This window comes from Rhamphochromis longiceps, linkage group LG13 (assembly GCF_057381845.1).
Source record: "Rhamphochromis longiceps isolate RC_006_pf linkage group LG13, R_longiceps_female_GT1.1, whole genome shotgun sequence".
Lineage (NCBI taxonomy): Eukaryota > Metazoa > Chordata > Actinopteri > Cichliformes > Cichlidae > Rhamphochromis > Rhamphochromis longiceps.
In genome coordinates this window covers 22274065-22515346 of record NC_140569.1, presented here as the reverse complement: position 1 = coordinate 22515346, position 241282 = coordinate 22274065, and the positions used below count along the sequence as shown (strand labels likewise).

Below are 241282 nucleotides of genomic sequence, written 5' to 3'. Positions count from 1 at the left end.
TCGTAAATTAGGGTGGAAAATAAGTATTTGGTCACCTCAAACAAGGAAAATCTCTGGCTCTCACAGACCTGTAACGTCTTCTGTAAGAAGCTTTTCTGTCCCCCACTCGTTACCTGTATGAATGGCACCTGTTTGAACTCATCATCTGTATAAAAGACACCTGTCCACAGCCTCAAACAGTCAGACTCCAAACTCCGCCATGGCCAAGACCAAAGAGCTTTCGAAGGACACCAGGAAAAGTATTGTAGACCTGCACCAGACTGGGAAGAGTGAATCTACAATAGGCAAGCAGCTTGGTGTGAAAAAATCAACTGTGGGAGCAATCATCAGAAAATGGAAGACATACAAGACCACTGATAATCTCCCTCGATCTGGGGCTCCACACAAGATCTCATCCCGTGGGGTCAAAATGATCATGAGAACGGTGAGCAAAGATCCCAGAACCACACGGGGGGACCTGGTGAATGACCTGCAGAGAGCTGGGACCAAAGTAACAAAGGTCACCATCAGTAACACACTACAACGGCAGGGAATCAAATCCCGCAGTGCCAGACGTGTTCCGCTGCTGAAGCCAGTACATGTCCAGGCCCGTCTGAAGTTTGCCAGAGAGCACATGGATGATACAGCAGAGGATTGGGAGAATGTCATGTGGTCAGATGAAACCAAAGTAGAACTTTTTGGTATAAACTCAACTCGTCGTGTTTGGAGGACGAAGAATACTGAGTTGCATCCCAAGAACACCATACCTACTGTGAAGCATGGGGGTGGAAACATCATGCTATGGGGCTGTTTTTCTGCCAAGGGGACAGGACGACTGATCCGTGTTAAGGACAGAATGAATGGGGCCATGTATCGTGAGATTTTGAGCCAAAACCTCCTTCCATCAGTGAGAACTTTGAAGATGAAACGAGGCTGGGTCTTCCAACATGACAATGATCCAAAACACACCGCCCGGGCAACAAAGGAGTGGCTCCGTAAGAAGCATTTGAAAGTCCTGGAGTGGCCTAGCCAGTCTCCAGACCTCAACCCCATAGAAAATCTGTGGCGGGAGTTGAAAGTCCGTGTTGCTCGGCGACAGCCCCAAAACATCACTGCTCTCGAGAAGATCTGCATGGAAGAATGGGCCAAAATACCAGCTACTGTGTGTGCAAACCTGGTAAAGACCTATAGTAAACGTTTGACCTCTGTTATTGCCAACAAAGGTTATGTTACAAAGTATTGAGTTGTATTTTTGTTATTGACCAAATACTTATTTTCCACCCTGATTTACGAATAAATTCTTTACAAATCCTACCATGTGGATTCATGGATTTTTTTTTTCACATTCTGTCTCTCACAGTTGAAGTGTACCTCTGGTGCAAATTACTGACCTCTGTCATCATTTTAGGTGGGGGAACTTGCACAATCGGTGGCTGACTAAATACTTTTTTGCCCCACTGTATATGTTATGACATGCATAGGTTCTTTCTCTTCAGCACCCTCTGCTGGTCATAGTGGAAATACTCACCAGCTTTTATTTTGGTGGGGTTTTTATGTGTTCCTGTGGGTAGAGGAAACCGGAAGCTGGTCGCTTGTTAGCCTGCAGAATATGTTGTTGCTCTTTAAAACGTTTCTGCCTTGGAGAGTTATTGCTTTTTTACGGGAAGAAAAGGATGTCAATCATTGAACTACTGACGAAGTAAAAAGCCTTAAACTTACTTCCGCCTCCAATGTTCATTGAAACCGTTAGCTGTCTGTCAAGTTGGGCAAAGGGACGCACAATAATGACAGAACAGTAAAAAAGCAGCTTCTCAGCGAGCAGAGATAATCAAAGACAGCAACTTCGTCTGCCAGCACGTCTCATCTCTACTACTGCTTACGCTTGCCACACAGCAGCATTGTGGGATGGAGGACACACAAGCCACAAAAGAAATAACGCAGCTGTCGGCTCTAGAGACCAGGTCAGTGGCCTCTATAGCATCGAGTGGATCATCAGCCAGTCGAGCCGCTGCTGCAGCTCGTGCTAAACTGGAGGCAGCTCGCGCACGAGCCGATTATGCCAAAATAGAGTCAGAAATGATGATTGAAAAGGCTCGCATAGAAGCCAAATTGAACACTTTACAGTATGAAAAGGAGGTAGCAGCAGCTATGGCTGAAGCCAGCATCCTTGAGGTTGCAGCAGAGGAGTCTGTCAAAACTGAAAGGAAACCAGCCTTTGAAGAGACTGCTGAAAGGACACGGCAGTATGTGGAGCAGCATCTACAGCCAACCGAGAGTGCTAAACCAGAGGAAGAGCATAGAGAGTCAACTGTTCATGAGCTGAAGCCCACGATTCAACCCAGGCAAAGCTTTGGTACTCCATATGTTGAATCTCACTTGTTCAAAATGAGAAACAAAGCCATTCCAACATCAGGGCTATCTCAGGAACCAAAGTCTGGTATTTATCTCCACTCAACACCGCACCCACCAGAGAGCACAAGGGAAAGGTCGCCTGATCAAGTCACACCTCAACTCCTACCAGATGGCGGTGCTCAGGTGGGTGATATAGCAAGGTACTTGGCACGGAGGGATCTTATTAATGCTGGTCTCACAAAGTTTGATGACTGCCCTGAAAATTACTGGGCGTGGAAATCCTCCTTTCTGAATGCAATCAGTGGACTAAAACTCAGCCCCAGTGAAGAGTTGGACCTCCTTATTAAGTGGCTAGGGCACGACTCAGCACGGCATGTGAAAAGAATAAAGACGGTGCATGTCTGTCGTCCTGAAGTTGGACTGGACAAAGCCTGGGAGCGCTTGGAGGAATGTTTTGGCTCTCCAGAGATAATTGAAAAAACACTGTTCGACAGGCTTACAAACTTCCCAAAGGTCAGTAGCAAAGATCCTGTTAAGCTGAGAGAGCTTAGTGACCTGCTGCAAGAGGTTGAGGCAGCAAAATCAGAGGGTTATCTCCCAGGGCTAAGCTATCTTGACACTGCACGTGGTGTCGCTCCAATTGTGGACAAGTTACCACACAATATCCAGGAAAAGTGGCTCTCTCAGGGTTTTAGGTATAAAGTTGACCATAGTGTCATTTTTCCGCCATTTTCCTTTCTCTGTGACTTTGTCTGCAGAGAGGCACAAGCCCGCAATGATCCAGGCTTCAGGCTCTTAGCATCTACAACAGACCACTTTAGATCAGATACTACAGTGAGGAAGACCTATAAGGGTTTGGTCTCTGCTCACAAGACGGAAATATCACAGGGGAAAGCTGGCCAAGACAGCGTGAGAGAGCAAACCTGTGATGTGGAAAGGCAGTGCCCTATTCATAAAAAGCCACATCCCCTCAAGCGCTGCAGAGGGTTTCGCAATAAACCCATTGAGGAGCGTAAGACCTTCCTCAAGGACAATGGTATCTGTTTTAGATGCTGTTCTTCCACTAGTCACATGGCCAAGAACTGTAGCACAACAATCAAGTGTACAGAATGTGAAAGCAGGAATCATATCTCTGCCCTTCATCCAGGACCACCTCCTGCAACTCTCTTTGGTCATGGCGGGGAGGGCACAGAAGAGACAACTCAGCCTGCTATAACATCGACTTGTACCGAAGTATGTGGAGAAGCTCAGAGAGGAAGATCCTGTTCTAAGATCTGCTTGGTAAAGGTTTTCCCAAAAGCGCAGCCAGAGCGAGTGACAAAGGCTTATGTCGTGCTCGATGATCAGAGTAATCGGTCACTTGCCAGGTCAGAGTTTTTTGATGTTTATGGCATAGAGGGGTCAGAGTCTCCATTCACACTTCGTACATGTGCGGGAACAACAGAAATGATGGGTAGAAGAGCTACAGGCTTTGTAGTGGAGTCACTAGACGGAGCCACATCAGTCACGCTGCCGACAATAATTGAATGTAATAACATTCCGAGTAACAGAGCTGAGATACCTACCCCTGAGGTGGCAGCAGAACATGCTCATCTAAGGCCAATAGCCCATCTCATCCCACCACTCGATCACAAAGCTGAGATCCTCCTTTTACTTGGACGTGACCTACTTAGTGTCCACAAAGCGAGGCAGCATAGAAACGGTCCTCACAATGCCCCATATGCACAGAAACTGGACCTGGGATGGGTCATCATTGGTGACGTCTGTTTAGGTGATGCTCATAAGCCTGCAGCTGTGGATGCCTATCACACTAATGTGCTTGAGAACAATCGCCCATCCTATTTCAGACCATGTCCAAATATGGTTCATATCAAAGAGAATTATGGGTCCAAGTCTGAGCGTAAAGCCTTCCCTACCACCGAAACACCTATAGTTAAGGCATGCACTCTTGGAAGCACCATCTTTGATACATCCGAGGACGATAACAAAATCGGCCTTTCTATTGAAGACAAACTGTTCCTAGAGGTCATGAAGAGAGAGATGTTCATAGATGACAGCAACAGCTGGGTGGCGCCACTTCCATTTAAGGGACCTCGCCAGTGGCTGCCCAACAATCGCGACCAGGCCGTCAAACGCTTATCCTCTCTTCAGCGCACCCTTGAAAAAAGGCCTGAAATGAAGAGGCATTTCTTTGCTTTCATGCAGAACATATTTGATCGTGACCATGCTGAACTGGCTCCTCCACTTGAGGTGGACAAGGAGTGCTGGTACTTACCTACGTTTGGGGTGTACCATCCTCAGAAGCCGGATCAGATCAGGGTTGTGTTTGACTCAAGTGCAAAGTGCCATGGCGTCTCTCTCAATGATGTTCTCCTCTCTGGACCTGACCTCAATAATAGCTTATTGGGAGTATTGTTGAGGTTCAGACGTGAAACTGTTGCAGTAACCGCTGACATTGAACAGATGTTTCACAGTTTCATTGTAAGAGAGGACCATCGAAACTATTTGCGCTTCCTCTGGCATGAAGACAACAATCCTGCCAATGACATCTGTGAGTATCAAATGAAGGTTCACGTGTTTGGCAACAGCCCCTCACCATCCGTAGCTATATACGGCCTTCGATGTGCAGCAGCTCATGGTGAAGAGGAATTCGGATCAGATGCACGACGCTTCATTGAGAGGGAGTTCTACGTTGACGATGCGCTTATGTCAAGGCCCACAGCCAGTGAATCTATTGATCTAATGAAGAGAGCACAGGAAATGCTTGCCACATCTAACCTTCGCCTGCATAAAATAGCATCAAACAGCTCTGAGGTTCTTGATGCGTTTTCTCCAGATGACCGTGCAAAGGGGCTTAAAGAGCTAAATCTGGAGACTGATGTGACACCTACACAGCGAAGTCTTGGTCTGATATGGGACCTAAAGAAAGACGCCTTTACCTTTCGAGTAGCAGAGACAGTGAAGCCCTTTACAAAGCGAGGTGTCTTAGCTACAATCAATGGTCTTTTTGATCCCTTAGGATTTGCTTCACCGGTTACAATCCAGGGAAAGATGCTGCTGAGAGAACTTTCAAGTGAGGCCCTAGACTGGGACACTCCACTGCCTAGAGAAAGGGAGGCCGAGTGGGATACATGGAAAGAATCTCTTGTCGATCTCAAGAATGTACATATTCCAAGGACCTACGCTTCTGCTACGATGTCAACAGCAATCAGAAAAGAGTTACACATCTTTTCAGATGCCTCCACTAAAGCCATTGCAGCAGTTGCTTTCCTAAAGACCACTGGCGAAAATCAGAACCATAAGGTGGGCTTCGTTCTAGGGAAAGCAAAATTGGCCCCACAATCTGCTCATACAATTCCAAGACTGGAATTGGGAGCTGCTGTTTTAGCTGCAGAGCTTGCTGAAGTCATCACAAGTGAACTGGACCTAAATCTTGAGGCAGTTGAATTCTACACAGACAGTCGTGTGGTTTTAGGCTATATAAGCAACCAGACGAAGAGGTTCTATGTATATGTTGGCAACAGGGTGCAGCGAATCAGGAGGATTTCAGAACCAAAACAATGGCACTATGTCCCTACGAGCTCTAACCCTGCTGACATAGGCACACGCTCGGTGCCTGCCGCCATGCTTGGTGACAGTGCCTGGCTTAAAGGACCTGCCTTCTTGTTACAAGCTAGTGTTACAAGAGAAGCTGAAACCTATGACCTTGTGGACCCCGAGTTGGATGATGAAATACGCAGCTTTGTCACTCACACGAGTAATGATGGGTCTCTGCTTGGATCGCAAAGGTTCAGACGTTTTTCCTCTTTGAAGAAACTCCTCAAGGCCCTTAGTTTGCTCATTCATATTGCAAAGGTCTTCAAGAGCAAAGATGAAGGTCCCTCTTGCAGTTCATGGCATCATTGCAAACAGTCTCGCACAGCAGAGGAACTGACAAAGGCTGAGATTGTCGTCATCAAAAGTGTGCAGAAGGAAATGTTTGAGGAGGAACTTGCCTGTATTGCTAATGGTAAAGACATACCAAAACACAGCTCTTTACAAAAACTCAGTCCCTACTGTGATGATCAAGGACTCTTGAGGATAGGTGGAAGGCTCAAACACGCCAACATCGACTACAAGGAGAAACATCCTCTCATTATTCCAGGTGGTAGCCATGTTGCCAAGTTGATAGTAGAACACCATCACCAGCGAGTAATGCATCAGGGACGGGTGTTCACAGAAGGTGCAGTCCGTACTGCTGGATATTGGATTACAGGAGCAAGGAGGCTAATCAAACAGATTATCCACAACTGTATCACCTGCAACAGACTTAGGAAGAAAGCAACTGAGCAAAGAATGGCAGATCTGCCTTCTGATCGTATCAGCACCGAACCTCCTTTCACCTTCGTGGGTTTGGATGTATTTGGCCCTTGGTCTGTGGTCACAAGGCGCACAAGAGGAGGCCAGGCAAATAGCAGAAGGTGGGCTGTTCTTTTTACGTGTCTTAGCACACGTGCTGTGCACATTGAACTGATTGAGTCGATGGACGCATCAAGTTTCATCAATTCCCTGCGTCGATTCTTCAGTTTGAGAGGGCCTGTTAAGCAGATTCGATCCGATTGTGGGACTAATTTCGTTGGTGCTTGCCGGGAGCTAGGTTTCACACTGACAGATCCCGACGTGTCAAGCATTAAAACATACCTGGGAGAAGAGGGATGCACCTGGATCTTTAATCCACCTCACTCTTCTCATATGGGAGGAAGCTGGGAACGTATGATAGGATTGTCCCGACGTATCCTGGATGCAATGCTTCTCCAAACCCCGCACTCTCACTTGACACATGAGGTGCTTTCTACTCTAATGGCAGAGGTAACAGCCATCATTAATGCTAGACCTTTGTCTCCTATCACAACAGATCCTGACACACCCTTCCTGTTGACACCTTCCATGCTTCTCACTCAGAAGGTGTGCACTCCTCTTCCCCCTCCGGGAAGTTTTATTGAGAAGGATCTCCATCGACAGCAGTGGAGGCAAGTTCAACACCTTGCAAACACATTTTGGACCAGATGGAGACGGGAGTACTTAGGGACACTGCAAAGCCGGAACAAGTGGCAACGTAACCATACAAACCTCAAGGTGGGAGATTTGGTGCTCATCAAAGACGCACAAGCGAGGCGGAATGAATGGCCAATGGGACTTGTCAACCAGATCTTCCCGGATAAGGATGGCAGGGTCAGGAAGATTGAAGTGAGGGTCTCGAGAAATGGAACTATTAATACTTACCTGAGACCTGTGTCAGAGACAGTGTTATTGATGTCCCCAAAGGACTGAGAAGTATGTGTGTCATGATGGTAAACATTGTATTCAGATATAATCTGTAAAATCTTGCAGTTTATGATGTTTCAGTTGGTTCATAATGGTATTTTACAATACCAGACGGGGAGTGTTATGACATGCATAGGTTCTTTCTCTTCAGCACCCTCTGCTGGTCATAGTGGAAATACTCACCAGCTTTTATTTTGGTGGGGTTTTTCTGTGTTCCTGTGGGTAGAGGAAACCGGAAGCTGGTCGCTTGTTAGCCTGCAGAATATGTTGTTGCTCTTTAAAACGTTTCTGCCTTGGAGAGTTATTGCTTTTTTACGGGAAGAAAAGGATGTCAATCATTGAACTACTGACGAAGTAAAAAGCCTTAAACTTACTTCCGCCTCCAATGTTCATTGAAACCGTTAGCTGTCTGTCAAGTTGGGCAAAGGGACGCACAATAAGGACAGAACAGTATATATATATATATATATATATAAAACTCAGAAACTAAACACATTTGTTAGATCAAATCCAATTTAAATAATTCCCATCAGTATAGGTTTCATAGCAGTATGCATATTTAAAATATTTGTAAAGGATTTGTCTGCAAAGAAAACTGTTTTTGGGTCACTTGTTAAAATATTTTTTGGTCTATATTAGTAAACAGTGTTGGGACTAACGCGTTATTAAGTAACGCGTTACAGTAACTACGTTATTATTGTGGTAACGAGCACGGTAACTAGTTATTATGCCAAAATCAGGAACGCGTTACTCGTTACTGGGATTTAGATAGGCTCGTTACTCGTTACTTCATGTGGTGGCTATCGCGGAGCTTCCACAGATTCAGTAACATTAGAAAGTGGTGGAGGCAGCAGGTGGATGAAGGAAAAGGGACGCAGAAGGAAAAGAGACCCGAGGCGGCCGCCGGTCCAAGTGTGAACTGAACTTCAGGTAAGAAGTTATGACCTGCAGTCTCTCTGGGTCAGATATAAACCGAGTTTAGGTGGAGTTTATTTTCGTTGTGCTGACTTTTTCCGTACTGCGTGCTAGCTAGCATGACGGAGTTTCTATACAGCTGGATGGTGCTATGAAGTTAATGATGTTGAACTTTATTTTGTTCATAAGTTATTAGAGTTGCCAACCATCCCGTCTGGTATTCAGAGAAAATATTACGCGTTTCTTATTGAGGTGAAAAGGAACAGTTTGTCCCGTAATTCAGCTACAATGGAAAAGGCACAAAGCTGGAGTTATTCTGTGTCTTTGCTGCACAGCTGCCTCTTCTTCTCTCATTCTCCCCCTCCCTCTCCCGTTTCTACTTCAATCATGAAAACTGATCAGTGATCAGCTGATCGGCTCTCTTGTTTGTTTATCGCTCACTTTGCGCCGAAAGAGGAAACCAGCGGATGTCGCGCTAAACAACAGCAGCACTTTTAAGCTTGATCAGCTGTTGTTAGAATTTATTTAATATTAATTTCTAGTATCAGCTGATGTTTGCTGGAGCCACAGCTGCAAAAAAGATGCTGGTCATGATATGGTTTGGTTATCTGGTGAGAGGGAAACATGAAGATGAAACCAGGAGATGTCCTTACTGGATCATCAGAGCTGAACAGGTGATGGAGAAACAGGTTTACCTTTTAGGTGACATGAATGAGTTGAAGTTATGAACTGTTTCTGAGAGACAAATAACACCAGGATCCTTTTTTATGTAGCTGACAGCTGGTAACTGTGCAGGGGCGGGTCTAGCAAAGTGTTGCCAGGGGGCCAGGTAGAGCATTAACAGGGAGAGGGGGCACAAAGAAATACTTTTCTTTCTTATTCTCATTTAAAATGTCTAGCTTTTAAAAAATAATAATCTGAATCTTACAACAAACGATTGATAGATTGATGCATATATACCATCAAAACAGTGTACATCACTGTCACAACAGTGTTTATTTTCATTCAAAGGCTTTATGATTTTTCCTATAATGGTGGGCCGGTCTCTAGTCAAAATGCCCGGGACAATTTTCTGTCCCAGTCCAGCCCTGTATGCAGCTCATCTGCAGTCTGGTGTTGCCTACATCTTCCTATTCAGAAGGCAGAATTTCCGAGTTCTGAGTACAATCAAAGCACCACGACTGCAGTTTTTGTGTTGATGTAAAAGGCGCACATGACACTGTGACGTAGGCTAGAATCATGGCAGCAGTCAATGACGGTCCAGGCGTGGGATTTCTCTAGTGGAAATATGCACATTATCTTTTCCTTTCTATTGGTAGGTGGCACAGTGCACTTGTGGCAAGTAAGCAAGCTAGAAGACTGGCAAAGTTATGGAAGCAATACATTAACAAGAGAATTATAAGTAAAACCAAAGTTACTTTCCCTAGTAACTAGTTACTTTGAAAGTAACGAGTAACTTGAAGTAACTGAGTTACTTTTGAGAGAAGTAACTAGTAATGTAACTAAGTTACTATTTTAAAGTAACTTACCCAACACTGTTAGTAACACACGGCAATGCACGCTCCATATAGAGATGGCTCTACATAGTAAACTCTTCTCTTTTTGCACAATTCAAACATTTTTCACATAGAAATTGTTGCACTTTGTAAAAAACAAAATGAAACCTATTAACAGCAAGGATCACGTAACAGCAGTGTTCACTGTGTCTGAAAATTTGTGAACATGAGACATTTGTTTTCAGTATTTCATTACTTAAACCCGCGCTTTTCATTTAAAAAGGCTGTAGCGGAAAGTGTTTGTCTCTATAGTGACAAGACTTCCGGTTTTTCCTTCCCCACAACCCATTTTAAGATAAGATAAGATAAGATAAGATAAGATAAGATGAGATAAGATGAGATAACCTTTATTAGTCCCATGCTTGGGAAATTTGTTTTGCTACAGCAGTGGACAGTGCAAAGTTGCAAAGAAAAATTAGAGAAAATCACTGGAATAAGATATCAATAAGATACTGTACACAATAGGGTAGAATAAAATAAAATAAAATACTATATACAATAGAATAGAATAGAATAAAATACAAATGCTATATACAATATGAGTATAATACAACGATGCCAGAAAGAGTATTGCACTTAGTGTTATTGCACATGTGTGGATGTGTGTGTTTGATCAGTTGAAGGCTTTGTTGTGGAGTCTGACAGCAGTAGGGAGGAAAGACCTGGGAAAGCTCCAATGCCAGGCTGGTAGGCAAACTGAAGTGGATTCAGTGATGAGCTCACCAGGCGCCGAAGCTGAGTCAGGACCAGCCGCTCCAGGGTCTTCATCAGGTGGGATGTCAGGTCCTTAGGGCGTGAAGTCTTTGCCTTTTCGTTTTGTACATAACTGTTTTGGGGGCAAATAAAATGCCAATAGGGATTAAAACCGCAGAATTAATGATTACCGGTGCTGGAAATACTAGCGCTTGATGCAGTGTTTTGATTTTGTTGCCACTGGTACCCACAAAGCAAGGCGCGAAAGTCACGTGGTCTGTCTGAGGTCCTTGGGGCGTGAAGTCTTTGGCACTGGTACAACACAGGAGGTTTTCCAGAGATGTGGGACTCTCCCCAGCCTCAGCCTCAGGTTGAAGAGGTGCTCCATCACCCCACACAGTCGGTCTGCGCAGGAAATCCTTTTCAAACATATTTTGAAATGCCTCCGAGTTTTATACACATAAGCGTAACTCGGCGATATTTTATTTTGCCACTTTGTAAAATAATATGGTTTGAATCAGCTAGTGATTGTTTTAAATATTTACGGCTTTAACTTTGAAGATTTTTTTTTTTACCGGAAATGATGTTGTTGTTGTTGTCAGCCCTGGTCAGCTGACCAGAGTTTTTGAGGCGGTCCATTAAGCGCCAAGGAAAGGCAGAAGCAACAGCGAAGGAGTCCACAGAGAAAGGTACATTTAAAATATTTTTTACTTGAGCTACAGTTTGTATGGGTCGAGAAGGTTGCTCACGTTTCTTTTTGCACTTAGCTGGCATCTATTGTTAGGTCACGTGTAGGTGTTAACGAATAAAAGACAGCTTTTCGCCATTAACGACCCTTAAAATGAAGAGTGCCAACAAACGAGCTGAATAATTTTACAATGAACACCGGGAGTCGCAAAAACTGCTGCTAGCAGGATACTTTGTTAAAAGAAGCGGCTCTTTAGTCTGTTTTTACTTACTGTTGCTTTTTCGTGGGTAAGCATCACGTGAATATTTGTTCCTCATCAGCACATCACGATTTTAAGATGCAAAGTCAGCTGTGTGCTTCACGTCAGTCGCCTTTAATGACCCGCTTTTTGACGTGATAAAGCCGTGCTAGTTTGAACCTGCTTTGTTTCGTTTGTCTGTTCCTGCCTGCGGTGTTCAAACACTTCAGGCAGCTTCTGTTCTGGTCTCATGAGCGGTCCTGCTTGCATCACTTGCCGCTTATTTTTAGCGTCTTTCATGTGATACTTTACTTTTAAAAAAGAGTAGAGACGCTTTATAAAATTGCCGAAAGCCAGTATTATGGTTCAACAAGAACATGCCCTAATATGATAATTGACATAAATGCTGACTTTTCCTTCTGATGGAGCATTTAGTTGTGGGTTCAAATCCGTAGTTGCAGTGGCCCATTAAGAAATGGCATTGGTCTCCTTTGACAGTCCACAGCAGGTCACGATTGTCTATTTACTGTGAATGTTTACTGACCATACTGTGGTGACAAACACAGGATACTTATATATTTTTTATTTCTTACATGTTATAAAGAAACAGATGTGGAAGATGCAAGACTGAATGAAATTGATCATGTCAGGTGGCTGATTCACCGGAATTTCTGTCAGCGTCAGTGACCTCTCCAGACTATGGGCTCCGAGCAAATGTGGTTGACTTTTCCCATCTGTGGACAAGTTCTAAGAAAAGTAAGCGTTATAATAACAATATAATGTCAGTTCCTCAGTGAATTTGTTTTGTTCTCATATTTTTCTTCTTCTCCTCCTCCACAGCTTTCTGTTTAAAACTTCCTGCATTGGTGCTCTTCACTTTTGCAACCTTCGCTTTGTGAGTGTCCGGCACGCAGTCTGTGGAAATGGACGGTACAGGGCCTGTGCACCCCAGTCTTAACTCATCATATCTTCCTAATGCACTTGGTAACCATGATGAATCTGATGAGGAAGACGAAGAGAGCGAAGACCATAGCCTCTCTGCGTCTCTTCTCCCCCAAAATTCCCCACCACCTTTGGCTGTGCGCTATAGTCCAGAGGACTCGTACTATTTGGTGTACATCATTTTCTTTCTGATGGGCATTGGATCCCTGCTGCCTTGGAACTTTTTCATAACAGCTAAACACTACTGGCTCTATAAACTTAGCAACGACACTCATCACAGCGGCAACGAGGAGCAGCATTCAGACCTCAGTGTGAGTGCTTAACAAAGCGTGATATGCATGTTTTTCACAGGAAGAAACACATCTGGGCAATTCTGCATGCTTGTGACATGAAGCTGTTGCAACCCCGTCTGAGATCATATGACTTGCTGTCTTTTTGCATCTGATTGAATACCATTGCAGCCTGCTCCCAGGCATTGTGGAATTTGTTCATTTGTTCTCACTCATGGTGACACTTGTATGCATTAATGTGTAAGAAAAACATAAAGCAAACTGCCATTAAGTCTTGATTAATTTTTGATTTTGCAAGATAAACACTTGCTTATACTTGGAGGAAATGGCTATTACAGATTTATTTATTCGTTTCACCCTCCCCTTTCACTTCCTTTTTCTTTTGTGTGTCAGATGCCACATGCATCCATAACTCTCTGCTTTTATTCAAGTGAATACTGATTAAAAATGTTTTCTTTTATCTCTCTGTTCACAGGATTACTTTGAAAGTTATCTGTCCATAGCCTCCACTGTGCCCTCTGTGTTTTGTCTGATCCTCAACTACGTTTTTGTTAACAGGTTAGCTCCCCACACACACACACACACACACACACACACACACACACACACACACACACGTCAGTCCTCTCTGAGAGTTTTCTGTCTTTCACAGTTCAGCCTTGCTGTTCGGTTACTGGATGATTGGACGGTACAATGTCACATTTGTCCTGTCTAGGTTCTTAAAGGACAGGGCAGCGGTGATCTAATTTATGTTGGAACATTTGATCTAGTGTGTCTCTTCACCCTCTCTCTGGATTTTTGTTCAGCTGTGTTTATTATTGGGGTGGATAATTAAAGGCTAGCTGTGTCACATTAGGCCAGACTGCGTGTGTGCGTAATAGTTTATCACATGTTTAAACAACACAACAAAAGGAAAAAAAAAGAAAAAAGTAAATCCATTGTGAATGGTCAAATGAGGATACATGTGACTTTTGCATCACTTTCAGCCTCTACACACATTTCTCAGGGAGATGGGTCACTTGACCAGAGGGTTTTACCATGGTAGCCTTGTGGATGGGTTCTGATGAATGGGGCCTTTTTGAGAGAACCTCAAATTTGGGGTGAAATCTGGTCAAGTGAAGTTGCCTTTCTCCCTTGTTGTCTTTGTTGTTTACTTCCAACTCTGATGGTTTCTCCTGCTCATGAACTTGAAAACAGTTACAGTCCTGTGGAAAAGCATTTTTCCCTTCCTGATTTCTTGGGGGTTTTTGGTAGTTTTTTTTTTTTTGTTTTTTGTTTTTTGTTTTTGGCATATTCATCACATTTACATGTTTCAGATCATCAATATTAGTTTTTACATTCTCATTTCATTTCAACCCCTACACAGTTTCTCAGGGCGATGCATCTCTTGACCAAGGAGGAAACCACTGCTGGCCAAAAACAACACGAAGGCCCGTCTCACATTTTGCCAAAAAACATCTTGAAATCTTTTGTGAACTAACTAGACAAAAGTTGAACTTTTTGGAAGGTTTCAGTCCCGCTACATCTGACATTAAACTAACACAGCATTTCATGAAAATAACAACATATCAACAGTCAAACAGTGTAGTGTGATGGTCTCTGGTTGCTTTAGGACCTGGACAGTTTGTTGTAATTGTTGAGACCATGAATTTTTCTCTCCACCTGTAACTGGAAAATGTCCGGTAACTAGTTCAGTCCTGAAGCTCAGGCTCACTTGAGTTATGTAGCAGGACATTGATCCGAAGCACACTAGCAATTAAGTTTGTTTTTTTTGTTTATGTTATTTTCCTTTAATTAATATAATAATCATTTACAAACTGTATTATGGATCTTCTTTGATTATCTTTGGACTAATATTAAAATTTTGTTGATCTGAAACATATAAGTGTCATATATGCCCCAAAGAGCTAAAAGATTGGGCTGTTAGAGCGCTGTATGAAGGAAAATGTAAAAGCTGATTTGACATCCATGTTTATTTTTGTAAACCCAATTATGTTAACAGAGCTCAAAGATCTTTCTGCCTAATCCCAGTATGTGTTTGTGTGGATAGGGTGTCTTCAAGAATCCGAATCCTATCATCACTGTTTGTGATCCTGTTTGTGTTCGCGGTGACCACAGCGCTGGTGAAGGTGGACACGTCAAACTACAGGATGGGATTCTTAGTCGTCACTCTGGTCAGTGTGGCCGTAGTCAGCGGAGCCTCCAACATCTTCTATGGTAGCATTTTCGGGATCAGTGGCCACTTTCCCATGAGGATCTCTCAGGCCCTCATATCAGGTAGAGATCTTATTCAAGTCAAGTTAGAGATGTCTTTTGTTGACACTGGTGTCTTTTATTAAAGTGCATGCTCACAAATATTTTCTCATGTTTTCAAATCCTGATTATGTGCTGCTTCATGAAGATGATTTCACTGTATGTAGTAACTTCTTACGTCACATTGTACGAGTATAGTTTCAGTTTTCAGTTTTATTTGTCATATGCAAGTTAGCACAGGGTCAACATTGCAATGAAATGTGTTTGACGAGCAGCAGTCACTCAGCAGCATGGTACAGTAGAAGAAAATATAATAAAATAAAATAAATAGAAAGAGCAAAATATTAGAGAGATGTGGTAAAAGAGGAAAGATGACTAAATACATATGTATCTATAAATATAAATTAATGTATACTAGTGATTAAATAAGAATCTTGAAAAGAAATATGACGGGAGGGCAGATGGGATATTGAACAGGAATGAGCAGCAGAAAATTACAGTATTGCACTTTTTAAATATAAATATCAATGACAATAAAGTGGCGTGACCAGTGCAGATTAAACAGAGTACTTGTGAAGCTGCAGGGTAGCTTCTGAGTGCGTCCTGTGGACTGTGTTGTGTGTGTTTAAGTGTTGTGGTTGAGATGTCGTATGGCTTGGTGGTAAAAACTGTTTTTAAGTCTTGTAGTCCGAGCCGACAGACTCCTGTAACGTCTGCCAGATGGTAACAAGGAGAACAGCTGATGTGCTGGGTGGCTGTGGTCCTTGATGATGTTGTGTGCTTGACGGAGGCATCGCTGGAGATAAATGTCCTGAATGGCAGGAAGCCTCGTGCCAGTGATGTGCTCTGCTGCCTTCACCACCCTCTGTACTGATTTACGGCTGCTGGCAGAGCAGCTTCCGTACCAAACTGTGATGCAGCTCGTCAGCAAGCTCTTGATTGCACACCTGTAGAAATTTGAGGTGATTCATGCCAAACTTCCTCAGCCTCCTCAGGAAGTAAAGCCGCTGGCGAGCTTTCCTGACAGCAGTGTCTGTGTGAAGGGTCCAGGAGAAGTCCTCGGTGATGTTGACTCCAAGGAATTTGAAGCTGCTGACCCTTTCGACCTTGACACCGTTGATGTGGATGGGCTGGTGTTACCTGACTGGCCGTTTCCGGTAGTCCACTATCATTTATCTAGTTTTGCTGATGTTGAGAGTCAGGTTATTTTCCAGACACCTCCTCTCTATAGGCCGTCTCGTCGTTGTCTGTGATGAGGCCTACGATGGTTGTGTCATCCGCAAACTTGATGATGATGTTGGACTCATGTTTAGCAACACAGCCGTGTGTGAACAGGGAATATAGGAGGGGGCTAAGCACACAACCCTGTGGCGTACCTGTGTTCAGGATGAGTGATGAGGAGGTGTGCTTACCAACTCTCACCACCTGGGGCCTGTTTGTGAGGAAGTTTAGAATCCATCTGCAGGTTGGTGTTCCCAGCCCAAGGTCGACGAGCTTCGTGGCAAGTTTTGAGGGGATGATGGTGTTAAATGCCAAGCTGTAGTCAATGAAGAGCATCCTTGCATATGTATTCCCTTTTTCCAGGTGAGTGAGGGTGGTGTGCGTTGCCAGGGCGATGGCATCCTCTGTGGCTCTGTTTGTCCAATAGGCAAACTGAAGAGGGTCCAGTGTGTCAGGGAGGGAGGAGCAGATGTGACCTTTGACCAGCCGCTCCAGGCACTTCATGATGACGAATGTCAGTGCAACAGGACGGTAGTCATTCAGACAGGAGACCACTGATTTTTTGGGAACGGGAATGATGGTGGATGCTTTGAGGGACGTGGGGACCACTGACTGCCTCAGGGAGAGGTTGAAGATGTTGGTGAACACCTCTGCCAGCTCGTCTGCACACACTCTGAGTAGCCGGCCTGGGATGCTGTCCAGTCCTGGAGCTTTGTGAGGATTGACCTTTTTAAAGGTCCATCTCACAGCTTCTGTTTTCAGAGTTAAAGTTGCTGCCTCACTGTCCTCCTGAGGGTAGAGGATCTGCTCTCTGTTGTCTGCGTCAAAACGAGCATAGAAGTTGTTAAGCTCGTCTGCGAGAGATGCAGTGGGCTGAACACTGCCTGTGTTGTCCTTCTTGTAGTCAGTGATGCAGCGCAGTCCATTCCACAGTCGCCTGGTGTCAAAGCTGTGGTAGCTGGACTCCATTTTTGTTCCTGTAGTCCTTTCTGGCCTTTTTTATGGACTTTCGGAGGTCGTACATGGCTGCTTTATATGCATCAGCATCCCCGGAGTTAAAGGCAGAGGTCTGCACTTTTAGCTTGGCGCGAACGTTTTTATTTACCCAGGGTTTCTGATTTGGATATATGCAGACAGTGGTTTTTGTGATGGTATCATCCATGCACTTTCCAATATATCCAATGACCGAGTCTGTGAGTTCATTGATGTTGCCATCAGCTGCATCCACAAATATCTGCCAGTCAGTTGTCTCAAAGCAGTCCTGCAGGACCTCCTCAGCCTCACTGTCCCATTTGTAAATAACCCTGGAAGCTGTTTTTTCCTGTTTCAGTCTTTGTCTGTATGCAGGCAGCAGCAGAATGGAACAATGGTCTGCCTTACCAAAAGCTGGGCGGGGAAGGGGTTTGTAGCACTCTTTGAATGGAGTGTAACAATGGTCCAATGTTTGATCACCTCTTGTGGGGAAGGAGATGTGCTGATAGTATTTGGGGAGAACCTTCTTCATGTTGGCTCTGTTGAAGTCTCCCAGAACCCTTATAGTAAAGATGGCCCCAATTTTTGAGTCCCTTTTTATTATATAACACACTGAATTAAGAATTTGGGATGCTGGATCACTGCCTCTCTTTCTCATTTCCTTTCAGCCTGCTTTCTAATAAAGCTTATAACATTTAAAAAGAAAACAAACAATCAATTTAAAGAGGCAACAATGCAAGACTTTTATCTACTGCACAATACTTAAACCAAGCTCCTTTTCTGCTTCAGGTCAGGCTATGGGAGGTACACTGAGTGCTTTAGCCTCAATAGCGGACCTAGCCATAGCTAAAGATGTGACAAACAGCGCTCTGGTCTATTTCCTCACGGCGGATGTCTTCATTCTGCTTTGCATCATCACATATTTGCTGTTGCCCAGGCTGGCATATTCAAGGTCAGTAGTTCTGGTTTCCATGTGGTTAAATACACCACCAACCACATCTGTATTTTGAATGTACAAATGTGCTCTTGTGTAGTTTATATCATTATTTGTGATTTCACCTGAACCAGTGTTCGTGTCATACACAGGGTGGGTTTAAAAACCCCTCAAAACCATTATAATAAATTAAGATCTGGAATGGGTTCTAAATTAACCTGTGCCAGTCATTTTCTGCATATTGTATATTTAGTTAATGCATTAAATGCATGTGAAATAAATGTATTTAATGATGAAGCATCTATAAATCAATAATAATAATGAACCTGTTCCAATTCACCATTTTTATTCTTTAGACACTACATGGCATGCAGTAGTCCAGGTGGGATGAGCGAGGATGAAGGTGCTGGAAACAAAACCCCACCTTTGCGACCCATCCTTAAGATGATTTGGCTGCTCGGACTGAGTGTCTTCTATGTCTTTTCTGTCTCCATCATGGTATTCCCTGCTGTATCCTCAGGAATACAGTCTGTTAACAAGGATAGTGGCAGCCCCTGGACAACCACTTACTTTGTGCCTCTTAGCTGTTTCCTCCTGTACAACGTAGCAGATTTATGTGGCAGGATGGCCACAGCCTGGCTGCAGGTCCCTGGTCCCACAAGTAAAGTCCTGCCTGTGCTGGTGCTGTGTCGCTCCGTTATGGTACCACTCCTCATGCTCTGTAACTACCAGCCAAGGGATCACCTCCTTACAGTAGTGTTCAATCATGATGCGTATCCGGTGCTCTTTAACTGCCTGCTGGGTCTCTCTAATGGCTACTTAGGCACACTGCCAATGATCTACGGCCCAAAGGTGGTACATCGAGAGCTGGCAGAGGCCACAGGAGTGATCATGTCTTTCTTTCTCGCTCTGGGACTGGCTGTTGGATCTGCATTGTCTGTGCTCATCATACACTATATCTGATCAGGCTGGTACACAGTAACCTGGTCATGTTCAGGTGAATCAGAACTGCAGCATGCACCAGTAAAGTCAGGTATCTGCTCAGGGGGAGTTGCCAATAAGCTTTTCACTTGACCAACATGCCTTAATTTCTTTATACCTCGCATTAATATGTTTACATTTATGAAGTGATTTGTAATCACTGCTGTCTATAAGAAACAGATTTTAAAATTTTTAAAAATCAGATGACAATTTTGGAGTACTCGGTAAATTGTAAAAATTATATTTACTTTTTTTTTTTTTTTTTAAATAAGGCTTTGGGTGAAAATACTTGGTTAAAGGATTTCGAACATGTGGCTTGATCCTGTCTACCTGCTATGAACCTCGACACATCTTGATGAACAGTTTAAAAAACAAATCTACATGCTGTGGTTTGCCTTACTTCTCAATGCGTTTTGCTGTACTACATTACTACTGGCTGTATTGATGGACAACAAATAAAACTCTGGAAGAGGTTTTGTGTGAGGATCATTAGTTTTTAATACAAGTACACCATTGTCTTGTCAGAGACAGTTCCATACTTTCCTCGCAGCTTCTTTAATCTGAGTCTCTAGCATTTTCTTCAGGTTGCAGCAGACAGCACACAAAGCTTTAGAGCAGAGCTGATCGAGTGCAGCAGCAAAGAATAGGCCCAGCAAAGACTCAAACACCCACTGGATGGTGTGTATATTGGACTTTATTTGTATTGCTATGACGTTTTACACATTTTCCTACTAAAATACTATTTTTTTATCATGTAGAAAAACAGACTGAAATTGGACTCTTAAAGATATCTCAGCAATTAAATGTGTGAGCATCTTTTTACAGGTTCAGTCCACACAACACCATCTAATAATCAGAAGGTTGGTGTTTTCATCCGTAGCTGCTCCAGTCTGCATGCCAAATTTCCTTGGGCAAGATACTAAATGTCACTTTGATGGGTGGATCCACTGGAGTGTGAACATTAGAAAGCATTAAAAGTAAAGGACTTGTATAAATGAGGAATGCTGTGTGAAGATTTGGGTGCTAAGGCTGAGTAGAAAAGCGCTATACAAGAACCAGTCCTTTCACCATAGTAAGTTTGAGGGAAATTCCAGTCACAATACAAGGAAAAAACCAAACAATAGATTGGGAATCGCTTTATTTGTTAAAAAGTTTGCACTGTAACAATTACCTCAGCGTTTCAAGCAGACATTTAATTCTGAGAAGTTTAGTGCATTAGAAGCACACAGATTTACAAACAGTTAAAGAGTGAACTCAAATTACACTGATTAACCTCCAGTGTTAGCTCATAAAAACAAATCTCTACAAAATATGTTTCAGAGAAATTTATTACTGCAGATTTACAGATCAACTAATGAACTGAATCATTTGTATTTGCAAAGAGTACTACCATAGAGAAGAAAGCAAATGTGAAAATTGTGTTCTTATTTTCACCTCTCCCAGTAAAAGAAAAACCAAGTGCAACTCAAACGATGCCAATTTTGAAAAGCAGACAGTGAAGCAATTGTGTGCCACTATACATGTAATTACTCCCCCCTGCCCAATAATCCAATACTTTGTTGGAGGGGGAAAAGAAGAAAACACTAGTCCCTTTCCACCATAACATCATTTAAAATATCAAAGTTAATTTAAACACAAAAATGAACAGTGGGATGCAGCACTAGAGTATTTCTGTTTAATTCCCTACAGGTCAGTTTGTATGGGTCGTCCTCTATACCCACACATGGCGTTGGCAATGAGCCACGGCCTGAAAGACAAAAACAAGTGGTTGTAGAGACGTATTAGAGTAAGGTTGAGCTTAAACAGTTTACAATCAGTTCCAGTGGCATTTTGACACCAAATGGTTAATAAGATACCCAAAAATATGTTCAAACTACTCACATTGCACTGTTGTGCGGTCTCCATGTTCTTGCACCAGAATGAAGGTCCCCAGCTGCACCGCTCTGTCCCCAGCAGTCTGTGTGCAGCACCAGGGCAAGCTCCCAATTTCTAGAACACACGCAAAAAAAACCTCAGACGTTAAAAACTAAGCTGCAGGTATGCAGTTTAAGCCATAACAATCTCATTTACTGCTAATGACCAAAAATGTATACATTTCAGCATTCGATGTAAGCTGTATGGTTTTTGGAGTTAAAAACATTCCTATTTCAGCATTTAATCATTTAAAGTCCAGTGAAACATACTACCAGTTAACTTTATTATCATTTTGAAATAAGTAATCCTTTTACCATGCACACAAAGTCTGGGTCAAGCATCTCGAGCAGCAGCTGGACAAGAATTGGCTCATACTGTTGGACCAACTGGTCACACTGTTGACAAACCACAGTTAAAATGTAAGGGTGTCACATGAGGACAGGTAAAAGAGTTCCACAAGATTAATTAGCACATCTACTCACCTCAGTCTTGTAAGAGTCAGGCAGAAAGTTGCATACTTTTCTCACAGCTTCCTCAATCTCAGCCTCTGTTGCATTCTTCTCCAGGATGCCGTCGATGTAACTGACTGCAGCTTTACACACCTCACAGTAGCCTCCGACCTTAAAGCGGGGCTTGTCAAGTGCAACTGTGAAACAGTTTTAGGAGTGATTATCCATCCATGTATTTAAATGCTTAAATGTTTAGCCCTGCAACAGCCTGGCAATCTGTCCAGCGATGCCTCTTGCCTTAGGGTAGCTAGGATAGGCTCCAGCTAGCTAAAGCACAATGTACATCTGCATAGAGCGTGCTCTGAAGACTAAGAACTTACCAACATATGCACGTCCTTGACCATTGCAAAGTCCCAGCACTGTGCAGACAGTTTTGGGATCAGCCTCCTGCACAAGCAGATCAATGATAGCCTGACCATATGTCTCAATCAGATCCTTGCACTGGGAACTCAAAGAGGAGGGCAGGATTGAGCACACTTGCTCCACAGCGTGAATAATCTCCTCCTGCACAGGACAGACAGGTTAGTTGGTCAGCAGAGCAAACCACACCAGTATTATGTTGGCAGCAGTTTGTAGCTTATTTTTATGATCATACTGGACATATTAAGTGTTACACAGCCCACCTCTGTAGAATGTTGCTGCACCATGCTCTCCAACTGTTTCATCACATACTCGCAGATGGTACAGGTTGGGGAATCACGGACACGGACCATGGGCTGGACACAGGGTATGGCTCATTAGCATGTGCAATATACTGCTATACGACCAGTCTTTAATTATCTTTTTTTTTTTTTTAACTAAAATAAATATCAAATACAAAAATCACGATTAACCACTGTACACTATCCAACATACTATACCTTGCCAGACGTTTCTGCAGCAGAGTCTACCTTAGTGGCAGGGAAAAGCTTGGCGGCGGGCACAGTCTTAGCGGCCTGAAGTGTCATCATGGGAATGGATTTCTTCGTTCCAGCACAAAAGCCAGCAAAGGCACAGATTTCTCTGGGTTGCTGAGGAAGGAAGCAACACAATTACTCAGGATTAAAAGCCAAAGTTTTTGTTTTGGTAAGTAATTTAAAGTAAAATTTCATGCTTATAGCATAAAAATTCCACATTGCCACCCATGCAATATGCAGGAGTTTTTATGCACATACACCTACTACATCTTTGTTTTACCAGCACACACACTGCAACACACACACACTCATGGTGGCACAAACTGTCATTTCAGGTGCAGCATGAAGAACCAGGAAAGACCGGTGCACCTCATAGCTGACTTGATTCTTTAAACTAACATAACCTAGGCACATATCACAAGAACCAAGTAAAGTGCATGCTCTGACTGTGGCCCTACTCCATAGTGTTCAAACAGGCACCAAAGTGTCAGGTCATTAACCAAACAAGCCCAGTGTTCAAAAAAAAGTATAATTAGACCATCATTCGCACGCGTCTCAAGAGCTAAGGGTTAAAAGGCTACAGGCTGAACACAGAATGACCTACCTGTTCCTGGGGAGCAGCATACAAAACCCAGAGTAGGAGAAAACAGAGCAAAAAGACATGAATGGAGAGGAGAAAAGTAACAAAGGAACACAGGCGAAAACAAACAAAGTAAGAAGATAAAATTTGAAAGGAGAACAAGCAAACATGACCAAGTTTAAGTCAGCAGGCCAGGTGGTGCTGTTCTACAAAAATGTATTGCTGCATTTGCTTCTAAGCTTAAGTACTACAATGAAATAACTATTAAAGCCACATTGTAGCTTCAAAAAGTCAAACAGAAGGTTAAAGCACATCATCAAAAGGAACCAGAAGACTCACCATAGACATGAGCTGCTGAACAACCAGGGTTCCATACTGGCTAACATATTGCTTACACTGCAAAGACAGAAGTATAGGTATTAGAAAAGCTTTGTTTTTCTCCCTCCTGGGTGTGGTGAAGAAACCCACACATGGGATATTTACCTGGTCAGCCAAGCCTGGCCCCAGCATATCACACTGCTTCTCAATATTCTCAATGAGAGAGTCGATAAATGAAGAATTGGCTTTGGCCTCTGCCTGAGCATCAGTCAGCAGTTTGATGCAGTCCTCGCACACCGTATCACTTTCCTACAAAGAAGACAGGCAAGTTTCAGTGCCAAATAAAGAGTACACTTAACAGCAGGTAAATGGCCTGCATTTGTATAGCGCTTTTCTAGTCCATAGGACCCCAAAGCGCTTTACACTACATTCAGTCATTCACCCATTCACACACTGGCGATGGCAAGCTACATTGTAGCCACAGCTGCCCTGGGGCGCACTGACAGAGGCGAGGCTGCCGGACACAGGCGCCACCAGGCCCTCTGACCACCACCAGTAGGCAAACATGGGGTTAGTATCTTGCCCAAGGATATTTGACATGCAGCCAGGATGCAGCCTGGGATCGAACCACCGACCTTATGATTAGTGGCTGACCTGCTCTGCCACCTGAGCTACAGCCACCCTGTTGTTGAGGACATTTCAAGCTTACCTGCTTTGGAGACTCTTGTTTGGAAGCCTCCTCTTTGTGGTTCTCCAGAGGATAAAGGAGCCCGGGCACATTGAAGAGGAAGGGAGACACTTGCTGGGAAAGGTCAACTTGAGGTATTTCATTGGACAAGAGCTGCTGCTGGGCCTGAACCTTAGCCAGGGCTGCCTGCTGTGACTGACAGAGTCCCATGGCTCCGCACACCACGCCAGGATCATCCTAATAAACACAACTTCATATTACTTTCAATACCTTCCCCATTTTAAACTCCCTTTGACCAAAACACTTTGCTTCCACACACATTAGCCTAAAGAGAAGTGAAATCCTTTAATTCGACTGTGCTTAAAAAATAAAAAATAAAAAAATAAATAAATAAATAAATAAAAAAAAAAAGCCTGCATTTCCTGTGCGAACAAACTGGTTTAGTAAATACTAAATGGATTCTCCTTTCTCTCCCCCCCCCCCAAGAATGCTGTAGCAGGTGTGCGTTAAGACAACTATACTAAATGCTCCTAGTCATGGGTTTAGTATTGCACAATGACTACTCTGTTCCCATTTTGAGTTAAAACTCATTTCCCCATCAATAGCCCTTTTTAAGCTGGGTGCACTCTGGTCACACAACCACTTGTGTTTCCCTTTAGAAAGAAAGAACTAACAGATGGGGTATTTACTTACAGTCCTAATAAGAGCAGAATGATAAATGCACAGACAAAGCAAACGATGTTTAAAAGAATCTATGGGTTATATTTGAAAGCATTCAATATGGTTCAAAATGTAAACCTTATGACAGTATAACTCTAAGGCAAACTCAATAATGAATGTTTTTTTTGTCCAAATGCTAAAAGCCCGGATGGCCGCCTATATTTAAAGTGAAAGCTTGCACAAACAGATTCAAGAAGCTCACCAGTTCTCCCTCGATGATTCCCATGAGAATGGGGAAGTAGTCATCCACCCTCTCTTTGCACTCTTTACTCAAATCTTGATCAGGGATGAGTTGGCAGGCCTTCTCCAGGTACCCTAGGACCTCAGCCTGCAGTCACAGAAATATGCAAATACCAATGTTTAAATCTTAGTGTGGTTGCAGGAAACTCTTATTTAAAAAAAACAAAACAAAACAAAAAAAAACCCAAGTTGTGGATCTTTTGGCCTTACCTCAGTGGCATTCTCCTTCAGTACTTGCCCAACCACAGTCAGAACCTCTTTACACAGCTCACATGGCACAGATTTCTGAAACCAGAGTATTGAGTGTGTAAATAAAAAGCTGCTAAAAATGTTTTAAGTAAACCAAAGATCCCAATACAAAAAAAATAAATTCATGTTTGCCTAACTACACATTTCAATGTAGGAGAAAGCAGAACAGAACAATTTGCCATTTGGGGAATTAAAAAATATATATACACAGGTCACTCACCATCTGGGGCTTGTTCCACACATTCTGCTGGCAGTGAGTCACAGCTCCACACAGAGATGCAGTTTTCACATTGTTACACCAGTAGGGGGGGCCACGAGCACACTGCTCAGTGCCCAGCAGAGGAGTTGCCACCGCTGTGAAGAGGACAAAGAGTCATGCTTTGACAGACAATTTATACTTTTGTGTTAAATCATCACCTCAAACCAAGGAATACTGATGATAGTAGCAACATGAGTGCTCACGAATGTAAGCAAATTCCTGGACGGAGATAACTTTAGCTATCAGAATGGACGTGAGGGAATGTACAAAGAAGTGGAAGAACTTGAGGGACAAATATATTTGCCTCTGTGGTGAAAGGATAAAAATAGGACTACAATAAAGAGTGGGGACTCTGGGGCAAAAAAAAAAAAAAAAAAAAAAAGAAATATATTATAATATAAATATATATTATATTTGGTGTCAGCCATGACACCAAATATAAAACTAGGACAACCTCTGACAGGCAACAGTGTCAGACACCACTTACATAGGTTACATCTTAAACCTTTACAGAGATTCACTGCAGAAATCTAAAGCAGCAGTTACAGAGAGATCAAAAAGCAATCTCATAACAAAATCATATTCCTCGGCAAGTTCACCACTGCTTTATATGACAGCAATGGAAACCAATACATTTGTTTTTCAGGGTTGTCATTTTCTTCTTTTAGGTTATACTTCAACTATGTTTAAAGTTTTAAAATAGGCTAAACTAGCTCGATTAGACCAAAAATACAAAGTATGACTTTATCAAGCAGGACTTCATACCACAGAAAGGAAATTCAAGGCCAACTTCCTCAACTGAAAGTATGATTTCAATAAGACACTGCCCTGCAGGTTGAATTTTAAACAACTCTGTAAAGATGACTGACAAAAGGTCAGCTGTTAACCATGTCGGCTGAGTTCTAAGAGGTTTTTCAGAAAGCAGTGAGGGGTTTTTTGTTGTCGTGTTTCTCTATGTTTTGTCTGTGTTTCAGCACCCTTGTCTCTCCATACTAATGAGGCTCACTTAAAACCAAGATAATTTACAAATCACTGAGGATTGTGGGTACCCAGCTATACTTTGCTAAGGTTTATGACCATTAATGGGGGGGGGGGGGGCTAAAACCCTATTAGCATGTCTATCTCTGGCATGACCACATCAGGGGAATTTAATTGCTCACTCATGCATCACAATTGCAGAAGTAGGAATCGGGGAGGTGGGTGAGGGGTTGTGTGTATAGCTCAATGCAAAAAAGAAGCCTTTACTGTTCTTCATGTTTGCTGAAGTGAAAAAGTGATGCAGGAAGGCATGTTTTGCATGCAGTGTTTCCTGTTTTGCCCATTAATGGTTTTGAAATGAAGATCCAAACTATCTGCATGTCACAAAACCTACATTTGAAAAATTGTGACAAACTAAAAGTAAGCTTACACTCACTGATTATTGGATTTCAAGGCCAGTGAGCAGACTTGAGTGATAACGGCCAAGAATGAGCAACGAAGGACAGGCTGAACCAGCAAACCTTCAATCACCAGCTACAGTGTATGCAGGGTCACATGCTTTTTATACAAAATGACAAGCTGTTCTGACGCAGACAACAATAGAAACTGCCTGTTCTGCATTTTATGGCAAGAAAAAGTTTTACAGTAAGTCAACAAATTCTGTGTGACCTAAAAGCCTACATTTGGGTTTCTATAAAGTCAAGAAAAGAAAGAAAGAAAGAAAACAACAGAAAAACACTTGAGGTGAGTAATCACGATCACATGACCCAGTAAAGCACAACAGGCTTTAAGCAGGATTCAGATTGGATTTTGCAATATCAGCATGTAACCTGTGGTATAAACCTGTTTAATGAGACAGGCTACACTGTTTTTGTGATCCAAACCACCAACTATCAGCAGAAAGTACACGACACATGTTAAACAATATGACTAAGCCCAAAACATGCGGGAGTAGGAATGCCAATGCAGGAATGTGGATGTAAAACACTGAAGTTAGGTTTCACCCAGAAATTCAGGTGAAACTAAGCAGTAACTAAAGCAAAGAAGTCTGTGTGTGAATAAAACAGCCCTGCCAATGGTCAGTAAGGAAACCAGGCTTCTGTCATGATAGTCCATAGTCCAAATGGCACATTTGGTTTCATTGCAGAAATAAACGGTTGGTATTGGTGACACAGTTTTATCACAATATAAGGATAAACCCATGAACACGACTCAAAGTGAAGCACAAGTATAGGTCCCGTTCCAAAATCCCCTAAAAGAAACAAAGACTGAAAAGAAAGTTTCAAATTCAACATTTCGGTGTGGGTGAAACGAAAGTGTTGCTTTAGTAGATCAAACGTAAACTTCCCCTTCAACATTACCAGTAGTCAACAAAGCACCAGATACTGTACATAGCCTGGGCTAAACAGGGGTCTACAACAGTTAACTGACTGATCGGTTTTCTATTGTAGTGTTCTACCATATTTATACACGTAAACGCTATTTTTAGGTAACTGATGTAGCAACGTTAGTTAGCTGAAATAGCTAGTTAGCATTAGCTGAAAAGCTTGAGTTAGCACAGCTAAGGCCAACGGTAAAACAATAAACTTCAAAGTCACGCGGTTAAAGATTCACTTGACATCGCTTTAAATATGTCTATAAAACTTGTAGAATATTATTTATATATTATATACTGAAAACAAAATCCCAGGTTACTTTATTAACAAATAAATAAAAAAATAATTCCCGGTATACGCTTCCGCCTATTGATGTTAAAACGCACATAGTTACACAACCAAAATCTGTCGAAATCAGGTCACCTATAGTGTTAAAAAAACGCGCGCACACACACACACATTATTTGTCTACTTCTGTTAATACTACCTGAGGACACCAAAAGAAGAGTTAGGAGCAGCATGACTGCGCTGTTTTCCGAGCCCTGTGTTTGTGTTGGTTGTCGGGGAGGATTGACTGGAGAAGGGCGAGCACTGCAATGCAGAGCGCGAGGGTGTTGATGCCTTTATGGTTCACGGTCAGCTGATCGAAACATGTGACTCTCAGCCTACCGTCATAGTACCTCGAAACGCCGATTGGGGGGTTGTTTTGTTTTGTTGTTGTTTTTAATTCAAACACACTTGTGAGCAACCAGAACTTTTGACTAAACAGATTTTTAAGTAGTTGTAATATTTGTACAGATATCTAGGGGAAATGCATAGTTTCTACAGTGAGGGCTCCGTGGTGGGCCAAGAAAGTAGTCAACAATTTTTAGTTAATAAAGAATTTGAAGTTGAAAGTTAATCAAATAAATACATTTAGTTTTGATTGTTGAAATGTGGACAGAATATCGAGTAATCAAAATGTATGCATTTAAATTCTACATATAAATTCCCCTCTTACCCCTATGGGCGGGCCTATCGTTCAAGCTTTGGTCCTCTAGCAAAGGTCTGGGAGCTTGAGGGTCTTGCGCTCTTCTGGACGGAGATCTTGGATGTTGTTCCTGGAATCTGCTGGAGCCACTCGCCTAGCTTGCGTGTCACTGCACCGAGCACTCCGATGCTGTCATTAGGTAAAACTACATCTATCACTGTAGCCATCTTCTTCTGCTTGTCTAACACTACAATGTCTGGTTGGTTAGCCATCACCAGTTTGTATCTGGAAGTCCCACAGCATCTTGGCTTGGTCATTCTCAACCACCCTAGTGGGTGTGTCCCATCTTGACCTCAGCACTTCCACGCCATACTCGCCACAGATGTTCCTGTATACAATGGTTATGGTGTTCCATGTATGCCCAGCCTGCTAGCATCTTACAGTCTATAATTATGTGCTATTACTTTTTTGTTTATTATATTTATATTATACAGTTGGATGCAAAAGTTTGGGCAACCTTGTTAATAGTCATTATTTTGCTGTATAAATCGTTGGTTGTTACAATAAAAATGTCAGTTAAATATATCATATAGGAGACACACACAGTGATATCTTATTAGTGAAATGACGTTTATTGGATTTATAGAAAGTGTGCAATAATTGTTTAAACAAAATCAGGCAGGTGCATAAATTTGGGCACTGTTGTCATTTTATTGATTCCAAAACCTTTAGAACTAATCATTGGAACTCAAATTGGCTTGGTAAGCTCAGTGACCCCTGACCTAAATACACAGGTGAATCCAATAATGAGAACGAGTATTTAAGGAGGTCAATTTTAAGTTTCCCTCCTCTTTTAATTTTCTCTGAAGAGTAACAACATGGGGGTCTCAAAACAACTCTCAAATGACCTGAAGACAAAGCTTGTTCACCATCATGGTTCAGGGTAAGGATACAGAAAGCTGTCTCAGAGATTTAAGCTGTCTGTTTCAACAGTTTGGAACATATTGAGAAAATGGAAGACCACAGGCTCAGTTCAAGTTAAGGCTCGAAGTGGCAGACCAAGAAAAATCTCGGATAGACAGAAGCAACGAATGGTGAGAACAGTCAGTCAACCCACAGACCAGCACCAAAGACCTACAACAGCATCTTGCAGCAGATGGAGTCACTGTGCATCATTTAACGATTCGGCGTACTTTACACAAGAAGATTCTGTATGCTAGTGTGATGCAGAGGAAGCCTTTTCTCTGCCCACAGCACAAACAGAGCCGCTTGAGGTATGCTAAAGCAAATTTGAACAAGCCAGCTTCATTCTGGAATAAGGTGCTGTGGACTGATGAAAGTAAAATTGAGTTATTTGGGCATAACAAGGGGCGTTATGCATGGAGGAAAAAGAACTCAGCATTCAAAGTAAAACACCTGCTACCTACAGTAAAATACGGTGGTGGTTCCATCATGCTGTGGGGCTGTGTGGCCAGTGCAGAAACTGGGAATCTTGTCAAAGTTGAGAGACGCATGGATTCCACTCAGTATCAGCAGATTCTGGAGACCAATGTCCAGGAATCAGTGACAAAGCTGAAGCTGCGCCGGGGCTGGATCTTTCAACAAGACGACCCGAAACACTTCTCAAAATCTACTAAGGCATTCATGCAGAGGAACAAGTACAATGTTCTAGAATGGCCATTTCAGTCCCCAGACCTGAATATTATTGAAAATCTGTGGTGTGAGTTAAAAAGAGCTGTCCATGTTCGAAAGCCATCGGACCTGAATTAACTAGCAATGTTTTGTAAAGAGGAATGGTTCAAAATACCTTCTACCACAACCCAGACTCTCATTGGAACCTACAGGAAGCGTTTAGAGGTTGTAATTTCTGCAAAAGGCGGATCTACTAAATATTGATTTCATTTCTTTTTTTTGTGGTTCCCAAATTTATGTACCTGCCTGATTTTGTTTAAACAATTATTGCACACTCTCTGTAAGTCCAATAAACTTCATTTCACTTCTCAAATATCACTGTGTGTCTCTTATATGATATATTTAACTGACATTTTCTTTTATTGCAACAACCAACGATTTATACAGGAAAATAATGACCATTAAGAAGGTTTCCCAAACTTTTGCATCCACTGTATATACATAAAGACATCAGTTAAGTTGGCTGGCTCTTTTGTTAGTAACCTGGTTAATTCAATGTTGTCTTACACAAAATAAATACCATGATTGTGTACTTATACTTTAATTGAGATTTAGGCAACAAATACTGCTCAAAGAACCAAGAAAGTCCAGAGAGAAAACTGAAGCAACAACAAGCGGCTTTTTCCCCAGAGACAGTTGATCAAGTTTTAATGGCTTAAAAAAACCCTGCATAAACCACACCTACAATAAAAGAACTGAAACTTCCATCACATGACTAACCATCATGTGAAGCAGTGTCTCAAATGCTTGACAAAAAAGGAAAAGTGCAAAATGGATAGAAAAAAGTATTTTATTATCACATATGACATTACATCCAAGTCGATGCATGCAGCTAATGAAATAGGTGAAAGAAGGAAGTGTCACATGAGTCATCTTCTGCATGTGATCTGTTGGAACCTGCGAAAGACAGAACAAACATTATGTAGGGCTAAACGTTACAGCAGAGTCAGCATGAACCTGAGATAACACACTTAAAAATGTGCAGTGAGAGAATACTGAGCATACTAATATCGATGACTGACTTTGTTTGTCTACTGCGTGTAGACGTGTTCAGAAATATTGTCACTGATCAATAAAAGCTGCTCATGGAATTCTTTAAGTTTCATGTGATCTTGTATAGATTTCTATTTCTGTGGCTTCTGTTAGTGCAGTTAAAGTTCACTCATGTGAGCCTGCGGTGAAGGTTTTTTTCCATGAGATTTCTGTTTTACTGTCCGTTTCTCAATCAACAAGTCAGTTCGTTTAACATCAGTAGTATTTCATTGAGAAATACTAAGAAATACTTTAGTCTTGAGCTATCAGAAATATTCAGAAGAGAAAAAAGGCAAGTCTTTTGACAGTTGAGCAGCATGCAATATTTGTCAAAAGAACCAAACCTTTTTAAGTGTATTTGCGTGCCACATTAAAGTCAGATTTTAAACTTCTTTTAACAATGTTAAAATCAAAACAATATTAACAAATGCAGTAATTCGTCCATCTATCCAACCATTTTCTTTCACTTATCCACTTATGTATCTTCTTGGAAGGTGTTCTGACAGTATTGCGTCTCCTGGATGAGGTAGATTTGGTGTGTGTGTTTAAGTGTGGTAGTGTAGCAGTGAGTGTGTGTCTGTAAAAAAGCATGTGATGGCTGCAATGAAGAAAAGCGAGCTAATCGGGATTCTCTGAACTGAGGTTTGGCCTGTTATTTGATGCGACGTTTCCTGCGGCATAACACAGAAGTTCTGATAGCGTGGACGTAAATAATTAATGTTAATTACTAATGTTAGAATAATTCAGGGGCCAGTCGAACAGCACTGGGTAAGTGGTTCAAGTTTTATTGGCCCAATAAGACTGCTTTATATTTTAAAACATTAATAGAATGTAATTAGTAGACTTGAAATAAGACTTGAAATAAATAGGGTGTAGTACACCCCATCCCCCCCCTTTAGACTCACCCCTGCTTACTGTTGGCATCAGTGTGACAGAAAGGATGGCTGTAGTCAACCTCCATTAGGCTGTCTTATTTAAACATTGTATGAGACTAAGTTAAAAGTTCGGTTGCATAAATATAATTTTATTGTAATTTCTATAGCTTTATTGTAGATGTGTTGCTGTGTTAAGCAAACTGCGGTGGGTGGGAGCAGCTAGAAAGTTCACTTTTCTTCCTGTTTGCACTTGTTGATCAATGGTTTTGATGAAGGACAGTTTTTCCCAGTAAAGGCCTTTGTGGTGATTACACGAACAAGCACTGCTATTTTGAACGTTCGAAACATGTTTTCGTTCACGCCACCTGATTGCACCATCTCTGCAACAGCTCCGCCCCGTGGCTTTTCTGTCTTATTTAAAAAGATATTTTTAATTGCCATTCTTTTTATTCACACATGTGATCCTAGATATGTTTCTAATGCAGGTCTGTTTTTAAATCACAAATGTGGGAGAAACAGCTCTTCTTACATGGATTAAATGAAACATCGGAGAAAATAATTTCTCCTGGGGAAGTTTTTTAATGGAATTATCCGAGTTACAGCCCTAGTCAATATTAACGTGTTGTGACAGGAGCAATTTTTCACCTTTGTTAACTGAAGGGAAGTGCTCACCTTTAATGACAACTAAGAGCTAATCAGCACAGGAAGTGTACTTATTTCTTCCTAAATGTATCAGAGAACCCAAACAATAGTGTCTTTTGTTCTCTACAGTTTAAACAAAAGCACTCTGAAATAAAACAACACCGGCCTCTGATAAGCAACCACTAGGGCTGTTCGATATAACGATATATATCAGATGACGATATAAAAACATCTTCATTTTACGCTATCGTTTGTTTCGTGGTGTCGCAAAATAAACTGTTTACGGCAATATTTTTTCATGGTTATGATGGTCACTGTAGTGGCTATATTAATTTCTTAAAGTTCTCTCTTTCTCTTATATTTAATATAACCACACTACTGACGGACAAGCGCCTGTTTTTATGCGTTGTCGCTAGCAACAGCGACAGTAACACCTTCGCGTGTCCGCTTGTTTATGTTCCACATAAACCTTTCACAATAAAGCTCAAGATCCTGTTGAGACTTTTCAAAATAAACCGAATCACGTGAAAGAGCAAATTGTTTACGGATGAGAATTAAAAAAGAGCCGCCAGGTGCTAAAAAAATAAACCTTGGACTCAAACGTTAGAACAGGCTTTTCCCCGCAGCACGCCGTGTAATAAATACTAAGAAAACAGCGGCTGTTACAACTTCTCTCTAAAAATGTATCGTTTCATGCATCTGTTAAAACACTCGACTCCGGGTAAAGGACGCGCAGCTGGAAACACTTCACGCAAGTCGAGCTGCCCGAGATTCACAGAATTTACAGAAAATGTTACATTTTTGTGATTTATATCGTTATCGGACGATAGAATTCTTATATCGGGATATGAGATTTTGGTCATATCGCACAGCCCTAGCAACCACCACCGTCGATCAACACAAATACTGATGTATAGTATTGTGGTTATATTAGAGCACCACAACGACTGTATTAAAAGGTCAGTTCAGACTTAACAGTAAAATCCCCTACTCCCAGTTCCTGTTGATTATAGCATTTTAACTAATAGTTTAATTAATCACTTCATGGCGAAAGAATACAGACACTTATTAGTAGAGGCTGAAAGATTTATCAGTCAACTGTAATTATCAGGCATTATTGTCCTATCACACATATTTCTGTTGGAATATATGTAGTGAAGCTATTATAATATCATTGTGTATGCGTACACGTCTAGTTAAATCCATTTCAGACAAACAAATGGAGGGAGGAGAAGGGGGGGGTGCTTATCTGTTTTCAAGAGGCACGAGGGAGCTCAATATTTTTACTTTAATAGTTTTGTGGAAAGAATCAATCATTTAAATCCTGATTAAATTGCTTCAACAATGACACCTGCAGGCAAGGCGAGAGATGACAGGGCTGTGTCTGTAGGTGTAGGGGGTAGATGAGGAGGACAGTACAAACTCAGGGTAGGACCTCTTATTAGAGCTTAATACACATCTATGTTTGTCTGGAGGATCTCATGTGGATCTGCTGTTGTTGCAGACATGCAAAATGATCCTCCCTTACAAATCAGCAAGCAAACGAAATAAATACAGACACTGTGTTTGTGCAAACTAATCTTATATGAACCAAATGTATGAACTTGTAGTAAAGTAATACACTCACATATTACAGGGATGGTGACTAATGAACTGATCATTTATTTAGAGGATTATCTTTGTGTTTGGCTACTTCATGTGTGATGGTCATGTCCACAAACACACAACTGAAATACTTTTGTAATATTCATTCACATTTTTACACCCCTGCCTCATTTTCACAATAAGTTAGTTTGCAGTCACTAAAGCTATAAAGCAAACAACTGGTTTAATGAATTTGGTTAATTTGTTTTAATACATTATCACACTATATCATATTCCTTTCTGGTATGAGCAAGCGAGGAGGCTGAGGGTGGAGCTGGTTTAGGTACAGAGTTTACAACCAAATGGACTTAACCATCTGTTGTAACCACATGGGGGAGTTTGTTTTTTCTAATTATTGTCCCTGTGCAGCAATGATGCACAGAAAAGAAGGTCAGACACCAACTAGGGAGAATCAGAGGGACAAACGGAACAATACTGTCATCCCTTATGTAGCAGGTTTATCAGAGAAACTCAGGAGTCTTCTCCAAGCACGAGATCCCAGTGCACTTCAGACCCAGCCACGCACTCAGACAAAAACTGGTTCATCTCAAAGACAAAACTACCAAACAGAAACTTAACAACGTGGTGTATGCTGTACAGTGCAGCGAGGAATGCTTTGGACAGAGAAGACAGATGGTTTGAAAGAGGAGTGAAAGAAGCCATCTATGTCCACTGTGAACATGAGCAGGGCTTACAAAACTAACTGTCTGCCATCTATAATCCAGTTTTGAGGTTGGTATGTCTGTGAAGGTTCTCAGTCATCCAGGTTATCGTAGTCTAAGGAGCTTGGATAGAACAGCGTCTGGACTTCTTAAAGTTGCTTGAAAACGTTTCACCTCTCATTCAAGAAGCTTTTTCACTTCTAATGTCAAATGGTGGAAAGTCCCATATTTAAGTCCTATGGGAGTGTCCCCCTAAGAGTGACATGGATCCCCTAATGTCCACTGTGAACGACCCTCTTTGAACAGAGCCCATGGCTTACAACACCAACTATCTGCCATCCAGTTTTGAGATCCCTTTCCAGACGCCTTAAAGCCCACTCACATCCTGGGCCTTTTGACCTCAGAAAATCACATGATAGGGTGAAGCCTTGGCTGATTGTTACCTACACCCGTTTTCACACCTTGGCTCATGCGATTAGGTAGAGGATCATTAGGGGGTCCATGACACTCTTGGGGACACTCCCATAGGGCTTAAAATCCAAGACTCTCCACCAATTGCACTTAGAACTGAAGAAGCTTCTCAGATGAAGGGCGAAACATCTTCAAGAAAACTTAAAGAAGTCCAGACGGATGACTGAGAACCTTCACAGACACATTGTCTGTTTTTTTTTCTTTTCTTATGTGTTTAAAATGCTTTAAATCAGTTACTAGAGGTTGTATTCGGTTGCTTGTTCCCTGATATCCAGGATCACAGAAGTGACTTTCCCCCGCAAATAAACAGCGGTATTCCTTTCTGTCTGGGCTATTTAAAGGTCGAATTAATCATCAGTGCTAAAACACTTTATTACATGCATGAGGTTTGTTCTCATCCACTGTGTGTGTGTGTGTGTGTGTAAGCGATTTTCTTCAATAAACCGCTGATAAGTTTTCACTACTGTAACTACTCAACTGTGCTTCTGATTGCCATTTCTCTAATGGAGTTAAGTGGCTGATAAAGCAGAGTATTTCATATTTTACTACAGCCCAAAAATACACGCATGTAACAGACAGCTGTGGTGATAAAACAGCACTTTGTTTCACTCTGAGCACCAGTGATTTTAAACACCTCCGCCATTCATTAAGCCTTACATTTAATCACTTCTGGGGTCCGCAGCAGTTACTGTTGGGGACCTGGGCGTCTTTCTTCAGCACAGTGGGCCTCACAACGTCCACATCACGGTGCAGGTGATCCAGTACGCCAGCGAGCATGCTGGGAGCTGCGTAGAAATCCACCAGAAAGTAAGTCCCTCGGCTGTGCCTCTGGTTGTGTTTGGTCATTCTGTAGGGCAGCTGTCTTTCTCCCAAGTTCTCCAGGTCTCTCACCAAGGCGCCCCGCTCCATTAACGTCTCCACCGTCCTTCGCAGAGCTGCCGCCGTCTCCGGCCGCTGCATCTGTTTCAGGATCAGGGCCAGCTCGTACCGAGGCATGGCTGCAGCGAAGTAATACCCGACTCACACGTTTAATTCAGCTAGAACTGGGCTGTCATTGCCACACTGCTCAGTTGAAAGGCGACATGTTATGACACGAGGGGCAGACACGAAAGGTCTTTAGTGATGACGCATAAAGCGTGCGCCTTCGTGGGCAACAAAGCCTACTAAATATAAAAAATAGGAGTCATTTATTTTTTTAAATATGGCGTTAAATCTATAAATAAGTGTATTTCAATAATAAAAAAATTGCGTCTTATTTAGCATAACCACATATTTTACTCGTATTGTTTTAGGAAATTAGTCACGTGAGAGCAACCCGAAATATTTGTAAAGTTTTCTAAAGGATTTTTAAAATCACAATTAGTCAGTGGAATTGTGTTTTATTTAGTTTTCTGACATTTGGAAATCTCTAGAAACTGGTATTTATTTTTTTACTGAAGCGTGGATACGTCGACACCAAGCGTCTGCTCACAAGTGCCTGATTCCGTCACTTCCTTTTCCAGAAGAACGTGTTGAAGATGGCGGCGGAGAAGTCGGTACCGAGTGATCTTTTCAAATGCGTGTACTCGTTTCTGGTGGAGAACAAGTTCACCAAAGCGGCTCAGGAGTTCTTGAAAAAGACTAAAGTGGTGAGTAGCCTACGCTGTGTGGCGGTGTTTGACGGACACGTCCTGTCGTCGGGTATTAGACGTTAGGTCCAGGCGGCACGAGGGGTAAATACGTGCAGGTTACCGAGCCGGTGAAGTTAGCACGTGTATCAGCTGCAACCTGCCTTTGGGCTAATTAACGGTCTCAGTGCGTTAAAGTGTAAATACTGCAGCGTGTTTATACTTTTTAAATTATGATTTGTGGAGTTTTAGTCACAAATTCAAAGTGCTGCAAGGGAATTATTAACTTACTACTTCACGTGTTTCTCTACAGGCTCCGCAAGATCAGAATGAGGAGAGACTCGTCAATATCTACAACTTCTGGGTGAAGTGAGTTGCTTATTAATATTTATTTATTTTTATCCGAGAGGGGTTTTTCAAATAAAAATATGAAACGCATGACCAAGCTGACTTTCTGTGTCGATAAGTATGTTCCTTTAAAAATGTATTGGTACAATAGAAATTCCACTGCTGCTCTCCTAGTGTCCAAGGGTCTGTTGAGTTGAGGATTATCAGAGAAAAATCTAATACAATATAAACACAACCCTTTTGTTGTTTTACAAATTTGAAGCGCTTTTTGTTTAGACAAATGGGAAATGAAATGGTTCTTATATAGCACTGTACTACTCTACTTGAATGTTCAAAGCATTTTATTCAACATGCCAAAGAATAGTTTACCATGCAGAGTGGAGGGATTCAACCAGTCTCTCACTAACTCAGTGTTCAGTTTTTTGCCCAAGGACACTTTGGTATGCAGGCTAACGACTAAAGCATTATTATTTGCATATCTTTCTACTCTGGGAAAGGGAGTGCCTTTTATCCCGTTGAAGTTTTCTTTTTAACATTAATATAGGGTGGTGTTGCATACTGTGTATTAATATAATTATGGGCTGTATCATTGAAACTCTATTTTAAATAGATCTCCCGAAGCCAAAAAACGAAAGGTGCCTCCGAACTGGACGGGACCGTCAGCCAAGAAGGCAAAACCCAGCACTGAGAGCTCCAGCAGTGAAGAGTCAAGCAGTGAGGATGAAGAGGCTGGCGCAAAACAAACTAAAGTAGCTCCTGCAGGTATAACCTTCATATTTGATATGGATAACTGAAAGGGTTGGCTGAATTCTGCTAGTAATGTGCATTCTGAAACGCTGTGATATTACATTTTTCCTCATTCTACATTTTAGCAGCCAAAAAGGGGCCTGCTAAAGCAGCAGCTACTAAAGCTGCATCCAGCAGCAGTGAAGACTCTAGTGACTCTGAGGAGGACAAAGCTCCTGCAAAGCCTGCTGCAAAGGTAGAAGGAAGCATCAGAATCAGACATTCTCATGATAGCCTGTTATTGCTACATTACCTTGCCCGTTATCCTTTTATTAAAATGTAGTGTCTGTTTGTAGGCACCTGTGAAACAACCTCCTGCTGCTGCAGGTAGCACAAGGAAAAAGGATAGCAGCTCCAGCAGTGAAGAGTCTGACTCTGAGGAAGAACAAACCGCCAAAGCTCCTGCACAAAGTAAGTCTATATTGAGTAATTTGTTTAAGTTAAGATTGGGGAAAAATCTTGGGTTATTTAATTTACTGTATGCGTTTCTGAATAACAGAACCCAAGGCTGGTGCAGTCACAACACCCAAAGCAGCTGTTGCTGCCAAAGGTGCAGCTCAAAAGAAGAAGGAGAGCAGCAGCAGCGAAGACAGCTCCTCAGATTCTGAAGATGAGAAGCCAGCCAAGGTACACAAGGCCTTCTTTATGTTGTTATGTGTTGTTGATTGTCTCACACTCAGCCAAGTGTGGTGTGTAGCGGATAAATGCATGCAGCAGATATTAACAGCATATTTCCATGTGTTCTGTCAGGCTCCAGTCAAACCAGCTCCAGTCAAACCAGCCCCAGTAAATAAAGCTGGTGCTGAGTCAAGTAGTGAAGACTCTTCATCAGAGGATGAGGCTCCTCCCAGCAAAAAACCCAAAGCAGGTGTGTTTTCATGCTTTCTTACAACTATACAAGCTACACAGTAACAAAAGTCTGGTTTGGAAAGATGTGAGGCACACTTGCATCAGCGGCAAACCTGAGAAGTGAATCCCAATCAAGTCTTTTTAGCCTATTACTGATGTGCGTAAGTTCGACAGCTATATGAAAAAATAAGTGAGATTGAGTTCACATTAATTACAACAGTCCAGTTTTGTCCATATCATGATCATAACACCAGTCTGCTCTGACTGAATTATACCCAGAGCTGTTCACTTGGTCATCTCTGGAATGATCTGTGATTATCAGAATCAGATTACTTTATTGATCCCTAAGGGAAATTATTTATTAAAATATGTTTGTATTTGTTTTTGATGCTGACGATCTACATTTGTCTTTCTAGGAGCATACAGTGCTGTACCACCTCCTGCTTCAATCCACAAAGCTCCTGCTGCACCAGTAGCAAGCAAGGCCAAGGACAGTGACTCTTCAGACAGCAGTGATGACAGCAGTGATGACGACAAAAAGGTGGCAGGTAAGTGGGTTCCTTTTTATTTTTTCCCCACCTTGACTTCTTGGTGTTTATTGTTAAATGTCTAACAGCATTTTAACTTGCACAGCAAAACCAGCCCCCGTAAAGTCACCTGCAGCCAAACCTGGAGCGTCCAAACCTGCTGCAAAGAAGCAGGAGTCCAGCTCAGAGAGCTCTGGTATGGATCACAAACGTCACTCACCCATTTCCCATCTTAAAATGATGATCAGTTTGTGACAGTGAATGTTTGTAAATGTCTCTCATCTTTCTAGATTCCAGCTCAGAAGAGGAGACGGCCAAGAAGCCTGCAGGTAAAGGAGCCCCAGTCAAAACTTCTCCAGCTAAAGAGGTGAAGAAACCTGCAACAAAGGTGACTCCTGCTAAAGCGGCTCCAGCTAAGTCCGCTAAAGATGAATCCTCCGAGGAGGACTCCAGTTCAGAGGAGGAGGAGGCAGCAAAGAAACCCCCAACCAAAGCTGCACCTGCCAAGACTACGCCAGCTCAGAAAGACGAGTCCTCGAGCTCAGGTAGGAGATGCACATTTTGGGTATTTGAGCTTCAGAAGTTGTTAAATATGACCTAATATAATTTCTGTTATTAACCCTATATTGTTTGCAAACCTTCATGACAACATTGATCTTGCTTTCCAGATTCAGATAGCAGCTCTGAAGATGAGGCCCCAGCAAAGCCTCCCACAAAAACCGCAACCCCATCCGCAGCTTCTGGAGCTTCTAAACCCCAAGCCAAGGCAGCAGAGACCAGCTCTGACTCGGAGGACTCCTCTGAGGATGAGGAAGAGCCAGTGAAAGCCAAGCCTGCTAAAACGGCTACACCAACTTCAAAGCCTGCAGCAAAGCCCCCTGCAGCAAAGCCCCCTGCAGCAAAGCCCCCTGCAGCAAAGCCCCCTGCAGCAAAGCCCCCTGCAGCAGCAGAGAGCAGTTCAGAGTCTGACTCTTCGTCTGAAGATGAAGAAGAGCCTGCTAAGACTAAACCAGCAGCAGCTAAGCCAGCTTCAAAGAGTTCCACCCCTGCAGCTAAGCCTGCTGCTGCAGCAGAAAGCAGCTCTGACTCCGACTCCTCATCAGAAGATGAAGAACCGGCCAAGGCCAAGCCAACAGCAGCTAAGCCTGCAACACCAGCTTCAAAGAAGGCTACTCCGGTAGCAAAGGCTACTCCTGCAGCAGAGAGCAGCTCCGACTCCTCCTCTGAAGATGAAGAGCAGCCAGCCAAGGCTAAACCTGCAGCAGCTAAAGCTGCTACTTCAGCCTCAAAGCATGCTAAATCTGCAGGAAAGGCCGCTAAACCTGCAGGAAAGCCTGCCCCGAAAGAGAGTAGCTCAGAGTCCTCTTCTGAGGATGATGAAGAGCCAGCTAAGACCAAGCCAGCAGCAGCTAAGCCTGCTACGCCTGCTTCAAAGCCTGCTACTCCTGCAGCTAAGACTGCTGCTGCAGAAGAAAGCAGCTCTGACAGCTCAGACTCAGAGGATGAGGCAGCTAAGAAACAAGCTCCAGTTGCTTCCAAGAAGCCCGCCCCTGCAGCTGAGAGAACAACAAAGGCAGCGCCTGCAGTCAAAAAGGCAAAAAAAGCAGAGGAGAGCAGCTCTGATTCCTCAGATAGCTCTGATTCAGAGACGGAGACCCCCGTGACTAAGTCTACAGTTGCCAACGGCAAGGCAGCAACTCCCAAGACGGCAGCAGCATCAGCGAAGGTTGCAGCAAAGCCAGCAGAGTCATCATCCAGCGACAGCAGCTCTGAGGAGAGTTCATCAGATGAGGCTAAAGTGCCACGTAAAGCAGCCACTGCACCCAACACCCCAAAAAACAGTAAGTCTCAAACATCTGGTCATTAAATGGGGGAAAAAAAAAAACTATCACTTAACTGTCGGTCCTTAAGTGTTTAATATTTATAGAAGTGTAGTGTTTACTAGAGCAGGGCGATATGGCCAAAAATATTTATCACGATATATATTTGAAAATTTGCGATAACGATATAACCGACGATATAATGGATGCGAGACAAAATACAACTCCACAACATTACTAGCGCAAAAAGACAACCTTCCATTTATTTTCACTTAAACAAGAAGCTGGTTTTTATGTACATTAAAGCTTTATAAAAATGCAACAGTGCAAATGCAAATTCCTTGCTGAAAGTTTAACCAAAAGGCATTTCCAGTACAAATGGGCTGACATATCCTGAGCATAACCATGTATAATATCCACTGAAGTTAAAAAGAGGTGCTTTGCAACATTAAACTGCAGTGTGCAGTACGTATGTTTCGGACCATAAGGTGCACGGGATTATAAGACACATTAAGCGAAACAAAGCAGTCAGATAAATCAAACTTTATTAAACTCATTCTTCTTGCTTCCTCCACTTCTGTACCATTGATTCATTAATGTTGAATTCTCTGGCAGCTGCTCTATTCCCATGTTGTTGCAGTATATTAATGACTAACCTCGTATTGTGGATGGATTATCTCAGTTGTTCTCCTGACTGAAGTTTGGTCCGTTTACAGCATCCTGCCATGCGATTGCATTTGTCTCTAACCATGAGGAACCTTCCCCTTAACTTTTATAAGTGGAAAAAAGTTAGCGTTCATCCTCCAGCTTCACTGTTTATGTTATGCTAACATAGCTGTGTCGCTAGCGATCACGTAGCACATCATTATATACCAGCTAGCCCAACTTCAGTAACCCTACAAACGTCACTGCTGTTTAGTTTCCTGTCTTCATTTATGTTGGAAGTGATAGCAGAGCTGTACGTTTGATTTTTTTTTTTCAGAAATCTCTCAGTCAGAACATGCAATATCATGCTTGGGTAACTAGCGAGACTAGCGAGCTAACTTCCGCTAGCTTCCTGCTAACTTCTAACTCTGTTAAATGTAATAACTTTTGTTTTCATGGATGCCTGGAAGTTAAACTTTATAGTTACACCTGGTAAAGCAGCAATGCTGATCGTTTTATTAAAGATGAAAGAATTTAGACAGGTTTTAACTCTCAGTGATGCTGCAGTGTTGTTTGACCTGAAGCATACGGAGTTTAGGACCCAGATTACTCCCAGATTTAAGAGCATCTTAGTCCGACAAATACGACAATAACAACGGCCGCTTGCATGTTCTGCAAAAAAATGTGCTTTGTTGTGTATCTGACGGACAAACACCAAACCAGTTCTACATCACGGAAGTTGCACCATTTTTACAAACCAATTCTGGATCATCTGTTTCACTCAACAATCGGCCATGTGCGTATGAAAACAAAGGCACTGCGCATGCGCGTTTTACTCCCATTCTATCGCGATATTTCATTTTCCTATCATTGCCTAACATTATACCGGTATTACCGTGAACGGTATAATATGGCCCAGCCCTAGTGTTTACTAAGTATGAGCCCCTTTTCATCTGATACAGGTACTAATGGAAAAAGAAAAAAGGATGAAGAATCATCAGAAAGCGAAGAGGAAGAAACGGATTTAAAAACACCAAAAAATAAGAAGGCCACAACCACACCACAGACTTTCCCTAAAGCCAATAAGAAGGTAAGACCTGCACAAAGCTAGAATTGAATTAAAGTGAACTGAAATAAGCTGACTGAAACATTTTGTTTTCCAGTCTACCAACGTACCCTTCCGTAGAATAAAAGACGACGAAGTAAATGTGGACCCGCGCCTTGCAGACAATTCGTTTGATGCAAAGGTGAATTATTTAATCATAATAATCATTTTTACAGGATTACTGAGCATTATAGTTGTTGAGGTGGCAGATAAACAAACTTTTTTTTTTTTCTCTCTTTATAATGTTCTATTTCAGATGGGAGCCAATGGAGACTGGGGCCAGAAAGCTAACGATGTGCTCAAGTTCACAAAAGGTAAATCATTCCGCCACGAAAAGACAAAGAAGAAAAGAGGAAGCTACCGTGGGGGAGCCATCTCCACTTCAGTCAACTCCATTAAGTTTGACAGCGACTGAGAAAGTCCACAACCTCCCATTTCAACTGTACTGTACCGGACAGATCAGGAATACAAGTTGTCTGCTCAAACCACCCTCCTGTAAACAGTCTCTCCAGCAGTAGCAGCAGCACACTAACAGAAGATGGTCCATCACACTGAACTGGCCCTTTGATTCGACTTTGCTTTAGTCTGTAATGGAGTTTACATTTAGCAGAGCTGTGGCAGCAGGGAAATGTGCTCCCAACTGTGACATCACTTATAGCCACTAGGTGGCTGCAGCCACTGGCTAATGGAGAAAATGTTTGGCTCTTTCTGCTTGTTTTCACAACCTCCTTTCTTCTTAAATGGTGAATGTTTGTAACATTAAGCAATCTTCTTGTCTAGGTATGATCGAAATTAATCCATCTATACATGTTCTTCATTTTCAAATTTGTTTTTTGTTTAATAGACTACATGGATTCTTGATGTTTGTCCCTTTTTCTTTTTTTTTTCTTCTTTGTCCACATTTAAATGTGAAGAGGTTTGGGGCTTTTTCTTAACATCACAAGAAAACCTATCAAGTAGAAATTTTATACTGTATTTATTATGTTTTATTCCACTTCAATCTTTAAGGGCCTCTCAAGGTCTTTTCTCTGTTCAAGGATTTTTTTTCTTTGGATCCGTTCCCTTTGTTAGGAAGTCCTTTCAGTCCCTCCCTGTACTGTTCAGTGGTATTAAGTATGTAATTCGAACATAGCCATGCTCGTTTCAGTTATTTGATTATCATATGAGATCCTGTGTACCGCTGTCAGTTTTTTTTTCTTTTACACCTCAAATCTGTAAATAAAGACTAAACAATATACTGGTGATGATTTCATGGACAGTTCACTCACTGTTTGCTCAGCTGACAGTTTTACATGTGCACAATTGGAGAGGAACTCCAATTTTTAGTATCTGCACATACCAAGTTGTTGCATGTGTGCTGATATTGTTGTTGGCAAATTAACGGTCTAGAAAGTACATATTTTTAAACTTTGTTAACCCTTTAAACCCTGAACTGTGGAATAACAGCCAGAAAAAAATATTTTCTTTTTAAATTGAGTGCTTATTAAACCTTAATGAAATAAATTAATTTGCGTGTTTACATTTGTATCATATTTGCTACATCAGGCTTTATTTTTTGCAACTTATTCTTTAGAAATCTACTTTGCAATTGCCACTAGGTGGCAGTGGAGTAGCACTGCCCTCAGCATGACGTTTAGTCAACGTATGTAAACTGTCACCCGATTCCTCGGGGCAGTTTGTGTCCAGACAGCTCATTTCCTGTTTGTTTTTTTTCATCTGTTGAACACAGATGCATAAGTCTGTCATCTCAAATGAACTGAGGCCTGTTAGATCAGCATGTGCGGCTAAAGGGATATTCCAGCAATTTAGCACCACTCTGAAAACAGATAAAGACTCAGTTCTACACACCATGTACTGTCCATGCTTAGATTTCAGGTTTTATACCAGATGATCAGGGATTTTTTTTCTCAATTAAAAAAAACAACCAGTGGAGATGTTGGGTTTTTTTTGTGTGTTTATTTTTCTTTTCTTTCTTTTTTAAGCACTTATCTAGATTGTAGGCAAGGGTGGGGACAAGCCTATCCCAGCTGTCATAAAGTGAAAAGGTGCGCTACACCCAGGACAGGTCACCAGTGTCACAGTGCTTTGGGAGGAAACCAGAACAGGCACAAACTCCACACAGAGAAGCTTGAAACTACCAGGTTTCAACCAGAAAATTCCTTGCTGTGAGGCTAACCACTGCTCCACTACACCACCTAAATTTTCCCTGATAGGGTAGCATAAATAAGTTCAGTATTACTGTACTTCATCTGGGTTGGTATGCATGAAAAATTCTCAACTGAAATGTTTATCAATATATTGTTACAATGTAATCACATTTTCCTGTTAAAGAAACTCAGACATGACCTCACCTGCACACAAGCAGGTTTCCCTCTGGGACATTAAACTATACATTTATCTGTATTTTACAGTGAACTTTACATGAACAGCTGGGTGGCCGTGGCAGTAAAAACTTGTTCTTGACAGCAGTGGCTGTAAAAAATGTCTGGTTTGTATCAGAAAATGACTGAATATTTAATCTTTCCCCGTAAAACTCTACAAACAGCCTTTGGTGAAAAGTGGATTCATCGCAGTGGATTGGATTGGCAGATATTACTGTAGTCAGTGACTGTTTAAATTATTTTTACATTTTATCCTCTTAACTCCTTATGCTCAAGTGGGAAAAGTGATTGCGAGACTAAATAATTTGCAGCCGACTAGCTGATCTCTTATTCTTATTGCAGAGTATATTTTTTCATTAACTCATAATAATATCTGGCAGATAGGAAACCGCATATGACCAAATAAATAATATACTCTCTGGTTTCAGTGCAAAAAGCTTCAGGCTTAGACTGAATGAACAGCGCACACCCCGTGCATAAAGCTCATATGTACGCACAAGGAGGAAATACTACATGAACTCAATGCACAAAAAGAGCTGCTGACTTATGATTGAGGTCTGTAGTCACTCCAAATATAGCCTCCTTTGCAAGCCTGGCAACTGCTAACCACTGAGCAATGCTCCAGCGCTCATCAAGCAGAGAAATCTGACAGAGCGTGCTTGCTCGAGGTTTTACATGGATGAACTGTTGAGAAGTGGTTACTGTAGAACGGTTACTGGGCAGTTTTTGAGCACGGATGTAGCTGCTGTTGCACTTGGAGGCTCTGTGCAGCAGCAGTGGGTCAGGAGGTCCTTCAGGGAGTTTTAGAAAGTAAAAGGAAATAGTGTTTTGCTTTGCAGGTTTTAAAGCTCATCATTTGTTGATTTGGGATAAGTGCTTTGAAATTGAATAATTAGGAAAAGGCAGGCCGGCCACAGCTTTTAAAATGTCTTATTTAGAATTTCAACATTTCTTCGGACTGTTGGGCAAACATGATCTTCAGCTGTATGGGGAAGGAATTACCACAGGCCTTCTTATGGGGAAGGAAGTGCTGCAGAGCAAAACAGCACAGAAGACAGAATCTGTACATTTCTTTTTGGGTCTACTTTGCAAGCCCAGCAAATCAATAAATAATTTGATTAAATGAAAAAAAAAAAAAGTTTCACAAAGCTGGATATGAGACTCTCCTAGTTAATGTTAAAAGCTGGCATAATGGAGATGCATGACTTTCACTGGACAGCCATTCTATGATTAAAGCAGAATGTAAGTGATGCAATGTTAAAAGAAAAATAATTTTCCACTTCTGAGCTATTGAAATGCCAGACAGAAACTCTGAAAAGACCATTGGTGAGGAATACTGATGAGAGGTCCACGTACCTGATCTCCTGCCTAGCAATCACTCCCGAGCACCACTTCCGTCTGTCAGTCGTATTACGTGCGGCAGAGCGAGCCAGCTCGTTCGGGTAAATTGCAACAGTGTGTGTGCACGAAGGGCTGCAGGACAATCTTTTAATGGGCAGCGGAGGCTGAGGACTGCCCATCCTGTCCATTTCAATTAGACAAAAATGCTGACTACTCTTGCGCATAGACACACACAGACACACAATAATTTTCTCCGTCTGGAATGAAGTCAAAGCCAGGGGTTACAATCAGCCATGCGTTTTTGCTTGAAAAATCATTACACTTGACAAATGACTTCCCAGGTGCTCCAACAAATAGTCGTGCCAATCCCCCCCACTGTGCTGTCAAAGAGGGAAAATGGGAACGTGGCAGGACAACAACTTACAAGTCAAGCAGAACTCTGTTATAAAAAATAAAAAGCTTCATCACCATTACATTATTGTAGCATCTTTAATAGAGTTCTTCTTTTAACATCTGTCGTATATAAAGTGTTTCCATGGGGAATAATAATGCTAAGAACACAGGGTAAGACGGCATACTTAATCTTTTATGGGACATTATAGGAATAAAGATGCAGACTGAGTGAAGAGGTGCTAACGACATTACAGACTTCTGCTTTGTCCCACCAAAGAAATATCCAGGCTATGTTAACAGCGTAGAACAGATATACTGCAGCCTTTATAGAGCTGAAGGTCAAACTAGATTGATTCATCTTTTAGTCTTGCCCTTTTGCTGTAAAATGCATTAAATACAGAAGAGCAAAGTGGTGTTTTTAGCATTTGACAAACAGATGCACCGTTCTGCATTCCTTTATAAAACATGAAAAAAAAAATCAAACATACAAACTTTGTATATTTTCAAACATACAAATACCCATGATGCCTCAGGCAGGCACACTAGAGAAGCCTTTCAGGACACAGTGCACTGCGTCAGGATGCTTCAGCCACAATACTGATAGCTGGAACTACAGCAACATGCGTTAATGATTGATGATGAGCTGCAGTCTTAATTGTCTATTAAACTTCTTAAAACCCGTCCAAGCAAGACTGCCTTTGATGATATTGGTAATGTTGCCCTATACACCTGCTGTCTTCCGCTCTCAATTGCAACTGGTCTCCTGTGACATTATGTCTTCGGTGTGGCAAAATCCCAGGCGGTATCCTGGGCACACTTCCACATGGCACGCACAAGCCGAGTGAAGCCCATGTCTTTGGGTTTCTCCAGCCCACGCATGAGCCGCTGCTTCATGATGGCTATGAACTCCTTATTACTAAGCTCCCCATTCCCTAAGGAAGACAGACAGAGAAGGAGAGAAGGGGGAGAGGGGTGATGGACAGGGGAGCGGGATGATGAAATAATAAAGGAAGAGTAAGTAAGACGAAGGAGCTGACTTCCATTTATTGATGATTTCTACCTCCGGAGGCTTTGTGTTTCATAAATATTTAGAGCAGAGAGATACGATGAGACTGTCAGCTACTTACCATCACAATCAAAGAGCGCGAACACCACGTCGCAGACGTGATCCGACAGCTCCACTTTTGCTACGGTGCGTGCCACCTGCTTCATGGTGACTGAGAGACAGAGGGAGGAAAGATACACAGATAAAAAGATTCACTGTGAGAGCAACACAGGCACAGACTCACACATGTCAGCACATCAGCGGTGCAAGTGGAGAACAGTGTGTGCAAATCAGACTGCTCGGATCAACAAAAAGGGTTTCAATTCGCTGGGGAGGCTATCGGATGGACACATGAGAGAAAGAAGGGGCTGAGAGGAGAAGAAAGAGCGGACCGCTACAGGAAATCCAGCTGGGAATGGAACTGGACTGAGGAAAATATGGAGGATGTAAGGTTTATCAGGATTTACCAATAGTCACAAATGGAGGAGGGCAGGTATGAAAGACGAGTGGGGGTGAACAAATAAAACGTGACAAAAATTTCCCTGCAAATGGTGAGAGAAAAAGATGAGCCAGCACGCCATCAAGAACCTCATTACTGGCCTTCTTTTATATATTCAACAAAGCCATTGTGCAGATCCAGATCACACACCCACACATGAGAAACTGTTCTGAAAGGGTGTGAAATCAGTGGACTTGAGTGCAAGATGAAAGCAAAGGAAAAGAGAGTAACAAAGACATTAAAAAGCTCAGCTGAGACACGAGCTGCTTCGGGCTCGAAGAGGAGAAAAACGGTTTCAGTTCATGGACGGCAGCAGGGAGCAGAGAGTTCGCAGACATGTGTCTGCCAGCTCGCTGTGAACCCACAGCATCCTCCCAAAGCCGCTTTACGCAAAGTCAAAAACACACTGATACACATACGCGGTTTGTTACTGTGCAGAAATGCCACTGAAACCAAATGCCTGAAAAAGCACCTCGGGGTAGACCCTTCGCTCCCTTAACACAGCAGCTGCTTCATAAATGAATCAGAACAAATGGATGCACAGACCGAAAACATATGGAGGTCTATTGATGGACTGAATCACTGCAACAAATGAAGGAAACAGACTCCTCAAACAACTGCCACAGGTCTCATCTGCCGCTTTTGTTCTCACATTAAAAAGATTTTCATTGTCAGCTTCTGACAAATGAATTGAGTAGTAATGAAAGTGCTGAGCCACATAAAGACAGTACGAGTGATTTAATGAATTTAAACTTTGTAATTAGTTTTCACCAGTAAGCACTGAAAATAAATTCTTCAGCACTGAGAACAGCATAACCACAGTGAACTCTGTGGGCGATTTTTAAAGTCTTAATATGTGAGATCTTTCAGGGTTTTTTCCTAACTAAACCCCTTTGTGACGCTTTTTATGTGGATGAGTTAACCAACTTTTCAAAGTGAAGAACTACTACTGTGCGGTGTGCAATACACTGCAGGTGTTCATGGTATAATGGGGGTGGGGGGGGGGGAAGGCCAGTTAGTAACTGGAGTTTGGCTCCACTGTAAAAAGTTACACCAATCGCTCTTCAAAAATATTTACCGAAGTTTTTTGTCTGTTTGTGCCCCCACTGTCACGGTCCGCAGTGGCTGACCGTGTGGAGAGTGTTTGGAGGACCCAGGTGCGGACACAGACAAGCAGACCAAATTAACTTTAAACAAAAAGCGAGCCTTTATTTGAGGCTGGAGTACATGAACTAAACTAAACGAGAACTGAACAGGGACAACAACTAAACAGGAACCTAAACTGGGAAGAAACTACTAACAGTGAGATTATGAACAAGATTGTGCCAGAACATGAGGGAACTGTGAAATATAAGAATAAGCATCATGAGCCATGACCTGCACAGAGACTTGAAACCTGACATGACATAAGGCGTGGAACACAGACGACGCGACACAGACTGAATGAAACACAGAGACTAAATACACACAAGGGATGATCAAGGGAAGTGGAAACACATGAGGGGGAACAGCTGATACACATGAACTTAATGACAGGACAGGGAAAGTGAAACTACATACACTGACATTAGACGGACTTTCAAAGTAAAACAGGAAACATGGGGATTAGACGCGACCTGAACTGAACATAACCACACAGACAGGACGCATGCCAGGTAGGTGCACAGACAAGGGAGACTGAATACAGGAGGAGATGACATAAACACCTAAGAAACAAAGGACTAAACAGCAACCTTGAAATTAACTAGATGAACTAAACTAGGGCACAAATGAATACCAAAATATATAAAAACTCAAACACTGGGTCACAGACCCAGCCCATGACACCCATTTCTCAATGCAGGAACTCCAGCAACACTTAAGGAAAGAGGAACAACTTTACTGACTGACCAACGGGTTTCGGCTTGTGGATGACCCTGATGAAGGCCACAAGCCGCAGTCAGTAAAGTTGTTCCTCTTTCCTTAAGTGTTGCTGGAGTTCCTGCATTGTGAATTGTTTCATCCTCTCCATGCACCTTGAAAGTAGGTGAAGTTGTGCCAAAAAAGTTTGCTGTGATTTGTGCCCCCACTTCTGATGAACTATGATCTTAGGGATTACAGTGCTAATAGCCCTATAACAGTCTCCACCCTAATGCCTAAGCTCTCTACAGACTTAATTGTTGTTGCGTGTAAAGTGACTGAGGCTGCAAGGCCTCAAAAAGTACATTAGTATTTGTATCAAGTACTGAAAGAAAGATCATAGTTTACCCATGCTACACTTTAAAATACTGACACACAGAACCCTGAATGATCTCCCCCAGTGAATCTCAAACACCTCAGAGTACAATATTATCCAGAAATAGCACTTACCTTTTAAACCGCACTCTAATTTGTGAATCCCAGAGCCTTCAGCTATCAGGGTTGCACCTTGGATTCAGAAAGTAGACACCCTCTCTACTTTTAAGAAAGACCCCAACTTTCCTTTTTCATATACAGTGGGGCAAAAAAGTATTTAGTCAGCCACCGATTGTGCAAGTTCCCCCACTTAAAATGATGACAGAGGTCAGTAATTTGCACCAGAGGTACACTTCAACTGTGAGAGACAGAATGTGAAAAAAAAATCCATGAATTGACATGGTAGGATTTGTAAAGAATTTATTCGTAAATTAGGGTGGAAAATAAGTATTTGGTCACCTCAAACAAGGAAAATCTCTGGCTCTCACAGACCTGTAACGTCTTCTGTAAGAAGCTTTTCTGTCCCCCACTCGTTACCTGTATGAATGGCACCTGTTTGAACTCATCATCTGTATAAAAGACACCTGTCCACAGCCTCAAACAGTCAGACTCCAAACTCCGCCATGGCCAAGACCAAAGAGCTTTTGAAGGACACCAGGAAAAGTATTGTAGACCTGCACCAGACTGGGAAGAGTGAATCTACAATAGGCAAGCAGCTTGGTGTGAAAAAATCAACTGTGGGAGCAATCATCAGAAAATGGAAGACATACAAGACCACTGATAATCTCCCTCGATCTGGGGCTCCACGCAAGATCTCATCCCGTGGGGTCAAAATGATCATGAGAACGGTGAGCAAAGATCCCAGAACCACACGGGGGGACCTGGTGAATGACCTGCAGAGAGCTGGGACCAAAGTAACAAAGGTCACCATCAGTAACACACTACAACGGCAGGGAATCAAATCCCGCAGTGCCAGACGTGTTCCGCTGCTGAAGCCAGTGCATGTCCAGGCCCGTCTGAAGTTTGCCAGAGAGCACATGGATGATACAGCAGAGGATTGGGAGAATGTCATGTGGTCAGATGAAACCAAAGTAGAACTTTTTGGTATAAACTCAACTCGTCGTGTTTGGAGGACGAAGAATACTGAGTTGCATCCCAAGAACACCATACCTACTGTGAAGCATGGGGGTGGAAACATCATGCTATGGGGCTGTTTTTCTGCCAAGGGGACAGGACGACTGATCCGTGTTAAGGACAGAATGAATGGGGCCATGTATCGTGAGATTTTGAGCCAAAACCTCCTTCCATCAGTGAGAACTTTGAAGATGAAACAAGGCTGGGTCTTCCAACATGACAATGATCCAAAACACACCGCCCAGGCAACAAAGGAGTGGCTCCGTAAGAAGCATTTGAAAGTCCTGGAGTGGCCTAGCCAGTCTCCACACCTCAACCCCATAGAAAATCTGTGGCGGGAGTTGAAAGTCCGTGTTGCTCGGCGACAGCCCCAAAACATCACTGCTCTCGAGAAGATCTGCATGGAGGAATGGGCCAAAATACCAGCTACTGTGTGTGCAAACCTGGTAAAGACCTATAGTAAACGTTTGACCTCTGTTATTGCCAACAAAGGTTATGTTACAAAGTATTGAGTTGTATTTTTGTTATTGACCAAATACTTATTTTCCACCCTGATTTACGAATAAATTCTTTACAAATCCTACCATGTGGATTCATGGATTTTTTTTTTTTCACATTCTGTCTCTCACAGTTGAAGTGTACCTCTGGTGCAAATTACTGACCTCTGTCATCATTTTAAGTGGGGGAACTTGCACAATCGGTGGCTGACTAAATACTTTTTTGCCCCACTGTAAATTATAGTTCAGGCTAGTTCGGGTGCCCCTAGAACCAGATGTTCACAGAGGTGCCACAGGGCCAGTGTGCTCCCTGATGCACTGAGCCCATCTAATCTTTTCTCTTTCACACTCTATATCCCTGTGATTTTGTGCCACATCATTATTCCTTTCACATCTTACGTAGTTTATGCTCTTCCTTCTTTCTCCATGCAACTTTGTGCAGGTATCTTTGGAGCAGCAGGTTTCTTTATGAGTGACTGGCCCCACCAGCCGGTTGAGTGTTTACTGTTCTACTGTAAGCTCTTTTCTCTTTGCTCATCCAAGCCAGTGATGGCTGCAGAGCCTCCCCAGGCCTGTTTGTCCCAGAGGTTATCGTCCAGTTTTTTGTATTCAACTGCTGTTGCACACCACCCTGCAGTAACGGACTTATGGAGAAAGAAACCATTTAATGGTGGGTTAACTCAACCCTAATCATCCATTCACTTGCCCGGTGATAATGCTGGCATGTTTTAGGGGACATCAGCAGCCTGTAGTAGGAGCACAAAGCGATCTGTCATGTGTGCATAAGCAGTTTTTGTGTTTGAATTTGCACAATTCTTCAGGCCCAGGGGAAGAAGTGGTGGATAAATGGATGGACTGATAAAAAGATGACAAATAGCTGAGCTTGGTTTGGGAGAAAAGCCAGGAAAAAAAAGATGTGGGAAGCAGATCTGGCTGTCAGAGTGTTAACAGCCATGAGATGCAGACGATGAAACGGAGAACAGTTAAGTCTAAAGGGGGATAATTAGGGAAGGGAGAGAATGTCAAAGTAAAGGGTGACTGTGGGTGTACCTTTATCTATGGAGGCTCCAGCCATATGGTAGAAACTCAGAGCTGTGTCCACGTCATTTACGTTCTTCAAGAAAGTAAAGAAGTTCTCCACCTCCTCAAATGTGATGCCCTGTGCGACAAAGAAAAATGGACAAATTTGTTACAAATCCTTCCTGCATTTGTATTTGGGCTATTAGAGCATTCCAAACCTGCGAAAAACAGCCAACTATTGTTAAGACAAGAGCTGCCACTGTAGAATACCACATTTGGAGGACCTTAGGAGTGTGACACAAATGACAAGAGGAAGTCTGCATAAGCTTTTGACACACATGGTTAAACATTGTGCCACAGACCAACAAGGGGACAGACAGCCTAAAGCAAACATGCGCACATACACATATAAACAGACAGATAGTCACACAGCTGCTGCACTGCTGATGAGCTTATTTGCAAAGAAAAGTGAACAGCTGGTCTTGGGCTGTAAATAATACTTGAGTCATTTACATTACAGGTTCTGCCAATACTGACAGACTGACAGCAGGATTGAGGAAGACAGGGTAAACAGTAAAAGAAGTGAAGACAGACAGGGAGCGATGCTTGCTGCTGTTTAATTCCTTAGGGAGACAACTCTGGCAGCATCATCTTTTCCCTCATGACTTGGAGGAACAGTCACTTCCCTGCTTTCTGTTCCTTTTCTCTCCTAATCGCTGTATTTAACCATCAGACGTGCCTTATCGTAGCTAAGTCTGACATCTGTGGTGCTTTAATGTATAACAAACAGCTCTGTGACAGTCCACATCGTTACATTCCAAAAAATTGAAATGGGACATATTTCGCTGCAACACCCCTGGGAATACGATATGCATGGGTGTAACTTCAGTCAGTTGACTGATGGGGCTCGTTACCGTGAAACCGATCCAGCATAAAAACGGGGTTCATGCAAAGAACTTGAAGTAGGAAGGAGATATAAGCATGTACTAAATTTAGAAATTATGATTTTTACATTACCACGAATGTCTGTGGAGAATTTTTATGCTTAAAGCAATGTGGCTGTAAAGCAATAGTCTTGTCTTTTTTTTTTTCTTTCAAAGACTACTCAACTGAGGATAATGTCTAAAAAAAAAAAAAAACAGTGCAATTTTGTGAAGACTCTGAGACGACCAGAGAGGAATGAAGAGAGCTAACTGCACCAATATGAGGTCATCCCAAAATAGAGCTGAAGGTGGCTGGAGAGACTGAGTTGGTAAGGTGGATAAGATCAGACACTGTATGTGCTGCCCACTCCCAGTGATGTATTACCTCGCATCCAGACTCTCACAAAGACTCTCAATGCCCCTGCACAGTCTCTTTTTCCCTTACGCATGCACCGTCTGTCATACATCCTCCCATGTAGGCTAATTAATTAAAACACTCAGAACACCTCATCAAGCGCTGTATCTTACCTCTGGAGTGGCTAAGACTTTCAGAGCTACATTTAAGGATGGACGAAAGGACATATTTATTTACCTGTGCATCCTTAAACATTTTCTTCAACCCCTTCTGCATCTGCTTGAGTTTACGAGACTGGACGCCGCTGTAGGCCAGCAGCATACCCCCGAACTGCCTCTCAGTGATTCTGCCGTCCACAGGATCGTTCCTCTCAAACTAGGGAGGGAAAAAGAGAGAAAAACAGATCAAGTGCTATGTGGAGGAAACAACATTTTTAGTAAGGGAGCGCACAGGGAGATGGGAAACAGTAAATACTGATGTCAGGCTTCAAGCTGAGTCACGTCTGGAGCTGGCATTGGTGACATTAAATGTGCATGTGCATTTTTGCAATGTTTCACTGCAACAACAGCATGCCTCTGCTGTGTCAGGTCAACACACTTGATTTATGACTGAGGATGTTTGACATTTCTCTCTTAACTTGTTAACCTCTAGAAATGTTGCATTTCTGGCAGGCAGGATGTGACTAAGCCCCCCACATTATAATAATGAGAATGGCACGTATTCTTTGACCTGTAAGTTTGTAAGCATAAGAGTTACAACTATAAAGAGTCGTCATGCATCACTTTGAAGCTGACGGTTGGTCCCTAGCAGACATTCCAGGCTCCAGTTTCCTAGGTAACCCTGTAATGTAACCTGATGATTACAGTATAGCATAAAGTCAGTTAAACCTCAGGGATATCAGTCTGTTCATTTAGGAAGCATAAACCATTGTGAAACCATTTCATGTGCTTTGATATAAAGGAAAGAAACAAAAGATGCATTGGAGAAGCAACACAACAACACCACCTGCGAAACCATCCTCATCATTTTTGTTTTTACTTTGTGTGTAAAACCACCTGTCACTACCTCCTTCCTTCCCCCCTCACAGAAACATTTTTTTATTTAATTGTTAGGGTAATTTGGGACTACATATAATAGTAAGATTTGTTTCCTCAGCATGAAAATCCTTCCAGACTGATTTGTTTTTTCTAGTTTTTCCATTTGCTATTGTCCTTGTCACTACTTGTAGCAAAATATGTTACCTGCAGCCATTTCAGGTTGCACATGTAGTCCAGCGCCTCCAGTATGGCAGAACAATATGATCAGTGTCTGTAAGGTTTGTTGTTTCCCTAGCACAATTTAAATTGTGTGAAGGAGATACTAGGAGATAGGCTGTGACCTGCGGCGTGCTGGACAGGGGAGTAAAAGGGGATCAACCTTAGCAGCAGGACTAGTATCTGCTCTTTTGTGAAAGGAGGACCAACATGACCACTGTTAAGAGTCGTACAATGTAGCTACAAACTGGTCACTGTGCTCATAGGCCAGAGCTGTTGGGTTTGCCTGGCAGCACCAGAACGGGCTTTTCCGCCACTGGTGCGCCGTTCTCTACAGAGATGGAGAGCACCTTCACACTGAACATAAGAGCAACATCAAAAAGTCTCGAGACACTGTTGAAAACGCTATGAAATGCTAGCCACTTCAATCGCTTTTCTTAAATTCAAGAAGAGTTAAAACTCAGGAACCACTCATTTCATGTTGGCTGCAGTTATTTAATCTGCTTTCACATGAAGTTGCTGAATGTTAAAATAAATTCAAACTTATCTGTTGTGTTATGATTTCCCCGAATGACTACTGAGGTATCATTAAGGCCTGACACATAATGCTTCCTTTTCTTGCAGATGCTCAGATCTGAGTCCTGTTCTCTGAGCCTCTGATAATGCCACTCATTATGGTTTGGAGCATCATTTAGGCACTAGGCATGGTAAACACCAGCTCAACCATATGCTCAGCAGCACTGATCAGCTGTTGCTACTGACTTCCTCATCGTTTTTGTTTTTAATTTATGTGTAAAACCACCTGTCACTAGCTCCTTCCTTCTCCCCTGATAGAAACTTTTTTTTTTTTAATTTAACTGGACTCTGGAACTACATGTAATACAGACAGTGAGATTGTTTTTGGCTCTGTGAAAAAGCTATTCATTTTCCTCTGCAGCTCCTAATAAGTACAGAGACTTAATATGCATTTAAATTCAAATGGACTGTAACTGTACACAAACTGCAGTAAACCAGTAGATGGAAAATTGAAGTTGAATCATCTCCTCATTAATTTTTCCATTTTTGTTACCTCTAGTTTGAGCACGTCGTGCTGCAGTTTCCTTTGAAACTCCAGGAAACTGCCAATGGTGAGTTTGCCCTTCAGATCCCCTCCAAAGAAGTATGTGGTGAGAGCAGAGCTGCAGCCACCTGTCTTCAGGGTATTTCCTGTGGTAGAGCGATCGCGGTGTCGCATACCCATGCTGGTCTGGGAACGAATGATGCTCTGGACCTACACATACAGAGAGCCAAGTGTCAACCAGAGTGTCCGTGCAGACTAAGTTTTAGAGGTAGTTATAAACTACAATATATTCACTACAATATATACTATATAGACTGTATAAGACAAACTGAGCTGCATATATGTTGATGTTAGCACAGACTGCTGAGCACAGCATCTATCTGTCTCTTTGAGAAAGGGTCACACTGGTGGACAGCAGTGTGGGAGCCTACCTTTATTGCTAGTCAGTGTGTGTCACTGTAAAACAATCAAAGCTACTCTGGTTATTCAATCTCAATATAAATATGTGGGCTAGCTCTTTCAAGCTTCTGTCACGTTTAATATGTTGATTTTGCGCAGGTTTGCGTGCATCTGCTGCACGTAGGACATCCTGCTGATGTCAGTCTAACCTGTTCAAACTCCTCCAGGTCCACCTCTCCATCGCCGTTCAGATCAAACATCTTGAAAGCGATCTCAAAGTTCCTCTGGGGAGCTGGACACAAGAGCAACACACAAAGCCACATGAAGAGATACTCTCAATTACACACAGTATATTACAAATATTACACAAAACACATAATTGTACAATATATTCAGTCTTCTCCTCATTCAAGGTGGCGCAAAGTTCTCACACAGGGAAATCAACCCTCTAACTACACAGCAAAAATTGGCCCCGCCTTCCACCAACACTGAAGCTGCTAAAAAAAACACTCCACACTCTGTTATTTTCTTTTGCTTTAATACATTAGTAACTTAAACTTTACTGTCTACTTTTGGAACCTGATCTAAACTGTAATATTTTGTGAGACTATGTATATAAGATCTATATACCCTGATGTGACAAAATGTTACGAACACGCTCACTTAATATGCTGTTGGTCCTGACGAGACAGCTTAAAGCCATCGAGGCACGGACTTAAAACGAACTCTGAAGGTGCCTGTTGGTAGCTTGTGCCAGGCCCTATTAGCAACCCCGTTAGTCGAATGATGTGTTTCAAACCCCATCCCTCATTAACTGTTTGACCTGCTGCAGAGCAGCACGAGCAGGGATTCACCACTGCTGACCCCACAAGACTGCTAGTTTTAGACATGCTCTTTATCAACTGGCTTCTGTCTGTCCATCCACCAGCACAGGAAAAAAAACAAATACATAAAAATCACCGTTACCAGATGTGACAATCAAAATTTATGTGTTCATCTGTGAGTGGTCATATTTTGACCGATCCATGTATTTCATACACCAAAACAATAACATGCAATATAAAATATTATACAGTCTCTCCTTAATTTTTAATTCTTTTCATGGCTTCACATTGTTATTGTACAGTTAACTACTATGAATATTTATTGCTTCAAATATTCTTCAGTGCCTTTTATGGAAGATTAATCTTTATTAAAAAGGCACTATGAGGTGTAAATCTAAATCTGGTAGGCAAAATACATCTACTTTGCTGTTTTTTGTGGCTGTGTTAAACAGATTGAAACCAACCATAATGCATCCTGCTTCGTCTGCTTTAAAAAAAGGCTTGTCCTTGAAAACTTCCCTTAAGGTTTTCTCCCTATGAACGGATTATAATAAAAGGTCTAGCAGAGTTGGGGATAAAAGTTTACTAGCCTTTGGAGAGGAACGAGTTGAGCTTCATTTTCATTTTATTACCAAACACTACGGCCCGTTGGGAGTGGAGGCATTAATGTGCGATTTATTTCCTGTATGAACCACCAATACTAGATCAAGGTAAGACTGATTCTGTGTAAGCAGACTTGGTCAGCTCACATTAACATTTAAAATCCACGTCTTATACATGTCCTGTCCTCCCTAATAACGTCGTATCAAAAGACATCCATTCTTTTACTTTCTGTCCTAACTGACAAGTAGAAATGTAGAGAGCAGAGAAGACACAAAAGAGACTCTCATGAGATCTGATCTGTGAACTATGCAGACGATTTAAAAGATGTTATACTTAATGAGACAGGTCATGTGAACCACTTCAATTCTAGGAAGTCTTGCACATTTCAACAATGTACTTACTTGACAGCACAGTGGTGAGAAAGATGTAGTCAGAGAAGGAGATAAGGCCACATTCCCCCAGTGTGTAAAATATGCTGTCCTCATCTGCAAACTTCTCCCTCTCCTGGGCAATCTTCTGCTCATCCAGGTCAGGACACACACACACACACACACACACACACACACACACACACACACACACACACACACACACACACACACACACACACACACACACACACACACACACACACACACACAAAAAGGTAAAAGCTATATTAAAAAACCTTCCACATGATCCAGCACTAGCCTTACAGCCTCTATAGCTGTGCAGTTGTGTGTGTGCAAGCAAGTACGTGTGTGTATGTGTGTGTAGGACCAAGGCTCAATTAAAGACTTGCTCAAACACAAAAATCTAAACACATTCTGGTCTTTCACACACATACACACACAATAAAAAGTTCACTTCATATAGCTGGGTTATCACATGAACAGTCATGCAAGTGCTGCATACACATGAAGCCAAACAGGTGAGGATGATGATGGTTAGTCAGCAGTCAGCTCGAGTATAAAACATTGTCCACCAGAGACCGTACTCACAGTGAGAAACTGACACAAAGAGAGGGAAAACATCACGAGAGACTGCAGCACAAACGCACACACCATTTGTTAAACATAGCTGTAATGTAACCCAGAGCATTAATCATTAAAAACAGGGCGAATTAAACTCTCTCTCACACACACAAACACACAGTTAACGACATGTTTTCCATGTGTATATCCACAGCACTGCATGAAAGTGCGACTTAATCACATGCACACTACACACTCAGTGACAGACTTGAAAGACAGCGTCCCACTAGTAGGGCTCTCCACCAAACAGACGGACAGAGCATGCCTAGAGAAGGAAGAAGGGGTGGAGGAGGGAGCTCGGCAACGCTGAGCCCATGTGGAGTTACCTCCGTCTGTAAAGGGGTCCATTTCAGAGGAGTATGAGGAGGGAGGAAAAACAACTGTTAGAAAAACAAAATCATGGCCTCTGCTGTTTTTTTGCTTTGTTTATAGCAGGGCTTTAATGGCAAAGACACAGATTTGCATTCATATAGCTGCACACACACACACACACACACTGAAACAATCTTGCTCAAAACAAGATAATTGGTCGATGCCACTCAAAGTTAAGAATTCAATTATGCTTTGCAATCTTCACGGTGTGCAACTACAATTAGTGTACAATGAATAATCACACTAGGACTATGATTTGCTGTGCTACATATTATCACATTTTGTGTACACAGAGCATATCTAAACTGAAGTGAATCAAAGTCATGTTGCAGTATAATCACAAACGCAGGCTGAGTACACTACAAATCAAAGCTAATCTCATGTTATCACTTGCAAGGGTCACAGACATATACTAACTACATGAACCAAAACATGTATAAATATAAACATTTGGTGGCACCCCCTTCATATCAAATCTTTCAAATCATTACCCCTTTGACCGACTCCCTTCTCATTGCATACAAACAAAAGACAATTAGTATGAGGGCATAAAGTTTATCTCTATCTCCAGTTCATGTCTATCCTCAGTTTTAAAAGTCAGAGATACAAAGACAACAACAGTTTCTACTAGTACTTAAGATATATTCATTCTCCAAGGAGAAGGGAGTGAGGGAGAAAGGGGAAATCAGAGGGAGAGAAATTTATTTTTTAATCATACAGGTTTACAAGAAGTGACAGAATAAGAAAGACAGCAAAGGGCAATGTTTTAATTCCAGGTGCTTTGCAAGCTTTTCTGGTGTAACTGTGTGTATAAATGCAAGAAGGAAGAAGAAGAAGAAGAAGAAAGAGCAAAACAAGATAAAGTGAGAGGTGCGAGAGTGAAAGAGGTTGGTACTGTCCCCTAAGTTGGGTACAATAACACATGGAACAAGTCCTCTGGGTCCAAGGTGAGAAGCAGCTGTAATGCCAGTCTACAAAACAGAAAAGACAAACACTTCTGCACGAGTGTGTATGCCAGTAGGCACAATGGGACAGCTACAAGGCCGTACACCAAGACTCATAAAAACACTGGGCCTCATTATAAAGATCAGAGCAGAGGCACCAAGCACATTAGGGGTAGTATCACATTTTTCACTCGTCTGAGTCAAGGATAACAGCATCCTCACAGAAAAGCCTGGAGTGAAACAAATCCAATTACAATCCAGCTTCCCACAAACTGAGATGCTATTTAAAATTAATCAAAAAGACAATGCTAAATTAGCAAACTAATTTTTTACGCTATTTAATATAAAACAGTATAAAGATGACATATTCAAATAAGAAATTCTACGGTTTGTTTTTTCAAATTTTTTTTCGATTTGCTGTTATCGTCTACAAATCTGATGAAACTACTTGATGAAGATGATTTGGTATAAAAAGAGCCTCCCTGCGGTGGTTGGGGATTCATAAGTCTGTAACAGACTAATGAAGAAAAATATTGTTTTTTATTGTAAGATTGTGACTAATTTAGGCATTTTTGACATACACTTCATTAAATCATTAAAGGATTCAGAGAATTATACATAAAGTCCAATTCAGAGAGTCAGTACTGAATGGACATGTGCAAAAAAAGAAGGCATGCCACTGTAGTTTCAAGCTTTATCTACAACTGTCCTACACAAAACACACAAAAAATATAACTATACAGCCAGAATCCTCTACAGAAATCATGGAGCCACGTATAACAGGGTAAAGAGGAGAGGACCATCATCTCACACTTCAAATGACCCAAACTTATGAAATCCCACATTAAGCAAAACATGTTTTCCTTTTACAGTAATACAGTAATTCCCTCAGATCCCAAATGCTTACAGCGTGTTTTTAAAAGAAGAGTTGATGCAACAGTGACAAACACCCTACTTTATAAGAAATGTGTTGCTGAACAAAAATTCAAAATGGGCTGTTTTCCTTTACATTTTACAAAGAATTTCAACTTTTTTTCACAGGGTTATAAAAAGGCCACACGATGGAAGTTTTTTAAGTCTTGTAGGATCCCCTCTATAGCTACAGATTTCAGTGCCAATGAGCTGACATTAAAGCATTCTCTCTTTGTTTGTTTTTTTCTATTCGCTCTATGCTATAACAATGTGCACGCTGTTAAGAAGAAGAGGAGGTATGGCACTGTGAATATCAACCTATGCTCCATGTTTCATACTCCCCATCCTGTGGCTCTGTTGTAAGGATCATGCCTGGACTTACACTTTATCCTCCATCTTTCTGTCACTAGTGCAAGCCTCGGCTTCCGACTTGAGACACACAATACTGGGTTCTCCAGCAAAAAGCCAGTGAACAGTACAGAAATGCACACAGAGTACAACATCAGATAAAAGGCAGAAAGTCTTATCTACAAAATGCAGCTACTAGGTTACTTGATTCCTTAGACAGACTTCGTCTCTGTGTCTAATTAGTTAGTAATTCATTAGTTTTGATAGCTCAACAGGGAGGACATTATGCCTATAAAACACCAACTACATTTAAATCAGTATTTAACACTGGTAGATTTTTCCCAAAGCACTTAAATGACTGTAAACGTGATTGCTGCAGCAATCAAGTAAATTAAAACCTATCTCTTAATCAGTACCAACTTCATATCTGTCTGTATACATGTGAGTGTGGCTGCTTTTCAGACTTCTGGCTTGAGCCTGGACATGTCTACATACTTGTCCTTGTGTTTCAGCTAGAGATGACAATCCGACTAGCCTGTTAGGTGAGGCAGAAACACAGGACTGACAGAGCTGCTGTCTGGGCGTCACTGGTAGCAAGGAGGAATGGACAAACAGAGTTAAAGGTCTGGTCAGGGCTAATCTCTCTAGTGCACTAGAGCTAAGGAATAGCCCATGGCTACTCTGACCAAATTTAAACTAGCTTTAAGAAAACTAAGCATGAGACCCGTACAACCAGGCACAGCTGAAGGGATGCATGCAGAAGGCCAAATTATTCATTCATTATTCATTTCACGCAAATACTAAGGAAACATTTTCTAAACACTTAAAAGTGATATACTTAAAAACTTGCCATAGAAACATTTTAGATCCTAATTTCTTTGATAAAACCAAAACAGCTTGCAGCAATGCAGTCTTATATCGACACCCTATATCAATCATCAAATGACAGATGCTTCAATGCATTACCTTCATTATTTAGTGTTTTGTTACTTTTACAAATAACAAACTGTATATAACATGATTATCTGGACAGTAATTTCATTTTCACAGTTTTGCATGTGTACACGACTATAAAAAATTAGAGATCAGCAATCAAGATGTCAAAAGGTGAAAAAAAAGGGGGAAGAAAAGCTCATTATGAAACTAAAAGTCACTTCACCCTATCTTGTGTCAGTGACAGAGAAAATACAAAAAAAGGGGGGCATGCTCCAAATACTTAAGGATGTGACAATGAACACATCTGTGCTAATGAGACTGATCAAATCTCCTGACATCCAGTGTCATAACAAAAGCAAACAGACAACTGCTGAAGCAACTGACTGATATGAGACACAATTCACATAATTCTGTAATCCGCTTGTACACACATTTGGATACCAAAAATACATAATTTGTCATCCATGTATTTTCTGCTCTTTCACTCTTTTTCCTCCACGACTGCCATAATAAAAACACAAATTTATGAGTCTAGGGTTTGATGCAAGGCTCAGGCAGCAACAGGGAGAATTTGCTCTCATTCTGCTGTTTATGTGTTTATTGAGTGACGCCTGTCCTCAAGTGACCTCGCATCTGAATGCAAAGGTGAGTTTCAAAATAACGTGGTTTACTGGAGCGTGTTGATGAACTGACTGGAAAAAAAAGAAAGAAAGAAAAAAAGGTCAGTGACATGTAAAGCCTGACCGACAGTGCAGAAAGAGTGAAAGACGGGAGGAGTGTGACAAAAGATGCATTAAAAATGAATCAGGACCGTTGTGTCCTTTGCACCGCAGTATGTGATGTGGTAGCTCTGAGGTTACTGTCGCTTTTGTGGGTACAATAAATGATTTGAGTATCAGGGAAAACTGAATTCAGGATGACCTGCTTGAGGGTAAAAGTCAATCCAGGTCTCAGCTTGATATTTCTGAATGGTCTGACAGCCTACAAGCCCACTTGCACTGCATCTTCAACACAGCATGGCGCCCCATTCACAAACTACGCACCCCAACAAACACAAAGACGATGTGATTTTTCATCTTTTACTGAGCTGCAGACGATAATTTCTCCCTGTATATGATCGCATCATTGGACCAAAACACTGCATTCTGTAGGTGGGTCGGCAGGTGTGTGGGAGGAGAGAAAATTAATGCATTAGCCACCTCTGGTCTCAGGGGTAACCACAAAGCAGGTTTGCCATTAATAACTTATGCAGTGAGCACATTCAGTATAATGCTTCCTGATGTGGAACGCTCAATAAACAAATTTTGTTCGTTGAGGACTGGCAGCTGTCTTATAAACGACAGGTTGAACTGAATTAAAGGACCAGCTTTTGAGACAAACCAACCTCTAACTGAGTGGAAGAGAGAGAAATAGAGAAGGATCAGGAGTATTCAGTGTATTTTTGTGTATGATCTTTCAGTGTCAACAAAACAGAGAACAAAGAAAGCATGTAGAAAATTACACACAGCGGAAGAATATATACACACACACACACACACACACACACACACACACACACACACACACACACACACACACACACATATATATAAATAACAGCACCATTAGGATTTTATATATATATATAAAAAGTGGTCTGTATCAGTCCAAGCAGCAGGCCCTGGGAGCGTCCTGTGAGATCAGAAAGGGTAAACATGACAACAGTTGGTGTGACAAGTGGCGTGTTTTCCATTGGAGCAGCACTCCCTCTGAGTGACAGGTTTCGACTCTCCGTCGGTGGAGGTCATCCGGAAGACAGCGTTGCTTTACAAACACAGTGAGCCAGAACATGTAGGAACAGTTTGCATACATTTAAATGTACAAACCAAGTCCTGCCTCCAGTAACTCTAAACCATGCTCTACAGAGATCATGCAGCACTGACACCCGGACAGTCCAGAGGATGGATTTGTGCAGACTATCAAGCACACCAATTCAGCCTTGACATCAGCTAACAGAGCCTTTATGGCTTTTTTCTGGGCCCAAAACCACCCTGTGATGACATCATGCACAGAGAGGGGGCGCCGCCACCAGCTACTTTCTCTGTGAGACACAGGCATCAGAGCAGTGCATGCTGGGAAACAGCTCAAGTGCCAAAGCATTTGGAAAGCTACAGCTGTTATTAGAAGAAATGAAAGATGAGAAGAGAGAGGTGTGCGTGTAAAGCAAGACAGTGAGAGTGCAGGGGAACAGCACCATTAGCATGTCTTACTGACCAGTACTCTTAACAAAGAAATCATTTCAGCGAGCCTTTTTATTCTACCTTTGCAAAACTTAAAACAACTATTTATGTATGAAAGTAGGTGGACTTTACTTTGGGGTCCGATTAGTATATATAAATGATATAGGATTGCTGCAGTCTTTAATAATCGCTGTCAAGGCAAACTATAGCCTGCACTTTCAATAATTCAGCAGGGAAGGCATGGTATATAGCTGCCTCTAACAAAGCTTTACAAAGGGCACTGGGAAGGTCTCCAACACAACGTCCAATAACAATGTGGAGTTGGAGTTTGCATATTTGATACAGGATCACAGACAATGGGGCGTGTGTGCCTACTTCACATTATTGCACCACCAGTCATGATATGGTGAACAGGCTGTAACTTGCCCTTTGCTATGACTAGCTTATCTTCATGCAGTGCTGACTGACAGAAGCATTCAACCTGCTTAAAGACCAAATCTCTTTGACATTTAAACAATACTACAAGTATTAGGTATCTTACTGCAGCGGATCAAATAAAGAGACATGGCAGGGGTGGAGAAAGCTATAACAACCAAGTAAGTTATTTGCCAAGATAAATCTCAAAGTGCATAAGGCAGATAAGCATTTATATTACCAAGCTTTTTGGAGTCTGTTTAAAGGTGGTTAACAATTAAACAGACCAATTTCCTGATTACTAAAGCAGCTACTTGTGCAGGTTACTGTCCAGCTGCACTGTCTTTAAAGCGGTTACCAGCCAATCAGTAACAAGTACTTTGCATGGCCATATTCTGCTTACTATAAAAAAATAAAGCACTAAAGTACTACAGTACTGCTTTATTCTACTTCCATCCCACCTGCAGCAGCTTGAAGCTATGAGGGAAAAACCAGTATGGAATTTTAGGAATTGTTATTGGCAATCTAGTTAAGATGTAAATATTAAAAAGCACACTTTGGCTGCTGTCCTAGTCAAAGTGCATGTAAGTCGTGGTAAACACTGGAGAATAAAAGTGTCTGAATAGCCGTTCCCCTGAACTAACAATGGTGAACACCTATGCCCTCCATATTACTGCAGAGAAAGAGCCAGTAGTCAAAAGAAAGTAGAGAAATCAGAGGGAGAGGAGGAAAGAGTATAAAGGAGATAGAGGGAGTAGCAAGTGGCTACAGAGTGCATTTTTTCATTCAGGTGCACACATGCTGCTCGGCACACACCCCATACCTGCCAGAAGTCCTGCAGAGAGGGAGGGGCAGAATGAGAAGGAGGGAGCGAGACAGAGGAGATGAAGAGGAGGTGAAGGGGGAAGGGGAGTTGGTTGGTGGAGAGTGGGGATCAGCAGATGTAATGATTGGGAAAATGAGGCAGAGAAAAAAAGAGGGGATGTTGGGAGACGGGGAGTTGACAATGATGGTTATTCAAGAGGAAGAGAAGAGAGAACATGGGGGGAGGGGTGTTATTTGTTACATGAATGAGAGAGAATGGTTGATAAGAGCATGAGAGAATAATCAACAGTTAACAACGTCAGGTCACATCAACATTGGATTAGTGCAGCTGAAAAGCATACCAACATGATGAGGACAGAAAGAATAACCAGAGCGAGGCAGGGAAATAACAGCAGAAGGAGAGGTGCGCTTAAACGATTTGTCGAGCAAAGACAAGCAGTTAAAGATTTTTAAAACAATCGCGATACTGCACACATGGATGGAAAACAACACAATGAGCAGGTTGAGTCAATATGAACCACAACTGGTAAACAACCATACAAGTTTGTCTTACATAAAGACTGAACCTGGAACAAATTTAGTGTCAGCGGGAGATGGTGGACAGAAGGACGTACACCTACACATATTCCCACTTAACTATGCCCAAACATTGCAGTTGGCTTAGCTATTTTTAAATAAAACCATGGGAAGTGAGATACAGAGGCCTTTAGGAGACCTTTCATGGCATTCTCACACATGGTGTGGGCTTTAGCTTTGGTTTAGCTGAAATGCTCCCTTCGTACTTAACTATATTTCCATTCACTTCATGATTTAAACAGATATTGTACCATTACACTTCTCTGGGCATTTCATGTAGGTCTTACTCATTGTACTTTTCAGGTTTGTGTTAACCTAAATAGTAAAATGGAAAAAGTAATAGTTTACTCCTCTAAATTGCTAGAGGTGAGAAGAAGGTGTGTCTCTCTGGGCAAATGAGGAGTTAAGAAGATGGGAATCTCTCGGGCCACTCTAGCCATGGCAGTAAAATTGCCAGGGAAAATCCAAAGCTAAACATGCCTGGCAAATGCAAGAAACATGAGGACTGAAGCATCGGATCATTTACATAAACAGACAAGGGCCAGACAGGACGAGTGCTCCACTTTAATTTTGGTCTGCCACACAATTTCATAAGCCCCTTTGATTACTATATATCCCATACTTTTAACAGATTTTTAAAATATGGGTGAGTAAAAGTACTCTAGGTCTCACAAAACATAAGGTAAGGTAAAGCAAAAGAGCAGGAGCAGAGAAAGGAGTACAGGAAGAAACCTATGACAAAAAAGTAGACTGCAATCCCTCGCTACCTGTTCATCTGACTTCAATATGGAGATCAGGCAGAGACTCGTAGCAACCTGAGGCCTGATGAATTTTGTAATGAGGTTAGAAGCTACAATCGCCACACTGATGATTAGCTAATATTAAATGAACGCTTAGCTGTTGGGTGTTGAGAGGTGCTGTCCGAAATCTATGGAAGGGCAGTAATGGTCACTAATCAATATCAGTAAATGTACTTATGCAATATGATCTTGGTGATTTATATTCATGGAAATGTCAGCATTTAGAGCACTGGCACTAGCTCCCTGAAGTCAATCAGTGTCCATAAGGGGCCAGCCTATAATGCTTGCATGCTGCCATTGTCTTTGAAGAGGTCATTATACAGTGGGCGGGCCTTCTTTGTGCATGTCCCTATTATAGTTACTCTTAAGTGCTTTGTTAAAGGCACCTTCACACTAAATGGCTTTTCTGGCCTTTAATCCTTTTTCTGAATTTTAGAGCTCAAACAATAGTCAGAAAACAACACATTCGGGTTGGAAGCAGACAGCAAACGCAGGACCAAAAGCAAAGACACGAGCAAAGAAGTATATAAGATACTGTTCCTCTTCAATATTTAAGATGGCGGAGGCAAAAACATTTTTTGACTGTTATTCTAATCTAATATTTTGTTTTGACAAAACTGACTTACACACAACAGCTTAACAACAGAAACAAGGAAAATACAAAAAAATACAAGTTAAACATGTTATTCAGACAGCAGCATTAGATATTTGCTACTAATTTCTGGATTGTTTGCTGGATGTAATGATGTTTTCTATTTCTTTGCTTTCTCTTTGCCACTTTTGAAATGCTGCAATCCAACTTCCTGCGATAAGTATTTAATGTTTGTTCAACAGAGTTATAGATTCCTTTCATGCAAAGCTCTCCAGCATTACCAATTCATCCAGAAAAATGAACAAATGTAGTTCTGTCTCTATGCAAGATTTAATTCACAGTTTTCACACAAAGTTGCTAATATTTTACGAGTTAACCTGTGATTTGGCTCTAGTTATTTTTCTTTCAGAGGGGATAATACTGACTTTTATACTCACTTAATTTCAGTAAGACCAAACCTTATAAAACCTCACTCATAATTCCCTCTCTCTGTTTGCATATTTTTTTAAGTCATGAACAGATAAAAACCTTACTATAATCTGATGATTAAAAGGCTAATTATCAAGTGCAGACTTCATTTGCTTCATCTTTTCTGCATGAAGATACAATTCTAAATATTTTTAAATACATTTTTAAAAAAGGCATTTTTCTAAATGTCGACTTCACTTTGGTCTATTTCTGCTCAAGAAAAAAAAACACATCTTTTTTAGATTTGTGGATTATTCAGAGTAACTAGGCTGCTGATTAAGTTTTCAATGTTTTCAGTCTTTTAAAGCTAAAAACTAAAACAATCAACAATTTGTGTGACTGAAAAAATTCTTTTTCTTTTTTTTTATTTGTTTTTTATTTGATGAACTGATTCTTAAATCTGGGTAATAAACCCTTCTGTTGGACTAGTAAGATGTAACAAGCTTTGCAATAGGAAAGATATAAACCTTCTTCTCTTGGTTTACATTACACTCACAAAAATCCCACAACAGCTACTCTAAGCTGTTGTGGGATTTAAGAATTAAAAATTAAGCTATGACACAATTAAACTCCTGGTGACCTGCATGATGACCAAATAGACCAAGACCTAGACACCTGTTCCTTACCTTGCCATCATACCGCTTCACGATGAACTGGTCGAGGCCTAGATCTATGAAAAAAAGAGAGAGATACAAGGAGATTATAGATTTGGGCAGAAAAATTCTAACAAACGAAGACAGACTTATTAAGAGCATGAACCAGAGCAATTACATTTACTTGGTGTCACTGTTGAACCTCTGGTAACAAAAGACATGTGCTGGAGAATAATAATAGTCATTAACAAACCCATTTGCATTTTGCCAAACAATGATCAGCATTCAGCGTTTGCTGGCCTGATCATCAGTTACGACTCAGTTCTCAAACAAGGATTCATTTTATAGATCCAGATGAGCAACACAAACCAAGATCCACACCATGCAGGAATTGTATTTACACACAGATTATCTTGACACGAGTACTTTCAGGCATTTGGTTTAATTAGAAATCAGTGTTATTTCATGCCAACACAACAAACAATCACTTCGGTTACACACACACACACAATTTGGATCAGGTGAAAATCAGTCTCGATGCTTATTATTATGGTTCTGTTGCTTCTCCCTGAAAGGAGGACAGAAAATGTGATTTTTACTAAACTATTAATTATCCCTGAAAAATAAGTTCTTCGTTTTGCATAAAAGAGAGCCGCACCTTTTAATAAAGCTAAATCTAACTAACTTTGGTGTGAGGCGGCAATTTTCATCCATTATATGATAATTCATGCAGAACCTGCAGTCCTTTTAAATTCCAAAAGTCACACTCAAGCTTCTTTGGATCACACAGAGAGTAAGTTCAGACTGACCTCATTAAATCTAACTCTAACACAATAAAAAGACTTAAAAGTCTGTTTCATCTAAATTACAGGAAACCACAAATTAGTTCACTGGAGTATGAAAAAGCTACTTTTTTTCAGTAGTTGGTTCCCATGGAGAAGAATATAATATAAAATAATGTGGGCTGTGAGGATGTATAGACATTGATAAGCTTGATATTTAAAAACTCATTCTTTTTAATCTATATTGAGTATTACTCAGAAAGAGCAGACAGCTGTTGCACATCATCTACAACTTACATGCATCACTGCTATTAGAATTCAGCAGTTTTAATGGTGGAGGAAATTTGAAGCTCGTTGTGTAATAACAATATATTGTAAATAATCTAGCTTGAATAAAATGACAGTTTCCTATCCACCTTTGCACTGCATGTATGCACTGATACAATATTAGAACACTACAAGCATACACATGCTTGTAGTGTTCTAGTATTGTATCAGTATCATAAATCCCTCTGCTCATGAACATCGTGTAGTGAAAATGTGGCAAACTTGGACGGATCATATAGACGTAACAGAAAAGAGGGTGAAACCATGCTGCTGTTGGTTGCTTGTCTAATGGGGTCAGTTCTGGAAAAGCGGTGAGCAAAAGTAAAACACTTGAATTCCTCAATTTAAAACAAGCAAACTGTTTTGTCATAAGATGACAGACTAACTAAAGCAAATTGCTGCGAAAATCTCAGCCTCACCTTTAACCCCTAAAGTTCTTGACCTTCCAGAAAGTACGAACCCTGGAAGTTAAGAAATAGTAACAAGTTTTTAAGTTGTACTAGACTTAGGTCCAAAAGGGTCCCAGAAAAATTTCTGCAGGGGGGGAAACTTATGAACAAAATCCTTTCTTTTGGCTTTGTTATCTGCTTGTCCATCAGAGCACAGTTTATCATTATTTTAATGCCAGTTTAGCAAAAGACAGTAACCTTAAATAAATGAATAGCTTTAAAAAAAAATTGACACATGAGCGAAAGGTGAATCTAAGAATAAAAGGTTTGGGGACCAAGCTAAGCCAAGTCTTAAACATTATTAACAGATGGAATAGCTGAGAATCAACACAAATGTGAGACATCCAGACTAATCCTTATTGAGTGTTAAGCACGCTTGAGTCCTTTACTGTGAATGAAACGTTCTTTAACAATAAACCAAGAATACGACTGTGGATCTAACTGAATTTTGGAGTTGAATAGTAATGACAGATAGAGACGAGGGAGGTGATAAAACAAATCTATGCCAAGTTAAGCTTCCTAACTTCACAACTCTCCCATGGCTGTAGATCAAATATCTCTCACTGGCTCCATATTCGACGCCTGAGATCTGCTCTTGTTTGAACTTGTTAATTGATACACCAACTGCTGTGTCGTGACTTCTAAACACAGCATGACGGGACTACCCACCCCCTCCCTTCTCGTACTAGTATCCTTATAGCACGAACTTTCACAAGTCCAGAGCCATGTGTGTTGAGTGTCCCTGAACGGAGCACAGGGGAGGGGGGATGTGTTGGGTAAGGCGCTGCCATTTAAGTGACATGATCTCAGCATTTCTTAATGGAAACATCTTACCCTGTTTATTAATGACCATAAACAACCTGCATAGAAGTTGTGTAACTATATATCTCAGATCTCCAGGTTGTATTTGGGGCTACACTTCTACTGCAGGAGAGGAATCAGACTTGACATTTACTTATATCCACTGTGACAGACCAAAGAAGCTAAAGAGGGAGTACAATCATATGAAAGAGGAGGGTATGTCAGTGGGTGAAAGTATTGCCCTTTTCACACATGGGACACGTAACATTTCCAGCTCCATCAATCTGTTAAAGCAAGCAAATTTTGCCATTTACATCACTGTCATGCTAATGTTTCTCCTGAAATACCCAAAACGCTGATGGGACAAGCCATCACGAACATGATATGATCTACACAGGCCAGATTTGGCAGAACATCAAGTGAAATATAATACATGTGGTTAGAGTTTTGCCCACCAGGCATATATATTTTAGTAGCTACTTTGATCATTAGAGATGCATGTATGTATGTATGCAGATATCAAGGGAATGCATCCATAAACATATGAGCAAAAAAAATGGGAAAATTATTAACCTCTAGCTTACAACCAACAACTCATCTGTCTGGAGTGAACTATACCATGTCATGTGCTCTTAGCTCCTAAATGATCCTTTCTCTGTGCTCTTGATAACTTCCTGTTATTACTGAAGCTACAGATGTTGCCATGTGAGTAAATATGTGGAATTAACTTGTTTTGGAAAAGCTTTTATCTTACTAGTATCTGATACTAGCAAGTATCTGCTCTGAGGCATTGACATTTCCATTTTGGCTTTAGCCACATTGGTGTTTTTGAGCCAAAGTTAACACACTACCCTGTCATCTAAATGTGGTTAATTCATCAGCTAATGATAGCAAGCTTTGCTAGCATTAGCATTTGGCTTTAGTCGTAATCCTTTAACCAAAACTATTTTAAGTTTTAGTCATAATTTAGGAATCTAAATTCTTATAATTTTAATCAATTTTTTAGTTAACTAAACATCTAAAGTTGATACACTTGACTATAATATGCATTGATGCATTGAGAGCATCCTCACTGGATGCATCACCACCTGGAACGGCAACAGCACCGCTTACAACCGCAAAGCTCTCCAGAGAGTAGTGCGGTGTTCTGAACGGATAATTGGAGGTGAGCTTCCCTCCCTCCAAGACATCTACAGGAAGCGGTGCCTGAGGAAAGCGGGGAGGATCATCAAGGACTCCAGTCACCCCAGCCATAAACTGTTCAGACTACTTCCATCAGGAAGGAGGTTCTGCAGCATCCGGTCCCGTACCAGCAGACTGAGAGACAGCTTTTTCCACCAGGCCATCAGACTGCTGAACACTTCATAGACACCTCACCTTCACTACTGGAACTTCAACATTATGCACTCCATACTGTACATTAATGCCACTGTTTTGCACATGTCCAACTACCAACCTCTGTATATTTTATATACCGTAATTGTCGGGCTATAAGCCGCTACTTTTTGCACAAGCTTTGAACCCTGCGGCTTTTAGTCAGGTGCGGCTTTTCTATGGATTTTCCATGATTTTTGTGATATCGTAAGACGATTTGTTTTGTTCGTTCCGCTGTTGTACGGCACTACGTTGCCTGGCGGAAGGATCGGGGTTCAAGAGTGGTATGTTAGTCACATGTCCGTCCGCCAGGCAACGTAGTGCCGTACGAAGTAGCGCGAAAAACAAACTTCAAAGTAGCGTTACGCATTCAGCGGGAGGCGTGGATGACGAGCGCCGATAAACTTGCGAAAAGCAAGTTATGCCCAACTCCACCGGTGGATTCTGACAGCGTGGAAAAGTGCGAAAACATCCATGATCACCAACGGATTTTGAAGGGCTGGACTGCTGCATGATGGAGAGGAGGACACCGCCACGGCCCTTCTGAGGGTGTTCGACTCCGACACTGACAACGAGGATTTCTTTGGTTTTGAAAGTGACAACGAAGGAGCGAAGCGGAGAGTGGATGACGAAGCCATCCTGAGCCTGTTCGTTTCCGACATTGGAGAAGAGGACTTTGGTGGTTTTAGTGCGCAGGAAGAAGAGAAAGATGGTGAATGACTGACTTTTCTTCTTGTTAAAGCCGTGTCACTGCACCTGAGCCTAAAAGGTAGTCCGAATCTATTTTTCTGGTGTGCTGTAGGTTACTGTTATGTACTACATGTGCAAATATGTACCCATAACTTGTTTTTCAAAATATTAATAAAAGGGGTGTGTCTCCAAACAGCCATCTCTTTCCTGACAATTCCCTTTGTGCATATTCTCTTACATATGATAAGTCAACATTGAAACACCTGCGGCTTTTAGTCAGGTGCGGCTAATGTATGTACAAAACAGGATTTTCCCCTGATTTTAGCTTGTGCGACTAATATTCAGGTGCGCTTTGTAGTCCGGGAAATACGGTATTTTATTTTATTCTTTACTCTATTTGTAAAATATGTATACATACCCACACCCACACACACACACGTAGAAAAACATATTTAGTATACACATCCAGTAATGCATATACTCTTATATATTGTACATATATTTATTACTTTCAGATTTAGCCATTCTTATATTTTGCTTGTTTTACGTTATTGTATTTTTGCACAACTCTGTTGCTTGTGAAGCTCGCACACAAGAATTCCACTTGCATGTACTGTACCAGAGTACCTGCACATGTGATGTAACAATAAAAGTGATTTGATTTGATTTGATTTGACACGTCTTACTCATCTTACTCTCAAGCATTGAGATGTTGTCGTATTATCATGGGAGCTAGCTGTGCTATCATTCAAAGCTTTCAACAGTCCTAAAAGGTTGTTACAAAGAGATAAATCAGTTGGAGAGACCAAACCCTTGTTGCACAACAATGTAAACAAAATTATTTCTGCTGTATAGTATACAGTTCAACATGGGAGTCTAAACGGGACTCCCATTTAGAACCAGCTTCAAGTGGCCACTTGAGAAACTGCAGTTTTTAGCACTTTTGCGCTGACTTCATTTTTTTAAAACTGGAGGCTGCCTTTGGTTACACGAAACCAATTTCAGCTTTCATTTATGTTTTTCAAAACAATGGACTGAAATCATTACTGGATCAATTTGATCTATTCCAGCCTCTGACTTGTTATAAAGAAGATAAGTAAATATTTATTTTAGAGTCATTTCAATCTGTAATAGATGTGAAATTGTAAAGTGAATGCAGGAATACTAAACATAATTTTGTAGAGGTCTGGCAACGAAAGGCCGGTAAACAGTGTCTTTACTCCTCTGATGTTTTAAACCAATGTCAGTGCTGGAATGTGTTTAGAAAAACTCCCATAAAAAAGCAGCTTGGAAACTTCGGTGAAATTAGTTAGAGCATCTCACACTGAGATGTTACTGCCATTTAAGGCATTCTCCAAAACAATCCTGCATTCTATTCAGCTGAACTAAATAAAATGAACTCCACAGTCTTCATCTTGTTTATACCATACCTATATCTGGTAATGTGAAGGCATGCATGCTGAAAGTGTTAGATAAATGTGTTACAGAAAACATGCTCACTCTCACATTAAGTCAGTGTGCAGATGCCATTAATGGAAAGAAGAGCATGCACAGAAAGAGCTAAAAGAATATAAGCAAAAGTGGTGAAATTAAGAACTTACTCTCAGGCTGCTTCTCATTAGGTGTGATGGAGCGTATGAAGTCCTGAGGCGTCATGTAAACCTCAGCATCTCCATGCTCATTGATGACCTTCAGAGTGGCAAAGTAGCGGAAAATCTTGTCTGGAGTTGAGTAGGCTCGTATCCTGTTCTCATACTCCATCACCTGCCAACCAGCCAGAAAGCAAAATTAATATCACAAGATTCCCACTTTAGGCAAAAGCTTTAATGTAATATACATAAAAATCAACAAGATCAAATCAAAGAACCAGCAATATTTCAACCATGTGTGTAGACAGAAAATAACATGAGTTAAGTGAGAGTAGATTGAGTGAAGGGGAGCCCAGAGCAGCAGGAAACCAATTTGTCATCCTTGATCGGGAGGTATATTAACCTCCTGACTCAACTGCCACAAATTCAAATCAGGAACACAGAGTGTTTTCCTATTCGGGGTCAGTCTGCCTGCTAGGTTAATATGAAGGGAGAGTTACCAAAACTACATAAATCTGTAGACAACACAAATAACAGCTACAGACCATCAGCATGGCGCGACACATTAGCCCCTGTCAACTGTTATTTGCTGCAATGCCATCCACTTTTCAGGAGAAAGTTTCAAACAGATGTGGAGTAGCTGGGAAACATACAGGGCAGTGTGTGTTTAGAATCTGTGTTGGGCTGGAACCCAAACAGGTGGTTATTTTGTGTGACATTGATTGATTGCATTCACTACAGAAACTTCTTTTGGCAAAAGAAAAAACATTTCAGAGCTTCAACTTTTTGTTATCAAACTCAGTTTTATGATAAATATCTGTGGGGAACAGTCACACAGTCACACTACATTCACTTCAATTTCATATTTATGATTACATGTGTCAGTGTCGGTACTCTCACTTTAGGAGACCTTAATAGTCTTTGGGGAAATCACCATGAGCATGTCTCCAGCAGAGGCAACCAACTGTGTATGGATGAAGGTCTATTAGACAGTTGTGTGGAAATGGCAGAGAACTGAGTGACTGACAGAAAGACTGGGTTGCACTCTTCTTTCTCTCTAGCTTTCATCTGATTGTGTTTACAGATTATGGATCTCAGCATTTTCAACACTGATGAAGACATGAGCTGTCTTTCAATTTAAATAAAAAATTCAAAAACCCAAACAAAACCAGGAAGGTAAAATTCAAGTCACACGAGGAACTTATTATTTTGTGTTTCGCATTTTCACTCAGTGTTGTGAAACATCTAAGACAGCGGTAGCACTCAGTTTAAAAAAGTGACACCACTGAATTTCAAACACAAACATTGGAGTAAAAATGTCTTCCTGCTGCATGATTTTGCATTATTATTATTTTTATTATTATTATTAAGCATCTCCTGATCTGACCACCTAATGAATAAAACACAAAGAAAGCCAAAATCTGTGGATATGCTCAACATACACTTAAAATTCCAACACTGGACCACTTCAAAGACAGTCAGCCCTTAGACATCTATTTGCTTTTTACAGACTGTGGCTGCTCCTCAGAGTGACTGCGCAATTTTTACATCATTCAAAAAAAAAAAAGTTCTTCCTCCTTTTTTTTGTTTTTATCCTCACATCCTCCAACAAGCAGTGCAACAAACACTGCTTATTTGGCATCAAATCAAAGATCCTTTGTTCTTTATCTCCATATCCTTTGTCATCTTCTGCCTAATTAACAGCAATAAAATCATAGGAGTGGGACATTCCTGTTCTTTATGCATGCTGATTACCTCATTACATTTCTTAGTCTCAGCAAATATTCTGTCAAAATATACTAGCTCTGGCATACTGGAAATTGCTTGCTGGGGGTTTCAAAACACCATTGTGGAGATGAATTAAATAGGAAGACTGACTGCATGGCTCTGAATGGTTATTGTTTATTGATCACCTTGCGGTCACGGAATCCAGAGCGTTGCTTCTTTTTTTTCCCCTCTCCACCTTCGTCTTTTTCATCCTCATCTCCACTGCTGGCCTCCACCGATTTCTCTGACTCCGTTTCGGAGTCTGGGTGTCTCCCAAAATCCGGTTCCTCTCCACTTACTTGCTCAGAGTGTCGAACAGAAGACCCAGCATCTGCATATGCTCTGGTTTTGTAAATAAATTTAACAAAAAGAGAGATCAGATTACAAAACAGATCAATACCTGGGGGACAGATCGATGTTATCTGAATAGATGAATAGATAGTTCAGCAATATGTCTTTGTGCTTTGCTCTAGTACCAAGTAGATCTCGGGAGGTATGTAGCAGACTGTGTTTTGCAGCTAGGTGTGTACTGTCGCTATGATGCTAAACAGATTGAAAAACAGAGAGGCAAAAGGGCCAGGAGATTATGTGCTCTGCTGTGTTTTGCTCATCGGTGCAGTGCGGGGAGGTTTTACTATGGCAGACTCCCACGTTACCATTTTTCTGACTAAACTGAAATTGGAATAATAATAATAAATAGCTGGGACTGTCTGGAGCAGGCTGAATAATTCAGTTTAATGACACGCGTTGAAAATGAAGCCCAGGGTGAAGGCCTGGAACAGTCTCGTTCCATCAGTCTCAAATGCCCTGAGTCGCCATCCATCACTCTGCCTCCTGCAGCACAGTCAGTGTGTCCCCATAGAGCTCTAACCTCAACACCTTCTCCAGCAGATTGTCTTAACTAAACAACAGGCTTTAAGGCAATGGATAGCCATAAAAACACAACAAGCAGGAGAATGAAATGTAACATGTGCTCTAAAGTCTAGCTGCTTTTGAGTACTGAGCCAAAAGCAATTCCTAATTTGCTCAATGAACCTCAAGTCCTGTTCACTGAATGCTGTCCCATAGAACAGTGCTGAAGTTTAAACACATGATGGAAAACCCACTTCAAAAAATGGCGTGTCATTCAAGTGACAAAAAATCAATAAAAATGAAACTCAACAAACATGTTTAAATTGAATTCCCAGTCATGCCACATTGTATTAAGCAACACTAGACAGGCCTTCAGCCGAGAAGCAATCTGCACCTTGAGCAGGCTGCTTGTAAATCACTGAGTTGTTTACACATCAGCTTGCTTCAAATTGCTTCTTAAGGAACAAATGCAGTATTTTTTTAAGACCACTATTATTTTAAGAGCAATAAAATGAGGCACAAGGGTGTAAAAAAACAAAACAAAAAACTACCTCTTCCACAGCAGTCCAGCACTAGCAGACACACCGGTTACCCCAGCTAGGGCTGCCAGCATCAGCCTTCTCCGGCCAGACTCTCGCACTGCCCCGCTGTGATAACGCCGGGACAGCTGCGCGAGCCCCACTGAAACTGCGGACAATGCCCGCAAGTGGAACATCCTGCAGAGGGACGAGAGTAAAGGTGAGACAAAGACAGATGACACTCTTGCAGTATCGGTATGTACAATGACAGAAAAAAGCAACACACACCTATTAAATTGTGTTTCTGTTTTGTATTCTACTACTGTATGCCAAAACTGAATAAATAAAAACTATGAAATAATTTCATGTTAAGTATGTGAATACAAAGGATATGAAAATTCTGAGCTGAGTACATAGTTTCATAACTTTTATCTGTCTTAGAAATCACCAGTTAAAGCTACCTCAGATTAGAGCCCACATCAGTGCTTTGCAGAGTTTAAGTCACAGACAGATCTCAACCGTGGTAAAGAAAGTTTAGAAGCCTCGTAAGGAAATCAAAGAAGACCAAATTCATCTTGTCTTGTTAACGTCTGAAGAGGAGCAATGAAAGCATCCTGACTGGAAACATCACAATCTGGTATGAGATGTGCACAGCAGAGACTGGATGGGTGCTGTGGGCGAATTAAACCCCCCTCAAGAGTATCCCAACCACCCATCTACACATCATAAGTGGTATTAGGGAGTTGAGCCCAATATCCACCTTGCTATCACCTGGCAAGCAAAACGGGAGTATCTGCTGCTGTAATATCAGCAGTTTCTTTCCTCATGCTGTGAACTTACTGCATACTTTAGTGCAGTTTTTTATTCAGTTTATTCAGTCATTCTTTTACATTTTTGTTAGCACCATAGCAGATTACATGTAGACTATATGTGCCATCATTTGATCATCTTGCACAATTATAATAAATGTTGAAACAACTTTCTGATAAGTCCGTGTGAATCAGCCCTTCATAGTCAATCTGCTGCAAAGATTATTAACCAAACAAACCTGGTCAAAGACCACACAGGTGAAGGTCTGCCCTCTGTGCTTCCTGCTCAGCACCTATTAACACCCATCCCTGTATATTTAGTGACTAATTTAAGCTTTTTTTTTTGTTTTAAAGTTATTACTTTGTAAACTCTTTGATTAAACGTATTGGACAATTGAATCATTATATATGTGTGCACACCTATATTTCATTAACTCCCTTAGTTAGGATAATAAAAACAGAAACCTGTACTTTGGCCTTAAGATTTGTAGCCACAGTTGTAGTATTTTTATTTGCTTTGATTTTGATTCCAACAAACAGCATGTCAGGCAGTCGGATTTCCACTGTGAAGTAAGGATGCCTGATTATAGCAGAAATCAAAACTAGGATTATTTAGCTGAGATTTAACACATTTACTTAAAAAAAACATACATAAAAAAAAAAATGATTAGTGGATTAGAATGGCAGTGTGCTATCCCTTTAAACTGGCCGTAGGTGGGGATGTAAGAGTGATTGGTTGTTTGCTTTTTCTAGGCACTTTGTCCGCTGATATGGACTCCAATCCCAGCCAATCCTGATCAGATACGAATGTAAGATAACAAAGGAACAGACAGATAGATGGATGAACTACACATGTGGATTCATACCACAAGATCCTCTAAACACTGTAAAGCTAGCACATAGCTACCACAGTACTAAACACCTACCTTGTCCAATTATAAACCATGGAAGTCATAGGTAAGGATTTGCAGATTTTAACCCCCCCAAAAAAGTAATTAACAGTCACCTCAAGAGACAAAGCTTAGAACAATGGGAGTTCACCATTGGGATCTGCCTTCACATGGCACTGTAGACAAAATGGTTCCCTAAAAAGTCAATGTAGAAGGTCCTGGTTTTCCCACATACCTCAATTAATAAACAACGGAAAATCAGGGATAAAACTAATTGCCACCAGTGCACCTAAGCTCCAGAACTTCATTTTCAGCTATACTGTTGCTTAATTCTTCAGTGTCACGGAAAGATGATTAACAATTAGGAAAGGGGCTACTGGTGTGTATCTGTAGCTCCCATGTGTGCACTTTTCAAACTACATGATGGAGGAGTTAACCCCACTGAGGCTCAAAGCTACCACCTGTCAATATCCTATTAACAATTCAGGCACCAACTGTCAAGCAGACTCAGCAGAAAGAACAGTGAAACATGGCATATGCTAATTGGAGTGTTCAGTAGCCCATGACAATAAGGACTAAAGGGAACAGTGAGCATGCATCCACACTATTATACTTTTTGGGACTGGGGGAAAGCCTAATGGTAAAGGAACGACACCAAAACTTTATAGAAACAGACCAAAACTCACATGATGCAACAAGAAAGCCCAAAAATGCAAGTCGTTGGTGTTGCAGAAATCTTTAGTATTAATAAACTTCTTTATATTTTAATGCCTTTCCAAAATTCACCAAGGTACATGTACAGTAAACAAAGATTTTCAAAATGCAAACTAACTAACATATTTATGACACTGGTATATCCCCACAGTTGTGTGAGAGCCAGTGAGTGTCTGCACATATGCCCACACATTCATCCCCTGAATGTCTTTCCAGCAGTTTGAAATTAGTTGGCTCCCAGAACAGCAGCTGACCAAATGTTATTTGCAACTCTGTGTTATCTAACTCATAATTACTGAGTTCACTGATGAGTGCTTTCATTTTCACTAGAATGCACTCATTTTGTCTGAGTTTTTGAATCCAGCACATTTTCATCGCAGCACTTTGCTTTCACACCTCCCCAAAAACTTCGATGCCTAGTTCAACTGGAGCTAAGACGATAGAAAGCGGTTTAAAAACTTGAATGAAGGTCTCCAAAGGTGAACTGTTAAATGCAAAGTTTGCTGAGGCGTGAGTGCTGCTGGTTTGGAAATCCAAACCAGACAGCCACCTATTCCCCGCAACCTCCACTACATTTTGATATTACGATATTTACGATATTTACGATATTTAAATTAAAATAAAGCCATTGTTCAAAATAAAGTTTTTAAAATATAATACACCAGTTTTTGCATAGAAATGATATGATATCAATATTAACCAACCGTTTGCCATTTTATGCAAATATAATTACCTACATTTTCACAAAGAAGTTAGATAACAGGTCCTAAGTACAGTCAGTTAGATTTCTTTGGCATTAACTAATACTCTGTAGCTAGCACAGCAGCTCAATGGCTACATCGTTTTGCTAGAATAACAGATTTAGGTTTGGAAACCTTTTACAGCACTTAAAGTAACAAAACTACATGTTATCAACTTCAGCAATGTTATCTATAATTCAGCTGTCTTCGGCAGCCTGTCTCTCCCAAACAACATCTCCAGCCCTACACAAAGCCAAGTGGAAAGCTAGTAATTTGTTTATTAGTCTAAAACCAAAGATGAACAGATGCTGAGTGATCTCAAACATATGTAAGTCTCATAGCAGGTTAGTGAGTCCTGGCTATAGCACTATTTGCTCTGCTGCTGAGTTACAGCTACACCACCAAACAAAGAGTATGGGCTTTTACTCTCACTGTTTTTGCCTTTTCACAGCAGAGGCAGCAACACAGTTATTGACACTCTGAAATGCTCCTCTGTACAGAGTAACAGAACAAAACAAAGACTAAGAAAAAGTGAGATGGCAGGGAAACCACCCCAGGGGTGGTGTTGCAGCAATGTGATGTCTGGACACTGCTCCTGACTGTAACAACTATGGCAGCTACGGTGATTACTGTACTGCAGCTGAAAGAATTTGTAATGATTTTAGCTCTCAGCAGTACCTTGGGTTTTATTTGATTTTGGGAAGTAAGGCAGTAAGGTGCATTACTTAACTTTACTACACTGCAAAATATGGAGCAATGACACTTTATGTACTACAAAACTGAAGAACTAATGTCATATTTTTTGTATATTTTTTCAAATTCTGACTTGACACAATCTCGTGAATCCTTTCCTCCAACCGCCAGACAAGAAGACAAGCACACACATGCGCCAGATTCAATTTAAAAAGAAAAAGAAAAAGGGATGAACATAAAATATGGATTTAAATTTCTTGATCTTTTTGATTCCTAGCTACTAGTTGAGGGTCACTCATTTAAACTAGTTAATAATGTTTGCTTAAATCTTTGAAATACATCTACCAAGTGAAATTAAACATTTTCAAAGGGGAAGTTATACACGCTCTGTGTAATCTCCAAATGGGAAGCCTAAAGCTTGTTCAGATAATAACTTTGTGAAAGGACACTGGAAACTAACTTGCATAAAAGCCAGTGAGCCACACTACAACAAAAACCTGCCCATTCGTTATGTCTAACTATGTAAAGAAATGAAGCAGTCAGTCCAAAATTTGCTTCTCATTCATATCTATGTGGCATATATACATTTATTCGGTTTCTACTCTGCTCTATTTTACCGTGTGCACGTTCTGTATAATGAAAAACATACATCTTTCATCTGAACAAAACAGCAAAGCTGTAAAAGAGAGAATATCATAAGGAAAACAGCATTTCATCATCCTTTCAGTCTGATCACAAACCAACAAAGAGTCCTTCAATGTACTCTTTTGAAAACCTTACATTAAAAAAGTTTTAAAAGCGTGCATATTTTGATTACAAACTAAAGGTAATTGTAAGCTGTTAGAGTTCCTGATATATATTTTTAATTAGGTTATAATGGAGTAACATCTGATAATTTTTTTTCTTTCTTTGCACCTGTACTTAACCATGCAGGAATGCTTTGTCTTGGCACGTTTTTGGAGAAATTTGAGTGCGAGACTTCATTCCTTTGGCATGCTCAAACTTTGAGTGCTGTTTTTGATTGCAATGCTTGTCTCCTCATCAACTCCATCAACGCAAGCTAAATCTGGAACACAGCAGCCACAACAAAGGGGGTGGCTGTGTTAAAGTTAAATGCTCATTATTATCAAAGTACATGTAAAAATATCCTAAACCTTGCAGAGCATGACTTAGCTACTTATTAAACTCCATCCTGTTATTACAGCTTTATAAATCCAGTGCCGCCCTCACGATATCAGGCAACTTTTTTCATGTATTTATGAGTGTTTAAAAATGATTAATTTACATCATATTTCAAGAATTCAGTCTAATTTTTTGAATCCAGCACATTTTTAATTAGAGAGTTTTGCTTTTACACTTTCCCAGAAGCTCAATGCTAAGTTCAGCTGAAGCTACAATGATAGAAAACTATCATCGTAAGTCTAGTTACAAGGCACACTGGACCTGGACTTGAAGAAGGAGCAGGTAAATCAATGTCCTCAACAATTATTCTTCACTACCTAAAAGCAAACCTTTTTTTAATATAAAGTGTGTGTGTGTGTGTGTGTGTGTGTGTGTGTGTGTGTGTGTGTGTGTGTGTGTGTGTGTGTGTGTGTGTGTGTGTGTGTGTGTGGAAAACACGCCACTTGTCACACCAACTGTTGTCATGTTTACCCTTTCTGATCTCACAGGACGCTCCCAGGGCCTGCTGCTTGGACTGATACAGACCACTTTTTATATATATATATAAAATCCTAATGGTGCTGTTATTTATATATGTGTGTGTGTGTGTGTGTGTGTGTGTGTGTGTGTGTGTGTGTGTGTGTGTGTGTTTGGGGGGGGGGGGGGGGTGTAATCTAAATAGCCTATGGCATTAAAAATTACATTTTATGATCTCAGGTGAGACCACAGATTCATTCCAGTTAAACAAACTTTTTTTTCCCACCCTAGGGGTACACATACACAGAGAGATGGGGTTATTTTCAGAAGTATCAAGAGCATTCAGAATTTTAAAAAGAACAGTTTGGATATATGGACCAGTACCTCATTAAAAAGAAATAACTAAAGCTTTCAGAAACTGCATATCGTTGTCAAGTGTATCTGGGTCAGGACTTTCTCACCTTTGTTACAATACACTGGCTGCCTGGTAGCTGATTTTAAACTTACAGAAATTACTTCTAAAGCCTTACATGGCCTCTTACATACATGCATTATACATTTACTCATACTTGTGCTCCTCAATTCAATCCAAGCTTTTAAAAATCATATACATAACATAAAAGACAAACATGCAGACCTGAATTTTTAATGGGTGTTTTGCGACACCCAACCCAAAAAAGCTATGTATTGTTCCCAAATAAATTAGGAAATGTTTTCTTTGGGTAAGAGCTAGCATTGCACTATCCTTTGAAGCATAATCATTTTAGTCTCTGGGTGTTTCGTGTAAACATGCAATAATAATAATCTTAGACAAACAACTGAAAGATACACCTTCCTGTGTTTGTGTTCAATATGACATGGCCCACTGTTAACACAACACCAAAAACACACACAAAAACAGCTAGCTGTCAACAACTGGCTCAAAAACACTGGTTAAGGTGATGTTAGTGTTGCGTTTGGCATGTTGAAACGGAAACACGAACAGCTAGAGCTGTTCATTTGATAGTGATCCCAGTGTTTTGTTTTTAGCCGCAAGTTAACTTCGTTGACAACAGCATGACGGGCTACAAGGTTAGCAGCTACCCGTCTAACCAATAATAAACTAAATGCTTCTATCGTCAGTCACTTGTTAATGTCAATATTTAGCTGGTTAGTTCGGCAGTCAAGTAATTGTTTCGTGGGGTAACTCACGCTGGCGAGCTAGCTAGTTAACGTTAGATTTAATGGCAAGTGCTAGCTCTACTAGCAGCTATTTCATCGTTTTGTTACACACTGCGTCATTACGGAGCTTTCTTATAGCTCATAGGAGGCACGGTTACTTACATAAGCAGCGATAAAAACACCACTCAGTCCAAAGTAATAACGTCTTCACCGATTCAGAGTACGTCTTTGCTCAGTGTGTCTGCAGTGATGGAGTACTTCCGTGTTTCAGAGAGGGTGGGACAACATCTCCGTACCAGCCCCATGCATTTCACACAGGCACCCTCCCATCATCCCTCCGTCCAGGTTTAGGCGGAATTACAGTGTAAGTAAAGGAAAATCAAAAGTCTTGTGGGGACTTTAAGTTGTCTAATCGAATAGGTACATTATGGTCAGCACAGCACAACTGTTTTACTTTTTTTTTTTTATAGGGCTTACAGAGAAGGGTCCAAAAAGAGAAAATATTCAGAGAGTGGCAGTTCTCTTTGTGAACAGACAGACTGCTTCAAGGGAAGGCAATGCACTCAACTCACTCAAATAACCACTCTTTACAAGGAAGGCATGCAGAAGAGCATCTGTGAACACACAACACACTGCTACAGCTGCATAGGACCTCACCAAGTGGGACTCTTATTAGCTCAGAACAGGAAAGAGGCTGCAATTGACACAAACTCACCAAAACTGGACAATAGAAGACTGGGGAAACATCGCCTGGTCGGACAAGTCTCGGTGTCTGTTCTAACAGTTGGCTGGTAGGTTCAGAATTTAGTGTAAAGACCATGAAGGCGTGGATCCATCCTGCCTCACAGCAGTAGTTTAGGCTGCTGCTGCTGGTGGTGTAATGTTGTGAGGGATTGTTTTTTTAACCAACTGAGCCTCATTTAAACACCACAGCATAGCATACCATCCTTTTATGACCACAATGTACCAATCTTCTGATGAGTACATTTAGCAAGATAACGCACCATGTTGTACAGCTGAAATAATCTCGAACTGGTTTCTTGAGCATGACAATGAGTGCACTTTACTCCACAGTAATAAGATCTTAATGCAATAGAGCATCTCTGGAATGCAGAAGAACAGGAGGGTCGCTTCATGGGTTTGCAGCCCAAAAATCTGAATCAACTGTGTGATGCTGTCATTCCAATATGCCCCAAAACTTCTGAGGTACTGTTTCCAGTACCTTATTGAATCAATACCATGAAGAATTCTGAGGGGAAAAGGGCTCCTACCCAGTACAAGTAAGGTGTACCTACTAATGTTAGGCCTAAATACAGATTCAACAATTCTATTTCAGGTTTAAAATTTTAGAATAAAATAAATTTCATTTGGTATTATGTAACAATATTAAACTGAACTGAAAGAGAGTGTCTGATTTCAGTCATATGTCTTTATAGAGTTCCAGATTAAATAACGAGCCTCTCCACAGTGTGCCAGTTATAATTGTTGCCTTGAAGAGCCAACATATCTGGTGGTTTGCATGCAAAATGTGAAAGGAAAAACTGGAGAGCGGCTGAGCTTGCCTTGGGACGTTTCATGACTGCAGGCTTTTGTCACATCCACTAACAATGTCACCCAAATTTCACAATGATGCACAACCTAGGCCTTTAGAAATGCCAGAAATGTCAGAAGAGTTCTAATAATATTAATTATTCTCATTAGTCAGACTTAGATTGATAACATTTATCCCTTAGCTACTAAGTGAAATGAATGAACACACAAGATATATCTGAAATTGAACACACAAGGCTTAAAGACGTTATATGTCCACCTAACAGCCTCGGGTCATACAATCTTTGCATTACATGCAGTAGGATGCAATGCTTATGCAACCAGGTGTCATGGCTTAAACTATAAATTTATAATAACTCAGTGAAATGCTTCATTGAGTCAGCTCTCTATGATTGTTTGTGTCTCTGTCTGTGTGTGTTGTCTCAAACAGGTGATACAAACTTGAAGTGATTATCAACAGTATAATAATATCACATGCTCACACACCGCAACTAATATTGCTGCCTTCCTCCTTTGCAAATTGTCACCCATTCCCCTTCCTTTTATCTTTTCATAAAATCTTTGTTAGAACAAATTGTATCTGTGCTGTCTTTTAGTCTACAGTTGTTTGTTTTTTCTTAAATAAGGGACACTGTTTAAATATGCCTGCAGCTCCTCAGCATAGAGTTCATTAGGACTCACAATGTATCACCAGAATGCCACAATAGAAACCTGTCAAATACTGAAATTTCAAATTGGATGTTATTAGTTTTACTACAATAACCTCAGCATCACCTAGAACTCCACAGCAGTGCTCTTATTCATATTGACTCCTTTATTGACCCATAAACATGTATAACATGAAAGTTGGTTTATAACATTTTGTACAAAATTAATGGGCTACAGTTCAGAGAATGGAAATGGAGTTTCTATGAAACTTGTGAGACAAGAAAAAAAAAGAATGCATGCAGTGCAAATGTCAGCCTACATATAAATAAATATGAACATCCAGGCCAAAAATGTTTCTGTAGGCATGGAAGCATATTCAGAAACATGTCTTCCTTCCACTACTGATCAAAGCCATCCTGCAAATGTGGCAGTGCAAAGGTGGAGCAGGAGATAAGACCAAACCTCAACTGTTTTTAGAAGGATGTTTAGACACTGTTGTTAACTCTTTTAATTTTGGTTGGTTTAAGAGGGTGTCACACTGTTGAGAACCACACTGAGGAACACCTTTGTAAATCCATGAAGGTGTGTTGTTCGTCTGCAACAACAACAACACCTTCTTTTTTATTCTTTTTTTGACATGAGAACAAAAGCTGGCTCCACTAACATCAGTCTTATTTCTCTGACGTATTCCACGTCTGCACACCCATGCATGCTGTCTTTGAGCGTTACTTCTTTCATAAAACCACGGGTGGAGCTCTTTTGTATTTTCACGCTGGGCGACATTTCATTCAAGTACAGACATGTGTGAACACTCATATTTACGTGGCAACCAAACACACCTCATTTTGTACTCTCCTCAAATCACTCATCATGACCTTGAGAAATGGTGGCAGAGGGTGTTTCAAATCTGTACCGTCTCTATTAAAATTAAATTAAAAATTCAATCATATGAGGATAACTGGGGGGAAAAAAAGATTACTGTCAGCAGTGGTTTTATTTGAGTCGCACAAATTTAGTGCTGTAGAGACTTGTCATGTCCAATTTATATCAGTAATTTAATTTTTATTTTAATTTGTGTATTAACACGAGTGTCTTAGTGAAATTAACTGGGGTATCATTGAGATTTTCCATAAAGTGGTTTTTTTTTCCCACTTTGGTTTGGATATATCTAAATACTTAGTTACTTTCAAAAGGAATGGTGTCACCTGGTCTTATTTTCTTGCACCTGCAGTGTTAGTGTCTTTACGTTGGTGATAACTCACCCGAAGTATCATAACTGTAGATTTTGAGGAAGATAAGAAGTTGTGCTGTTACAATAATGTGGCATGTAGGGCATTTTAGGTTACACTGAGATCAAACACCACGGTCTGATATGTATAGCTTCTCTTTATTAGCTGATTTAATGCTGTGGACACAGTTTGGAGTACAAACAAATCATACACGTCTTAGCTCTAATGAAATCTAATACATGCAGGTAGCTTTTCTTTGCTGCAAGCTCTTTAGTTTACACTGCTGACGCATCATGTGCAAATGCACCACCGCCGTGACACAGTTAGAGCAGACGTCTAAAGGTTTATTTGAGCCAGTGCACGGTAGTGTTTGGCACCACACAAAAGATCCGCCCTGTGAATCGATGCAGGCTTGAGGCCTTGAGCAGATCCTTGTCCATGACTGGGAATTTGCATTTAAATTGCATCACCCACACAGCCTGATGCAGTGCACCTGAGGAAGTACAGAAGGAATTGGGATGAGTTCAGGAGCAATGACATACTGCTACTGTATTTGAAATAAATACATTATAAAAAACATAAGACAAGCAACAAAACAACGAATTTGACTCATTCCTTATCTTTCTGCTCCTTACTTTGGATCTAAAGTTGTGATAAGAAACCATGTGATCACATAAATCACTGCGGTGAATTACACAAAATGTGTTTGTTTTTGTCTTTTAAGAGTTGCCTATCTGGACTCACCCTTGACCAACACAGGTGTGGTAGGTGGTATTATATGATGGGCTTGGTCAAAGATTACAGACAAAAACAGGTTGCATTCCACGGTGGGGAGTCTCCTTGACATTCATTGACCAAACAGACCCATTAGCACTCCCATTAGCTGAATTTGCAGTGGATGGATGATTCTCCAGAAAACAGTGCACCTCATAAACTGCTTGCCCCATTGAATGGCCACAGAAGCTCTGAAATGTAATGAAAGCCTACCTGTTTAAAAGATCAGTTCACTTATATTTGATCCAGGAACACAAGTGTGACTGAAGGACAGGTTATATTTGATATTTGGCTATAGATGGATAGAGTGACGAGTGACAGAAAGACATTCAGACAGGTTGCACTGTGCACTGTGTTAAGTGTGAAGCTTTAAGAATGAAACCCTCTTTTTAAAAAACAACAAAAACATAGTACACATGTTTTCTTATTTGGTTAAACACATTAGACATAAAAACAATGATTTTCACCGAGATGTGTGTATATAGTTCCTTCACCCATGCCACTATCACCAGACTTCTTTTTTTTTTTGAATTGCAGTAGGGTATATTGTCACTGGAGACAGGTGTACTGCAGTCTTCGCATAACATACATTTTTTTGAACTAGTGCGCACAGAAGTGCATTATCTTAGCACACTGGTGCAACACTGGGCATGTGTATATCATAGTCCAGCCCCGCAAACCCGCCCACCCCTCCCTCTGTGCTTCTTCGGTGCCTCTCCGTCCGCCCGCCCGCAGCAGTCTCCTTCACGGCGAGCTTTCACTACAGAGATGGCTGTGAAAGTGTGTAGATCAGTACTCCTCTTGTCCCGGAGCAGCGGAGCGGTGGCCAGCAGCCGCCCCGCACTTGTTGTCTCTTCACAGCGGCATCATCAGCATATAAGACCGGTAAGTCCCAGGACGTCTGAGACAGCTCCGAGAGAGAGAAACAGAGAGAGAGAGAGAGAGAGAGAGGGGTAGGGACCGAGATGGCGAGGCTGGACCGGAGAGAAGGCAAGCGGGGCTGGCTAAGGAAGTGAAGCTAACTAGCGTCAATATCTCCCCCACTTCATTTATTTCTTTGAGGTCGAGCTTCACGTAAAGGTGAGGCACACGACGAGTCATGATACGTATCCCAACCTGGTGTCGCGTGGATATTTTAATCCACGGTGGGACGTAGAGGTTTGACAGAGAGGCAATGCAGCTTTTTGGAGCACTTGAAACCCATCGACACCCCGCTGCTGCTGCCCCGCCGTTTACTGTAACTAGCCTTCAAACATTCGCCTCTCAAAAGCTTCATAACCCGTGATTTAAAAAAACAACAACAAACCCAAAACCCAGAAGAAATCCTTCAACTTTGCAGGCATATGTTAATCCCAGTATCATTCTGATCAGCGAATATGAATTAGAATAAGACCCAGTTTGAGCTTCTAGGTTGCAGTACCTGCTAGGGTTGGTTTGACTGTGGAAGGGTATGGATGCCTTATTTTTTGTGCTTTTGCAGTAAAGGTGTGATTGAGAGCCCGTGGCTGATGGTTAGCCCCATCTCTCTGCTATTACCTGGTGTGTGTTTGTGCAGCAGCAGAAACTCAGAACAATGAACATCTGTCCAGACCTGAGGAGGAAGTTGTGCTTGTGTGTGTGTGTGTGTGTGTCTGCAAGAGAGCTGAAGAGAGTTATCCATAGATGCACTCAGTGTTGACACATGAGGCTTCACAGAAACATGGAAGTCTGTACTTGGATGATGTCAGACTCTCCAGCCAGCCTGCTGTTTCTCCCCTCCCTGTGGGTGTTTCCCCATTCATCAGGGAAATCCTAGGTATTCCTGCAAGCTGATGCAGGTCTTTTCTTTACATGGTCACTGTAGTAATGGATGCACCCTCAACAATGCTCACAATAACAGGAAGGCAATTGCGTTTACAGAGCTGTCACTACCATGCAATAGTTGCACAGCGTTTTCCTGCCTCTGTCACCCCCGCCCCTCCCCCCTTGTCAGAAGGGGGGGTGTCACAGAGGCAGAGGAAACTGTGAGTCTTTCCAGCAGCAGCCTGAGGAGGGAGGAGAAGCCCAGGATGGGGTTCTGGGAATGTGGAAGTCTTTGCAGTAGTTAGAAGTACTGATGTAATGTTTTGAGAGTTTTGTTGTCTTTCTCTCTATCTCTGACACCATCTTCAGGCACACTTTCCACAGGCCTTATGAAATTAAATGAGGCTTTCCTTCTCAGCGAAGCAGGCCAGCCCGGAGGTTAAGGAGCTGTCAGAAGAGACACACACACTCCATATCTCCACACTAGACCCACTGTGAACTATCACCCACTGTGAACTATTACAGTGAAAAAATTTGAGTCTGAATTGATATTCTTGGCCTCTTCCATCTCTAAGAAAGCCTTAACTGTTTTAAGCACGTTACTACTCACTGTCTCTTGCCAGAGTTGGCCGCTAATAAGTTTTCATTTTATTTCAGGCTGCCCAGGTTTGTAGTGTTGTTTGTCTGTCATATTGTGTCTCCGTCCAGTGAAGCGTTGCTGCGGCGGCCCCTAACGCGGGCCTGTCACTTTGTGACAGCCAAGCCTCTGTATTCATTTGTGAGTCTTCCAGTGGAAACCCTGTTTCGGCACTAGTGTTGATTAAAGCTGCAGTGGGATGCATACAGTTTCCATGCAGGCTGTATGCACACGTGTTTCAAAGAAGACCTAAATATGGTTTCTAGAGCCTAACTTGAAATGTAGAGCTGTGTAATGGCTCTGATGATGGGGCTGCAAAGGAGACAGTGTACTCCATATGCTTGCATTTAACCTGCACTAGATTAATATTGAGCCAGCTGTCATATATGATGCTGCTTTCCTGATGTGTAGTAGGAGTGGCGAGTCACTGGGAATACTCCTTGTAAAAGGGTTATAAATCAGTCAGGAGTTTCTGTACTGCGAGATAGTCAATATGTTCATATCTTGCATCTAAAATATGTGATTTAATGGAAAATGTGGCAATAAAAGGCATTAAATATTGTTTTTTGTAGTCATTTACTTACATTAAAGCTCCTATGTTCATTAAAGCTGAACAGCTGGAGACTAGAGCAGCTGGGGCCGGGGGGCCGAGGCCCGCTCCTGGCTTTTAATCCAATCAGTAAAGGAGTAAACTAATTTATCCGTGCTGCCTTCACAGACTCAGCTCTGAACTTGTCCGGATTAGTGTGATAAGAGAGTGACTCTAAGCTTGTGGCTGTGCTAAGGGTGATAAGATAGCTGAATGACTGATAGACGTGTCCGCAATGGCAGTTCCATCAATGTTATTCTACCATTCACGGACAAACTGGTTTCAGACTCAGCGATCCAACATTTACAGACTGAGGGGGGAAACAGGTATATGGTATGAAGTGATGGGGGAAATGTCCATTCGGCTGCCATTTATCTGCTACTTAATGAGTCCAGTCTTCAGTTTGCAGTCAGATGATTGGCAGGTGTATGACCCCATGTTGTGTGAAAAATAACTGATGGCAATTCAGAGACCGTTTGTTTATGACATTTGGGTTTTACAACGATGACCTTCGTTTCTGTTCTCAGATGTTATCACATCATGGCCAGTAGCTCAGCAGGAGAGAAGTGATAATAATGTGTGGTCAACATAGCTGATATTGGATTACTATCTATACACAGGGGCGTTTTTAGTGGGATGAGTTTTTCTTGGGTGAGTGGGTGAGAAAGCTGATCTGAGTTTTCTCGCAGGGCTTTCATTGTCTTTGTAAGTGACGGTTATCGTGACGCTAAGTGATTTCACTTTTATAAAGTCCTGTTTTAGTTTTATCATAGATGACCCAAAACCCTAAAAACCTGAAGTGAAACCATGTCAGAAAGATACATGAAAGCAATTCATGCAACGCATCCCATATGAAGAATCTGAAAGAACCGTCAGCAGTGCTCTTATTGTTTGGCTATATTCAGACTGTTTTAAAAGTTTGCAGTGTGACTCGACTTTTAGTCTAAGCCATATCTGTTCCTATAATGAGCTTGAAAAACTGATTAGCCAAGATCACTAGCACCAGTGTTTATGAGTTTGAGATAGTGAGCTTCAGAGTAATGAACAGGAAATAACAACGAGGCAACCAATCTTGTTTTGCCAGACGGGCATGTTAGTTTACCCCGATTCACTGGGAACCTATCTTAGTCAAACGGGTGTCTTGAGACACTGTGACTGGATTCACTACCCACTAACATATAGACATTGTTCCAAGCTGTGACCCGCATGCATTTGTTTTTTTGGTTTTGTTTGCATAAAATCTGTCCAAAAATCATCTGGTTATTAACAGAGCAACACTGTGTGAAAGGTCGAAACAGGTAAACCAGATAATAACATGCCGGTTGTGCCAGTTGTTATGTCGTGCCATCCACTCTTCCTGCCAATCCTGATTTAAACGAACAAATAAAGCGGGGAAGAAGTAAATGTTGTTAAAATACACAGCATGCCACATTGACAGAAAAGGATTTCCTCTAAATAGATTTTCCTCATTCCCAAAAAGATATTTACCAAGTTCGTAGTTACTTCCTGAAATCTCTTGATTGTTTTTTTTTTTTTTTTTTTTTTTAGAGCAAAAGTGGCTTCTGGGTATATATCATGCGTCTTTATCAAAACAAATCCAGCAATCAGGCCAAGCCGAGCACCCGCAGCAGTTTAATTTGTTTTCATTCATTCATTCATTTATTTATTCATTTTCAGGCACAACAAATACCTATATTGAACATAAAATACACAAAACAAAAAACAAAACTTGCCTGAAAAAGGAGTTGGGCCAGCATAAAATCAAAATAGTTCATTTACTCAAGGTTGAGGTAAAAGTGCATGTAGCCTAATAAAAGATAAAGAGTTAATTTAGAGATGAGCTGAAAATAAAGAGGTGCACTTCCTCATTTAGTTGAAGTAAAACGTATCTAGGGTGTTAATTATTAAGCTGACGTGACAGTAAACTGGTACCACTGTGGGTTATATTCTGCCAGGGACATGAACTAGTCTGGCTGGGTCTAAATGCATCTCAGTAACTCATAACACCAGAATGTGGACGCATACTCGCTCTGAAGCTTCAGGCAGTACAGACTTATGTCTCTTTCCTGTCTGTAAGGCTCATGCTGCAGCACCTTTCCTGGCATTTCGTGGCAGTGTCGTGAAAAGATCATGGATTATCTTAACACCAGACAAAATGACAAGTGTGTGTTGTCATCTTATTACGGTGATGAAAAGCTGATAGCTTTAGCGGCCGTAGTAATGACAGAGCTCCTGTCAGCTCTGGTGGCGGTCACCCTGTCGAGTGGTAGCCAGAGTAATTTCCAGGGTCTGCTGTGGTTCAGGAGTTATGTGGCGGATGGGCCTTTTTTCCATCTACAGATTTCGGCAGGGTGACTCACTGAGTCTGTTACAGTTAGGTCGACAAGTTTGTGAAACAGTTCAGCTAAAACAGGAGTGTCAAACATAAGGCCCAGGGGCCAGAATCAACCAGCCAAAGACTCCACTCTGGTCAGCTTAGCAGCTTTGGAAAATGTGAGGGATGATATACATTTTAGACTTTTAACTGTGTTTTTCAGCTTTTCCTACTGAACCAAAGTAAATAAGTAATAGATAAACAACTAAATAACAAAAGCTAACGAAACATTTTCTGAGATTTTCCAGATATTTTTCCTACAGTTTCAACCCAAAGCAGCATTTCTTCATCAGATTGATGAAGAAATGCTACATCAACATCAGTACGTCTCAGTTTTTCTGAGACGTACTGATGTTGACGTAGCATTTCTTCATCAATTTGAACTTGCACTTGTTGTTCTTATATCAAAATCTTTCATAGATTAAATGTGTAGTTAAGCTTATTTACACTGACAGGAGAGTTTGACTGGTCAAAATTTGCTGAGAATTTCATGTCAAAAGCACCTTTAGAAATGTGTTCACTTACAAGAAAATTTGTGACGTGTCCAATACTTATTTTGTGTGTGAGTGAGTGCACGTGTACCTGTGTGCACGTGTGTGGACGTGCTAGGAGGCGAAGCTTCTCACCCGCTGTGTTCATTCACACTGCTTCATATCTTTTAGCAAACTTGCTTTCTAGTTGACGCTCACTGGCCCTTAATGATCCGTGAGCTGCTGAGAGCACAGGCACACGGCCCATAGCAAGAAGCGTGTTTGACATTTTTTTTTCTTCTTTCTGAGGTTTGTGTGCGCCCCAGAGAAATCACCCAGTGCTCTCTTTTTGGCTGCTGTCTCTGCCTTGTTAACCCACTGTGGGCTGCCCCACATGGGATTTTTTTCTGTTCCTACTGCTCTATTTACACACATACACTCACAAATGAACATGTAGTAAAATTTGTGTAACATTACATATGTATGTCATTGTTTGTAGTATAATAAGTACAATTCTGTAAATATAAAAAAAGAAACTTAACATATTCTTTTCATTTCTCTACAGTTTACTGGCTTCATTTTGGAGAGTATTGCTTTAAAATACAGTTGTAGGTTAGTCCTGTTAGAAGGATGCCGTAGAAGCGTGTGTGCCTAATGTTCTAAATACTCCAGCTGTGAATTTTCTAACTACTACGTTCTGCATTACTGCCTTTAAAAAAACAAGGTGAACTTTAGCAAATTCATCGGCATAAAGAGGGAAAAAACAAAACAGTTTTTAGGCTCTGAGGAGCTCCAATCATTTGCAGCCTGTTTGCTGTCTGCCATGTTATGTATTTAGCGAGTGTGGTCGCTACTGTAGCACTCGATCTGTTTCCTGTTTTGCATTTACCGTGCAGTTATTATTTTAATGATCCAGCACCTTACTGTAGCGAGGATCTGCATGCTTCAGTTATCGCCTCATTATGGTGACGTTTGGCATTGCAATGGGTGAGACTGTCGTGATGGACAAAGTCCTCATTAGTAATCCGGATGGCATTTCATCCTTGAAGTGGAAAATGACTGGCGAACCTCTGCTGTTGGCGTAGACTAATTAGCTGCTTTCCATGTTTCTGTGTGGCCCAGCGTGTCTGCAGTCAGGTCTGAAAAGGACATTAAATTAGGCCAACTTGCGTAATGTGATGATGGATGGAGGCATCGCTTGGTTACCCTCTCTCATCTCAGATCGGGGGGCTTGTGGCATCCTCTGCCAGGAGGGCAGGTTGCTACTAGAGCCCGAAGGTCATCAGCTGCCCTGCCTTTCAGGCCATTAGTTATGAGATTGGTCTCATTATTGTGACAAATCAGTGGGAATGCTGGGTCCAAATGAGCAGTGTAAATTAGACCGGGCAGATTTAGCTTGTGTGAAGGTCGGCTTTACCCGAATTCGTCAAAAATATGTGACAGTTATGGGAAACGGTTTCCAGACTCGCGTGTTGTCCCGTCACTTTGTTAACCTATACTTCACTTTTGCTGCGCTGAAATCATTGCTTTGTCCACAGTCATTTTCATGGCATCGTCATGCGTAACCGGGGTAAATTCTTACCTGGATCTTACCTGGACATTTGCAACCTGTCACAAACCAGTTCAGAAGAACTATGAAGAGTCTGGAAAATACAGCTTGGGTTGACCTTTCCTTCTGGAAATATTGATTGGGTATAGCATCGTTTATTCAAGTTCATGGTGAATTAAGAGCAGCTGCAGAGTTGGATGGATGTTGTGTAGACACATTGACAGTCTGGGGTGACAATTAAATAAAAAAAGAAAAGAGTGGGTGCTTTCATTTCATTAGGATGTAAATTGCACCTCATGAGTGCAGTCTTTCTCCTCCTTTTGCAAGACTTTTGTTTAGAGCAGGGCGATATGGCCAAAAATATTTATCACGATATATATTTGAAAATTTGCGATAATGATATAACCGACGATATAATTGATGCGAGACAAAATACAACTCCACAACATTACTAGCGCAAAAAGACAACCTTCCATTTATTTTCACTTAAACAAGAAGCTGGTTTTTATGTACATTAAAGCTTTATAAAAATGTAACAGTGCAAATGCAAATTCCTTGCTGAAAGTTTAACCAAAAGGCATTTCCACTAGAAATGGGCTGACATATCCTGTGCATAACCATGTATAATATCCACTGAAGTTAAAAAGAGGTGCTTTGCAACATTAAACTGCAGTGTGCAGTAGGGCTGGGCGATATATCGAGTTTTTTAAAAATATCGATATATTTTCATACGAGATATAAGATGTGACAATATCGTTTATATCGATATAGTCTATGTTACGTTGTGGAGCCGCAGGTTTGCCTCTCTTTCGTCCACTTTTGTCTCTACGAAACGTTACTCGGCCTCGCCTCTCCTTCACTGAACACAACTCCGCCTCCCCCATAGCTTCACCTGCAGGCAATGACAAGATGAAAGCAGAAAATCTCCGTTAGCGAGTTACCGCGGATCGCCCCGTGCGTGGGGCTGGACGGCGTCAACGTGTTAGCAAGCTAACCGCGCTAACGACATGCAGCCCGAAGGGGCTGCACGGCCTAAAATCCTTTCATTTTCTCAAAACTCGACAGTGCGCCTTATGTATGAATTCTGGTTGTGCTTACTGACCGCGAACCGATTTTATGTGGTGCACAGCGCTCAGCAATCTGTCAAAAAATGTTTTAATATGACTTTGCTAAGCTAAGGAGCTGCACCGCTTGATGGAGCCGCCTCGCGGAGTGATACGTACTGTGCTTCAACGTAATATTACCGTACTGTGTGTGTATAAGGACCACAAATGGCACCTGTTCAGAGACGTGGTGCAGCTGTGAAATCTGTCTCTTTGTTATTATGCTCAGCTTCTATTAGTTTACATTTTGACTGCACAATTGTGAGCTTTTTGTTATGCACAAAAACAACATTGTTTTCTTTTATTTATGGACCATGATTATTTAATAAATGCTGATAATTTATTTATGAGTAATTTCTTCATGTACATCTACGCTGTATGTAAAGAAAATGCCCGTGTGACATCTGGGACACAGTGTGACTAAGAACTCTCTTTTTGTTCTTAACTTATGGCTTTTTAAAAAAAAATATTGAGATATATATCTTATATCGCCATGCAGCTAAAAAATATCGAGATATGAATTTTGGGTCATATCGCCCAGCCCTAGTGTGCAGTACGCATTTTTCGGACCATAAGGTGCACGGGATTATAAGGCACATTAAGCGAAACAAAGCAGTCAGATAAATCAAACTTTATTAAACTCATTCTTCTTGCTTCCTCCACTTCTGTACCATTGATTCATTAATGTTGAATTCTCTGGCAGCTGCTCTATTCCCTTGTTGTTGCAGTATATTAATGACAAACCTCGTATTGTGGATGGATTATCTCAGTTGTTCTCCTGACTGAAGTTTGGTCCGTTTACAGTATCCTGCCATGCGATTGCATTTGTCTCTAACCATGAAGAACCTTCACGTTAACTTCTATAAGTGGAAAAGTGTTAGTGTTCGTCCTCCAGCGTCACTGTTTATGTTATGCTAACATAGCTGTGTCGCTAGCGATCACGTAGCACATCATTATATACCAGCTAGCCCAACTTCAGTAACCCTACAAACGTCACTGCTGTTTAGTTTCCTGTCTTCATTTATGTTGCAAGTGATAGCAGAGGTGTACGTTTGATTTTTTTCAGAAATCTCTCAGTCAGAACATGCAATATCATGCTTAGGTAACTAGCGAAACTAGCGAGCTAACTTCCGCTAGCTTCCTGCTAACTTCTAACTCCGTTAAATGTAATAACTTTTGTTTTCATGGATGCCTGGAAGTTAAACTTTATAGTTACACCTCGTAAAGCAGCAATGCTGATCGTTTTATTAAAGATGAAAGAATTTAGACAGTTTTTAACTCTAAGTGATGCTGCAGTGTTGTTTGACCTGAAGATACGGAGTTTAGGACCCAGATTACTCCCAGATTTAAGAGCATCTTAGTCCGACAAATACGACAATAACAACGGCCGCTTGCATGTTCTGCAAAAAAATGTGCTTTGTTGTGTATCTGACGGACAAACACCAAACCAGTTCCACATCACTGAAGTTGCACCATTTTTACAAACCAATTCTGGTTCATCTGTTTCACTCAACAATCGGCCATGTGCGTATGAAAACAAAGGCACTGCGCATGCGCGTTTTACTCCCATTCTATCGCGATATTTCATTTTCCTATCGTTGCCTAACATTATACCGGTATTACCGTGAACGGTATAATATGGCCCAGCCCTACTTTTGTTTGCATATGACCATGGAGTATAAACGTCTCAAAGCTTCCTGTATCTTGAATTTCTCATATCAGTCCAGTCATTGTTGGATTCCCTGAGCTGAGCCTGCCTAGTATTACTTTCTAGAGTTTATAAATGACAGGTTTAGAAATTACAGTTTTTCAGTGAAACGCAGAAAATAACCAGGGTGGTGTGAGGAGAATCGCGACTGCTCGACAGGCAGCAGGAAAGAAGAAACTGGGATATCGGTCAACTGTGAGGCAGTTCTTAATTACAAATGGAAGCATGTGCGAATGAGCCCCGCTTTGCTGATGGAGTAATGTTTGGAAAGTGGTTCAAAGGAACGTTGGGAATCTATGATGTGAGGATTCCCTTGGCCTCAGGCTCACCTTTATTTCACAGAACAGAAACTAGCTGCTTCCCTTTACAACTTTCCCATTACTTTGACAGCAGAATTGGAAAGATTCCTGCATGTGTCTAACTCTGGAACCGTCTTTGCTTCGAAATTGGAGTTTTACTCAGAAGATCATTATCCAGTTTCCAGGAAACTAGTAGATGTATAAATAAAACAAAAAATATTGTTGCTTGGAAGCACTTTTGTGACTTCCAGGGTACCTTTTCAGAATTTATTTTGCATAGCTTTAGATGCACACTTCCACACGGACTCTTTCATGCATTGGTAAAGTAGCACATTTTACATGCCTGACAAAGCATAGTAACTTTGTAAATTATTTATGTATATATTAGAGTCTCTTGGAGGAATAGGTAGTACATTACTGGCCATTCACTGCACAGTTGTGCTCCTTTAAGTTATAGTTTAACCAAAATAGAATAAAACATGTGTTGCAGATTTTGGAGGCAGCCCTTGAAAGCCAACTAAGGCGTACAAATGACTCAGTGGATTCACTTTCCAAGCGGAATCCCGACAAACTTAAACAAGGCTAATAGCACTCTTAATTACTCGGGCCCCTCACAACGGCACACACACAAACACTCGCACAAGCTCATAAGCAGTCCTTTTGTTCCTGCTGGATCGATGCTCGGGGTTAATGGCACGAGAGCTTGACATTTTCGAGCTGGCTGCACGTCTTTTGTCCCGGTGATTTTTAGCGTGTGAGCCAATGTCTCCTCTGATAAAGCCAGCTGATCTCTGAGAGGCACAGGACCTAGAACTGCTGGGGGGAAATTTGCATGTGTTTCAGAGTTTATCTGTATGACAAAACCTGCTCGTGCTGTGTTACTAGTGAAGCGAGGCCTTCACCAGTCATGGCTAAACAGGATACGAGGGCCACTGTGACATCATCCTTGTGTCGAGGTCATTGCGGGTAGTGGTAGCGCGTGTCGACCTAAGAGAAATTGTCTCCTCATGGTGGCTCAGTGTGGCGTGATGTCTGCTGGTTGTTGTTTCTTTTCAGCATTGCCTCTATTTGCTCCTTTTACCCTCACGGTCGCCATGCATTAGCCACAGCTGTCAGAACAGAGTTTTGTAGACTTCCGCTCATGTACTGATACTTCATGCTTTGGGCCAAAAGCAAATTAAAGAAGCGCTCAGATTTGATGTGCGTCGTCCTCAAGAATATTCTAGCAGGGAAGATTATGTAAAAAGTCTATTTGTTTACACAAATACAACTATTTTTAGAGGAGTGCTTTAAAAGCACACTTCAAGATTCACATGATTTTAAACAAACAAATAAAGACGACCAAGAATGTTGTATTATTTTATTATATAATAAATCAATCCTTATCTCATATTAAATCAATTGTACTGTGGACTCCAATAGATTTGGAGGCTGCGGAAGTCCTTACTTTTCAGAATAATCTCATCTTCCTCTCGTGTCCTCAGCTTGTGTGTTTCTTGAGCTTCATTTGTGCTTGCTCTTCTTTTGTAGCACTCGCTAGATAGTTGCTGGAATAAATACCATGATGGCAACTTTATCGCCATCTGCATGCGTGACCACGTGACGGGAATGAGAAGAAGGAAAAAGGATGTGTAGAGTGTGAGAGCAGAACTGTGGGGTGCCATAACGTTCATAATGATCTGTTTCTGCGAGGCACGAGCAGGAAAGAAGTCTGCAGCAAATGAAAAATTAGCTTGCTTTATGTTATTATGCATTAAATTGCCAAATCTGATTTAATTATTCAACAATTTAGCACTTGATCCCCCAGAGCTCCAAAGGGCTGACTCGCAAACTTCAGTTCTGGCCCCGTTTGCTTTTGCACCACCAGCCCGCTCTCTGTCTGAAATCAGCCGCCTGTGTTTTGTGAAAGATGCTTATGACATCCCCATTACACCACTAGAAGTCAAGATGTGAGCTTCAGCTGAGATTGATCAGAGTCTGAGCACATCCGGGGAGTCAATGAGCCCCATAAAACAAGACACTCTGTTCGGCCTGGCGCCCAGTTTGTTTGCACTGTGATTATTGTACCGGTGCCATGGTAGACACAAGCGCACACATGGGGGTTTCACCATGGAGAAGACAAACAAAGATGCACACCTCTGTCCAACAATGGACTCCAAGCCCTCAAGTCCCATTGTTATATTTATAATAGGCTGGAACAGATAGAGACAAATATATCTTCACCAGGACACAGCAAGGGCAGCTTAGTAACCTAAGCTCATATTTTATTATTCTTTTGTGTTACTTTTTGTGTCCGCGCATGGCTTCACAAGCCCTAATTCTAACAGTTTTCCTGCCGATAGAAGCCCCTCTCCTCTGAATTCTCAATTGCTTGTTTTAAATGAATCGGGAGTCTGAGCTTTGAGCCTTGTCTCTTTTAATTAACTCCTATATCAGCACTAGTGGGTCAATGACTGGAGACGCGTGTGGATTAAACATAACTGATCCAGAGAGCTGAACTGAGGTATTGGACATGAAACAAAGCACGGAGGGGTTATGTGGTACACTATGGGTGGGGTTTTAGAGGCTCGTTCAAACCAACAGGGTCACTGTAATGGTGCTCTATACTTCTGCGTGATCATGAGGTTTTGACCTGATAATCTCATTATGATGATATTGTGCCAATCGTCACGGGGCCTGTGAGATATGGCCAAATTATAATATCACACTATATATGAGTCAGAGAAGTGTTAATGTATTGCTGCTGTTGATAAACTGTGCATTAAACACTGTTGAGTGTTTTTGATTTATTCTTGTACCCTCACTGCTGACCACATCCCGTTCAGATTAATCCATCTAGTCTCCTTTTCGCTGGATGAACGACTCTTTTGAGGGATTGGCATATTATCAGCTCAGCAATAGTGTTCGTAGTAATATGGATGACACACTGTCAATATCTGCATTTCAAGTATTTATTTTCAGGTGAATGCAAGAGCACGACTGGAAACCAGATCTGTGTGCCGGTAACACGAGATTGTTCTTTGTCGAAAACTTTGTATTATGCAATGATTTACAAGCTCGATGGCCCGGGTGGCTCAAGTTGATATCCCACTGGGCTGAAAAACACTAGGTAATTTTTTTTGAGATGGAAACCTTTTAGATAGAAACATAAAAAGCATATAACAGGAATACAGAACCAGGCAAATGTTGTAATTTAATACTTCACCTGTTTAGCCGCTGTCTATGTTCCTGCTAGATCAATATTTAACACATGAGAACAGTGTTAACAGTGATTTTGTGCTTTCTAGCTGGTACAGAAAGAACTAAACCCCTACTGTGCGTGCAGAGATGCACCTAAACCAATACAGCTCCATTATGCTGTCTGTGCCGCACACTTAGTGTTATAGCGGCTGAAACATTAATTGAATGCAGCATTAACACCCCCCCCCCCCAAATCGCCTGCTGGTTGAAGTCGCTGGGGTTAACAACATTTCCAGCAGAAGCTCTAATAATATATAATGTTATATTACACATTCTTATTGCCCTGTCTAGAATTTTTCATTTAATGTGTGCATAAACTATACAAAACTTTGTAAATTTAAAAGCACTATAAAGCAGTCCTGGCCATTAGCTTGAAACAATGACCATAATGAATCAATACATTCAAAAATTACTCTTAGTTGGCAGATGCCTTGCATGTATATTGTCACCTGATTCAGATTCATTGGCCAGTGCATCACGGCCTACTCGCCAATCCTTTAGAAAACTGTGTTCTGTCCTCTTCTTCTATGGGAAATGTCAGAGAGGACTTAGAGGAGACGACGTGTGAGAGATACAATCTTCTCTCTTCTCAAAGGCACCTCTGGGAAGCAGGGCACTGAGTGAATTGCTTATGTAAATAGCTCTGCTGCTATAATCCATTGTTGATGATGCCTTTGACTGCAAGGCTGATTTTTAGAAATGCTTTAGTTCTTTGGATCAAAAGAGCGCTTTACCTTTTGACTCTTGACAGCAGTATCAGGCCGTCAGTTCAAGACGGAGCATTTAATAGTAGATCAGCACCTTGGATCAGTGGAATAAAAGAATTGCAACTCAACAAGTCTTGTTAGCTGTCGCTGAGTAACTGTGTTTGCCAATGAAAACCGACATCCGTAATTGTTGTTTTCAGTCATTAAGTTAATGCAATGCTGTTTGCAGGAACGTGTCTTCTTTATAGCGCAGCTGCGCTGTGATAATAATATGTGTGATGTTCATGCGGGCTAATGCTAATTAGTAATAGCTGCACGATTCAAGAAGACCTTTCCCTCGAGCTGTGAGAGTGTGTTCAGGCTGTGGCTGTTAAAGGCAGAGATGCAGAGGCCCGTGAGATGCTCAGATGATGGGATCAGGCTGTGCATTGTGTCTGCTACAGCAATGCAATGCTAGTCCAGCACTTTGTTCTGTGACAGGCATGGAAGGGAATGTTTATTAATTTATACACATGTAACTGTGCAACCCCCCCCCCCCCCACACACACACACACACACTCTCACACACACACACACACATATATATGTACATTGTGGTAGAAGCTGCTGACCTTAAAAAAACATTCATGGCGTTTTCATCGTTATTCCACACACGGAGGTCAAAAAGCAGCAGACTGTGAGTCCCGTGACCTTCTGTCAGAGGAGGTTAGCGATGACCCTCGCTGCCTTCTGTCTGCACTCTGCTGTCTGCCGTCGTGCATGTGTGCACATCCTGCCTGCCTCGCATCAGTTCTGAACACAGAAGCGAGCGTCTTCCAACTTCACTCACATAAAACCTGCTTTCCTCTTGTGAGGCTGGAGAGTGTTAGTCAGCTGTTTGTGTGAACGCTCGTTTAAAGACTTTGTTTTGAAATGAGGCTGTGAGGGGGGGGAAAAAAAACAAGCAGCGTAGAGAAGTGGAGATACGAGACATTTCCATTCTCACTACACTGTTACTCATCTTTTGTCGGCTAGCTAGTGGTCATTCTATAAATAGTATTGAGGAGATGGCGGCCAGGAGACTTTGTTGGAAAATGTATTTCCATGGAGACAGTTTTCATTGCACTTTGTGATTAGAGGCTCTTTATGAAGGGATTGTAGATGATGTAAGGTTAAAGTATGTATTGTTGCCGGTACAGTTACAGCAGAAAAAGGAAGCCTGTTTTACACAAGCTCGTTACTCAGCTGAAGCACTATCCCCATTTTAATTTGGAAACGACATGTGGACATTGCAAAGTCTGCAACACTATGACTCGGCTACCACAGACACATCCACAAACGGCGTGCAAAGCAAATACTGCTTTGCTTCTTTTTTTTCCCTGCATGCAAAATGTGTGGGAAGACAAACACAGATAAAAATCGTATTTTCATAGACCAGACTCTGAGAGCAGCGCCGGAAAGCGCTGGAATCTCAGGACTCACAAAGTGCCTGTATAAGGAACATGAATGTGCTCCTTGATCACATGCTCCATGATCTTGTTGTTAAGGTATTTAAATGTGGCCACATGTCCAGCATGTGGCAGCTACATTGAATTATCCCAATCTTTTTTTCTCTGCAACTGTTTCCTTGTTCAGCCATTGAGTGTAGCTGTTGTCTCTGGGGCATTGATCTAAGTGTGGGTGGGGCACTTCCTAGTATGGAAAAAAACTCAGCTCATACACTGCCCTCTGTGTCTTCTCTGGTGTTTTCCTGCTTTGCAGCCCATCTGCTGAAGAGCCCTCAGATGTTCCTATTATAAGCAATAAGACGGCAATTGCCCATCAAAGACAGGTTAAATCTTCATTTATTCCTCTACATAGGCACTGCTTACCAACAAGACCAAACGCTTATTGTGCAACCAGACGATTTCCTGGTATCAGCCTAGTTGTTTTTCCAAGGAAAATAGCTATTAAAAAAGGAGGCAGAAAAGCTGAGATTGGCATCGTAGTGGATCAGTATGTACCTCCAGCAGAGCTTTCATCTCACACTGTCAGAGCCTTTACCGACCTGGGTCCTAAGGGGAACCCTGGGGAAATCCCAACCTGGACATGAACTGCATGTAAGGAAGAGGGATTGGAGGGAGAAGAAAGAAGAAGGAAACAAAGAAGTGAGAGTGAGAGTTATATGTGTCTCTTTTTTTCGATATTTAACACAAGCAGTTTCACTTTTTTTTTTTTCTCTTTTGTTTTCAGCCGCGGGCAGTGTTTCTAATGTTACAGTGTATTGAGCCGCCTGCAGATACTGCTATTTTACGATGGATATGGGATTACAAGAGATTTTAATCTTTTAAAAAAAACACACACACTGATTTTGTGTGTGAGAAGGGTATATACCGTTTCCTGGAGATGTTTGAAAATCCTGGTGCTGCTGTTGCCTCGGTAACCCTTTGCACCATGATAATGTCCTTTTTCTAACAGAGGATTGAAGGTTATCCACGTCACAGTCTTCTGTTCCCTCCTACCTGTGAATAATAGCTTCTCTATTTTTGATATCTCATCCAGCAAGATGCAGTGCAACACTGTCAGTGAAGACATGTACTCAAAATGAAAAGCCATCTGTACAACTCGATTACTTGGCTCTTTTCATTTTCATTTTTCCTTTTTAACACTTTTTTAAATAAAAAAAGCTACAGAGGAAAAAAAGAAGAAAAAATCAAATCTTTTGAGTCACAATTTCTTTGGGGTTTTTTTGGTTCATGACTCCTGTCTTATTTAGCTGACATGTTGTTGCACACCAAAATGCTTTTTGTGTATCTAAGCCAGTGAGCGTGTCAGAGTCGGTCAGCTTCAGCAGTGTGCTTCCTCAGAAGTAGGGCTGGGCCATATTATACCGTTCACGGTAATACCGGTATAATGTTAGGCAACGATAGGAAAATGAAATATCGCGATAGAATGGGAGTAAAACGCGCATGCGCAGTGCCTTTGTTTTCATACGCACATGGCCGATTGTTGAGTGAAACAGATGATCCAGAATTGGTTTGTAAAAATGGTGCAACTTCAGTGATGTGGAACTGGTTTGGTGTTTGTCCGTCAGATACACAACAAAGCACATTTTTTTGCAGAACATGCAAGCGGCCGTTGTTATTGTCATATTTGTCGGACTAAGATGCTCTTAAATCTGGGAGTAATCTGGGTCCTAAACTCCGTATGCTTCAGGTCAAACAACACTGCAGCATCACTTAGAGTTAAAAACTGTCTAAATTCTTTCATCTTTAATAAAACGATCAGCATTGCTGCTTTACGAGGTGTAACTATAAAGTTTAACTTCCAGGCATCCATGAAAACAAAAGTTATTACATTTACCGGAGTTAGAATTTAGCAGGAAGCTAGCGGAAGTTAGCTCGCTAGTTTCGCTAGTTACCTAAGCATGATATTGCATGTTCTGACTGAGAGATTTCTGAAAAAAATCAAACGTACAGCTCTGCTATCACTTGCAACATAAATGAAGACAGGAAACTAAACAGCAGTGACGTTTGTAGGGTTACTGAAGTTGGGCTAGCTGGTATATAATGATGTGCTACGTGATCGCTAGCGACACAGCTATGTTAGCATAACATAAACAGTGAAGCTGGAGGACGAACACTAACACTTTTCCACTTATAAAAGTTAACGTGAAGGTTCTTCATGGTTAGAGACAAATGCAATCGCATGGCAGGATGCTGTAAACGGACCAAACTTCAGTCAGGAGAACAACTGAGATAATCCATCCACAATACGAGGTTAGTCATTAATATACTGCAACAACATGGGAATAGAGCAGCTGCCAGAGAATTCAACATTAAGGAATCAATGGTACAGAAGTGGAGGAAGCAAGAAGAATGAGTTTAATAAAGTTTGATTTATCTGACTGCTTTGTTTCGCTTAATGTGCCTTATAATCCCGTGCACCTTATGGTCCGAAAAATGCGTACTGCACACTGCAGTTTAATGTTGCAAAGCACCTCTTTTTAACTTCAGTGGATATTATACATGGTTATGCTCAGGACATGTCAGCCCATTTCTAGTGGAAATGCCTTTTGGTTAAACTTTCAGCAAGCAATTTGCATTTGTACTGTTACATTTTTATAAAGCTTTAATGTACATAAAAACCAGCTTCTTGTTTAAGTGAATATAAATGGAAGGTTGTCTTTTTGCGCTAGTAATGTTGTGGAGTTGTATTTTGTCTCGCATCAATTATATCGTCGGTTATATCGTTATCGCAAATTTTCAAATATATATCGTGATAAATATTTTTGGCCATATCGCCCTGCTCTACTCAGAAGTACTTCAAACAGACTGGAATTCATTGATTAGAATAATGGCTTATATGCTTATTATATGCTTATAGTATTAAATACAAAAGGGCACGATAAAAGCTGTGGTTTTAGGCTCAGCTGACCCTTAACCTTTTTATAAAAAAATATCCCTGTATCTTTTTATTTATATCAATCATGACTCCAGGTGCTGAAACATGCAAAGCTGAATCTAGTTTGATGAAATGCCATAGGAAAAACCCTTATATTATCTCTTTCAAAATAAATGCTTGGCAGTAATTTGCTGATGGCAAATATTTGATGTCAAGGAGCAGCACAAAGCATTGAATTGGCATGAATGATATCTAATACCCGCTGCAGGAAATGTCCCTGTAGGTATTGGCAGCACTAAATTTCTATTTTACAGTGCACCTGTTACAACAGTTTCTTTAAAAAAAACAACAACCCAAAACTATGGTCTGTTCTGTACAATAACTTTCCAATATAATACTGTATTCTCAGCCGACAGCATTTATGATGTTAAAATAATTTTCTTCCTATAATTTCCATAAGCAGTGAAATATAGTTGCTTGTACTAGCCTGTGTACCCTGGATTCAGTTTATTCTTGTTCTTGAACATAACAAGATATTTATTGCTTTGTAAAAAAAAAAAAATCTTTGGGAATGCCATGACATTAAACATTTTAATAGCTATCCTGAAAGTGAACATTGGCCAGTTCTGATTAATTCCCTTTGGAGTCTCAGTCACTGTGAGCCATTTAAATCTTTTTAAATGTTCAGAACTTGTGCACAAAAGTCAAAATCTAAACACAAATTAACTGAACTAAACAATCACAAATCTTCTAAATTAATGATTTCAACTCATACATTTACATTATGATGAAGAAAAAAATAGTCTTATACTGTAGAAATGTAATGTGTGTTACTATTTGTTTTTCATCAAATGCACCAGCCTTGTATTCACAAAGAGGAGTATGTCCTTGTACAGAAAGTATTTTCACAGCTATTTATTACAGTGTGAATCGCTCACCAGGGCCAAAATATTGCAGTGCGCTGTTAATGTACAGTAATGGCTGCAGTGCAAATGATATACAAGCTCATAATTCCACATTTAATTCTGGTTTAATGAGTTGAAGTGTGTAGTGCGAAGGGAAGGTCCTTCAATCAAGTGGTGTGGGTGGTCCTGCAGATGTAAAGGATTTACACAGTTTCTAATGCCATTTTAACCATGTGATTGAAAAATATCTATGTGGCCTTAAACATAGCATTTTGAATTTCATAGTAGATATAAAACCAGTCATTACAAGGTTATTCATTCTGAATTTACTGTAGGTGTGCATAACTAGGCACGATATGTGAAATGGGGAAAATTTGCTGAACAATTTTTTTTCAGACTCTAGTCATCCTGTGTAAGTATAAATTTGTCCCACGAGGAACCAACCAAACCTGTCTTATGTAAGCCTCAGGTTAAACAAATGACAAGCCCTTAAATATGTGATTCATATGACTGACTAGAGTTACAGCACAGGCTCAACTTGGAGTCACGCCTGAGCTGCTTCAGCTGCAGTGTTGTGCTGCCGTTCCCCAGACTCTTCTTTGGGAGGCTGAAATAAGTGGTGGTACAGGCAGAAGTTCAAAGGTTATTTGAGAGAATTAACCTGCAAAGCCACAGTGTGCAGTTAGCCTGTGTTCCTTTACTACATCAGCTCTGGTAAGCAGCTACTTTCTGCAGTACTCTGTGAACCCGCCTTCGAATGTAAGCCATATTTTACTCCTTGTAAGCTAAATTTTGCTTTGTAACTTCTTGTGCAAACAGTAAGTGTTGGTGTTGATTGATGGATTTCAAGAAACTGTAAAATGTGGCCTCCTTTGTACTGATGTTATAATTTGCCGCAGCTATTCAGTGCCAGTAGGTTCTTGCTATTTGTGGATTTCACTGATGCTAAGAATGAGTTCTTTTGTTGTGATTACTCAGACGCACACAACCACACATTAAAAGACATGCAGAGCAGAAACACACACAGAATCTTCCCTCTCCTCTCTGATGCTTGTTCGACCCGTCTCACTCTCGCTGGTGCATGTGCTTCCTCCCCCTCACGCCCACATTGCTACTCTCTGCTGATCATAAGCTTCATGATCATAAGTAGAAGGATGTGCATGTATCTTGTATGACATAATACAAACATTACAGTCTATTTCCATGTGTGGTTTCCCACTATCCATTGGCTGCACCCTATTTCTAAATCCTTCCTGTGTCATCTTCAAATCATTTGTCTTTAAAGCTTAAAGACCTCCTTTTTAAAAGCTAGAATGACTAGTAAGGGCTTTAACAGTGTGATAAAGTCAGCAGCGTATGTCCTGACATTTCCGGGCCGTTCCAGCTCTCCAACAAGACCAACGTTAAGGTGTTGCGTTCTCTGCCCTTCTAAGCTTTATTTAGGTAACACCTGGGGCGATAAATCAGGAATATATTTTGTGTTGGATATTCTGTCTCACAGGCTCTCCTGCGCTCCGTTCTTTAGTTTGCTCTTATAGTTCCCGAGACACCTGGGGCTGAAGCTGCTTTGTTGCCGTATTCCATTATGAATGAAGGCAGTTTTGAGGCCCACCCATTCATCTCTGCTGCAGCTGGAGAAGCTGAGCTGTCAGCCTCGCTCTCTTGCACACACTGCCTTCATGAACCAGATGTGTAAATCCCACATAAACTGTGTGATATTAAATGACAGAGGGGGGGTAGTGCATGTTTGCATCCCATACATTTGCAGGTGAGCGTCCGCATTTGTCAGTTAGGCCAGACACTGACCTTGGAGCCTTCTCCTTGTCTGTTTGGTTCATATTACTTTAGAACAACCTTGCGGCGTGCTTCTGGTAATTTCTTTGTCCAACCACACGTGCGCGCACACACACACACGTTCATCTACACAAAAAAGTCTACCTGCCCTTGAGACCACAGGCCTAGTCAGATTCACTCTGAGTGTACCTGCTATTACCCAGTGGAATGATCTTATATCACTGACAAACACATTGTTGACTGCATCAACTGTGCTGTTCAAACTTTCACACCACATAGAAACTAAGCAAGTGTTTAGGGTGACGCTCACTGGACGGCGGCTTCCTTCTTCTGTTGTTATTTAACACAAAGCAAGGATGGACAGATGACAATGACTTGTTGCCAGATACCTTGTTTAGAAATGGCTTTTCCACATCAGAGCTTTGGCAAATGAATGTTATCTGGAACGCACAGACTTCTTCAGCCGCTTAAATGGAAACATCCCAAAGAAAATGGAAAGTGTTTACCTTTGAAACCCATGGCTCACACTTCATAGTGTGCAAAAGGACGCAAATAAATCACCACAGCTTAGTGTCAGAGAGAATGATAAAGACAAGTCGAGTATTAAAAACTCAAAGGAGCTATTGTTTGTCAGTTTGCTTTAACTTCATTAAGAGGTCAGCTGGTATTTTAATACTGGGTTAGTCATGCTGTGTTGTCTTTAATTAAGTACAGATGGACAAATTAAAATAGTTTGGATGTGATTAGTCCTTATTTTAAAACTATGTTTATGTATGTATGTTATGTTTTTGTGTAAAGTCTTGCAAAATAAATTGAAGCCTACTAATTTTGTTTTAGTCAAATTTTGCATGAAAAAAATTGTTGGCTTACTAAGCAGTTTAGTAGACGTTAGTGGTTTGCAGCACAGTTTGGACTTGTACACATCAGGCACGGTGTTCATGGCCAGCGTTAAGTTACATCAGTTTATATTGATGTCGATTCAATTCAGTCACTGAATTCCGCCTTTATACTAGCTTCACGGTGTCTAGGAAAGCTGGTTATAAAATTTGTGAAATATCTGCTTACATCATGTTGAATTCGCTGTGCTGAACCCAAAAAGAGCAGTGAATACAGGCAACACAGGCCAGCTGATTGTATCCTCATAAAAATAATTATGGGAATTATTTCTAGGTTATTATTTTCTTTATGCTATAACGCTGCACCCAATCTTAGGGCTCCCCCAACCGCCAAATCTCACTTTAACTTAAACCCCCGGCTACATCACCCACTCCTAAATGTTCCCATGTCTGTGATGGGATTTCTTGAGTCATTAGTATCCTCTCTTCTTTCCTGGATACAGTGACCGTCTATCCTTCAGCATCTTCCTGTTGCTGTGTATCATTACAGATCATCCAGGGAACCCCTGTAACTCAATCAATTCTTAGCTATAAACTACTTTCACCATCCAGCGGTCGCTCAGCAGCCCCTACCTCACTTTACCCTGCATGTGCAAGTACTGGGTTACAGGGTGTGCTTAATGTGTTGGAAATTTCATTTAAGCCTCCTCCTCTCGTCTCCTATCTCGCTCACTTCATCTTTCCTTTCGGTGCCCAGTTATTGCTTGTAGCCAGCGCAACCCACCACCGCCCTCCATCCTCCCTAAGGCTGGCTGGCTTTCTCTCGCTGGTGCTGGAGAACTAGAGAGGCTCACTGAACCACGCAGGAGAGGAAGGCAAGGAAACGAGGAGAGATGGGACAGATCAGATTGATTCCTTTAAATTGTACAAAATATTGTAGTGCAGAGTCATTAAAAAGGTGCACATGTGGATTGCACGCTGACAGCAGAATTGCAAACGAATGCAGAGAGACAACAGACTCTGCATGTCAGTCTCTTTATGTACCCAGTTTACTATATTAAATAGCTGTGTGCAAATGAGGACTGGAGGATATTATAGCTCACTAGGAATAAATAGTATACACAAGTTATCCCCAAAGAGTCTTTGAGCATCCTTTGGGCACATTTTGTTAGGACACAAGTCTGCTTGTGTTGTTGTTACTGTAATTGTCCTTGTAATTGTCCTTGAAGAACACAATCAAAGTGTTGCCTTTGCAAAAAATGTTTGAGGAATGAAATTGTTGGGTTGGAGCCAATGACTGTGCAGACATATTTTGCAGCATATTGCGATGGTTTTCAGTCTAAAAGCTATTTGTGCTTGGATGTGCATACACGTTCTCTTTTTTGCCCCTACAGTACATACCCACACACTTATTTCACTGCACAGTCTTACAATGAGGCTCACTTAACTGAGCATCTGTGGTATCTTAATGGTTAGCTACTCTGAACTGTGAGACACGCAAGCCTTCTGGATGCTTGCTGATGAGCCGATCCCAGTAATTATAGAACTGGAGTTGCTGGGAATCACCTCAGTTCATGCATGGGGGAATGCGCAGAGGTGACAGATTTCTGGAGTCTCGCCCTTGATCAGAATTCATGTAAACACTCCGGTGGGAGTTGCTGCAGATCAGGCAGCACTCGGGTGTCATAGCATGGGAGACTGACAACATGCAAAGCTAATAATAACTCCAGTTTCGACTGTTGTGACTGAAGTTACCTGCAGAAACGGAGAGCTGAGCTGCTCGCCAGAGTTTAGGTTTGATGTGCACATCTGTGATCAGTGCAGGTTGGTCCCTCAGCAGCTCCAAGCTCATAACACACCGTGCCATAAATCAATCAGTAAATCAATACGCAGCAGCCGCTGAGTTTCACGCTGGGACAAAATGTGTGAAGCAAGTCTCGAATGTGTCACATATGATGTGGTGCAGAGATGCTATTTTATATCTAAAATCGCTCCCCAAAAAAGAGCACTGAGCCTATGGTTTGAACTCTAAATACATCTATCCGTTTTTAGCAGCGTCTTATGCTAGTCTCGTGCTACTGCTGGGCAATACTGCTGTGTTTTGTTTTTGTTTTTAAAAAAAGGAGATCCATAAAATCTATAAGTACTTACCTTGTTTTTCATTATTAGGGAAGACATCATTTCTCCATTGATATATTGGATATTTTAATGCAACAGCTCTCACCCTAATTGAGACAAAATATAGTGTTTAGTATCGTTTCACAGCATAAGCAAGTCAGAGCTACATACGCCTCATTGTAGTTTGGAGTGAATGGTTGAAAATCTGCTTTTCTGCTCGCTGGGTAACAAGATGCACTTCCTTTTTTCTGTTTTTTTTTTTGTCACAGTGAAATTGCTGCCTTGTAAGCAGAAAATAGGCCTTTCCTCTCACTTGTTTGTAGCTTGTTGTGTTTTATCTACGAGTAAAAGTGTTGGGATTTAACCAGCTTGGGGACGTTTGTGTCAGGAGACAAAGTGATGTGTTTTGAGTGTGCGTGCCTCCTCGGTTTGTCGTAGGTAGTATCTAGAGAGAGCAGCTGTCGTCCTCAGTGGCAATCTAATCAACAGAAATAGATGGACACCCCCCCCCCCCCCTCGACCCACCCCTTCCCTTTCTGTGGGTGGCAGGCCGGGTAGTGCAGAGAGGTCACAGCAACCTCATTGAGAAACGCCTCATATATCGTGCCGCATTAATGAGAAGAAACATTTGTCATAGTTTCAGTTGCAGTAATATCTGTCTGTGGAAATTAATATGGTGTGGTTTTGGCCTTACATTGGGGCTATCATTGTTTTTTTTTGGATTTGTGTCCTCTTTTATATTGATTTATGTGCAGCACGTCTGAAACCTTGGTGGGTTAATGAGTCATCTGGCCCCAAACAAATAGAAGGGAGTTAATTGTTCAAGCAATAGCCTGCACTTTGTTTCCCGCAGCTGATTTTTGGCGAGGGCTGGACTTGTTATTTTGTTTAGTATTTTGTTTGAGTGTTAATATACAGTGTAATTCTTGCAAAAAAAAAGAAGGTCGGGGGATTGAGCAATATAAGCGTATTATTCTGTAACTGTATTACTGCAGTTTGAATTCGCTGCCAGGGTGAGTCAGTTTGGTTGCTTGGCAGAGAACTTGCTTCATTGAAAATCACACATCACAGCACCAACAGTTCAACAAATACGCTTCCTCCTCCACACTAACAGACCAGAGGAGACTCTCTTGGCAGTTCATGGACACTTTTTATAGGCACTGGAGTCATGAATATAGGCTCCTCCTATGAGTTAATGTGGTGTGCCTGACCTGTCACAGATAAGGAAGAGGCAATAATCCCTCTGCAGCATGCTATCTTGGTACCAAGGTCCATTCCTATCTTCATGTTGAGGACACTGTGTTTGCAGCTGTGATATTGCTCTTTGCTAAATGTTTTTAGTGGTCGTTCCTACAAGTGTGACCACTTGCAGACATTGGGCTCCTAAGTGGTAATAATACTCAGTTGCGATTTATGTTGATAAGACTTGTGTCAAACACGGTTATGAACAGTGGAGAGTTTCTTTCATTAACTGTCCTCCGCAGCCCTTTCTATAATTAAATCTGCTTGTTTACTGCCGTAGAAGCTGAGAGCTGGAGGGGAGGAAAAAAAATGGGATCGGTGCTGGTTATCATAGCAGCTTGGCAAGGATGCGTTATGCTTGAGCTTGACTAGTCCTGATACTCTGCAAGTGTGCGCAAGCTGACTTTTTCGTTCTTCTTTCATAGGATGTATTCATCGAAGAGACACTACAGATTTAATTTCCTAAAGTTTTCCTTGTGTAACGATATATGATGCACAACTGTATGTATGTCATTAAAGAATTACTGCAATACAGAGGTGTCTAGGTATTGCAGTATTAGGGAAGTAGATTACTGTGGGTAAGGTGTTGATGAGTTAATGTTGCATTTACTGGGCTGTTGGTTGGCAGATTGGTTAGTTGTGTCAGCGCACACTGCCAGGTACACGGGTGTTCCCTGTGTGCAGCTGGCATGCTGTCCTTCTGACTCTGTGTGTTTCCTTCCTCTGTCCAGAAACACACAGGTTGGGTAAAATGCGCTGTGATTATTGTGTGAATGTGATGGCTGTGTTTTAAGGTGTCACCTGTCCTACAAAATCCTTAGAAATGGTCGAACTTTGTGCGGCTCCGAGCAAGAGTGCGTTAAGAGGTTAAGGGATGTGAAAATACTGATGCCACTCTCAGGTGGTAAACAACATTATGTCGTTTTCACACTTTGGTTTGTGTACAATTGTTAGATGCTAGTGGGCGGATTTTGTTAGCTTTAGTGAGAGCCAGGTTCCCATATAGTTACAGAAAAATTGCAAGTTTTGGCTCTTTGTAACAGATCAGGTGTTTAAGGTAAAGACATTAGAAGCACTCATTGACGTTTTTTATTTTGGTTTTTATTATGTGCATGCACTTTTTTTCATTTTCAGTACAGTTTAGCACATCATCTTTGGTTCCTGTTTTATTTTGAACGGCTCTACATTTCAAACGTAACGGTGACAGTGGGTGCATTTCACACCTGACCTTTTTCTGTTGTTACTGCTTAGTGTGGAAGTCTTAGAGCTGGTTGGAGCTGCCAATATGTAACGTGTCCACATCTGTGGGTAAAAAACGCGTAGTTAATATTTGTTGTGGGCAAAGTCGGTGCACTCTCAGTGTTTTTTGTACAATTTTATCTCCACCTAATCGTTCCTTAGTGCTGGGAGGCACAAAATATTGGAGTGCGCATTTTGAAGGTGAAAGTATTTTAGTCATTGCAGTCTACTGTGACTCTTTCATACACTTGCCCACACACACACTTCTGCTGCTATTTTCTGCTTTCCAAAAACGTCCTCACACTCCTGTTTAGTAACTCACAAAGCTAAGATATGTATTTGTGTGTATACAGTGTAGTGTATACAGTAATGTGGAGAGAAAATACGTGTTCTCAGCACTCCTCCTGCAGTTTTGTGGTAACTTTTTGCCTCAATAAGTTGAAGTAATCGTTTCCTATATATGTTTATCAGTCACATCGTTGTTGTGGCCCATTCTTGTCTACAGCTTTGCTTCAATTCATTGAGCTCTCTTGAAGTCCCAACACAGCATTTCAACCAGTTTCAGCTGGCCATTGTAACACCTTGAGTCTTTTCTCTTTCAGTCATTCTGTTTTCGATCTGCTGGGGATCATTGTCCTTATTTCAAACATACTTTAGCTGTCAGACAGATGGCCTCAATTTTCACTATAGAATATAGAGGAGCTTTGAGCTGTTGAGCAGTCCTGTGACTGCAAAACAAGCCCAAATCATCATGTGTCCACCACACTTAGTATGTGTGAGGCTTTTGTGTTGAAATGCTGTTTCGTTTTCACTCATCATGGTGCTGTGCGTTGTCCAAACATCTCCTCTTTTGCCTTTGTTCAGATGTAACTTTGCAAAATAAGCTGTGCCGCCATGTTCATTTTAGAGGAAAGAGGCATTCTTTTGGCAACATGTTCTGTTTTTTCTAATTGTACTGTCATGAGCTTTAAGATTTAACATGCTAACTGAAGCCTGTAGACTCTGACATGTAGCTCCTAGGTTTATTTTTATTTTTATTTTTTACAATTTATAAAGCATTACATGATCTGACCTTGGGGTAAATCTGCTGGGATGTCCCCCTTTGGGAAGATTTTGGCATCATGTAACACACAGTTGAATGCTACAGACTAGCAAACTGCTAAAATGTCTCATGTTCTCACTTGCTAATGATGAGTTACCCCTGCAAAGCATGAAACATAAAATAACTGCCAGAAAATTCAAATGACTTCATTTGTATAGTTTTTGCTACAGCCAGCATTTTCCCAAATATGGTACACTTGGGGTTACAGGTTTAATCAGTTGCATTTGATTATTAGCACCTGGGTGCTACTTACCCTCTTAATTGGAGAAGCAGTAAGATTGTGCTTCTTTTTTGACTTGCCTGTGTTTACCAATATGTGCACTGAAAACCTGCCTTTTCCCTCCCAACCATCGCACAGAGATCACATTCCCAAATATCAAATCTAGCGTATTTTACACTTTTCCTCAAATATAATAATAGTCAACTTGTGCACAACCTAAGAAGTAGAAAACTAACTCGCTGCTAATGCTGGTTTAGATTTGGTAAGCGCGTTTACCTCTAGGTGTCAGCAACAGCAGCAGAGACTTTCTCACACACATGCAGTCTATATGCATACAGTAAGTGCAACACAAAGTTTCACATCATGTTTCTTGCACACGTAACTGCCTCATTTCACCGTGTGTTTGAATGTTTGCCACAAAGAGGAAATATCCCCCACATTTCAACGAGCAGAAAATAAAACCTGCTCCTTCAAAACCTCATTGTAGCTCACAGTAATGCACTACTGATCACGACGGTGGATGTTTTCGTGGGGGGTTGGATTTTGATCATCCCCGCTCTGATGATGATGTCTCCTATTTTGACATTTGTGTCTGTTTGTGGCTTTTCTTCAGCAGGACGTACTGTCTGCTCCTTTCCCCCATCAGACTGTCAGGAGAGCACATGGCCTACGGTCAGCAACCCACTCCACACTCTTCACCCAGCCTACCAATGCCCTGTCTCCACAGGTTAGTGTGTCCACGTGCATGTGCATCTGTATTATAAAGGAAATGAAAACAATAGATTGTCTTATTGATTTCTGGGCCACTTGGCCTCAAGAGGAAATCCATAGTTAGTTGTGTCTGGCTCATTGATGTGGGCAGCCTTTGACAGCAGCTGGGTTTAGCGTTGTCAGCACTTCCTGACACATTCATCACCTATTGCACTTGTCATTTGTAAAGGTCGGTCAGGGAATGGTTGTATTATTATGCAACTGAGACCTCAGATTGTTGTAGGTATTGAATCGATATTGGCTGGCTGAATATTGCCAGTCATTGTAACTTGCGTCACCCAACCTTGAGAAACTACTAGCTCTCCTTTAGTAAAACTTTAATATCAGCTCTTAGTTTTGTTTTTAGTGACCATGTAAATGCTGATAGAATAAAATCTTGTGCTAAACACCTGATTTAGCACAGCATCCTTTTTTTTTTTTTTAGTCTAGATCGACATGCATGATAATTACTGTTCCCATCAAGTCTCAGTCGTTCACTGCTCGTTACTCTCTGGATTAGGAGTTATCAGTTCTTTCATTTTACCTGCGTCTCCTTGATGTCAAGACTAAACAACCCTCTTCATCTTTCAAAGGCTTCTCCATTAAAAAGCTCTTATTTTGGGAGAAGCCTTTGAAGGCTGATTAGATCATTGGACATCAGGTTTTCTAAAAACGGTCACCAAAAAAAAAATATTCAAATGGTTTCACCAGTGGAAGCCCACCATTCAAAACAACCTCCCCACAGTGGTTTTTACCCTCTGATTCAGTGTTGTTGACAGCAGCAGCGTGAGCTGCCGCACGAAGCCGGTTTTCCTATCAAACCTTATTACGCCCTGCATATCATTATCCTGACAAGTATGCATTTAGATTATAAACAGCACCGAGACTTTTCCAAATGGGGAGTGCCACATCAAAGAGGAGAACGGGCAAACAATGTCGGTGACATTTGACTTTGATGTGAAATCATCAAAAAACTTTTCACCAGTTTCGTGCTACAACTACGGAAACTTAAACTCGATGGTTATGTTTGTGTGCACGGTAATACTGCAAACAGTGGTTAGAGCTTCACTGCAGATGGAGATTTTACTTGAAAACTTCAGTCACTACTACCCAACTTGCCTGTCCTCTCATGTTTTCCTACCTGAAGGCTGCTCGGGTCGTTGTTGTGGCAGTCCTCTATGCGATTCAATCTCCTCTGTAGAGAATCTTTTGTTCTTCAGGCGCAGTTCAACTCCATCATCTGGGACTGCAGCTGGTGACAGTTTTCCTTGTTCTGCTCTGCTGCCTCTGTGTTTCAGTGACCCTCCTGCTCAGAGCAGAGAACAGAACAAGGACTAAAGTTGCCAGCTGATGTCCAAGTTGGTGGACATGGAGTCCATCTATGGCACGAGGCTCAATGCAGACGAGGGATTGAGATGTCAAGCAACAATACTATACAGTATTTACTGGGGGGAACTGTTCACATTTCCTTTGAAGATTGCTGTCTGCTTTCAAACATCATAGTTGTGCTCGGCTTGTGATATACTATCATGACCTGGAAGTTTGAGCGGTATCTTGTTTTTGCTTTCAGTCCATTGTCCGTTGTAGTTTTTGGCTTTGCCTGTTTTTCCTGTACAGTTCCTTTTAATTTCCCCACGTCACACACGTTCTACCAGAGTGTGGGAATCATGGTGTTAACTGTTGATAGGAAAACTTGTGTCGGCTTTACCAGCTAATCAGGAAATGAACATTCTGAATACTTTGTCTGTAAAATAGAATAGAATAGAATAGAATAGAATTCAACTTTATTGTCATTGCACATGCACAGGTACAGGGCAACGAAATGCAGTTTGCATCCATCCAGAAGTGCTTTAGTGATATAGATATATTACAATATATATTAGCAATAATATAGATATGTGAGTATATTACAGAAATGGGTCTATTATGGTATGTTATAATGTACACGGTATGAAGTATGTTGTGAATATTCTATAACTATAAGTATGTACAGGCTGTAGTGAGTACAAGCTATGTACAGGATATGAACAGGATATAAATATGAAAAACTATACAGAATATGAAATAAATAACTTTACAGAATCTGGGATATACAGCTATACAGAAATGGGAACTATGCAAGTTGTAAACAGTTGTAGGATTAAAAATTATCGAATGTACAGAATGATTATTTACACAGAGCTATACAGTAGTGCAGTTAAGATAAGTGAGGGTGTAGATAGTTTCTACAGAGGCTATATAAAGTGCTAGTGGTTGTGAGTGGTGGTTCAGTCCATGTTATTATTGTGTTTGAGGGTACAGTTGTCCATTGTGGGTGTGTGTATGTTCAGTCCATGAGTTTAACGTGGGTCAGATGTCAGGAGGCAGAGTTCAGGAGTCTGACAGCTGTGGGGAAGAAGCTGTTCCGGTACCTGGTGGTCTTAGTCCGGAGGCTCCTGTGGCGCCTCCCAGAGGGCAGGAGGGTGAAGAGTCCATGTGATGGGTGACTGGGGTCTTTGATGATTTTCCCAGCCCTTTTCAGACACCGCTTCCTGTAGATGTCTTTTATGGCAGGAAGTGGTGCTCCGGCGATGCGCTGGGCAGTTTTCACGACCCTCTGCAACGCCTTCCGGTCCGAGGCAGAGCAGTTCCCGTACCAGACTGTTATACAGTTGGTCAGGATGCTCTCGATGGTGCAGCGATAGAAGTTCACCAGGATGTCTGAGGACAGGTGGTTCTTCCTCAGGGTCCTCAAGAAGAAGAGGCGCTGGTGAGCCTTCTTGACCAGCTTGGAGCAGTTGGTCGTCCAGGTGAGATCCTCGGAGATGTGGACTCCCAGGAACTTGAAGCTGCTCACACGCTCCACAGCCGTCCCCTTAATGTGGATGGGTGGATGTGGGTCAGCATTCCTCCTGTAGTCCACGATGAGCTCCTTGGTCTTCTCGGTGTTAAGCAGCAGGTTGTTTCTGTCGCACCACTCAGCCAGACGATCCACCTCCTCCCTGTAGGCGGCCTCATCGTTGTCACTGATGAGGCCAATCACCGTGGTGTCATCTGCAAACTTAATGATGGTGTTGGAACCATCAGCAGGTCTGCAGTCGTGGGTGAAGAGGGAGTAGAGGAAAGGGCTCATCACACAGCCTTGTGGTACACCGGTGTTCATTGTGATGGTAGATGAGCAGCGGTTATCCAGCCGGACATGTTGGGGGCGGTTGGTCAGGAAGTCCAGTAACCATTTGCAGATGAGGGAACTGATACCCAGGTCTGTCAGTTTCCTGATGAGTTGTGAGGGGTGGATTGTATTGAATGCTGAACTGAAGTCTATAAACAGCATTCTGGCGTAGGTGTTGTTGTTGTCCAGGTGTGAGAGGACAGAGTGCATTGCGATGGAGACTGCATCCTCTGTGCTCCTGTTCCGGCGGTATGCGAATTGGTGGGGGTCCAGGGTGGGGGGGAGACAGGATTTGAAGTGTGCTAGGACCAGTCGCTCTAAGCACTTAGTGATGATGGGGGTGAGTGCTACTGGGCGGTAATCATTGAGGCAAGATGGGTTGGAGTTTTTGGGTATCGGGACGATGGAGGTGGATTTGAAGCAGGCCGGTACCACAGCGTGGGCCAAGGACAGATTGAATATGTCTGTGAGCACTCCTGCAAGCTCCCCAGAACACGCTCTGAGAACACGCCCGGGGATGCCATCAGGGCCTGCAGCCTTGTGGACATTGATCCTGCTCAGCACCGCTCCTACATCGGTGGGGGAGAGAGTCATAGGTTGGTGGTCTGGCGTCATGTCTGCTTTGGTTGTGGTTGTGGGGTTCCCTCGCTCAAAACGAGCATAAAAGTTGTTGAGCTCGTTGAGGAAGGAGACATCAGAGGATGCGGGGGAGGGTTTGGTGGTCCTGTAGTCTGTGATGGTCTGGAGTCCTTGCCACATGCGTCGGGGGTTGGAGTTGGAGAAGTGTTCTTCTACCTTCTTTTTGTAATGGTGTTTGGCTTTTTTGATGCCCTTCTTTAGATTAGCCCTGGCTGTACTGTAGGCGTGTGCATCTCCTGACCTAAAGGCAGTGTTGCGGGCCTTCAGGAGGAGACGAAAATAGCATTGGTGCATAGCTCTTTAGTCATAATGAGGAATGGGTCTATTGTCATTCAGAGTCGTTTTTAGAGAAAAATAACAGCACTGTCCAAATATCTCAACTTCACACAACACAAATGCAGGATGTAGATATTTAATCAGCTGGGACTTTGGTCATTAAGTTAAAGTGACAGGATTTGTATCCAGGCAACCATATGCCGTATGTGTTCAGTTAAGTCCGTTGGGAAAATTATGATTCACATCTCAGATTGTGATCCCACACAGATTTAAAGTTAAGTTCTCAAAATGTCTAATACTCCTGTGGAGGCCTTTTCTTTTCTTTTCTTTTCTTTTCTTTTCTTTTCTTCAGCACAGTTCAATAGTCCTAAACTTTACTTGCTTATGTTTGAATCAGCTAAGCTGTCTGGTATTTTGAGCGTTGCAAGATAACAAACTTAATCTGAAAGAAATTGAATGAGTCTGTTATAGTTTATGTCTGTTGCTGGGCTCAGTAGCGTGATATCAATACCAGATGAATTTCTTCCTCAGTTACAAATTTGATAGACTGTTTGCTATCCGTTTATTGAACCATACTGCAGGGGGGAAAAAGACACAATGATACAAGTGAAACTTTTGTTGGATAGCTCGAACTCTGCGGCATTTAAAGTCAGAGGTTTTGGATGTAATCTGCAGCACTTCAGTGAGTTGTTGTCTGAAAAGTGCAAATGCTAAATCTAAAATCTGCCCAAGATAATTATTCATCAGTTCATGTTGTAACGATTTGGTGTATTCAATGTGGCTATGTACACATGGATCTCTCTCTGGGGGCTTCCCATGATGCACTGAGTGTTTCTTCTTCGCTCACAGTGTTTATTCAGCTCTCTGCATGTAATCATTATTATTGTTATTAATCTCTGGCTCTCTTCCACAGTGTGTCTTTTGTCCCGTCTTCCTCCCCTCACTCCCATCTGGTCATGGCAGATGGCTGCCTCTCCCTGACCCTGCTTCTGCTGCGGGTTTCTTCCTGTTAAAAGGGTGTTTTTCTTTCCCACTGTTGCCAAGTGCTTGCACAATAGGCGGGAGGGGAGGGGGGGTCACCTGATTGTTGAGGTTTTCCCTGTATTGTTATAGGGTCTTTATCTTACAATATAAACCTCCTTGAGGTGACTGCTGTTGTGATTTGGAGCTATATAAATAAATTACAATTAAATTGAATTGAATTAAAATATAACAGTCCTTAGATCTGACAGAGTGACCTTTCAACTTTGCTATTTTGTCCTTCGACTCATCTCCAACTCCTTGCACTTGGTCTTCCTGTGACTAAGATCCAGGAAGAATCCAATAAAACAGATACATTATGGAAAAATGATCATTTCAAAGTTAAGCGTCCGTTTTTTTTTTCACCAGGAAATACTCTTGACCCTGCGACGTTATCCTTGCATGGAATAAAACTTTTATGATGAGAACACGATATTTATCCCTTGAGTGCTTGTAATCCTTGTGCAACAAATAGCAGCGCATTAGCTCGTCTCCCCCTCTTTTCTGCGTGTGTTTATGCTGTTACTTGGAGCAAATGTATGTTCAGTGTGCTTTGTTTGTGCTCTGTGCTTATGTGTCACTGGTCTTTATGAAATGAAGAAGGGTGGGCATGGATTTGCACAAGGTGGGGGTGGCTGTACAATGAAAACCGAGCCGAGGCTTTCTCTTGGAGTCCTGTTTACATTTTGCTGCAATGGGCCACTTGAAAAGGCATCGGGTGGAGTGATGTTAAATGAGAGCAGTGCACAGTACACACAACTTGCCTTGCCTGAAAGTAACAGCTTTAGCAGCGGGCTGTATTAGCAAGTTCACTGTAGAATGACGCAACAGAGCTCACAGGAAGCCCGTTCCCAAGCGTCCCTTTCCCTGCCATGTACCCTCAAGAGAGACAGCTGTTTGTTCAGAGGGCAGGGGAGGGAGGAGACATGGACGGCCCAGCAGGGAGTGTTTGCCTTGCTACGGCCTGTTGTCTCTGCGAGGTAGAGCCGGGGATGATACTGCCTGAGCCGTAGTAAAACAAGGAAACATCAGCAAAACAGAGATGCTGTAAAGAAGCACAAGAAATCAGGCTGCATAAACTTGTTAGCTTTGATAACACTGGCTCTAAAAGTGCCTGCTTGCACTGTCTGCCGTTTGTATATAGCACTGTTATCAGTCAACACCCCCCCCTTTCATCTCATTGACACCCTTCTCCCTCGCTCCTGCATTGCTGCAGTACAGGCACTTGTCTCCTCCTTGGCTAAGCCAGCCCTCTCTCTCTCTTTCCCTCCCCTTGTCTCCAACCTTTCCTCCCTCCCCTCCTCGCTCTGCCGTTCTTTGGCATCCTTCAGTTTAGCTGCAGCTTCCCACAAGGCCCTGATGGGTCAAAGCTACACAGACGCGCACACACAAAGCAGTTTACAGCAGCGCCATTCACGCACGGACCTCTCGATCCATCTGCGACTCGGCTCCTGCGGAAGGCAGCCGTGATAGTTTTAACAAAGTTGTCAAATGTCAAGCAGACACGTGAAGAGAGAAATCTAAAAGGGCGGGTGTCGTGGAGGGGGGCACAACAAGTTGCTGTCTCCTCACTTGAGCCTTGCCAGTTCAGCTCATGAGTTCAAAACTGCAGGGCACGCGAGTGGATGGATAAAAGATGGAAGCAGAAAAGGTTCGGGGGGTGGGAGGAAGGCAGCAATCATCAGGATGGCAGCTGGTAAAGGTGTAGCATACGGCAAGGGCAGTGAAGGTGTCGCTGTGACTGCAGTCTGCAGAGCTCTTAAGCAAGTCACATTCATCATTCACTTTGAATCATGTCTATAGCAAAGCTGTGTCGAATAGATGTGTCCTTTTCATGTTTTGACCAGTTTTTTTTTTTTTTAAAAAAAACAACAAAAAAAAACATTTGTTCAGTTCAAGGATTTATTGCCTTTTCCAATCCTTTTGTAAGAGGGTGTAATCAGTAATCTTCACCTTCCTCTCTGACAGGTGGGTGTAGTTCAAGAGCCTTTTACAGAGACAGCTCAATGTACAGGCTTGCATCAGAGAGACGAGGGGTTGAGAAATTGCCACTGACTGAAAACTATGGCTGTGCTTTTTGGAGGGAGGCAGGTGTATTTTAAAGTGAGCCATAAAACCTATTTGTTGCTGTATTTATATGATGCACTGAACTCCCTCAGCAGATGTGGCCAACCGCCTTTATCCTTGAAGCATAATGTTTCATTCTGAAGCAGAGGCTCGAAACTCGCTCTGTCTCTATGTTTGCGTCACTTTCTCGCCTTGAACGGCGCTGATTTAATGGACTTTATGGAATACCTGCGTTATGAGCCCGATTCTTACACATCTGCCACTTTAAGCCAGAAATGAATTTTGTTTGAATGTCGTCACAGAGCATTAAAACGTTAAACCCGTTTCCCTCTTTTCAGTCATTTTAAACCATGTCTTTTATAAAGCTAAGCAATAAGTAGCCTTGAATTTAAGTTATATGATTAACAACATTGATGACAGCATGGACATTTATCAGAAAACACAAAGCTCTCTATTTTAACCCTCTCATCACCAATAGTGTCCTGCAAAATAAAGATTAATGGCCTGTTTCAAAGGATATGCACAGTTTACCTCAAATGCTCAAGGAGACAGCAATAATCAACGGTAATAAACTGCACTGAGTTTTTTTGTTTTCATTATCTTTTATTGTTTGAAAGCACCGGCAGACTTGTTCGGCTTTAATTAAGTCAGCAGGTAATTAGGATGTCTGTATGCTTGTTTTCATATGACTGTTTTGAGTGACGGCACGCAGCGAGGAGAGACACCGAACCAGCGTTTCGTCAAGCGTCATCTGTGCGTAGCTCTTTTTGTTGACTTCTAGTCAAATGGATTATTCCCGAATGACACGCAGATACTGATCGGCCTAGCGAGCCTTAAGCCTACTTTAAAGTCACAGATGCCATCGCCGGGTCTAATTGCATTATTGATCAGTTTGTGTCTGTTGGAGCGTTTTGCACACGTAGCTGCAAAAATGAGATTATTTTTTACTGCTTACGTTTCCAGGCAGCGCGCATTTGAATATTTATCAGGTAAACAGAGCACTGAATTGAAGTGAGGATAAAAAGGATATTGTTGTGAAAAGGAGTGCGTCTGTTTTATGTCCCGAATGAAATGCCACCACCATCAAAGTTATGCTTCAGAGCGCCTGTAACTGTCGAGAAATAATTCTCTGCCGATGCGTCTGATTATTTATTTTCCACTCTGGTTTTAAACATTGGTGTAAAATAACTCTTGTGTCTGCGTGTTTATCCGAACTGAAGTCCTTGGGCGCACTCCTGTAACCGATAACAAACTCGGTATGAAGAATTTCAAAAAGGAAATCTATTTGCTTTCAGGATGGTAACTGACATTTTTCCGTCAGAGTATCAGTTATCCAGTTGAATAAATCTATTGATCTTCGCATCTCAAACTCCCATTGATTTGTAACCTGCCCGCCGCTCAGCAAGCCGTCATTACATCATTAGAGAAACTGCTGCATGCTTGAATTTTGTGATTAGTTTGGGATCTCCTCAAACTAATAGTAGTGACTTAAATCTTGCTCATCTGACTGGCCAGTCATGGCTGATGATTAATGCTGTTTGTAAATCGTCATCGTCATGATGTCGTCTAATAATAACGCGTTTAATTAATACAGCCGACACACGTGGTTAAATCTCAGTCAACTCTATGTCGAGGCAACCTGATGATTAAGCAAAGAAAAAGCGTGCTTATAAACTATGTGCTGATATTCGGAAATGCAGATGCCTTGCAGATGTATTTTATAAAATCCTATTAAACACAACTTTATGAGCGCCCATTAAAAGCATAAATCTCATAAATATCATTACTGTTGTACAAAACGTTGCTTGTCGTGCAAAATTTCTTGTATGATCATCAAAAACATAATTTAAAAACACTGTCAGGTTAATTTTGAATCGATAACTTTTTTCTTTCCTCCCTCTTTTTATTTTATCTCAGAAAGCCTCAGATCAGCTGAAACACTCAGTTTATTTAAATCCAGGTTGAAGACTCACCTGTTCTCAGCTGCATTTGAATAAAGCACCAAATCCACACTTTAAGCTTAAATTTCAAAACTTACATTTAACTACTGATTTTATCTACTGTTCTGATTTTATCTGTTTTGATTTTATATACTGTTGTTTGTTTGTTTGTTTGTTTGTTAATTAGTTAGTTAGTTTATTTGCTTGTTTTAATCAATTTTAAATCATGCTTTTTATTTGTTCTTGTTTCTAATGTCTCTGTAAAGCACTTTGAATCACCTTGTTGTTGAATTGTGCTATACAAATAAACTTGCCTTGCCTTGCCTTATCATCTTCAATTCAAGAAATTAACCAGGTTGATGATTCGTTCCATTTAATGGCTTTTGAAAGGTATTGATACTCAATACTGTCTATTTGATGTTTACTTATATTCTAATTGGGAAATGTAGTTATTATCTTTAGTAGTTGTCTTCAAGGCATTTTGTTGTCTGTAAGCTCTGTTTAAATATATTTTAATGAAATATAAACTCTCAACAAGCACTTTATTAGGTGCACCTTCTCAACTGCTTGTATTAGCCAGTATTAGCCAATCATGTGGCAGCAATTTGATGGTTGAGACTACCCGCTGAAGCTCAAACTGAACATCAGGAAGTAGAAAAGATATGTTGATTTGTTGGAGTATTTCGGAAAATGCTGATCTGCTGGGATTTTTTCCCAGACAACCATCTCTGGGGTTTACAGAGAACAGATAGGAAAAGAGGAAATATCTGGTGAGCAGCAGTTTTCTGGGCAAAAATGCTTCGTTGATGCTAAAGGTCAAACTGCTTCAACCTGATAAGAAGGCATCTGTAACTCGAATAACCAGCGCTAGAGTTGGTAGAGTTAGAATTTGACTGAAACAACGTGAAGTCATGATGCCCTATACAGTTTGGGCTTGTGGTGGTGGTGTAATGGTGTAATGGAGATATTTTTTAGCATACTTTGGGCCCCTCAATATCAACTAAGCATTGTTCAGACACCACAACCCAGCTGACTGTTGTTGCTGACCATGTCTGGTGACTATTTATGACCACAGCTTGCCCATCATCCGGTGGCTGCTTCCAGTAGCATGCCATGTCTGTAGACTCAAATTCCTTCCACAGTCACCAGATCTTAATCCAACAGAGCACATTTGGGATGTGGTAATATGGGTGATTCATTACGCATGTGCAATTGACAAATCTGCAGCAACTGTGCGATGCTGTCATGTCATCATGCACCAGAATCTCTGAGGAATGTTTCCAGCATCTTGTGGTTGTGCCATAAAGAATTAAGGCAGTGCCAAAGGAAAGGGGTCCAAGCCAGTACTATCAAGGCATGCCTAATATAGTGGCATGTGAGTGTATTTATTAACCAGTTTCTGTGTAATCTAGTAGTCTTCTTTCTTACAAGCAGGTGTTCCTTATAATGTAAACACAATGTTGGCATCCATGTAACAGAAGTCTGAATAGGAATAATTTTTCTTGAGGATCTTTTGATGTTAGCTGAAATGTGCATAATCCCACAGCCACAGCCTAAATACTGTGTTTATAGGGGCTCCACTTTGCTGTTTTTTTTTTTAACCTACATAATCGCATTAAGACTAGATTATTTCAGTGTATTAATTTCACTGCACTTCCTGTGATGGTATAGGGTGACTTGCAGCAACATTTTAATTATATGAAATATGAAATACAATAATAAAAAAAAAAAACACAAAATAATTGGCCTAAGAAAAAAAAAGTCTAAACCCCTGTGAACTGTGTTAAAAGGTGGGTTGTGCTATTATTGAAGGGCTGTCTTTGTTCCACTTAACACCAGTGATCAAACTGGGGTCATGCTATGTCGGTAAGCTTGCCAGAGGTTGATTGAAGCTGAAGCTGTTAAACCTCTAATATGTAGTAATAACAGCTCTAGGTGATTAACTCCACATACACATTATTAACACGTTATAAAAAATAAATAAAAGGAAGGTGTTTAACGTCATGGTTCACTTGGATTATTTCAGAGCTGCAAAAATTAGTTGCCAGCGGGAGGCAACTTGCCCAAACACCTCCTCTAACATCTGATGATACAGAATTGAGAGAGGGAGAGTTGCAAACAGGTAGAAACAGTGCTGGGGGGTCGAACAGTGAAGTAGGCCCTTGAGGAGGGTCGAGAATCAAATCGCATTGAAACAGGATTGAGTAGAAGAGCAGAGGAGGCAGGATGAGCAGCATACTGATGATGAGGATTAAGATTGTGGATAGGAGCGTGAGGGCAGAGAGATATGGAGACAGGTTTTTGTTTTTTCCTTTTTCCCGAGCATCAGTGATGTTGACTAGCTCACTTTGATTTTAGGTCACGATGTCATTTGGGAGGATAAAAGGGCAGAGATGAGAGGAGGAGCAGGAGGTGATATGAGGGGAAAAGTGACAAGCTTTAACTAAGGAGTCGCCGGCAATGCGGTCTGATCCGTCATTCATTTCAGCGTACTCTACTAGATGCCGCTTATTATCGTCAGCCTTGCTTGGTCGGTGAGTCAGCACGACGTGTGATTTCAGTAGCTTGTAAAGCAGAGGCCATCACATCGCCCGCAGGCGTCATCGCATTGCTGCCCAGAAACCCTTTGAGATTTGAAAACTGGGCTGTCTGCTTATTTGACTGCTGTGACTTCGATTCCCCTACTCTGCAGGTGGGTGACATGACAGTAGCTTCACAGAAACCGGCCCAGTTTCTGCTGTCCAAAGTCTGTATGAGGGTAAGCTGCTTCTCCACATGGCCCCACGGCACAGAGCCTGTGAATATTTGATGCTAGTTGTGAAAGGCCTGGAGTGAAGCGTTTGTTGTTATTAAAAATCTGACAAATAGGACCCAAATGTAAAATCCTGGACGTACCATGTCAGAAAACACGATTTTATCTGAAAAAAAAAAATCCTACTGTAGACTGCCAATCACAAACAGTCAGCATTATTTATTCTAACACTTATTTTATTCCGTGTTAACACACAAGGTACACCTACTGCGTCATTTCCTGACGTGCTCAGTACTAACAGTCTGCCTGAGTCACTCATTTTGTAATGCAGAGTGAGAATGTGGCTGCTTCTTATCTCATCACTGGTGAGTATTTAAAAACGAGGTCTTAACCCTTAATTTCCCACGGGAATGCTGGCAGGCCAGTTTTACACGTGGTTTTTAAATGACCGTAACGCCATTAGATACAAACTTTAAATGGTTTTGGAAAGAGGAGCAGACAAGCTTGACAGGGGCATTCGGTGTATCGCGCTAGCATGAAGCATTCACAAAGCCCTGCTGTCTGAACACAGACAGAGAAATGAGCTCCACCTAGTTTTTTCAGTGTCCACGTCACCGTAACTCCTCAGCCATTTTGAGCTAAAGAGAAAAGTCAAATGGTTCTTGAATGATGAGAATTATTTTATAACCCCAAACAGTAAGTCCAGGTGATGGCCATGGGTCATGCTATGCTGTAAGTTCGAAAAGTATAGTTTTTAGCCCAGGGTATTGTCATTATGCTGTCAGGAAGGGGGCAGCTCGGACGCCTAACTTCATGAACACGATAACTAATCTACTAGTAGACGGAGGGTTCGCACTGGCAGCCGACATTATTTTACTGCTGTGTGACACAAATTTGTTAAAACTCACTTCTTGAAATGTACTTCAAAACGTACCTTTTCCGGAAGTGGAAGTGCTGCTTCACTTCTGTGTATTATACTCTCAGTGAGAGGAGTGTAATAACCATTATTCTTTTACCATTCATGCATGTAAAAAGGTAAGCAGTACACAGGGTTGTTCCTGGTTCAGGAGGGGGTGACTGCACATATAAGGCTTATATGAAAAAAAAGCTGTGCATTTTATGTTTGAGGTATTGAAACCTCATCAAAACCTCATCAGATTGTAATTCAAAGATTTCACTGCAGATTTTCTTTAATTTTTAAGCCTTTTCTCAAACTTAGATATCTGTCACCTCAAGTCTTAGCAGTGATACCCCCATCTGGGTCATTCAGACAGAGAGCATTAAACTCCTCGTTGTCTGATTTTAAGGAGAAGCTAGGGAAGGCACAGAAGAGGCATATGGTGTTACACACCCTCTCTTGGCCTAGCAGAAGGCCGTGGTGAAAGTGGAAACTGGCACCAAACACGTTGGCCAGAGGGCCAGTCAGGCACACGGGCTGTAAAGATAACCCGCCTTGATTACGCTTACACTTGGAAAAACAGCATCGCAGTTAGAAAACACTGAGGCCAAAAAATGAAAGGACTTGTAACAGCAAATGCCCACATGAGGTGAGCTGTGTGTTTCTGTGCCGCAGCTCCTTCAGAAGTGTCTCCTCCAATCTGTGTCTGATTGGCATTCGTGAGCTCAGTTCGCTGGCTTATGTGCATGCAATATGTCCACGCGGACCACGGCTAAATAAAACCTCAGGCAGACTTGCTGACCGATCCAAGAAGCAAAAATATTTCTGTGAATTCTGTTGTCCAGACTTTTGTGGACTATTCCCCTGATAATACAAGATGGTTAACAGTACTAGCTGAACAGTGAGATGACTAAGACCAAGCATTGATATTCTTGGCATTTTTAGAGAACCCTGTTTTTGCCGGGTGAACTTTAATCTTTTGGCATCTAAGTCATATTCAAGGCATGGGCACAGTCACAGAGGGGAGAGCCTGTCAAAGTTCCTGAAAAGAAGCATTCCCAGGCTCGGCTCCATAAATAACTGATGCTGCTTGAGGAGGAGTTCACATTGGTCTGTGACAGACCGGCCGCTGCCCTCAGTGTGACCTTGCATGATCGCAGAGAGCAGAGTCACAGGACTCTCAGGTCAACTCTAAACTACGGCTGCCACGATTAGTCGACTAGTCACGATTACGTCGACTATCAAAATCGTCGACGACTAATTTAATAGTTGACGCGTCGTTTGAAGCTTTGTAAGATCCCAAAAGACGCAGGAATAAGTAGCAGGATTTAAGAGTGTAATAACGGGCTGAAACAGAAGATGGCAGCACTGCATGTACAAGGATGCCAGCTGCCGTTAAACCCCGAAGAAGAAGAAGCTGTGTCCCAGAATTCCTAGCGCAGCCCAGCTCAGTTTCCAACAATGGCGGCAGCTAGTTAGTTTTAATATTACTCCTATTATCTTTCTGGGTCCCAAAATAAACGGTTAACATATTTTCAGGCGAGAATGTAGCTGTGTAAAGCTCAAATATCTGCTCAGTTTATCAAGACACCACATATTTTCAAAAAGCGCTCTGACGTTTTCGGAGACGTCTGTTACCCACTAGCTCGTTGGCTAGGCGGGGGCAAGCCTCACTAGAGCCGCTGAGAACATCGAATTCCCGGCAAATCGTTCTCAAACCCACTGCCTCAGGTTAAACATATATATAAGTCACTTAGACAACTTAAAAATGTTATTGTTTGGCTTTTTTCAGTATTTTATTTGTTCCTGAGTAAATCGGTTTGGCTGAGATTAAAGTTATAGTTTTTGCACAGCTGAATAAAGCAGACAGCTGATCATCAGAAGTGTGAGATGCTCGAGAATATACTCTGGTGTCCCGTTATATTTTAGATAGCAAGGAGCAGACGGCTGAGATTATTAAACTCCACCGAAACAATCTGCAAATGTCAATAAAATTTAATAAACATCTTGTCATCATCATCATCTTGTCTTTATTTTTAGTTAGCACATACCTTAAACACTTAAAGCTGTAAGCTAATGATAGTTATATAAGAGCAGATGCTGCTGTTGCAATAAGCTGTACGTTGTACATCCAATGAATGCAAGATCTGATTAGTCGACTAATCGCAAAAATAATCTGTCACTAGTCGACTATCAAAATAATCGTTTGTGGCAGCCCTACTCTAAACCCAGGAAATATTGGTGAAACAGGCACAGCTCTAGTTGTTTCTTAACCATTTATGGTAATCGCGCCTCTCTAATAATGTGTTGCAAATCCTTCAATGGGTCACCAAATGAAGAAAGAAACTGCATTGTTTATATAACGGGAGATAAATTATATAATTTGTTGTGGTATATCCTGTAAATTCTATAATTACCCTCCTCTTTCATCTTTGGACCCTGCATTCTGGCCAGGTGGATGGTTTCAGTGTGAGCAGGCTAGCTCACTGGTCTGCCCTATTAATCAAACAATGATGCAAATTTCTCTGAGAAGAAAGACCAGAAACTCCCCAATGCACCCAGTCAGGATTAATAGCCACCTGGCTGCCTTGGAAATTTAAATTTGACATTTTCATTGTTGAGCTTTACTTCATGTTTTGTCTCAGCTGACGTTTTTAATTAGTCCCTCAACTGAAAAGCTTGATGAAAGCGTTGCATTTCCTTTACCCTTTTAAATACTCACATCTTTGGAGTTGAGGATGGATGCTGCTAAAAAGCATTCATATAACAGGAGTATGGATCAGCTTAGATTTAGGGAGGAAGAACCGCGCCTACGTGTTTCACGGTTCAACATTTTCTGCTTTTGTGCCGAGCTGTGCTGCTCATTCACTTTGAACGTGTTGCTGTGATCTGCTGCTTACGTTTAAAGTCGAGGACTTTTTGAGCACCAGTCCTGACAAAACGAGACGGTTGCGTGTGCAGTCCAGCATGTTGTGAGACGTCTCACAACGCAATGCAATGCAAACAGGACGTTTGGCTAATGTAAATATGGGAAAAGAAAGCTAGCTTAGGTTAGCCTGGTTAGCTTCCCCTGTAAGTGAAAGGTTGTTGTTATGACAATCGCACCAGCAAAGATACCCATGCCCGTCTCAGACATACCCTCATGCATCTTCAAGGCCACCTGTACATTTGAATCCTCCCCAAGGACAGTTACCAACAGTTATTTTCATTTCTGATAAATCTAATGATTAGTTAGGCACCTACTCGAGTGCACAGGACAGTTGGGAGAAAGAGACATAAGACAAAGATACAGATAGTGAATGTCATGGTCTGATATTTTACATGTATTAACAATAGAAAGCCTACAATAGTGGTGCTATGCGAATCAATGGTCAGCGACTAGTGCTGCAGCTGTCTATATGTCACCTATGTCTTGGAGGATAATAAGATGTTGCCTTTATGCCTGTCAAAATTTCTTTTGCAGAAGTGTCATGTATTTTTAGATTCAGTTATAACTCCAAAGAATTAACTATCAGGACTCCATTGTGAATAAATGTCCCTAAATACACTTTGATATCATGGAAAGAAAATGCTGCTCTTAATTTTCTGCAGGATCAAAGTGATCCAAACTTCCTGTTTGAATAATACATCAATGGGTACAATGCGAACAGGACGTTTGGCTAATGTAAATATAGGCCAAAAATGATCTCAAGCTGTAGGCCATGGTGTAGCTCACTACATTCACTTAACTGCTGGACAATCCCTTACAGCATTATTGTAACTCTTTCATTTAGTCTGAAAAACAGTACTGTTACTGTGTGTGTGCAAGATGTTCAGAAAGGCGTAACAACCTGGAATATAAAGCTTTATGACCTTAATGTTCAACCAAGTAAACATGTTTACGGGTATTATGAGTCTCAAGGTAGAAAGTTTGCGTATTTCACCGTTAGCGGAAACCGAACTTGACGGTCAGATTTTGGAAGCCAGGCAAAAGATAAAACAGCAGAAGGGTAAAGTGGAGCATCTTGTGCCTCTAAGCATCAGTGATGAGAGATAAATTGGTGGTGACCTAGTACTAATGCGTGCTCTGAACATGATATATTATTCAGTGTGGGTTTTGATATATGTGATCATGAACTCTGAAACCTAGAGGGGAATGTTTTTGCCACAGAAAATTGTGTCTGTGCCTCCTTATTGGACCATTTACAGTCACATAAAAGTGCATCCCATGGAAACTGCCTTTTGGCACATGTGGACACGCAAACACTTTAAAACATACTGTGAAAAGTATTTTGCACTCGTCTCTTTGACGTTGCCCTACTGCAAATTTTAAACACTCTCTCATCTAGATTTCCTTCAGTTGTTTCAAGGTGTTTTACAGTTTCTTTGCATGTACTGCCCATTTTAAACTCGCCAAATATGAGCCATAACATAAGCCTCCATTTCATCCTTCATTAGCTATAGTGTGGTCATTTGATCAGATCATTGTCCTTTTAAAACATCTGCCTTACGCTCAACTTCAAGACTGATGCAGATTCGTAGTGAAGTCATTTACTGCAAGCTGCTCAGTCACTGAGACAGGGACATGGGAGCAGCTCCAAAATAAAAACACTCGACTTCACTGCACCACACATTTCTGCTGTTACATCTCTGTCTTTGATTTGTCTGTACAGAGATGAATAAAGGCTTTGCGTGTTCCTGCCTGCTCATTGGCAAAAGGCACTCTTACTCTGTTTGTTTGGAGATCAAATTGCACAATCCCTTTCTGATCACTGATCAACAAATCCACGCGTTACCTGCAGATCCTGTGATGACACGTTGGGATTTTTGGCTTTTTTTTTTGGAATCAGCTTTACTAAGTTCCCTAATACTTTAAGTGATGCTGGAGTCTTTACATCATCAGATCTTTGTCTTCTCCACCTTGGAAGTAGGTGCCAGAAAAATCTGTTGCCATCTTTTTTTTGTTTGGTGTCAGACAGCGCTGCTGTAGGGTTAAATAGTCTGTGGCAAATTGGTAGTTAATTGAAAACAAGGGCGATTTTAGGTGATTGTAAATGTATTTAAATGTGCTTTTATTATACGGAAAAATCTTTTCGCATCCCTTCCTCGATGCATGGGCATCCAGAACCTTTTCTTTTCTTAGAGAGTAGGTTTCATCTGTCACTCTGTAAAGACAGTCTAATATTTGGGCTCTAATCTGGAACCCCTGATTGAAGTTTTATGAATTTGAAGGTTTGATAAATGCTGTGGTATTCTTAGCTCATCCACAGATTGAGCCCCCCCCCCCCCCCCCCCCCCCCCCCCCCCCCTTTGTGTCAGCTTTGCTATTTGAACACTTTGGAAACTAATGAATGCTTAGATATGATATAATACAAAAAAATATGATAAAAGTTCCACATATTCCATAAAGTCGTCCTTTATGACAGACTATTTAGTAGATAGGCTATGGCACAAACTTGGGGACGATGTCGCAGTTTCTTCTGTGCCCAAAGCAGCAGCCGTAGGAACAATTAGTGTGGTAGCCACAGAGGAGCATTGTGCAGTCTTGGAGAGAGCAAATGGGAGCTACTTTATTTCTCAATTCAAAACAACTGTTTTACCCATCTATAATTAATGCGCCTAGAAACTGGGTAATGCCAGTGCAAAGTGTAGCTCTGCTCGCAGAGGGGTCCTATAACGGTGGAAAGTGTGTACGGATAAGAAAAATACTCCCAACGCCGCTGGTGATTGGAGGAGGAAATTTGGGAAGATAATAAGAACTGAGCATTGCTTACTCAGCGGCATCGATCGGAGCGTGTGGTACGTGTAACGTGAAGGAGCTACAGACCTCCACCTTTTCACACTCTTGAGGTTTAATCGATGCTGTTAAGGTCACCGGTGAGATCAGGGCCAGTGTGTAAACTGTGTGTAGGCAAAACTGGATTTTCATACTCTCAATTATTTCTAAGAGAAGAAAAATAAAGCTGGAGGGGCGAGATAAAAAAGATAAAAACAACAAAGAAAAAAGTTCCACCTACTAGTCTGAAATGGCATATTGAGAGGAAAAGTATTGCGTGACTAAAATTAAAACACTGACACAAGCAGCTAGTGCCATCTGGTGCATGAACCATCAAAGAGGGTCTCGGTGTGCCGTCGCGCTGACCACACGCACATGAATGTGTGTGCAAGCACTAATTTCTGCATACTCTCAAATGTGAGCCCAAGAACAGTGCCGGTCCTTCTCGTCGGGATCGAATCCTTTGAGGAGCAGCGCTGTGGAGCACAATAACCGAAAGCTGTTGTCTTCCAAGTAGAGGCGTGAAAGCCTGCACTGCTGTTTAATAATGCATTAGGTTCTAGTGTTGTTGGTCTCAGGGAGGGGAGGATGGGTGGGGGGTGATAGGGGTATGACGGTCAAACTGGGCCCGCACGTCAACAGTCTGATTCATTCACTTCTGAGATGTTATCTCGTGGATTAAGCGGGCTATGAGCTGGAATTAATTATCCAAAGCATGTTCAAGTCCTTTAAGGCAGTTTATTGAAATGGAATGAGCAATTAAGCCGGAATTATTTATGTCTTGCTGTAACTATCTTGGAGGGGTTTGGTGTTTGGATATCCTAATCAGGGGAGGGTTGCTTTCACTACGCTGCATTGCAGTGCAGGGATCTGATCGGCACGGGCTTTTGTGGGGCACACTCTGCTCTGACACGGTTTCCCTGTCGGCGTGCGAGTCGCGATTACTTAATATCGAGGCGTTCAAGAATGCGACTGCCGATTTCATATCTGTTAATGGCTTTCACCGGGCGAGGAACACTGCCGAGAGAAAAGGCAGCGTTTTCCTTTGTTGCATAAGCTCGTCTGTGCTGAGGCTGGAAAAAATGACGGTGATTGCTGTCACACTGTTCTCAAATCCGCTTTCTTCTGTAGCAATTGCTGAGTGGCCACCTTATCGAGGTGTATTTCTGAGGGGTGGGACGATTCGCTTGTGTGCCTACAGTGATTTGTGAGAGCCTTGGAAGGGGCACAGCTGTGCTTTTCAACTTGTTAGGCTCAAAGTGGAGAAATCTGGGCTTCAAGGGGCCGAGCTGACGAGATCTTGCCCTTAAGGCAGAATATAGAAAGTAGACGTAGCATGAGATGGCTTTTTTTTTCTGTCCTATTTACTGTTGTTCACTTCAAGAATAAATCAATAATTTGATAATAAACTGATGAGGATTTTTCTGGATTTGCTACGTTAACGATGCCTCTGGGCTCTGCAAAAGACATTCTCGTTAGTAGACACTCCGTAATTAATGAGTTGTTAAATTAAAGACTCATTCATGTCAGTTCACCTTAAGTTTAACTTTATGGCTCATTGTGTGGAAAAATGCTTTATTTTATCACTTTAAATGGCTTCATTTTGTTTGTTTTGACTAAAAATGCTTTTATCTAAACAGTGAATATAGAAATTCATAGAAAAATTGTCCTTTTACATAATTGTCGATATTTAATTACTTGTTTGAGAATATAAGGCATTCTTCACATTCCTGGGATTGAGCGGAAGAAAGGGTTTTCAGCTGTTCCAGTCAGCAGTCTCTTAATATGCTATAAAAGAGTAATAAAACCAGAAACACGAGGTTCAGGAAAGACTCGGAAATCTTAACGGCGATCGTTGTGCACAGACATTCCTTCTAGCAGTTGATAAGGTGGTAGAAGTGGTGGATTTTCAATTTAATACCTCGTAAACCTCATTTGCCTTCTCTGGGATTCCACCTGGGAGCGGCCCTGTAAGGCTGAATCAGTATGGGTGACGCTGCTTTTTGTTTGTGATATATTGCAAACTGGTGGCACATTCGTCCCTGTTTTAAGTGTTGAACATTTCGGGTGCACCTCTTAGACACGATGCGTTCACTGCCAACCCCCTGCGTGCCCTGTCCTGTCTCTTCAATGTGCAATGTGCACATTTAGCAAACAATAGTGCAAAAGTCTTGAGCCACCCTTCATTTCTTGATATTTTACTTCCAAGGAGCCAGACTTTCCTGTCAGTGTTCTTGAACAATAGTTCTGAAGGTATTCAAACTTTTTCTTTGGACAACATGTTTTATTTTTTGTTTTTGCACTCATTTTTAATTCAGTTCTTGTACCTGACCATCTTTATTTTTCTTTCTAACTCCATCAAATAACTTTTTTTTTCAATTTCTTTAGCAAATCTGCCAAAAAATGGCATAGTTTGACGGGAATTAAATAATATTTTTGCACCAGCAAAATGATTTCTGAAGAACTATTAGCTGAAAACTTGGCATATCTAAGGATGTTAAACATTTTGGGGAAACTGGACAAGTGGAGGACAAATGAAGTGACAGGCTTAAAAACTGTCTACAGCACATGAACCCAAAGTCCTTTATTTAAGCAATAGAATAAAAATCCAGCAAAGACCTGACACAGGGCCTGAGAGATGCATCTGGCCCTTCAATCGATCCATCTACTGCTCACCAAAGCCTCATCAGAAATGGTCACTGATCACTGTTTGGAAGAGCGGTTTTTAAGAAGCCATTCTTAAGGGAAACTGTGAGGAACGATATACCGAACACACTGCCAAGAAAAACACAATCGGTGGAAGACAGTCGGTCCTGGATTGGCCTGTCCAGATCCTAGACTTCAACATTTTTTAAGCAGTGTTAGATCATCATCACCAAGGAATGAAACAAAAGGAAACCAAAGTCCAAAGAAGCCCTTTGAATATACTCCAGGAAGCCTGGAGAACTATTAATGACGACTACTTAAAGAAATTACAAGCAAGCTTTGCTAAGAGAGTGCAGACTGCTGAAAAGTAAGGGTGGTCATACCAAATGCTGACTTTCAAGCTTGTAAGAGTTTCAAGCTTGTATGCTTACACATTTCAGTGAATCCCGGCATCTTTTTCCCGTTTTCCTAACAGAATATAAAGAAATAAGGAGTGGCGTAAGACTCTTGCACAGCACTGTGCAGTGACCTCCTACAAACTTCAGCTTCTCGGGAATCAGATCTTCTCGTCTATCAGAATGATAGAATGATTACTGCAAAATTGATCTGTGTGTTCTGATTCTGTACTGGTAGAAATGGACATAAATAAGGATTTAAACATGTCTGATATGCAGGCATGAAATTAAAAAACAAAACAAAAGATCATTTCAGTGTGTATGCTCAATGAAGCCCAGGATGAATCTATTCTTTATACTGAATCAACATGGGTGCTACGAATGTGCCCACGTTATCTGCTCTGTAGCCACAACCCAGGACAGCACATTACCACATAGATGGATGCAGTCATTGTGCAGATAAATGGCAGAGGTTTCCACTCCTCCAGAAGGGCACCGTGAAATGCGAATTATGTCACCAACATTATTCCTCAGCGCCGGTGTCTGTAACACATTTGCACGCAGGCTCACACAGGCACACTTTGCAGCCGTGCTCGGGAGCCGGTGATTTCCCCGCGGTGTGTCTGGAGTTAAAATGATGTGTTTGCAAGGATGAAGAGGTTTTTAAAATGCAGTGTCATCTTGGGTTTAGATTCAGTTGCAATAGCAATGCTTAAACAAAAGAAGTGCTGCCCACACATCTAAGCTACTGCTGTGGTTTTCCAACCGGGGTTGAAGTAGCTGAGTTCATCTGATGGGGCTGTGGGTAAAAATGTCGAGTACTGCCACAGAAGTAGCACGCTGTGTACACAGTAGTCGGTTACCAAATGTAGCATAACCAGATTTCTTTATATCAAACTAAAAATAGCCCTGTTTCTTAATTTTTTTTCCCCCTGGCATGAACAAAACCATCAGTGAGTAGTGTGAACCCACCCTCAGAGCAGCTCTGCTAGCAGCTTATGAATTTGTATAGCTGCGCCAGAGGAGGAGGAAGCTAATAAATCTTGCAAATTTCTCCAAATGCATCACCTGACCTGAACTAAAAACAAGAGCATCATTATGCTGCTGGAATTAAACACAACTAACATAGCGGAGGGATGATGTCGATGTAGCAGCGATGCATGTAGTAACCCGTGCACCCGCCCTCCTCCATCCTGAAGCCTGGCGCTTGTATGTGAAGTTGTTCTCTGTGAGGATGATTTATCTTCGCTGCAGATCGGTTTCATGCCTCTTCACTGTTGCTGTGTAATACGAGAGCTGGGAAAGACACAGCTGTTTCCTGTTATCAACATTTTTTTTAATCTTCTACAGGAATTTATTATGTAATCTTCTGGGTCTCTGTTTGCTTGCTGTGAATTTAGTACACTCAAAATGTAGACGTGCACATATGGACTGTGGTAAAAAGCAGCAGTGGTTATAGAGCACGGTGCTGATGAGAGTTGAAGGAGATCAGAACCTGCACATCACGATTCTGTGTGAGTCGGACAGAGATGGAGGCGGTTAGGGAGGGAGGGTGAATTCGAGGGGCAACCCCCCTTTCTAGACGAGGGATTCCTTTACTGCAGTGATCAGCAGTACTCCCCCCATCCCTCCCCTCTCGTGCTCCTCTCACTCATAGCTTTTCTCTTTCCGTCTCCCTCCCTCCCTCGTCTTCCTTCTCTTTCTTACCGCCATCCCTGCCAAACATACACACTCCACAGTCACGTTTCGGGTGGGGAGGGACTGTCTGCTGCAGGGTACAGTGTATGCAGCACATGGTCAGAAACGCAAGCGCGCTTGTGACTCGCACGTTTTTACTCCAGACTCCATTTATCTCCATTGCTCCCCCGCCACCCCTCCATTTATCCTCACGTTCATTCTCCCCGTCTCTCCACACCTCTTTCCCCCTCTCTCGTGGCCCGTCTGCCCATCTCCTCAGCCCGTTTTTCTTTGTCTCTCCCCCTTTCCCTTCGCCGTGTGTGACATTGATTCCAAGGTTGCTGTGCTGTTGACTGCTGCTACGCTGTTAAATATTGCAGGCAGCGTTTCAGTGGCTGCGTGCCGAGGGGAGTGGAGGCGCGGGAGCTTTGCTCAGTCGCTGCAGCTGCAACTGCAACTACCGCTGACAAACAGGCTGGTGAACAGACGGGTTGGACACACACACACACACACACACACACACACACACACACACACACACACACACACACACGGCCACCTGCAAGCACACAGAGGTATATCCACGCATACATGTCACTCCACAGATCGACGTGCACGTGTGCCCGTGCCATATTTGCATATGTTTGTGATGGCGCTTTGTGCCAGCGGGTGCGTGGGCTGGTGATGACGCTGTTGTGGGTATCTCCGTGAAATCTTCCTGGCTTTCGAATAGCTGAAGTTAATGAATGAGCAAAGCAGTGCTGGAGTGCTCTCTGCAGACTGTGCAGTTATTCCAGCCAAAAGCCCTTTCTCAGCATGTCATCTGATCAGAAACCTAATCACTGTTTGGGCTCTACTTGGTGCTTGGCAATTGGTATTCTCATTTAGGACACACACACACACACACACACACACACACACACACACACACACACACACACACACACACACACACACACACACACACACACACACACACACAGAGAGAGAGAGAGGAGGTGCTGCAGTGCTGGCATTTACTCTCACACCTTCTCCATCCTTTATCCAGATCAACATCATTCTGTGCATTTGATTGATTGGCAGTCGCAGTCACTGATTGACAGCAAGCCTGGGTTTGAGTTTCTGTGTCTCAGTTTGGTGGTCGGATTACAGCCAGCTTCCTTTGAAGAGGCCCAACTGCTCACAGAATTATTTTTATATACGAGTTTATTTTCTGTCAGTCACAGGAAACCTTTTGACACAGGCCGTCTGTGTCAAACATGAACAACAGTGTAAAGCTTTGTAAATACTTAAAGAATCTGTGGGAAAGCCTTATTGCAGACAGACCTGGGATAATTGTGTTGCTGACTAATAATAAAATCAGGCTTTATTATCTGGACCGTTGACTTCTTTTTGCTGCCGTCTTGCTTTTGTCCAGGATTAAAAATGATGTTGGTAAATGGAGCATGTTTATCTCGGCTGTACAGAATTAGAAAGGATCTGTTTGCAGTGAAAGTATACGCACACAGATGCACAGATGCACAGATACACGTCTCCTGTGAGATATCTTTTCACTCTGTGACTATCAGTGCAGTTGAGAGAGCTTTGAAGCTCTGCTGTTGTGGTTTGGATCAGTAAGGGTCAGAGAGTGTGGGTGTATCGTAGATCTGATGTTACAACGGTTGTACACAGATTAAGCGCATCAGTACATTGTATACTTGTACACATTGTATACAATTATATGCAACCCTAAAAGTTGCACAGATCTGGGCCCCAGATGTCAGGGACAGTGCAGAAAACTGAGCATTTTTGTGGTACAGTCACAATTGGTTTATCCAGAAGTTATGAGTCCCCAGAGGTGTTTTTTTTGGTTTTGTTTTTTCCTGATGTCTCATCTTCATCTGTTCATTTGTTTTGTTGTTTTTGTTTTTTAAGAATGAGAAGAGCAGCCCGCCTGCCATTTGCCCTGGGCTGGATGATGTCCCGCCAGTAATTTGAAACATATGAACACTCAGAAGTATTTTTGTGACAAGAAAGCCGCAGTTAAATCGGTTAATTCGTCCTACTCGGGCGTGGCTCTTGTCTGCAAATGGGAGCATTTCTTGAAAATGGGAAAGCGGTCCCTGTTGTGTAACACAACACTCTCGGAAATAAACAATTAGAGAAGTAAGTGGCATTGATTAGGGCAGTTTCATATTGCTGGGTGCTGCACGCTGATCTACAGCAGCAGCAGCTGTGGCTGGGTGAAAGAAGCATGCCAGGTGAGAACAAACAGTGAAAAGGCAAAAAGTAATGAGTTTGGTCCACTTTCTCCTCCTATCTGCAGGTTTGGAGGGGCGCCCCCTCATGGCACGGCCAGAGACTGTTGTGTTCCTCTGCAGCTCCAGAGGGTAAGTATTCCCTTCCTACTGCATCGTTAACTTGACACTCTCACCAGCAAAAATCCAGATGCAGCACTCGTAGCTGTATGAGAGGTTTCCCTTCCTTTTTTTTTTTTTTTTTTCTCAAACGAAGGAGAAAACCCCAAACAACAATGCGAGAAATTCTGCATCAATCGGAGAGTAGAGGCTCATTTGGAGTTAACAGGCAGAAGTCATTAATGTGGAATCAGTCTCGGGGTAGCATCTGCTTGTCTGTGTGAGAGGCGGGAGTGATGGAGAGTGTGAACAGAGGGTGGAAGAGAAAGGGAGCAGCACTGCAGAACAGGCTGAATTCATTTAAAAGCGTGCCTTAATAGCTGTAGGATTGTAGTAAAGATAGACACGGGGTCTTTGCGCTTTTAACAATGCTCCTGCGATGACAGGATAAACGAGGACAAAGGGAACGTGTGCGGCAGAGGGGGGCACTCGGGGCAACGTTTCAAAGTATCACTGTAATGAAGAAACGGTCTTAAAATGAAACGTCTGAACCTTTGGTGTCTTTTAAACGTGACACCTGGAAAAGAAGCCCGGCTGGCGCTGCCTGTGCCAGCTGAGCGTCCTTCATTTCTTGGTGTGGACCTGGGCAGATATCTGCTGATTCACTGCAGTGGGCCTGTGCAGGAGGCGGAGGTTTTTGGGTGCAGCAGCAACAAGGAGGCTCGGATCATATCTCCTATGGGCTTGCAGCCCCCTGCCTTGATTCATGTGTCTGTCTTTAGAGGCCACTCAGCATGATAATGGTATAAGCTGCACAGGCTCAATACAACAGTAGTTTGGTTATGGACCAATAGAGCCATATTACAGGCTTATATTAGCAGAGAGTGCCAGTGAGCCGAGCGTGGGCTCAGCTGTTTGGGACAAAAGTGATGGAAGAAAAAAGCAGGGTGTACAGATGGCACCGAAAACGCACAGAATCCTAAACTTGAACTCAGTCCCAGGTACACTAAGTGATTCCATCTTTTTCTCGGCTATGAAAAGTAAAAAAATTTCAAAGAATGAATAAACTACGGTGTTTACCTCGAGGCCTTTTAATTCAGCCTCACCACACGTGCATGATTTAGAAGTCTTTCAGGCTTTTATGTGGGAATAAGAAACATCAATAGTTGGCTTCAAAGAATCATCGGCAGTCCTGTGAGGAACAGGTTCGCAATGTTAAGGCTGTATCGATTCTCCAGAACAGATGGCCTGAATAGGGCTTATTTTGGCAAACCGCAGCGAGCAGTGTATGTCTTTTAGTAGCTATTAGTCCTGTGTTGATTACTGACAAATATTAGATGTGCTAAACCAAAAATTAGGTACTGAGAGTAATAAGAATTTTTTGACAGCAATGTGCATAGACTCAATTATTAATGCAGCTCTCAGTACAACTATTTTACTATCTTATTAAAAAAAGATCTTCATTGACATGCCGTCATTGTTGATGGTTACAACCAAGCTTGGATGCATGCATTTACAATAACTTGGAAATGATCGTTAATTGGAACCAGTTATCGAATACCATTCCTAATCACAACTTGGTCAATGCACACGTCCAGTCAAAGCATCCTGTCTGTGGGAACCCACCCCTACACTGCCTCCGAATTTGTACCAGATAATTTCAGCCAATAAATAACTGTTGATGAATTACATTGACTGCAGCGTCTTATTGGATAAGTTAAATGGAGCCAGTGTTCCAATATGGCAAGATCTGTTAACGTTTAATGAACGATCACTGAGTTTTATGTTTAGTGTTGTGATGCGCCCAGTTAGGGCTACTGTGACGCCCTGAACCACAGTCCAGTGAGCAGTTAGACAAAATGCTCTTGTTAGATAACCTTTTTTTTCCCAAGGTTTCTGTGTCCATGTGTTGGACCAGTTGTTTAAGTTTTATAGCAGTGCACTTAAGTTAATTAGATACTTAGTATCAGAACTCTGACTCCATACCACTACTTTGCTGGGCAAACTGTTTAATGCCAATATATCAATCAGGCCACAGATGGTATCATCTAGATGTTTTGTAGTGAGCCATGCAAAGTAAACCAAGAATAACTAGACTCCTGCTTCTCATTAACGCTTCTTAGCCTTTCTGTAACCTCATTTTATAACCACAGTTCCAAAGGAGTTGGGACAAAGATGCAAATCTCATGAAACCATATTTTTATTCACAATACGTCATAGAAACATATCAAATGTCTTGAAAAAATTTCGAATGGGAGCAACAAAACCCATGAAAGGTAAGTAGTACTAAAAAAAACAACTGGAGGAGCATTCTTCAGCTAATTAGCAACAGGTCAGTAACATGATTGGGCATAAAAAGAGCATCTCAGAGAGGCTGAGTTTCTCAGAAGAGGTTAATGAGTCCTTAAAAGAACTGCACCTACAAATTTCAGAATAATTTTCCTCAGCGTGAAATTGCGATATCTCATCATCTGCAGTATATAATATCATGCAGAGATTCATCCTGCATTTCTGATGGTATGTGGGAGTTAGTGCTTGCGCATCTGGAAATGCACTATGAATGCTCAAAGGTATACACAGGTTTTAGAGGAGCATGTGCTCCAATCCGGGGAAGTTGTTGTTTACTTCAGCAAGATGATGCTAAACTGCACACATACTGTAAATCATTGCATTCTGTATGTACTTCCATTTTACTCAGCATCCTAATTTTTTGGGCATTGAGGTTGTGCAAGATTACTGCTTTTGTGACGTTCGACCCGTCCCTGTTTTCTTACTCGCGACCCCTACAGAGGTGACGGTGGTGTATCAGAACGGGCTGCCGGTGATCTCAGTCAGTTTGCCGTCCAGACGAGAGCGCTGTCAGTTCACCCTCAAACCTCTCAGCGACTGTGTGGGAGTTTTCCTCCAACAGCTCCAGGCAGAGGACAGAGGCATCGACCGGGTCGCCATCTACTCTATGGGTATGCTCACACACACAAGTGAACAAAACCTCATAACCTTTAGTTCCAGTACCTTTTTGTTGCGTAAGCCCTCTCTTATTTTCTCCCCGTTTCTCTTTCTCTTCAGATGGGGCGAGGGTTGCCTCCTCCACAGGAATAGACATCCTGCTGCTGGATGATTTCAAGCTCGTTATTAACGACACCACACACCTCGTGCGGCCACCGAGGAGAGGTGAGAACCGGCGAAGCCTCTGCTGTTCGTTGTTAGGCAGATTTCAATCATGGCGTGTACCGCTGCGACTGTGGGTGTGACAGGTGTTTTGGGGGTTGCAGTGATCATGGTGATAGGTGCTTTAGCATAATAAGAAGCACAACCACTGAAGCCTGAAATTCTTGTCTGAATTCTGCCTTAGGGGGCGTCACCAATAAGAGGAAGTCAGGATTTTATTGCCAGCATGTGGGAAGCCTGTTTATTTATTTGCATTTGTGTGTTTAACTTCAGAGCTGTTGCCCCACGAGGAGGCGGAAAAGTTGAACGATGTCAAGTTTCTGGTGCAGCAGCTCTATACCACGCTGCGCATCGACGAGCACCAACTTAGCAAAGAGCGTGAGCTAATTGGACGACTGGAGGACCTGAACTCACAACTCCGCCCCCTAGAGAAGGTCTAACTCTCTTAACGTGTTTTGGAGTGCTGTAATATTGAAATTTGTGCTGCTACAAGACGATTAACCTTCACCACAACATCAGGGAACTTGAAATTAAGTGACCTGCATGCTTTTATTAAATTTTTTCATGGGAGACAAGAAGCTGTTATGTAACTAGTATAGCATATCACCCCAGTCACAATTCACACGACATGGCTAATATAACTAAAATGTTGTTATTCAGTTGTTACTTGTGTACTGAAGGGAATTACTGACCTAATGGAAAATAGTTTTATGTGCTCCGCTTGTGAACGCATGTGCGGTTTCTGTATTATCTCCTGTGCAGGTGAAGGAGGAGCTGAATAAGAAGGCAGAGCGACGCACCACTTGGGTGTTGTGGGGTGGCATGGCGTATATGGCAACCCAGTTTGGTATCTTGGCCAGGCTAACCTGGTGGGAGTACTCCTGGGATATCATGGAGCCGGTCACCTACTTCATCACTTACGGCACTGCAATGGCCATGTATGCCTACTTCGTTCTAACACGTCAGGTAAGACCACAGTCTTCAAACTTGGATAAAGATGTAAAGGCCTTAGCTTTCATGTTTACACCTTGTTATCACATGATCTAAGCATCCATGTTTGAAGATTCATACTGGTGGAAAACCAGGAGAAATCTGTATACCTAATAATTCAAACCTAATAATGGTTTGAATGCTGCAAAGCAGTGGATTAAATCTGAGAACCTGTATCATGAGAGTGAAGGCATGAAGCGAATGGAGTGCCTTGGATGTGTTTCTCTTTTTTCTCGATCTATGGAAATGCCATCCAAAGACAAGCTCAAACGGATGTAATATGCATTCAGGCAGTGTTCCTGTTAAATATTTTTACATTCTGATAACCACTGAAGTCACTTATAATAGAAAAAAGTTCAGCTTTGATAGAACCTAATCAAATATGTGGATTTACTCCTTTTCCCTGCTGATTTGTTTTGTTAATTAACAATCGTGCACTGTTGCCTGACAAAAAGCATGGAAATAGAATCGATCTATTCATATTATCGTATTGAAAGCCTTTTTTCTAGTCTCCACACTTGTGTTTTGGGTGCTTTCGCTGTACCAAAAAGTGTGACTCATTGTAGGCCAGTTATGCCGAAAATCTGTTAAGAACCCACCCAGGAAATCATCACACTTGGGAAATTTAATGGATTTTTAAAAAACTTTTTAAAGCCTGGTGACATCGTCGCCCTTCAGAAATGTGTTCAGCGTTTATACAATTACCATAAATTTTTAAATCCAAGGACATGGAGCCAATTTGATGTTGGCTTTCTCACTCCTATAGAAATGAGTAGATGGAAGGTTTCTGATAAACTGGGTCCTCTTACACACAGCTCTGACTGCGTGTCTCTGTAACCTGCAGGAGTACGTTTATCCCGACGCCAGAGACAGGCAGTATCTGCTGTTCTTCCACAAGGGGGTGAAAAGGACACGCTTCGACATTGAGAAGTACAACAAGCTGAAGGATGATATCGCTGAGGTATAGTTGCTCGGTTGAAAGCTGGGTGTTTTGTAATGTAAAACCAGCGCTGCAGTCGCACTGGGGATTCACGCATTTTGCAGTTCAGCTCTCGGATTTGTTGTGCCAGTGGATACATGCGGCTTTGTACCACCCCGCCACATTTTATTTATTTATTTGAATTTTCACTTCCCTCATTTTCCTCTCTCACTTTACATCCTCTTCAGGTGGAGTTAGATCTGAAGCGTCTACGGGACCCGCTCCAGCTCCAGCTCCCGATTCAGCAACTCACCGACGGCAAAAATTGATGGGAAGAGTGACCTCCCCCTCGCTCAGCTCCTGCAACCCACTTTTTTCCTCTTCTCTTCTGCTGTCCTACTCCCTCCTCCCTCTTTCCCATCCATTTCTCTTAGAGTCCCCTATCCCTGCATCCCTCCCGCACCCGATAATCCCATCCCTTTATTCTCTGACGGAGGTTTTTTTCTCCTTTTTTTTTCCTTTTCTTTTTTGGGTTCTTCTTTTTCTTTTCCCGACTGGAACCTTGAGTCGGAATTGCAAGCAAAAACTGCTAAAAGGCGAAAAAAACAGGATGGTGAGAACATCAAGAACTGAAAACGTCTCACAGCTGATGGATGCTGGGGATGATGGAAAAGGAAGACGATGACGATAGCATTAAATTGGCCACAATGGATATGCCTCAAGTCTCCAGAGGGACAGCCGGCAGGTAACTCCAGGGATGAAACGGGAATTACTACACCTGTAGAACACTCCACGACAAGGAACACGCAGCGGGGGCAGCTGTGTGTGTGTCTGTGTGTGTTGGCAGGACTTTCAGGCTACCTTGGGACACTGACCTTGGCTGCCCTGCGGGTTACCACGGCGGCGCAGTCCTTCTATCTCTAGTGGTCAAACTGTCAACACACACGCCTCCTCTTGGACGGGGCAGGCTGCGAGGACACGTTTACAAGAAATCCCGACCGCAGTCACACCATCGGGAAGACCTTCGTTTTTCCTGTGGCCGACTCCTGCTGCCTCTCCCTCTCGGAGCCGCGCCTCCTCCAGGCGACGGACAGCTGTCACAGATTGACCTTCCTTCGTCAGGAGTCCGTCTCCACTCGCAGGATGCAGGATTGAAAACGCCTCATATCCTCTTCCTGTTTTAACGCCCTGTAGCGGCCCAGCCTGCGCAAGTATGACAGTACTACCGACAACAACATCACTGTGTGTTCTTTTATTCCAAAAAAACAAAAAGAAAAAAAAATGATAAAAATATTTTGGCACTTTTTATTTTGAAAGCCATAGTATATTTGTTATGGAAAAATATGAATATATATGTATACAATCAAATAAACCAGATGACCAGAGGCTAGTTTTTTCAGTGGGGGGAGGAGCTCTCATACAACAAACCTCTTTTTGTTTCTTCTTTTTTTTGGCATCAAACAGCTCATCTTACACCCTCTATAAAGATCTCCTGCCATGAAGGAAGCCCACTAACAGTCCAACACACACTTAGTCGCATACGCACACACACAAAAAGCATCGCCCTATATGCAGTACATACATAAAGCTACCAGTTTTTATGCATTTTCATGGCAAATGCACACTGTATGTGCCACAATAACAGCATTCAAGGTGGATGTAAGGCTCGTCTGCATGGCTGCCAAGGGGATTGGGGGGAATCCAAATACAAGGGTGCTGTTTGACTTCTTTAATTATCTGAATGCAGCAATTGCTGTAGAAACGCTTAACATAACGGCAAGGTTGAAATCTTTACCGATCATTGCCTCAGACAAACTTACAAGCATGGTAATACACTTGATGAACTGGCTTCTACAAAAACTTTCTTAATAGCTAGAGGTTTTTAGTAAACTCCCCGCAGCTCAGTAACCATTGTCTTGCCATCTTGTGTTTTTTTTTCTTTCTCTTACCAAATGAAATCACAAAATAAAAGCTCAATCCAACAACAAAACAAGTGTCATGGCATTGAAGTCATAGAGGTTTTCTCATTCAGAAACAAATCCAGAGTGTTCTCCTCCCACTGCTGCTGTAATGCCCCTCCCTCCCTGCTCCCTTGATGGCAAGGCGGGGTAGACTGCATGCTGTGGTATGCCCTCAGTAGAAATCTGTGAATGTGTAGGAGCATTATTGCAATTTTGTACTTAATTGGACACCTTTCTTTTGCACATTTGCTAAAGAGTCATCCACATCAAGCTGAAGTCTTATTCAGAGGTTGTACAAGCCATATATTTATGTTGTCCATTTTTATTTAGGGGGGATGGTCATGGAATAAACCTTTGCCAGGTTCACATATAAATTTATGTTCAGGCCGAGGATTGGTGGCCTTTTCTTCCCCCCATAATCATCTCTATAGCTTCTCAAAGCCAGTTATCTTCACTTCTGCAGAGGGGAGGCACACGTGGACTTCAGCTCCAGATCATCCTGTGCCTGTGTGTGAACAGTTGGCAAAATCCTACTGATGAGATGCTTGTGTTAAAATACAGATTTTATATTAAAATGCATGATTTTAGGGTCAAATCAAAGGTTAGACCTGCAGATCTCAAGGCAGGATTTTTAGTCGAAACTGTTACCGTGTGTGTGTGTGTGTGTGTGTGTGTGTGTGTGTGTGTGTGTGTGTGTGTGTGTGTGTGTGTGTGTGTGTGTTTTACCTCCCAGGGAAAAGGTGCCTTTTGGATCATTAATTATTTAAACTTTTTTGACAATGTAGCAATTTGGTGAACGGCAACATGATACATGATAGGAAAAACTATAAGAAGAGAAAGTTAATCTGTCTTTTTTTTTTTCCCACAAAGAAGGGTTAAATTTCACTCTGTGGAAGTGGAAATCAATTTTTTGCTGTGTGTGTGTGTCTGTGTACATGAGTGTTTGTTTGAACCTGCATGTCTAGTGCACAGAGAGCAAAAGTGCACATCACCATATTCATGAGTCCTTTGCTCCTATTTGCCGCTTGTCAATGGCGCTAAAAATCAATTTGGCTCTCATCCCGTTTTACGGCCGTCATCAGCTTTAAATTTGTCTGTCCTGAACACACACACACACACACACACACACACACACACACACACACACACACACACACACACACACACACACACAGAGAAAATGGTGTTTCCTTGGAGATGTTCTGCAGAAGGTGAGTCCTCCCCTCTGCTGTTTCTACACAACAACTCCATCATCATCATCATCATCATCATCGTCACAGCCTCCTTTTTCTTTTTTCATGCCATCCACCGTTTATTGCCTTTTTTTTTAAAACTTTTTTTTAAAACAATATATCAAATATAGGGAAACTTTATTCTAAAGAGGGTGTTGCATGAATGTATGTTTACATGGGAAATATGTTAAAAAAATAAATAAAAAAACGATGATTTATCAAAATAACTGCAAAGATAATTTAAGAACGTTGTTTGTAGAGATTCCTAGTTATAAAGGGCAGCGAGGCGGGGTTGCGTCTTTAGAATCTGCCCTGCCAAATCTGATTTAAATCCAGGCCAACCAAATGCTCAAAGCCCATCTTCACCTTGTTTACTCCCTTAAATCCCTTCCCTCAGCTCCCCAATAAATGGAAAAAAAGCCACCTATAAAAGAGGTTTTATGACCTCTCGTCTTGGAGTCCAAAGTAAAAGTGGCAGGTGCATTTTCTTAGCTTATTGGGGGCTATCTCCGGTTCGTATCCCTCCTGTTATTCTTTTTCATCAACCCCCAGCCTTTTTTCTTCTCCAAAGTCACATTATTACAATGTTTTGAATTTGTTATGTTCTGAATTTCTTGTTTTGTTTCTTTGTTGCGTGGGTGTGAGCACTTACAATAAGATTTGTTTAAAATGCCTGAAGAATGAAGCAGATTATTGGGTTGAAAATGATCTCGTACTTCATTCTGACCTCTTATTTACTTTTTCTTTTCTCCTGTTGACATGATGCTGTAATGTTGGCAAAAAAAAAAAAAAACAAAAGGAAAAAAAAGGAAAGAAAATGTAAAATCCTGTATCATTTATGAAATATGTATAAAAGAGAAATGTAATTCAATTATCAATAAAATCCTTATCCAGTTTTTGGAACCAGTGGTCCGGTTGAAATTTGTGATTAATGTGTAACGCTGCCGATGTTTACAAGAAGCTTTCCAAGGTCTCGATGACTTCCCCAGACTTTCCTTGGCCTTCAGCCCTTCCTGCACAGGACATCCTATGAGATAGATCTGAGAATCAACACACTCTTGTTTTTATTTTTGGTGCTTTTTCAATCTTATTTTGATCATTAGAGCAGAAAAGGAATCATTTCCCTTGAATAACCCGAGAAAAGCCATGAGCCATATCGCTGTGTGGTTACACTTGGGTGCATCACTGCTTTAAGCTAAATGCTAATGACAGCAGAAAAACACTCACAGTGACCAATGTGAGTGTGAGGTCAGTTGTTGACATTTGACATATAACTTCCTGTCTGCTCACAAGTAAAATACAGCTAAGGTCATGGTCTCAATAGTTTTGCAAAACATCTTGATAAGAAAAAAAATTCATCCAAATGAATCATTAGAGCTGTCACAATTGTCTTGAGAGCAAACTAAATGTGATCTCTAATCTTCATGACCTTTCTGGTTAGTACCTAGCTGCTCATTTAGTTAAAAATCCAACAGGTCAATCTCAGCTAAAGGATCATAAATGGGATTTAGTGTCAGGAACTGGATCCGGCAGTGCAGCTTTAACAAAACTGACCAACTCACAGAGGTGTGTGGTTCCTTATCATCATCTTCTGCTTATTCGTTTTACAGTCGTAGGGAGGTTTTGAGACTATCCCAACTGTCATAGGGTAAGAGGGAGGGTACACCCTCGACGAGTCACCAATCTCCTCATCTGCATCCATGGATGGAGTTCATCCATTCATCATCAGTTACTCAGCTTGCTTCATCCATCCTACGGTGAATTTAGAATCGCCAGTTAACCTAACGTCATGCATGTCTTTGGACTGTGGGAAGAAGCCAATGTACCTTGAAAGAATTACACAAACGGGGAGAAAATTCAAACTCAACATAGAAAGCCCAGCCTGGAGTTGAGCCCCGGACCTTCTTGCTGTGAAATGACCGTGCTAACCACCATCATGTCACCCTCTTTAACGCCATAATATTAAAAATCAAGCCTAAAAGAAAGCATTGATCCTTAAGGCAAAAGCAATCCTTTTAAGCAAAGTCATGAAGAAGTCAAACTATAGTAACTTATTCAGATTATGACTCAGTTGTCCACATATAAGCCTAAAAATCTGGCCTTTAAATAGGAAAAATTAAGAGCATTACATAAAGGAGCAAATAAGGTTTTATAATACATATAAACATATAATTTATGAAACTCCTGCACTGTTCTAAAATACAATGCTGATTCAGTCTATTTGTTCCCCAGAGACTTGCAGCCAGGAGGACTAACGACATCTTACTTACAGAGCTAAGTGTTCTGACTCATTTCTTCTAACTACCTCATGGATTAATGTCTCCACTGACTTAATTACATAATGAGACACAAAAACTGCAAGCCTCAGGTTGGCTTCTGCAGGTTTTAAATGAAAAGGGCAAAGCTGTAGATACCTCCGCTGGCGGCCTGAAAAACCTACGAGCACACGTCGACTCTGCTGGATCAGTTTGTCCTCATCAAAGGTCTTGCTGCGCTAAAATTTGAGTGTGCAAACCTCGCCGTCACCATCTTGAAGTGAAAGATGCTTCAGCGGGACGCTAAGCAGTTTAATCAGATTGGTTAAACCGAGATTAGATCATCACTCGTTTTTTCAACGAGCTTTAAATCAGGAAGAAAGGAAGGACAGACGTGTCTCAAGCTCCAGTCAGAAAACATGTGTTGGATATTTTAAAGGCATGTGCAGTGTAAAAATAGTTTTCTGATGGAAACAATGGGAGGATGGTCCTGTTACTGGATTTGGGGAGCAGAAGGTCAGGGATTCAAGGTGAGAGAGGGACATGACAATTTGACAAAGATAAGAGGTGACTATTAAAAACAGACTTCCTCAAAAAGATGAATCAGAAGTGCCGCACATACACAAACACACTCAGGCTTGAGCTTGGATCTTCTAACCAACAGCGAGAAAGCAGATCATGATTTTTTTGGTAATTACCGGTCTGGCGCTGGAGATTCTTGCAGTTGCAGGTGTAGGTAAGTGGATTATGCAATTTTTTATACTTACGTCCAAAATAAGCAGGTATGTCTACTATAAAAACGTTTTTACTGTGATTAAAAGCAACGTGAAATTTAATGGTCAAGCTGCCAAAAGCATTACTGTAGTTTTTACATAAATCTAAAGAAAAGCTCAGATAAGTGCAGTTTTTGGGTACTATGTGGATTTATACACATTTAATGCTCTGGTGAGTTTTTAAGCAGATTAGCAGTGTTACTGGAAAACCAGGCACAGAGCAATAAACAATGTCGGGCTTTGGCCACACAAGAAGTTGTTAGAGTGATCAGGTCATTCTTGTTTTGTCCACATTAATAAAATATCACTAGCTGTAACCTTTAACAAAAAAAAAAGTGATATGAAAGAGAGTAAGTTTGTGCACTGTTGCTCTTCATCTTCATTTGTACAGACAAGATCAGGTCAGACATGGCTCCATATTCTCCCCAAAGCCTTATTAAGTTATTCATGCCCTATCTGGAAGATTTAATGCTCCCATTAGCATACATCCGCATGAGTCAGCTATGTCCTTTGCCCCTTCTGTGCTGTTGGAGCCGGGCACATTTGGTCAGTCGTACGTCTCTCAGAAATGGCCATTAATGCTGTCAGAAGACTCAGACTGCGGATTGATCTGTCTGCTTTTACTTGAGCAGCGTGGTGACAAGATGTACTGTCCATTAGTTGGCGGAGGCCTATATAGTCACAAAATTAGACAAATAGCACAGTCTGCACTGTACTGTATGTGTTTGCCTTCACGTCTCTGGTGAGCTTCGTTCTGTCAGGTGTCACACACAAAGCACTTCCATGATCTGTCTGCTTATTCAGCCCTGCGAATACTGTCTGTTAAACCCTTCTTTTCCTCTCATTGCCCACTCCCTCATGCTATCACCTTTTGTTTTATGTCTGCCCCTTAATTACACTGTTAAAAAGGGCATGAAGAAGGGAAATACTATTGATCGTTTTCCTGCACTTTGTTTATTCTCCCTGTTCAGTCGCTCTCTCTTGATTCTGCTGGCAGTAGTGAAAAGAGTCACCACTGACAGAACTCATTGGCTAAAGAGGCCTTTGAGGACAGCTTGTTGGCTTTTAGTCCAATTAAGCTGTTTCCATCTATCTGGCCAATCCAAAGCTTTCATGGTAACAAATGGTCAAGTGGGCAAAGTACCTAATGGTGTTAACTTGAATTCAAATATACAATAGAGCACGCACCAAAGCCTCTTTCTGAGCCTTTATATGCCAAACTTCTTTCTCAATGATTCATCATTTACAGTTTAAATGATTTATATTAAACACATTTATCTTACTTTTTAAGGATCTAATCATGTGGTGCTTATTTTCTCCCTTCCCACCACCCCGCCTCAGTCTTGGACCCCTGCTCTGCGTACATCAGCTTGAACGAACCGTGGAGGAACACAGACTACCACGTCAACCAGTCATCCGGCGTGCCCCTGTGTGACAGCCACGTCTCCGGTGAATGGTATCGCTTCACAGGCATGGCCGGGGATGCCATGCCCACCTTCTGCATCTCCGAGAATCACTGTGGCACACACGCCCCCATTTGGCTCAATGGCAGCCACCCAAAGCTCCATGAGGGCATCATCACCCTGCCTGTCTGCGCCAGCTTCAGCAACAACTGCTGCCAGTGGAACGCCAGCGTGGATGTGAAGGCCTGTCCTGGAGGATACTTTGTGTACCGCCTGCCAAGGCCGTCAGTCTGCTTCCATGTGTACTGTGGCCGTGAGTGAGCACGTCGGATGTGACATCTGTTGGTTCGTGAGATGCTTTTTTCAGTAGCCTGACTTTGTTGTTTTTGTGTGTTGCAAAGATTTCTACGATATTTGCGATGAGGCCGACTGCACGGGTCCCACGTGTCCGCAGTCTGACTGCCGCTGCGCCCCTGGAAATGTCCTGGGACCAGACGGACAAACATGCCTGGGTGAGACATGCAGAGAGGGAGGAAGTGGAGGAGACAGATAAGTTGTGCAACAGACAGAGATAAGCGAGGGAACACGGAAGACAGATAGGCTGGAAACGTTTCGTGGAAAACAACAAGAAAAATCAATCCAGCTGGATTTGCAGTCGGTTCACGCAACTGTTTTATTTTCTAATTAAGCTGTTCCTATGTTATTCCTCATTTACCCAACGTAATATCCAGTGGCAAGTAGGGTGACGATTGCTGCTCTATGTATTTATATCACCTATAGCACGATCATTTGTACAAGACATTCATTCACAAAGAGATTGGTATACCAAGGTATAAAGTATACAAATATGAATATATTAATATTTAAGTCTTGTCTTGTGTGTTGGTTCACTCATATCCCCAAATCGTTCAACTGGTAATCTTTCTCTTAACTATTTTCACTGTTCATTACTTATTTTTAATGAGCCTATCACAACGTCTTTAGAATATTAATATTAAAATAAAGCTTATTTTATTTTAAGGAGCAGAGCCTGATTTAAAAAAGCAACAGAAGCAATCAAACATTTTAAAATACTGATTTATGGTATACGCTCAAGGTGAGCATCTGCAGGTGTACGTGTGTGTGTTTGTGTGTGGCATACCGGGGCTTAATGATGGTTGACAGGCATGCTAGGGCAGCCTGGCCAGTTTGAAATTTACCATAATCTCATTATTCATCCATCTACCAAATCTGCCAGTCCTCACCTCAGTAATTACGTTCTCATTTCTTCATTTTGGCTCACTCTTTCTTCGCTCTTTTGCACTCTCACTTTTGTTTCACCGCACACTTTTATTTCATCCATCATTATTTCTTTACTGGGCCTCTCAGGATTATAAATGCAGGTTTAAAGTCCTTTAAAGTTGATGTATCATTCCTAAGTGGATGGCCTCAAGGTGATACACTCCACTCTACCCATCTGCTGCTCAGTTATTTAAAACGAAACTCATCTGATATTAATATCTGAACCTGTGTGTGTGTGCTCAGATGTGAACGAATGCGATCAGGGCAACGGTGGCTGTGCAGAGGTATGCGTGAACACCAAAGGCTCTTGGCGCTGTGAGTGCGGACGAGGCCGTGTGCTGGATGAGGATGGACGCACCTGTAGAGGTACAAGCACAGGCGTGCACTTATGTGTATTTGTTGTACAGAGATGAGTAAACTGGACACACACACACACACACACACACCTCCAAATACTCTCCTGTTCTCTGTGTTGAAGAGATAGCAGGCTGTCATGTTAACAATGGAGGCTGCAGTCATGGCTGCTCCGCTCTGCTGGACTCCTATCAGTGCCACTGTCCCAGAGGGCTGGAGCTGGGAGAGGACAAGCGCACGTGTCAAGGTGCGTGTGTGAGTGAGAAAAAAAAGGTAGATATCAGTGATAGGTAATCAATCGGGCAAAAAAAGAAGCAGCCGTGAAGATAAATGTTTGGATTTATCTCATCTGATTTTTCAGCAGAGATATGAGGTGAGTGCATTTCTTCAGGTTTATTATTACTGTTGTCAGGGACGACCTATAATCATATTTGAAGAGAATAACATGATTGGCCTTTTCTAGAGAGCCTTTTTTGAGAATCAAGAAAAATTGTCTGTTGTCTGTTTGTTTTTTTTGTTTTTTTGTCATTTATGAAAGAAGACTCCAAAGAAAAAAACATTTTTATTATGGTTTATTGAGCAGATTAAGTTTTTGATTAACAGTTCACTAGATAATAAATCAAGAAAAAAATGTTCTTTTAAGTCAGAATGCAAAAACATTCACCTGTAAACATTATTTTATTCTTGATTTATTTCTCAGTGATCAAGCACTAATGTTGTCAAAAGAGTACAAACAAAATCAAGGCTTTTGGATTTAAATCCCTTGAACAACAGTTTGCCAAAACATAAAAGGAATGATGCTGATATTCACAGTGGGGGAGCTGGAGCCAGCAATACTTTGTTTATGGAAATAAGATGTAATTACCAAAACTGACAATTTGTTTCTTTTCCTTGCGCAACACATAAAAAACAACAGCACGGCATCACATGTTCAGAAATTTCCAGCAAGAAAGTGATAAATCAGTAGAAACTACTTAGAAAAGTTAAGCGGCCACTAGTGGTAGAATGAAGCAGTGTCTTGGGGCGGCTGTGGCTCAGGAGATAGAGCTGGTCGTCTACGTATTGGAAGGTCAGTAGTTCGATGGCTCATCCTGGCTCCTGTAGTTGCTCCTTGTTTTTCTGCTGATAGAACTCGGCAGCTTGCTTTTACTGGTTTCTGTATCATTACTTCTCACCACAGGGCATCATACTGTGTGATGTGGCATATGTTGTTGTATAATGATCACTCAACTGTGAGATCATTTTAAGCAGCTTTTTGTTGTTTTATCCATGTAATAGTTGGCGATTTCTTTTTTATAGTGTTATAAAGAATCTGTGATATCTTTGACTCCCCCCTCTGCAGTTCCTGTCCAGTGTGATTCCAGCTCTATTACAGTATCAGTTCCTAAGGACCTTGTAGGCGGCCTGGAGCTCTTTCTCTCCAACTCATCTTGTCGGGGTGTCTCCAATGGCACACACATCAACCTCAACTTCAGCCTCAAGACATGTGGCACAGTAGTTGAGGTCAGAGGAACTGGGGTGGAATTTTTGATAGAATGTGCCCTGGGTTAAATATGTAAGCCGAAGGCTTTGAAAAATGAGCAGTGCACTTTAATATGGGTTGCTCAAGCTTGTTACTAACTGAAAAACCCATTAATGTAATATACATGTTCGCTCTCAGGTGACAGCTAATAAGATTGTAGGGACCAACCTGGTGACAGGTCTCCCAAGGAGCAGCCCAGGAAGCAGCGGGGACTTAATAGTCCGCACCGGCAAGTTGGTGCTCCCAGTTACCTGTGAGTTCCCCAGGGAATATCAGGTTTCAGACGGATACCAGGCAAGCCAGCGCAACTCAGCCCTAGAGCTGGAGGGCCACAGTGAGGGGGTCTTCACTTTCTCCTTAGAGCTTTTTAAGGATGCCCAGTTTTCAGAGGCCTACCGCACCCCACCCCAGCTCCGCCTGCATGACTCCCTCTTCTTTGGGGTTGAGCCTAAGGAGAGAGTGGATGGTCTCTCTTCCCTGGTGGAGAGCTGCTTTGCTACACCGGGGCCCAAAGCTGACCAGGCCCTCAAGTACTACCTCATCAGAGATGGGTGAGTGTAGGTTTCATGTTATTTCATTTCATATATAATGTATATATTTATGTGCCTTATTTGTTTCTTCAATTAATCACTGTCTGTTTTGCAGCCCTCTACTGGCCAAAGATATAATGCAATAATCTACTTTAAATTAAAAATTGTCTTTACATTTGCAGGTGACAGATAGACAGATAGATGTCTGAAGAAATAATCAAAACAATCAGTCTGGTGTAAATAGCCACGCAAACAGATTTTACTTTATTTATTTATCAGAAAAGACGTTTCTGCCTTGCTAACAATAGAAGTGCATTGAGTTCCAGTTATTGTAGTAAATTTCATCAGTATGAGATCCCACTGCTGTGTCTTATAAAGGTCTTCTTGGCATCAGGTGCTCAACAGTTATCCAACCGGAAATCACTCTTTCAGCTGAAAAATGTCACTCTGTCTTGTACTCTGACTAGTTCAGAAAAAATACAACACATAGTTTTGGGTAGAAAAATGGAAACAAAATTTTTAAAATGTATGAAACACGCTTTTTTCCAGTGAATGCAGTTTTCCTCTGCAGACACAATAGGTCATCACTAAATCTATATTCATGCTTGCCAACAAATGCGGCAGGCTGTCAGGACCTTGAAGCATCTAATCTCTTAATGAAGTGCCTTGTTAGAAACATTTATGGATCTCTTTTTATTGCATTAAGATGCATGTGTGACTCTAGTTTCTCTCTTTGGCTTCCTACGCAGATGTATTGCTGATGAAACAATGACACAGTACTCGTCAAAGGACCAGCTCTCTAAGCACTACCAGGTCCCCGTCTTCAAGTTCATTGGCAAGGACAACCGAGTGAGTAAAAGGAGCATGCTGGGAGCCAGCTGGCGAATGTGTGTGGACTTATGCCTGCATAGCTCTATACTGCAAAGACTGTATTAATAGACCATGTGAATTAGAAGAATCCTTTACACTGTGAAGGCAGTCTCAAAATATCAAAACAAGCTTGATTCCTCTGTTTACAGCAAGTGTTCCTGCACTGCCAGGTGCTAGTGTGCCGGGCAGGAGACTCCCGCTGTGCTCAGCGCTGTCGGGGACGCGTCCGACGGGAGGTTCAGACGGATGAACCTCAGGAGCAGCACGCATTGAGCGCAGGCCCCATCATTATCCTGCCTTAATCATGGCAATTATACAATGCTATCAACACAAACATCAACAAAAAAGCCATGAAATTAAACAATCAGCACAGTTGCATTTAAACTGAAGTGAACACTTTATGGTTTTTCTCACTTTCTGTCATTCGTACACTATTTGAGTGGTGCTTTTCCAGATTAAACATGCGTAGAGTTTGAGATAATAAAGTCAGCGTGTCAGTGTTTGTGCACGTAATCCTTATGAGCCAAAAGCTCAGATCTTAGACTGTGCTGAACATTCAGTTTCAGACTTGTTTTGTACTCTTGTAATTTGTAAGATGTCAAAGAAAGGGATACCCAGCTCTGGCTATAAGAAAACCTCACCCACCTTCTACACCCACCTTTTTTTTTTTTTTTGAGAAGAAGCCAAGCAGAAAAAAGATGGTTTAAAGAAAGAGGAGTTAAAACAGCTTGAACTGACAATTGGCACCAAGGCCAGTTGTAAGATGAATAAGGATAATTTTGAGCAGCTTTAGTAGAGTCCAAAAATAAAAATATAGAGATGGACATAAGCATGATGGAACCCCTTTAAAAAGGAATCGTCCAGTTCAGTTGATCTGGTAATCCAGAGAGTAAATAAATGTAGACATAGACACAAAGAAGCCAAGCGCACTGTATATATGTGTATACAGTATATCCTCCTTCTGCTGTTATTTATATTGTTGGAGATAACTTTTATTCTCATTAACACATCATAACAAGTTTGCGTCTGTTGGACTTGCAGCACATTATGCTGACCTTAAAGTGAATGACATTTCGATTAAAAAGCGAGAAAGGCGCCACACATCACTCATAACAGCTACAACATGAGAGATGATTTTCTGGGTCACACTTTCAGGCATTTCCCAGGCTTGATTACAGCTTAGAGACTTAGTGGATTTATGGAAGTGGTTTATTTCTCACCCCATCTCCAACTTAAAAAACCCCCCACCCCATCTAAAACATCTATAAGATGCGTTCTGACTCATTTGCTTGGTGTAATCGATGAGGAGCACGCCACACATCACAGTGTGCTGGGAAAGAAATATCAGAACCCTGCGTCTGGAAATTATGCATAAGCTTCATCACTCCGACAATTAATCTGGAGTTAATCGTGTCAGTTTAGCTGCAATTAGTCTTTAATGTATTCATAAACATAACAAATAACTGGCAAATAACTTACATCAAGCATTAACATAGTAGGCATTAGATTTACATGACACTGACTTAAGGTTTGAGCAGCTTGACAAATTTAAGATAGCAGCACACAAGGAGCCTTGAGCACCACAGTAATTATCTGGTGTCTTTCTGTCTAGAGGAAATTAATCCGGTGACAGTATCCTTTCTATCTTCCCGTCACACACTTTGTTTGGAGTCATCAAGTAATTTATGGTAATGGAGTCATAGAGTCAATTGGCCTAAAATGAGGAGCATGGCGAGTGAATATGCACGAACAATTGTGAATAAATCCAAAGAAATTGTTCACTTAAATTCCTCTTTTATGTCTTTTTCAATCTCTGGCCTCTGAATCTTGAGAGGGCTCTTGTGAGGCATCTCGTCTATGAAGGAAAAAAAAAAGAAGCCTATAAATGCACGCTATGCGTGTGAAAATATGACTCTGTTAGTTGTCTTCAAAAGCACACAGATGATGTCCATAGTGTTCTGTGTCACAGTTCATCCCTCTCCTCTCCCTCGCAGACACACGCTGCCCTCTGGCTGTTCATGTAAGGTCTGCAACCAAGAGTCCAAACTGTGTTGTAGAGAGCGTCTGCCATCGATTCACAGGCTAGGAGAAAAAAATATGAGAGAGGAGGGACGCTGATTAATTTATTTTTTCTTCTTTGACAACTTGTGGCTATGCACAGGCAGGAAGAGGGGAAAGTTAAATATCTCACCTTGCACTTTCGAAACAAACCCCAGACTCTTCTTAAGGTCAGAGCAGATGCCATGCAGGCACGAGCGAAACCTGGAGTCACAGTCGTACTTGCTCGTACCGCAGTTTTCGTAGCACATGTCAAGCTGGTTGCAGCACTTTGTCATAGCAGGGATCCCCAGGTCAAGCTGTCAGAGATAGATTGTGTCAGCACAGTCTGCTCAAACCGAACATGTGGCTTTTACAGCCATTAAGGTTGTTAATGATATTGCTTTGAAAGCTGTTGGTGCTATGAACAGGCAACCTACAGCAGCATTCACCTGGAATCCCACCAGAGAGGTGCTGCAGCCGTTGGGCTCTGAGAGCTGGAAGCCAGGACGAGGTTGAGGAAGTTCTCCTGAGAAAACATGGAAGCTTCATTTAGGTCTTGAACTTGACTGCGTTAGCAAACAAATTTCATGAGTTGCTCCTGTTCATCCTCAGGTGTGTATCATTTCACAGATAAGATATACCTTCTGTTTGAGAACATGTATATGGATGATTGAGACGAGGGAAAGCTAAACTCCCACTGATAAACAGATGCATTCAGGTTTCGGTATAAGAAGCCTGAGGCCCAGGCATGTTATCTTGGATCAATAAAGAAGTACTTTAGCCCTGATCGTCGGTCCTGAGGCTCAGAGAGAGAAACTCTTGTCTAAATTAGAGGCATTTTCACTATGTCCTTCGCTACAAGTGAAAAACCTGGGTGTTATTTTTGACTCTGAGCTTGGTTTTATCCCACATATTAAACATGTGACCAAAATTGGATTTTATCATCTAAAAAATATAGCCAGAGTCCGCCCTATTCTCTCTCAGGCCAACACAGAGATGCTGATGCATGCTTTTATTACCAGTCGTATTGATTACTGTAATGCCCTGCTCTCTGGTCTTCCTAAGAAGAATATTTCAACTTTACAACTTTTACAAAACTCTGCAGCTCGTGTGCTGACGAAGACCAGAGGGCGGGCCCACATTACACCGGTTTTAGAATCGCTGCATTGGCTCCCCGTGTGTTTCAGGATCGATTTTAAAGTTCTTTTATTGGTTTTTAAATGTCTTAATGGTCTTGGGCCTTCTTATCTCTCAGATCTGCTTTTACCATATGAACCCTCGCGGACCCTGAGGTCCTCTGGTACTGGCCTGTTGATTGTCCCTAAAGTCAGGACACATACTCACGGAGAGGCAGCGTTTCAGTGGTATGGTCCTCGTCTGTGGAACAGCCTGCCGGAGGAGCTCAGGGCCGCAGAGAACGTACATGTTTTTAAGAACAGGCTCAAGACCCACCTTTTTAATTTAGCTTTTACTTAACGTTTATTTATTTTATGCTTATTTATTCTATCCTGTTATTTTATTATTAATTCAGGCTTTACCTAATATTTATTGATTTTATTCTTATCCATTTTTTAATCTTCTTACTCTATTTATATTTATATTTATATTGTAACCCGTTCTTATTTATTTTATCATTTTACCCTGTATATAGCCTATTGTGGCATATCTCCAGTGTTTCCTCGGAGGGGGCTCTCTGCACCGGGGCTGTGATTGACCGTGGCTGCTGGGTCTCTGGGGGTCCTCTCAGCCTGGCTGGGGGGCTCCTTTGCCTCCCTCCTGCTGTGTGCCTGGAGGCTGCGGTCTGTGACTGGCTCTTGGTGCAGACGGCTCCCTGTTATAGTGTTTCCTCACTTGGCTCATGTGAACCCAGCCCAATTTTTACTCTACATTAAGTGTGCGTGTGGGTGGGCGGGGGGGGGGGAAGATATGTATGTATTCACATCATTTATGTTAATGAGAGTGCGGGGAGTGAGTTGGAGGGTGGAGTGGGCTGCTTTTAACTATGTAAAGCACTTTGTGCTACATTTTTTGTATGAAAAGTGCTTTATAAATAAAGATTGATTGATTGATTGATTGATTGATTGATTGATTGATTGATTGATAGCAGTGGAATCGGATCTAAAAGTTGAACTAACCAAAAAATATCTAGTTAAGGAAGCATATTGGAAGTGGAAAACACAGTAATCATTTGAAAATCTGCTGAGGGTCAGAAACATTTTTTGGGGGGAAGCTAAAAACAACAATGTGTAAAAACTCTTCTCAAAATCCCTTAAAGACCGGTGAACTTGAACAGAGAATTTTAAGATGGATTCTTACCATATCTTCTGCAGCGGTACTCACAAACACCATTGTGTCCACCGACCAGTTCCACCAGGGAGTCGAAGTATCCGTGCGCAGTCTGGAAATTATTTCTAATAGAGTTGAGGCCCCAGCTGCTGTCTTCTTGTTCCTGTGCTGTTTTCTGGGACTTGTTTGTCTGAACTGGTCTGATCTCATTCGCCTCTTCCCCAGAAGAAGGTTGTTCCAGGCTCTTAGCTTCTTTAGTAAAAGCTTTCAGAGCAGGGCTGTCTCCAGGAGGCCCATCACTGCCTGGCACTGATTCTTTGACTGTAGCACCTTCTGCTACCACCTGGACATCTTCTTCATGTTTGTCACCTGATTGGCTACCCTTCACACCTATTTCACGCAGCGGTTTGTCACCAAAAACGCTGTTACCTGCGTTTGCCTCAGCTGAAGATGAATCACCTACTTCAACAGCAGTGACACCTTCTTTGGCTACGTCAACAGAGGCATCTTCGGCAGCGACAACTGACTCAGCAGCAGGGCCTCCGTCCTCCTTTGCGTCAGTCTGGTAGTAGCCTAAAGTGGCACACGTCCCTGTGGACAGGCAGAGGAGGAGCAGGACAACAGTCCGAAGCAGCATGGTGTCGAAGTGGCAACAATCCAAGCAGAAGTGAGCCGTCAGTAACAGGATGGGAAGAGCTTAGACTGTGAGGGACAAAAACACACTTTGCCCCGACTGACTCTGTCATCCAGAGCGAAGACTTTGACCTCTGATTAGATTCCGGCAGACAGCAAAGCATTCCCTCATGTCAGGGGCAAAGGTCACCCTCTATCAATCCAAAGAAAAGCTTCAATGATTACACTAATTCTCTGTGATTATTTATCAAATGAGTACTGTCATCAAGGCTTTCTGCACACAGTTATAATTGGATTTCTTTTTCTTTTTTGCTAAGTCATGTGGAATTGAACCTAGAGGAAAATCTCTTTAGGATTCCCGTTAACGCAACATATTTAATACCCCGTTAAAGGAAATACAGCATTAAATAGAAATCCTATCCATGCTGACATTTCTCAAGACATTACAAACCCCTAGACTATCTTCACTGTTTTTGATAAAGGTTACACACAGACACTTCAGCCCTGAATAAGAACAGAGGCAAACTACTGTTAATGTGACATAAGAGAGTGGAAGCATAACAGCATGAACGTTTATGTTATGTTATGATTTCAAGAGTAAAAAAGTTCCGCGGCTCAGCTGGAACATCACTATGTGAAGAATACTAAGCAAATCTTTTCAGTTACACAGTAAAAGCAATATGGGAATTTTGCTTTAGTGCAGGCGTCTTAATTTCCTGCTGACACAATTTTCTCAAAAGTCTCTGCTGCCCTCTAGTGTTTGAAGAGTAGGTTGCTCCCAGTTATTCCATTACTTTATGTTTATATTTTAGATGGATGCTACACTGCTAGTTTATTTATGCAACGCATGACTAACTCTTATACACTCACATAGCATTATATATACAGTATACGTGTTATGTTATTGTATCTTATTTAACACTTAAGCTTTAAAAATTACTGCTAGACTAAAGCATCAGTAAATATAACAAAACAATACTCATAAGGAGGATTTTAAATATCACTGTGTTAATATTTTTGTGCTTTTTCTTAGAATGCAGGATTGGAGTGAAGCATTTTAAAATGATGTCATTGTTTGCTTTCCGATACTAGTAGTTTGTTTACCCACAGTAGCATTTGCAGCACGCTACAGCTGGGAACAAATATTTTCTAACTAATAACGCTGCACTGTTTTGTTGTCGACAGTTCCCAGATGTGATCTGATTAACATCTCTGATTATGAGTCAGCTATATCGACAGCATGGTGCATGATGAGGGTGAGTGTAGTTGAACTAAGTCTGTTAAAGAACAAAAAAAAAATCTGCATTTTGCTTGAGTCAGAGCTCAGGCCTTAACAGAATACAGGTAGAATGAAATGACCACAAGGTGAAGGTTACTGCCAAAAACGAGGTTCAACTATTAACCAAATCTGAGAGTTCACTTAATTTTGTCACACAGCACAGTGAATGTATTATAGGTCTATTCAATAACACAATAACACACGAAAGATTTGTTTCTAAGTTATTAACTTTAGCGCGCTATGATTTTCCATACTTGAAACTGGGGCGACCAGATGATTTTTTAACAAGTTCATGCACACAAACACTTCTGCCACCGCCTTATGGCGACTGGTGACGCCATTCACTCTGCTTGTAGATCTTGGTGTATTTCATCCCACAAAATCCTGTGGTAAAACACAGCATAGCAAGAAGAAGTAAGTAAAAATGGTCACAAACTAATCAAGTGCCACATATTCACTGTTCCACATACCGTCTTATGGCCTTGCTTGCTTTCTCCTTGTTCAGCACTGCGCTGATGTTGTTTTCAAGATCCTTAAAAGACAGCACATCTGACTCTCACATAGTAAACATACATTTGAAATATCTAATACCTGCAATTAAAAACAAACAAACAGACAAACAAAAAACATGCTAAAAAAGACCCCCTCTCATACCTTGCTAATGACCCTTAGATGCTCATTTGAGGCTATCAGCTTCAATATTTCAGTCTGGAAACAAACAGGCAAAAAGCACATTTCTTGCTAAACTCTTAACTTTGCTCAGTGTGATTTACAAGTTGAGCTATGCCTTTATAAGCCAGTGTGAAATGAGGCCAAATGTAGCACCTGTTGGTCTCTGATATGTCCTTTAGTAGCTGTGGTTGTAACAGTGGACACCAACTTCTCTTCTAGCTCTTCCTCCAGCTGTTTGATTTCCTTCCAAACATTCATTACTTGAAGCCTCTTGAACTGGATGCTGTCAGAATAGCCAGAGACACTCACAGTATCCTGCAGCCCTGACCGACATGTATCTGTTCAAACACAGATGAGGTGAACATGAATGCAATGCATAGAGAACTGATAAGAATTGATGCGTACTCATCATGGGCATGAATGCCATGGTAACTTTGGGCTTAATTTCTTTGAATTGTTGTTTACAGATGGGAGATGCTTTACAATTCCACCAGGGTGGCGTGATTGTAAAGCATACATCTTTAATGACTTAAAAAAACAAGAATTTGGTGCAGAAGTTTGGATTTTCTCTAATCTACACAGGGTCAAAAGCACACATACAGACTCAAAAATATACAAACATTCACTTAAATCTTTTAATATGTGGTGCTAAAAGTTCTACAATGTCTTTTAACTTGACATGGTCCATTAACTTCTTGCTAGTGATGATTGACTACAACTGGTAATTTCTCTTTGCCAGCATAGAAAAAATCCTTTGACAGTAGTCAATGGATTGACCAACACTGAGAAGAATGAGAAAAAGCACAAGTAATGCAGATGTGGCACCATGTTGTCAAGGTCTGGAAGAAGAGCCAAACTGTCACCCTCAGATGGGAAGAAATTAGGATGTTCAGAGACAACCAAACAACTGCCAAGACTAAAGCTTGTCATACGCTGGGAAATGCTGGAATAGCGTCATTACTATGGACTAAGAGGGTGCTCAACAAGAAAGAAGCCTTTGCACCAAAATGAAGTTCTTCAGGCTTGACTAAAATGTGCAGCGGTCTACATGAACAAGTCAAAAATCTTCTGGAGAAAATTTTTATGGTCAGAGAAGGCAAAGATTGAGCTATTTGGCCATGGTGACAAGAGGTATGTTCGGAGGAGTAAAGGAGGCTTTCAAAGCTAAAAACACGTATCAGCTGCCAAGCATGGTGGCGGTAGGATCTGGCTCTGGGGCTGATTTACTGCCAGGGGTACTGACACATTAAACAAAGTGGAAGGAATCCAAATTCTTCAACTTCACCTCAAATCAACAGCTAGATGACTGAAACTTGGAGACAACTGGGTGTTCCAACAGGACAATGATCTCAAAGACACATAAAAACTGGTTTTGGAGTGGATAAAGCAGGTTAACATTAAAACATTCTGGAACGGCATTCCCAAAACGCTGACCTCAACCTAATTAAAATTATGGTCTAAAAGCTTCATTCATTAAAAGGTCTGAATTACTATGACATTCATAACGATAGTGATCCTAACTGCATATGAAGACATCCCTGCTGGGATTAGAAAGTGACCACTGACACTACAACGTTGTTTGTTATGACTGTTGGCACCAAAAAGTGATTATTTGTTCACTCTTAAAGACCGCAGATATATCTAAAACTTAGCATGCTGTATAGAAAATTAACTGTTTACTAACAATAAGGTACAAAAAATATGTTAAGGTCTTAAGACTTACTTTTCTTGTAACTGTCCTTCGGGTGCATGGCAGCTGAAATGTTCTGTAACTCATTTTGGACCCTGAGGTTTGAAAGGACAAACACACTTCAACTAAAGAGAATGTACATAAGTACAAGCCTGCTGTTGATACTTTGTTTTGTGGTACCGTTTCTTCTCCTCTAGAGCTCTTCTAGCCTCATGCTCCAGCCTGCAAACCTCCTTTTCAGCATCGTCCAACTTGGTTTCGCTTACTTTGAGTGAAGTATTCGGTGACTGAAGCAAGAACAAAACATTAGGACCTAAATTATTTTCCAAAAAAGCAAAAGATGCTTGAGATTAATGCTGCTAGTAGCTAGTAGCTGCTGTTATTGTGTATATATTTATTTATATTTAGATTTCTTCATACATTCTTATATAGTTCTATATTATGTATTTTGTTGTACAGTTATTTTATTTTCAACTTTAATTTATATATTTTATCTTATTCCTTCCCAGTTAAATTTACCCTTCATTCTAATTTGTGTTGTACAGTTATTTCATTTTTAACCTTAATTTATATTTTATTCCTTCTTAGTTAAATTTACCCTTTTTAATTTTTCATATTTATTTCCTATCTTATTCATAGTCTTTTCCTTTTTTGTTTTCTTTAGGTCACGAGCAGTTGTCCAAGCATTTCACTACATATCGTACTGTGTATGACTGTGTACGTGACAAATAAAATTTGAATTTGAATTTGAATTTGGCTACTGCTGAAGAACTAAAGGTTTTATCCTTCTCTGTGGGAAGTTTAAATATTTACTGTTTAAACCTTGTTTAGAAATACGTGTAGGCTTTTTTTTTTAAAGAAACATTAACTGTAGACAAGGGACTGAAAATACCCACAAAATCAAATAACGAACTCTGTGACAAGCGGCATCTTTGACTCTTTGTACTGTGAGGAAATCTACGAATATCAGCACTGTTGTTTTCCTTTTTTATGTAAAACAATTTCCATTCTTTAAAGGCAAAATGAGCATGAGAATATATTGTATAGGAACACTATGAATGAATGTCTTTGACACAAAAATGTCTGAATATCACAGTCATTTCTCAGGTTATATCTTCAGTATGTGTGTCTTTGGGCAGTGTTCCTTACCAGGCTGCGTGGTGAGGACTGCAAACTCATCAGGTGGTTGACGTATAAATCATATTCTGTCTGGAAGAGAAAAGAAAGCTTTATTACAGACTGAGAATTATGTTGATTTAAAAAAATGTCCTTGTAGAAAATCCTTCAGAAAAAGATTTTAGAAATTGTATGCACTGCAGCTTACTACCATGTTTAATAATAACAAAAAAAGGATTTCAGCTGCATGAAAAGTAAAATTGTGCACTTTGCAAACTGCAGCATGGGAAGTCTTTTTACTGACAGTCTAAGCAAAACTATCATGTGCAAAAGAAACTTGAGGCATTCGTTATGAATGAGCAGTAATGGAACCATCGCCCTCTGATGACCTCCTCTCTGATGCATCGCGACCAGGTTCCAGTGGCTGCTCTACTTGTACTTGCTACTCCAGGGACTCACTCTCTCTTGGCTCTAATACATCTGTCGGTACATGCTAAAAATGAGCTGGTGGGTACAGAGGAAATGGAAAAACCTTAATTTCCCTCAGGATGCGTCCAAACACTGGCGAGTCTTCACATACATCATCAAAGACGTCACTGAACACCGCAAGGCGGTCTCTGCTGGGCCAGCTCTGCGCAGACAACTTAATCAACCCCTGCGCACAAGACCACACACACAATATTAGCAGGTTAAAAGTGTGTTAGAGTGTATGCATGTTGAAGTCTGTGCATGTCTTTACCCTGTGTTCAGAGAGCCCTTTAGGTTTACTATATCATGCAAAATGCAAAAAAAGAAAGAAAAAAGCAATTACAGACAGTTTATTGATGTCATGGTTTGTGTCACAATCCTCACCTCTTGCAGTTTCCTTGCATGCATTTCAGCAACATTTTTTACAGCCCAGAGGTCCGGTTTGGCCATGACTTGCCAGCCAAAGCATTTTTTCTTCTCTTGCTGGTTTTGGTTGTTCAGGCTGTCCTGGTCAGAACGGCTCAATGTGAAATGATGATTTACCCCCAGATCAGATGGAGATTTAGTTTTTTTCTGAGAACAAGCTTTCTGCTGGACAGGCAAAGTCCTTGAGGGACGGTAAACTATATGAGATAGACTTATATGTTCTCTTCTTTCAGGATGTGATGTATGATCTTGTGTGTACCCCAAGACTCTAGGCTCTACTAAAGCTGTGCCAGAAGTGAGCTCAGGGGGGAACTCTTTCATTTCATTCTTTTTTGCCTTTGTCTGTATCTGCTGGAGAGATAGTGGGTTTCGACTTTCTTCTTGGCTCTGAGACATCCTCCAAAAAACCGACTTTGTCTCCTCTTGAGGCTGACTCTGGTTCAGGCTGCGAGGCCCCAGATGACCCGAGGAGTAGGCCAGGATATCAGCCTTCTGCCCGGCTTCAGCCGCCAGCAGCAGTCTGTGGATATCACTCCCATAGCGCCCAGGCTTTGGCTTCACACTGCTGGACATGGCTGTGAAGGCCAACTTATTGTTGTATAGTTGTTTTAAAGACATACGAGTAATAATATCTAATTATCTCAAGAGGTGTACAATTTCTTAAAATATTAAAAACATTCGTTATTCTTTCTGGTGAATAGAAATGCACCCTAAAAAGGAATTTTTCTCTCAAACGAAATCAAAATGACTTAAATTTTATGGTAAATCCAGACACTGCACAAATAATTCAAAGAGAGTTTACGCTTATAGCAAAACTACTAGTGCCTCACATTCACGTGATTAATTTATTTACTAAAGATCGTGCTGCAGGATAACAGAATGAAATAAACTCTCATTAATGACCTCACCTGTTAGCTAACTGTAATTTGGACAGGCTCAGGACAGAAAACAAACTTTCTTCATGGCCGCAGCAGTCTGTGCTTCACTCGGTTGCCAAGGTGATCGAAGTGCGTAATGTTTGTGCTGCGTTCAGTGTCCCGATAATAATCGTACCCGTGAGCTTTCAGGCGCTAGTCCTCACCTGGACCTGACGAAGAAAACAGCTGGAGTGAGATTGTAGAGTACTCTATGCGTTAAGTAAGTTTGTGTTCATAGATATCTAAACATTAACGCAATTATGGGATCAGCTTACTTATATTCAAAGAAGGAAACTATTAAAAACATTTACATCTATAAAAAAAAATTGTTTCATTATTTGATAAGAACTCCAGTGCTCTTCAATAAATACTACATATGTTCCTGCACAGAACGAAAAATTAATACAAATCTTTGTGAAATGGGGAAATGTTGTTACTTGTAAAAACTTTATTCAAACTCTTCACTTCATCTTCACCTGGTTCTTTGTAATAAGTGGGTTATTATGTGCATTAAACACAGGGTCCTGAGGGAGTAGGAGAAAAACAGTGAAACATGGACTCAGGGTTCAAGTCACCAGAATACACAGATGGCAAAATTGAACATGAATAAAAAACTGTAATGTATTTTATTGTACATTAATATGGTTGTGTTGCAACAACGTTTTGCATTCATTTGCATTCTTATTTTGTCCACTACCTCAACATGTAAAATGTTATCATTAGAGGTTTATTTAATGACTATTCACATATGAAATGCCACAGTCCATCTCTAGTCTGAGCAATGACTTAATTTAAGTAATTTAAGTTCCCTTAGTCAAAATGTAAATTTAAATTGATCATCTCTGTGGGAAGAATGCAGTCAGATTAAATATTGTTCATATTGTTTACTGAGAATTTGTAAAGAAATGTTTTTTAATAGTCAGTAGGCAATGGCACCAAAAAGATACTACATAATTATATGAAAAAATATGAAAGTAAGACAGAATTGTACAGTGAGTCATCTTTTTGTCTTTTTACTCCATCAATCCAAATGTGCTTAAACTTTCCCTCCCTCCATAGCACCAGCTGCCAACTGTTTAACACAGTGATGGATCTGTAGTTTTGGGCAGCCATCTTGTAGAAATTCGATTGTTAACATGAATGATAACGGCAGCGGATGAGGCTTTATTACAAAACTAGTTCAGTCAGCTGCAAGCCTTTGTCGTGCAAGCACAATAAGACAACTATACACACTCCCAGAATTCCAAGAGGAGATCTCAGGAACTCATCTTCTTAAAAGAAACATTTATGACATTCAGATTTTGCCGACTTTCGTATTCTTTCACTACATTTGTTTGACCAGCTCAAAGGGCAAAAGTGATATTACAGAGTGAATTAAATACAGTAATTATTACAGAGTTACCATAAAGTGTTGATACTGAAATGCTATAGATGCTATAAATGATAAACACTCTACTTTTCAGTTTATTTATAGCTGCAAACAAGAGGCCATTTCACAAATTTCCTGAAATTTCTAATAACTCAAAAGTATTAAAAAGTATTCTTTTCTTTTTTCATTTTTTTTTAGAACAATTAAAAAGTAGGGTGATGCTACTGACCATTCAGGGGTGATGCATTGTTACTGATCATTGAAACAGGCCCAAGAAAGAAAGGTATGTAGGTAATGAATAAACTGGCACAAAGGTGTATTTTCAGGTATTTATTAAAAGTCATTTGGGCTACTGCTCTTACATGTACAGTTAAGACATTCCTCAGTTATTCTTGGTAACAGTAACATGTCTAGACTGTTTAATTTATCTTAATGTTTACTTTGTACAAAACAAAAAAAGGCCAACATTATTTTTCTTTGTATAAAAAATATAAGTTAATTTAAATTTAACTCTAATTAAGAAAATAACAATAGTAATAATAGCAATAATAATAATAATAATAATAATAATAATAATAATAATAATAATAATGATAAGCTAAACATAGTGCAGACAATAGGATATAACTGGTGCTGAAAAGTAGAAGGGACAGTGCAGTGACTTTATCATGTTGTCAGGTGGGGTTGGAGTGGGGAAAAGACAAAGCTTTCTTTCATGCTCGTGCTCTCTCTCTGTGTCTCTCACATACACACACACATGCGCACACACACACTCACACACACAGTCAGAAAGTGCGCGACTGCCATTCAGAGTAGCACCATCAGAGCATACATCTCAGTCTGTACAAACTAAATCCTAGATTGTACACAGTATACACCTATATGCAAAAAGTTTGAATATAAAGTTCGGTTTAGGTGCATGCTAATTGTTGCTCTTGGTTGAAGCTTACTGGAAGCAATTCTGAAAAGTAAGACAGAGCACATGGTGGTAACTGATGGCGCGCTTACCCACGTGCCACCACCGAGCGTCTACAACCAACGAAACATTCATCGAAATGTACATTCACAACACCGGGGCCGCAGTATCAGTCGCATAACAAATTACTGGAGCAATAGTGTCAGTCTCTGAGGGACACTGTCCACTGGAATGACAGTTTCAGACAAATAAATTTGTCTTTTGGAAGATCTCGGAAACTCATGTGAAAGCGTCCAAATGTGTGTGCGCCCCCCCCCCCCCCTCCCCCCAACCCCCAGCATGAGGTTGGAGAATCAGTGTAAAAGTGTAAAATGATTGATTTCCTTCGAGGGAAACTTCAGTCACACACCGGCAAACGGTCAAACTACATTCTTCACTTGCAATCCCAGAGTTGGACATATTTCACTTTAGCTTAACAGGTTTGACATTATGGGAAAATATGAAGCAGATGACTGTTTGCCGTTAACTTCAGCCTCTATGAAACTTGCTTATAAAAAAAAAAAGAGAAGATATAACATCCCAAACTATGCAGTCCACTTCCTACAGTCATTCTTTAGTTAACTTGTTGTGCAAAGTAATTGATGATGTGATAGTGGCTTCAAAAATGAGAGAGGAAATTAAGCAGTATGCAGTCTTGGCTTAATATAAACATCTGGAACGGGAAACTTGCTCATTCCTTTTTCCTGATCTCCGTACTACAAACAGTGACTGCTGATCTGGGGTCAGATCCTGTTAATCCGAAGGATGTTGATGTACTGTGCAGCAGGTTTCTACACGCTTGGGGCTAAAAGGCTGCGGGGTCCACTTCAGGAAACATTGTGACTCTCTTGTGACTGTATTCACAAATGTCGGCATTATGTAACTCATCACAGTTCATTCACGCTTGTAGCATACACTGCAGGGGATTTCTGCCATCTCCTCGCAGAATAGGCTGTATGTCTTTATTCAAGTACTGCAAAGGATTTTTGCTGAAAAAGTAATAAAAAAAAATCTAGTGTCCACCTTCTCAATGAGATGGCATTACACCCCTACATCTGCTCCACACATTCCTTCTGTCTCTGGGAATACCTTGCTGAAGTAGTGCGCATACGGCAAACACAGAAGGCAAACAGTACCGTTTTAAAAAAAGAAAGGAAAAAAAAAGCCTGAACTGACAACAAGATTTCACATATCCTAGCCTGTGAAAGGTTCAGAATAAGGCCTCTGCAAATACAAGACCATAATGGAATCAGCTCATATGAAGAAAAATAATAAAATAACATAATACAGCCAAAATAAAGCAACCAAGTCTGTTCTACCAAGTGAATTCCCAAGCTGAGTGGACGTAGGGCGATGGATTGAATTCCCTCACCAACAACTGTCTGTCACTCTCTGGGATCGGTGAAACCGTCAGTGTTGACACCTCCGTCACCCGATGAGGTAACTGTGTGTGTGTGTTTTGAAAGTCAAGTCGCCTTTATCTAATCCGTCTCCTGCCAACACAGATTGCGGGTTTATTCCCCTTCAATGGTCTGGGTCAACGGCAGGATTCAGGCTGTGTTCCTTTGGTGAGCAAGCAACCCTCCTTTGTCTGTCAGTTGTCCACCTTAACAGGGCCCGAATCACAAGGCCGGCTGGGCACGATGTCCTCCACCTCTCCCCTTGCTATTTTCTCCCACTGGCCCAGGTTCTCTCTGCAAATACAAACCACCTCAATCAGATGCACAGTGGAAAAGATTTCATTTACAAGTGCAGAGGCATGGCTTTGAGTCTGAAATAAGAGAATTAAGAATCACACCAGTACACAAAATTTTCAAATCATGCAAAAATTGCAAAACTACAAAACACACACACACACAAAAAAAGGACGAAGTTGATTTGCAAAACAAAACAGTAGCTACAACAGTGGCCAGGCAACACAATCAGTTCTTGTTGTCATGAAGGTGATCTCTCCCCCATGTGCTGTGATTGACACAAGAGTGCAAAAAACCAAAACAAAGCAAAACCTTCCCTTTGCTGCTATTCTATTCAATTAGACAGCCTGATGCAGTTTACACGTCTTTGGCAGATCCCACAACACGCAGCAGGGCTCCACAGGGTCTAGGCCTGTTGCCCACCCGGAGCTCGGTGCTGACGTACAGCTGGGGCTTAAGTATTACACTGCTCACTTTGTTTGCATTCCCCACAGATCAAGGACACATTTTATAAAGCAGCAGAAGGGCAGACGAATGTGCAACACAATCCCGTTCAAAAACCAGAAATAACAACTGTAAATACCTTCTTTACACTCTTATCTATTGTGCACGCAGACATGCCCGATGCACAATGTCACACCACACACAGTGACGCACAAAGTTAGCACACTGTAGTCTATATTTATTTTTCATTTAATCCAAATACTTTTTAAAAAAACTCATAACAAAAGTGGGGTCAAACATTAATAGCAGAACATGCCATTTTTTTGTATTTTTCACTGGAATGCTTAAAAACGTGTGCCTGTGCACACACACCTTATCACCTCTGATCTTACTGGATTAGTACTGTATTAAGGACGGCGCATGCATTACTGGTTACCCTTCAAGCTGCTGTCAGCTCATTTATCGATCACAGCAGAGCAGAAATAAGCATGACAATAATGTGTAAAGCAACATTTAGACTTTGGCGTTTTAGACATTTTTCACAAAAAAAACCAAGAATTATTCATTCACTCAATTTCTTTGTCAACTCTAGCTTTGAATAACTTACTTGCAGGCCTTTAGCAGAGGACCTGATGGAGGAAAAAGCTCAGCAAGTGTCGTGTAACATGGAACTGCAACACCATTGTAGAATCCCACCTTTAAAAAAATGAGAAAGCAAATGTAAAATGGACTTAATAATAGCAAAACATGTAGCATGTGCTAATATTTGTATATTTGCATTTTTGGCTTTGTACACCACCACAGAGGATTTTAAATCAAGTGTGACTGAAGTGCAGACACGTTGGAAAACTGTTTCATAAACTTGTATAGGAATAAAATACATTTTTATATGTAATCCTCCATTTTTAGAGGCTCAAAGTTATTTGGAGAAACTAACATCATTTTAAATACAAGGACTGTTTTTAGTGCAGTCTAGGACCCATGGACATCATCAAATGCTGTGTTTCCTCCACTGAAATGCTCTGCCTGGCCAGGCCTGTATTCAGTCTTATCTTCAGGAAACTGAAAAGCATGGTCCATTGGATAGAGATTGCTTACTGACTTACCCACTGAGGGATATCCAGTATCTTTGCCTTGAGAAACTTTTGGGCTGCTTTTGCAGTAATCCTGAGGTCATTAGTCATTTGCACAGTGAAGTGCTAGAAAGTATAGCCTCGTACACTTCACAATTCATCCTGCTTTTTCTATCAGCAGTCACATCATCAATAAACAGTCGCAACCTGGTTCCACTCAGAGCCATACACACCCATGCTGTGACATATTCTATACCGTGTTTAACTGAAGATTAGGTCTGCTTTGGCTCATGAGATTTCTTTCCTTCCGCATATTTTCTGTTCCCATCATTCTGGTGCAAGTTCATCTTGGGAATCTCTTGATTGTAGACTTGAGAGTGTTAATCTTGTTAGATGTTATTAACTTGTTTCTCTAAACCATGGAAATAATTCTGCAATCATGCACTTTAGTTGTCGTTTGTGGTCTTTCATATTTTTTGGATTTGCTGATCCCTCCAAACTATTTTTTCCTTTTAAGAATGAACCAGATTTTTGATTTGGCTAAATGTTTTTTGTCTTGTTTTGTTTTTTCAGTCTAATGATGGCGTCCCTCGCTTGCAATGACATTTCTTTAGACTTTATATTTCAAATTATAGTGAAAAGCCAAAAAATGCAAATTCAGCTACAGATATTGTGGCCATTAAACTGTTTAGTTTACAGAAGCCGTGAATTTAATGGAGACTGTTCATAAAAATGGTTGTAATTGCTAAATAGTTTTTAGCAAAAGGTTTCGAAAGCCCCTTGAATTAAAGCTTAAAGTCAACACTTCAATCAACTATTTATTGTTTGATTTAAAATCCACTGCTGTGGTGTACAGAAGCAAAACTACAAAAGCATTGATTCAACAGTTCCTATGCTGTTCTTTTAAAATATATTTCCCATCAGAAGGCCGAACATTCATTAAATATTTAAAGCAGTTAAAACACACGAGTAAATGTCTTGCTCTTACTTGGCCTTGGGGAACCTCGTCCTTCTTGTCTCTGTCCATCATAGGGATCGGCTGGATCCCAATCTTCTTCATCTCATCTCCCTGTGGAGTAACAAAATAACAAGATAACATGGCTTTTATTTTTGCACACTGTGGTTAAGTCTCCTGACCACTAGACAACACGATGTTGTGCCTTACAAATTGTAAGTTGAAGCAGCATTTATGAGCAATAATAGAGGCCAGACTGTTACACTGGAGGCATAATCATGACACTGAAACTGTTTAAAGTCTAACAGTATCCCACTGTACCTCAGCCCAAAACTCAGCATAGATGTCGTTGGCTGTGAGTCGTGTGATTTGCCACTGCTTGGTAACAGAACACAGGTCACATGCTGTCATCATCAGACCAATCACACGGTCCCTGGAGGGGAGCAAAGCCTTGTTATATCCATGCGGGGGGGAAGGACTCAATGTGCTGTTTATGTGCGCCAGGTCTAACATTTCACAGCGTGATACTGATGAGACCTGGTGTGGTCCTGACCTGACCTGTGCCCCAGTGTGAGTCGTAGCCTGACCTGTGGGAATGGTTGTTCAAATCCAGCGCACATGAGGTCAGCATCTCCGACAGCTGGTGGTGGTTGTTGAAGTAGAGGGCGAGGTCTGTGGCGATGATGGCCTTTCGAATGATCTCCAGCACCTGCTCGTACTCGCTGGAAGTCAGGTTGGAGAAAATATTGTGCCCTTCCAGCTATGAGAAACAAAGAGATCAATAAAAAAGCAAAAGCTCCACTTATGAGGCATTCAGCTAGACTACAACATCTTGCAAACATAAGTTCATCACAAGGCTACAGCCCAAACTAGCAGATCCTGCATGTTACAAAAGACACCTTGTAAGACGCTAATCAGAACTAAGTCATATGATCCTTTGAATGCATATGTAACTGACAGTTCGTATAAGGATTCGTTATCTAATATAGTAAAATATTTTTTGTTTGTTCTAAGCTGATGACATTGTTGCAGAACCCGATGGAACATTTTTTATGGGTATTTTTTAAATTGTGATCCTTTTTCTGTTTTGCTGATCAAGTTGTTTTCATTTCTTTGTCCAGTGAAGTATACTATTTAGGCTACAGTCACACTAGGGGAAATGGTGGCTGGAAACCGTAGCACTAACCCAAATTATTGTAACCACGTGCAATGAACTCTTGTTCCCTTTGACCTGCCTCGAAGACAGACACGAAATCTCGCAGTCAGTAGCCATCTTCAAAGTGACTCGTATCCATCAAGAAGTCGATAAAACGGGAATAAGACGGAGTGAGTCTGCTGTCATTCTGCTGTCTTATGAATGGAATCACGGTGGCGATCTCATACAATCTGTTTGGGATAATTTGACTATTAGCTGTCATCTGGACCGGTTGAGTCCACAGATGTGTCACAGACAAGTTATTGGCGCATACTGACTCCAATTTATTGCAGCGTGTTGGCAATTTGTCCACATTAATAAATTAGGAGGCAATTATTGTTTGCAGTCAGTCCAAAATGGAGCGCAGTTGTTTGCCTCCCACCAGGCAACGTGTGCACTCACCTTGTGATCAAACATAGTTGCCCAGAGGATAAGAGTGTAATGGTAGTTACACTCAAGCTGTGTAATTACCTTTGAAACTGGTTGCAGAATTTGAAACAAATTCGTTGCAATAACTTGGCAACCACTGATCTTTTTTCCTAGTCACTGCGAGGTGCTTTCATATTTTTACTCTAGTGTGACTGAGCCATTGAGTAATAGGTTCTTTATTTCCTATTAAACACTTGTGGAAATAAGATTAAAGGTTAACATGTTGATTTTCAAGGTACCCTAAATTCTGTATTGTGGATCTCTACCTGCAAGATAGAAACAGTCTGAGAGAAGTGGTGCTGCTCCATGGTGGAGGTTGAGTACAGAGCAGCCAGTGGATGGTCAAACTTCTGGAGGTAGGCATTGCTATACCCCCGATGGTCCAGATCATGGCAAAGACAGGCTATTAGCAAACCCTTCTTCTGTAAAATGGTGGGCAAATAAAAACACATTTTCTTGAAAGCACACAGTGACAGCAGATGTTGATCCAGTTATTTTCCTAGCAGACCCAACAAGAAGCAAACCTCTAGCTCTGTGAAGATCCCAGAGGTTTTCTGTAGGATGGCGTACATACAGTGTGCCACCGTCACTGCGTGCTTCCAGTTGTGGTAGGGCACACGGCGGTAGTTCTTCTTTACGGACATGGTGAACCGGCACAGCTTCTCCAGCTCAAAGCTGTATTAAGGGGAAAAAAGGCAAAGGAACTGGTAGTGTATGTTTGTTTATTTACTATTTATTCCATTTAGTTTCTTGTTGTTTGAGTCGTAGTCTTGTGTAAACAATATTGCTGACGCTACCTGGTCTTTCCACAGGAGTTATGAACCATGTAGATAAAAATGGCAGGCCAGATCTCCTCAAAGGGACTGATGTCAAAGTGGAACCTGGAGGAGGGAGCAAAAGGTTTAAATTAACATGATCAGCAGATCTGGGAAAAGGAGACAACATGCAGATTAAGGGACTTCTGAGATCTGAGAGTTTTAAACTGACAGGTTGACATCTATAGGACACGGTCCTTCCTGCACTGTGTTTGTGTTTGCACTCTTCTTGCAGGGCGACACAGTCCAGGTCTGCGCTGTGTCATTGTGCCTTTCACAGACATGTGGCTGTACACTCATGTCTACTACACTCAAGGTCAAAACATGAGTTCCCTAGAAGGCCGCCAGAGGAGGCACTCACATTTCAATCTCTTTATAAATAGGTGCAGGGAGGTTGAGCTGGGTGAGGGTCTTCCATTCTTCTGATGTGCAGATGCTGTGATAAGACAGTTTCTCCATCGTCACTCTGTAAATGCATTCAGAGTGTCGGATCCTGTGGTACATCTGCAGGGAAATCACAGACCTGGAATAAGTCTTTAAAATGCCAAGTGAGAACTTGAACACTGCTATACATACCACAGAAATGTTGTTTATAATATCAATGTAAAATTCTATCAGTCTCTCCGGTGAAAGTTAAAGTTGTAGTCGTAGTGTACGCCTCCAAATAGCATTTCCACATCTGGTTTGCATCCCTGTCCTCAAGCTAGATGTTCATGTAAAGGCCCCAGGCATCACACCTTCACCCGTAAATCACTTTGAGTCAGAAGCAAGCCAAAGTTAGCGTCCCAGAGACACGAGGCATAAATTACAACTAAACACAAATCCTGTCACTGGACGGATGCAGACCTCGCATCTTAAATATTAACATCTCGCATCAATTTTAAAAGCAAGTTTGTGACGCTGCTCATGCGTAAGTTTGTCGCAAGCGATGACAGTGAGTCAGGCCCCACAGCGAGGACACGCTCTGACAGACAGGCCACACAATGCAGGCTTTGAGAGTTAGCATGATTCATGAAATGTTTGTGTTACATGTAAGGGATAATCACCCGGTGATTATGCATTTTTACAGCACTGCACACTTTAAATAGAAACTGCACTTTATTCGTTTGACTGTGATTTTTGGTTGCCGATGAAGCCGCCACGTCAAAGTTGGAGTTATGTCAAAATACGATGGTTAAAATTGAGCACTTGTGGCCTGGAGGTACGCCATATATACAATGTTCTTATAATGTATGTAGATTGAAAAGTGTGTGCAGGAAGATATCAAGTCAGTGGGGTATGCATTTGCAGTTAGACAACACTAGTTAGTCTTTTAAGAAGTGTAAGACTAATTTGGTGTACTCACATTTGCACAGTGTAAGGCCAGAGCACAAAAGACAGCAAACATCTTAAAGTTGTTCTCATCTGTTTTAGTGAAGGCACTTCCGCTTAACTTGTTCACCATCTGCACCACACCTATAACGGTCCCCCTGCTCACAATGGGCATGCACAGAATGTTCCGCGTGGTGTAGCCAGTTTTCAAGTCCACCTCTCTGTTCAAAAAGACATAGTTATGTTGATTTTGTCAGCTTATCTTGTGACTCATACATTGTAGCATGTTTGTGTTTTAACTGCTTTTGCATACTGAAAGGCTCCATTAAAAGTAGTAGTATCTTAGCGCCGGTGTTATGCATACAACTGAATAAGCAAAAGTAACTGAAGCAGAACTCTTCAGTAGCATTATTTAAGATATTTATTTAATGTAAAAGTAAGTAAAAATGGCTTAGAGCCTGTTTTACCTGTTGAACCGTGGGTCTGCATAGGCATCTGGGATATTTAAGACTTCCCCTGTCCGAGCCACTTGGCCAGCTATTCCCTTGTCTATAGAAAACCTACACACAAAAACAAGGAGAGAGATAATCTGCATTTAAACTCAGTAATAAATCACCAATACGGAAATTAATTTAGGACATTTGCAGTCCAAATTGTAAACCATTGCAGATTTGAGAACAACAAAAAATCTGTGGCAGTGATACACAATGTGTTACTGAACATGCCAAAAATAATTAAAATAGCTTTCATTTTTTTATGTGATTTCACTGTGTATTTATTTACTAATTTCTTTTCCTATTTACTGTTTTATTTATTAAAATAAATGTTAAAATAAATGAAAATTTAAATAAGACAAGTATTATGAATTGTAAAAAGATACAGATATAAAAATGTTATTTTAAAATGAAAAAAATAAATTGGAAAAAAAAATGCAAACAAATATATGCATGTAAACATACAAATGAAAAAATAAGCTATATGAATAAATATAGGTTTATGAAGTTTAAAACTTAAAGATGAAAATTCAAACAATTCTGCTTTTAACAGAATATAAACTCATTTATGTAATTAATGTTTCTTCTTTATTTTTTTTTTTTTTCAATTTAGCAGCTTAGATGCTGCAAAATAATACTCTACTATGCCATTGCTATTTTTCTACTGCATATACTTTTTATTACTTTAGCAGATTTTGTCACAGGAGGCCAGTAGAATATTTTAAACGGTGCACTCTGAACATAGGATCAAAAAGTGAGTCATGTCTAAAAATAATAAAATCATCACACTGAGCACACTAAAGCAAAAAAAGAAAAAAAGAAAAAGTGTACATACCTAATTTCTTTGGTTTTCCTAAAGACAGGTTTGCCTTCTTTCTCTTCCCCAATGTCGAACAGGTCAGAGTATAGTTCTTTGTTATTGTGATCTACCTGGAAGAGTGCACACCTGTCTGCATTCACCAGGTTTTTTGCATATATCTGTAAAAAAAACAAAAACATCAGGGACAGAATCTTATTAACAACACTGGGGACTGACAAGAACTTGGGAGTTACATCTATCAAAGCAGATAAAACACTGCTGGTTTAAGTGATTCGGGACTGAACAGTTAAATGAGGAGAATTATAAAAAAGCAAAAACTACAAGTCATCCCCTCTTATTTTAGTGCTCGAACCAGATGACTTGAGTTAAGACCACAGTCACAAGGCAACCAAAAACATACAAAAAAAGAAGCAGGTTTTAGTAAAAGAAGCAGGAAAACCACATTTTACACTTGCCTGTTTTAGATGTACAAAGTACCGTATTGATTACTATGTATCTAAAACTAATGTAACCACTTAATTAGTTAAGAATAATCATTATGAGCACGCTATTATTTTTAGAAAGTAATAGGAGTGAATCTGTGTTACTGCGGCATTGCTAGTCTTTTTAACAGACATGATTTAACACACACTCCCAGGATGTGTAGCCTTGAGGACAATGTGAATGAACACGTACTTGCAGAAATCACACTCACCATAATATGTTCAAGTAGAGAATCTATTGCCACAATGTTATCAAAGTATGTTCTGTGCGAAAAGAAGAAATGGCGCATTGAGATGTTTGACAAATGGGAAGCTCTGATGACGTTCACATTCAAGACATGAAAGCTAGGTTGCCTAAAATGTAGTAATCTCTTTTATCGTGTGGGCTACAAGTTTTATGTTATCACAGCCGTGCTGTGAGGACAAGATACTTATTAGACCAAACAATATTCACTTTGTGCATCAGTTATTTGGTGTTAGGGAAACTGTAACAGGAGCAGCTCTTACTTTGATACGTCTAGTAGGAAGTCGTTGAGCTCAGTCTGTTTGGCGAGGCCTCTGCACACCTAGCAACAAGGAAAAAGACGTCACGAGTGAGTACACAAACGTATCAAAAATTTCCCAGAGAATAGAGAGCAGCTAACCCAGGAGTGCAGGGCTGCACTGCTCACACAGGCTCAGAGGTCCATTGTGGCCAGAGCTGCAGTGGGACGCTGCTTCTCTGAGGTGTTATGCTATCTGTTCATATAAAAACAGGACTGGGGCATAATGACGTCCCTGGGGAGCTATTTGTTGAAACTACGGCTCAGTTGATTGGACTGGTGTCGGTGACAACTCAGTTCTTGTACACAGTGGATTTAACCATTAAAAACACAGGTGCAGAACCAGAACAAACAAAATCATTCGAGAACATACAGTAATAAGTGGAGCAGGTAGGATTCGCCTTTTCCCCTGACAAGTCTTCAGTGAGTTACTGTATACTGTATCTGTTACACACTCAGTTTTCAGTTCTGCTTCTCCAGAGGTTTGCTCACCTGCACTTGATGAATAGCAACTGATGCCCATGCTAAATTAGCTGTAGCAACCTGGAAAAGAAAGCAAGGCTTAGCTCCAAAGAACTGCAGTACAAATACTATTGCAATTTACACATTAAGTCACACCGTGCAGGTTTAATCTGTGCTTATCACATTTTCTCACTACGACACAATCTCAACGTAATTATCTGTTCTGCACATCAGGCAGTCTCATAATCACAGAAGAGCTAGTTACCCCACAAACTCAGCGCAACTCTGGGAACTCAGGCTCAAACCTGCTGCATCTCTATTGTATATTTGCATTTAAGCAATGAAATGAAAAATAAAAGCTGCAAGACAAGTTACGGAAAAGACCTTCACTGTCCACATGTGATTAAAAAGAGGACAACAACTCCTAAAAATAACAGCAGGACTTTGCAGGTTTAAAAAGCATGTCAGCGTTCAGCTCATTATTATGAGGTTTTGACTTGCACCTTCAGTGTTTTGCAGTAGTTTACACTGTACATTAATTCAATATGGCAAACCACTAAACACAATAAAACAATTAAAAATTTAAAAATGCCAAAAAAAGAGCGTTATTAATGTGTAATAAGCAAATAGCTACCTGTTGAGCCCCTTTAAAGTAGATAAAAACAAACTGATGCAGGTTTAAACTATGCTGACTTTTACAAGCTGTTCACATATCGATTATATCTACACGATGACCAGAAATGAAAAGAGCATTTTAAATGCTCTGCATTTTAAATTTGATCTTTAAAGCTTATACACCCTGCCTACACCTGCTTCAACATTCTCTATATGTAAAGCCATTTTCCAGCTCAATGCACTGTTGTTCACAGAAAGACTTTCATCTGGAGACAAATATACCCCTTTATATATTTTTGACAATAAAAATGAAGCCCACAAAGCTAACAGAGATCTCAAACAGATCCAGATTAAGGGTAATACCAGGCTAACTGTAGTTCTGTGAGCCTTGCTTCAGCCTCCCACTCTTGGTGTGTTTTGTCTGGGTCAGACTGACCTCCTGGTGGCTGAGGTTGAAGGGCTCCTTGCCCCAGTGCCGGTGAAGCTCCACGATGGCAATGAGGTCCCCGATGGCAGTGATGATGGGGAGGCACAGGACAGAGTGAACATGGATCCCTGAGTCCTGCCCTGTGCCGTCGGGGAATCTCTCGTCCTGCAACACAAAGACCAGCGAAGAACATTATCACCTGAACTGCACAGGGCGTATTAACTGATGAAGATTACAAAGAAACTCCTGTTTCTAAATCTGTTGCTATGAAAAGTACGCCACATGTGTCTCATGCGCTTGTTTTCTTAAGAATTTCACTTTGACACACACTCACAGAGACACACACACACACACCTTATAATAAAGTTAAGGCTTCTTTAAAGCTGAACCTGATTTGTTTTGACTTTTAAACTTGAAGAGTTTCCACTACAGTGTGCCTGTGCTGATATTTCCCTGAATTCTGAAGCTTCTTCTTATACCTCCTTTGAAATCTGCTCCCGTTCAAAGTGTGAAGTGTAAATCAAAAGAGGGATAATTTATTATGTGTAACTAAATGAAAATACTGGCAAAAGCATAACTGGATAACAAACTAAATGGCCCAATACATAAATACTCATCATTTGCCTAATGAAGCAGAAATATTGAAGGAAATGAGAAAAGAAAATGACGACAAATGAGGGAAAATAAACTGAGGCAACACAAAAGAAACATTTGCAAAAATTGCGCTAGACTAATTAAACATATTAAAAAAGGAGAATTAATGCAAAAGTACATTCACACAACAGCAACATCCAAATAAATCATAATAATTACTTAAAGAATGCCTACAATAAATTTAATATATTTGATCACTTAACAAAATATTAATTCATTAATTAGTATTGACTAATTTACCTTTTGTTTCATATATTTACTCCTATTATGATTATTTTTTAATATCTTTAGTTTGACAGTGTTGAGCACATTAACCCAATGAGACCAATAAGAAAGAATTATTTCATTATATGTTTATAGCTACATAAAGTAGTCAAACACTAGATGCACTGAAATGTTACACTGTTGATGGATGACAGCCACACATACCCCCATGACGTCCTCTACTAGCAGTGTTTTGCGAGTCTTGGCAACATGAGCGGCAATGGTTGTCCCAAATGCGATGGGGCCAGAGGGGATGAGGGATGGAGGCCCATCCTTGGCCGCCGTTGGAGTGAATAAACATAAACTCTGTTGAGAAGAACAGACAAGAACAGGAAGTGAAGCACAACTGGAGAAAATAGGAACATATACACAGAGATGCATCAGTAAAAAAACAGAAGAAGTCAGAACTCACATTGTTGCATTCTCCCAAGAAGTAAAGTGCAAATCCATCAGCTTTAGTTGCTGCAGGAAAAAAAAAAAGAGACACAGATGTGCAGAGCAAGTGACTAAAATACAATCTGGCCAAATGCTGCGAATGTGTGTGTAATCAATCAATCAATCAATCAATCAATCAATCTATCTATCTATCTATCTATCTATCTATCTATCTATCTATCTATCTATCTATCTATCTATCTATCTATCTATCTATCTATCTATCGTTATTCTGTTACTGGAGTATTATATATTCCTACTGCTGTAATACCTCTAATAAAGGCTATGTTATCTTATCTTATCTTATCTTTTTAAGTTTAAATATTTGCTTTAAAAACTCCTACCTTACCTACCTGAAATTATTCATAATTATGAAATACTGCTTTCTTTGTTGACTAAATACTGTATTAGTTGGTGCTTCTGCCTGAACCCTATCTGACTACCTGAAATAAAATTTTAAAAATGAAATAAAATAAAATAAATGGCAGATATCAGCGAGAAAAATAAAGACAACAGAGACACCCCCCCCCCCCCCCCCCCCCCCCCCGTTATAATCTAATACCAATCTATTAACAATGTCCTAGATAACTACAAGGGTACTCTGACCGACAGCTTTGACTGCCATCCAGTGCATCTCATTCCCAGTTCTCCTTTCCAGTCCTACTTCACACAGATATATAGGTCATGTTATCATACAATGTGGAGTCAGAGAGCCTGGTGGTGCAGTCAGTGCACAAGTGATCAAGCAGTTAATGAGAAATGAGGTTTGGATAAAGTGAACCTTTATACTCAGATTCATTATAAAAGTATAACTTTGAATCACTGCTTATGAAATTTTCCCAGTCATTAAGATGGAGTCATAATATGAAACAGGAACAAATAATCCATCAATACTTTATAAACTGAATCAATAAAATAAAAAAGAGTGATTGTTTTTAACCTTTTACATAACTCAATTTTCTGGTTTATTGGCCTGTAAGTGACAAACATGATTTGGTTTGCTTTGCTAATTTGCAAGTAATTCTTATCCTTACTTTTGTTTATTGGATCAGCATGTGGGTGGGGTTTACTAAAGTGGGTGTTAGAAAAGTACATGTGCACCAAATTTGATTTTAAACGGACAAAACTTCCTGCTGCATCTGAGCTTATCCTGCTCCTCCACTATTACGGTGCTGAAATGACACCCAGAGTATCTGAAGCCGTGCTCATCGCGAGAGGTTTTGCAAAAATCCACTTTTGGTTGATGTTTACTTTTACCTGTTTTGATGATGTTGCACAACTCATAGAGCAGGAGTTTATTGTCTCCTCCAGTGTCCAGGCGCTGCTCTATGTAGCTGTTGAGTTCGTACACCACACCCTGCACATTTGTGTCCTGGTACTGTTGGACACAAGACACAAAGAAATTGGATCTGTGCAGTCTTGCACAAACACTGAGATTGAATATCAAAATTCAGCAAGTGCAACGAGGCAGAAAAACCTGACAACAACCTTCATTCTCTACTGCATTCAGTCTAATGTTACTGCAGATTACTCCAGGTCAAATGACTTTTTTTTTCTGTTTCTCAGTGAAAGGGGATTAATGCCATTCACAAAGACAAAGCCATTCATCATAACATTACTCCCCGCCCCACCCTTAGACTCTAGCTCAGGGATCCCCCTGCAGTTTTGCAAGGAGGCCACCAGATCCCCACAGTTCTGATTAGAGCTCTGGCAAGCTGTGCTGGTCAGCCTCAGCTTAAAACTGCGGTTATGTAAGAGGCAAACCTCCCGGCTAGTACGGGGCAAGAGAGCGGTCTAGTTCTGCTCCTGCCGTGAGTGTGAGGACAGGACGGCAAGGAGAGTGGCGTACTAGAAACCCTTCCCCATGGGACACCTTCTATCCTCCCACATCCTGTTTGCACAGACGTATGGGTGACGCACTGAGGGGCCAAGTGGACCTAATTTTTTCCCCCTTTTTTTCCCTGTGTGTGCATGTGTTAGTTCCTTCTCCTCAGCGTCATGGCCTCGCTGTGGGTGCTGACACCCGGTCTTCTGATGGTGTGAATGACAAAGGTGTGAACATGCAGTATGTGTAACAATAGCCATTGAACCTTTCTAACTTTCCCAACAACTGTGACACACATGATGCGTTTATGGTCCAACCATATGTTTTCTTATTCTTTATATTGATGTTATCCCTTTGACAAAGTCATACAAAGGCACTAGACTAAATAAAGTAAGGACAAGGACAAACACAACTGTTTCAGTGTGTGCAGTTCTTAAATAGCATCAAGCCATTTTTACAGTTACTGAAGGACAATATTATGTTATAATATACAGAATGTAATATATAAAATAAGATGATAAATAAAGTAAACACCTACCCTGCTGACTTCTTTAGAGGATGTGTCATCTGTAAAGAGAGAAAGTTAAAAATAAAGTTTAAAATAAATGACATGAATTTCAGTTCAATTCTATATTTACATAGCAACAACAACAGCTGCCTCAAGCAGTTTTATATTACAAGGTAAAGACCCTACGATAGACAGAAAACCTCAACAATCACAGGACCCCCTATGAGCGAGTACCTGGTGACAGCGGGAAGGAAAAACTCCCTTTTAGGGATGAATCGAAAGTAGATTAAGATCTGGCCACTAACTAAGACATGAATAATCACATTCTGTGAAAACTTTTGCAAATTATTTTTAAGTTTATTAGTTTAGTTTTAGTTTATTAAAATCCACATTAACTAAAACAATTTGCTTCTAATGATTAAATAAAACAAAACTGAAAAATGTAAAAAGAAAATAGCTAAATGCAGATGTAAGTAGGTAAGTAAGTAATTACCTATTTCACAGATAAAAAAAAAATCACAAAGCGCTTTACAACACAAGAAATTGAAATATAAAACAATGTAACAGTAAATAAAACAGCAATGTAAAACAATAAAAACAATGTAAGAACAAATTAATCAAAAGCAGGAAGCAGTTGGTGATGAAGCATGTGGTGAAGCGTTTCAGTTAAACAAAAGAAAACAAAATGAAAATAAAAATAGACTTTTGTTAAAAAAAAAAAGAAGAAGAAAAAAAACTAACCAAAATTAATTAAACTAATGTCCTTAGTTTTAGTCTTGTCAGTTTGGTAAAGTTTGTCAGCATAAATGCCCAGGATAAGATGAAAAATGAAAAACCAATTAGAAAATACAAAATTACAACACTTTAACCAGCATCACCACCTTTTCTGTTAGGGAATGCCCAGGCAATGCATTCAGCAGGCAGCGGCCTCCACACACTTGACCCTTGTGTTGTGATTATTCACACAGCAACAACATGATCGCTGATAAACCTGCCAAATCTCAGCCTAAGGAAGAATCGCTACAGAAATTCAAGCTTTGCTCATAAAATCCAAAGCTCCTAAAACATTAAAGGACTCTTGTACATTTGCTGTTGTTACATTGTGATACTGAAAATTTTGGTATCAATCCAATATCAAGTAAAATCACTTTATATATTGTAAAGTAAAGACCCTACAATCATACAGAGAAATCAGGGAAAACCGCAACAATTGAATGACCCCCTATGAGCAAGCGCTTTGGTGATAGTGGGAAGGAAAAACTATTAACAGGAAGAAATCCCTGGCAGAACCAGGCGGCCATCTGCCGCGAATGGTTGAGAGTGAGGGGAGGAAGACAGGACAAAGACATGCTGTGAAGAAGAGCCACGGATTAAGTCAGATGATGCTACTTCTGTAAGAGGAACTTCAAAATGCTTTTAATTGTTACAAAGTCTGAGTAATGTGAAGGCAGTCATTGTTTTTTTTATATTAAAACCTTGAAAATCAAGAGTCAGAGAGTCATAAATCTTCCCTGGCTGTTTAAACACTGCATGGATGGATACTCAGCTGTGGACTGATGGATCACGACAGGCCAACATCACGAGCAGCAAATAAGAAAAACCATATGCTGTCCTCAGAATAGTCGTCAGGTGAACAAATACGAACGATGGCGTATTTAAAGCATCAATACTCATTATCTATAAGTAATGGATGAATATTTTATCTACTTAATGCAGGGAGGTATTTATTTAAATGGCGTTCCTTTAAAAACAAAATTAAGAGAGATATTCATTTAAGTTGACGAGTCCAAAACTTTGCGGCTTCAAGTGCAGATTCCTTGTGTAATTTATGGCTGCTGGGGAGACATATGACTATTGTCTTTGGATGTAGACACTGAAGTATGTGATAATTATGAAAGCTTCAGCCAATCATAACAGTTTCTGGACTCATAATCTGGGAGTGTGTCTGGGAGTGCTACTTGGGCTGAAAATAAAACCATTCACACAGCTCAAGTGATTCTTCGGTACACGTGGGTCAACAGCACACGAGAACATAAACCGCTGAGATCTCTTTGATAACTTTTCATGTGATCAAAACCACGCAAAGAGCTGGGCAAATTTTAGAAACATCCACTGAAGTGCTGACTCGAGCTGGCCATCCTTTGAAACGAGCCTCTTTGAACATGTGAAGAAAGGAATTGCAGCCGTCTACATTGTTTGTTGTTTTAAACATTCCTGCAGTATGCTATGAGTTTCCTAACTTAGCCATGAGACCTATTTTAGAGTGAACCGCTGGCCGCTGACGTCAATCAGACGACAGAAAGTTGCACTTGAAAAAGACTTCAAGCCCCACTGAAAAAAATTATCTTTTTTAAAAATGACTTGTTGAGGCCTAAAATAATCAGACACTAATCCCTTTAAAGGGCAGCTATGACAGTATTACTGGTTTAAAAAGTGGTCTACATTTTTTACAGCAGTTCAGAGCAGCCATATTAACACAAACACTGATGCGTGAGTTTTCTTTCTGACTTTGATTCCACTTCCCTCATAGAGAGACGGGTCACCGCACAAAAAACAGTGTCACTCTTTAAAATCTTATCTGAAGGGCACCAAGGCTCTCTAAACCAATGAAAATGATTAGAATCATTTGAATTGCATGCAATATGATTCAGTGTGGGACAGGATCTGTGTGGTATGCAAAAATTCTAACGTAATTAAAGATGCTTGAGAAAGAGGGCTGTGTAAATAAACCTAAATTAATTACAAAAAACAAACAAAGAAAAAACCCATCTATGCAAATACAACTCAGGAAATTGCAATTCTCACTGCTATTTGGCTCGTAACTTATGTCATTTTTCGCCTTGTCGTTTGTTCAGCACATGAGCAGCAGCTTTTTCTTTCTCCGTGACCCCCCTCACAGTGCTGCCCCTTGCATCACCTCTCTCTCCTCACCCACGGCAACAAGGTTCACTAGAGGGTGGTGAGGCGTGGGAAACGGCACTTTAGAAAAGGCTCTGTTTGACGGGTGATGCTGCTCCAGGAGACGCGTGGATTATTTTATCCTGCTCCCACTGCGGTGGATTTATGTGCTCAGTGATATTTATCTCTTTGTCTGTCTGTCAGTAAGAGTATAAAAAAACCAAAACAAAATGCATATTGCATATTTAGATCGCTTTATTCAAAATAGAAACGCAGAGCATTGGCCTTGGTGGAGGATCCCCATAAAGTCAGTTGCGCCACTTATCCAGCAATGCCAAAAACATAAGAATGAACCAGAAAAAAAAGTCATATCAGGAAAATATTACACTGATGGGAAGATTTTATAATGGTATTTACAACAAACAAACAAAAATACTTCTTAAACCAACAAAACTAATTGACCAGGTTCTTCTACATAAAAATATAAGTCATTCTGTCAGCTTCACAGGAACACATCCTAAATGTCCCTCCTAAAAAAGTAAAACTGTGACCAGACAATGTTCATTACAGGTCTAGTTACTGTACAGACACAAAATCTCAGTTAGCATTTTATTAGCAGAACTCTGAACCCTGTGTGTCTGCACACCACAAAATGTCTAAGGAGCTAAAAATGAACAGGAATAAGTTGTAGTTGTGGGATAAACACTGTTGAGGTGAAAAGTAGAACCGTTCTATGCCTGGAAACTATAGAGTTACAAAAGCCCTTTAAATCTGTTGCGCTGAACCAGTTTTGCCCAGCTGGAACAGTTCCAGCAGCTTCTTTTAAAGTTTGCATGCAGGGTCATGCACACATTCAGCAGGTGCAGGTGCAGGTCCAGCATGGCTCTCACATAACTGTCTTTCCTAGAAACCAGAAAATATCTTGTCTTACCTCCTAGCTTAGCTCTTTGGCTTTTTGTGTGTGTGTATGAGAAGACATATGCTGCTTTGTTCTGCATGACCACCAGCACCAAAAACAAAAGACTAAACTGAAATGTTACAGATATAAGATCTTTGTTTCATCACACATGTGTCATGGGATTATAACAGAGCTATCCCTGGGGTAGACATTCGCTTTAGTCGTGTTTGCGCGTGTGTAACTGTGATTTTTATCACCGGGCCAGCCATCAACGCTGGGACAAAAACCAGCCGCCTGTTAATACCTTCCCTTATTTTCAGGAACCTGCTGTGATTTCAGTAAACACACCAGGAGAGTGCTGACATGTTCTTAGAAAATATACTGCCAGCACAGTCGACAGTGAACACTAAACACAACTGTCGAGCAACTCCTGAACGCTGCAGAGGCTGAACTGACTTCTTTTAGAAACTTCATCACACCATTTAAACCCCCCCCCCCAAAACCTGCTGCACAGTAGCTTTGGTTCATCAGGTACAGTAAATACAGTATGTACTAGTTTTGTTTGGAAACCACTGCTGAGTGGGTAAGGCTGACTATTTGACTATTTCATTACACTGTGTCGCCCTATGTCCCGATACAATTTATTGTCCACAGTCGTACTCTTGCAAACACTGCTGAAAGCACTGTAAACAAAACAGTGGGAGTGACTCTGATAGAACAACTATGTGATGACAGCAAGGAAAATAGAATAGGATAGATGGATAGATAGATAGATAGATAGATAGATAGATAGATAGATAGATAGATAGATAGATAGATAGATAGATAGATAGATAGATAGATAGATAGATAGATATGAAGAAGCATCTAGAAGATATCAGTAGCCCTGGGCGAAGGTCTTGCACAAGAAAAATGTCTCAGTCAGACAGGTCTAATGCGTACGATACTTTATGGGCTCTTTATTGATCCACCACTACAGATACACAGTCTCCCACAGGACGGTCAGCTAGCAGTGACTCAGCGGTCAATATGTGTCGACCTAGTGGTTGTCCTGCATCGACCTGCTGCATGGAGGATTTGGAGCTGCCAAAAAAAGCAGTCTTCTTCTTCTTCTTTTTCAGTGCCATGCTCTCTATTTACCAACAAGCAACAAGCGAGTCCTCCTTCTTTCTTTTACTTTTCATTAACCTGCTCTACATTTCTGGCAAAAGGCTTTAAAAGAGCCAGCATGTTAATTAAAACGTCTACTTATGTTTACCAAATGTTTTTTACCATTTGAAACTCAAAGTGTCTCATGAGCGCTGTGTAGGGAGAGGTGAGGGGCATCCACCTCCCCTCCCTGGAAAGCCCTGCAGGTGAGCTTGCTCTCTTATCACAGTGGTGGGGTATGAGGTACTGCTACACAAGTGTAGCCAGATGGGCTACTTGCCTTCCGTTGTTTTTCTTCTCTCATTCTCTCTCTCTCTCGCTCGCTCTACCACCCTCGCTCTCTTTCCACTGCACTCGCTCCTTGTATCAGGTGATCGGGTTAATTGGGAACCCACCTGCACATTGATTGCAGGGTGGCGCTAGCCTGTATAAAGCTAAGCCGATGTCTTGTTGGATTAATTCCTCCCGAGCTTCTGGTACGATACAGCAGTAAATGCTGGCGTACTGCGACGGACTGATCAGCAAGAGCCGATTATACGACAGCTACAGGTATGCTCTCGCTTAACCTTGGATTCCCTCCGAATACTGGAATTGGTGTTAATATCCTTTTCCGGCCTGTTGTAGCGCAGCAGTCTGTTTAATTCTGCCATTGCGGAGAGAGGTGTTCGTGGTATCTCCACCAATGAGAGTATAGTGCCTCCGGTCCTGGGGTAAGCTGTTAGAACTACTTTTATTAGCATTCATAGCTATAAGAGTTTAAGGTTACACTTATCTGTTTCAGGGTTCACTGCTGTACTCACCTCTCCCTGGTAAATTGTCCAACCTAAATTGGAAGAGTGGACTGCCTTCTCAGCTGCTGTTGTGAACTCCTCCTTGGTGGAGTCTGCTGTCTTGTCTCGTTTTGTCTTATCTTGTTTTTATTAAGTAGGCTTACCTTTTTTTGGGTTCGCCTGGTGTTCTATTTTACCCTGGACTGTTGCTCGTACCCACACTTCTATGATCGGGCTGAAGTGATTCTCTGCCCGAGTGTCGTGCTGGGACTCTAAATCGCCTGGGTGGCCGGTCTCAGCCGGTGGGGAGCCAGACCGGCCTACGCCTGAGAATAATTATTACCAGCACGAGTGGTAGTTTGACCCGTGGGGAATAAGCCTTTCCCGTGTGTGTGTGTGTGTGTGTGTGATTTCTTTTATTAAAGTGTGTTTTAGTCTTTTTATGATTTGTAGCGAGCCTGACGCTCAGTGTCCTTTTATTCTTTTAACATACTTTTCTGTGTTTTATTTCAGTGAAGGAGGACGAGCCAGTGGCCCTGGGACCTCAGGTGGTGGGTCGTTTTCACACTTTCTTTTGTACAGCACTGGGTGGTCTGCAGTGATTCTTTTGGTGTGATTTTCTTTTGGTTCCACGGCTGCTGGTACTGCCATTCGGGCTGTGCAATGCTCCTGGTACCTTTCAGCGCCTAATGCAGAGGATGTTCGGGGATCAGCAGTGCCAGTCATTACTGCTGTACCTAGACGACATCATTGTGTTCTCCTCGTCTGTCTCTCAGCACCTGCAACGGCTAGAGATGGTGATGGCAAGGCTGCAGCAACAGGGGCTCAAGGCTAAGTTAGAAAAGTGTGCCTTTTTCCAGCAGAAGGTTAACTACTTGGGCCATGTAATCTCCTGTGAGGGTGTCTCGACCGATCCAGCCAAGGTTGACGCAGTAGCCAAATGGCAGTGTCCTCGTTCCGTGTCAGAGTTGCGATCCTTTTTGGGTTTCGCCAGCTATTACCGGCGCTTTGTGGAGGGGTTTGCCGCATTGGCGGCTCCCCTTCATCAAGTGGTGGCTAAATCGGCTGGCACAAAGACAAAGAAGGGCTCGGGACAGAGTTTGAGTGCTATTTGGACCCCTCAGTGTGAGGAGAGCTTTGAGGCCCTGAAAGCAAAGCTTGTGTCTGCACCTGTGCTAGCATATGCTGACTTTACGCGCCCATTTATCTTGGAGATTGACGCCAGCCACAGTGGTTTAGGTGCAGTTCTCTCCCAAGATGTAGAAGGTGTCGTTAGGCCAGTGGCTTATGCTAGTCGAGGTCTTCGGCCACATGAGCGCAATATGGACAATTACAGCTCCATGAAGCTGGAGTTTCTTGCACTCAAGTGGGCCATGGCCGAGAAGTTCCGGGAGTACCTGCTGGGGCAGAAGTGTGTGGTTTACACCGATAACAATCCACTCAGTTACCTCTCTTCAGCTAAGCTGGGTGCCACCGAGCAGAGGTGGGCCTCCCAGCTGGCGGCATTCGATTTTGAGATCAAGTATCGCTCAGGCCGCAGTAATAGGAATGCTGATGCTCTCTCTCGACAGTATGAGACGAGCTCCAGCTTGGCCGAGGGTGTGTTGCCTGGGACTTGTGTCCCGACTTCACTTCGGCAGGCTCAGTGTCCAGCCGTTTTGCCCTCCGTTACTCAGTTGGAGATTGGGGCCTTTCCATCTCACTCCCTGGAGGATATTCGTGCTTTGCAGGAGGCTGACCCCCTCCTCAAGGATTTCTTGGTACACTGGAGGAGGCACACCCTGCCCTCTTCGGAGGAAAGGAATCAGCTCCCCAAACCAGTCATGGTTCTGCTGCGTCAGTGGGATCGTCTGGTGGAGAAGGATGGCATCCTTTATCGCCGTATTTTGCGTCCAGGTGGAGGTGAGGAAGCCCTCCAACTTGTTCTCCCAGAGGCTCTGAAGCCTGAGACCTTGAGGCAGCTGCACCAGGACCATGGGCACCAAGGTATTGAGCGCACCACTGAACTGGTCAGGCAGCGTTGCTATTGGCCCGGGATGTCCTCTGACATCAAGCAATGGGTTCAGCGTTGTGAACGCTGTCAGGTCGCAAAGGACTCAGGGTTGGGGCCTCATAGTTATATGGGTCACCTGTTGGCGTCTAGGCCAAATGAAATCCTGGCCATAGACTTCACGGTGTTGGAACCTTCCCGTAGTGGAGTTGAAAACGTCTTGGTTATGACTGACGTTTTTAGCAAATACACTGTTGCAGTCCCTACCCGGGACCAGCGGGCCTCTACTGTGGCCCAGGCCCTGTTAACAGAGTGGTTTTTTAAGTTTGGCGTTCCAAGCCGCCTCCACTCTGACCAGGGTAGAAATTTTGAGAGTTTGGTGATGCAACAGTTATGCGAATTGTATCGGGTAGCCAAGTCCCGTACAACCCCTTACCACCCAGCGGGTAATGGGCAGTGCGAACGGTTTAACCGAACCCTCCATAACCTCCTCCGGACTCTGCCATCATCTCAGAAACGCGACTGGGCTGCATGCTTACCGCATGTGCTCTTTTGCTATAATAGCACGCCACATCAGGGCACCGGAGAGTCACCGTTTCTCTTGATGTTTGGCAGGGATCCTAGGCTGCCTATTGATTTCCTTCTAGGCCGCGTTCAGGACCCAGTGCCTGGAGAGGTACAGGACTGGGTGGCTGAGCACCAAGCCAGGTTAATGGTGGCTTTTGAGGGAGCTCGGGCACGGTTGTCGCTGGCCGCTGACCGCCGTAAGGAACGGCATGACCAGAGAGTCCACCCTGTTCCTTTAAAGGTCGGTCAGCTGGTGTATCTTCGAGATCATAGCACCCGGGGCCGGCACAAGATCCAGGACCTTTGGAGCTCTGTGGTCTATCAGGTGTTGAGGGCACCCCAAGAGAACGGGGCTGTTTATACCATTGCCCCCGTGGGAGACTTGGAGAAGGTTCGACATGTCCATCGTGACATGTTAAAGGCACAGGTCAGCCTAGGGCCACCTACACCTGGTCCACCGGTTCCACCCCCACCTGTACCCGCTGACTCAGAGCAGACCTCTCTGAGTGACGACGAGTTGTGGCTCCTTGTCCCTGAGGTACCCTCACACCCTGTCGCACCTGTGGTGTCACTTCCCGATGCCTCTAGAGTTCCATCGGTGGAGCTCAGGTCTACTCCCAGTGTGATTGTAGCACCCTCGACCTCTGCTCCCCCAGGTTCTTCCTCAGGCTCTGTTGAACAGTCTGAGGTGAGTGGGCCACATTTGCGGAGAACAGCACGTTCAACAGCTGGTCATCACTCAAATGTTTATCACTTGCCACGTCCTGTTGAATCTGCGTCAGTTGCTAATGCTCAGCTTGCCATATTCAGGCCATGGTGTTAGGTTCCTTGAGTTATTGTCGGGGCGCCAATACAAAAAAAGGGGGGTAGATGTAGCCAGATGGGCTACTCGCCTTCCGTTGTTTTTCTTCTCTCATTCTCTCTCTCTCTCGCTCGCTCTACCACCCTCGCTCTCTTTCCACTGCACTCGCTCCTTGTATCAGGTGATCGGGTTAATTGGGAACCCACCTGCACATTGATTGCAGGGTGGCGCTAGCCTGTATAAAGCTAAGCCGATGTCTTGTTGGATTAATTCCTCCCGAGCTTCTGGTACGATACAGCAGTAAATGCTGGCGTACTGCGACGGACTGATCAGCAAGAGCCGATTATACGACAGCTACAGGTATGCTCTCGCTTAACCTTGGATTCCCTCCGAATACTGGAATTGGTGTTAATATCCTTTTCCGGCCTGTTGTAGCGCAGCAGTCTGTTTAATTCTGCCATTGCGGAGAGAGGTGTTCGTGGTATCTCCACCAATGAGAGTATAGTGCCTCCGGTCCTGGGGTAAGCTGTTAGAACTACTTTTATTAGCATTCATAGCTATAAGAGTTTAAGGTTACACTTATCTGTTTCAGGGTTCACTGCTGTACTCACCTCTCCCTGGTAAATTGTCCAACCTAAATTGGAAGAGTGGACTGCCTTCTCAGCTGCTGTTGTGAACTCCTCCTTGGTGGAGTCTGCTGTCTTGTCTCGTTTTGTCTTATCTTGTTTTTATTAAGTAGGCTTACCTTTTTTTGGGTTCGCCTGGTGTTCTATTTTACCCTGGACTGTTGCTCGTACCCACACTTCTATGATCAGGCTGAAGTGATTCTCTGCCCGAGTGTCGTGCTGGGACTCTAAATCGCCTGGGTGGCCGGTCTCAGCCGGTGGGGAGCCAGACCGGCCTACGCCTGAGAATAATTATTACCAGCACGAGTGGTAGTTTGACCCGTGGGGAATAAGCCTTTCCCGTGTGTGTGTGTGTGTGTGTGTGTGTGTGTGATTTCTTTTATTAAAGTGTGTTTTAGTCTTTTTATGATTTGTAGCGAGCCTGACGCTCAGTGTCCTTTTATTCTTTTAACATACTTTTCTGTGTTTTATTTCAGTGAAGGAGGACGAGCCAGTGGCCCTGGGACCTCAGGTGGTGGGTCGTTTTCACACTTTCTTTTGTACAGCACTGGGTGGTCTGCAGTGATTCTTTTGGTGTGATTTTCTTTTGGTTCCACGGCTGCTGGTAAGTCCAAGTTCCACGATTGTTTATTTTTACTGTAGGACACTGTCAATAATGACGCCACATCTTGACTTTTAATATTTTATTTATAAAATATTATTTATAATATTTTATTTATTTCTATAAATAAAACTGTTTTAATATTGGAAGCCAACCTGCCTCAGTGTGCATCCTTGAATCTGTGCGGTCTTCTTTTATTCCTTTTATTTATTTTTCTTAAATATATTTCCTGGGGGTGTAATTCCCCTAGGTGGCGTTGTCAAGTTTATTTATTTTGTTCATAACCCCGCCGACCACTTGGTCACACAAGCACATCTTTGTCTGCTTGTGCCTGGCCTCTAAACACATCTGAGAAACAGTATCAGCTGCTTAACTTGGCCTAACTCTCTTGCCGCTGGAGACCAGGCCAGTAAGGATAGAGACTCCCTTTTCCACATGCTTCTCCAGTAGAATAGAAGAGGATGTCTACTTTATTGTAGCTATTCAGAACATACACCAGTTTTTGCACGGCAGAACTGAATTTCTGGGTATTTACAGGGTGGGCCATTTATATGGACAAACAGTAATAAAATGGGAATGGTTGGTGATATTAAAGTCCTGTTTGTGGCACATTAGTATATGTGAGGGGGCAAACTCCTCAAGATGGGTGGTGACCATGGTGGCCATTTAGAAGTCGGCCACCTTGGATACAACTTTTGTTTTTTCAAAAGGAAGGGGGCCATATGACACATCACACTTATTGGTAATGTCACAAGAAAAACAATGGTGTGCTTGGTTTCAACATAACTTTATTCTTTCATGAGTTATTTACAAGTTTCTCTTTGTTCACAGCCATTGACATGTCGAAGAGGTTAACACGTGAGGAGTGAATCGAAATTGTGTTGATATCTGGTCAACGTAGTAACCGGGTCATTGCAGCAGATTTCAACGCAAGACACCCTACGAGACCACCCATCTCCCATGCTACAGTTAGCAAACTGCTTGCTAAGTTTTGTGAAACTGGTTCAGTGTTGGATTTGCCAAAATGTGGATGCAAGAAAACTGTCACTAACGAAGAAACATCAGTGGCTGTCCTAGCTTCATTCAGCAAGAGCCCACAGCGTAGCACTTGCCGCATGTCACTGGAGAGTGGTCAGTCGAACATCCCTTCGGCGGATATTAGCTACTCACAAATGGCACCCTTACAAACTCCAGCTACTGCAGCATCTCAACGAGGATGACCCAGATCGGCGCACAGAATTTGCAGAATGGGCAAAACAAAAATTGGAACAGGACCCTGTGGTAGGGCGTGGTCTGCGGTGCTGTGCGGACGCACCTGCACCGCAGACCACGCCCCACCACAGACCCTCAGTTCACGCAGAAGATTTTGTTCAGTGATGAGGTAACCTTTTATGTGAATGGTGAAGTTAACAAACAAAACCACCACTATTGGTCTGACACTAACCCACATTGGATGGATCCCTCCAAGACTGTTGGAACAACAAAAGTGATGGTTTGGTGTGGTATATGGGGTACAACGATAGTGGGTCCATTCTTCATCAATGGAAACCTCAAGGCCACTGGATATTTGAAATTGCTACATAATGATGTGTTTCCCTCTTTATGCACTGAAGCTGGCACGTTCCCTGAGTTTTTCCAGCAAGATGGTGCACCACCACATTATGGGTGCCAGGTCCGAGCATTCCTAGATGAACAGTTTCCTGGAAAGTGGATTGGTCGTCGTGGGCCTGTTGAATCTCCCGATCTGACCCCCTTAGACTTTTATCTTTGGGGTCATCTGAAGGCAATTGTCTATGGTGTGAAGATACGAGATGTGCAGCACCTGAAACTACGGATACTGGATGCCTGTGCTGGCATTTCTCCTGCGGTGTTGCTATCAGTGTGTGAAGAGTGGGAGAAGAGGGTTGCATTGACAATCCAACACAATGGGCAGCACATTGAACACATTTTATAAGTGGTCAGAAACTTGTAAATAACTCATGAAAGAATAAAGTTACGTTGAAACCAAGCACACCATTGTTTTTCTTGTGACATTACCAATAAGTTTGATGTGTCACATGGCCCTCTTCCTATTGAAAAAACAAAAGTAGTATCCAAGATGGCCGACTTCTAAATGGCCACCATGGTCACCACCCATCTTGAGGAGTTTGCCGCCTCACATATACTAATGTGCCACAAACAGGACTTTAATATCACCAACCATTCCCATTTTATTACGGTGTGTCCATATAAATGGCCCACCCTGTATTTTCCATCGAACCAATATAATACGAATAAATAAATTTAAAGTATAAAATAAAAGTATAAATTTAAATTGTTACACATATACAGTTAAGAATATAAGAAAAAAATGTCTATATACTTATATTAGTAAAATAAAAACTATACAGGATTATTGATCAAGCAGGGAACCTAGCCTGACAGGGACATGTTACTTCAATTACTCAAGTAGTCAATTTATCCTTGTAAAACTCTGATAACTTATTATTCGGATAAGGTAAAAAACAAACAAACAAAACCCTAAATCTTTTCCTAAACCTAAATGGACACCCATGCCATGATGCTCCTTTGATGCAGTTTTGGTGCTGATGTTAATGCCAGAGGAGGTTTGGAAATCAGCAATCAGCTGAGCGTTTGTGGCTTTTACCCTCTCTGCGACTCAGCACTTGGTGCCACCCACTCAGCAACTTTACACGGCCGGACACTTGGTGGTTGAGTTGTTGTGGTTACTAAACGCTTCCTCTTTAAAATAACACCACTTACAGTTAATGGTGGATTATCTAGAAGGGAAGAAATTTCACAAACTGACTAGTTTCGGTGGTGGCATCTTATTACAGTACCACACTCAAATTCAAAAAGCTCTGTAAAAAGAACCATTCTTTCACAAATGCTTGTAAAGGCAGGCTGCACGGCTAGGTGCTTGATCTAATGCACCTGTGGCAAAGGGAATGAAAACACCAATTGTTGAGATAAAGAACTTTGGCCCAAAACTTTTGTCAATGTAGCGCCCTTGAAACTTGGTGTTGAAAGAGGAAGTGCAGTGCAGAGTTTGGGGTTGTTTGGATGAGCAACGGTCTTATTTTGAGGTCTTCCTGTTCTGTAGGTAATAAACTAAGTTGCAACACGTACTGTTGAGGACCTGCCCACAGATTATTTCAGAGTTCTTGAGGTTTGCAGTTTTGCTGCAAGATATGTGAATTCAGAGATGATGTCATCCTCCTCTATGAATGACCTCATAGTTTAGGTTTGCAAAATGCTAATGCTGCACTGATTACTTAAATGATTAATTAAAAAAAAATCAGTAATGAAAACAGCTGTTCTTGTTCTAGTTCAAACATAATCCAATTCTGACTGACTTAACGGAACAACTTTTCCTTGTTTAAAAGACCTTACATGGATGAGCAGGAGTTTCGGAGCTAAAAAGCCTTGCATGGTCTGACAAACAGACACATTGATATACATTGTGTGTCTGTCTGTGAGTGTGTGTGCATTGCAGAAGGCACAGATGAGTAACGAGGGGCCTCTGAATGGGTGCAGCAGAGAATTTGGGATTTATTAATTGTCCCGTGTCGTGTGAAGTAAACATTGCCAGTGGGACCCTGGTCAAAGGAGGTGTGATGGTCAAATGACATCAGCAGGATTCTGGGAAACAGCGTTTCTGTGTTCTGGCGGCTTTAAGGCAGCACAGCAGTGTAATGCGCTGTTGAGAGCAATCAGCTTTGAATGTTGAAGCCTCATCTTGATAAATAAACGACACAGTATGAAGTAAGAAAGTAATAAACAATGATTAAAAAAACACATTACAGAAAGACTATAATTTGATTATTATGACAAGAAATATTTGTAATATAACTGCACAGCAGATTCAACTCAATAAAGAAAGCGTGCAAATGTGAATCCTTTTTCCGGAGTTGCAGGGTGCAACACAACTTCTGCACAAAGACACATACACACTTGCGTGTGCAGACCAACTGATTTATGTAATCCAGTGTTGTCCATCACATGATAAGTGAGAACAAGACTGGCTGCAGGGACTGCTTCCAGGAAGCAGTGGTTATCTCAATGACGGTCACATGATGACAAATCCTGCTGTTGCTGCACTCATAAAAAATATAAAATCAATTGCATCTATTACAAGTGCGAATAAAAGATGAGTTAAGTAATATGTCATTAGAGAGAACTATTTTACCTTCATCAGTACCACAGGAAGTACTTCATTACTTCGTTAACACACAGGGGAAAAATGTGTAAAATACTAGCTAGAAGTCAGATACACACTCTTAGCCATCAATCTAACGCAGTGACCCATTCATCCTGTGTGATCAACCAGAAATTAGACAGTGTTTGTCATTTGAGTGGATACAGCCACTGAGAGGAAGTTACAGAGAGGCTTCAGAGTGGTGCCAAAGCGTCTACTTGCAGTGGTCTAACAGAGGAAGTGGACTTAGTAATATTACTCATGATGTGATGTAAAGATCAAGTCAAAGAGAGATGTGGCTGAATTAGATAGCTGATTGCTGACGTTTTCACTCTGGTCTCCTCCCACTCAGTTTAAGAGTAGTACAAACAGTAGCTGAATGAAGTATTCTAACTACCACAGATCAGAAATAGCGTATCGAAATTATTCTAATGTAGCAAAGTAATGCTACATGAGTTTCCTTTGAACCTTGCAATAAACACACCTAAATATGAAATGGTTTTTATCGCTGTTCTGATGAATTTACACAATATACAGAAAGAAATGCTTGAGTTGAGATATTGTGTACATGAAGAAAAAATCCACTCTGTTATGTATTTTCTTCTGGCTTTTACTTCTTCTTTTGCTGTGTCAGCACTGATGTAGCAGCATTGTCTGTGTGTGGCTACACCTATCGTTTGGGAGAATACTGCAGCGGCTCCCTGCTCCTTAACAGTAAGCATACATAGAAGTGACTGTATTGCAGCAGTGCTTTAAGTGACCAATGAGGAGGGTACACTGGCACCTTTACACCCTCACTTCGAGTGCATAATCCTAGCGACAGTGGCCGGTGTAGGACAAACAACTCTGCCTCCTATTCATCTGTGGGGAGTGTAACCCTTTCATCTCAGCTGTCAAAATATATCCACGTCTGTGTACTCTGAAGGACGTTGTAAAACTTTGAGAGGTCAGTGAGCCAGTGAAGCTCACTTCTGTACAATGACTGAGACACTGAGTTGAGTTGCTGAGGATATTCTGAAGTTTTCTGTTGGTAACGGCTACTGTTAGCCTCTGTTAGCTGCTATTAGCCTCTGTTAGCTTCTGTCTGTCATTGGTAGTGAAACTTTCTTTGAAGAGAATCTAACATTGTTGGACTCTCAAATGACACGAGAATGTAATGAAACTGTTTATCAGAGGGAAACTGTGATTTATGGGCCATTCAAGCCTAACATTAGCTGGCATAATGTTAGCTTACAACCAGCTGATGTTGTTTTTTTTTGTTTTTTTTATTTTTTTTATTGAAAAAGCACAAAATACAGATATACAAATACAAAATAGCAAACACAATGTCAGGGGGTTCGTATAAAAAAGCAAAATAGACACAGTCTATTATAGAATCACATGATATTGAACAGGGAACATAGGTTTATGGTTTTGACAGCTTTTTGATTTTGAGAATGTTGTATGGTTTTAACATATTGTTTGGTTTCATTTAAAAAGCACCGAAAGGATGGTTTTGCGTTAGAAAATTTCGACTTATGTATATGAAATTTGGCCAATAATATCAATAAGTTAATCAAATAAAATTCGTTTGCCCTGTGCATGGGGTACTTAAAGAAACCAAACAATATTTTCTCGTAACAAAGAGAGAACTCAGAAAGGATAAAGGAAACAACAAAAACACAAAATTCTTGCCAGAAAAGATTCGTGTATAAGCATGACCAAAATAAATGAGAAATATCTTCCTTCATACAACTACAAAATGTACAGTTAACATCAATGTCCTTTTTATAACGTACAAGAAAAGACCTAGTTGGGTAAAAACGATGAATAACTTTAAAAGATATTTCCTTTACTTTGTTATTTAATAGAAATTTCGACGGTAAGGTCCAAATCTTCTCCCATTCCAAGTCCTGGTATAAGTTATTCCAGTAGGCGACAGCCGTTGGGACACAAGTTCTGTCTTTTTGAAACAGAGTTCGTATTTCACGGTTGTTTTTCCTCCTTACAGAAGGGAAACACACCTGACCGACATAAGTAACAGCAGGATCCAGTGGTAAAGGGGTCAAATCACTAACAACAAGATTTCTAAACAACATTAAGACCCCAGCAGGGATAGCATCAAACACTATGGCATATTCCTTTGGTGGAACAGGAAGACCATATGTATTCAAAAATTCTGAGTAAGAGAGTAAACCTCCAGCTGGATTTATAAGTTGTGCAACACGATGAATCCCATTATCAAACCAATTACTTAAAAACACAGATTTATGTTTGTATAAAATGTCTCTATTGTTCCAAATATAGTATCTATGTGGAGAAAAATTGTGTTTATAAATCAATGACCAGGAAAGAAGCATTTGTTTATGAAAGTTGGATAGTTTTAAAGGGATTTTATCGATATTGTAATTACAAAGCAAAAGAAAGTTAAGACCACCAATTTTTGAGAAAATATAATTGGGAATAAAGTTCCAAATTGAGGTTGGGTTCCTGAAAAATTGTTTAATCCAGTTTATTTTAAACACATTGTTTAATGAGGAGAAGTCAAGAAAGTTTACTCCACCATGTTGGTATGAGTTGGATAAAACTGATCTTTTAATATAATGAATTCTATTCTTCCATATGAAATTATAAATAAGTCTGTCAATATCTGCCAGGGTTTCTTTATTTACATCAAGAGACAAAGCAGCATAAGTTAGACGAGATAAACCCTCTGCTTTCGTGAGTAAAACTCTCCCTTTAATGGATAAATCCCGCTGCAGCCAAGCATTTAGCTTTTTTTGTGTTTTGTCCAAAATTGGAGTGAAATTAAGGGAGCACCTGGTGGATTGATTTTTATTAATGACTATACCAAGGTAAGTGACAGACTCTTTCACTGGGATGCCAGCAATAGATAGACTGGTACAATTTCTAAGGGCAAGCAGTTCACATTTGCCAATGTTTAGGTGGAGTCCTGAAGCTAAAGAAAATGCATTAATTGTGTTAATAGCCATCTGCACCTGTGAAGCATCTTTTAAAAAGAGAGTGGTATCATCAGCAAGTTGACTAATGAATATTTCTTCATCCGCAATTGTTATACCTTTCAGAGGACTGCGTTTAATATAATCAGAGAGGAGTTGAGCACAGATGAGAAATAAGTATGGGGAGATGGGGCAGCCTTGCCTGATACCGCGGTTTAAGTTAAACCTAGGTGATGTACCTGCTTGTAGTTTGATGGAGCAATTCACATTTTTGTACATTGTTTTAATTGCATTCTGAAAATAAGGGCCAAAGCCAAATTTGTCCAAAGCCTGAAAAATAAAACCATGTTCAATCGTGTCAAACGCTTTGCAGAAATCTACAAATAAGATAAAGCTATCATCCCTACACAAATCTGCATAATCAATTAGGTCAAAAACAAGTCTGATGTTGTTGGATATGTGTCTGTTAGCCATAAAGCCAGACTGAGTTTCATCAATAATATCATTCAAAACAGCTTTCAGTCCTTTGGCAAAGATCTGAGCTAGGATCTTATAATCATTATTAAGGAGGCAAATTGGCCTCCAATTACCAGCTGATGTTGTTATTAATGTCTGTCACTACCCGATCCGTACCGGAAACCCGATCGGTACCCTGCATGCGCGAAAGGTGTCTACTTCCGGTCAAAGCGTTTTACGATAGTTACAGGTCAGAGTATCTGTTAAGATGTTAAGAATAACAAGTATCTCTTAAAATGTTTCCGATAATGAAACATTTAATATAATGTAGACAAAAACAAAAAAAATAAAAAGATAGTGACAGATCGGGACTCCCGATCCTTACTGCGCATGTGCAAAGTCGGACTGAACAAATCGGGTCTACCCGATCCGTACCATGCATGTGCAGGGGTTTTCTTCTTCTTCTTTTCGTTTAATGGCAGTGTACTCCCCAGTGTACGAGGATACCGCCACCTGCTGACTGAGCGAATGAACCCTATTGTAAACTGAATTAGCGTCATTACAAAGGTGTGTTAAATTTGATTTAGTGATAATCGAGTGTGTTTATGCTTGTCTGTGTGGAGAGGATTGTTGGAATAGTGATGATGATGTCCGCTATCACTGTCAATTGCCAGCAAACACTTCATCTGGCTGATGAATCTTCACGTGACATATTACAAAGTCTGTATTATTAACTCTGTCATTAGGCGCCATTCTTCTGTTGTTCAATCAGGGGACGCTCTCTGTTGAGGAGAAAAGCAAAAATTTGTTGCGGATACGGATTATTCATTGTTTAAATGTCCCGGGCAGTCGAAAAGGAGGCAGAGCTGCTGAGAAATGCTAGGAGCTAACTGGGCGCTAACCGTATCATTCAAATATATTGAATGTCGCAATGTTGGCAAAGAGAGGAAGTGATGTAAGATTTGCGCATGCGGGGTACCGATTGGGTTTCCGGTACGGATCGGGTAGTGACACGTATCATTCAAATATATTGAATGTCGCAATGTTGGCAAAAAGAGGAAGTGACGTAAGATTTGCGCATGCAACAATGTCACTACCCGATCCGTACCGGAAACCTGATCGGTACCCCGCATGCGCGAAAGGTGTCTACTTCCGGTCAAAGCGTTTTACGATAGTTACGGGTCAGAGTATCTGTTAAGATGTTAAGAATAACAAGTATCTCTTAAAATGTTTCCAATAATGAAACATTTCAATATAATGTAGACAAAAACAAAAAACAAAAAGATAGTTACAGATCAGGACTCCTCGATCCTTACTGCGCATGTGCAAAGTCTACCTGATCCGTACCACGCATGTGCAGGGGTTTTCTTCTTCTTCTGTTTGTTTAATGGCAGTTTACTCCCCAGTGTACGAGGATACCGCCACCTGCTGACTGAGCAAATGAACCCTATTGTAAACTGAATTAGCGTCATTAAGTGTGTTTATCGAGTGTGTTTATGCTTGTCTGTGTGGAGAGGATTGATTAGAATAGTGATGATGATGTCCGCTATCACTGTCAATTGTCAGTAAACACTTCATCTGGCTGATGAATCTTCACGTGACATATTACAAAGTCTGTATTAGGCGCCATTCTTCTTATTTTACAGCGCTGTTGTTCAATCGGGGAACGCTCTCTGTTGAGGAGAAAAGCATGAATTTGTTTGTATACGGATTATCCATTGTTCAAATGTCCCGGTAGTCAAAAAGGAGGCAGAACTGTTGAGAAATGCTAGGAGCTAACCGGGCGCTAACTGTGGCTGTATCCCAATTCAGGGTCTGCAGCCTTAAAGGCCGCATTTTAAGGCCGATTACGTCACAGCGATGCGACGAAGGCTGTCCCAATTCGAAGGCTGCTCAAAATGCGGCCCTCAAATGCATCCTTCATTTCCCTGAATTTTAAGGACGTGGCACTGTATACTTCATGGCCCAACATATCCCAGAATGCATAGCGCGGCAGTGGGTGTGGATAATTTTGCCGGAAAAAAACGGCGGATGAGGGGCGCCCGAAGAGTAAACTTTAAGTAAGTACTGAATATTATGTCACTTATTTATGTGCAAATTTTTAATAACGAAGAGCATTAAAACATTACTGTTGGCCACATGTCGGCAAAGTTATGTGACATTAGTGACGTTTGTACTAACTTGGTTTTAAAGCCTTTACTTTAAAATATACGCCGTTCAATAGCAGACCTTAATTAGAGAATGATCAAAGCTCATGTAGAAACAAACAAACAAATGAACAAAAGATTTTCTCCTTCATTTCTGTCTAACTAAGCTGTATGAAACGTTTCCAGCTGTTAGTATCATGGTTGCTAGACAACCTGGGCAACGCAACGGAGGCTAGACCGTCCCATTTCACAAGCCTCGCACTTCCGGCCTTAGCGGTCTTTAAGTACGCGGCCCTTGAGGATCGTTGAGGCTGCGTACTTTAAGGCTGCAGACCCTGCCAGTATCATTCAAATATATTGAATGTCGCAATGTTGGCAAAGAGAGGAAGTGATGTAAGATTTGCGCATGCGGGGTACCGATCGGGTTTCCGGTACGGCTTGGGTAGCAACAATTAAGTTAGCTCGTTGTCAGCTGTCTGGGGACAAGAGGGTCGTTGGTCTAATCTACTGACACTAAGCAATTGTGACAAAAAGGGATAAATAAGCATGTTTATGTATTTTTGAGGGTTACATCAGGAGATGGCACACAAAGACCTACGACTTCTCTACTTCTCCACCTTTGGCATACTACATATGTGTCTCTAGCTACTTATATAAAACATAATTAGGCAGAACTGCAACTCCAATCTCAGCCACTGTATTCAAGATTGCAGGTAAACATGGTGACTTAGAACAAATTGATACCTCCTAATATGTATTTTTAATGTATTAACTCTAAGTTTATGTAAGCTTATGTACACAGATATTTGTATCTTTATTACCATGCATTTATGTATAGTGCTACAATAACTTTTTGATACTGTATTGTTCCTGGTTCTCAACTATGTTTCTCTATCAAAAAGCTACATTCTTTTTTTCCCCAATGAATAAACTAAAAAAAGACCGAGTGTGCCTTTAACGTACAACAATATTAGCTAAGAACAAAAAAGAAACAGCTTAAAAAAAATCAAAGAAAAGCGGCCAATATGGATTGGTGATCCCATGCTCCCTTTCTGCTTATTTTCTGTTCTCTTTTTACTTTCTACTTTTTGAAAAAAAATGCAAAAATTAATAGAAAAAAAACATACCCACTATATGTTAACTTGATTTAGACTGCAAATAATATGGCCACTCCACTGGCCACTCAGTGAGAGCAGATGTACTTGCAGAATAGTTTCATTATGCATTTAAATAATAAATTATTAATTTAAAATATGTTTCAACATGATTAATATAAATATATTTAATGTTCTCCCTGTGTTTATGTGGATTCTTTCCAGGTACTCCTGCTTCCTCCCACAAAGACATGCAGTTAGTTGGGTTAGGTTAATTGGTGATTCTAAATTGGCCATAGAAGTGAGAATGGGAAAGTGTAAATGTAAGTGTGAATGGTTGTCTGTCTCTCTGTGTTAGCCCTGTATCAGATTGGTGACCTTATGCAGGGTGTACCCCGCCTCTTGCCCAATGGTGGCTGGGATAGGCTCCAGCCCCCCACCGTCTCCAGTGACCCTGATAAGGATAAGCGGAAAAGAGTGGATGGATGGATATTCTAAATCTGTTATTTACTTTTATACCAATAATTTTGTGTTGCTGTATTGTTCCTGGTCCTCAGCTATGTCTCTCCATCCAAAAGCTGCTTTACTAGGGTCTTTAGCTGCACACTAACATCGTTTGCATTACTGATAACATTACTTTTCAAAGCACTTTAAAAAGAAAGCAGTCAGTATGCATTTCTAGACGGCAGCATAATCAAATTTGAAATTTGAAACTTGCTTGAAACATGTAATTCATCATAATGAACATCAAGTATGCTTTTTTATGGCCAAATCTCTGATACGGCCATGTGGTAATGGATCGTAGCATTTTCAAATCAATCAGTTTCCACACAGTGATAACCCTACCTGGCTCAAGTGAGTTTCAAGTAGTTGCAAATCGATTTCCCTACTCTACTGAAATAAACTGTAGAGAGTGGCTGAATAAAAGGGAAGTAGTACGACATCCTTGACATCTTAAGTGCACAAAGATGAAGTAGTCATATTAAGTATACGCAATACGTAGTAAACAAAACTGTTTGTGTTGTTCTTTAAATTAGAACAACTGGAGTTGTCAATTAAGCATAATGTTAGTTTAGTTAGGCCACTAAATTAATATCAGCTTCCATCCCAGAAGATCTGCTGAACCCTTGACAACAGATACACATATCGATTTGCCTGGCACCAGAATTACCCAAATTCCAGTGTTCTTGGCCCTGGGTGGTTAGCGTACCATATGTCCGATTATGAATCGGTCCATCTCATGCCTGTGTGCAACACACACACAGCTGTCGAGACTGATATGTCCTTAGCGTGGAAGCATTTCACTGAGGGTGAAGACAGTCCCCCAAGCTAAACGGTGGAGGGATGACGATGAAAACATAAGAAGCTAACAAAAAGTTAAAACGGCTAAAGCTATCCGGAGCTCAAAGCTAGCCACAAGGCAGCAGCCTTGGTATGAGCAAAGGATTGAAACAGTTATGAGAAAAATATTGAAAAAAAGTATCAAAATCTTGTTATCTGTAACGGGACTGAAGTTGTAAGCATACTAAAAAAATTATGTAAGTACTTGACATTTGTTTTGTTATATAAATCTGTTGCACCTGCTTTTTGTTTGATTAGGTAAAGTATGTCAGGTAGCTCTTGTACCCCTTTCCAGTGACAGAGCAATTAATTTTTAGCTGATTTAATGTGAGAAGATCCTGTAATTTACCACAGTTTGGACAAAAATGGAGCATTTAATAATTTATTTTATTATGAAAGTCTTTTGAATTTGCTGTCAGTTAAAGTTCTTAAAAAAATCTGAATCAGCAGACCATGCTTAGAAAATAATCGTAAATGGGAATCAGCCAAGAAAACTGCAGTCGGTACATCTCTGCCTTTTATACATCCAACTGTTAAATCTTAAAGGGGACCGTTTATGTGGCTTTAGTCTGCCTACATCTGCTGCTCATCTGCAAGCCGCTTCGCAACCCGCCCCAGCTTCTCTTTTTTATGTCATGACTCTGGTTTTCACATATTTCACATATTTATTGTGGGACCTTGTGGGAAGGTCCCACAATAAAGCCAAAAAGCCAAATATAAATTACTGCAGATGGCTAAAGTGGTCCTGACTGAACTGTGAACATTGAAACAAAGAAGATTTCAGTTAAAAAGCCTTTCTTTTATTTAGTTTTGTGAATCAGCGATCTGGTTTACACAGGTTCCATCTGCCCTGAACTGAACTATCTGGATGAAATTAGTTATTCCTACTTGGCGCCAGGAAGAGTTATTAGCATGACAGCCTCTATTTGATATTTGTCAAGCTAAACACACACATACTGTATATATACAACATACAGGAAATTGTTTCAAACACTGGCTCAGACCTGAGAAATTAACAACTCTGCACGGCAGCAACAAACACTACTGTCTGCATTCCTCGCATGGAAAGCAGCTCCAAAATGTGACAAATCTATCCTCTGCCAGCTTCCTCCTTCAACACACCCACACCCTGAGCCAGCACAGCCCCCCCCCCAAGCACCACCAGCGCTACCACCAACATCCACACCCCTCCCTTGGGCCCCCTTCAGCCGGCTGCATGTCTCTGGAGGTCGCCTCTGACGTCAGCAGCTCAACTGGGCACTGTGCCAACCCTGTGGGCCCTTGATGGATGCAGTCGGTCTGAGAAACAGTTCGCTGTGAGTAGAGTGCACGGCACAAACTCAGCCCAGCCGGCTCAAACACATCTAATGACCCGTAAAAACCGGACAGGTCCATTCCTTCTCCTTTTCTTTTGTGTATCACAAACATGGAAGATTAAAGGGGACACATGTGATGATGAGTGATATGCACTGCTAATGGCCAGGATAATAAACAGAGCCTGCAAATGCACTGTTGTTCCCCAGACTTACAAAAACTGCAATTCTTAAATCCAAGCATTTTGTCTTAGTGATCCAGAGAGATGCAGCTGACTCTGTAGGGTTTTTTTTCTGTATATGTGTGTGGTAGGGGGGTATACCTGCAGGCCTGCTGCTGGTTTTCCTCTTCAGCCATCTGTCCAACGTCTCTGCACTCACACTCTCCAACACAAAGTCATCCAGAATCTGCGGGTGCAGCGAGAGGTAGGCCTTCACTTTCTCATCTGTCAAGCCTGAAACACAAAAACAAAACACTTTAAAAAACTTTATTTAAGACTAATGAAACTGTGAGAAAAAACAACAACAAAAACACCAAAACAATACTGATGTGAGATAATGAACAGAATCATTGATGCTAGAAAGGAGAAGTGTAGCACGTGAGAGGAATGAAATAACATCTCACTTGAACCCACAATGATCCCGAAGGTCACCCAAACAAATGCAAAGGATGAAAACAGCTGAAGGTCACTTCATTCTCTTCACGGTGAGGTGAGAGCGGTGGCAGCCGAGCCGAGGCTCGAGTTAAAGCTCTTTGATAGCCGGGCTAGCTCACTTATGTTTACTGTAAATCTGTATCTCCAGGGATAGGAGCCCCCAACAGAGGCAACAGGATAAAGGAGGACTCGATTGTGCTTAATAGGCAATTAGGATCTTGAGAGCTTGCTAAGTGCTGCTGTTTACTGTCTTTGTTGTCAGGGAAAAAAGCCATTTGCCAGACCATCGTTGAGGGAAAGTTGTTTTTAATACCCCCACTGGCGTCTGTGAAGCAGTCATGATGCACTAGGACGCCATCATGTTTAGGTCACTCAAACAAATGGAGTATATGTCTAAAACAAAGACTTCTAACTGTATACATTTAGACGTGAAGTGTCATCTCATAATGAGAAGAAATGCATTCTTACAAAAGACAAACAGAGGTGAATTTACATTTTATGGCATGGTAAACTATAACTATACGTTTTCAGATAATAGTAGAGAGAAGAGTGTTGACAGCCCTGAAAGTTTTTATAACGCTTTCTCACGAAATGTCTGGTTATCAGGAGCATCTGTGTAGACTCCCTCTGTAGATGCACAAACACACACACATGTGGCATGAAAACATTAGTAAGTGGGGTGTCAGTCAGGAAAGCTGCATGAATATCAGTGTTGTGAATCGCTACAGATCCCTGTAGACAACACAACAGTAAGCCGGGTGTGTGTGTGTGTGTGGGTTGGAGGGGGTGGGGGGTGAGTGTTGTGCCAGATGACAAAGTAAAACCAGATGCAGAGATAGAAAGACTAAATTCTGCTTCAGCTGCAGGTAACCTGTTATGAGCCCATAAAAGGTTGTGGTTAAAGAATATCTTTCACTTTTAATTTAATTTTAGGATCATAGTGCTCCTGATTCAGACTCTGAGCTATCCACGACCTTTGATCTATCCCTGCAGAACAAATCATTTGATGTTCAGTTACGATCATCTGCCCAGAGTGTGTGTGTGTGTGTATAGATAGAGCAGGCTTTTGGTTACAGGCAAATAAGGCAAACAGAGGTGGGGGTAAGTTTGGGGGGTGGAGGACGCTACAGTCTGATGCTGTCCAGACACGAGACACAGCTCCTCAGGAGCGGAACGCCTCACGAGACTCCTGGCCAGCTCTGACGCACATCGGCAGAATACAGCTTAATAAATCAGGAAAAGTTAAAGAGGGGTTGGGGTGGGACGGAGAGAGCTGCGGAGGACAGAAAGACACACGGAGAGGAGCTAAATGGGAGCGCTGCAAATAACCCCTACAACTTTGTCCTATTTGAAACACAAAGAAGGCACTGTGATTGGTGACATTACAAAAGATGAAAAACAAGGATGCTGTATAAATTTATGAATACAAGTTTTGTGTGAAAGGAGTCTGAAAATTGTTTAGCAATCATATGTGTGCACATGAACAAAATAGTCAAATGTTCTATTTCCATGGGGCAAGAACAGCAGTGATAAGAGCTTTGCAATGGCTAATAAAATGGTGTTAATTAAAATTTCTAGGGCTACACAAGTGGGGAAAAGTGGGCATTTGTAAGACCTAAATGACAACGACGGGTCAAAACTGCGGCGCAAGCCCAATGCATGTGCCACATTCTGTAGCTTAAAGGAATCAACTAATAGTGCTGTAGCAACTTCACTGGTGACAGATACACACATTATATTCATTCATGTGTGTGTTTAGAAGAAACATTGTTTATAGATAAAGTAAAAAATGTCAATATCATCAATCTATTCTTTTACAAGAATCCAGAGAAATGACTGACTTGACCTAATGTGACTATATTTTACCTTGATTGTGATTAATAATTCCCTTTTTGAACATTCCTGCTACGTCACGTTGACCTTATAGGCTTTCCTTCTGAAATCTTTCGAACCACAGCGCACATTAATGTGACTGCAGTGAGACTCAGAGCTGTGGGATATGCGTCAGTGTCCTGGTCCTGAGACTATAGAGGCTAATCAAAGGTGCAGCCCAATCTGTCCCACATGCTGCGGTCCAGAATGGCTAACCCCACTGGGAACTATATGTGCTCACTCAATCAGGACAGTGAGAGACTGCTGTTGCAGATGTAACAGCTTGGTGACTGGTTTAACCAGGTTTTTAATTGTTTCCCCCCTTTATTTTGTCAATGCTAAGAAAAAGTTGAACTTGAACATAAAAGAAAAATAAATAATAAATAATAAAATAAATAATAATAAATGAACATAGAAGCACACACTCTCATCATTTTAGGGTCTGTAACATTTAACTGAATTACATTTAGTTTAATAAATAAATAAATATTTTTTTAATGAACTTTGTACATGAGAGGTTAATTCTTCCAGTGTTTATGACAATAAACTGTTTGGATACTGCAGGTTGTGCAAAGAATGCCGATAAAAATAAATGCTCTGCTTAGGTAAAAGCAAACATTAACCTAACAAAACAACAGATTTATTAAAATGAAACTATATATTAACAAAATGGATCATAAGTATTAAAATAAAAATACTTGCACTGCAGATAAAATTACGTTTTCATTAAGATATACAATTCTGATTCATGAACGCACAACTGGGATTTTACTGTTTACTGATGTTGCCGTGGGAGAATGTGCTTGTTTATTTACTTCATGTTCCCAGCACAGAGGTTCAAAGGTGAAAGGTAAATACCTGAAAACAAGAGAAATGCAAAGGAGTCTCACAAATCTGAATTTCTAATTAGATTGTTATTCGAATGAAAAACATCTACAAACTGGTTTAAAGTCAGATTAGGTACAATCAACAGTGATCTGAACCCTGCATGTGATCATTTTAAACAGCCTTGTGGTGCTCTGTTTAAGAAAAAATCTGGACAGAGTGTTGCATGATGTATTATTATGGCAATATTTGGAGTAACTCCCCAAGATGTAAATTTAAGTATGGCCCAAGCTGACATCATTACCTTTTTGCTCACTTTTGGCCAGAAGGTCTGTGCAAAACAGAAGGACTCCTCAACTGGAATTAAGTTTGTCATCTGCTACTTACAACTAGAAAAGGTCTGTTGTTTTAACAAAGACTCAAATGAATTTTTCTTTGCAACCTGGCAGCCATCCTTTTCTTTTGTGGCAAATATGGAGACATGAGTGCAATAATGTTTTTGTTTTAGGTTTTTTTTTTGTTTTCACTTATCACAGCATGTTTATGAGCTGGCAGGACTTTTTTAATTATGTGTCTTTATATATACATTTATACATATATCTCTTTTTCAAAAACTCTTAATGGTAATGGTAAATGGCCTATATTTGTATAGCGCTTTACTATCCCTAAGGACCCCAAAGCGCTTTACACATTCAGTCATCCACCCATTCACACACTGGTGATGGCAAGCTACATTGTAGCTACAGCCACCCTGGAGCGCACTGACAGAGGCGAGGCTGCCGAACAAGTGGCGCCACCGGGCCCTCTGACCACCACCATATATTAATAAATATACATTGTTTAATAAAATAAAATAAAATAAAATAAAATAAAGACTGTGACCTGTCCGCTTTAACGAAGAGAAGTACCTTTTAAAAAAAAAACCTTTAAGTCAACTGAAGTCACTCCTTCAGCCAAAAAACCTATAGGTGGGAATCAGTTGGTTGTGTAGCATGCTCGTGAGTGGCTGAAGCCAAGTTGGCAGAAATGTTTGTAACTGACTCAGACTTGGGCTTCCTGTATAAAAAAAGCGAAGCCTGAGTTCATGCAGTGAGGTGTTGTTGCATAACACTTATCTTGACACCACACCCCAGGATTTGGAAGGGAAAAGGCCAAACCAGTCAGAGTTTGTCTGGGTCTTTGCACTCTCACACCCAAGTTTGTGAGAACATGCTTCTGTTTGACAAAAAATATATTAACATATAGCATAGGCTATATACTGGTGGTTCTATTTCCAACATCAAAAACGCCCTGAAACAGCTTAAAAACAGTCAATTCTTGTGAGTTAGCGTTCAAGTTTATGAGCGTTTTTATGAAGGAAATCAATTCAGTATGCTCTGATTTTATATGGAAAATTTAATGGCTTGTAAACTGCAAGTCCTCCGTCTTATAACAAAATCTACTAGTATATCTGTAGTATGCCAATGTGAATGTATGTCAATAAGTTGGACACAGAGCGAGATACCATATGTGCGATACATTTGCAGGCCAAAATGTATCAGTGGCACACAAGAGGAAACACTTCAGAGTATTTCTGATGGTACACCATTAAAGAGGAGGGTGCTTTATTGACTATGAAAAAACAAAACAAAACATGTGAAGCAAGGCTGCAATTCTCTGTATTCAAAAGGGTGCTTTTATTTTAACATTCACATTTATTTATCCAGCCTCAAAAAAAGAGAGAAACAGAAATCAGTTTCCTGTTTTTCTTTTTTAACTTTAAATATTCTCTCTATATATTTTAAATCTGAATTTCTCATTGTGTCTTTGACTACAGAAAACTCATCCATGTTGTACTTAACGTAACCCTATAAACATCACTGTAATGATTTGGCAGAGTGGAATCTTTACAGGGAATTGGCCTAGAAAATTGCACTGATTGCAATTTTCTAGGCCAATTCCGATGAGTAAGATCTGATTTTGCTGAATCAGGTTTTCTTTCTAAGAACTACAACTGACAGCGTATACAAAAAATTCCCCTATTCTTTAAAGCAAAATTTTACATTCTTAATAAAAGAAAAGACCAAATTTTACAATCTTCCCCAAACTGCGATAAAGTTAATTACAGGATGTTCACTGACTGAAACCATTACTGACTGCTGCTGGCAAGAGGTTCAAATAAGTAACAAAAAAATGAGTTGCTGTACACCCATCTTTAGCTAACATGTTTTACATTACCAAACAAAAGCATGTGCAATAGATTTATGGAACAAAACAAATGTCAGTTACTTGCATAATTTTCCAGCACATTTATAAATTCTTTGATTCTCTGCTTTGATCCTTTCCTCACACGGAGCCTGCAGAGCTCTGGATAGCTTTAGCTTTAGATGCCTTCCCTTTGCTCAGAAAGGTGAAGGTGATTTAAGATGATTAGATGTTGTTATGAATGTTTTTGTCATTTAATTTTTTGGTGGTTTACCTTGATGAACTTCATGTATTTACTCACAGCTCATAGAGCTATGATCTCATAGCTCACAAGCTAGAGCTGTCACAAGCTAATGACATGTTAGTGTGCGACTGTGAGTGTGCGTGCGACGACTCAAATGGACTGTGCATGTGTTGCGCACGCATGAAAAGCACCAGCTCATAATCAGCAGTGTTGGGTGGAAGTAACATGTTACTGTAACTGCATTACATTTTCAACAATACAGTAATGTAAGATGTTACTGTACTACACTGTATTTACACTAATTCCATTACAGTTACAATTATGTTTTTACTAAGAGTCTTCAGTTATCTGCACACTTGGCGGATAGAAAGAAAAAAAACACCAAACAAATGTGGTTTTCTCTTCCTGCACATTTGTGCTACAGTGAGCTATTTTCATTTTGAGTGCAGAAGGAGGAAAATGTTGCAGCAGTACAGCAATACAGCTTTTGAGGAGTGGCGATATGGACGTTACTTTTAATTAATGTACACAAGGCGAAGAGCACGTTAGTAAAGCGGAAACTACATCCAAGACCGAAACAACTGTACTACGCCGCTAACCCAACTTTGCCTCTTTGCAAACATCTGCACAGGTAGGATGTTAGCAAAAAGCTAGAACCCAAAGTGATTTTGTTATGGCTGTCGAGCACCCCAGCCCAGCAGCCAGATCCTGATCTTCTCCTCTGTCGCCTCTGTCAGTGCGCCCCAGGGTGGCTCTGGCTACAATGTAGCTTACCATCACCAGTGCGTGAATGTGTGTGTGAATGGGTGGATGACTGGTTGTGTAAAGCGTTTTGGGGTCCTTAGGGACTAGTAAAGCGCTATACAAATACAGGCCATTTACCATGTTCAATAGGTAACAAAAGCAGTGATGAGCAGTCAGGGCCGAAACCTCCGTTCACCTGTTCGTGTTTCTACTGTAGAATCAATGTAGCGATTCTTTTGAATTCTCTTTGTGCTGGTTTTCATCTATTGTGTTGTTGGCATTGTGTTGACACCTAAAAACTTCAAGAAAGATCATCTGTCTGTCCTTATTAGGATAGGTTTATACTGTTAACTGGTTGTTGTAAGAATGCATTTCAAGTCATCTTCCGGCGTAACAAGAACGTATTGAGTAGTGTAACAAATTACTTTCTCTGGCAAGTACTTTAAAAATATACTGCAATACTTTTAAGAAATGTAACAAGTAACGTGTAATACATACAATGCAATAATTTTCTTGAACAATGACCCCAATAATCAGATATACACAAGGCCAACCAACCAGTAACCGGTCTGGTGTGTGCTGGAAATCAGCAGATTCCTGGTTGGTCGATCAGTGACACCAATATTTTTAGCTGAATTATTATCATTCATTATAAAGATTTTAATTTTTATTTATCTATTTTTGCTGCCCGGAGCCATGCCCACACATTGGTACAGCACCCTGGTGATGTGGGTGTGGTCTAACTGATGTTAAGTGGAAGAAACCATAACCATAATTTTTCTGTTGGAGAATAAGAATTAAAATGAATTTACCCAAATCAACACAAACACTCCAACTAGAGCAGGGCGATATGACCAAAAATATTTATCACGATATACATTTGAAAATTTGCGATAACGATATAACTGACGATATAACTTACACTAGACAAAATACTTTACAACTCCACAACTATATTAGTGCAAAAAAAAAAACCCCATCAATACATTTTCACTTAAACAAGCAGGTGTTTTATGTGAATTAAAGTTATATAAAAATTTAACAGTGCAAATGCAAATTCCTTGCTGACAGTTTAACCAAAAGGCATTTCCAGGGGAAATTGGCCGACATATCCTCAGCATAATATCCACAAAACTTAAAAAGAGGTTATACACACAATACGGTAATATTATGTTGAAGCACAGTACGTATCGCTCTGCCAGGCTCCTGACTACGATAGCTGTAATGCTCCGACAATCCATCAAGCAGTCCGGGTTCGTAGCTTAGCAAAGTTGTACTTAAACACGAACCATCCATCCATCCATTTGCTTCCGCTTATCCTTTTCAGGGTCGCGGGGGGTGCTGGAGCCTATCCCAGCTGTAATGGGGCGAGAGGTGGGGTACACCCTGGACAGGTCGCCAGTCTGTCGCAGGGCCAACACACAGGGACAGACAACCATTCGCACTCACATTCACTCGCACATTGACACCTAGTGGCAATTTGGATTATCCAATCAACCTATCCCCACAAGCTGCATGTCTTTGGACGGTGGGAGGAAGCCAGAGTACCCGGAGAGAACCCACGCAAACACGGGGAGAACATGCAAACTCCACACAGAAAGACCCCGGCCTGATGGTGGAATTGAACTCAGGACCTTCTTGCTGTGTGGCAACAGTGCTAACCACCTTTTCGAGCGCCGTGTACCACATAAAGTCGTTTCGAGGTCAGTAAACACAACCAGAATACATACATAAGGCCCATTGGATTATAAGGGGCGTTGTCGATTTTCAGAAAAATCAAAGGATTGATTTTAAGTGTCCCGTATTTTCCAAAAAACACGGTAATAACGACGGCCCGCTAGCATGCTCTACTAAAAATAGTGCTTTGGTGTGTGTCTGACGGACGAAAGCTAAACCAGTTCCACACCACTGAAGTTGCAGCATTTTTACAAACCAATTCTGGTTCATCCGTTTCATTCAACGATTTGCTTTCGCCGCCATGCTTTTTCCGACGTGTGCGTATGAAAACAAAGGCACTGCGCATGCGCGTTTTACCCATATCTAGGGCTGCCACAAACGATTATTTTGATAGTCGACTAGTCACCGATTATTTTTGCGATTAGTCGACTAATCAGATCATCATCCATTGAACGTAAAAGTACAGCTTATTGCACCAGCAGCATCTGCTCTTATATAACTATCATTAGCTTACAGCTTTAAGTGTTTAAGGTCTGTGCTAACTAAAAATAAAGACAAGATGATAGTTAATTGAATTCTAATTAAATGTGCAGATTGTTTCGGTGGAGTTTAATAAACTCAGCCGATTTACTCAGGAACAAATAAAATACTGAAAAAAGCCAAACAATAACATTTTTTAAGTTATCTAAGTGACTTGTATATGTTTAACCTGAGTAGGGCGGTGGGTTTGAAAACGATCTGCCGGGAGTCCGGTGCTCTCATGGCCCCCGGCTAGCTATCGAGCTAGTGGGTAACAGACGCCTCCGAAAACGTCGGAGCGCTTTTGAAAATATGTGGTGTCTTGATAAACTGAGCAGATATTTGAGGTTTACACAGCTACATTCTCGCCTGAAAATATGTTAAACGTTTATTTTGTGACCCAGAAAGAATAATAGGAGTAAAGTTAAAACTAACTAGCTGCCGCCATTGTTGACAACTGCGCTGGGCCGCGCTATGAATTCTGGGACACAGTTTCTTCTTCTTCGGGGTTTAACGGCAGCTGGCATCCTTGTACATGCAGTGCTGCCATCTTCTGTTTCAGTCCGTTATTACACTCTTAAATCCTGCTACTTATTCCTGCTTTTGGGATCTTACAAAGCTTCAAATGACGCGTCGACTATTAAATCAGTCGTCGACGATTTTGATAGTCGACGTAATCGTGACTAGTCGACTAATCGTGGCAGCCCTACCCATATCCTATCGCGATATTTCATTTTTCTATCGTTGCCCAAAATTATACCGGTATTACCGTGAAGGGTATGATATGGCCCAGCCCTAACTCCAACTATAATAGGCAGCAGGAAACTAACCAATGACTGTTCTCTGAAAAGTCTATAAAATGATTTTTTTAAATGTTTTGTTCTTTCGGCAAAGTCTCTTGGCTTTCACCAAGTTAGTGAAGCTCAGACAGCACGTGTAGTTGTTAATTATTTTCTTCATATTAAGAAGAATTCTTACTGCTTGTAAAGCTGAGAAGCGAGCTTGTTATCGGTGACTGAAGGAATGCCGGCAGTACACCTTGATGTTTATAAAATGCTCATAGCACAATATCATTATATGGTACCTTTAAAAAAATACATTAATGATCAGAGTTGCTCAATTGTATTAAACTGGATCTGAAAATGACAATTTTTCAGAATCTATAAAAATATTTGCTACGATGTACATGATTTTTACTGTGGGTTAAAATGTGTTAAAATATGCGTTTGGGTTCGAAACTTTTAATCTGTCAAATAAAATCATTATAATGATAAAATGAAATGACCATTAACAGGTTATCTTAATTTTTTTTTGACATTTCATTCATTTCTTTTCCAAAAAGTTTCCATAAACAGGAGAGCTAATTTGAGGTGTGAGGGTAAGGATGAGTCAATCTATCTATCTAACAAAGCTTTTCAGTTAAGACATCACTCATGTTTACTTTTATTTCTTCTTGATTATTATTTGGGTTGATCTGTATTTTATACAAAGGAAGGTGGTTACTTTTGGGTGAAATTGTTTCTTCTGGATTAATATTATCACCTCTTTTCACTCTCTGTTATTACTGTTATTATTACTGGCTCTCTTCCACAGTGTGCCTTACATCCTGTCTCCCTTTCCTCACCCTCAACTGGTTATTACCCATGGTTGACTGTCCTTTTATCAGGAAAAAGTGTGTGTTTGTAGGGGGTTTCTTCCTGTTAAAAGGGAGTTTTTCCTTTTCGCTATCACCAAGTGTTTTGCTCACACGGGGTCATCTGGTTGTTGGGGTTTTATTTCTATTATTGTAGGATCTTTACCTTCAATATAAAGTGGCACTATATAAACAAAACTGAATTGAGGTTTATTTGTATTTTATGCAAATATGAGGATATATATTTTGAAAAGTGCAAAATATAGGAATGATTGATTTAAAAACAAATCTTGTGAGACGCTGCTTTTTTTAAAAACTTAATAAAGAAACTGACATATAAAGAACAGAGGATCATTTGCAGAGCTGTTAAAACAACATTCAGCTGCACTCTGTCTTATCACTCATCTTCATTTCCCCACGATTAAGCAGCAAGCTCTGGGTGTGACAGAGCCTGAACTGTGTGCCTTCAGCACTCCCGGTCAGATGATGTTGAGCAGCGGAGCCAATGCTGATGTTTAGTGAGCAAGATGCTCCTCCTTCCCAACACATAGATGAAAAACGCACATGAGAGAAAAAGGGAAAAGACCACTTCTCTTCAAGTGCACTCCTTCTGGCAGAGAGTCAAGGGCAAGCTGCCAAGGTAGTACTTTTCACTTTCCTGACATGAGGCTGAGGCAGGAAAGAGGGGATGGGGGGTGGGGGCTGCTGGGTGCGTGCGTCAGCAGGTCCGCCTGGGACTCCCTTGCCAGGAGGTACGAAGAGCATGTGGTTCTTATCTTATCTATGGGAGGGCTGGAGCACAGCATCTAACACTGACATTCAGTGAGCAAGTAAAAAGAGCGAACACTGAGAATGAAAACACTTTGACTCATCTCCCACTGTTCACCTCATTTATTCATTGAGCCTGAGCTGCCGAATCTGGGTATGTGTGTGTGTGTGTGTGTGTGTGTACTTATGCAGGTGGACGCACGCAAATTTCACCGCAGCCAAGGGTGAGGTGACTAGTGAAGTTAAATCAATACACCATTCAGAGAAAAGGTGTCACATAAAGAAAATGCTGTTTCACGGTGGACTTTAACTGCTGCTCCATCAACTCCACAGACACGCCCCCAACGGCTGCACAAGCATGCAAGCGACTGAGAGACAGAGAGGGAGATTTCCATGGAAATGTGATTTGCACTTTTTCCATTACCATGGTCCAGATCATTAGACAAAAAAGGGGCGATAAATGGCAAATTAAGATGCAGATAAGGCGTGGGGCCCTTGATCTACAGCCTAGCAGAGTGATAACAGGCAAGCCCTCAAACCACTGTTACAGAAACGCAGCTAAGCAGCCTTCACATTCAAGTTTGAAACTAAAACCTTTCTGGTGTATTCACTTTTTTTTAAATAATAACTAAATGTGAACAAGAGGCAGCGTCACAGTTTCATAATGAGCTGGAGTTGCTTTCTTAGTCCCACCATCTTGCCTGAAGTAGTGGTTTGATTTAGCAATGCCCTCCCCAATCCCCAAAACTCCCCCTCAGAGAGCCACATCAGTAATCAAGGGTCATGTTCCCCACTCCACATCTGGTCGATGCTGAACTCTGCAGCCGTTCTACAGAGGGGCCAGTGGGGACCCGGTAATGAGAACCACAGATTCTTGCATCTTCTCCAGCGCTGTGCTCTTTTATGAGCCTTGACACAAAGACAAGCTGTAAAGAAATCTACACGCATGTGGCCTTTTCCCATCCTCTCAGATACCAACCCATGACAAGATGACAAGGGGTCAATGGACGCCTTGAGGAGAATGTCATCTGTTTCACTGCTCAAGCGGTGCACTGTGCCCTGGCACCGATCCAGTCCTGCACAAATCGCGTTATAAAAAAAGGGTTCAAACGCCATAACAAGCTAATTTTCTTTGGCTTGATTTTCCAGAGAGTTTAAATCAACAGTGGAGACAAATCACAAAGAGAAACTATTTGGCATGTGCTCGATCCAAGTCTGGAATTATTTAGTCATTCAAATTTAAATGCTATGTTCATATTCCAGTCATACCAAGCACTACATGCATTTATAGATTTAGCAACTTTGCTGGGAGAAGTCCTCACCGTGAAAGAGTAGGCATGTGGTGGAATAGGAAATGTCTGGTGTGAACACTTCCTGCCTGACAATATGTCCTTCTTCACTAAGTTAAGCAATTTGTCAACAGCCAATTGGGTTTAAAAAAATGCCTGAGAGATCATATTAGTGCTAGCCCAGTTTGACCTTGATGCACTGACCACAGCTATCTGCAGCCAAAGAAACACACATCTGCGCACACTATAGCAGATTTCCTCCAAGTCAGCTTACAAACAACTATAGGAGTCAAAGGGCAGTGAACAAGCCAACGTGTTGTCTTGACAAACTGAGTCTATCCCTTCAGGACGGACTGGTTTTGCTGGATGGTCCAGCAACAGGTACCATATCAGTAATGACAAATGATAGGTGGACAAACATACCATTGGCTTCTAGAGAACAAAAGAACACTTTTTCTTCCACGCAGAAAAACATACAATGTGCAGGAGCCATTTAAAATGATCTATCACATGCTTAATATTTGTAGAAAGCGCTTCATGTAAACAGTGGTAGAAACACAAGCTGGGAAATTATATGTGTCTGCATCAGTGGAAAGGAAAACATGCAGGGAGAACATAAACGGAACATCAAGTTAATCCCGGATTAAACCCAGATTAATCGACGGTATTTGAAGAAATGAGTTATATACCCACATGGGCGTCTAAGCCGGACACAGAACTGGTTGGCTGATAACTTTTTCTCATGTTTTGTTTTCTATGAGAATGACTTGTTTATTAAATTATAATATACAGTACACATTAGAGCAGTCAAGCTCTATAGCAGATATTACTTTAAGATACTCTGACACCCGCAGCCACCCTCATATGCTGTTGTTTTGTAAATCCAAAAAGGGCAGAAGCTTTGTTAAATCTGAAATTCTCGAGTATGAGGGCAAGATACCTACATACTGTACCTCAATGCATTCCACAGATGCTCACTGCTGTGTCTACACTTCAAGCATCAACCTGGCTTCAAACTGCGAACTTCTTATTACAGGTCTTCACTGAAGGTCCCTGAAGGCGCATAAACTGAAGTTATCCATGGGTCACACAAACAGTGTAAACCCCAATCAGCAGAGAAACAAATGACAAGAAGTTCCCACTGTAGAATTTAAAAGATAAGCAGAGAGAGACTGAAAAACAGCATGCACAAAGGATGTAAACTCAGCCCTGAGACGCATGGACATGCTAAGGAAACAAATATAGGGGATGAAAACTGTAGTGACAGAAAAGCAAACAAAACTAAACGAATCCATTCACTGATCTTACACCTTGTTTTGCTAATCCTGCCATCTTTTTCAGTGACAGTAATATGAAATTGTGAGCATACCTGACTCTGGTGTTTACCATCACACCGCACTTAAAACAAATTCAAAACAAGTGAAAAGAAAACGATAATAAATGTTAGAATGGGAAAATGATTTACCACAGCACTGGTATAAAACCATCGATGACTACATAAATGCTAACTACATGCGTGCGATAACTTAAACAGCAATCGTTTTTATATTTTTATAATTAATTTGCAAAATATTTATTCCGAAACCACATTTTAGTGCCCTACTCGCACTTTCTTTTTTCGCTTCATCTCATGCTGTAGACTTCGCTTTTTTCGATGCCATGTCTTACCGGACAACTGCTGACTGTCCCCTCTACAGACCAGCTTAATCTTTATTTAAAGTCCCTGCAGAGACAGAAGTGATATTTTCCAAGTTCGGTTCTGCTTGACCCTCCAGCGGAGTCCCCACCCATCTAATTCATCTGCCATTCATAAAGTTAGGAAGACAAATGGGCAAATCACACAGCCTACGCCTGCAGCACCAGAACAAATAATAGATGCCAAAACTAGCCCGTGTTTTCTTTCTTTTTTTGGCCGTCTACTGCACAGTTTGGTCAGGTCAAAGCGGTTTTACTTTTGCGTAAAAATTACTTTACGCACTGGAAATTTCATTAGGAAAAATACCTACTTGCACCCAGGAAACAGTCCGTTAACCTTCTGAAACAGCTTGTGGAAGTCGGACCATCTTCCATGTCGGATTGTGAGCCCAAAAGGAGAGAGGAGCCACGGGGAAAAGTGCGCCTCTGCAGCTGCAACTTGGTGCGTCTGAGCGAAAAAAAAAAAAAAATTCCCCAAACCCCGAAACTATTCCAGGACGCCTTGATGTGATGATGCCTTCAATGCTTGAGATTGTGCGCGATTTAGGAAGGGCAAGGAGAGCAGTGTGGTGCCACCCCCTCCACGCTCCTCCACCGGCGCTATGACCCAGCACCGCTGGCCAAGGTGTAGCTACAGTCGATCCGCCTCCTCAGCGTGGTGGCTCCGCTGTGGATGTGCTGCAGCAGCAGACTGAAGGGAGCAGAGACGTCGACGCATAGACACAGAGAAATGGGAGTAGGCGCACACACACACACACACACACACACACACACACACACACACACACACACACACACACACACACACACACACACACACACACGGGGAGAGACGGTGGCGCGATGCTGTCAATTCATACACAGTTTTCCTGTTTGATTTTCAAAATAAAACGGCAAGCGACGACTACAGGATTTGCCTAGGGAGAAAAAATATCTTTATGTATAATGTTCAAGATTTTAATACAAGTCTGCGGCATATTCACGAAGAATAAGCGAGCATCAATACTTCCGAAGACTATTCATCCAGGAAATCTCTACAAAGTAGTATTTTGAAGGGTCAATAAAGCCGTTTCCGGTATTTTTGTACCCATTTGACACATTTGGGAGGCACTGCTGTTCTTTTTCCTGAATTTGGCTGCGTAAAAGGGGCCGAACCATATGCCCCGCGCTCTCCAGGGACACGCTGCTGTTTCCTGATCCACTATTCAGTGGTCAAGGAGGAGACAGTGACAACCTCGAAATTACAGCAGGCAGGACAAAGCAACAGAGGGTTTACTTTAGAATACTGTGAATGAAAAGATGTAGCATGGTTTTTAAAGCACTCGGATTTACGCAGTCTGAAGTGTCTTGCCAACGTGCCCTTTAGCAAGGCAATGAATCCCTTCCAGCCCTTAGTCTTTAGGACTGTGAACTAATTAGCCATGAGTGTTAAAAACAAGGAAGTAGAAGGAGAAAACAAGGAAATTACTTTGGGTGTTACCAAACCAAATTTATGAATGGCTTTGTCCAGAAATCGCCTTAGTTCAGATCAGCCTGAATGAGTAAAAAGCAGACAGTGTGTTTATTTTAAAAACTAAAAAAATCATTTCAGGACATTCTTTCCTCCTGGTGCATCAGTCAAGACTTTTATTCAACTTAATGAAAAGTTGCACACAAATCAAATCGTTTTTTGCCTGAATGAGAGAGAAGTGCAGTCTAAACATTGATCGCTCCAAGGTCTAATTCATGCCGTATCTCACTTTAAGGTTTTACACAAGGTTCTTTCAGTTTTTGTGTGGATCACTGTTCATACTTTGGCTCCTGACTTCAAATATCCGCACAGTCTTGCATTTAATAAAGGCTTGTATTCAACCGATTTATTTCTCCAGTCTATCTCTGTTGTACATTTACATAAATTATAATTGTAAATATTGCCTTCAACTGGAACAGTAAAATAAATCAATGTAGTACATTCCTTTCGGAAAGGCCCAACTGCAAATATCTGCAAAGATCGCACATCTGCAGTCACACAGAAATATTTAGACCTGCTCACTACAGCCTTTTAGTAGAGATATAATCTTGTAACTATAATGACCAAAACCAAATAACAGGATTAAAAGTAATCAAATTAACCTCAAATTCAGTTTAACCAGATGAACGTTTTTCATCTCATCTGATGACGAGAGAGAGAGAGAGAGAGAGAGAGAGAGAGAGAGAGAGAGAGAGGGAAAAAAAGAGCAATGGAAGTTTAATACACAAACACATCATAAGAACTGTGAAAAATATTTTTGCCTTTCAGTGTTAAAGGTTATAATTGTCTCAGTTCATGCTGGCAAACTTACAACAGTAGAACATTTAAATCAAAATCAAGTGTTAAAATCGAGTCAGAGAATTTCATGTATTATTTTCTCTGATATCTTTAAGGACACCAATTGTTCGTGTTAATTGGCACTTCTTGCCTTCTTTATATGTCCTCTAGCAATATCCTTGTAGCAAATATGGCTTCAAAACCTCAATTTTAGGATTGCGTTAAAGCAAAACGGTCCTGTAATCTAAATCAATAAACTACACTATCCACAAATATACTGATTCATATTAAATGCACAGAACATTCCAACACTTAACAGCTTATATGTTTATTAATAATGCTTAAATAGCTAATCTGTCTTTCTCCCTGTGTGAATAGTTGCGGTGAAGTTACCAGAGCAATTCCCAAATGAAGTGAGCCTCCTATCTCTATAACCTTTGCATATGTGTGCTTGTGCTATCAGCACTCGGAGCACCTAAACAGCTTTGACTCGGCAACATGATCCAGCATAAAGTGTGCCAGACTCCCTCATGGCCACAGCGTCACATACTGATCATATCAAGCGAGAGAGAGAAAGAGAAAGAGAGCTTGCAAGCTGTGGCAGGTTACGTCAGCACCTGCTCTATCAATCACAAGCATTCCTACACTCTCAAGCAGCTGGTCCATTCAGAGGTCACGTATAACATAATGAGTTCATTCCGATACACTCCTTCTGATGACAAAAATCCTCAAATGTGGAAAAAATGAGAAAACTGACGGTGCCTTTAATTCTTTTTGCAGAAAAAAAATATTTTTTTCATTTAAAAAAATCCAAATCCAACATTATTATTTAAGGAATTTTAGAAAATCCACAAAAATGAAGGGAAACAATTAACATTCAACACATTGCTAAATTCTTATTTAATAATACATGAATATATTTAAAATACTGTTTCACTCAGGGAAGACCACACAGAACACGTTTCCATGCATAATCTTTTGTATTTAGAGTTTTTATTATCAAAGTTTTCTGGAAATGTTCAAAAATGTGTCGGATGTTACAAGCAAACAAACAAATGAACAAAATCAAACCAGAGGAAGCTAAAAGAGCTTTTTAAGCTCCTTTAGGGCTAACTCTGCACATCCTCTATGGCCTTAAAGAAGCTTACATAGAAATGTAGGTATTAAACAGATACTTGAAAATGTTCGCTGTGAAGTTCATGACTGGAGGGTTTATGAGCTTTTGTGTGATGGTTACAGATTTACTCGCAGTAAATCACAAAGGATGCAGCAGGTCCGTCTGTGACCCAGCAGTGAACCCTTCTGATCCGCAGCTCTCCAAAGTGGCGGAGAAACCGTTTTCACATGTGATGAACTATTGCATAACAGGAAGTAACCGACCAGCTTGACCTGTCGAAGCAAACGGATATTTTACCTGGATTAAGATTAGTTCTCTCAGGATGAAATACACCTAAACCACAGCCTTTAAAAATAGCTAAAGGCAGGAGCTCAAAGGTGAGTTGTCTTAAAGAAAGATGTATTTTTTTTGCATATGATTAAAAACTGTTAGAATTCTCAAAGTTTGAGAAAGACCCAAAAGACACAGAAAGATCTGGGGGGAAAAAATCTTGAGCTATCAGATGTTTCTTTTTACTGCTTTAAGTATTTAAGGTAATCTGTATTTCATTAGGGACACATGGTTGGTTGTGCCACCTCAGATTTGTCGTGGTTAAGTAAAAACTAGAAAAGTACACCCATTAATCTACAACTACAGTAATATTGTAGCATCGCGTGTACCTGTACAGCTTCTACGTTGGTGTTAACACATTTTAATACATAATTCCTGATAACGTCTGTGTAATGGAGGAATTCATTTATTAATATCCTTTACTCTTAGCAACACCATGTTTAAAAATCCTGTATTAGTGCTTAAGTAATACTATATAGGTATTACAATTAAAAATGTACTATTTACCTTATTATTTATTAGAGGAATATTAAAAGAAGCATAAAGTACACATTATGATTTTATACCTTTAACTAAAACATTTAATTTGTTTTTGAATTTTATTTTATATAAACTGCAATTTAGTGATTATAAGTATAACATTGCATGTTTAAATTATTTTCTTTCTTCTACCGGTGTAGTCATATACTGTCATATTAACAAGATATTATCTATGCAAAATTGTAATTTCTGAAATATTAGTCAGCATTTAGTCACTATTTTTGCACCTGCCAAATAGTTGGTGTCTATTTATTTCCATTCAATAGATAGTCATGTAAAGTCAGTTGAAATTGGTGGAAACAAGAACTAATGTACCTGAAATTGAAGCGATGTAGTTGAGTTACAACATAGTGTTAGTCTGGAGAGCATGTAAAAAAAAAAAGAGAAAGAAAGAAAGAAAATTAAGGAGGTAGGAGAGACTGATCAAGTTTTTTTTTCTTGTTTGTTTTTTTGTTGTGGTGAAGAACACAGATGAACACACAAAATGTCAGTGAGCTTTCTCTCTTTCCTGATGTCTATCATTCTGAACAGTGAGTGCACATTTTTCTCACTGTCAACATCTCCTGTCCTGCAACCACCAAATCCCAAAAGCTCGTGTGAATGGATAACATGTGTGTAAAACAAAAAAAAAACCAAAAAACCAAAAAAAGAGGAAATCTGAAAGGTGATGATGAAAGAGGTTGAAATCTGATCTGTCCTAATATGAGACTTGTGTGTCACACGCATAAGATAAGACTGGCTTTACTATTGTCATCCTGGGGTGGGGGGGAATCAACAGCTGACTGAAGGGTGAGTGAGTGGCCCACAGCCATGCTCAACTGTTCTCCCCTCTCGGCTGTTTTTAGCAAACATCCTCTTGATGACTTCGGCCTGTCTCCCAGCATAAGAGCTGCACATCTTCAGACGTGTGTGCGTGTGTGTTCTCGTTCACACACAACCTTACACCCCTACACCCACATTACAGACCTCATCCACTTAAAGCACATTTCTAATTCAAGGCCCTGTACAAGCTTTTCCCCACTGCGCACACACACACACACACACACACACACACACACACACACACACACACACACACACACACACACACACACACACACACACACACATCATCATCATCATCATCATCATCATCACATGCGGCAGGCACACACCACAGAGACTTCCAGTCCCCTCCCCCCGACTGAATAGTCTGTTCTGACAATCCACAGGACAGCCGGAGCATTGACGTCAGAGCCAGGCCCATGAAAATACAGGGTCCCTGGGGGGGCTGAGGGAGTTATGCACATCTTCACAGCTTGGCTTGCAACTAGTTCAACAACCAAAGAGCATATAACTGCCTCTGTTTGCTCTTATTTGCTGGAAAATGCAATAACAGAAATAAAAGCTCCACGTTTACACAAAGCCTGGCATGCACAAATTTGCATGCGACTGCAATGCGGCTCATCTCAAATGTGACGTCAGTGGACATCATGGCACGGTGATCCATTAGGACAAGTGTGAGATGTGCATAATTTAGGTTAATGAAAATACAAATCACAGCACATCATTACCCGCCCTCTGTCGTCTTAATCATTGCCATTTATGAATAACTGCTGTCAGATAGCAGTATATTACACGTACCCAGAGGAAAGGTTTGTTGCTCGCTCAGACATCCTCACTGTCCCAAGAGAAAAGATGACATCTTTGTTTATCGCTCAATGTTCTGAAACTCGGTTCTGTTTTTTTCTTTTCCTAAGGCATCATTAGGACATCGAGGCCATTAATCTCATTGTTCCCTCTTATTCTAACCTCTCCTTCAGTTTTTCTGAGACTCTCATAGACGTAGTTAATGTCAGCGTGTGTGCAAATACAAGTTTGTGTTGCTTGTGATCTTAGTTATGTTTTTGCCTTTAAAGAAAGTAAAAGGATTCTGTGCATATGAAGAAAATACGCTACAATACACTAAAAACCTTAACAAATTCTTGTTCAACTTTATGGTAAAATAACAGCAGTAGAAAAACACCACTAGACCACATTCAGTATATAAAATTACCAGTATGGTTACAGCACTATAAATTTAGATTAACAATAAAGGCCTTTATCTCCTACAATAGCGTCCACTAAATAATAAAAAATGAAAAGTGTTTGTTATTGTTTAGATGCACATTGTTTAGCTTGTAGCTTGTCAGAAATCAGCCCATTGTCACTTTTTCTTTTCCCCAAGAAAAATGGCAACCACGATCCACAATAGAGAGTACAAAGAGGAATGGGTATAGTAGTGGGAACGCTTTTCAAAGCATTACATGTTGGTTAATTATTCCTCACTTAGCCTGACTACATGTATATCAAGTGTGAAACTAGTGAAAATAGTATATATATCTATCCACATCCACAAGGGTGGTGATGTGTAGGGAAGGAACAGACTTTTGCACTGTGCTGATCTACTGGCCGGTCACAGGTGAGTGGCTTCACAGTGCAGTGGTTTACACATTTGTGTAACAAGTACAAGATCATCAGTTCACCGGGGGACATAAATCCCATTGTGGTTGCATTTTGTGTAATTAAAAAAAAATTTGCCACATCAAGCATGCTGGGCTACCTGTGGTGGTGACCCACTAACTACTGTCTGACAAAAGTTTAACCTTTTTATCTGATTTAAAAAAACAAAAAAACAAAACACTGATGGACAAACATCAGTGCTGCTGAATACATTCAAATCCTGGAAAACATACTAAGCAGCGGGTTCCCATACCAACACTGTCATAATTTGCCCATCTAGTTGCAAGCACGTATGAGTTCTGTGAAAACTGCCACATGGATCGGACTTGGGCATTTAGAATTAGTAAGGACTCTTTAAAGATTAGAGCAGAAAGTGAATACAGCAAGTACAGGCTGCCTGCATGTGATATCTCATCTGTGTGTTGGAAGGATCCTGCCCATGTGGAGATCATATTGACAGGAAATTGCACTGGAACCATTAAAGGCAGGCAGATTTCTCTGTCAGCGTCGTTGTATTAGTGGAAGAATGTGTAGAAAGGACAGCAGTAATTACATGTTGTGTTCACAAGTGTCCACTTATAAAACTTGGCTCTTAAGCTCCTTGCAAGTCCCTCCCAAAGAGGAAAAGTACTGTCTTGTCAGCAGCAAAGAGGAAGAAGTGGTGAAAGATGCCTTTTATGGAATCACTGTTTTTAAATATATGTCCACAGGAAGCTAAGAAGGACGATGCTCCAGTCTTCATTTTGTGTGGTGCTGATTAAATACAGTCCCGTTCTTTCCTTTAAAGCATTCAGTTGCATTCTATTTTGGTTACTCTCTACATGCCAAAGGTGTTTTAAATTTAAAGAATAATAAAACTATGCAACTGAATTGATTAACTGAAAACTCCATTTCAGTGTGGGCGTGCCATAGTGCTTCAGTGAGGCCCTTTCTTCCAAATACGCTGACATCTAAGTGTCACCTGCAGCACGGTGAACTTTCCTGTCTGAATTGTCGTAACCAATCTCCTTTGTGAGGAATTCTCTTGTCCGATTTTCTTAGTCATCTGCTTTTTCTTCAACTCATTCAATGGATAAAATCAATTTTTTGTATGCAGACACTCATTTGCATATTGTGACTTCTCAAATTTAACAGTTATCTGGTCAATACCCAATCACTCCAGCTCTTGCAAACAACAACAGTTGCAATACATCAGTAGTAAAATCATTTTTTCTTTCTTTTTTCTTGAACCCAGTTTTACTAAATCAAATTTATAGACCAAAGCAGCTGATCACAAGCCCGCATACCCAGCCTAAAAGATTTATGTTTATAAATCAGATCATTGGATCAACACACCATGTGATCTGACTGTCACTCCTGGCATCCCTGCAGCTTTGTAGCTTTAGTTATTGTTATTAACATTACAATGTTGTTATTAGCATAACATTGCAATCACTGAAATAAATGCCAAGATCCGGGAATGCAGTAGAAAAGATAAGCAGTTAGACAATCAACGAGGGTTTATACAGACTGGGAATGCAGTCAAATCTAAACCACCACAGAGGTTAACATAACATGAGTGCACCTAAAATGTCAGCAGTAGTTTGCAATTACACACAAAGTTCTGTGAATCCTTTTTAGCAAGCAGGTCAAAGCAAAAATCGGAACACTGTGAAAAATATTTAGAAGAGACAACTGAGGCAAATATTTAACCATTTGCCATGTTTTCTCTTTTTATACAATTTTAGCTAAACTGTGCAGAGTTTTTTCCCCCACATTTTGCCATGTGGAAACCAGAGAGTACATTCTTATCACATCCAAGAGAATCAATAGTCAGTGCTGGAAGACACAAACAAAATACCAAGAAAAGAAAAAAAGAGCATTGTTTTAGTTTATATGATTTCCTTATCTACATGTAGGCCAGAGGTTAGGCTCCCCTGGAAGCTGATGAGTATTCTCGTGCATCGATACAACCAGTGTAGACAGTTAAAAAAAAGCATTGAGACATTAGAGATGCTGGTTTGTAAGGCAGCAGTCCGAGCAGCAGAGTGTACTCAGACTGCAAAATGAAGTATTTCTAAATTCAGAGCAGTGCCAGAATTCCTCTGCCTAAATTCAGAACGTCACAGACGATGTGGGGCAGACCTCTGAAATGTACAAATTTGCTGTAACTGGCCACGCAGCATTACTGCTCTGCTCATTTCTTTTTACTTCAGTAAAGAAATTCTTAAGACCAAACTTGCGATGTCTTAATAATTGACACATTAAAGAGATGAGTGCAGTGTGCCACTTTTTCCACCATCTCTTCTCCCTTTACAATTTTAGAACTTTTGACTCTTGATTTAATTTGCTAAAATTATTATTTGTTTTAACTTTATGTGTTCATTTGCAGAAGGAACCGTAATTCAGACATTTTTTTTTTGTCAAATGAACAAAAGACTTGCAAAAATGCAGCGAGTATGTTGAATCTTTCTCCAGTCTTTTGTTTATTTAAAGAGTACTTGATGGATAAAATGCAATGATGTGAATACATAATGAACATGTTCCACTGGACATTTCAACAGTCTTATAGCAGACTCTAACAGTGGAAGCTTGTTTCTGCTGCCGTGCCTCATGCTGACAAATTTAATGTGACCGTATAACACCTCCTATGCTCTCAGTAGCACACTGTGATCCAGGCCTCGCACTGCATAATTAAATTTGTAAAAAAAAGAAAAAGAAAAAAAGGTTAATATAAGACAATTTGCCCAAAAAATAAATATTGATAAGGCTTGCACCAGTTCGTCAGGGAAAAACAGATTGCACGTTCGAGGCGCTCGGAATTGGGCAGGTGGAGCAGATATGTGATGTCGAGCGCTGCAGTGGAGAGAACTGCAGAAGGCACATAAATCAAAAAAAGAAAAAATAAATTAAATGGGTGAAAAAAACGTGATGAAAGAAGTGTGCAGGGGTGGTGGGTTGAAGGAGGGGTGGGGGCTGAGGGGGGTATTTGCGTCAGAGCTGGAGCCAATGAAGTCAGAGACGGGGCAGGCTCAAGCAGGAGATGCTGTTACTGCCACTCACAGCACTCGCCTGGGCCTCATGTCCTCTACGTCACAGAGCTGGCACAAATTATGCCTGCTTCAGTGTTCGACACACACATGTGCACGCATCCGCGCTATAAAATGAAATTTATGTGTATCACACACACATATCCTGCACCGTTCAATGACATTCAGAGTAGCTACCCAGCAGGGGTGTATTTTTTTTCACTACAAAGTGTAGCTCACAGTAAAAGATTTTCCTTTGGATTCAGGCAATAGATGAAATAGAAATGCTGACAGAAGAAGATTTTATATTTTCTCATAATGCGTTTGTCTTTGCTGTTCAAGGCTGTTCAGCACTCAGCTCATATTTATATATGCAGTATACAGCTTGATAGCTGCTCCAGAATTAAAAAGGATGAATTGCTGAGACAGCAGTGAGGCAAAATATGCTATTATGATGCCATTAAATACCATATAGAAGTGTTTTACAAACTGTTTTTCAAAAATGGACACACACCTTTCCTTCCACCCTATCAGCACCCTCATCTGTGACAGTGCCACAGACACACACTCATTCATTCATGCATATCTCACTCATGCAAATCCTGCTTATTTAGATTAGCGGGCAGTGTTTCTGTTGTTGCGCCACTTCTGACCTAGATTATCACAACCATAATTCTGGAGGATAACTACGATGATGAGCATGTGGTCAGGAGTCTGTGGAGGAGGAGGGAGGAAGGGGGAAAAAATAAAAACAAACAGCGCTCATTTTCCATGCAAAATGCTTCACTGTGCAATCTTGCAATACTGCGGGCAAAACAGGTCAAATGTGGGTCTTCGGATGTGCACAGGCGGACAGATGGGATCCTATGCAAGCTATGGAAAACACACACCTGCGATTATTGCCCAGTTAGTTAAAAATATTCAATTTATTGTTTCAGCTTAATAAACTGGCACACAATTGTCTTTTTAATCATAAATGTTCAATATGAGGGAGAAAACATAATCCATTTTCCCCCCTTGCACTGTTACAGCAACCAGAACAGCAGCTGCAGCTCTGCTGGCAAAAAGCCACATCCTATAGGCAATGACGCAAGCAGGAGACATTAGCCATGACCTCATCAGCCCGCCATCATAGCACCACTCTGCTCTGTACCTCACACTCACACACAAACACAAACACATATAAGTTACTACTGGCATTACAAAAGGCAAACTCTATCCCTTAGTGTTATACAATGCTACCACTCTACTTGAACACACTTACACTAACATCCTGACATCGTAACAATTACCTGACCAAAAGGAGGCCCTTTTAAAACACACACACACACACACACACACACACACACACACACACACACACACACACACACACACACACACACACACACACACACACACACACACACACACACAGATCATTACTTACAGCCTGTCAGTGTGTGTTCTTGCGACAGTATACGGTGTGTGTACAGTGAGGCGCCGTCTGCTCTTTGTGTAAGCATTACACGCAGACACACCAAGGAGAAATTATGTTAAACCTAACAAGAAGCATTTACAAAATATGATGTAAAAATACTATGATTTTAATGAAACAGAGTCGGTGAAGTGTGGCTGGTTTTGTTTACTTGATATAAATTAATTCGATGTCTCAGACAACAAGAACAACAACAAAAAGCAAAGAAAACACATTAAAAAATAAAAGAAATGGAAGAATTTCAGTAGTGACTGGGTAGGTGGGTGGGGGTGAATGAGCAGTAGCTGGCTGCCTGCGTTCCTCATCACAACCCAAACAAAGTCACTATGAATCATAGGTGAGAAATA

The 241282-nt window shown here is 41.3% G+C and overlaps 10 protein-coding genes across 17 annotated transcripts; 4 read left to right on the top strand and 6 right to left on the bottom strand.

The window, feature by feature from the left end:
- Positions 1 to 11398: 11398 nt before the first annotated feature.
- Positions 11399 to 19869, top strand: slc29a3 (solute carrier family 29 member 3). 2 transcript variants are annotated; one of them, XM_085428500.1, is made up of 7 exons: positions 11399 to 11488; positions 12330 to 12481; positions 12566 to 12978; positions 13433 to 13515; positions 15008 to 15234; positions 18193 to 18355; positions 18694 to 19869. In XM_085428500.1, exons 3-7 carry the CDS (start codon positions 12649 to 12651, stop codon positions 19298 to 19300), a joined length of 1410 nt encoding a protein of 469 aa, XP_085284626.1. In that variant the 5' UTR covers positions 11399 to 11488; positions 12330 to 12481; positions 12566 to 12648; the 3' UTR covers positions 19301 to 19869. The 2 variants fall into 2 exon arrangements, with proteins under 2 accessions (XP_085284626.1, XP_085284627.1); XM_085428501.1 differs by having other exon boundaries at positions 11415 to 11488; positions 12376 to 12481.
- A 569-nt stretch (positions 19870 to 20438) lies between these two features.
- Positions 20439 to 28671, bottom strand: psap (prosaposin). The gene is made up of 14 exons (XM_085428499.1): positions 28533 to 28671; positions 25653 to 25786; positions 25394 to 25468; positions 25146 to 25271; positions 24245 to 24460; positions 23701 to 23844; positions 23557 to 23613; positions 22602 to 22751; positions 22365 to 22457; positions 22062 to 22245; positions 21715 to 21878; positions 21547 to 21627; positions 21200 to 21307; positions 20439 to 21065 (listed from the first exon to the last, which is right to left on the bottom strand). Exons 1-14 carry the CDS (start codon positions 28564 to 28566, stop codon positions 21030 to 21032), a joined length of 1602 nt encoding a protein of 533 aa, XP_085284625.1. The 5' UTR covers positions 28567 to 28671; the 3' UTR covers positions 20439 to 21029.
- A 2808-nt stretch (positions 28672 to 31479) lies between these two features.
- On the bottom strand, positions 31480 to 37155 carry mrps6 (mitochondrial ribosomal protein S6). Its single transcript, XM_085428510.1, has 2 exons — positions 36691 to 37155; positions 31480 to 31604 (listed from the first exon to the last, which is right to left on the bottom strand). Exon 1 carries the CDS (start codon positions 37027 to 37029, stop codon positions 36697 to 36699), a length of 333 nt encoding a protein of 110 aa, XP_085284636.1. The 5' UTR covers positions 37030 to 37155; the 3' UTR covers positions 31480 to 31604; positions 36691 to 36696.
- Positions 37156 to 37532: 377 nt separating this feature from the next.
- On the top strand, positions 37533 to 44981 carry nolc1 (nucleolar and coiled-body phosphoprotein 1). Its single transcript, XM_085428491.1, has 14 exons — positions 37533 to 37661; positions 37954 to 38009; positions 38599 to 38750; positions 38861 to 38970; positions 39071 to 39185; positions 39274 to 39401; positions 39525 to 39642; positions 40040 to 40171; positions 40257 to 40346; positions 40441 to 40695; positions 40819 to 41991; positions 43578 to 43705; positions 43779 to 43862; positions 43977 to 44981. Exons 1-14 carry the CDS (start codon positions 37551 to 37553, stop codon positions 44133 to 44135), a joined length of 2811 nt encoding a protein of 936 aa, XP_085284617.1. The 5' UTR covers positions 37533 to 37550; the 3' UTR covers positions 44136 to 44981.
- A 2931-nt stretch (positions 44982 to 47912) lies between these two features.
- Positions 47913 to 86774, bottom strand: micu1 (mitochondrial calcium uptake 1). The gene is made up of 12 exons (XM_085428467.1): positions 86630 to 86774; positions 79856 to 80020; positions 78599 to 78794; positions 76698 to 76860; positions 70707 to 70750; positions 60063 to 60177; positions 58444 to 58526; positions 57845 to 58045; positions 55760 to 55897; positions 54275 to 54383; positions 48963 to 49052; positions 47913 to 48767 (listed from the first exon to the last, which is right to left on the bottom strand). Coding segments are annotated over exons 1-12 (1467 nt in total). The 5' UTR covers positions 86632 to 86774; the 3' UTR covers positions 47913 to 48606.
- Positions 86775 to 91371: 4597 nt separating this feature from the next.
- mcu (mitochondrial calcium uniporter) lies at positions 91372 to 153539 on the top strand. Of its 3 annotated transcripts, none has more exons than XM_085428463.1 (9): positions 91372 to 91554; positions 119562 to 119672; positions 145217 to 145280; positions 148037 to 148207; positions 148314 to 148418; positions 148689 to 148849; positions 149178 to 149381; positions 150250 to 150366; positions 150573 to 153539. In XM_085428463.1, the coding sequence occupies exons 1-9, from the start codon at positions 91438 to 91440 to the stop codon at positions 150651 to 150653; spliced, it is 1131 nt and encodes a 376-aa protein (XP_085284589.1). In that variant the 5' UTR covers positions 91372 to 91437; the 3' UTR covers positions 150654 to 153539. The 3 variants fall into 3 exon arrangements, with proteins under 3 accessions (XP_085284589.1, XP_085284590.1, XP_085284588.1); XM_085428462.1 differs by having other exon boundaries at positions 91373 to 91554; positions 119559 to 119672; XM_085428464.1 differs by lacking the exon at positions 119562 to 119672.
- A 2841-nt stretch (positions 153540 to 156380) lies between these two features.
- oit3 (oncoprotein induced transcript 3) lies at positions 156381 to 163409 on the top strand. Its single transcript, XM_085428458.1, has 9 exons — positions 156381 to 156508; positions 157887 to 158261; positions 158350 to 158460; positions 159473 to 159595; positions 159708 to 159830; positions 160926 to 161086; positions 161244 to 161656; positions 162385 to 162484; positions 162655 to 163409. Exons 1-9 carry the CDS (start codon positions 156451 to 156453, stop codon positions 162805 to 162807), a joined length of 1617 nt encoding a protein of 538 aa, XP_085284584.1. The 5' UTR covers positions 156381 to 156450; the 3' UTR covers positions 162808 to 163409.
- A 51-nt stretch (positions 163410 to 163460) lies between these two features.
- On the bottom strand, positions 163461 to 167597 carry pla2g12b (phospholipase A2, group XIIB). Of its 2 annotated transcripts, none has more exons than XM_085428466.1 (4): positions 166862 to 167525; positions 164983 to 165071; positions 164697 to 164862; positions 163461 to 164587 (listed from the first exon to the last, which is right to left on the bottom strand). In XM_085428466.1, the coding sequence occupies exons 1-4, from the start codon at positions 167466 to 167468 to the stop codon at positions 164469 to 164471; spliced, it is 981 nt and encodes a 326-aa protein (XP_085284592.1). In that variant the 5' UTR covers positions 167469 to 167525; the 3' UTR covers positions 163461 to 164468. The 2 variants fall into 2 exon arrangements, with proteins under 2 accessions (XP_085284592.1, XP_085284591.1); XM_085428465.1 differs by having other exon boundaries at positions 163462 to 164587; positions 164995 to 165071; positions 166862 to 167597.
- Positions 167598 to 167790: 193 nt separating this feature from the next.
- On the bottom strand, positions 167791 to 174096 carry LOC146655822 (uncharacterized protein C6orf118-like). Of its 2 annotated transcripts, XM_085428461.1 has the most exons (10): positions 174024 to 174096; positions 173074 to 173690; positions 172754 to 172876; positions 172255 to 172314; positions 171286 to 171392; positions 171139 to 171200; positions 169569 to 169753; positions 169398 to 169451; positions 169214 to 169275; positions 167791 to 169127 (listed from the first exon to the last, which is right to left on the bottom strand). In XM_085428461.1, exons 2-10 carry the CDS (start codon positions 173686 to 173688, stop codon positions 169085 to 169087), a joined length of 1311 nt encoding a protein of 436 aa, XP_085284587.1. In that variant the 5' UTR covers positions 173689 to 173690; positions 174024 to 174096; the 3' UTR covers positions 167791 to 169084. The 2 variants fall into 2 exon arrangements, with proteins under 2 accessions (XP_085284587.1, XP_085284585.1); XM_085428459.1 differs by having other exon boundaries at positions 173074 to 174077.
- A 1632-nt stretch (positions 174097 to 175728) lies between these two features.
- pde10a (phosphodiesterase 10A) lies at positions 175729 to 230419 on the bottom strand. Of its 3 annotated transcripts, XM_085428454.1 has the most exons (22): positions 230007 to 230417; positions 215913 to 216044; positions 191831 to 191859; positions 190725 to 190845; positions 189445 to 189494; positions 189198 to 189338; positions 188124 to 188279; positions 187103 to 187153; positions 186576 to 186634; positions 186281 to 186332; positions 185602 to 185744; positions 184740 to 184832; positions 184307 to 184493; positions 183323 to 183465; positions 182944 to 183027; positions 182671 to 182821; positions 182413 to 182568; positions 181110 to 181282; positions 180844 to 180955; positions 180556 to 180636; positions 179102 to 179190; positions 175729 to 178050 (listed from the first exon to the last, which is right to left on the bottom strand). In XM_085428454.1, exons 1-22 carry the CDS (start codon positions 230068 to 230070, stop codon positions 177951 to 177953), a joined length of 2367 nt encoding a protein of 788 aa, XP_085284580.1. In that variant the 5' UTR covers positions 230071 to 230417; the 3' UTR covers positions 175729 to 177950. The 3 variants fall into 3 exon arrangements, 1 of the variants encoding a protein (XP_085284580.1); XR_014914366.1 differs by lacking the exon at positions 175729 to 178050 and having other exon boundaries at positions 179175 to 179190; positions 180733 to 180955; positions 230007 to 230419; XR_014914367.1 differs by lacking the exons at positions 175729 to 178050; positions 179102 to 179190 and having other exon boundaries at positions 180600 to 180636; positions 181081 to 181282; positions 230007 to 230419.
- Between the last annotated feature and the right edge of the window lie 10863 nt (positions 230420 to 241282).

Coding starts and splice junctions, on each gene's coding strand:
- nolc1 (XM_085428491.1), top strand. CDS start 37,551: ATGGCGGCGGAGAAGTCGGTACCGAGTGATCTTTTCAAATGCGTGTAC. Junction 40,347..40,440: donor GTCCAGCTCAGAGAGCTCTG/GTATGGATCACA, acceptor TCATCTTTCTAG/ATTCCAGCTCAGAAGAGGAG. Junction 40,696..40,818: donor AGACGAGTCCTCGAGCTCAG/GTAGGAGATGCA, acceptor CTTGCTTTCCAG/ATTCAGATAGCAGCTCTGAA.
- slc29a3 (XM_085428500.1), top strand. CDS start 12,649: ATGGACGGTACAGGGCCTGTGCACCCCAGTCTTAACTCATCATATCTT. Junction 12,979..13,432: donor AGCAGCATTCAGACCTCAGT/GTGAGTGCTTAA, acceptor CTCTGTTCACAG/GATTACTTTGAAAGTTATCT. Junction 15,235..18,192: donor CTCTCAGGCCCTCATATCAG/GTAGAGATCTTA, acceptor TTTCTGCTTCAG/GTCAGGCTATGGGAGGTACA.
- pla2g12b (XM_085428466.1), bottom strand. CDS start 167,468: ATGCTGCTTCGGACTGTTGTCCTGCTCCTCCTCTGCCTGTCCACAGGG. Junction 164,863..164,982: donor GATTCCAGGTGAATGCTGCT/GTAGGTTGCCTG, acceptor TATCTCTGACAG/CTTGACCTGGGGATCCCTGC. Junction 164,588..164,696: donor GTTTGTTTCGAAAGTGCAAG/GTGAGATATTTA, acceptor TTTTTCTCCTAG/CCTGTGAATCGATGGCAGAC.
- micu1 (XM_085428467.1), bottom strand. Junction 76,861..78,598: donor CTGGATTCCGTGACCGCAAG/GTGATCAATAAA, acceptor GCTGGTTGGCAG/GTGATGGAGTATGAGAACAG. Junction 58,046..58,443: donor ACCTGGAGGAGTTTGAACAG/GTTAGACTGACA, acceptor CTGTATGTGTAG/GTCCAGAGCATCATTCGTTC.
- mcu (XM_085428462.1), top strand. CDS start 91,438: ATGGCTGTGAAAGTGTGTAGATCAGTACTCCTCTTGTCCCGGAGCAGC. Junction 119,673..145,216: donor CCAATGCCCTGTCTCCACAG/GTTAGTGTGTCC, acceptor TCCTATCTGCAG/GTTTGGAGGGGCGCCCCCTC. Junction 150,367..150,572: donor TGAAGGATGATATCGCTGAG/GTATAGTTGCTC, acceptor CATCCTCTTCAG/GTGGAGTTAGATCTGAAGCG.
- oit3 (XM_085428458.1), top strand. CDS start 156,451: ATGATTTTTTTGGTAATTACCGGTCTGGCGCTGGAGATTCTTGCAGTT. Junction 156,509..157,886: donor TCTTGCAGTTGCAGGTGTAG/GTAAGTGGATTA, acceptor ACCCCGCCTCAG/TCTTGGACCCCTGCTCTGCG. Junction 159,831..160,925: donor GGACAAGCGCACGTGTCAAG/GTGCGTGTGTGA, acceptor CCCCCTCTGCAG/TTCCTGTCCAGTGTGATTCC.
- mrps6 (XM_085428510.1), bottom strand. CDS start 37,029: ATGCCTCGGTACGAGCTGGCCCTGATCCTGAAACAGATGCAGCGGCCG.
- pde10a (XM_085428454.1), bottom strand. CDS start 230,070: ATGGAAGATGGTCCGACTTCCACAAGCTGTTTCAGAAGGTTAACGGAC. Junction 183,028..183,322: donor ATTTATAAAGAGATTGAAAT/GTGAGTGCCTCC, acceptor TCCCTCCTCCAG/GTTCCACTTTGACATCAGTC. Junction 180,637..180,843: donor ATGCTGAGTTTTGGGCTGAG/GTACAGTGGGAT, acceptor GTTACTCCACAG/GGAGATGAGATGAAGAAGAT.
- LOC146655822 (XM_085428459.1), bottom strand. CDS start 173,733: ATGTCTTTAAAACAACTATACAACAATAAGTTGGCCTTCACAGCCATG. Junction 172,877..173,073: donor ATGCAAGGAAACTGCAAGAG/GTGAGGATTGTG, acceptor TCTTGTGCGCAG/GGGTTGATTAAGTTGTCTGC. Junction 171,201..171,285: donor GCTCTAGAGGAGAAGAAACG/GTACCACAAAAC, acceptor TTCAAACCTCAG/GGTCCAAAATGAGTTACAGA.
- psap (XM_085428499.1), bottom strand. CDS start 28,566: ATGCTGCTCCTAACTCTTCTTTTGGTGTCCTCAG. Junction 21,879..22,061: donor TCAAGGACGTGCATATGTTG/GTAAGTTCTTAG, acceptor ACTGTTTCACAG/TTGCACTTGACAAGCCCCGC. Junction 21,066..21,199: donor AGACCGCACAACAGTGCAAT/GTGAGTAGTTTG, acceptor TTTGTCTTTCAG/GCCGTGGCTCATTGCCAACG.